The following is a 240,811-nucleotide window of genomic DNA, read 5'->3' as shown; positions in this document are numbered from 1 at the left end:
CTCCGCGCTCCGATTTTGGTCAACCCCGGGTTTCCCTGACAGATTATATAGGTTTTATAATCTGACCAAAAACTATCTGTAATGCCCTGGTTTAATGGACTAGTCCTTTGGTAGGGGTATTAATAGAAAATATCAAGGGTGTAGATGATTTTGGGTGAAGGGCTCTAGCTAACCAACAGCTACATCTGTTTCCATATGTGTAGAAAGCTCTATGTGCTTTATCTGTATAGCATAGTGAGGCCTGGTCCATGAATAAAAGGACCTGTTGATGGGTCCCAAAAATTTCTGCTCATAATTGGTCTGGCAGGGATATTTTGTTGGAAGTCCCTGGAGAATCTAAGCTAGCAAGCAAGCCTCTGGACCGCTCTTTTTTTAATCTAGAGGCATGTGAGATAAAAATTACCCTGCCTACACATTTTAAGGCCTTGAATTGTATAGGAGCCAGTGAGGTATCCGCTTCAAGGTTGGTGTAGAAATCTTGTATTGCCTGTCCCATAGATTTTAAACAGTCCAGGTCTTTTAAAATGTTGTCATTAAGTCTCCAGGTGCAGTTCCTTCCGCTAGCTGGGAAACCTTGGAGAGCGCCACACGTTGTGGCATGGTCTGTCCACAAAAAGATGCCTAAAGAACACTTGGGTTTAAGTCTACCAAACTATGGGAAATAAGTAATCTATTTGGCTGTTGTAAGTTGAGGAATAGTGGCTGACATCCTTGACCCCAGGGTGCAGGAGCCTCCAGAGGTCAATGAGCCTCAAAGACTTGAGAGCCCTCTTTAATCTACACACTGCAGCAGAAGAGATGCCAAATGTACCCGTTGAAGAGTCAGCAATGGGTCGAAGCAGAGGTTGAAGACTCTGCCTAATATCATATTGGAACCGGCAGCAAATTGTGACAGAGCCTCCAGCATCTTGATTCCAAAGGGTACCTGTGATTGAACTGGAAAATCAATATTTGCTATCATTAGTATGTTTATTTGCTCCGCCAGCTACCTTAAGGACTATATACCATCCCTAGTGGTCTACTTAAGTAGAGATCGTTTGGTGGGAAAATTGCTTGTGCATGGCTATTCATACGCTGCATGTCTTATTGCTAGGGTGAGGGTTATGATACCACATTGTATAGTTGCGAGATGTATATTTTGGAACATTTGCTGCTTGGAAATGTGTTTCTTGCAGTTAAGGCTATTGGCACTCTTTTTTCTGGGGGTGGTCTAGAATCTGTCCTCTCTTTGCAGGTTTATTAAGATCCCTGGCGATATATGAACAAAATGTTATGTTGGCCATGTCATTGATTTTTCCCAGTAGGCTTCCGCTGCTGCGCATAGAAAACAATACAAAAGGAAAGCGAGGTAAAGATAGAAAGTGAGTAAGTGGTAATTGAACAGGGTAAATCCCATGGAGGATAGGTTAGCCACTGGCAGAGAACCAGTGCCCGAACAACATACCATGTTGTTAGTCCTAGTCAGGGGAAAGGAGGGAAGTATCGGAGAAGCATCTAAATAGTTCTAGGCTACAAAAGTTTCAGATCAAATTATCTAATTCTCTGGTGCTTTTTAATATGGCCTGTTTATCCTTGTAGAAGTGAATGCAGCATATGATATCTCTTGGTCTTTTCAGATCTGTGTATACAGTCAATTTCTATGGGTTTATCCACAGAATACTGAATGAGGGAACTGAAAAAACTTTGTGCCCAACACTCCAACTGGGTATTTGTTATTTCCTCCGATTTCTCATACGGATATTATCTCTCCTGTGCCTGTACTCAATGATAAGTACAAAAATAATTAGTATATTTGAAATTTGAGTTGAGTGAGCCGGTATGACTTGGTTGTGTGCCTCAAGCTGAGTGGAAATTTGTTTCTGAGATTCTTCCACGCTTTGGCCCACTGGTTTTTGAAGAAGTTCTAAAGCCTGTTTATGCAATGTCTCAAATTTGTGAAATAGTGAGTCAATCTCACTTTTGGTAGGTATCGCTCTGATGTGTGCTTTCCAGTCCTATTCTGGGTTGCTCAGAGAAAGGCCCAATGGTTACTGGGCCATTGTCAGAGGTAGCCCAAAATAGCCTCCTGCGGATGAAGCCCATGATGGGGAGCTCCGAGGCATGGTGCTGGCAGAGTGTTTGGGAGTTAATTGAGGGCTGGTGCATAGGTAATGGGAATAATCTCCCTTTTTTCTCCGTTAGATGATCTTGTTCATTTCCAGCACCTTGTAACACGGAGCTGTCTATGGTCTTTAGTGTTGTTTCCTATGATAGGGCAGAGCAGTTTTGCAGCAGCGCCATCTTTGGATGCTAGAATGCTCCAGCTCTGTTGTTGGGGGGGGTTGTTGCCTCAACTGGTGCTTCTCACCCATGATCTGGGCATTGGAGAGCTGATGCCCTTTAGAAGTGGAGCCATTAAAAAGGATACCTGCATCATTTCAGGAGACTGCAGGTCCCGCATGAGCAGCACTCTAGTGCAGCGGTGCTGAGAGGTATCTCGCCTTCTATCCTGCTTTTGCTCTCCATTGGACGCTGAGATTCCTGGACTGTAGGCTCCACCACGCTCCCCTGCGGCATTGTCATGGGGTGTGATTGAGGAGGCACACAGCAGCGTCATCTTGGATATCAGAATGCAGGATGAAGGAGTGTTTAAAAAGTGCCCAATGCCTACGGCCGCTAGTCCCGGGATTGGCAAGCCATGTGGACGAGATTTGTCAAAAACCTCGTCCACACGGGGCTGCAAATCCGTCACGGCAAAGCCGGCAGAAGCTGGTGCTGTGGTGCGGATTCCCAGGATGCAACATGTCCATTCTTTTTTTTTTTTTTTCCGTTGTGGCCGCGCTCCCCTCTATGGGAGAGCTGGCTGCAACAGAAAAGCATGCGGCGAAGCCACGGATTTTGAAGCTGCGCTTTCCCAGCAGAAATCTTGCGGTTTTTCGCTCTGGCAAAACCACAAAATTTCCGCCAAGAATACGACCCGTGTGACACCAGCCTTAAAGGGGTTGTCTCGCGGCGAAAGCAAATTTTTTTTTTTAAATGGACCCCTGCATTATGCCCTGTGAAAAATAAAGCATTTGTTAGTTTTAAACAAGCACATTGCACTTACCTGCATCAGCGTTCTGCAGCTTCTTCATTTCTTCTTTTAAAGATGGTGCCGCTGGTCTTCTTCCACGGTGCACCGCGGGTCTTCCCATGGTGCACCGTGGAGTTTCTTCTTCTGTCTTCCGCGTTCCACTGCCAATACAGCCACCTCATTGGCTGATCGGCACCACGTGACGGAGGCGGAGCTACGATGACGACGCGGTGACCAGCTCTCCGGCATGAGCGGCCCCATTCACCAGGCAGAAGACCGCACAGCGCAAGCGCGTCTAAAAACGCCAGAAGACAGCGAAATTAGACGGAGCCATGGCGACGGAGACACCAGCAACGGAGCAGGTAAGTGAATAACTTCTGTATGGCTCATATTTAATGCACGATGTATATTACAAAGTGCATTAATATGGCCATACAGAAGTGTATAACCCCACTTGCTGCCGCGAGACAACCCCTTTAATAGCCTAGAGTTGTTTAATAATAATAATCTTTATTTGTATAGCGCCAACTTATTTCACAGCGCTTTCGAGGCACTTGGGGAACACAAATAATATGAAAATGACAAAAGTTACATGTGGAATTCAATTATTAGAAACAAAGGGAGTGGGGTGATACAGAAGGTACAGGGCAGGAGGTGGAGCAGGGGGGAACACAGCAATGCCCTGATAACATGTGATATACAGTTTTTAGAACACAAACGGGGTGGGGGTAGTACAGGAAGAATGGGGCAGGAAGTGTACATGATAGACAAAAGTGGAAAGCCATAGTGAGGGGCAGGGGGTGTATTGTGGGGGTGGGGGACTAGATCAGGAGGCTTGGTACGCTTCTTTCAGCTGTTTTATACATACTATTGGTGTCAGGCTATTTCTCCATGTCCCTACAGGATTTTTTCTTCCTCCTTCTTCCTCCTTGATTAGTGAGCAAATACGCAGATGAATAAAGCATGTTCTATTTTTTTTTTTTCATGACCGAAATGAGTGTGAAAATACAGAAATGTGAAGGATACTATTGAAATCAGTGGTTCTATTCTCCGCATATTGCACACGCAGATATGGCCATGTGAAGCCGGCCTTACTACACAGTTTCATCACAATAAAGATTGTTTACATGCTGCGGGTTTGCTGCAATGTACTCTGCACCAAATATTGTGGAAACACGAGGGCCGTACTGAGAGTAATGCAAAAGTGGTCACAACTTCTTTATTAACTGATGTAGAGCGTTCCAATTGCACATGTAGTCGGAGCGACTCTTCCTCTATACAAATTTGTATATCAATAGAGTCTCCATTAAAAGCGATGCATTTGCGCCATCGTTGAACTTTTGCATTACTTTTGGTACACCTCTTTGAAGGAGTGACAGTCCCTAGCATAAATTGATATGCTGCAGAGTTAAAATCCATTGTGCAGGTCAATTTAAGCTGCATTTTTTTTACCTGCTGTGTCTCACTAAATTAGCTGAAACATGAGAAATTACCAGACCCCCTGCTTCACATGATGAGAAAGCAAAACTAAAATTTGTAGAACTCTGCACAAATGTATTAAGAAACTCAAATATCATATTTGCATAATAATAAGACATCGTAGGGCGCCCACCCACTGGCGTTTTTTTTCCCTGCGAAATTCGCAGCATTTTGTTCTCTGCAGGGTTCTATGGGACTTGTAATGTTAAAATCGCGATCGCGCAAAATCGCAATTTACCGCGAAATCGCGATTTTGCGCGATCGCGATTTTAACATTACAAGTCCCATAGACCCCTGCAGAGAAAAAAATGCTGCGAATTTCGCAGGGGAAAAAAATCGCCAGTGGGTGGGCGCCCTTAGTCAGTAGTTGGAAGCACCTTTTGCAGTCTCAGGTCTTGGACATGATACTACAAGTTTGGCACACTGGTATTTGGGGATTTTCTCCCATTTTTCTTTGCAAATGCTTTAAAGTTCTGTCAGGTTGGACCGCAAGGTTCAATATACAGCTATTTTCAGGTCTCTCAAGAGATGTTTAACCCCAGAGGTGTAACTTGAAGCTCCCGGGCCCCGATGCAAAACTTGTAACAGGGCCCCCAACTATAATGCTTTACTCATAGTACTGGGTTCCCTATATGGAGAAGAGAAGCCTTATGGGCCCGGGTGCAACCGCATCCCCTGCACCCTCTATAGTTACGCCCCTGTTTAACCACTTAATGACGCAGACCTTTTTTTCCCCCATTTTCATTTTTTCATCCCCCCTTTTAATAAAATCTTAATTGCTTTATTTCTCCATCGATGTAGATGTATAAAGGCTTGTTTTTTGCCGGACAAGTTGTATATTTCAATGGTACTATTTAACATCTCATATAATGTACTGAAAAACTTTTAAAAAATTCTAAGAAGAGTAAAATGAAAAAAAAAAGGACTTTCGCTATTTTCGGTGCGTCTTGTTCCTAGAGCACACAAACTGATAACGTTATTTTATGGGACAGTACGATTGCTACGATACCAAACTTATATAGTTTTTTTTTTTTGCTGTGCTAGGCCACCTGCAGACGGGCGGAATTTCCGTCCTCGGAAGCTGGCATAGGATTGCGTTAGCAAACGCAATCTTAGGAAGACAGCTGCCGTTTGTCTGCGCGAAATCTCACGCGGCAAACAAACCGCAGCATGTTCTATTTCTGTGCGGGGCACGCAGAGCCCCGCACAGCAACATCACTCACCGGCCACTGGCTCCGGTATGCGCATGCACATGAAAGATCCGGAGCTGCGGGGCGCGGGTGAGTACGCGCTGCTCTCTGCAGGTGCTCGGGTCGAGTCCCGCGGCGAGAATTCTCGCTGCTGGATCCGAGCCGGCCGTCTGCAGGCGGCCCTACTTGTATTTTTTTTTCAAAAACATTTATTTTTTTAAATTATTTTCTGCTGCTATCTTCTGCGCACCATAACTTTTTTATTTTTCCGTCGACAGCTGAGCGAAAGCTCATTTTTTGCGGGACGTCCGGTAGTTGTATTTTTTCTTGGAGACAGGGTGACCAAAAAAAGTGCATTTCTGGTGTTCTTTATTTTTTTTCGGACCACCTTCATCGTGCTGGGTAAATAATGAGTTACTTTGATAGATCAGACTTTTACGGACGCAGTGATACCAAATATGTATTTTTGTTTTGGAATTTAGATTCTTTTATTGTAAGTATGGCAAAAGGGGTGTTTTTAGAACTTTTATTACTTTTTTAGTAAATCTTGATTGTTCTTATTTTTACTTTGTTTTAAGTTCCCCAGCGGGGACAACAACTAGCAATGCTTTCTTTGCTGCTGCAGTATGATGTTATGCCTTAGCAGAAGGTCTCGGCTTGTGGTACAAATGGATGAAGTGGGGAGCGTAATCAGATGGAAAGCCAGCAGTCAGCCACAAGTAATCACGGTTTGTAGGAGAGGAGCAGGTTTAGGCTATGACACTTGATCGAGGCAATGGAGCACAATAATCTCGCAAGGAGCTGGGGGAAGGGCCAGGCTTTTATAGGAAATCCTTAATGGATGCAGAGGGGGGCCAGGGCAGGGAGGCGGAATTAGTTTAAAGGCCTGGATGTTTAGAGCCGCTGGTCTGGGAACAGGAGGTCCTGGGTTTGAGCCCTGCTTAGGGCTGTCTTGTTGGAAGGTGAATATTTTCACCACTCTGAGGTCCAGAACAGACTTTTGTGTGCTTTTCTCTGTTCGTTTTTCCCCTCGATCATTAGTCTCCCAAATGAGAATTCATTCTTTGGTTCATCAGACCAGAGAATACCATTTCTCATGGTGCAAGAGTCCTTTTGCCAATCTCCAAGCAGGTTTCAACTGCCTTTTACTGAGGAGTGGCTCCTGTCTGGACATTCTACCAATAAAGGCTTGACCATTGTTGAGGTTCTTCGTCACTTCTCTGACCAAGGCCCTTCTTCTCTGATTCCTAGTGATTCAACATTTCCTTCATTTAAGAATGATAGAGGACACGTGCCTTGGGATGTCCTTCAGATCTGTTTTGACATGTTTTATAAGCTATAAGACAGGTATGTCGTTTTCATAATAAAAGGTAAAGTCCCCTGGTGCAAGCACTGAGTCATGACTATCTCCTAGGGTGACATCCCATCATTACGTTTTTTTGGCAGACTGTTTTTGCAGGATGATTTGCCATTGCCTTATCCAGTTTTTTTCCTCCCCTGCAAGCTGGGTATTCATTTCTCCGACCTCAGAACGATGGAAGGCTGAGTCAACCTTGAGCCGGCTACTTGAACCCACAACCTTCAGGTTGTGAGCAAGAGTTTAGGATTGCATTTTTGCTGCCCTAACACTCTGCGCCACACCAGTTAATTGAATGTACTCCAATGGATGCCAGTCAAGTGGTACAAACATCTCAAGAATTATCAATAAAAAGAGAATTCTTCTAAGTACAATTTTGAGTGTTAAACAATACATCTTAATGCTTTTCTAAATGAGTAAACAGCGAAGTAACAATACAGAGCACAGAGAAAATAAGCCTTGTGATACTACAGTACAGTAATAATGTTACAGCAAAAGGATAATGCACACAGTGATGTAACAAGCCTCAGGACATCCCCCCACCAGAAAACAAAACCAAACCACAAGCCAAGTTTTATAACTTAAAGGAGATGTTTCGAGGAAGCAGTGATTTTTTTTTTTTGCCCAGTCCCCCTAATTAAACATACATTACTAATTACCCCTGTAAATGACTTTCCTAGCTGGTTTGTACTTACCGTTCCAGCGTTTCAGCAACTTATAAAAGTTTCCCCAAGATGGCCGCCGGCTCTTTCCCCGTCGCTCGCTGCAGCCCGACGTGCGCGCTCCCGAGACGCTGCCAGCTGTGTCTCCATGGCAACCGGACGCCCCGCAGCCGCCGACCAGACGCCCCGCAGCCGCCGACCAGACGCCCCGCAGCCGCCGACCAGTCACCCACCGCCAGGCAGCAGGTAACCGGCGCTAGCCCCCGGCTCCCCAGCGCTACGCTCCCGGCTCCCCAGCGCTAGACCCTCAGCCCAGGTGAAGGCCCCGGAGCCCAGCGCTAGGTTCCGGAGCCCAGGTGAAGGCCCCGGAGCCCAGCGCTGGGCTCCGGGGCCTTCACCTGTCAGTGAACATCACCCCCGACCCATCACTTACCCCCCTGGCCCAGCCCCCCCCGGCCTAGCGACAGCCCCCCCATCGCAGCGACAGCCCCCCCCCCCGGCCTAGCGACAGCCCCCCCATCGCAGCGACAGCCCCCCCCGGCCTAGCGACAGCCCCCCCATCGCAGCGGCAGCCCCCCCCAGCCTAGCGACAGCCCCCCCATCGCAGCGGCAGCCCCCCCCGGCCTAGCGACAGCCCCCCCATCGCAGCGACAGCCCCCCCCGGCGCAGCGGCAGCCCCCCCCCCCCCGGCTAGCGACAGCCCCCCCATCGCAGCGGCAGCCCCCCCCGGCCTAGCGACAGCCCCCCCCATCGCAGCGACAGCCCCCCCCCCGGCGCAGCGGCAGCCCCCCCCGACCTAGCGACAGCCCCCCCATCGCAGCGGCAGCCCCCCCGGCCTAGCGACAGCCCCCCCATCGCAGCGGCAGCCCCCCCCGGCCTAGCGACAGCCCCCCCATCGCAGCGGCAGCCCCCCCCCGGCCCATCACTTACCTGGACGGCAGGACAGCTGGACGGCAGGACAGCTGGGCGGCTTCTCCGGACAGCTGGGCGGCTCTGCACCTTCCTCTAACAGAGGAAGGTACAGAATGGCCGCTCCAGCGCGCTCCCGAGCAGTGACAGCTCATCTGCGCATGCGCAGAAGAGCTGTAGCGGGGAGCACACTGAAGCGGCTCGTGCTGAAAGGAGAAGACCGGACTGCGCAAGCGCGTCTAAAAAAGCAAGCTGCCAGCGAATTTAGACGGAACCATGGAGACGAGGACGCTAGCAACGGAGCAGGTAAGTGGAATAACTTCTGTATGGCTCATATTTAATGCACGATGTATATTACAAAGTGCATTAATATGGCCATACGGAAGTGTATACCCCCACTTGGTTTCGCGAGACCACCCCTTTAACAAGCTTAAATGCAGCAGCTCAGCTCTGTGTATGGTAGTATACCTCTAAAAAAAATGCCCTCACTATACACTCTTTGTCAAAAAAAATCAATCACCTAGAAGGAGTTGCCTGAATCGAATGAAACTTTGTGTAGGATTGTAACATTGATATAACTAAGTGATTATAATATCAGAGCAAAAGGATAACTTATTGTGGAGAACTGATCCCTTGAGGGGAGGCTCTAGTACCCTGTTGTACCGCCTCTAGCTTGGATACAAGATGTGATACAGGTGGGCATGGAGACTCTAGTACCCTGTTGTACCGCCTCTAGCTTGGATACAAAACATAATATAGGCAGGCATGGAGGCTCTAGTACCCTGTTGTACCGCCTCTAGCTTGAATGTAAGATGTGATACGGTCAGGCATGGAGGCTCTAGTACCCTGTTGTACCGCCTATAGCTTGGATACAAGATGTGATAAGGGCAGGAATGGAGGCTCTAGTGCCCTGTTGTACCACCTCTAGCTTGGATACAGGATGTGATATAGGCAGACATGGAGACTCTAGTACCCTGCTGTACCACCTGTAGCTTGAATGAAAGATGTGATACAGTGGGGCATGGAGGCTCTACTACCCTGTTATACCACCTCTAGCTTGGATACAAGATGTGATACGGGTGGGAATGGAGGATCTAGTACCCTGTTGTACTGCCTCTAGCTTGGATACAAGATGTGATATAGGCAGGCATGGAGGCTCTAGTACCCTGTTGTACTGCCTCTAGCTTGGATACAAGATGTGATATGGGTGGGCATGGAGGCTCTACTACCCTGTTGTACCATCTCTAGCTTGAATGTAAGATGTGATACAGTGGGGCATGGAGGCTCTACTACCCTGTTGTACCACCTCTAGCTTGGATACAAGATGTGATACAGAGGGGCATGGAGGATCTAGTACCCTGTTGTACCACCTCTAGCTTGGATACAAGATCTGATACAGGTTGGCATGTAAGCTCTAGTTCCCTGTTGGGTCGACTCTAGCTTGGATGCAAGATGTGATACAGGCAGGCATGGAGGCTCTACTACCATGCTGTACCACCTCTAGCTTGGATACAAGATGTGATATGGGTGGGCATGGAGGCTCTACTACCCTGTTGTACCATCTCCAGCTTGTATACAAGATGTAATATAGGTGGGCATGGAGGCTCTAGTACCCTGTTGTACCACCTCTAGCTTGGATACAAGATGTGATACGGGTGGGCATTGAGGCATACAGGTATATGTTATCCTATGGCATATCAGTCCACATTTGCTATAACTGAGCTTCTAGATCGTGCAAACTTAAAGGATGATGAAGTTAGTCCCATACATGTTGACCAGACAGGCCACGGAAGTGTGACAATGTTGTGGAGGCTCTTGTGACCCCCTTGTGTGTGCGGCCGAGTATTATCCTGCTGTAAAATACCTCCTGGAAGCCGCCATGAGAGAAACACGTGTGGCTGCCGGATGTCCTGAACATATCGCTGAGCTGTCATTGTCCCTCATACCACTACTAGGGGTGACCGACTGCTGCATGGGACTCTTTCCTACTTTCAGGTCTTTCAAAACCTGGGACAGCTCTGAGGAAGTGATATCTTCTTCAAGGACTTCCACCCCATCAGCCGGGACAGTTTTGACGATGTTTTGTCGCAGATATTGCGTAATGTTGTCTTTCTGGATGGGCTCACTCAACGCATCTGGGCGAGGGAAATTATAGAACCTAGAGTACTACATCCTGAATGCCTCCAGTATTTCCTCAGGGGCGTGGGCAACTATCCCGGCGGGGAAGTTAATAGAAAGAATATTTGCTTGGGAAACCCGAAGATGTAAGGGTCTCACCAGCTACCTCCCACTTTTTGTGCCATACTCATCCTGCCCGAAATCTGTCTCTAAGATATAAAGTATTTTGATCTAATATAGAAAGTATCTCATGTCTAATATTAGTGATTTCTATTAGTAAGGCATCTGACCTTTTTTCCTTATCAGCCACCTCTCGCGTCTCCAAGGACCGCAGAAGTTGTTAAGCTTAAATGACCTTTCTTTCTTGAGTCTTGCGCCATAAGACATGAACACCCCTCTCAGGATGTATTTTTGTGCTTCCCATTTAATTGGCGCAGGGGTGATGTCAGACTTATGAGCCTCGAGAAAAACATTGATAGTTTCAGACAGATCGGCCATGCAAGTTGGGTCCCTAAGTAAGTTATCATTTAGCTTCCAGTTCAAGCCCCTATAATTCTGTTTCCTAGGACTAATTTGCCCAAACACAGGAGCATGGTCAGACCATATGAAATTGCCCAGTGAGCATTTGGGGGAACCATCTAGCATTTTGTGCGAAACAATATGTAGTCTATTCTGCTGTACAAATTGTGGACCTGCGAGTGATAGGTGTAGTCTTCGGTGGAAGGATATAGGGTCCTCTATAGATCAACAAGGTGGAGACTCACTAGCATTTTCCGCAAATCTGCTCCTGATTGGGAAAATAAAAGTTAGCCAAGCTGTAAATATCATCTGAGTGTTTTATTTTCGGAAATATGTACGTCCCAGCTTCGTCCCTTTCAGTCGCCAAAACCTGTGGTTTGAATGACCTGTGAAAAACAATGGAAACCCCGGACACTTTGTGATCAGGGTGGGAAGCATGGTACCAATAAGGGAAATATTGATTATGGCAACTAGGGATGTTTGCTGATTTAAAGTGGGTCTTTTGGAAGAGGGTTATCATGACTCTTCTTATGAAAACCATACAGATTTTGGTTCCTTTTTTCTGGGCTATTGAGGCCTCTGGCGCTGTAGGAGCTTATTGTTATTGACGTCATTGTTTCCACTCTGGGGAAGAGCACCAGGCTGGGCAGGGTAACCTCAGTGTGATTCTGTAGTAAAGGACCCATAGAGAGAGAGGAAAGAGGGAAGGGGAACCAAGGAAAAAGGTTAACATTAAAACCGACTAGAATTATGTAAGGCATGAGAAAAAATAAGCGAAGAAACAATGGAACTTGATTTTTGCTCTCTAATTGGTGGAGCTCAGGCCACAGCGGGCCGCCCCAGAACTAAGGAGCAGCGCGCAACAACAAACAGGGCTGCTACAGGAAGAAAAAAAATAACAATCGTTACAGCAACAGCTAGTGTTGTTGGCCTGGTTTGGAGAAGTTGGAACTAAGGTACAGGGCTGCAGCTTCCCCCAAACCCCGGCATCTATAACTGGGCCCTTGAAAGGGCATATCAACAAAGATGGCAAATCTCGGGACATCCGCAGACAAGAACAGAAGGAGCGGAATCATCCACTCAGAAGCAAGCACACCAGGCAGACAGTTCTGAGGGGTAGTCTGTCACTCCCAGAGTCAATGCTTCCCATTCAGGCCGGCCACACGCCATTCTTCTCTCGGGGGTTTCGGATCTGGTGCGTCGACTCTCAGCCAATCAGGGATTGAGATCATTAGGAGCTTGAATTTAGCCAGGAACTTCGGAAGGTCACCAAGTCCCCTAAATATCGCTGTGCTTCTATCTTTACCCGCCTGTAACTGAAAGGGGTAACCCCAGCGGTAGGGAATGTTCTTTTCTTTTAAAACTGTTAAGATGGGTCTGAGAGCTCTGCGAAGCTGGAGGGTTCTTCTAGAAAAATCTGGGAGTACCAGGAGAGCTTTGCCTTTGTATGTGATGGGACCTTTTTCTCTGATTCTCCTCAACAGGTCTTCCTTTTCTTTATAAAAGTGGATTCTGCACACGATGTCTCGTGGTTGTGTGGGATCTGAGCTTTTGGGGCCCAAAGATCTATGAATCCGGTCTATTTCCACATAGTTGTCAGCAGGTTTTTTAAGAATGTCTCCGTAGCATTTTTGTGCCCAGTTTTCAAGGTGTGCTGATTCCACCTCCTCGCTCAAGCTCCTGATTCAAATATTGTTTCTTCTGTTGCGGTTTTCTATATTGTCTAATTGCGTCAAGATATTGGAAATTTGCAGGGAATGGTCTTGCAGTATGCTGCGATGCTCAGAGATCTGAGACTGAATTTGCGCTTCTTTGGATTCAATAACTCCATGGCCTACATGTTTAATGTCTGCCTGTAATGCTTCAATTGCCTGCATTTGTGAGCTTGTAGCCTTCGTGAGCAAGACATCTATTTCGTTTCTTGTAGGGATGCTTCTCAGGTGAGCCTTCCAATCCCAGTCATCATCAGAGTCATCCATAACTTCTACTGTGGTCGCCCCTATGTGTGCCTTTTCTGTTGGGCGTGTTATTTTGGGAGATTTGATGAAAGGGGACCCCGTCTGTAGTTGGGATCTCTCAGCCCCAATGTATAAGTCAACAGGAGGCTCATAAAAAGGTTCCACTTCATCACTGTCCACAAGGGGTAGGGAGTGAGTAGGGCTCCAGTGCCATCATCTATCTGTGAGTGAAAGGCCTGGATACCCCCTCCCCCACCTGGGAGCAGGTATTGTCGCTCACCCATCTTGTATGGCTGCCGGCCACTTTATGTAGTCCTGAGGATCGAGGGGAGAAGGATCTTCCATGGATGTCCCCACTGGAGGTGCCTGCCATCTGTGGAGAGCCTAGGTGGGTCTCCTCTGGGCCCGATTCCGTGGGCTGCTTCCCAAAATGGAGCGGGCTGAGGTAGGAGGGGCCTGTCGCGGGAGCCCCTTTAGGGCCTTGATCGGTCTTTGAGGTCTCGGTGATGGACTCCGCTGCTTCTGCAGCTCGGAAGACCGGCGTCTTGAGCTCCACTGTGAGAAAGTCGACAGGGGAACCGCTGCAGCCGCTCCAGCTAATGACGGGGCTCCCCACTCCCCCGGAATTAGCTGCGGCGCCATCTTGGATCCCGCCGGAGCAGTTTTCCGCCTTGGTAGATTCCTAAGTATGCGTCCAGAGGACCCGCCTCCTCACTCTTGGGTGTCCCTCGGTTTCCTGGTCGTTTGGTGTGCCCCATGTTGCACGGATGTTGCCGGTGGATGCCGTTTGAGTGGTGAATAGCTGGGGTCTAGCAGAAGCTTGCAGGAACAGCGTCTTACAGCCTTATGCCTCAGGCCACGTCCCCCCTCATATGCGGTTTTCATGCACTTTTACACAAGCGTGAAATAAATTACATATTCTTCCAGTAGCAAAATGCTTTAAAAACAGACTGCATGCGCATGCCATTCGAATGCGATGTGGTTTTTTTTTTCATATTCTCATTGAAAATAATTAATGAACGATTCTTAAAATGAAGAATCGCCAAAAAAATAGGATATGCAGTGATTTTCGTAACTCGGACTATCAGCCCCACATGTGCAGAAAAGCTACCCATGGAAATACACCCTAGGGGCTCCCTTCCGTTTTTTTTAACGCGAATGTCAATAGGACTTTCTAATGTTAAACATGCATCGCACAAAAAATTGCAGAGCACCAACTTGTGATGTGTTTTTAACATTAGAAAGTCTCATTGACATTCGCTTAAAAAAAAGTTGTGTTAAAAAAACGCAAGTGTGTGGGAGCCCTAAGGCTAACTTCACATGGCGAGTGCGATATCGGGCCACGATTCACGACCCAATATCACGCTCACCAACATGTGAATTCCCTGAGGATGCAAGACATTTTTATGGCATAACTTCGGGGATTGTGGAGTTTCTTCTATTTTTTTCAGTGGGAAACATCGCAATGGGGCTGCACCATGCCAGAATTGTGCTTTTTTGGTCACCCCATCTCCAAGAAAAAACATAATTTTTATAAAGTAGTACAGCAAAAAAAAAACAACAACTACATTTGATATTATTGTAATTGCTCTCACCCACAATATAAAGTTGTGCCATTTTTGCTGCAGTGTGTACTCTGTAAAAAGACCACCCACCCTCAAAGATGTCGGAATTGTGTTTTATTTTCTATTTCACCCCAGTTAGAAAAAAATTTTCAGTACGTTATCTGGTACATTAAATACTGCCACAACTCGTCCTGCAAAGAACAAGCCCGCAGACAGCTGCTTCATGTATAAATAAGAGTTATGATTTTTTTGAAAGTGGCGAGAAAAAGACAAAAATTATAAAAAAAATTTTTTAAAAAGGGCTGCGTCAACATACATGCATGCATTTTAACAAAAAATCCTTCCCCTAGAAGAAGTTGTTAGAATCTAATGAAACTTTCCCTGTGTGATTATAGCACTAATATAAGTGGCTACAGTATCCGAGCAAAAGGAGACTTTAATGTGGAGAACTGACTCCTTGGAGGGAGGCTCCAGCACCCTGTTGTACCTCCTCCAGCTTGGATACAAGATGTGATACAGGCGGGCATGGACGCTCTAGCACCCTGTTGTACTGCCTCTAGCTTGGATACAAGATGTGATACGGGCGGGCATGGAGGCTCTAGCACCCTGTTGTACCGCCTCTAGCTTGGTTACAAGATGTGATATTGGCACACAAGGAGGCTCTAGTATCCTGCTGTACTACATCTAGCTTGGCTACAAGATGTGATACAGGTGGGCATGAAGGCTCTATTATCCTGTTGCACCGCCTCTAGCTTGGATGTCAGATGTGATACAGTCGGGCATGGAGGCTCTAGTACCCTGTTGTACCGCCTCTAGGTTGGATGCAAGATGTGATATAGGAAGGCATGGAGGCTGTAGTACCCTGTTGTACCGCCTCTAGTTTTGATACAAGATGTGATATGGTCGGGCATGGAGGCTCTAGTACCCTGTTGTACCGCCTTTAGCTTGGATACAAGATGTGATGCAGGCGGGCATGGAGGCTCTAGTACCCTGTTGTACCACCTCTAGCTTGGATACAAGATGTGATACAGGCAGGCATGGAGGTTTTTGTACCCTGTTGTACCGCCTCTAGCTTGGATGTAAGATGTGATACGATTGGGCATGGAGGCTCTAGTACTCTGTTGTACAACCTATAGCTTTGATACAAGATGTGATACGGGCGGGCATGGAGGCTCTAGTACCCTGTTGTACCGCCTCTAGCTTGGATACAAGATGTGATACAGGGGACATGGAGGCTCTAGTTTCCTGTTGTACCAATTCTAACTTGGATACAAGATGTCATACAGGGGACATGGAGACTCTAGTACCCTGTTGTACCACCTCTAGCTTGGATACAAGATGCAATATGGTGGGCATGGAGGCATACAGGTTCTGTATGGTATCCTGCAGCATATCTGTCTACATTTGCTATAACTGAGCCTCTATATTGTGCAAACTCGTAGACAGCCCCATGCATGTTCGATTCGAGATTAAATCTGATGATCGGCAGGATACAGAAGTGTGACAATGTTGTGGGGGCTTTCTGTGACCCCCTTGTGTGTGCGGCCAAGCATTATCCTGCTGCCTCTTGGAAGCCGCCATGAGAGGAACACATGTGGCTGCAGGATGTCCTGAGCATATCACTGAGCTGTCATTGTCCCTCGTACCACTACTAGGGGTGACCAGCTGTTGATTGTGATGGCCCCCAGACCATCCAACCAGCAGGGGGCAGTGTGCCACTCCACAGCAAAGGCAGGATTGAGGCGATCCCCCTGAGGTCTTCAGACACTAACACGGCCGTCATCAGCACCCAAACAAAACCTGTATTCATCGCTGAAGACAACCCAGTTCCACTTCATTCAGTTTCGTCTTTCATGGCATCACTGCAAACTGAGGCAACAGTGGGTGGGTGTCAAAGGCTGTACATGTAATGGGTGCCGTAAGACCAAATGTCCTTCAGCCAAGTGCCTGGTGCTAGTTCTGATAGACACAGGGGTGTAACGATGGCGCCACCTATTTCTGGATGGCAGACAATGAAACAGTTGGAGCTGCTCAGGCCTGTTGGATGATCAGATGATCCTCTCTACTGGTCTGTGGAGAAAATCCTGAGCCCGGTCACCTTGCGTGCCCTCACGCATCCACTGGTCCCAACACCTCCTAACAGTCTGGTCAGATGCTCCTCTCTACTGGTGTTCTGTAGGGGGCGCCCTGATCCCGGTCATCTTGCGTGCCATCACGCATCCACTGGTCCCAACACCTCCTAACAGTCTGGTCAGACGCTCCTCTCTACTGGTGGTCTGTAGGGGCCGCCCTGAGCCCGGTCACCTTGTGTGTGTGCCCTCACACATCCACTGGTCCCAACAACTCCTAACAGTCTGGTCAGAACAGCCCAGGTGACAGCGATTCATCAATACGACCATCCAGCTTATCGTGTTCCAATAATGCGCCCCTCTGTTAGGCCCGGCTCACATTTGTGTATTACGCAGCGTGCAGACAGATATACGTGTGTGGCTTGCAGCCAGTGCGCGATTACATCGCATATGGGCTGTGTGCCGCCTATCGCTATGTACTATCTTGACATGTATGTGCGTGTAATAGAACATGCTTTGTTTTTTTTTGTGCGTAATAGATGCAATGCATGTGAGCAATAACACGGCCGCCTATGTGATATTGGTACAGCATATTATGCAATTACCATATGATCATGTGAGGCAGCTCTTAAATGGGCGGAATCTCGTTGATTGCGTCGTAGAGGCATGTCTAGTGGTCAACCAGCCGACAAAGAGGACCACTACACACAAGGAGCCTCTGAGAGCCTTTTATAGGCCCAATGTGGAACTGCTTTTAGGGTCTCAGACAGCAAGACCATTCCTCTAATCACACCACAACTCTAATCAATTACATATCTGCCTGAGATGTAGCTGCATCCTGAGTTTTGATGCCTTTGTAAAGAAAAAAACAAAAAAAACAACTTTCTTTTACAAAGAGTGTATTACTACTGCCTTGACATATTACAGCAGCCACGCAGCTTAGTCCTGACTTCACTTCCCTCTGTAACAACCCACTTAATTAATTTCCTACCAGAAAGTTAAAAAAAACAGAGCTCGTCACGAACAGGATTCGAACCTGTGCGGGGAAACCCCATTGGATTTCGAGTCCAACGCCTTAACCACTCGGCCACCGTGACTGTCAGCCAACGGCCCCGCACAGCTCCCTCACAGTATACGATCCGCCTCCTCGCATATTTTCAGCTCATTGGTGGAGAGTTCAGAGCTGTTTTAACCCGTTCGGCGCCTATCTTTAGCGGCCTCTAACTCCAAACCGAACGTTCGAATCCTCTCTCCGGCGCGTTCCATTTCTCACCTCTTCAACAGGCGCTTTAATTTTAACCGTTTCCCTCCCGGTTCCAAACACTGCATCGCCGTGATTTACAATGCAGACACAGTTAACTTGTCATGACTACTTCTATATCTCTCTTTCCAAACGCTCCGATGTCCTTTCTACATGGAAGCTTTTAGAAGCCCCGCACGAACGGCCTTAAAAAATAAATAAATAAAAATCAAAGCTATTTTACATTGTAGTTTCCCTTTCGGCCGCCAGATGTCGCTCTTGTACATTGGCTGTTACTGTGTGTTGCAATGCACCTGGCAGCCGTTAGAGGTCGCCTGGATTCTGTGGTTGGAATTGCCGGGCAGGCTGGCAGAAGATGGCGGTGCGGAAGAAGGACGGCGGCCCGAACGTGAAATATTACGAGTCGTCTGACACCGTTTCCCAGTTCGACAACGTGCGGTTGTGGCTGGGGAAAAACTACAAGAAGGTACCGCAAGGAAACGCTGCAGTGCCGCAGGGAGAACCGCAATGCACTCCGCTGTGCATGGAGAACAAAGAGTCAGGCCCGGCGGAGGGTGGGGGGCCGGCGCGACATTGGGGGCGCACGGGGGGTCCCACCTGTCAGCTCTGCTGCCTTGCAGTCGTGCATGCATCGGCCACAGCAGCAGGCCAGGCGCATCTCCATGCGGTGCAAGGCCTCCAGGTCCGGCCACCACCCCCGGGGGGCGCCCTTGCATCTGCTGCACATTCCTGCAGATCTCTATAGGTGACACCTCTGCACATTCCTGCACAGCCCTCTGCCCCCCCCTGCTGTCATGCCAGCTGCCCTTTATAGTGACCTCTGCCCCCTGGTCCTCCCATCCATCAGCTGCAGGAGTGTTTACAGGCTGGCGATCAGCGGCGCCGGCAGCACGTGCTGCCTGTGATCTCCAGTTACCTCTGACCCAGACAAGTCCCGGCATCGCCGCTATTGTACGCACCTACATCTCGCGCCATTCTTCTTATATAACGGCGTTCGGCATTAAGCGCCTTCCCGCCTTATAAAAACGGATCGCTATTCTGCCAGGATCTACGCCCCGTTCCGCCGTTTCTGGGAGGCGACTAATATGGCTGCCTATTTGACGGCGTTTTTTTTTTTTTTTTGCTCCGTAATATATATCTGTAGGGCTAATCGCACAGCCGGCGTTTATTTTGCGATCTATTTTTTGCGTATTTGACTCTGTAGTTTTATTCTTTCTCTGTTGCGTAAATCCGGATCAGTATTCGCCTGATACATAATAAACGGTTAAAGAAATAATGGCGTAATGTCTTTTGAAGCGAGTCTGCGGGTCTGTATGGCGGATTTTATACGCTCGTACGTGGCTGTATTTATATGGGTGATTTCCTCGTACGATTTCCGCCCGAACGCGATATGGGCGGAGCTCGCACAATGCCCCGTTTTACGTCTATTTATACACACGGGCGATTGTTCTATCGGATCAAGAGTCCAATATTGAAAAATCGTATGTCCGTTTTTTTGGGAGGGGGGGTATTTTCTAAGGCCGCTCTCAGATGTGCGTTCAGTTAAATGCCGCTAGAAACCGCGGGATTTTACTGTGATTTTGCTCAGCGTTTTGGAACACATGATACAGTGTAGATAGCGATGAGGTGCGTTAAAATACGCCGAAAAATAGGACAGACTGCGCTTGAAAATCGCGGCGTTGGAAACGCTGCCTTCCAGCGCTGGTCTGCGAAGCCTCATTTAAATCAATAGGATGGTTGTACCGCCATTAGCGCGGCGCTCAGGACACCGCGCTAATCATGGTAGAAAGCAGCCGGTGTGAGAGCGGCCTACAGGAGCGGAAAAAAAAATCGCATCGCACTCGCCTAAAGATGTGATGTTCCATGCGAGCGCGGTGCTTTTTCGCAATTTTTTTTCTATTGAAGCGTTTGATTTTTCACGTACGTAAGAATCGCGCGTGCAGCTACATGATGCGCTATTCTTCCAAAATGCATTTCAGTCGCTGGTAAGATTTGCGTGTTCACAAGCGTGAAATTGGTCCGAGTTTCTGGGACGGATAACGCGCTCACCTATGTAAATACGGCCCAGCTTTCCCGCGCTCCGGAATGTCAGTCTAGTTACGCTGTATGTCATAATTTGTCATGCACTCTTTCGGTAAAGATGGGCGTATCCCACTGATAGACTAATGTGGATTGGCGCAGACAGTTGGATTTCCATATACCCAAGCGTGTGTTCGGGCGTCTCCACACGGGCATATTTGCACGCACAATAGGCAGAGAATAGAACACATTGATTTCAATGGGTTCTATTTTGCGCACAGCAAAAAAATGCCGCATGCTCCATATTTGTGCACCAAGTGTCCCAATAGAAGTCTATGGAAGGTGCGCAAATGTGCATGTAAAATGCAAGAGCGTGCGCAATTCCGTGAAAGAGAGAACACATCCGGATCTCATTAGGCTAAATAGCCTTTTAAATCGGGTGGGGTGTGTCCCGCGTGTCATGTGAACATGCCCCTCAATGATGGGGTGCGCATAAACACGCTGTCAGACGCAGGGAGCTGCCACCGAAAGCGAAAGTAAAATCGCGACAAAGCGTTTTGCTGCGTTTATTTGGGAGTGGCTTTAGGCTTCCTGCCCACAGGCGGATATTTACTGCAGAATCTGCGGCGGCCATCCGCACCGCGTATCCGCAGCGAACAGCGCCCACAGCACGCTATGGGAAATCGATTCTTACTCCACACTTGCGGAAACTAATTGCGGTTTCCGCAAGCGTAGGAAAAATAGCAGCATGGTCCATTTTTTGCGCTGATTCCGTGTGGACAGCTTCTATTGAAGTCAATGGAAGCTATCCGATCCGCGGCCCTTCCGCAATGACTTGCGAAAAGGTCGCAGATTTTGCGTCATCGCGATGACACGGGGAGTGCGGTTGTTTGAAGAAAGAAAAAAAAAAAACTTCACTGCACATGTCTGACGGCTCGCCGTGCAGCCCATCCGCGAAAGTGACAAGGTACACACGGGGTCCGCATGCGGAATCGTCTCTGCCGTGTGCAGGCGGCCTTATAAGGCCATCCGTGCTCTCCTGGGAAACTTTGTATGCAAATAGGAGATGGTGCAATGCCTCTATAGCGCCACCTATTAGAAGGCAGCATTCCTGCAAGTCAGTGTTTGGCCTTTTTAAAGTGACCCTCTGGTTTTAGGCAAAAATTTTGCCCTGGGGGTAGAAGGGGCAGATGTAGTACCCGCTGCTGGTCTTCTGTGCTGACAGCCCACTGATCCACCAATCCTGTTTTCAACCGTCCAAGATGGCCGATGCAGTCTTCAGACTACCTAATCCCCACAATTCATTGGTAGCGTTAGACTACCATTGCACTACACCTGACCTCTGATTGGCTAGCAGCGCTCACATGATCGTAGAGCAGTGCACAGTGTGCATTAGGACCATAATGTCCTTTTCCAGGACAGAAAACCGTGTACAGTAGGTTAGCGGTGGGTGATAGCCCAGTGTTGTGGGTGGGGAGGGGGGTGCGGGTTCTCCTTGGCGACAACACCTAGTAGGTTTATGGAGACTTAGAATACCATGCATGGTCTTCTGGGAAATTTGGTATGCAAATTGGAAATGGTCCAACGCCTCTACAGCGCCAGTTATTTGAAGGCAGCATTTGCTTACTCTGGGAGATAAGCGGTGCCCGAGGTGTTGCGCCAGCTGTTGGCTTATGTAAATGAGCAGTAAGGGGTAACTGGTCTACAGCCTCTGTGTGAGCGATAATGGGTGCCATATGTTTTTTTTCCACGTTCTTCAACAAACATATAGGGAATATCCCCCAATGGATATTTATCACTTATCCGCAAGATTTAACGTTGCGTTGGGCCCCTACCTGACCTAATTAGGCAGGGGCGCTCCAGCGTTCTTATTTCTGTTTTTCGGCTCCATCCTCAGAGTTGAGTAAGAGAATAACTGGAAGTGCCGGATTCGGTGTGTGTCGGACTTGGAGGGCACCAAATGGAGCCCATTGACAGTAATCGGGTGTGTCCGGGGTGAAGGGGGAAATTTTCCCGGACTCGATATGTTGCGCTATTGCCTCCGGGATTTCAAGTTTTATTACAAACTCCTATCTGTTAAAAGGGCAGCCCAGTGACCGGACAACAACCCCCCTATACCACCAACAGTGATAAAATAACAATAGGATCAATACTTATCCCTTCTCTGCCGCTGCAGTCCCAGTGTTTGTTGTGGAAGTCACCTGACCAGTGCAACCAATCAGAGGCTTCAGCAGCACCGCCTGTTCTTCTGGCATCAGCGCTTACATCCTGGGCGCCATAATGCCAGGAGTTCAGAACAGCAAACCTTGCAGCCTCTGATTGGCTGCAGCGGTCAGGTGACTTCCGCTGTCATCACCGGGACCACAGTGGGGCTGAAGCGCTGGATTCCGGCACCAGAGGAATGATAAGTACTGATTCTTATCTTGTTTTAGCACAGTTGGTGAATGGGGGATTGTTGCCAGGCAGCCGGACAACCCCTCTAAAGTACATAATTGATTGATGCACATGAAGCACCACTGAAACCACAGGGTAATGTTGGACTACACGTCCGCATGCTGTCAGATCCCCTCAGATTCTGGGTATTGTATGTCATATTCTCATCCACAAAAGCGGAAAAGAATAGGACATGCAACCAATTTTCACATGGGCCACCATTCATAGACTTTATAGGACGCCTGAAAATACGGTCGTGTGAATTGGCCCAATAGTTGAGGTTCATGCTGTGACTAAAAGGGGGCACTGCAGTAACCACAGGGAGAAGACCTGCTGTGACTACTTGTGTTAAGGAGGGCCCTGACCATTTGTGGAAGGCACTGAGGAGGTCATTGTGATGACTGCGGGGTGGAAAGGGAAGGTGCCCTGCTGTGACTATTGGGGAAGGTGGGGGGTAGGGTACGGTTGTGATTGCTGTTAAAACCGCCCTCGAGACTCCCTTGTAGCGAGGCTTATTCTGATCCGTATATGTGCAGAAATTCCTATGTTAGGGCTGCTTCACACGGGCATACGTTCATTTGTGTGTGCGCCTCAGCACTGCGGTTTTGCGAACGTGCTATGCTTTTTTGCATGCGTATTTTCCTGCCGTTTTTCCACCTGCAGGGATGTTCATTTGTGTGCGCCAATCAAGGTGCAATACCTGAAATGGCAAATTAGTTCAAGGAGGTGTTTTTTTCCAGCGCTATTCCATCTCTATTTGCGCATCCCTCCCATTGACTTCTATAGGCACCTTTGGTGCGCAAAAGGTGCAGAAAAGTAGAGCATGCTGTGGTTTTTTTGCGTGGTCGAAATGTGCCCACAAAATCTGAAAATGTGAACGAACCAATTGCAATCAATGGGTTCTGTTCTCTGTGTATTGTGTGCGCAAATTTTGCACGCGCGAATACATACCTGGCCTTAGTTCTGGAAATTGACAACTGGGTGTTACCATTTCCCTTGTCTCAGTCTGACTGATACTGTTGGCATTAATTGGCCATTGTTAGTAGGACCCCCCCCCCCCCCTCACCCCCAAGTATCAATTTATTAATTAATTTCTAGGAGGAATAACAGCGGAACGACATAACGTAGAGTCTTAGGCCTCATGTCCATGGGCACAGATCTGCAGCGGGTCACCCGCACACGTGATCCGCAGCGGGTCTTGCGCAGGCTTCTATTGAAGCCTATGGAAGCTGTCCGGATCCGTATTTACTAAGAGACCCGTCGGGAGATCTCTGAGGTCCCCCATATAATAGTGCTGCTTATACATAAAGTATCCTCCCTTTACTGAAGGCTAACCTATTGTTTTGTCCCATTTCAGTACATTCAGGCTGAACCCCCCACTAACAAGTCTCTGTCCAGCCTGGTGGTCCAGCTCCTGCAGTTCCAAGAAGAAGTGTTTGGAAAACATGTCAGCAATGCTCCACTTACAAAACTGCCGGTAACTATAGTTTTCATCTAACCTTAGCGGCTATGTAACGCATACATCAAGGATGTGAAAACCAAAGGCAAGATCTCTTGCTAATGTAAACTACTAAAGGATTATTGTAATGTCCCCTTTTTATTTAAAGTGGGTTTTCTAAAACATACCCGGTTCCCCTAACACACTTGTTTGCTGCCGTTTTCACCCCGTTTCATGTCCATACGTTCTGATTTTCAGGTGATCTTCCCCATTTTTCTGTTGTTTGCAATCCACTTTCAGGGAGGGGGTGTGTCGCATGCCTAGCATTCTGCCAGTAGTTCACTGTCATGTACTTCCTTTCCCTCGCTACCCCTGCTGCATTGCTCTGTCTCTGGTTTTTATACACTGAGATGATCATAATTGAAATTGGTTGACCAGTAACAATTCATATACATTATCGAAGCCAGCTCTACTGATATTAACAACAAAGAGGAAACGATCCTTTGCTAATTTCTCCCTTCTGTATGACAGTATTTAAAGGGCTAATCTGGCAAAAACATATTTTCACGCCTCCGCCCCCTCACCTGATTGCCTGTCACACTATTGAGGTCTCCTCTATATATTGCACGTCTATGCAGTACAGCTTCCTATCTGATGCTTATCCAGACCCTACTTGATGATGAGATTCTTACTTTCACATCAATCCCATGATGCATTAGCTAGGGGCTGTACCATTTCTGCCATCTGGCTGGACAATTTAATTATCATTACCTTCTATAGTCACATAAGTAGGCTACAGATCATAAGTATGCAATCAGGAGGATGAGCTGTGATCTCCTCTATTATAACTGTGTGACAGGAGCTGTTTGATCATCAGTAACTGCATAGGACTGCCTGTGTTTCTCTATATACAGTTTCAGTGGTAGAGTTGATGTAATAGCTTCAAATAGACTGAGAAACTGACTAGAAAATGAGCACATAAGCCCAAGTAAATTTGAGCTGGTTAGAATTGAGATCACATCAAGATCTGAGGGAAAAAAGAACATGAATCTGAGATGGAAAGAAAAAGTAACCAGGTAACACTAGCTCACTTATATATACTGGGGTATAGCTACATAATGAATGGGGGGGGGGGGAAATCACCAGAGTGGCCCTTTAAGAGGGTTTTTAATCGTGGAGTGTTAGAGCTGGAAGGGACCTCCAGGGTCATCGGGTCCAACCCCCTGCTCAGTGCAGAATCACTAAATCATCCTAGACAGATGTCTGTCCAGCCTTTGTTTGAACACTTCCATTGAAGAACTCCCCACCTCCCGTGGTAACCTGTTCCACTCATTGATCACCCTCACTGTCTAATATCTAATCTGTGTCTCCTCCCTTTCAGTTTCATCCCATTGCTTCTAGTCTTTCCTTGTACAAATGAGAATAGGGCTGATCCCTCTGCACTGTGACAGCCCTTCAGATATTTGTAGACAGCTATTAAGTCTCCTCTCAGCCTTCTTTGTTGCCAGCTAAACATTCCCAGATCCTTTAACCGTTCTTCATAGGACATGATTTGCAGTGGGTGGACACCTCGTTTATAAAACAATATACATCCCTCCCGCTGTGCGTTGATGCTCCAGCATTCTCCTTTTCCATGCTGAATTCTTTTGATAAATGCTGACGACGTTCTCAAAACCCCATCCACACCGATATATGCTGTATTACTGGAATTGCCTGTGGATCTGCAGTGCCGACTCTCCTCACCTGAAATTTGCTGTCGGCTATTCATTATATAAATTCAGCATTTTATTTTATTTTCTGTACAGATGAAATGTTTCCTGGACTTTAAAGTGGGAGGAGCTCTCTGTCATATCCTCGCTGCTGCTTATAAGTTTAAGAGTGACCAAGGATGGTAAGAAACTTTCCATCAATGTTCTCACTTTGTTGCTGTGGCTTTAGATTAACCCTTTCCAATCCACTGTCTGACGTCTAAAGATATTCTGATTGAAGGCTGTAGAGCTCCGAAGTCGGAAGACGTCCAGCAGGGTATTCTTACTGTAGATTACTGGCCGCTCTGTTGTCGGAGGCCTCTCCAGCATGTCACATATTGCAGTACTGGCTCTAGCCAGCAGACAGCACCATTGTATAATGGCAGAAAGAGAAAGCCCCCTAGGAAACCCTGAATCCAAAATTGCATTGCAAAGGGTTAACCCTTTCCAATCCACTGTCTGATGTCTTAAGACATTATGATTTAAGACTGTACAGCTCCAAAGTTGGAAGACGCCCGTCGGGGTTCTCTTACTGTATATTGCCAGCCTCTCTGCTGTCTGAACCTATCCGTGTTACCTCATGCAGTACTGGCTTTAGCCAGCAGATAGCGCCATTGTATAACAGCAGAAAAAGAGTAAGCCCCCTAGGAAAACCAGGATACAAATTGGATTGGAAAGGGTTAACTGGGTACCTTGTCTATCATCCCAGATGTAGTGGTGGACCATTATCAATGTCTTGTGCAAAATGGCAGGTGACGTCATTTGCATAATTAGGCAGATTTAAACTTCCTTTTCATTTGTTATCCCTAATTTTAATCTCCTGTTCCTTTGTCAGGCGTAGGTTTGACTTCCAGAACCCTTCACGCATGGATCGTAATGTAGAAATGTTTATGAACATTGAAAAGTCCCTTGTGCAGGTGAGGGTGCCTTCTCTTCTAGTACGACGGGGGTCATTCTTTTAGAGCTTTGCTCTGTAAACACATCATACTCATTATTTGCTATTAATACTCTTTAGGGAATAAACATATTTAAATAGTTTTTAGAGTTTTTTACTTACAAATAATGTTTTGCACATTATCCCTTTTAACCCTTCAGAACAACTGCCTGTCCCGGCCTAATATATACCTTCATCCAGACATAGACTCAAAACTGCAGAGCAAGCTTAAAGACATTGTGAAAAGGCATCAGGTAATAGAAGTGTGATGGTTTGATACTGTTTATTGTGTGAATATGATATTCTTACATGTGTATATTACTGGGGGAATCCTTATTTCTGGCACATTTGCTGGATAAGTGGCTTGATAACGGCCAATTATTGGCCGAAACATTGCCTGATACTTGCTCCATGGAATAATAAAGTATTGAGTTTTTGCAATTAACAACTATTCGCACCAGTTTATGCTGCCACACTCATTTATATTGGATCATACAGAGGTTGACAGTTCACAACCCGTTCGTGGCTGTTGCATTTTTTTATACTGAACGTGGTTCCTCCCTTGCGGGAGTTTTATTGCCATATTTTGAGTGCTGCGGACCTACATATTTCTGCGTCTGTGTCCCTGACGCAATGGTCTTCCTGGCGGTCCGGCAAGCTGCTTGAGAATTCTCACCGCTGTCATCTCCCTGCTCAGCTTTGAATTCCCCCACCATCAGCGCTGTGTGAGTAAGCGCCATGATTGGATCGAGCACCAGCCAATCACAGCCGGCGCTCAATCATTCACAGCTATTCAGTGGATGACAACATTGAATGGCCGTGATTGGTTTATCGAGCGCCGGCTGTGATTGGCTGGTGCTCGATCCAATCACAGCGCTTACTTACACAGCGCTGACGGCAGGGGAATTCAAAGCTGAGCAGGGAGATGACAGCTTGGGGGAAATTCTCAAGCAGCTTGCCGGACTGCCAGGGAGACCATCGCGCCCGGGACACAGACGCCGGCTCGGAGGTGAGTATTGTATTTTTTCTTTACCTAGTGTATATACTCAGGTTTAGCTAGGCTTATACTCCAGTCAATAAGTTTTACCAGTTTTTTGTGGTAAAACTTATTGACTCGGCTTATTCTCGGGTCGGCTAATACTCTCGTATGTACGGTATTTAGACACGGTGTTTGTTACTGTTTTTAATTTGCACTCTTTCTTTTGAAAAATCTAATAAAAATCAGTTAAAAAAATATGAAAGTCTTGCTTATTGCTTAGAAAAGCTTTTTCACCATTTTGCTGGCAAGGAAGCTTGTAAGGAGTCATAAATTTAAACATTTGCCACAGAAATAGACGGGCCGGCTCCGCTTTGGGCAGCAGCCGAAACATAGCAGAGCAGAACTGACGATGGGTGCGGGTGAGTCGCAGGTCCCTGCAGAGGCACGGGTCCGCATCCCGCTGCTAGAATTCTCGCAGCGCGATCCAACCCGGCCGTCTGCAGGCGGCCTTAGTATCATTATTGGAGGAAGAGCGGGCCAGCGATTGTTCTGGCCCGCCCTCCTCCATTTACAGTAAACAGGTAGTCATTCAAAGATGACCGACTGCCTGTTTACACGGGCCGATGCGTCGTTCAGTTTTCATGCATGCAGAACTGTGGACCACTGGATAATCTATCGTGTGTATAGGTCATCAATATTATTTCTGTGGACCACCTGGATGATCTATGATGTGTATAGGTCATCAATATTATTTCTGTGGACCACTGGATGATCTATGATGTGTATAGGTCATCAATATTATTTCTGTGGACCACTGGATGATCTATGATGTGTATAGGTCATCAATATTATTTCTGTGGACCACTGGATGATCTATGATGTGTATAGGTTACCAATATTATTTTTGCGGAACCTCTAAAATTGTGTTGCGTGCAGATTTTGCTGTGTAGTTCAAAAGGAAAACCTACGGTAGAAATCCACATAATTTCAACAACAGATTTATAGTGATGGCTCTCACTATATAGGCTGGGTTCACACTGGATGGATTTCCAGCAGAATTCTCGCGGATTGGTCACACCGAAAATCCGCGAGAATTCCTCTGGAAAACTGCAGCTGTGGGTTTTGGAGCGGCTTCACCGCCTGCATTTTTGCTGCAAGCATCTCTCCCCATAGAGAGGAGAGGCCACTGCGAAAAAAAATAATGGACATGCTGTGTCTTTAATTTCTGTGATTTCTGTGCCGCATGGCTGTTTCTGCACAGTTTTTCCGCAACGGATCGGCTGCAGCTTATGGACGAGATACTTTGCTGGCTAGCCCCCGGATTAGGAGCCGCGTGCTGGAAATTCTGCAGCAAATCCGTCCCGTGTGAACCCAGCCTAAGGGTTTATCTTTTTTTTTCAAACTAATACAGTATTACTGATTTCTGCAGTCTCTTGTAGAGGGTTAGATGGGGTTGTTCTCTCACAATTGCCATGTTAATAGGCCATGTGGCATGCTTTCTTTTGAGGAGGACATGTTTGCATGCTTTTATTATAAAAATCCTCAAACCAGTTGGATGTCTCCATGATTAGACTACAGTATCTTGTTCATTGTTACGTCATATCGTATTGTGATTCTTTGTGTATTTGCAGGGCACAGTGACAGAGGACAAAAGTCACGCTTCCCATGTGGTTGTTCCTGTTCCTGGCTCCTTGGAGGAAGGTTAGACAATCGCTTATCATCAAGTAAAGATTTATCCTTTCTTAGTTAGTTTAAGCAAGCCTTAGGCCTCATGTCCACGGGGAAAATCAGATCCGCTGCAGATTCTCAATGGAGAATCTGCAGCGGGTCCCTCCTGCCCCGCGGACATGAGCGCCGAAAATAGCAATTTAAAAGCATTTACCTATCCGGCGCGGGCGGGGAAGGTCAGCTGTTCCTCACGGCCCGATCTTCATTTTCGGCCGGCGGATGAATTCCTGACGCCGGCGGCACATCGCCGGCACGTCGTCGACGTGCCGCGCGCATGCGCCGGGCACATCCGCCGAGCCGAAGCAAGGAAGATGCGGCCGTGAGGAAGAGGAGACCTTCCCGGTCCGCTACGGATGGTAAATACTTTAAATTCCTATTTTAGGTCTCCCGCGGATCCGGACGGCTTCCATAGGCTTCAATAGAAGCCCGCGGGAGCCGTCCCCGCGGGAGACCCGCACGAAAATGGAGCATGGTCCAGATTTTTCCATGCTCCATTTTTTTTTAAATCCCTTTTATTGACGATCCACGGGTATTTATCTACCCGCGGGTGGTCAATGCATCCCTATGGGGTGCGGATCCGCATGCAGGAAATCCGCTGCGGATCCTAAATCATATTTTGCCCGTGGACATGAGCCCTTAGTGTAACGCTGTAGAGAAGATGCTGTCCTCCTGTTCATCGATTCAGAATGCCCTAATGGGACATTTCAATGAGAAGTGAACGATTCTCAACAATGATCTGCCTGTTTAAAGAGGCTGTGTGAGTGCGTGTAAAAGGGGCATTATTCAATTTAATTGTTGCTAGGTCTCGTCATCCTAATATCGTTGTGGTGGTGGACAACTATTGGGCTGAAAAGGCTCGTTTTTTGGTGCTTATTGACGTCTATAGAAAGCTATTGTTTTCCAGCTAACCCGTAACGAGTGACCTGGAGTGAAGTACACCAAATTTATTAAGAAGCGTACCCCTCTTAATAAATTTGGAGTATGTCTGGCTAACCTATGCACCAAAATGTGAAATCTACACTAACTATGAACTGGTAAAGACTTCCACTATAATTTACACCAGTTTCTAGCGCAATTGTAGTAAATACAACCATCCATGCAAAGCCATGCCCTTTTTTTCTTGTTTTTGGAAAGTCCCACACTAATCCCTAATGAATATTTCCCCTATAGTGTTGTCTGTGGGATATTGAGCCAGTCTAATGTCCTGTTTAAATGGAACAGTTATAAACTGGGTGTCAGCTTTAGACGAAATCCGTTACTTCGAGGAGTTACGAGCTAGAGACGAGGACGAATTCTCAGCGTTTTACGTTATATGGGAGGTCTGGTTGTCGTTTTGCATGTCCATAAAGTTTGACCAGTGGCTTACAGATGGGATATTACCTACTTGCCTTAACGGTGGGGTTGTGTCTCCTGAGTTGGCTGAGGCGTCTCATTCATTTATTTCTTTTTCATATTCTTTATTCGTTTTTATTCCTTCCTTTTCTCTTCCCCTCCCTTTTCCGTCTCCCCCCACATGGCTGTGTTTTGGTTCTTACTATGAAGGTTTAAATATGTTTATAACCAACAGCTATAGTATAAGGCCTTATGCCTACGGCCGTGACTGACTCCGCCAGTGGAATATCGCAGCGGAGTCCGCCACAGCACCCCACAAAACCCCCATACTTATGACTCCGGATCTGCCGTACTCATCCCGCATAGAGGGCCGGCGTGCATCTGCAGTAGAGCGCATGACGCGCTGGCTGTGTCAGATGACGTGCCCGGCGGTGGGCGGGGAAGTGAATTCACGCTATACTTCTGCTGTGCTACAATGGAAGTATAGCGTGATGGCCGGCTTCCATTGGAAGCCGGCTGCGCGTTTTCCTGCGGCAAATAGGACATGATGCGTTTTCTTTCACGCTGCGGAATTCTGTGGTGGAATTCCGCAACGTGAACATTGAGCTATTAGGTTCAATAGAATCGAATAGCTGCGGGGCAACGCTGCGGATTTCCGCCATGTAAAATCCGTCAGTGGGCATTAGCCCCAAGGCCCAATGTGCACTTGCACACACGGATTCCATTGCTGAATCCCGCAGCGTAATCCAGACGTGCCCGCAGACATGGAGCCGTGCTCACAAATGAGTGAAACTGAAAAAAAATTTTCATTTAAAAACGCTGGCAAGCGACTGACCGAAAAACAAGAATCAGTTTCAGCCGGCATAACAACCAGCAGTGGCTCATGCAGTTCAAGCACTGATCGTTCAGTGTCTCACATTGGAATGTGAAACACCGAAGGACTAGTGCACGATTCGCAGCCAGAATCGTGCAGGCGGCCCGAGCGCGGACGAGCTGGTGATTACAGCACCAGCTTGTTCGCTAGGGCAAAGAGAATCGTGAGATTCTCCACCTGTGGAAAAGGTCCATAGCTTTAGTTAATTGAATGTCTGAAATGCCTGGTGCAAGTTTCACATATGCGAGGTACTTTCTTTTTTTTTATATTTAGGTATTTTGCTTTGTGTGTAATAAAGGATCGTTTGTTTCTACATTTTGTCATATTTTTTCTAATTTCACTTAAGCTTTTTTATGGTGTTCCCTATTTAGAGGAATGGGTGAGGCCCATATTGAAGAGAGACAAGCAAGTTCTACTTCACTGGGGTTATTATCCAGATAGGTAAGAGTGTATAATGACTACATTCTTTAGACATCAGCCTTGTTTTTATGTGAATGGGCAGAAGTTCGCATCAGCTCATTAACACCCCAAGACCCTTTTCTTCTGTATATGGATATTAAGTATTCATGTCTTTTCTTTCTGGCCTGCCTTGTTCATGCAAACCATAACTAGATTATGAGTAAGACCACAATAAGATCAGTCGGCTGCAGCTAACCTGCTTGATGACAATTTCCATGTTGCAATTTTATTCTATGATACAACAATATATGGAAACACCGAATGAAATGCATGGGATTTTAATAGAGATGAGCGAGTATACTCACTAAGGCAAACTACTCGAGCGAGTAGTGCCTTATGCGTGTACCTGCCCGCTTGTCTCTAAAGATTGGGGTGCCTGCTCACTCCCGCAACTCACCGCTCTTCCCCGCCGGCGCCCGAATCTTTAGAGACGAGCGGGCAGGTACTCGCATAAGGAACTACTCGCTCGAGTAGTTTGCCTTAGCGAGTACGCTCGTTCATCTCTAGATTTTAAGCATTCGCACTGAGCTGCCCTTTTGGCCTCTGCTTGGCTGCGAGCTTTCCTGACATTTTTGTTCTTACTCTACCTCTTGCCCTGCTCTGGGAGGTTTTGGGAAGCCAGCTAGTAACAGCAGCTGAGTGGCTCAAACCCCTGACCAATGGAACCTTGTTGCTCGGGTAGATACTCACTTCTGCCCGGCAGCATCTGTGTCATATTACCTGCACTTAAAATTCGGTCTCTACATGTCTTATTGAAATGTGATTTATAATTCCATGTAATTTAAGGCATGCGTTTTGATCGGTGTTCCAATATTTTTGTCCACCCCCTGTGTATAGAATTCAGAAAAATTAAAATTCGCAAAATGTAGTAATAAAGATTTTTAATTGCTAACTGTTCGGATAACTTCACACGGGCAAGTGCGATATGGGGCTGGGAATCCTGCTTCCATATCGCAGTCCCCACCATGTGAAATGCCATGTGATCGCGGGGTTTTCTCCCATTGCTTTAATTAAGATCTGCGCTGCTGCCGCCAGCCCTATTGAAAACAATGGACACCGATGCAAGAGCACGCAAAAAGATAGAACATGCCGCAATTTTTTCCCACATAGCATCACATCGCGGTGCCATGCAGGAAAAAAAAAACGCTTATGTGTGTGACCCCATTCAGAAGTTGGGGGTTCATATTTGTGCGCCTCGCAACACCCAAATCTTGCACGATTTTAACACCCGTGTGTAGCCGGCCTTAATCAGAGGTAGAGCTGAACTTCAAGTTAAATTCAACATAATGAGGCTTATTCACTATTCAAAATACAGCAGTTTTCTAGCACACATTATGCCAGAAAACCGTCTAACATGCTTTGCGACACATTTGCAATGTGTCTTTAGACCCTTTTGGACCGTTTTTATGACTTGTCTAAAAAAAGGGCATGACCGAAATTGCGCCAAAAATTGTAACAAACTTAGCCAACTGATAGCTAGTCTAAGCAGTATTAGTAAATAAGTCCCAATTACTTAAAATTCCCTTCACTTAAGACTGCAGTGTTATGTGTCATTTTTGGTTAGAGTTAAACACTACAATGTTATTAGTTGCAGTAAGCCAGAATTCTAATAGCTGTGGGACTGTGTTCATGTGGCTTTATAGCAGGTAAAAATCCAGTGTGGACATGTAACCATACACATTTCTCGGCCGTTTCCTTGGGGGGTATAGAGCGAAAAAAGTCATCTCCTCCTACACAGGGTATACCCAGCCAACAAGTACTGAGTTAATCAGTTTTTTAGCTTGGTGTCAGTAGGAGGCAGACACAGATGTTGTCCTCCAGATATGTTCTACCTAAAGTGTTTAATTCTAGTTAGATGCATGAGTTTTTAGTTCTTTTATTTCTTCCCTTACAGGTCACACTGTTCCCCCTCGCTAGACCATTAGGACCAGTTTCGTCCTAATGAGGATGGCCTGTGCTAAGCTTTCCTTGCCCACCTGTCTACCAGAACCTGGCGTGGTGCAGCCACGAGTCAAGCTTCTGAAAGACGCAAGGTTCTTTCCCTGCCCCTCCCAACAGCTCCTCTCCTCTTTTTTTTGTTACCTTGTGATCTGGTCTCTTTCACTGCTTGGCCTCTACCTTTTCTTGGCCCTTCCCCTTGGTGTCTCCAGCTATCCCGTCTCTCCCCAGGCTCCCTCAGGGAGTGCCGAATGAAAACCGGGGTGAATCCTGTCTGCATTGTCAGTAAGCTGAAGTCTTGCCTTACTCCTTTCCTGCGCATTCCCTTCCTGGGCTCATGTCCTTCTCCAAGATAACCAGTGGCTCTCCAGTCTGGGGTTCTTTTGCTGAGGCAGTAGTCTTCCCTTCCACTTCACTTTTGTATGAGTATCCTGGGCAAGATGGGTAGCCACTATGGAGGCAGTCCCAATTGCTCAATTCCACACCAGACCCCTCTAGATGGTCATCATCTCCTGTCCTTGGACTGTCTCATCCAGTTCACCGATCTGGTTCATCGAACTTTGTGGCTCTGCTCTCCTCTGATTTTCCTGCGTTGCTCCCTCCTCCCAGTTCTGCTGGACAACTCCTGCGTGGCTCGTGGGCAGTATTTCTACAATGTACAGTTCAGGGATGTTAGACACCTCAGAAGTCCCCTCTGCCAATGATCATCTTGGAGCTCAGATTTGTCCTTCACTGGCAAGGTTCCCTCACAGAGCATCCAGTTTGAGTCCAAATAGACAATTCTGCAGCCTTGCATGCATCAATCATCAGAGTGGTATCCACAGCAAGGCAACCATGAAGGAGAAGGTCCACGTTCCTGGGGTAGACAATTACGTTGCAAACTACCTTAGTCAAGGTCAAATCAATCCAAGACGGTGGTCTCTTCACCCCAACGTAGTCTTCCTGACTTGCCAACGCTGAAGCAGTCTGGACATAGACCTCATGGCCTCCTTCCTGAACTACAAGGTCCCATGTTTCATGTCCAGAATATGCAACCCTCTGGCTGTCTCAACAGATGCTCTAATAATTCCATGGACTCCCTACTACTGCCATGAATTCTCAGGAAATCAAGTCAGAAGTTCTTATCGTAGTCTTGGCTCCAAATTGGCCTAGGTGTTCCTGGTACACAGCCCTGTCTGTGGACTCCTATTATGCCTTCCATGGCAAGATCTCCTATCATAGGTCCCTCTCCTCCATTCAAATTTACAGTAGCTGAATTTAATAGTAGGATCTTTTGAAGGAAGGCTTTAATACCCAGTGTTTTTTCTGACCAGACCATGATCAAGGATAGGATGCTGTCTTCTTCCTGTATTTGCCTCCTTACTTAGCTTACTTTCAGTGGTGCGTAGAAACTCAAATTTCCCCCATACTTATTTCTCTCCCTCAGATCCTGTCCGTCCTTTAGTCAAGCTTAGATGTGGTATTAGTCATTAGTTCTTTCGAGGGCCTGTTTTCCACCTTATCCGTTCTTTTTTCGAAATCTTTGGCTGTCAAGTCCCACGTTAAGACCTTTCTGTAGGGAGTTGTGCAGATAGACCCCCGTACAGACCTCCTGTGTTCCCATAGGAAATCAATTTCACCTTTCGTGGACGTCTTTCTGCATCTCGTCTCATGAAGGATGGCCTTTTTGTAGTCGCGTCCTTTATGTGGAATCCCTAGTCCCTATTTTCAACCTGCTCTTGGACAAGATGGTTCTGTGCCCAGTGCCTTTGTTTCTTCCTAAGGTTGTTTCCACCTTCCACCATAGCAAAAAGATTGTGAGGCCCTACTTTTTTCCCTCACCTTTCCATCCCAAGGTGGTGTCTCTACACAAATTGGATGTTGTGAGGGCCATTCGCCTGCATTTGTTGGTCCAGGTGCTCTGACTATTTTCAGCATCCTGGACGGTTGGCGTAGAGGCTTCTGGCTTCTAAAGCAACCATATCCTGGTGGATCTGTTCAGCCATTCTTGAGGCTAACCATGTGAAGGGTCGAGACTCCCTTTCAGGATTAAAGCACACTCTACTTGTGCGGTGGGTGCTTCCCTAGCAGTGCATCATCAGGCCTCAGCCCTACAATTTCGCTAGGCCTCCAGTTGGTCCTCCGTCCACACGTTTGCCAGATATTACAAGATGCACACCTTTGCTTAGGTGGATATGGGTCTCAGTCACAAGGTGTTGCAGGCAGCGGTGGCTCAGCATTCCTCCTGAAGTTTCTTATTCTGTTTCCCACCCCAGGGATTGCTTTTTGATGTCCCATGGTCCCGAGTCCCCTAATGAAACGACCGAGAAAAGAAGATTTTTGTCTTGCCGTAAAATCCTATACCCATGGTTCTGTGTTTCCCCAATGAAGTCTACAAGAAAGAGATTTTACAGTAAGACAAAAACCCTCGTTTTATCTGTTTTTTTTTTCTATCCGCTCTTCGTAATTTTCTAATTTATTCAAGTGAGTTGCAAAATATTAATTCTTGTCTACTCTTTATTTTTAAGTTATGACACCTGGATTCCAGCTAGCGAGGTTGAAGCTCCAGTTGAAGATGCACCGACCCCTGAAAAGCCCCGCAAGGTAAGTCTGTACAAGTCATGTAATGCTCATCTGTTTGTTAGGCAGGTTGTGCAGGACAGAAATAAAAAATGACAGCCTCACGATGCATCTGTATCTGGGTCACTTGATATTGGACGATAATATATTGCGATGCAGAACATTAAGGTGGGATGCTTCCTTTTACACTTACCTTAAATGTCTAAAACTATATTTAAATATGGTCCCAGACTTGCTTGGTTATGAGTGAATTACCAAGCTTGCTCTATACTAGGTCTTTTAGTGTATGCAAAACATACAACTTATATGCAATGTTTTTTTTGCATGTTTGGCTTAGTAAGTTCAAGCACTTCTACCTGAGCAACGTCTGTGATATGGCCATGTTCTTGCTTATTTATAAGTACTTTGTGATCACCAGCCACGTCTTTGTATATTTGTTCACTTTAATCGAAGGGTAATCCACACAATATTTCTAAGACAAAACGGAGCAAAGCCCAAATAACAGGTAGGAAGCACGGTCCTGATGACTGAGGAGAAGAGCAATGGCCACCTCAAGCGCTGAATTTATATATTGATGTTTTATATACTTGATATAGTTATTGATGTTTTATATACTTTTGGGCTCCCCATGCCTAAAACTATATAAAATCAATATACTCTCCATGGCACCGGACTGCCACTTAAGCATTCCACCCTCTCCCCACCCCCTTCCGCCATTGCCACCAATGTTGAGGGTTCTCGGAAAACCCTTTCAACCCCTATATAAAATAAAACTTTTAATACATACTTAGAGATGAGCGAGCACGCTCGTTTAAGGCTGATGCTCAAGCGAGCATCGGTCGTCTCGCGTAACTGATTATTGGTCCGAACAAATGCTCGGGGGAGCGTGAGAGTGATCTTTCTCCACCCGCTCACCCTCGCCGCCCCCCCCCCCCCCCCCCCCCCCGCATTTGCTTGGACCAGTAATCAGTTACTCGAGAAGACTGATGCTCGCTTGAGCATCAGCCTTAAACGAGCGTGCTCGCTCATCTCTATACATATTACATAAAATCGTTTTGAACCCGTATACAAACAATACATGTGATTTAAATTATCTGATGTTTGGTGTCACAGCACATAATATACTAATGTAGAAGAGTTTTATATGACCTACAACAACTTGACATCCACACACACAGATTGATGAACATAACTTTTACTAACTATGATTTGGAAACTAACTAACCCCTCTTACTGTCCCCTGCCATAGCCAATTTCTAAATCTACTTTATCACCTCATACTTGCGCCAGCACATTTCCCCACACCGGGATCTGGATAATTTGGGGAAATCTGCAATGCAGAATTCAGTAGTTACATATGTAATGGAGACGCTTGTTGTGCTTTCCTCCTTTAGTATGCATGTCTTTATACCTCCTCCTTGTTACTCTACCAATCACTCACTCTACTGCTGGCTACATAATGTAAGTGATGACACGTTGCTTGGTTTGTTTGCGCCGTTTCCATTTTGATGATCAGAAGAATTTGCTGTTTCTGCGCATGCGGACCGTACCGGTATAGCGTCCAGGGATTCTAAAAAGGCATTCAGCTTAGATCACTGAGGATTTTTAATTCTGACATACCGTATATACTCAAGTATAAGCCGAGTCAATAAGTTTTACCACAAAAAACTGGTAAAACATATTGACTCGAGCGTAAGCCTAGCTATACTCGAGTATATACTAGGTAAAAAAAAACCCGCAATACTCCCCTCCCAGCCAGCGTCTGTGTCCCCGGCGCGATGGTCTTCTCAGAGGTGCGGCAACCTGCTTGAGAATTCTCCCCACTGTCCTCTCCCTACTCCGCTTTGAATTCCTCCGCCGTCAGCGTTGTGTAAGTAAGCGCTGTAATAGGATCGAGCGCCAACCAATCACAACCATTCAGTAATGTCATTCACTGAATGGCTGTAAATGATCGAGCCCCGGCTGGGATTGGCTGGCACTCGATCCAATCACAGCGCTTACTTACACAGCGCTGACAGCGGGGAAATTTCAAAGCCGAACACGGAGATGACAGCGGGGAGAGATCTCAAAATACAGCTTGCCGCACTGCTGAGAAGATCATCGCGCCGGAAACACAGTTGCCAACTGGAAGGTGAGTATTGTGGTTTTTTCTTTTTTCCTTTTACCCTCACTTGAGTATAAGCTGAGGGGGGGGCTTTTTCAGCACAAAAAATGTGCTGAAAAACTCCACTTATACATATCGAGTATGTACGGTACATGCTTGCGCATCTCCACTGCATCCAGACCTGGTTTCAATTTGTTTTTAGAAAAGGTCATCCCAAAATCATATCATTGTATACAGATTTTATATACATCCATATATCCAATGATAGTTTCAGGTTTGATCTTTTCTGAACAAATATATTGAAATAACAATTAAATGCTTTGTTTTTAGGCAAAAGTGCATCAAATTAGGATACAGGAATATGAGGTTGTAAAAAAAAAAAGTTAGAACCCCAATCCAAAATTTGTACATCCAAGTACAATCCTAATCTACATTTTGCATTCTTATAGACGTTGATATAAGAATACTTAGAATAGAGATTTATATTCACAACTGCTTGCTAACAAAACCTTCCAATGTATTTATCTGAATAGGTCCACGCCAAGTGGGTGCTTGACACTGATTTGTTCAATGAGTGGATGAATGAAGAAGATTATGAGGTGAATGATGAACGAAGTCCAGTTACACGCCGCAAGAAGATCTCAGCCAAGACCTTGACTGATGAAGTGAGATTATTACAGCAAAATGATACTGTAGAGGTCACTTTGATTTTTTTCTCTACTTAACTTTTATAAATATTCTGAAGAGATGTAACTCTTCTTGTTAAATCTTAATGTCCCTTTAGGTTTTTATTTATCGTCATTTAAAGGGGTATTTGCATCTGAGGCTTTCATGGCATATTCTTAGCATATGCCATGAAAGGCTGATAGATGTGGGTCCCAGTTCTGGCCCCAGCTCGGCTGAATGGGATTCTTGGGACTTATAGAAATAGCTGAGTTACACAAAAGTAGCAAGCTAATCTGTTCTGTAACATGGAACCTGCTGAAACAGTGTGGCTCCTCATAATACACTGTGTATATGTCACATTGACTTCTATCGGGGATTTGGAAACAGCATAGTGAAGCCCGCTCGTCTGTTTCCATAAGTCCAGGCCACTACATTCTACCGGGCTTGGGCAGTGGAGCCAGAACTAGAAATGGATGTACGTCCCATATAAATGTCAAAATTTTCATGGCATATCAAGTGGATGTGCCATGAAAGCATCAGATGGGAATACCCCTTTAAATCAGTAGCTATAATTGCCTATGCCTTTTGAGTTGTGTTCTGACTGCTGGGACTCCCATGATGCTGAGAATGTGAATGCCCTATTCTGTGCCTGTCAGAGAGAGAGTCTGATATATGCTCACTTAGATTTTTCCATGGGGGAGGTATAGAAATGGCCTTCTAATGACCATTGTAAACCTCATACTCTTAGGCCCAGGTTTCTGATAAATAATATGGGGTTCTTAACAGAAAAGGGTTTTGTGATTATAGAAAAAATAATAGGATTTTGTTACTTACCGTATAATCCATTTCTAGTTACGTGCATTCGGGGACAGAGAGACCTTGGGTGTAGCTGCTGCCAGTAAGAGGCGACACTAAGCAAAGAAAAAGTTAGACTCTCCTACCAGCTATACCCCTCCTTCATGTAGGGAACTAAATCAGTTTGTACGTAAGCAATAGGAGAGAGCAGGTAACACGTGGCGTTAACCCTTTGCAATCCAATTTGTATCCTGGTTTTCCTAGGGGGCTTACTCTTTTTCTGCCGTTATACAACGGCGCTATCTGCTGGCTAAAGCCAGTACTGCATGAGATGATATGTTGGATAGGCTCCGACAGCAGAGAGGCTGGCAATATACAGTAAGAGAACCCCGACGGACGTCTTCCAACATCGAAGCTGTACAGCTTTAAATCATAATGTCTTCAGAGGTCAGACAGTGGATTGGAAAGGGTTAAGCCATACAGACTATAACTAGATCGAGTTCTAGGAAAAGAGTCAGGCCAGATGGAGGAACGCCTTTTGAGAAAATGTTGGCGCTAATAAAATAAAAAAACAGTGGGTGCTGTGTCCCCCAACGATTGTAACGAGAAAGAGATTGTACGGTAAGTAACAATCTTATTTTCTCGTCTGTATCGTTGGGGAACACAGACCTCAGGACGTTCCAGAGCAGTACCCAAGGGGGAGGCAAGAAAAAGATCCCTTGTCAGACATAAAGATATAAAGGCTTAAAGCGCGTCCTAGGAAGGAAGCCATTGTCGATAGTCTAGAACAGGGGTCCCCAACTCCAGTCCTCAGGGACCACCAACAGGTCATGTTTTCAGGATATCCTATAGTAAGAACACCTGTAGCAATGTCTGAGGCACCGACAATAATTACATCACCTGTGTAACACTGAGGAAATCCAGAAAACATGACCTGTTGGTGGTCCCTGAGGACTGGAGTTGGAGAACACTGGTCTAGAAAGGACTTGCAATTTTCTAAGGGAGAGAGCCTTGATCCCTTCAGGAGCTAAGAACAGGCAAGAAAAATTAAGAGGAAAGTACTGTGTGCTTTGTAGTTTGTTACCGCCAAGAGAAGGCAAACACTGTCCTAAGAGAACCTGACGCCCGATCTGGACTGGGCTGTTCTTGACATGACCCTGGCCCTCCATCTGCCTTTGGATGCAAAGGCTAAGAGGGCTGTTGTGTGGGATTAAGCTCGGCACTGCATGGTGCGAGTGGTATATAGCAGAGAACGAATTACAGATGATGACTGAAAAACAAAAGAACTAAGATGATAATTCGAAGGCAGGATACTTGTGGAAACTGCCCGGAACGCTAGGAGTAGGAGGGCGAATCGTGCAGCAGAAGAACAAGGTTCAGGATGCTACTAGTGGATGTGCTATAGTCCATCTAGTTGGAACGGCTCGCGGAAGAATGGGGTTGCCTGAAGCCTGAATGACCTGTAAAGGAAAGAAATATGTACCTGTTATACGTATAGCTCTGGTAGCAATGGATTATATACACTGTTTTACGGAGAGGCTCTTTGAAGAAGGTAAGCTGGAGCCGCCCACCTAGGTTGCAAGTATGCTGTGTAGGAAGTGGGTTCAGACCCTACTAGGCCAAGGCTAACTGGCAGGGCACCAGGAGGTGCCTCAGAGATAACAGTACCAGAAGAAGAGGCTGGACTGAAAAGGGAACACCTCATTGTACCGTACAACATCAGGTACTACATCACCCAGATGTGCTAGATACAATCTAGCGCATTGATATAGAATCCACATAAATATACTCTAGTCATAAACCCTGGTTTATGGCAGATGATTTCAATCTCAGGACTTTTGAGTTGTCAAGTCCGGCTACGCAGACTGCTGCTGGACAGAGTTATTCCTCCCATGTATGGAAGTGTTAATTACCCGTAGATACCATCTCTGTGCACGGTAAGAATACTGCTCAAGGAAGGGTACCCTTCTTAGCCTATAGAAGGCAATGGAGTTCCCTTACCATTACATATATGACCATGATGCCAGATACTGAAAGGCTATATGTCCCGTCAGACATAGAGTCTATCAGCAGGATATTTGCACCTCAGAGCAGGGACTTAAATGGGCCACCTCACACTATGATGCACTGCATGAAGACAAAGTAGCTATAATGCTTCTTCCTCCTTACAGATGATAGATAACGGTCGATTGTCAACCAGGTGGTTAGTCATAATAGCTTTCTATACCTCTGAGCTAGAATATGTTTTTCTCTAGCAGGCTTCAGGGTATTCTGTAGCTTCCTAATTGTGTAGAAACAGTATGTGCACACTGACCAAGTTAAACATGAGGTATCAGTCTCATGTTCAAAATGGCTCTCTGGGGAGAAACATCCAGACAGCCCCTTTTATTGCAAAGCATAACACCTGCCCTTTATGGGCGTTTAACAGATTACATCAGTAACATATATATATTCTTATTCGCTAGGTTATATAGAGTCCTCCACCTCACTGCCCACCCTGCCCCAAGTCCAGTGTAGTTTGGACTTTGTCCTCTTTAGCATGCAGTCAATCTGAAGGAATTTCTGTGTACGTGACAAGTCATTGTTTAAGTAGTGTCTGTGTGGGGGGTGGGAGAGGGCTAGGAAAACACTCAGTATTGAATATAGGTATACATGTAACACTATAACCTTTAACTCTTAGAGGCTGCTTGTGCAACTTATGTACTCAGCTAACATTATACCACACATCTTTCACCATGCCATTGTCCAGCAACTACCATGATGAAATTGTGTGGCCATTAACCTCCACAGAGCTAAAAGTCATTACAGTAGCGTAATACATTTGGTTTATACAAATCAATAGACATTTTATACTAACTAATTATCATGTCTACTACACCTCTGTCCCAGAAAATAATTAATGAGGGGACTAAAGATCTGCTGTAAGCATTTATGATTGAGACTGCATTGTACAACACTGCCATAATTCCTCCTAGTAAAGAGGAATAGTGCATTAGCTGCTGTTCGTCATGGAGTCATTGGACTAACGCAGTAAGAAAATTGGCCCGCCTAGACAGTGGCAACGAGAGATAATGGTCATAACATTGGGTAGTCATGAGTATACAATATTTTGTAGAGCTCCCATCAGTCTCCCCCATACCAGGAACGCATAAGGTGGATGGCTTTCATAGCCATGGCCATGAGGGAACTGAGATTGCCTGGCACCATGCGATCCAGAGGTAGAGAGTCTCACAGCTTACTATTACTCCTCCTTAGGCCTCGTTCAGACGAGCTCTGTATGGGCGCGTGAAAATATTGCGGCTATACTGCACCAAAGATCGCGTGAACGGGTCATTTTCAGTTACTTTAATTAGCTGTGAAATTGCCCGTTCATACGATCGGAGGTGCGTGATGCGTGTTTTCCAGCTCCCATAGGAGTCTATGGAAAGCATGCACCAAAGTTAGGTCAGGTCCTATCTTTTCTCGCACCACAGACCTTAGATGCGAGGTCTGCAGTCCATGTCATATCTTTGATTGGTGCGAGTATTTAGCGTGTCTAAAATACCTGTGAACACTTCTATAGGAAACCATTGTTTCTAATAGACGCGATCTTTTCATGCGCCTCTAATGCGCTAAAACGGCGCTAGTCTAAACGAGGCCTAAGGAAGAGGGTAATATGGTGGAAGAGTAGACATCATTTAGTAATCGTGCTGAATACTGAGACCCACAGTCCCACCATTACATAGAAGGGTGTAATGAGAACGAGGATAGTTGTCATGGCTGACTAGACCTGATCGATACCAAGATAGCTGCACAGCTTAGTATTACTCCTTTAAGACGGGGGCAATAAACAGGCTAATGAGACCAAGGATGGTTGTCATGATTGCCTGGATCTGTGCCATACTGATACGGCTTACTACTACTACTCCATCAATGAGCAGTCATGCAGAAGGAGACTCACAGTCCTACAATTACTCCTCCTGGAAAAGGGGGTAATGAGGTAGTGTATGGTTGTCACGACTGACTGATAACAACTCCCCTAAAGTCGTGGAATAAATGACTCCTTGCCATATTGTCATGGGGGATCTGGAGTCTCGCCATAACCCAATTATTTAAAGTAATGGGCTGGCTCGATGCCATAACGATGCCTTCCTGTGAGGCGCATACGGGCTGCACAACTATTACTCCTACTGCTAGTGAGGGTAACATGTACGTGTGGAAGCCCAAGCTAGTTATGGTGTACAGGGACACCTGCCCGGCAGGCCCTGGGCTCGTGTAACAGTCCACCTCAATGTTGCTCTATTGAAATAAATAGACTGCCCAATAGGGCCACCAGTTATCTGATTAGGCCAGTCATCATCTAGATGATGATGATTCCAGGTGATGAGCGGTGACAAGGGAACGACAATCCTTCCATTCCCCCATGGCACTGTCATCACTCATCAATCTGGTGAAGTACTGCAGCATCGTCTTTTGGTTGGTTCTGGCATGAGTAGTTGTACTAGAAGCCAGCAACCAATCTAATATGCGCGTGGTTGTAAGTGGTCGCTGAGTAAGTAGGGTCTTGTCTAAAGACTGACCTTACTTAGGATGTCCCCCATGACTGGGCCACGAGAGGATTGACCTAGAAACCAGGCGCTCGATCTGAGCCTAGGGACCGCCGGATGCTCGGAAAAAATAGGGCAGTTGGCCTATAGTGATTTGCACAGGAACAAGGGCAGTTCTGACGTCTGCCTGCACGCAGAAGGCCCGCTTCCACCACGGCCTATGCAGGCCTAGAAGCCAGGGGCTTTTGCTGGAGCCTCACCCAGCTGGAAGTGACTCCTAGGGACTGCGGAATAGAGGTTTTTGCAAGAAGAGGAGAGTTCTACCCTCTCTCCGAGTGCCAAAAATCCTGCCTACATCGCGACCTAAAGAGGCCTGGAAGCCGGGGCCTTGAATTGAGACTCACCCAGCCGGAGGTGGTTCTGATAGTGAGCCACGCGCGGGTAGAGGGTTGCACCCCTGCCTTCGTCATGGCCTACAGAGGCCTAGACGTTTGAGGTGGTACCGTGAGTCGGGACGAGCATGGAGAGAGGGTTCCATCGGTAGCTGTCGCGAATGGGGTAACGGCCCAGACGGGAGGCGTAGAGGATTCATGTGGTATGGGGTAGCTTCCACCTCCTCCCCGCGCATCTGGAGTCCTGCCTCCGATTGTGGCCTATACCGGCCTAGAGCCGGGGCTCGATTTCAGCTTAGACCAGAAACTGATCCATTTTTCAAGAGCAGCTCAGGGAGAGGGGGAATTCCACCTCCCAGAGGTCCTGCCTCTAGTCGCGGCCTTTATGGGCTTAGAGGCAGGGAGCTCATGTGGAGTCTAATCTAGCCGGACTGTCTGGGGGAGGAGATAAGGAGTAAATTGCACCCCCTCCCCGTTCACTAATGAACCCCAGTTTCTGACCCCAGCCCGTTGCTGCGCTAAAGCGGGAGGGTTAGAAGTGTGCCAGAAACTGCGGTTGTTGGCGCAGGTGGATGAATGGGCCCAAGGGGGCGAGACAGTAAGGGGACGTCAGTACAATAGTTGCCTAATCCCGCCTACTTGCCTATCTTCATCCTCTTCTCTTCCGTAGAGTCACCGCTTCAGCGACTCTGTTTGAGGTGAGAGATCGCTGGAATTGGGGGGAGCAGACAGGAACTTCAGGTGACCCCCATGGCTGGTAGCAAGCATAGTGATTACTGCCGCTCTGTTCCGCTTTGTCTTTTTAGAGGAGGGGGTAACACTGTGTCTTGTGCAGCACTGTTTCCCCCCTCCCCACTTGGGGAACATCAGGGAAGTTAGCTCATCCCTGATGCCCAGCTAGAAGGAAAAATAATGAAAAACAGAAGACCTGCGGAGCCTCTTTCGGGCACTTGCAGGAGGTACAACTAGTAGGAGTGTTTAATGTTTTCTTTGCTTAGTGTCGCCTCCTAGTGGCAGCAGCTATAGAGTCCCACAATGATATGGATTAGAAAAATAGTTTGCATGGAGAGTTTAAGATGTTCCTTTTATTTTTGCATGCTTGACGTTATATACGTCTTACAGTGTAGCAGGTCATAGTATTTATCACAAAGATGTTAAGTCTTTGTTGAGAATTAATTGTATATGCAAATATTTAGTATTGCTTTTGCCTTCTCATTAAAGGTAAGTAGTCCTGACTCAGAACGCAGGGACAAGAAAGGACCTAATTATAAAAAGAGAAAACGTTCTCCTTCACCTCCTCCAAGTGCAGAAGCAAAGAAGAAGAATGTCAAGAAAGGGTTGGTCTATCTGTCTGTGTTACAAGTCTCCTTTACCATGTTTTTCAGGCTGTGTCCACACGGGCGAGATTTCCATGCAAGCTCTGTCTGTGTCTGAGATGGACAGAACTTGCACCGAAGACGAACCCATTTATTTGAATGGGTTAATTTACACAAGCAATTTTGCACTCCGAATGATAGTCTGAGTTTGAAAAATTGATGCAAGGTCTATTCTGGTCCGATTCTTGGATGACATTAGTACATATAATGGGTACTGGTGTCATATGTCTCCACCGGAACTATGGATGGAGACATGGGTTGGCCAGGCTCAGTTACAGGGAACACCCAGGTGGTGATTACAGCTGCGGATTGGCTGCCGTACACCCATCTCCCCAGACACAAATGTACCGGCTATCCCCCCTGACAGCTTACACATGTCCCAGCTGGCCTCATATCTTTGCTCCTGTCCCCTGCCTGTCACTGTCCTCGCTGGCCTCCCTCTCATGCAGACGCGCTTGTATTGTCGCTGCCGCCACTGTCCTTGCTGGGCTCCATGTGATGCAGCCGCGCACGCATGTCTGCTCACGTTCCCCGCTGTCACTGCCGCCGCCGGCATCTCTCTCGCTCGCTCGCTCTCTCTCGCTCTCTCTCGCTCGCTCGCTCTCTCTCGCTCGCTCGCTCTCGCTCGCTCTCTCTCGCTCTCTCGCTCTCTCTCTCTCTCGCTCTCTCTCTCTCTCGCTCTCTCTCTCGCTCTCTCTCTCTCTCGCTCTCTCTCTCTCTCGCTCTCTCTCTCTCTCGCTCTCTCTCTCTCGCTCTCTCTCGCCGCTGCTGCTCCTCCTGCTCGCCCAGCTCCTCCAGCCACGGCAAATCACAGCCCTAGCCAATCAGGAGCTTGGGGGCGTCAACAGGGCGGATACAGTCAATCACTATGTCTTCTCCCATACTTCCAGTGGAGATATAATGCACCAGTACCCACATAATGTGCTGTGTTCCACACATTGGACAGCTGTCAGATGTGACTTGCGCTTGGGAATCTCAGGCCCAAGTTCTTGCCCTTGTGCATACAGCCTTAAGCACACTGTACATGAATGCTGTTCATGTCGCTTACATGTCTCTTATGTACAGAAATCACGGAAAAAGTTTTTGTGGAATATTATTGTTCTGTTCTCATAAACGCACATTATTGGTCTAAATGTTATCAGTCATATCTGTCAATTATTTGTCAACATAGATCAATTGATTGGTGGTATTCGCTTGATTGGCTAATGATCTCGCTCAACTTCATATGTTTTTGGTATCCCCAACGCCTGTGATCTCTGTTTGGCGTAGTTTACATTTGCCCAGGTTATATTCCTCTATAATTAAAGTTTCACATAGTGTTACAGTTTTACATAAACCATCAGCTTTTTTTAATCACTGCAGCAGGCGTGTTTAATTCCTAGAACTTTGTACATTATAGACCATCTACCCCTTATAACAAGTCAAAACGGGGTCATCGGGAGGAAGAACAAGAGGATCTAACAAAAGATATGGATGAACCATCCCCAGTGCCTAATGTAGAAGAAGTAACACTCCCCAAAACAGGTATTTTTTGTTTGTGTAGTATATGTATATAAATATGCTGAATGTGTAATTGAAGATCTCACAAACCTATATATCTTCATTTTCTAGTTAACACCAAGAAGGATTCTGAATCTGCTCCAGTGAAGGGTGGCACTGTGACTGACCTAGGTGAGTTGCTGTTATTTCTACAGTAAGTGCATGTAGTCTTATCACTAGATTGAAGGGGTTACTGCACTCTGCGGAGTGCTGTACTCCTTCAGCAACTGGCTTCTTCTCCCAGCTTCATTTAAGAGGTGAGACACCCCCCCCCCCCCTTCCCCCTTGGGTCTCAACTGTATCGCCAAAAAAGTTGGTTAGGCCCCCTTTTACACCAGGCCTCCGAGTGAAATCCATTGTTTAGCTCTAGTCCTCGGAGCCAAACAATGAAAATGCTGCATCCTACACATGTCGGGGCCTGGATGGACCCCATTGATTATAATGGGGGCTGTCCAGCTTCTGGCATTCCAACCCGCATTTTAACCAACAAAGTAGTGCAGCATGCAGCTCTGTTTTGGTCGGGATTTCCTATTAGATCTACACTGGAGGCTTGAAACGGAACCTCTGACGCAGTTGTGAATGGACCCTTAATGGCTTTCATTATGTTACCTGTGCGGCAAAGAAAAGTGCAAGTTAAAATCTGTATGCTAGTGGAGGGGAACGGAAATGTCATTGAAACTGTCGCCTTCATTTGTTGTTTTTTTTTTGTTTTTTTTTAACAGATGAACAGGAAGACGAAAGTATGGATGCTATCACTAAGGTGCATGTTCCAAGGTTCAAATTTTGACAATACTCTTCTACTTTTATTTAGGTCTTTTTAATATGATCACTGGTTAAAGGACAGCAACGTGAAATGTGTATGAATACGTCAAAATTATATATACTACTTAGTATTAACCTTTTGCAATATAATTTTAGATTCAGGGTTTCCTAGGGGGTTTTCTATTTCTCCCATTATACAATGGCGCCATCTGCAGGCTAGAGCCAGTACTGCGGGACATGCTGGAGAGGCCCCCCCCCGACAACAGAGTAGCCAGTAATATACAATAAGAATACCCTTCTGGATGTCTTCTGACATCGGAGCTGTACAGCCTTCAATCAGAATGTCTTGGGACGTCAGACAGTGGATTGGAAAGGGTTAAAGATCTTTGTTATCTTTCTTAAGATATGCTTATAAGTTGTAGATTCTTTCCACAGTTCCAAACAGAATCCGCAATATTTCTGGCAATACATGTGAAGTTAGTGGGGTTTTTTCACACGGAAATGATGGGACCAGGCATAAATCATTTGGGATAGGTGCATAAGGTTCAAAAATCCGGCGCCCAAAAAAGGCACAAATGCTTTCATAAATCTCCCCCAATATTTTTAATTCCTAAATATCTACTAACCATTCTTCGTTTTAGACGGAACGATTGTCGCTCAAAAAATCATTCAAGTAAACTAAAGTGAATGATGATTGTTCCGTCTAAATGCGAACCAACGACTAGCGAGAATCGTTCGCTTCTTGTTGGTTGTTTAGTTTCTGCAGGCATGAAAATCCTTGTTGGTTTGTTCATTCGCCGTTCTGTTTAAACACAATCTTCATTTTTTCACATAGCGAACGTGAAACATTGAATGAGAAGTGAATAATTCTCATTGAACAAGTCAACTTTGAATCTGCCTGTCTAAAAAGGCTGTACGAGAGTGAACGAGCTGCTGATGACGTCATCGGCTCATTCGCTCATGCAAACGGCACTTGTGCCGTCTAAAAGGGCCCCTAGTGTTGGGCCTTATTCACACATTTTGACAGGTACTGCACTAAACAGCAATATTAGTAAACAATGCCTAAGAATGCTATTTGTTTCCTCCTAGGAAGAGGAGGAGAACTCTACAGGGATCAAAAGTGAACAAGTCAAGACCTCCGATCTTCATGAGGACAATGTAACGGAACAAACACACCACATTATTATCCCCAGCTATGCTGCATGGTTTGATTACAATAGGTAAGAAATGGTTTTCCAACAGTCATTCGAACCCCCAGACCATTGTTTTAACTTTATGTATCTCATGCCACCTTCTGAAATGTCTCTTGCAGTGTACATGCCATTGAGCGCAGAGCACTACCGGAATTTTTCAATGGCAAGAACAAGTCTAAAACGCCAGAGATGTAAGTGCTACCTAATTTTATGCTTTTTGTTCTTGACCCTGTTCTACATTGGATTTAAGGGGCTATAATTCATAAAAGGATTTTTCAGAACTAAGATATTGATAACAAGACTTGGGATGGATCATCAATACCTAATCGGTGGAGGCCTGCCACTTGGAACCCTCGATGATCAGCGAATTGAAGAGGCCATGGCTCTTGGTCACATCGCCTAGGAGGAGCTCAATCCCATTGATGTGAAAGAGGTTAAACTGCTATACCAAGCACAACCACTATGAAATGTATGTCTGTGCCAGGTATGCAGTGAAGTGGCTGCGGCGCTCACACAAGTGCCGTGGCCACTTCAGATGATCGATAGGGGTCCCGAGCAATGTACCCCCACCGATCTCACCTATCTTGAGGATTGGTCATCAATATCTTAGTCTTGGAAAAGTGTGCAGATGCCTAATTCAATTTTTTTATATGTAACAAACTCAACATTAAAACATTGTATTTTCTGTTCATTAGATACTTAGCATATCGAAACTTCATGATTGACACGTATCGGCTCAACCCTCAGGAATACCTCACTTCAACAGCGTGCCGTCGCAACCTGGCAGGGGATGTGTGTGCTATCATGAGGTGCGAGTGACAGTGGAAGTGTAGCTGAGAGGGCTACAAGGCATTAATTTAGAATTGGCTCTTGGTGGTTCCTTATGTGAATCTATATGGATGGCTAAACTGTTGCTTCGTTGTTAAACGATTGTTGCAGGGTTCATGCCTTCCTGGAACAATGGGGTCTAATCAACTATCAGGTTGATGCTGAGAGTCGCCCTACACCAATGGGACCACCGCCTACTTCTCATTTCCATGTTTTAGCCGATACACCATCAGGGCTGGTACCACTGCAACCCAAAACACCACAGGTGAGTCTAGCTTGTCACATCATATCTGTTTTTATTTGTCTGTGTGGAAATCCTTCTTGGGACCATCATTATTTATTCATTTGTAGAGATGAGCGAGCGTACTCGGAAAAGCACTACTCGCTCGAGTAATTTGCTTTATCCGAGTATCGCTGTGCTCGTCCCTGAAGATTCGGGTGCCGGCACGGAGCGGGGAGCTGCAGGGGAGAGCGGGGAGGAACGGAGGGGAGATCTTTCTCTCCCTCTCTCCCGCCCGCTCTCCCCTGCTCCCCGCTGCGACTCACCTGTCAGCCGCAGCGGCACCCGAATCTTCAGGGACGAGCACAGCGATACTTGGATAAAGCAAATTACTCGAGCGAGTAGTGCTTTTCCGAGTACGCTCGCTCATCTCTATTCATTTGTTGAAGTTGAAGGCAAAAATATCAGGCATAACCTCTGATCACCACTGCATTGACGACTTCATAACAGATTCTGTCATATCCTCAGCATTTCTGTCAACACTACTGATACCTCAGCAATGTGGGTTTAGTCTTGGGACAGATTCGGTAGTGTTGTGGCTTCTGTTATAAATGGAAACCTCAATGCAGATGTGAACAGAGGCTTATGGAGAGGCACAGCCCGCCAAAGGGTATCTTTCCATTTTAGTATTTCAAGGTGTTTTTGCAGTATTACTGATTTATTTTATAGTCCCTTCTTCTTCATCTGTTCTCCTCCAGGCCCCTGCTGCACAACAGATGCTGACTTTTCCTGACAAAAATAAAGAAAAACCAACTGACCTACAAAACTTCGGGCTTAGGACCGATATGTACAGCAAGAAGAACACCACTTCCAAGGTAAGCAGTGATGATTCTACAAGAAAAATAGGTCTTTGTTTTATCAATGCATAGACTATGAAGACCAAATTATACATATGCCAGAAATTGTTTTAGCATTTTGTTTTTTGCATGTTTTTGTTTGCAGTGGCCTTTAGGAAATAAAAGGTAAAAATAATGTTACAATACCTAAACTGAAATGCAATTTTTAGTTCCGCCCTGGTTTTTTTTTTTAATTCTTCATTTAAAAGCTAAAGTAGAACAAAAGCGAGCATAAGGGCGAGCCTCTGAACCAATAAAGCATAGTACATAGACATTCTATAAACCACAGAACATAAAGACCAAAAGCACACCTAGCAAGGGCGTGTAACCCAATAAAGAAAGGAGGGCAAAACCCAACTCGGCGCCCCAGATCATCCCAAGATTTTCAACAATGACCTTAAACTGGGCAAAAAAGGCCCAAAGTTGAAAAAAACGAGAAGGACGAAAGGAAGTGTACAGGAAGGAAGAAGAAGCTGGGAGGAAGGGGAGCCTGGGAGGGGTGAGAATGGGACCTCATGCCTAGCAAGGGACAGGCTAAACTGGTTGAATCGTGCAGGAAGTCAGCATAATCAGCATCTGATAGAACCAAGTTTTGTCAAAACGCTTGTGCAACATTGTTTTTTTCCCCATTTTTTTTTAACCTTACATTGAGTTTGATAACTTTGCTAATGCTGTCATGCATTCATGTAAGAGTTTTCTTTACTACATCTTGAAGAAAGATTGTTTCTACACCAAAATAGAAGGGGGTTCTTTACTGTAAGAGCAGTGAGACTGTGGAATTCTCTGCCTGAGGACGTGGTGATGGAGAACGCACTAAAAAAAGTACAAGAGGGGTCTGGACATCTTTCTTGAGTGTAAGAATATTACATGTTATCTCACTGATTACTACAGAAGGGTCGGTGATCCAGAGATTTTATTCTGATTTCCAGATTTGGTGTTTGGAAGGAATTTTTTCCCCCTAAAGTGAGGAAAATTGGCTTCTACCTCATGGGGATTTCTGCCTGCCTCTGGACCAACATCAGGGGGTAATAGGCCGAACTAGATGGACATGCGTTTTTTTCAGCCTTACACACTATATGTTACATTTTTCCCCCAGAGTAAATCTGCTGCAAGTGCCACGAGGGAATGGACAGAACAAGAGACTTTGCTGCTTCTTGAGGTAATTTATGGCAGAAAAGTCAGGCAAGTCATAAAGCATTGTGTCTTTGTATTGCATATGTGAAAACGATTGATTATATTACTTACAGGCTCTAGAAATGTATAAAGATGACTGGAACAAGGTGTCTGAACACGTTGGCAGCCGTACCCAAGATGAATGTATCTTACACTTTCTGCGGCTGCCCATTGAGGATCCTTATTTGGAGGACTCTGATGCTTCACTCGGACCTTTGGCCTATCAGCCTATACCATTTAGCCAATCTGGTAACCCAGTAATGAGCACAGTAGCCTTCCTAGCATCTGTGGTGGACCCTCGTGTGGCATCTGCTGCTGCCAAATCAGCTCTTGGTAATGTATTCACTGATGAGCTAATTTAGATGGACTAAAAAAAGTTGCTGAGGTTTTTGCAAACTTTTTTGATCTTCTTCAGATGAGTTCTCCAAAATGAAGGAAGAAGTTCCTACGGCACTAGTAGAAGCTCATGTTCGCAAAGTGGAAGATGCTGCCAAAATGACGGGTAAAGCTGACCCCAGTTATGGACTTGAGAGCAGTGGTATTGCTGGTACGACCTGTGAAGAAAATGACCGGATAGGTAAGTTTTGTTGTCTTTACTGCAAAAAGTAGTTGATTTTTTGACAGAAGTAAACACTGACCCATATGTACTCTTTTACTCAGGAGCGGACACAGAAAACAGAGGGTCTTTGTGCAAAAACAGTATGTGGGCCCCTTGTTTTCCAACTGCTAATTTTATGACCATAGGGTGCTAGTCCTAGTACTTCTTTTTCATGGCTTTCCAGAAGATCCCTCACCAGTGTGCCAATCCACCATCACTGCCATGGAATCATTAGCCCAATTCCTTGCATGAATCCTAATAGACAGACAGTAGGAAGAACTTATTATTTCTCTAGCAGTGGCTCCATTTGCCTTTTGAGCAGCGGCACAGGTCACAGCACTGAGTAATGTCACTCACTATTGTCACACTTTATAGCATACATTCCATTAACACAGTAGCGGATCCAAGAGGGGGCATCCAAACTGCCTAGGGGGCATAGGCTTTTTAGTTTATTATGGAAGCCCATTAATCTATCAGTCATTACAGCATCAGGTTCTCTACATTTAAAGGCCAAACTCTTACAAGCTGTTTGGTAGTACATCTCCTCTATCACTGTCCCCAAATGTTAACATCCCAGATCCGTGGTGGAGACTGGGATCTATAGGTTTCTGTGGCACATTGCTGTTCACTTTAAGCCATGTTGTTTTTTAGCGGGTAAATTTATAATGGGGGAAGAGAACTAAATTGTTTGCAATGAATATTTTTGTATTGCATGCAGTCTTTGTACATAGCTATGCAGTAATTCTTAGCACTGATAATGTTTGTTTTCTAGAGGAGAATATCACAGAAGAGCCCCCTCCTGAACCACAGCCTACAGAGGAAAAAAAAGAGCCAAAGGTACAGTCCTATATAATACAGGCGAAACTGTAAGTCTAGGTCCAGCCCTGTAATTAGTGGGTAATCTGCTAATCGGCTGCAGTGCATATAGACAGGGGCGTAACTATAGAGGATGCAGGGGATGCGGTTGCACCCGGGCCCAGGAGCCTTAGGGGGCTTATAAGGCCTCTCTTCTCCATACAGGGAGCCCAGTACTATGAGTAAAGCATTATAGTTGGGGGCCCTGTTACAAGTTTTGCATCGGGGCCCGGGAGCTTCAAGTTACGCCTCTGCATATAGGCACCCTAAGACACTTGTTGCAGGGAATATGTTTAGCCTTGTTAACGAGATCAGCTTTTTTCCCATAACTTTAATATTCAGTGGGTAATTAATAACTAACTTTCTCTGCTGTGTCATTGCAGAACACATTGAAGACCTTGGGTATAGCTCCTTTTACACGAGACAACAGCCTGGTAAATGACTGCATGAGCATCGACATCACTGTTAAGGTCGTTAATATTCGTGCAGAGCGTTTACACTGATACATTCCACGGCTGGAACGCGGGCTTCTTGCTCAGCGCTTAACCTAGATAACTTTTGAATGAATAGTGAGTGGGTTTTGTTTTTTTTTTAGGTTGTTTTTTTTTTTTTAATTTGCATTTACACTTCACGATTGTCTCTCAAATTCGTTTATTTGAACGAACTTTGAGCGATAAACATTGTGTGTAAATGGCCCATAAGTAAACAAAGAGTTGATTACTCCTACCAGCTATACCCCTCTAGTAGCCACTCGGCAAAAGCATTTTGTACACAAGCAGTAGGAGAGGAAAAGCCGAAAGGCTAACTGAATATGTAGCTCAACAACAACCTGCAACTAAACGAAGAACAGAAGGGGGAATCTCAGAAGAAGCCACCAGTTCCCCCGAAACAGGAGCTATACCCAAGTTCTTTGATTTGTTCCTCAATGAACATCTGTGAAAAGGCTTTTACGGTAAGTAACAACAAATCCTGTTTTTCAACAAGCTTTTTATCTACCTAAGGATAGTTTCACATGGACGAGGGCAATATCTGGTTGTGAATCACGGCCCAATATCGCACTTTCCACCATGTGAAAGCCCCGTAGATGTGAGGCTGTTTCATGTTAAAACAGCCTCGCATCACGCCGGGAAATTTTTTAATCCCATTGCTGTCAATGGGGCCGGCGTCTGAAGGGATTCCCCGAGGGGATAAAGGAATCCCCTGCTGTGGCTGTCACAGAGAATCCCGGAGTTCTCACATTGCTTTCAATGGAGCCGGCGTTGCTGCCGCCAGCCTTATTGAAAGCAATGGGCGATATCGCGGACAACTAGAACATGGTGCGATATGTTTCTTGCATGGCATTGTATGGCGGTGCCATGCGAGAAAACACCGCTCATGTGTATGAACCCATTCAAATGAATGAGGTTCACATTTGTGCGTCTCGCAATACACAAATCTCGCATGATTTTATTGCCCCTGTGATACCGGCCTAAGACTGGGTGCCTCAGTACTGTATTTGGAATTTATGTGCTGTCCTGGTTAATCCACGGAAAGCACATGACCCCATTTTAGGTCTATGACGCTAGGAACAGTGCATGCCTTATTTTGGTCCATTTTACGGATGACCATGAATGTCAATATGTATCGTTTATGTAAATCAGATGACACGCTCTTGTGTCCATATTTTGTCTAATGTAAGTTTCACCTGAGCGCCTCGGTGGCAAGTCGCTCTCCCAGCTAGTGTGCTGGAGGCTTTAAATAACACTTAGGTGCTGAAAAATTCCTCTAAGTCTCACTTACTTCCTAACTTGCTGTCCACTGCCTGTTGTCATGAGAAATCTACCATTATAGCAAGATCACCGAGATGGATTATAGGAAGTATGAGTGGAGGGGTTGGGGGGGGGACTTTGCTTGCTACTAGAGATGAGCGAGCGTACTCGGATAAGCGGTACTCGCTCGAGTAATTGGCTTTATCCGAGTACCGCTGTGCTCGGGGCTAAAGATTCGGGTGCCGCTGCGGCTGACAGGTGAGTCGCAGCGGGGAGCAGGGGAGGGCGGGAGAGAGGGAGAGAAAGATCTTACCTCCGTTCCTCCCCGCTCTCCCCTGCAGCTCCCCGCTCCGTGCCGGCACCCGAATCTTTAGCCCCGAGCACAGCGGTACTCGGATAAAGCCAATTACTCAAGCGAGTACCGCTTATCCGAGTACGCTCGCTCATCTCTACTTGCTACTATCTTGTGCTGCCCATAAAAATCTATAGAGGAGGAGGGAGCTGCTGGTGGGAGATAGTGGCAAAGACGCACACAAACATGATTGCAGCTTCTAGTAAGTGTTTTATTTTATCTTGGTGCTAATTCACAACTACAATACTCAGTAGTGCTATATAACGTCCTCCATACTGCTGCAGATTCTTTGTGTTTAAGAGATAGAGGAGCGGGATCTCATCTTCTCTCTGTGTGCTGTGTATTGAAGACATCATGGCAGCTGGTCTACACCCACCAGTTCTAGGAAAACTGAGAATTGAAGATACAGCCTGCAGAGGGGAAAACTGCTAAAAAAAATTTAGAATGCGACTCACATAATGGCTAGTAGCGATACTAATCCTCATGTCCACACGTTACCACTTATTATAAAATGTCAGAAAAGTTAGGTATCCTTTAAGGATGGGCACAACCTGACTAAGGCCGAGCCACTAAAAATGAGTAGGACCTTGACTTTTTTTATTTAACGGAACGGTTGTAATAATGAGTTTTCTAGCAAGCTTAATATTTTGGAAGTAGTTACACAATTAGTCATCAAATTAAAAGCGACTTCGGTTCATGTCCAGATCTGCATAGGTGACTTTGCAGAACCATTAAGAATAAATCATGTATTGGAGTCTGTATAAAGATATTGCCATCTGTTCGATGTCTTAAGTGATCGGTCCTTGTGACAACCTCCCTGTGTGTATTGATGGATTTTATGAAGCAGGCCATAATGTAATCCCCATTGTTACTTTAACCCTAAGGATTCTCCCGCCGAGTCAGTACCTGAGGAAGACACGAAGGAACGTGTGGCTGATGTCACAAAGAAAGAAGAAGATAAGAGTAAAGATGTGGACACAGACAAGGACTCGGACAAGAGTGATGTTGATATGGGTAGGTGTTTGCAACGTGCAATAGAATCACATTCTAATACACTTATTACATTTTGATGATTCTCCAGCATGCTTGTCAAGTATTGGAGAGATTAAGGGATTGTGCACGGCTTTATTTACATTTTTTAATAATGTGGGGGAAACGGTGCAAAACAAAAATCGAGATTATACTCATCCCTTTTGTTCCAGCTGCTGCTACGGTCACCTTGAGGCAGTGCGGTGACATGCCATCGAAGCACGGGGCCGCTGCCGCCAATTTCTGGCCACAGCATTACCTCTGCATTTGAACAGGCTTTGCCTTATCCTATTCACTTTAATAGTAAATGTGTCCGCTGCGGATAAACCGGAGCATTTCCGCAACTTGTGAAACACCCTTAACGTTGCTTTACGGTAGTATAGGGACAAGGTATTTCTGCCTTCACAGTGCTGTACAGAGATCGTCATCACTTAACCCTTTCCAATCCACTATCTGACGTCTTAAGACATTCTGATTGAAGCCTGTACAGCTCCGATGTCAGAAGACATCCAGCAGGGTATTCTTACTGTATATTACTGGCCGCTCTGTTATCGGGGTCTCTCTAGCATGTACCATACTGCAGTACTGGCTCTAGCCAGCAGATGGTGCCATTGTATAATGGCAGAAAGAAAAAAAACCCTAGGAAACCCTGAATCCAAAATTGGATTGCAAAGGGTTAAACATCAATGGAGACAAAGCATTGGACATGTTGAAATCCTAAAATGTCCAATCCTTCTTTTCTGCATTGGCAGGTCTGGTCTAATGTCTTTTTGTTATGATATGGTGTCTTTTTGTAATGGTTTTATTCCATGGAACTTTTTTTCTGCTATTAGTATAGGTAATAACGTGGCTTTTATCTTGGGTTTTCCGTGTCTGTCACGTCCTCATATCAGCTGGGCCAGATGCATATCTTTGCAATCACAGGTCTGCTGACACTCAAAGCTCTTCTTTTCACCTTACTCATCCCCGTTCCCCTTCCAAAACTGTTACCAAGTTCATACTGTCCGATCCATGGGCAACATGAACTTCGGACAGATATGCTCACTCAGCCCATGTATGTTTTATTCGGAAACGCTCCTACTTTTCAGAAAAAAACATACCTGGGGCTCGTTTCCATCAGCGTTGGGGGATTCTGTTTTCCTGCTCCATTCGAGAAGCAATAAAATTGTCACCCACTGGCTGAATGGTTCCAAACGATTGCGAATGGCCCTCCGTTGACTATAATGGGGGTTCCTTCAATTTCCGACCAGCAATTCAGCATTTTGACGGAATTTACAGGACAAAATTGTGCTGCTGAACGCAACCTCCAACATTGATGTGAACGAACCCTTAGAAGTTTGGCTTGGAGCACAGCTGGAACAGAGCTCCAATTCAGACAGACAGCCCTCCCCTTATAACAAGCAGGGAGAGTAGCTGTCACTCTTGCGGCTGTGGGCAGGGAGAGGCTGGCATGGCCCGCCCCTTTGACTCTAGTGTACAGAAGGTTCCGCTCCGAGTGAAACTTTCAAGTGTTTTTTTCTGAAATGCAGCAGAGTTTCAGAATAAAACATATATGGGGCGAATGGGCTCATCTGTCCCTGGTTCATGCAGCTCGTGGTTCGGGCAGCATGAATCTGGTGACAACTGCCTTAATAGTTCCTTGTTGTTACAGACTTGATTTTACTTCTTTCACTCTCTTGTTCTCTTTTCTAGTTCACCCTAGCACAATGGAAAGTGTGAGGCAGTGGCCAAAATGAGAAAGGTCATTGATTTCTGACCTCGATATGTAACCCTGTAGTGCTGAGCAGGCCTATTTTAGTATTAGCTGAGTAACTTCTAACCTTTTAATCTTTGTAGGAAGACATTTTAAACTAATTACTAAAGAAATCTAAATGAGGATCATGGTGTCGAAGATCATCAGAGGTGTACAGTAACCGCTTGATTGTCTGCTTTTTTAATTACTTTGTTTCTATTTAAGCAGATGGAGAGAAAGTTTCGGACAGCAAAGAAGGATCAGAAGAGACAGATAAGGAAGAGACTGAAGCAAAGAATAAGGTAGAAAGAGAAATTGGAGAAGGCAACCTCTCCACAGCTGCTGCTGCTGCTTTGGCGGCCGCTGCTGTCAAGGCTAAGGTGAGTTGGATAGTAGACAGTTGGCAGCGTACTGATATTTTGAGACACTCGGATATACTTTGTTTTATCAGTGAGCCGTGACGTGATATGAGAATGTTTGGTAATATCACATTGCGTCTTTATCATAGTCATTTCTATTTCATTAGCACTTGGCAGCGGTGGAAGAACGCAAGATCAAGTCCCTGGTGGCTCTGCTGGTGGAGACCCAGATGAAGAAGCTGGAAATTAAACTAAGGCACTTTGAGGAGCTTGAAACCATCATGGACAGAGAGAGGGAAGCTGTATGTTATTTATATTGTTTAATTGTTATTTTAGCACGTCAATATTTGTACGCGCTGGAAGCCTGCTGTTAAGGACCAGTTAGAATGCCGTCACCTATTGGAAGGACAGCTGAGATTGCTAGCTGGCCTCCTAGAACAATAGCCAATGTCGGAGATGACTCTGGTGTTCAATAGTGACAAATGGAGGAGGCTTCCAATATAATCTCAATCCTTGACCCCCGTGATGCAATAGCAAGGTCAAACATGGTAGCCAGATGCCTAAGAAAGGCCCCTTAAATGCCTTATGTAGTTGCCGATTAGGGATTAGCTGTTTTTCTAAATAATAAAACATGATATGATTGGTCATCACTTTACTTCCGACCAAAAGCTGGGCAGAAAACAGGCGGACCCAATTATAGTCAAAGTGGGGCACTCGGCGTTGTTCTTTGGACAGAACTGTTTGGTTGCTGGGATTCCCCTTTCCCGCTTCCCCGAATGGAGCAGGAAAGCGGAATCCCCAGCACAGGTGTGAAAGCAGTCTTATACGTTTTTTTGTGTAGAATTCTTTGAATACATAGGGGGACATTTACTGAGAGCAGCATTTCCAACGCTGGTCCTACTATAATTCCTCCAGGGCATGGTGCACTTAATACATGGAGTGGCTCATGCCTCTTTGTATATTAAGCAGTTCCTAGCATCTGTATCCACCTAGACAAAAATGTATGCCAGGTCCGACCTGCCGTATATTTCTGGTATAATTTATGCCAGTTTTTTGGTTTAAATTATGCATAAATGTGTCTGGAAAGTGACATGGTTGGGGTAGAAAGTAGAAAAATTACTAAGTATTTGCTTAAGCAGGACTTATGCAAAGTTTCGCGACCTTTTTATGCCACAATTCTGGCATAAATCAGTTTATAAGTGTCCGTGATAAAGTATTAAGTTAATGCGTAAACTACAAGCTCCATGCGTCTAGGTCAGTAGTTCCACCTAGCAGCTTGGAAGGCATTTGTGTTCTCCGGCACCTTGCATGTAGTCTCTAAGACATTGGGGCACATTTACAAAACGGTTTACACCAGATTCTGGTGGAAAAAAGACGCAATTGTTTTTGCATAAGCAAGTATTCACAAATGAGTGTTTTGTTTTATTTCTTTTACTTTTTGCGCCAGCCCTGACATTTTATCGAAAAGTTGTTGAGGCTTTTCAGGAGGGGGCATGGCTGCCCTGTACTGATGGAATTATGTATTATTTCACGCCAGAAACTTGTATAAATTATACCAGAAATGTACGCATGGGCAGTAGCGCTAAATATATGAAGAGGCCTACACTGTGATACAGGATAGCCTGTGTCATCTGCTCTGCATGAAAACTTGGACGCTCTCCCCATATATATACTGTACTCCAATCTGCCCTGTACATCCTCCTCCTCCTCCCTGCTGCTGCGGAGGGGAGGAGCAGAGCGCCAACTCAGTCAAGAGCAATGGCGAATTACAAGCTATTGACAGTCTCCAGCAGTCCCATTAAAGGAGATGTCCCGAGGCAGCAAGTGGGTCTATACACTTCTGTATGGCCATAATAATGCACTTTGTAATGTACATTGTGCATTAATTATGAGCCATACAGAAGTTATAAAAAGTTTTTTACTTACCTGCTCCGTTGCTGGCGTCCTCGTCTCCATGGAGCCGACTAATTTTTGGCCTCCGATGGCCAAATTAGCCGCGCTTGCGCAGTCCGGGTCTTCAGCAGTCTTCTATGGAGCCGCTCGTGCCAGAGAGCGGCTCCGTGTAGCTCCGCCCCGTCACGTGCCGATTCCAGCCAATCAGGAGGCTGGAATCGGCAGTGGACCGCACAGAAGAGCTGCGGTCCACGAAGGTAGAAGATCCCGGCGGCCATCTTCAGCAGGTGAGTATGAAGACGCCGGACCGCCGGGATTCAGGTAAGCGCTGTGCGGGTGGTTTTTTTAACCCCTGCATCGGGGTTGTCTCGCGCCGAACGGGGGGGGGGTTAAAAAAAAAAAAAACCCGTTTCGGCGCGGGACATCTCCTTTAAAAAGAACAGGGTGGCAGCTCTCACGTTTTACCGCTTCTCCATGCATTATGGGGTATTCTGTTTTCATGATCAGTGGGGGTCCCAAAGCTCTATCCATAGTGTAGGGTTGGCACAACGCCTTTCATTTTGGAAGCAAGTCCACATAAAAAAAAAACAAACTTCAGTGTCAAGGTGTCCACGGTCTTTAAAATGTTCAACCATTTACGAATATGAATGAAAACATCCTGGCGAAACATTTTAAGTAATGGTGATACTGCACCAGAGCGAAATTTAGCTTGACAATGCTGCCATAGTGCCACGTGTCTATTACATGATCCTGTCCCAGGAGCCAAGTGACCAAAAAGGGGTCCCTATCTCAGTCGAAACCAAGTTTTACATAGAATGTATGAGATTTCAGTTATCATTGGTGCAGACTTGTATTTCCAGCTGGCGAGCCACATGTAGGGGGCGCCACTTCTGAAAGTAACATTTAAATAGGTTTGTGGCCAAGTAGACCAGCCAGCAGTCTTCAATTTGTCTTTGACTTTTTCCTCTCTTTTGATTCCATAGCTGGAATACCAGCGGCAGCAGCTCCTAGCAGACAGACAATCTTTTCATATGGAGCAGCTAAAATATGCTGAGCTGAGGGCTCGTCAGCAACATTTCCAGCAAATTCAGAGTCAACACCAGCAGCAACACCAGCCGCCGCCGCCACCTGCTGGTCAACCTGTGCCACCTACTGCCCACTCCATCGCCGTGCCACAACCCTCTGTCACACCTGGGGTCAGCAATTCTGCAAGCAGTACAGAGGGGATTATTCAGCCAAATGCACCTTCAGTGCAGCCACCAGTGAATATTCAGCAACCAGGAGCGACGCAGCCCAGCCCAGCGCACAGTGAGTGACCCACCAATGCTCTATTCTACAAATATATTATAGATTTATTTTTCTTTTAAGGCCGCCTGCACATGTAGCCCGCACAAAATCGCAGCATGCAGCGATTTTTCTTCCCCACGAGCATAAAATCGCAATCGATTTCCGCTCATGGGCAGGAAATCGCATTTTCTCATAGCATGCTATGCGGAATCCCGCTTCGGATTTCGCAATGCAAATCCGCCCGTGTGCAGGAGGCCTAAGTCATTAGTTTTACCTCCTACCAACCCAACAGTCTGATTCTGAAGGCTGTTATCAGAAGTGCTTATTATTTCCCCTGCATGCTTGACTAGATGTTAAGGGATGTATTCACACGGACGGTTTTGCCGCGTGAGTTCTGTCTGATTCCAAGATGGACAGAACTCGCACGGGAAAAGAAAGCATTTGAATGGGTTGATTCGCATGAGCGATTTTTCTCTTGGACGAATAGTCTGAGTTAGAAACAACGCCGCATGTCCTGTTTTCGTGAACGTATATGTGCGTGTCGCGTGTGTTCTTGATTAGTGTGCGCAGTTTTGATGTCCGAATTGCATCTCTATTCACTGCATTTTTCACATGTACAATTAAAAAAAAAAGGTGGCCCAATTAATGCCACTGTCTCCTGGCAACATGCATTAAAATTGCAGTGAATACGCGTGATTTTATGCTATCCCGTAGACTTTAATTGGTCATTTCTGGTCCGTATCATTGGGGAACAACAGGAAGACCTTGGGTGGGTATAGCTGTTACCACTAGGATAATGTATTTCTCTATCGGCAGCTGTTTTCATACTGGAACAGGAACGCTTTCTACCTTATCTTTATGTCTGAGAAGGGATAGCAAGCATTAATTGCGATCCGTGATGGAGTCGGCGTTTACTCGTGCCCCCTGGGAACAGGCTAGTGTCTTGATTGTTTCTGGCCCGTCACCCTTGGGTACTTCTCTGGAACGTCCCAAGGTCTTGCTGTGTCCCAAATAATACGGACGAGAAAACACAATTAACGTAAAATTGTCCCGTTCATTGGGGACACAGCACCCACCCAGTGGCTTATACTGGTGCTGATGTCTGTTCTATGTTGTCCCTTGATCCAGCCTGACTCTTTTCCTAAAACTATCGTTCTATGTATAGTCTGTTCGGCTCAACGTCATGTTTTTTGCCAGTTATCTCCTACTGCTTGCGTACTAACTGATTTAGTTCAGTGTCTGAAGGAGTATAGCTGGTAGGAGGGACGAAGTCTGTCTTTGCTTAGTGTTGCCCCCTAGTGGTAACGGCTATACCCAAGGTCTTCATGTGTCCCCCAATGAGTGCAAACATCCATACTAATGTTTCTCGTCTGTTATCATTGGGGGACACAGCAAAGACCTTGGGTATAGCTTCTGCCACTAGGAGGCGACACTAAGCACAAAAGTGTTAACTCCTCCCACTAGCTATACCCCTCCTGCAAGCAGCATGCTAGCTCAGTTTTTTGCTTAGTGTCTAGGAGGCAGGACCGTCTCTCCTGCTGAGACTATTTTTTCTTTCTTTTGCATTTTTTCCATTTTTTTCCCGGAAGGCCAGGGCATAACGAGGAGGCAGGACTCTCCCCATTAACCCACCGAGGGCAGCGAACAGAGGTGATATGTAACCCTCTGTTGTCTGCCGGGCCCCCTCTGAAGAAAAGGAGGCACACTCGGCCACCAAACTGAGTGTGACCCGCCAGCCATAGAGCCCCCCTTATTTATGGTCCGGCATCCACTGCCCCACCAAAGGCAGGCGATGATGGGGAGAAGCTCTGCTGGAGCCCGGGAGCCACCCTACATCAAGAAGGGAGGTAAGTATGTGGGTTTATTTTGTTATTGCACCCGATGTGCGTTGCGCTGCTTGCTATGTCGCCGGCTGCGCTACTTTATTCCCCGTTGCGCTGCTTGTTAGCTGCGCTGCGCTGCTAGATATGCCGCCTGCTGCGCTGTTACAGGGCGGCTGCGGCTTATGCCCCGCAGCGCCGATGTTTATGCTGCGCCCGCGGCTGTTTGGGGGGCGCCCGCGGCTTAGCTGCCGCGGCGGTAGGGTGGGCCGCCCTTTTAAACTCTGATGTGACGCCGGTCGCCTGTGGGTGACGGCCGCGGTTGATGCGCGGCTGTTAGCGGCCCCCCACGGCTGATGTGCCTCCGGCCGCCCGCGCCTGTTGATGACGGCTGCTGCTCGCGCTGCCGGCCGCCCGCGGCTGGCTTTGCCGCGGTCCCGGCGGCTCGTTTCGTGCAGGGGCTCCTCGCACCGTCGGCCGGGCATGCAGACGCCAACGGGCGTTTGAATTTTCCCGCCAACGGGCATTTGGATTTTCCCGCCAACGGGCGTTTGGATTTTCCCGCCAACGGGCGTTTGGATTTTCCCGCCAACGGGCGTTTGAATTTTCCCGCCCAGCGGGCGTTTGAATTTTCCCGCCAGCGGGCGTTTGAATTTTCCCGCCAAGCGGGCGTTTGAATTTTCCCGCCAAGCAGGCGTTTGAATTTTCCCGCCAAGCGGGCGTTTGAATTTTCCCGCCAAGCGGGCGTTTGAATTTTCCCCCGCCAAGCGGGCGTTTGATTTTTTTTTTTTTCCCCGCCAAGCGGGCGTATGTATTTTTCCCCGCCAAGCGGGCGTATGTATTTTTCCCCGCCAAGCGGGCGTATGTATTTTTCCCCGCCAGGCGGGCGTATGTATTTTTCCCCGCCTAGCGGGCGTATGTATTTTTCCCCGCCTAGCGGGCGACTACCCTGTGGAGCCCCGCGTCCCTCTTTCTGTAGCGCCGCACAGCCGGTTTGCCGGCCCCACTCTCCGTGTCGGCGCAGGGACATTTTAGAATCCCCTCCAAGCGGCCACGCTCTCGGCGCCACGCGCAGCAGAACAGGCCACGCGATTTTTAGAGGTTGTGCACCAGCATCGCCCCCTACAGCAGCATTGGTCACATGTTGCCGCCGGTCAGGACAGCTGGTGGATAACCGTATCGCACGGCCACCATTGCCTTGCTGCTGAACAGATTGCGTAGCTCGCGACGTTCGGGCGTTCGATTGCCATAGGCTGGCGTATAATGCTACTGTGCGACCCGCTTTGCCCGCAGGCAGCAGCTGACCACTCCTTACGCAATCCTCTCTGTGAAACTGAGGTCGCTGGGACCCCTTCCGTACTACACACAGACTATCGGTGGCTCCCTGGTCGCTGATAGCGCCCCTATTACCCCTTCCATACAGAAGGAGTACCGCACAGCTAGCCATATCTACTCCGGACTGGGTTGAGCGTTGCCTGACGGAAGCTCCCCCATTGCCCCCCTGCAGCCAGCAGTACCGCGGTGTCTAAGTCCAGGATGACACGCGGACAGGGCGGCCAGAGCCACATGCCAGGTGTGCTCTCGCTACAGCTCTATATAGACTGACAACAGTGTGCGAACTCTTGTCAGCATTACTCTGGGCTCGCTGACTGGATTCATCCTTCCCCATGTCGGCTCCGCACCGGGTTGAGCCTTACATGTCGGCAGCTCCCTTGTGGTTCCCCCCGCGGTCACATGTACCATAGTGTCCGCGTCCAGGAGGACATGCTGGCGGGGCGGCCAGAGCCACATACCAAGTGCGCTCGCGCTGTAGTTCGAGATTAAGCAGAGAGAATCTCCTCTTACAGATAACAGTATGCGATCTCTTGCCAGTACTCGCACAGGGAGTCTCTGGACTCATTTTTCCTCATGTCTGTGCCGAATCCGGTTGAACTCCTCTACAGACAATCGCATCACAGTGTCCGTGTCCAGGAGGACACGATGACAGCGGCCGGCAAGGGTCACATACTATGTGCGCGCTCGTTAAGGAACGAGACTACATCCAGCTGGAGAATATCTTGCCCTACGTACAACAGGGTTCAAGGTGCTTGTCGGCAATACCCCAGGCGGCTGAGACCGGGGGTACTTCCATGCCCGAAGCAGCGCATACACTGGTTTGAGCAGGAGTCAGCTTCGTCCCCCTCAGTAGTTTCCTGCACCCTGAGTCGCAGTTCGGGACAGAGCCGCATATCAAGTGCGCTCTCTGCTGCCGTACTGGTCTACAAGCTGATTATCAGCGGTACCCCGGCCTTGATGTTAGGCCTGACCGGGTTGCCCTGGCTTTACAGCTAGCCCCCCGCTTTTTCCTGCAGGCAACCAGACCGCTATGCCCGATGCCGGGATAGCACGCGGACAGGGTCCGGCTAGTACCACATCAGTATGGGGTCTCGCTATTGTACGAGAGTTGCACAACATGTCTTGGGCCTTGTGTGGAGCAAGGTGTTAAGGCAGCAGTATGCAGGCCAAAACTCTTAAGGAAGTCAAACAGCCGTTGGGCTTCCTTCGGTCTGGCTAAGTCTTGTGGTACCCTTCTGAGGAATATACTATTCTCAGGAATTCTGTGAACACGTCGTATTCACCTCCACCCCACAGAAGCTTACGCTCCAGACTTTTTTCATAATGGCTAGCCTCCCTGGAGGGACCACCTGCAGCTTCCTACAGGCAACTTAGGGCGATCTACGATGACAGAAGAGCCGCATACTTTTTAGGCCCCCACCACAGACAGAAGTGACGCGGGACGCCCCTCCGGCGGCACTTTATAATGCCGAGTTCGTTTCTTTCGGGCATTCTCTGAACCACAAGGCATGTGTACTCTCTAGGAATCATGGACCGTTAGTTCCACAGCCGTGTCAGTAGGACGTGGCTAGCTCTCTGCAGGAGACGGCTCCTGCGGACCCTGGTGGGGTGCAGAACAGGCCACGTTTCTCCCATTGGGGATGGGGAGACTAACCGTAGGAGTACTCGGTGTTCTAAACGGTCGCTAGTGTCGGTTCAAGTGTAGAGCGCTGATCCTCAGCAAACTAGGCCCGCCTAGTCGCTTGCGAGACTGATTGCGCATAGGAAGCTAAAACGTCCAATGGGGATTAAGACTGACAGATCCAGCGACTCGCTGCAACTCTCCTGCATTGTTCTCCCTGCATTATGACTTGCAGGACAGTGTAAGACAGTCCATACTTGTACTGTCTGCAATTTTAGGGTTCCTCCATCCCTACTGTGGAGGTTTCCTCAAAGGGATCAGTGAGTCTCGGACCAGTGTACCCTTGCTGCCTTGTGCGGTCAATTTTTCTGTACTTAGTGGAGTCACACGGTTACATTGCATCCCAGCACGGGGCCAGCCCTAGTTGATCACGAATGGGCAGAAGTCCTCGCTAGCCCATGGGGCCATGCAGAGGCGGACGCCGTGGGCATTGTTGCAGAATCATGGAACCAAACTTTTTTTCTCTCACGACCCTTTTTCAAGTTACAGCTAATCAGACAGCCGACGCCATGGACGGAGGCTTTCAGCATATACAGCATCAAGGTCATACGGCAGGCCTTCCAACCGTGGTCAACACAGGAGTCCAGCATAAGACGGTTGCATATCTCAACAGGTCGTTCCTCCACTGGCGTCTGGAGTCGAATGTCCCTTCATCACGGAGGGACGGTGTAGGTGAGATTGAATACCTGGAGGTATACGGGACCTGACTTACAACTAAGTCGCCTGGTAGAAGGTCCACAACCCTGATGTTTCGGCGCCTCTGGCTCCACAGTTTCATCTTCGGATGCCTATTGGGTACGGATGGTACAGGAAACGGTCGTTATCTACCCGCGGTATGGCCTACCGCCGGTATCGGGATCCACTTCGGTGAGGTATCGGTGGGCACCTTCTCGGTAGTTCCAGGGAACGCTCCAGGGCAGGTTTCTCGGTTGACTACGCCGGAGTTCCTCGTGCAGGTAGCATGCTTCAGTCACGCTGGCGCGCTGCCGGTAATTCCGGCAACTCCGACTTGGTCCCTGCTTTTCCAGAGTGGACTCCTTACAATGACTCTGCCTTGCAGCAATTCAGCAAGGTCATATTCTCAGGCCGTATTATTTGGAAGCCGTGTGCCTCGTCCGAAGCTCCTTGTCTGGGTTTTGTTTTTTTCTTCCCTCAGAGGGTGGATGGGGCCGTTACTTAGGCCCCTTTAGGCTCTGTCTGAGCATGCGGGATACCTAGCCATCCATTAACGCTGGTCGCAGTTGAAGGACAGATTGCGTCCTTACACATGCGACGCCTTATATTTTCCCGCCCCCTTGGGTACTGCTCTAGAACGTCCCAAGGTCTTTGCTGTGTCCCCCAATGATAACAGACGAGAAAACAAGATTTTGTAAGAACTTACCGTAAAATCTCTTTCTCGTCTTGTTCATTGGGGGACACAGCACCCACCCAGTCTGGTATCGGAACTGTGACGTATACTCCCTAGGGGAGGGTCCGCGGTGCAGTCGCACACGGTGTTGGAATGAGTTACAGTTCGTGAGTATGGTTATTTATTATCTATTATTGTCATATCCTACTGGCTGCTCCTACTGCTTGCACACAAACTGAGCTAGCATGCTGCTTGCAGGAGGGGTATAGCTAGTGGGAGGAGTTAACACTTTTGTGCTTAGTGTCGCCTCCTAGTGGCAGAAGCTATACCCAAGGTCTTTGCTGTGTCCCCCAATGAACAAGACGAGAAAGAGATTTTACGGTAAGTTCTTACAAAATCTTGTTTTTCTAGTATTTAATAAAAGATAATGTATCTCAATTTCTTTTCTGCAGGTTCTGGTGCATACACAAGTCAGCAAACACCTAGCCCAATGATCCCAACAGCAGTACCAGTTCCTTCCCAGCCACCGGTGCCCGGTAATCAGCACCCCAGCATGCCTCTGCCTGTCCCATTTAATATGGGTAGTGACTTAGTTGATTCTTTTCATCACAACCCTTCCACTAACCCCTACTCAATTCACCATTCCATGCATGGCACTTTCCCTCCAACAGCATGTCGTGTTGGCGGGGTACCTCCACTTACACATAACCCTGTCATAACCCTGTCTCCAGCGCCTCCTAACTTGCTGCCCTCCTTGAGTTCAGCTGCATCTCATAGCCCTGCCATCGTAGCCGCAATGCAGGGAGGCTCTGCCATCACTTCCAGTCCTGTGCCAGGTGAGCTCAATGGAGAAGGTGAGCGGAATTCAGAATGATCGTAGTCGTTTGGGGTCGTATGCTAAAAGGGCAGGAGTATATTTTGTACAGTGTTACATGCAGTGATGATTTAGAAAGGATGATGCACACAGTAATATCGAGTTACATAGCTGAGATGCTTTCATGTAACGGAATACGGTACAATGCACGTCAGTGGATCTTACGAAAACCCCCGACACATTCAACGGTGGGGGGAGGGGACTGTAGATTTCAGGGCATGTTGTAAAATTTTAAATCTACCGTATGACCTATCTGTCATATTTTGTCACAGCTTTCACCCATTTTCTTGTTGGGGTGGGGTGGGGCAGTTTGCATGCTAATATCTATTTCAAAGAAAAGCTATGAAAAAACCTGCTTTAAGGTTTTCAACAAGTTTTTCTAAAATACACCTTACGCTCATTTACTGCTGTTTGCACCCTGTTTCATGTCTGTAACTTCTGATTTGCGGGTGGTCTTCCCCATTTTTCTGTTGCCCTGCTTTTTGCAGTCCACTTTCAAGGAGGGTACATGTAGGGAGTCTAGCATTCTGCCAGTAGTTCACTGTCCTGCACTTCCTTGCCCTGACTTCCCATGCTACATTGCATAGTCTGTGGTCCAATCAGCAGGGAGACAGTATCTGAATGCCCATCTGTCCGCTTTCTTGAGACGATCAGGCATTTAGAGACATTCTGGCCAAATGGTTAGTAAACCCAATAGAGTGTCTTTGTTACAGTAGGAGAGGTAGGGACTGTGTAAATTGTTATCACAGTGTGTGCAGATCTGTAAGCCTGCAGCCTGAGTGCACAGGGGCCAACTATGAAGATAGCTCCTCGCCCTGTTGATATGGAAACGTTCCTGTGTCCTTAGGTACAGAGCTTCTGTAGTAACAACGACAGAAAGTGGATTATAGAGTAGCTGGAAGGGAGACCCCTAGTGGCAGCCACTTCAAACGTGATTTACAGTAGTAAAGCATCAACATGTTAATGCAAGTATATTACAAAAATGAGACCAACACAAGCTAGTAGATGAGCAGAAGTTGAGAAAAAAAGAACTTAGTGCGCTTTTCAATGTAGGCAACCAACATCTGTGTTGGGACCAATGATAGGCTTGTATAGAAAGCTTTATCTTCGGAGCTTGTGCCTCTCTTTCGACATGTGACTGAAGGTTTTTGCCAATGCCTCGCTTTCTTTTTGAATTAAGACTTTGGATACATGGTGAATTCGCTAAATTGTATGCAACTTGCATGGAAGCCGGAGTCTCATGCAAATTTCTCTTTAGTTTTCTGAATGCCATATCCAGTTTCACATATCTAAGATCAGTCGGCTCCTTTCCTTTCACATAGCTGCGTGTCCTCAGACTAACACATGGGGGCGCTGGGGGAATGATGTTATGGCACTTTTTCATATTTCTGTAGCTTCTATCCTCTTTAGACCTGACTGCCGGGTCTTGCTTTTTTACCTAATAAAGTTGGGTTGACTGTTTCTCTGATTCTTTACTTTCATCAACTATTCTTAATCTATAGTAAAACGACTTATTACGCTGTATTGTCAGTAATTACATCTATTTCTGGCCTTATAACTGATTGCATAGCTCTTGACTCCATGCCTGGCAAGCCAAGTATTTAGTAGCAGCACCTTTGACAGCAATACCTGTTAGTTATTGTGAATAGGTGTCAGCTTTGCACATTTGAACACCACTAATATAATAATCTTTATTTGTATAGCGCCAACTTATTCCACAGAGAGACTGAGACACTGACCCGGCACCCGGCGTCCCACATACAAAAATGCTGGAGTCTCCCATTGTAGTCAGTGGGGTTCGTTACTCGAGTAGAGCTCTCGAGTTTTACCAAAAGCTCGACTCGAATAACGCGGACCTGAGCATTTGGGTGCTCGCTCATCTCTAGTCCTCAATAAACAGACTAGCAGGGATCTCCCGATCGAGACCCCTGGTGATCAGCTGATGAGAAGCTGCTACGGATGTCCAGAATGTTCCGAACACAGGGACCAGACTAGGCCAACCTTACAGTACTATGATGGTGGTTTCCCTTAGAAGCAGTTCTAGGTTGATTAAAGGGTACATTCATTATTGTAGCCAGTTGTATTTCCCACCAGAATTTTAAAGCTGACCGAGATACCTGGCCAGGAGCGTAAGGGTCCAGTTTCCTTGTACAAAAAGCTTCTAGCATTGTAGGGCTGCTTAGGTTCCTTGACCATTCGTGTCTTTCATCTGTTTTTAAAGAGTAGCCACCACTTTTAACAAACTTTTGAAAAGTTATAGAGACTCATCGAAAGTTTTGATCAGTGGGATCCCAGTGCTGGGATCCCAGCTGATCGGCTGCAATTATCACTGAGCCCCCTTGAGTGTCTTTGCTGCTTTTCAGCTCCATCCGACAGCTGAAGAGGGCCGCATAAAGGTGTATAGCGCTTCTGCAGACCTCTATGTGGGCTTACTATAGCTGACGTGAGGAGCCAAAAAGCAGCGAAGACAGCCAAAGGGGCACAGCACTCTAATGAGCCATTGGCTAGGACCTCAGCAGTGGGACATGTCATAGGTTTTGACATGTCATAGGTTTCTGAAAAGTGTAACCTCACTAGAGACATGGGAGAAGACTGCATCTACTCATCATTTGTATTAACACGCATTTTTCATTTTTATTTGCTTGTTTCTGTGCGCAGTACCATAGTAATGTGTCTTTGTGATGCGCCATAACTGTCGGTTTCATTCCTCGCTTTCAGCTTTGACATTCTTTTAGTGTTCTCCAAGAAATAGTTACTGCAAACATTTTTGTATCCCTCTGATTGGATCGGTTTCTGGTGAGAAATCTATGAATATAATATGGATCAGAAAGGGCAATGTAAATGGGACTTTAGCTATGTCACAGTAATGGGGGGATAGTTGTATATTGTTATTTAAAGGGGTTTCCTTAGGATGGATCATCCATATCAAGCTAGAGGGGCTCCTCCACAGATCAGCTGTTTGAAGGGCTACGGTACTCTGAACGAGCGCTGCAACCCCTTCATTGGCTCGTTATAGCATGTTAATCAGTCACATGGCCTTTGTGCAGTTTAGTCCCATTCGAGTGAATACGAATGAGGTGTGCAGTACCAGGCACAGCCACTATACAAAGTATGGCGCAGTGACTGGTATAAAACGAAGATTGTGCTACATATGGTTCACTCCAGGAATTTGTTGCTCACTTGGATGTTACTCTTTTATCGATCAGTGTTAAAATAATCTGATTGTAAATGAAAGAACAATTTAACCCCTTGGTGACCAAGCTTTTTTTTGTTTTTTTTTCTATTTTCATTTTTCCCTCCCCGCTTTTAAAAAATCGTAATTCCTTTATTTACCCATCGATCTAACTGTATGAGGGCTTGTTTTTTTGCGGGTCGAGTTGTATTTTTTAATGGTACTATTTAATATACCATATAATGTACTGAAAAGCTTTTAAATAATCGGCCGCGCGGCTTGTCGGAGCTGTTGCCCGCGGGTGTCAGCTGTAAAAAAACAGCCGGCGCCCGGGATGTATGAGGGGTTGCAGTGCGATCTCCCTCTATACATGTCCTGCTGCTGCAGGACGTAAAAACACTATAGGACGGTCACTGGGGGGGGTTAACAAAAGTTGCAGGGAGTGAAAACTTTTTGCATTCACTTTTTAAAAACACACACTACAGATATGATGGGTATGGTACAACCGCACGAATGGACGTAGAGCAGGGTTCATACGTTGTTATCAGTTTGGAATTTATGTGCAGAACTTCTTATATGTTTCTTCTTCCAGATCCTGTGACATCTGTGCCTCCAGAGCCCATGGGAAACACAGTTGCACCTGCCCAGCAGTAATATTGGGACAATTCCTTTATTTGGAAAATGGACAGAGGGTGAAGTGAGAAACGTTTGTGGATTTTTTCTTTTTTGTCTGCCACTTCGTTCCGGTTCCAGTATTTCTATCCCCCACAGGATAAAGGAGCAAAACGCTGAGCTCTACCCGGGACTTGGTGTCCCTTTTGTGTCATGCCCGTGATTCATGTTATGTGTTAACTGACTTGCATCACAAAGTTTTGCTGCAGTTTATACCTAGGACAGCAAAATATTCTGTGAGGGACATCTTACCGAGAAGTGGACTTTACAGAATCCAACCGATGGATCCAGAAAAGTAGCTGAGACTGCAATAATCTGTGGGGGTAAAGAACGAGCTCCGGACTGGCGGAGAGCTGATGGAGACATGGCTACCGGAGTCAGCGGGGGAGAGGAGCAACCTATCTACCATTTCTATATTCAATTGAACCACATTTGCAGAGCTCCATCCTCCCTTCTATCTAAAAGGAAAAGACTAATGAAGGAGACTCCTAATTTTTGACTTTTTTTTTTTTTTTTTAATGGTTTCTGTAATGGGACTTACCTGCCGGTGGCCGACCGGTCTGTACGTGTTGGCAGAGAACAGAACACTTGATGCTTATAATGTTGGTGTTATTCCAGAAGAGCTTCTTGTTGCATCTTTTGAAACTGTTGCGGAGGAAGCCGCTCTTCCCCCAACGTGATACCCAGTCTAATGCTTATTGCAATGGGTTACCGGTCATTTCATTGTTGTCTGATGGACGCTATGAGAGTTCTATATATTTCTGGAGCTCCTATGGGGAGATGCACACAGTTCCGCAGAGGAGGTCTTCTTCAGGAGACCCAGGCCCATTTGTGTTGGCGGCAACCGAGAGGGAGCAATTTTCGATTGACTGCGGAAGAATGGCAACCAGGAATCTGTCTCGCTCTCTAGTGCACTATTTGGCCTATTCGTAAAATATTTTAGCTTTTTATCTATATAAGCTTTTTTTTTTTTATTTTAAATCCTTGTATTTTAAGTATTTTTTGGGCAGCGAATGGGAGATCAGGGGCTCAGAGTGCACTTTATTAAATGGAGCCTGGGAGAGTTTTTTTTTGTTTGTTTTTTTTACTGTGAGGTCTAGAGAAGAAGGCGTTGGGTGATTTACTAGCACATTGAAAGGAGAAGACTCCTCTTTTTTAGGGGCGAGTGCTTTGTCAACCTCCTTGGAGCTCTGAAAAACCACCTGGTTATGCTGACCCCCTCCCTGTCTGTCTGTTCATGTTACCTGTACATTATCCTGTGTCTGTGCATCTTACGGTTCCCCAGCCATTGGGGCATTAAAATGTTAAAAAATTTATTAAAAAAAAAATTCATGTGAAAATTAATCTGTCTTTATTAAAAAATATATAATAGTGCATTGAGAAGCATAAACCTGCAACAAACTTGCCGGGCACTACTGTTCTGTAAATGTATAGAGAAGGGCCTGGCTGAATACAATGTATACAGATGTATAGGAAAGGATACAACATACACTTTGGTACAGAGTCCATTGCTTATGACTAAAAAGGAAACCCATTTGTAAACTGCTATAGACTGTTCCTGTGTCCGTGTCGTAGATGTATGCATAGCCTTAACTGCTTACATGTGCTTCATGTTAACCAGCCCATAAAAGGAGGCTTCTGCAGTGTCTGTGTCCTCAGGCCATTTAAAGAGTGTTTTTTTTCATCTTGATGATTAAAGGAGAGGGTGACATTTCTATGTAGTAACCCTACTCAAAAGAGATGGTGCACCCATCGAGGCTTTGTGTTATCCACTTCCGCATTGACCAAGAGGAGTTCTGGAAGAACCTCATTACTTAATTTCTTAATTCTTAGATAGTGTATAACTACTAAACATAAAGACACATTTAGCTGAGCATACAGGGGTGGGTAGGCTGGCATATTTTAGCCTGAGAGGCAGGCCCACAGCAATGACCCCTGAGTAGCGACCCACCCAAAAGGGGAAAACACACATTGCCTATGGCCACCCACTGCAGGCAATTTCTGCACAACATAGTGCAACTAATGGCCACCATAGGTGGGCATAGTTTAGCGGTGAACAGCCAATCGCACTCTGTGTTGCTAACCTTTAATCTGTTTATCTATTTAAAGGGATTTTGTAATTTAAAAAAATTCAAAAAAAAATCAGTACTTGCCTATTCCTCACCAGGCAGTCGTCTTACCACATCTTCTCCTGTCCCCAGGTCACTTCACCGTATGCTGGCCGGATCCTCCTCCTCTTGTTATGAAGCATTCTTTTTCTGCATTCTTCTTCTGGCGGGTCAGTGTAGGTTACACCACTAGTGATGTAACGTCCACTGCCTAGCAAGGAATGCCACGCTATTACCAAGACTGCGCATGCACACTGTCTTGCCCAGAGAGCATGTGCAGTCTCTGCAATAGCTCAGCACTCCCTGCTAGGCTATGAACGCTAAATCACTAGTGACGTAGCGTACATTGCCCTACAGGAAGGAGACTGCTGAGAATGAACGCTTCGTCGCCGGAAGATGAAGAATCTCACGGCTTGTGGTGAGGTGACCCGGAGGGACTGCAGGAGAAGATGTGGTAAGAAGACTGACAGGGAAGGAATAGGTGAGTATAAAATGTTTGTTTTCTAATGACAGAACCCTTTAAGATAAATACAGCACCAGAACCAAGTTGGTAACAGCTCATTTCAGGCCTCCTGACCCAAACTGACAGCATGATAGAGGTGCATCCTAATCAGAATGGTTATACAATGACCAGTATCACTACTATACAGTGGCCATATAGTGGTAGATACAAGTTCTACACGGGTGTTCAAGTTCCGTTATATTTAGTGACTCGCAGGTGATGTCCTCTTTGGAGTCGTTCACTTTTCCCTATCTTTTCAATCCAGCCCAGACCGCCATCAACATTACTTTAAGTCACAACTTGTATGCAAAGTTTGCAAAACAGACATCTTTTGGCTTCTGGCTTTTTCAACACCCCAACATTTTCTCAACCTACACAAACCCCCCACTCTATAACTATTTATGTGCTTGTTGCTGCCACGTCTGTTCCTGCTGTGTGACACAATACTCCCAAACCTTGTACTTCACAAATGTGGTAAAAAAAAGTTGTGCCTGACAGTGCTCCGAAAAACAATATGGCCAGATAATGCCTCTAAAAATAGTGCCAAATAATGCCCCATATATTGTGTACAGACCATAAGTGTACCATCTTTTGTGCCCCCCAAAATAACACACTATAATAATAGTGCTCCTCCTAGGACCCCACGTAATATTTTCCTCTTTGTGCTTTGTAGTAATAAACCATTTGTGTCCTCACGTAGCGTTGCCCACTGTCGTGTCCTTTGCTAACTGTCTTCAAGTCCTTTAAAGGGATTCTTTCAGAATTTCGGATCATAAGCCAATACAATAGCATTATCAGGCACATGTAATTGTATTCTGACGCTCTGAATGCAAATTGATCCGCCTCAAGTCATGGAGATGGGCTGCTGGACCCCTGCGTCACGGTGACCTGTTATTCATTTCCCCTCCACAGCTTGACCTTTTTCCGCTGACGTTGGCACAAGTCTCAGTGAAATCCCGCGCTTCTGTTCTGCAGTCCTCTGTCTCAGCTGGAGGTCGAAATGCGTACTGGTGTGTGTATGAGCTGTGGTGTTCAATATCAATAAAATATGAATTTCTTGTGTCACTGCTTACTTAGTCAGAAGCGGTGTCGTGTCTCCTTAACCACAAAGTGTATGGGGACACCTAGGGGGTGAGTGGATATGGGATGGTATAGTCTCTCCCCAAGGAGAGCACCCAGAAGGGGTGTGGGGACACCTAAAGCTAAGTACGGAGACTTTAAGGCAATGCTCCTCTGGGAAATTCATGCAAAGCAGAGAGAGAAACGAACCTTAAAAACAAACCTGGCGTCCCGCATACAAAAATGCTCGAGTCTCCCATTGTAGTCAATGGGGTTCGTTACTCAAGTAGAGCTCTCGTATTTTACGAAAAGCTCGACTCGAATAATGCGGACCCGAGCATTTGGGTGCTCGCTCATCTCTGTGTGTGACTAATCTCCAACCTTGGAATGTGGCCAATGTATACTAGATTCTCTGCTTATGGAGTAAAAAGAATTATATACATACATAATATAAAAAAAACTGTTTGGCTTCTGCTGCACAGCTCTTTGTTGCCTATGAAATTTAAAAATATATAGTTCTCAAACCAATGTTTATCAAATATCGGAAAATAGTGTCCAATAAAGGGATTTTCCAGGCAAATACTATTAAAGGAGATGTCCCGCGCCGAAACGGGTTTTTTTTTTTTTAAACCCCCCCCCCGTTCAGCGCGAGACAACCCCGATGCAGGGACGTACAGAAAGCTCACCGGAGCGCTTACCTTAATCCCGGCGCTCCGGTGACTTCTATACTTACCTGTGAAGATGGCCGCCGGGATCCTCTGCATCCGTGGACCGCAGCTCTTCTGTGCGGTCCACTGCCGATTCCAGCCTCCTGATTGGCTGGAATCGGCACGGGGCGGGGCGGAGCTACACGGAGCTACACGGAGCCCCATAGAGAACAGGAGAAGACCTGGACTGCGCAAGCGCGGCTAATTTGGCCATCGGAGGGCGAAAATTAGTCGGCACCATGGAGACGAGGACGCCAGCAACGGAGCAGGTAAGTATAAAACTTTTTATAACTTCTGTATGGCTCATAATTAATGCACAATGTACATTACAAAGTGCATTATTATGGCCATACAGAAGTGTATAGACCCACTTGCTGCCTCGGGACATCTCCTTTAATGATCTATTTTCAGAATAGGTCATCAGTAGTTGAGCTGCTGGGGTCTGACACTTGGGTCCTCGGATGATGAGCTGATTGAGAGCCCGGTATCAGCGCCACAACACATGGACACAGTGGAAGCAGTTATCTCTGACCCTTGTATAGTGGCTAGGGCTCGTAATTGCAGGTGCTACTCTCATTAAAAATGATAGCTGTGCATGTAATTTCCAGGGTCGGTCACTTAACCGGTTGGAGCGATCTGCTTCTGCTCTGTACCCGTGTGTGTTGAGGCGTTGACAGTAGGCACCCGATCGTCTGATCGGTCGTGGTCACAAGAAGCTGACCCCAGCCAATCAACTATTCATGACCTGATCCTGGAAACCACCTAAAGTGGTTAATACTGTACCTAGAGATTTTGTAATGATTATTTTTACCTACGTTTAACAATAGGACTCTGAAGAAAAAACACAGAATTCAAGGTAATCCAGCCCTTCAACCCTCTTTACTTCAGATGGAGGATAGTTAGGCTATGCTCCATAAACATTAGGCTGCCTGCAGAAAGCCGGGTCAGATTCCGCTGCAAGAATTCTCGCAGTGGGATCCGGACCCGTGCCTCTGCAGAGACCTGCGGCTCACCCGCTCCCGGTGTCTTCCATCTCTGCTATGCGCTGGCCAGCAGGCCCGTCACTACTGACGTTTCTGTGTGGGCCTCGCAGATAGAACATGCCGCGATTTGTTTTCCACGTGTGTTTTCACATGGACAAATCGCGGCTGTGTGCATAGGATTGCATTTTTTAATGCAATCCTATGGCAACGGGCATGGGCGAAAATTCTGCTGGAAATCCCGCCACGGAATTTCCGCCCATGTGCAACGGGCCTAAGCCTTTCACTAGATCTGCGCTTCTGACAAGAAAAAGTGAGCCAGTTCAGATTACTGTATGTCTAAAGACTACACTTCTCAGAAAACAAATCCAAACCATGAGCTCGGTGTAGACCTTGAACCTTCAAGGAATACTGGGAGATTTCAGCTCTGGGGACTAGATTTATGAATCCAGCTCTAGGTGATAGCAAAAACTGTATTTTATGTATCGGTACAAAATGAATAATGGGATGAAGTTACTTAAATTTATATGCGTTCTGGATGTACACCAACTGCATTGTCATCACTAATGTGAAAACCTTTGTGCATTCTTGTACACGGGTAGAGAAGCAAGCTTTGGCCAGCTTGCTGCAATTTTGTCAACAGCTTGTGAATGATTCCTTTGTAGGGTGCTTTCACATGGGCCAGAATTAACCCGCAATAAGCAGTTTATTCTGCCACTGCGGCATTCTACACCAAAATCTGCAGGTCTAACTGTGGATTATGATCTGGAATTGCAGGCGCACTTTTCATTAACTGCAGTCTAAAAATTGGGAATTATTTATATGGTCAGTATTAATCTGATTGCACCATCATAGGGTATAAATGTCGGACCATATGCAGTCCGGCTTAAACAAAGTACCTTCTCTATGCCCAACACTGTAAATGAGATATACTGCTCTTTCCTGGTTCTCCTACCTCTCTGACTACTCTTTCAACGTCTCCTTTGCTGGCTCTTATCTCCTCTCCACTTCCTCTCGCTGTCGGGGTACCCCAGCTCTCAATCCTTGGTCCCCTTCTCTATCTACATAGCCCCAATTGGACAAACCATCCTTAAATTCGGCCTCCAGTACCATCTGTACGCTGACGACACCCAACTATATACCTCTTCCCATGAGATCTCTGAACTATTCCTCCAAAACATCACCGACTGTCTGTCCGCTGTCTGTAATACTATGTTCTTTTTCTCAAACTTAACCTCTCTAAAACCAACCTCCCCTCAACATCTCTATTCCAGTGTCTGGCACTATCATAACCCCCAAACAGCACACCCGCTGCCTTGGGGGAACACTGGACTCTGACCTCTCCTTTACCCCCCCCCCCCCCCCCCCCACATCCAATCTCTGACCCAAACATGCCACATGCACCTCAGAAATATTGCTAAAATCCGGCCATTCCTCACCACAGATACGCGAAAGACACTCGTCGCCCTCATCCACTCCCAACTTGACTACTGCAACTTGCTGCTCATTGGCCTCCCCCGCACCAGACTCGCTCCTCTCAAATCAATGCTAAATGCAGCAGCTAAGCTCATTTTTATATAATAATAATCTTTATTTGTATAGCGCCAACGTATTCTGCAGTGCTTGATTTTTCTATCTAACCATTACTCAGACGCCTCTGCATTATGCCAGTCGCTGCATTGGCTGCCTATTCACTGCAGAACTAAATTTAAACTCACCCACAAAGCTGTCCATGGCGCTGCAACACCATATATCGCCTCTCTCCTGTCCGCACACCATCCAGCCCTCTCACTCCGATCCGCTAACACACTCCGATTAAACACCCCTCTAATACGAACCTCACATACTCGCCTACAGGACTTCACCAGAGCAGCACGCATCCTCTGGAACACTCTACTCCAAGGCATCCGGACAATTACCAAAGCATGAAATTTCAGATGTGCCTTTAAAAACTTACCTCTCTCTTCAGGAAGGCATACCAAATCCCCTGATGTAGTCACCCTGCCCCTCCCTATGGCTCCCCACACCGTTTAGCCTTCTTATTGCATACGACCCCTACACTTGCACCTCCTTACCGCCAGTACTGTTGTATCTGGTCTCCACCAGAAAAATACGTAGAGACCTGCTGAGTGACACTGACGCCTTGTTAACGCCCTCAAAGCTCCTAATTGGCTGACGAGGGACCGGAGCTTTCCTGGGGCTCCTGATTGGCTGACGAGGGCCCAGAGCTCTCCTGTCCTCCAGCTTCCGTGCAGTCCCCAGCAGCTGGTCCTTCTGCAGCCGATGGTGCCTCAGTGCTGACCTGACATGGATGACAGGAGATGAAGGAGCACGCCGGGGAAAGTGTATAGCGGCGGAGCCTAGGCAGAACAGTGCCATGTTTTCTGATAGAGAAGGCAGTAGGGCAGATTAAGGAGCACGGCTGGGGTTAGTCTATGCGGCAGAGCCGGGAGCAGAGATGTAAAATAAACTGCTAGAGGCGTGACAGGAGCCCGTAGGCGAGAGGATGACAGAGCCGTAGCAAAAAATCTCAGCCGTGTGGTCTGGAGCAGAGAGGCCAATCCATACAGCCTCATGTAAGTTTCTGGAGCTCCTGTCACTTACTGCTCCGCTGCCCCTTGTGTGGCATTGCGGCTACTGCGTGTTTAGTCTCCCTTCTTCTGTGTTCCTGTGGCCCTGCAGCGCCGGTCTCTGGGAGCGCATGAACAACACCCGGAACCTCACATGCTGCTTAAGGGGAACGGGGCAAAACCCAAACAACAGTGCTCTGTCCATTAGCCAATCGGCAGCTAGGGGCCTGACAGGTGTTCCCTACTGCTACGGGCTACCAAACCCCTAGCTTCCGGTGGAGACCAGAAACAACAGTACCTTCCACCCTATTTGCTTCGTGATAACTGATTTCCAGATGTAATCCCTGTACTGCCTGTGTTCCCCCATGCCTCATCACCCCCCAACCTGTTTGTTTCAAACTGATTGTATATCACATGTAATTGTTGTATTGCTTGTGTTTCTCCCATGCTTGAAAGCGCTGCGGAATAAGTTGGTGTTATACAAATAAAATTTATTATATACACAGTATGTTTGATGGCTGATAAATCTGAATTTTCCGAGAATCCCGATCACTACTTCTATAGTAATAAATGGTGGTGAAGATAAATGTGCTAAATATAGTGTATGGTTGGATTGAGGGCATGCTCCTGCATTGTGGGAACCCGTATAACAGAGGGGATGGTCTTCTCGAGGATCGGGGAGGATCCATGCTCCTACTGACCATATTAGGAGTCTGTTGAAGCAGCAGAGGAATGTCTCTAGACTTGTGTTTATCTTCAGTGATCTGCACTTACCAGATGTAGTCAGATGCACACATTTTCCTTAATGTGGTAGCAAAATAACATCCTCTATAGTCGGCTCTTATAAATGACTTGCATGCACAGAAGACAAATTGTTGTGGGACACAAAGCTCAGGAATAAAGTAGTATTTTCCGCAAAGTTCTACATCTACATTATGGTCAGTTTCACACATTTATGATGCAGTGAATTTGGGGTCAGAATACCCGCAGTTGGAGTGGGACATTCATCCATAATGTGGGTGCAAAAATGTGCCCGTAATACACTTGTGTAAAACTGACCTTATAATCTATAAGAATGATCAAGAATTATGAAGCTCATCTGTTTATAATCGGGCTACGAAACCGCACTTTTCTTTGTAGCCCAAGACCTAGTTCACACTGCAGAGTTGCGCTAATTACATTTACTGTACTTTGCATAATTTTGGCATGGCATTTACAGAAAATTCCACAGCAAAATCCGTATGTCTTACAAGAATATTTTGAGTGCATAATTCTTGCAAATTATATCCTTTCCGAGTCCAAATCCACACCGCCGATGCACTGATGGTGCGGATTTTGACTTGGTTTCTTTTGCAGTAATCCTGCGGATTTCGTCATGGAGAATCAGCATTTTCGCTAAGTAAGAGCATACCCTAAAACTGCAAAGCTGTTTCTATTTACAGTAAAATTACAAGTTTTGGCCAACATGTTTTTGGCCATGTATCAAGACAACCACATGATTTGCACTGGAAGGTGATTTTACACACTCATATTTGGGTCTATTCACACAGTCCGGTTTGGGCCCGAGTATAAGGCTGCTTTCACATCTGCGCTGGGGACTCTGCTTTCCTGCTCAACTCAGGGAGCAGGAAAGGGGAATCCTCACGGCCGAATGATTCCTTTTCTGTGTAGATCCAAACAGTGCTGGGTGGACCCCATTGACTAAAATGCGGTCCACCCGCTTTCCTCTCTGCTTGCAGGTGTTTGGACAGAAGAAAAAGTACTCCATGATATATACAGGGTCATTCAAAAAAGGAGCAGATTTGGGGATTTAATTACAAACTACAAAAAGATGGGTACACAATCCTCGCTTCACTGAAAAGAGGGAGGTTCAAAGTTTGACATACCAGCAAGTTCTATTTTCTGACACATCACAGCGCTGTTTCTTGTGATATCACAGGAGAAATCATTTTGTGTACTGGAGTTTGCCAAGTGTGAATCTATTGTTCAAGTGCAAGGTGGATACCGGTGTCTATGTCAAAAACAGCCGCCTCGTCACAAGGAAGTTTACGAGTGGCACAGAAAACAGTGTGAAGTTAGTTGCCCTTTTAAACGTTGCATCCAACCAGGAGAGCGCTGCAGCTGTCAGTACTGAGAAGGGGCTGTAGGACAGCTGAATGCAGAGGGCACTCCAGGGTAGGTACTGTCAGGAATGGACGTTCATTCTCTCAGATGCATGTGTGAGAATTGTGCCCAAAAGGTTCTGCAGGCAGATTTACATACATTTCCATGACCCAATTCTTGTCCATATTGATGAGACTAGGATAAGCAATGTGTGTTTCTTACATGTGAGAATACCCTGTGTGCCTAGCCTCATGGGCTACAATGGGACTGTGCTCATGAATTAACACAGATGGCACAAATATTCTAGTGTACTGGAGGCATAATGATCTACCTAAATCAAGGATTTGTGTTGTGTAATCTATTCTCCACACCTTGCATTGTCAAAAAACAGCTGACAGACTAGCTTTACCATTACTTATCTTGCAGATTGCTACTGGCCATTGGAATTTAAAAAAAAATAAATATATATATTTTTTTTTCAAACTCCTTTCATGTCCACGGGGAAAATCAGATCGGCTGCAGATTCTCCATGTAGAATCTGCAGCGGGTCCCTCCTGCCCCGCGGACATGAGGGCTGAAAATAGGAATAAATAAGAATTAACTTACCTCTCACACGCTCCGGATACTTCCTTCGCTGCGGCGTCATCTTCTCTCGTCGCGGCCGGATCTTCTTTCTTCGGCTCGGCGGATGTGCATGATGACGTCGGTGACGTGCCCCGCGCATGCGCCGGGCCGAAGCAAAATGATCCGGCCGCGACTGAGAGAAGATGGCGCCGCGGCGAAGAGAAGAACCGGAGCGTGTGAGTAAAATCAGATTTTTGTGTCCCGCGGATCCGGACGGCTTCCATAGGCTTCAATAGAAGCCTGCGGGAGCCGTCCCCGCGGGAGACCCGCATGAAAATGGAGCATGGTCCAGATTTTTTCATGCTCCATTTTTTTTAAAATCCCTTTTATTGACGATCCGCGGGTATTTATCTACCCCGCGGGTGGTCAATGCATCCCTATGGGGTGCAGATCCGCGGGCAGGAGAAGAGTTAAAATCCGCTGCGGATTTTAATTCTTATTTTGCCCGTGGACATGAGCCCTAACTAGACACACTAGGGATTTTACCCATGTGGTGGTTTAACTGCCCTATTGTTTTTTCTCTTCAGCTGTCAAAGTTTTTGCTGCGTTTTTTCCCATGACATAGGACGATTTTTTTAAAAATAATTTCAGTTTTATTGGGGGTAAAAAGCTAAAAAAAAAAAAAAAGTGTAACAGTTTTTAATTAGTATACACTAAAACACAAACAATGAGGATTTTGATCTATAATATGTATGGTTTGGGATTACAGGGCACATATGGTGACAGTTTTGGTTATTTTCTTTATGTACGTTTTATTTCATTCAGTAATTTTTTTTTTGGTACATAGAAAAAAACCAAACATACACAAGTCCCACATATCATATAAGACCTCTGGGGGCATTCACTTTTTAATTTGACACTTCTACTGTAGCAGGGGCATCTATAAGCCTGGGTTCACACTGGGCGTATTCCCGTCGGAAATCTCGCAGTTTGGCTGCAGCAAAAAACGCGAGATTTCCACCAGGAGAACCGCCACGGTTTAGGCCGCGGCGGCTTTGAAGCGGCCTGGCCGCTTGCTTTTCCGTTGCGGCCGGCGCTCCATAGAGGAGAGCGCGGCCGTGACGAAAACAAACAAAGTAAATAGACATGCTGCATCTTTTGAAACCGCAGCCGCGGTTTCAGCCGGACTTACCGCAGCGGATTGGCCGTCCCGTGTGGACGAGATTTCTGAGAAATCTCGTCCACATGGCTGGCTAATCCCGAGATTAGCGGCTGCGGGCGGATTTGCCGCAGCGAAATTCCGCACGGCAAATCCGCCCTGTGTGAACCCAGCCTAAGAGCTCCAGTTACAGGGAAACATTCCCTGTTGTGACAATAGTCACTGGCAGAGCTGATCAGGGTCTGCTACGATCCTGTAGCGGGGAATCCCGGCAGTAAGATGACTGCCGGCTCGTTAAGTGGAAGTTATACTTTCACTTTAGTATTTAACGCTCATTGAGCATTGTGTATTAAAGAAAGGAGGCGGCAGAAAGTTGTTAAAAAACACCTCCTGCCTTCCCCTCTGGGTTATCAGCTGTGACTAACAACCCCATATGCTTCTGATTATAGAAGAGGCTTTAAACCCATGCAGTATTTTTACAATCATCTGGGTTTAAAGCCCAGGACCAAGCGATGTAAACAGTGCTTGGTCCTAAATGCCCATGCCCATAAAGAAAATAGGCTATGCTCACCGATCCCTGCAGCTCTAGCACCTTCACATTCTTCCTAGCAGCATTCTGGTTACTGGCTGTAGTCAGTCTTGTCGAATGGATGTGTCAGCGGTCAACTGGAATCCATTGTATAGCATGTGAGGTAGGGATAATGTACAGGGGTTGTGACTGGGGCTTTTATAGTAAGTGGGGGCTCTGATGACTGGTGTATGTTTAGTGCATAGGGAGTTACTTGACGCTGTTGGGCCTCAACAATGGAGTCATAGAAACACAGAAAAGCAATAGCAGTGAAAGAGCACATGGTCTATCTAGTCTGCCCTTCTATACTTATCCCTGGCAGCCTGAAATAAAGTTGTTTTTCCAACCACATCTGCCGGAATCTTGTTCCAAGAATCTACTCCATCACTTATAATCTTCCCCCAACTAGCAGATTGTGCCCCCTTGTTGTAGTGTTACGGTGGGCTGTGTATTAGGAAGCCAGTATCATTTATGGTCCTGTCAGCTTATGCAATTAGAAGGCCCATGAGGGTCTGGCTTTATATGTTCCAGGTACAAACAGGGTGCGGGCAAGTATAAAGTTACCCCCCTCCTCCCAGAACAGCACCATAAATTAATATGTGCTGACCTGACAGGTTCCTTTTAAGAGAAGCAAGAACACCTGCATACACCTGAGCGCTCCTCTGCATGTACTAAACCCATGGCATAGGAACCACAAGACTAAATTAGGAGTCAAACAACATTCTGTATAAAGCATTTATTTAGAGCAGATCTCACCATAAACAATGCCATTTTAATTAACCCCTTGTTCCTGTTCAAGGTTTCCATACCAATGCAAAGACAATTCATAGGGAGGGTTTGAACAATATGGAACTTTATTATTTAGTAAATGGGAAAAATAGAATAATTTACTATGAATTCCGATTCTTTTTTGCTGCTGTTCAGTTAAGGTTGGGGGGAGACGACCTGCAGTTATCCTTGTGCGATGGGCGCCAGCTTCTTGAGATCGGATGATGAAACCGCTTCAGAGAGAGGGACAAGCAGGACAAGTTGGGGAACTTTCAGGGCCCTTCATTCTATAAACTCAACTGTCCCTCCAAGTAAAATATAACAGATAGAAAACATTAATACATGAAAGCCGTCCTTCTGGTCTGGCTGGTAGCATGCAGCGGAGACGATTCAGCCATTCATTACCATCCGGACAAGTTCTGCAGAAGAAACAAAAAATACAAGTTATTAAAGCAGCCTGGTCGCCGATCATGGGATGTGCGCCCAGCTGCCTGGCACAGGTAATATGAACAACTTTTGAAGAAGTAGAGGCCAAGCCAAGGTAGAAATGGCTTCAAAGAGTTGTTTCATATAAAATAAAGCACAAGATACTAAGAGGCCTGTAAACCAGCAGGTCAGAGAGCCACATTCCCATATAGAGGGGGCAAGAGCTCCTATATTAGCAGATGGTGTCAGTAAGACATGTTACCTACACAGTCTGTCTAATCATGTAAAAGCTGCATTCGTGAGGAACCAATAATCAGAAGGGGCCAGATGTCTATCACAAGTCTATGAGTACTAGAGGCGGGCCAAAACTTGAGCCCTGTAAGCTACATTGTGGATGCAAAAGTGAGTGGTCCGGGGCGCTGCATTTTATACTCATCGGGTCCCCCGTTCCAGAGCGGTCTCTACGCAAAATCAGATGCACATACAGATTTCACTTTTGAGCCCATAATGTAGTTTCTGGGGTTCAAAGATGGAGCCACATGCCATTCAAAGACCCTAAAAAGACTGATGTGGATTACGTACGGTCGATTCACAATATTTGGCTAGACATGGTTAACATATACCTTAGTCATATTGTGTAACAGACTGATAGTGTACTGACTGGCTGAGAATTGGACTATATATACAGGGAGCCGGATGAGGTGACAGAAGGCTGGACACCCTCTGGGCCATCATTCCAAGTCAGCTACAAAAAGGTGGCCTGACTGGCATCTTAGTCTATGCAACAACTAAAGTGTTTTAATCATTTATCCAATAAGGCAGACTGATGAAGCCTATTCTATATAGTGAATGCATGTGTGGATGGGGGAAACATTCCATTATTTCAGAGAGCCATAGGAGCCCCTCTCCCATATCAGTAGTCTATTAAGCTGCACTACTTATTAAAGGGGTTTTCCAGGACTAACATATTGCTAACCCATCCTCAGGATAGATCATCACTACCCAATAGGTGGAGATCCCAAGTGGTGGACTCTAACCAGTTGGTGGTTTGAAGGGACTGCTGCTGTCACATCACTGCATACAATGCACAGCACAGTATATGTTGCAGCAGCTCCATCCCATATACTTGTATAGGGCCGAGCCGTTCTCAGGCCACATGATCAATAAACACAAAGTAAACCAATATATAGGGCTGCCTTCACACTGGTGAGAAAAATGGTGCGTCTTGCAACAAAACAAATCTTGCGCAAATATGAAACCCATTCTTTTGAATGGGTCCATTCACATTAGCGATTTCTTTCCTGCATGACACAAATCGAGGCATGTTCTATCTGGCTGTGAGATCGCGCAGCCCCATTGAAAGCAAAGGGAGAACTCGGCGATCCTCTGCCGCACGTGAAAACGCCTCGCATCCATGGGGCTTTCACATGGATGGCGGGGAAGATATTATATTGGGCTAGATATTGCCCTTGCCAGTGTGAAGGAGCCCCAAGGAGGAATTGCACAGTCATCATGATTAAAGACGTACATAAACCAAATCTTTGCTCTCGTCTGTCTCGTGGGTTTGATTATATACGGTCTTTAATTTTGACGGCAATGTATTTCTTCATATATTGGTTTGATACAATCTTCATGACATCACAGGTTTGAGTAGTGGCCACGGCACTCCCCCAATACGGATGGCCGATCCAGACCATAGGTCAGCAATATACAAAGTCCCCAAAACCCCTTTAAGACTTGTAATCTACTGCAAACTAAGCATATATTGAATGGCATACGCAGAGATATTTCTAGTATCTACAGAAGTTTTTGCCATCAGCATTGAAGCAAGAGGTTTCAGTACTGCAGGAGAGAACATGTCACACAAGTCAGACTTCACACAGAATGACGTTAGCAGTTTTACATCGTTCTATGAAGGGTTTTTATTTTTTTCGGTCACTTATACTGCAGCTTTGTTTTTTGCAATACAGCCCTCTGCACACGACTACATCTTTAAGGCTATTTTTTTTCCATATCTAGGCTTATCAGCCAAGTTCCAAGAAGTTTTTTTTTCTTAAGATGGATCAAGCCACAAATCACAGAATACACCGTGTTACAGACGACTTGTGCAAAACAGACAAAGCTTATTCTTAGTCAGATGTACAAATGTCCACTTTTGGAAGTATAGAATGTTGGTATTTCACCATAAATCAAGACATTTTACATCTATGGCTCACAAAAATCACACAGAAAGCAGCCATACTTCCTGGTATGCAGATACAGAATACAAGGGCGGGTATAGACATCACATCTCCCAGCATGCTATATGGAGGAGTACTGTATGGTACATTAGATCGTACTAATGAAGAATACAACAAATCCCATAAAACAATCCCTCAGTATCACAGTTGTACAGTGGTCCTCCATATAGCAGTTTGCCCATCAGCATGCTGAGATGTGGCATCTATACCTGCCCTTGTATTCTGTATCCCTAGATCAGTAACTATGGCTGCTTTTGGCGATTTTTGAATAGGTCCTCTTTCTGTGATTTGTTTCTGCTGCTCACACAATAACCAACTATACACATCAATCCACATCCAGTCACTGCAGCTGGCTTTCGGAAAAAGGAGGTTTGTTTGGCAGAGTATATTAAGGCGCTACTTTGACAACTTAGTTTCTCTCCAGTTGCCAGCTAGTAAGATTCAGCTCTGGTACAGCAGAGAGCATGCAGAGACATGCCAAGGCATCCAGGAAAATCAAGAGGCTTAGAGAAGGGGAAGAAGAGTCAAAAGATAAATCACAAACTGAGCCAGACGATGGAACCAGCGTACCCAGCGGTGAGGTTACTTAGCTTGACATGATATGCCTGACAAATGCTGTGGGAAGGAAGATTTATCAGAGACACGCCATGTAAGATACAAACAAGGTACCAAGACCCAGAATTACCAGAGGACATGCATTTGTCAGGATAACTCCAGTAAGGGACTAAAGAGGCGTAAAAAGTTAAAGGGGTAGTCCACATTATGAAGGGCCATCTCACCGGGTTCCCTGTAGTGTAAAATAAGGTAGCCGATACTCCCCTTTCCCCATTCACCCCCCTGCCGCTGACTTTAGTCTGTGCTCTTTGTTAACAGGCTGCCTCTGATGTCCTGTAAACCTGCTGCTGCAGCCAATGACGCTGCTCAGCAATGAGCAGTCCTTCATAATAGACATCCCAGCTTTAATAGAACACCTGTATTAAAACACTATGCCTCTTAAACAAGAATGCTCGAGCCACACAGAGCATTCATGGGGAAGGGGGTCAGGAGAAGCATCTACTGGCTGCAGCAGCATTTAGCCAAGAGCCATTAGTGATGCTGGCTGCTCAGAAAGCAGAAGCCCCTTATATAAATATGGAAACCCAGGATATGCAAGAGTTCTGGGACTTCCTTACTAGAGTTATCCTTTTAACCACTGTGCAAATTACCAGATATAAATGGGTTACATTAAAAAACAAACTACAACAAGTTCATATAGCAAGGCTCCCACTCCTCTCAAAGGACTCTGCTACAAGTGAGAACTTATGGGGGTATTCCCATCTCAGCAAGTTCTCCTAACTGGTGTATGGGGAGAACTTGCTGAGGTGGGACAACCTTTTTAGTTTCCTCACCAAGGCTTTCATATATATTGGATTCCCCAGATATATTTTATTAATGTGAGGTTGACCAGACATCTCTGAACGGAGGCGCCCTCACTCTGCTGGTTCTGCATCTTTAACCCCTTAGTGACCAGCCTATTATGACCTTAAAGGAGATGTCCCGAGGCAGCAAGTGGGTCTATACACTTCTGTATGGCCATAATAATGCACTTTGTAATGTACATTGTGCATTAATTATGAGCCATACAGAAGTTATAAAAAGTTTTATACTTACCTGCTCCGTTGCTGGCGTCCTCGTCTCCATGGAGCCGACTAATTTTTGGCCTCCGATGGCCAAATTAGCCGCGCTTGCGCAGTCCGGGTCTTCTGCAGTCTTCTATGGGGCTCCGTGTAGCTCCGTGTAGCTCCGCCCCGTCACGTGCCGATTCCAGCCAATCAGGAGGCTGGAATCGGCAGTGGACCGCACAGAAGAGCTGCGGTCCACGGAGGAAGAGGCCATCTTCAGCGGTGAGTAGAGAAGTCACCGGAGCGCGGGGATTAAGGTAAGCGCTCCGGTGAGCTTTCTTTACCTCCCTGCATCGGGGTTGTCTCGCGCCGAACGGGGGGGGGGTTGAAAAAAAAAAAAACCCGTTTCGGCGCGGGACAACCCCTTTAACAAAGAAACTTTCATTGTTGCATTGCAAGAGCCACAACTATTGACATTGCAGTACAAGGGCTTCCTTTTTGGCATGAACTGTATATTTTAAATGGCAGCAATCTGGGGTACGTGTGTTCTATTAATTGTGGTATAAACAAGTTTTTAAAGAGAAGCCATTGAATCTACATTGTGCATTGCAAGACCCATGGCATTTTTATTTTCCCATAAGTGTAGTTGCGAGGTCTTCTTTGCAGGAAGAGCTGTTTTATTGGTACCAATTAGCAGTACTTGTAATTTTCTGTATTGCTTTTAATGTATTTTTTGGAGGCAAGAAAAAAAGTTAGCAATTCAGTTTTTTCCAGTTTTTTTTACAGCATTCATCATGCAAGATAAAGTATTTTCATTGTCTGGGGGGGGGGGGGGGGGGGAAGGGGACATGCAACGCCGGCTTTGCTGTGACGGATTCGCCGTCCCTGTGAACGATATTTGTGGGAAATCTTGTCCACATGGCTGGCTACGCCCGGGATTAGCGGCCGCAGGCGGATGTGCCGCGGCGAAATTCCGGACGGAGTTTCCGCAGCAAATCCGCCCTGTGTGAACCCAGCCTAACTGTTGATTTGATCTTTTGGTAAAATCTTTTCCCTGATATGACAGCAAAACTGAAGCACAGTTGCCTTTTAAAAGTTCTTTAGACATTTCATCCATTCAAAATGTTTTTTTTGTGGGGTAGTTATTCTTAAAAATTAAATCTTTACTTTTTTTAGTCCCTGAAGTGGACTTCAAGATGCAATCATTCAATCACTAGGATAGGTCACTGCATTATTTTGTGCATTCTACTAAGCCTATGACAGCAGCTTATTTGACTCTGCAGGGCTTAATGGACAGTTACAAGGCAGACAGAGGCCTTTGTCAGGGTTCTGGCTGCCATGGAAAAATTATTGGAACCTTACGATCACGCTGCCAAAAGGTGAAAGGGGAAGAGAAAAGAAAAAAAAAAACCCTCTCCTCGTCATCTGCTTATATGCTGTAGTTGCCATTTATTGTGGCATGTAAGGGATTAGGCTGCCAAGATATGAGGTTTCTCTGTTCCTGGTGGTTAGAGCAGGAGCCCGGCTGTTAGCAGTCAGCCAAGATACCTCCCTTACAAGAATTCTGTGCATGTTTAAAGCCCATTATTGAGGTCAGTAAAGGTGTATTGCAGTCTCTAAGAGGTTAATGAAGAGTGACCATTCATGGTGGCAGCCCGATGGTCATGACCCACAGATCAATACATTTATGGAATAACCAGTTAATATGACAAAGTCTGATGAGAACTTCTTCACCGATTTAATGGAGCCGTGAAAACCTCACACTAATTCTCTTGGTTAGCGCTCACCTAGTTCTGGCAGCACATAGTAACTTCTCACACAGCTTGAGTGTGCAGTCATTTAGAACTTCATTAGAGGAAAAACAAACAAACTTTCTTTAACCATTCCGAAGTATGCCCTCACCTTCATAATTAATGCACCCATTGGCATCTTCATGGCCGCACACCAGCATCTCCACCTCTTCCTCACTCATCTTTTCTCCTGAAATTTAAGAAGTATAGACAGTTTGCACAATTCATAGTCCATATCAGAACATATTGGGATATATCGCAAAGTCAGGCTTGTTTTTCCATAAATTAAAATGCAGTTTTAGGTTTAAAAAAAATAAAATAAAAAAAACCCAAACAGAAATAAAGCCCCCTTACATCACAAACCAAGGAAAATCAAACTGATTATTAGTGACATTCCAAACTTCTGACATGTCAAAAGTTTTTAAAGTGTAGTTGCACTTTGTTCCTCTGCCTGCCCCACCCTTTACTAGGCAGTGCAGACATCTAGCAGTAAGATGCAGCAGATCTATCGAAGCTGCCCAAACTACTGCCCCCTACATTCCAGGCAGTGAAGTGGCGATCTACAATCACGATGACTTACCACCACTAAGCACAGTAGCTGCCATTAGTGAAGTTATTAATGGAAAAGTCATCAGGAAAACTTCTGTTATTTCCTAATGTTTTATTCTAGGGACTCCTGGACTTCAAGGCTATAAAGTACTAGCAACTAATTAATAATTCCCCATCTACCAGGGAAGCAGATCGTGAATGTTCCACTTGCAGGAGAGCAGATCCCGTACAGATTACAATTATAATGAGGAGGCAGGACGTCCAACTTAGCAAAGATTTGATATTTCCACTTCTGATTACCTAGTGTGACAAGAACATGACGAAGCTCTGACCCCATGACCGTGCCATTGCCTTCCTTATCAAATACTCTCAGCCCCTCTACATAGTCTTCTGGAGTGCCCTGGTCCTTGTTCTTTGCAATGGTTTGCATCATGGGTAGAAACTGATCAAAGCCAAGGGTCTTGGTGTTCAGCTCTGGGGGAAAAAAAAAAGTAAGAAACCGATTACTTCATAGGAAAATGGGGGAGGGGATCCAAGTTAGAAGCATTTAAAGGAAGTTATATGGGCCGCTCCACAGCCCCAACTGAAGCGTCTGACCAGGAGTCCTTCCCAGCTGTCAGAGCGGCACATTAGACAGTATTGAGCCAGAGGTCCCACCTCCAGAATGCTTTCCTGAGTGATACGCATGGGACTAGTGGTTCATTTTCCTAGTCCTGTTGATGATACAAGTGTCCATAAATGCAAGTATAATCCTTTCCACTGACCCTACATGGTGCCGTCAGGTCAGCAGCTATGCCAAGGCAAAACAGCTGACACTCCTTTTCAGACCTGGACCAGACAATGCCAAGTAAATATGATCTTCTAGGCAGAGAAATGTAACCCTTTAGTGATGGAGCTTTTTTGTTTTTCTATTTTCGCTATCCCCCCCCCTTAAAAAAAAATATTATAACTCCTTTATGTATGAGGGCTTGTTTTTTCCAGTATTAGTTGTGTTTTTCAATTGTACTATTTAATGTACCATATAATGTACTGAAAAACGTTTACAAATTCTAAGTGGAGTAAAATGGAAAAGGACATTCCACCATCTTTTGGTGCGTCTGTTTCTACGGCGCACAAACTGCAACACAAGTGATACGATAACTTTGTTCTATGGGTCAGTAGGATTACTACGATACCAAACTTAGGTTTTTTCTCTACTACTTCTATTATTTTCAAAGATATCTAATTTTTTTAAATTTTTTTCCGCTGCCATCTTCTGCGTCCAATAGCTTTCCCCCCCCCCCCCCCCCCCTCAACAGTTGTGGGAGGGCTCATTTTTTGCAGGACATCCCGATTGCTTTTTTTGCATTTTTTTCATGGAGGGTGACCAAAAGTGCATTTCTGGCGACATTCACTGTGCAGGGTAAATAATGCTTTACTTTGATAGATCGGACTTTTACGGACGCGGCGATACCAAATATGTATTTTTGTTTTAGGATCTAGAATCTTATTATAAATATGGCAAAAGAGTGGGTGATCTAAAACATTTTTGCAATACATACAACTATTAATATTTTTTTTAGTACCCCTAGCAGAGCCACAACTTGCGATGCTTTGATCGCTCCTGCAGTATGATGTAATTACATTACATTATACTGTGATCTAACAGGCACCCTATCAAGCCACCCCACGTGGACGGCTTGATAGGCATTCTGCCACGACAGCCCTGGGGCCTTTTAGAAGGCCCCCGGCTGCCATGACACCCGCATGGCTGCCTGCGATCTCATCCGTACGGGAATTGACAGCAGCATCTAGAGGGTTAACAGCCCCCAGGAGCCGCTTGGCTCATCGCAGCTGTTGCTGCCAGGTGTCAGCTGCAGGAAACAGCTGACACCCAGGATGTATTAAGGGAGGTTGCCCTGCATCTGCAGGACATAACAAAACTATCGGTCCATTGCTAAGGGGTTAATAGTCTCTCCCAGTTTTGTGAGCCAATGTGAAGTTTCCAGGTCACCGTGGCTTATGGCCTAGCAAGGCAACATGAATATCGGCTGTTAAAGATGGGGAAAAAAACCTTATTGGAATAACCTTTTTAAGTTTACACCCATCCACTGGATGGGTGAAACCAGGTCAGTGTGGATCCAACTACTAGGACACCAACTACTCTTTGGCAGGAGGGGGTAGTCAGCTCACCTCTGCAGTGCCACTCCGACCCAAGTTACATAATTTTCAGACCAAGCACACGTGGTGCCATGCCAGTAGTTTCAATGGGGCAGTTATTTCAGTCAGCCCTATTGATAACAATGGAGGAGCACCGCTGATGCGCTGCCCGCTCTACATTGAAAGGGACGCAACTCAAGTCAGAGCGGCACTGGAGAGGTGAGTGGATGTAGGACAATCAGGACCCCCCAAGAGTCCAATCAGTGGATTGGTGGAAGCTTGAAAACAGCACCTTACAGGAATACCCCTTTCATACAATTCCAGGTCCTCTGAAAGCTCACTTACCTTCAGCCTTAGGGTTTCCCAAGACTTTAAGAACCTCAGCATTTGTGGGGTTCTGTCCCAGAGCACGCATGACATCTCCACACTGGTTGTAGACGATTTTGCCATCTCCAGTGCGATCAAAGAGAGCAAAAGCTTCCCTGAAATCTGGTATAAAAGAAGCAGATACAAGTGGTTATAAAACAAAATATCACTGGAACAGCTGCTCCCAGGTATAGATCAATCGCCAATTTACTTCATACAAAATATTCTAATGATCTGATATCTTTGAGGGGGTTGTCTAGTTGTAAAATATTGATAGGCTATCCACAGGCTAGGCCATTAATAGTAGATTGTTCTACCTGGTACTCCCTTTGATGAGCTGCTTGAGCTCAGATGCTTAGCAGATTTCTGCAGGAAGCAGACAGCTCCATTTACTCTGCAGTGGCCAGGTTTGGTATTGCAGTCCAAGTTCCTAATGAAATATATGGTTGCAATACCAAGCCTGGCCACTGCAGTGGAACTGGAGCTGTCTGCTTCCTGCAGAAATCAGCTCAGCACAAGCATCAGCAAGAATGTTGGCTTGTGTGCCCTCACTTTTCTATTGATGGCCCAGCCAGAAAATAGGCCATCAGTAATTTACAACCTCTTTAAGCATCAAAAACACAAGTACTACCAAACAGTGATACTGGTCACTGCAATACTAACCTTGTACAGCAAAAATGAGACCTATAACTAAGAGCAGCGAGCAGTTCATCATGGTCAGTACTTTACATGAAGAAAAGGGGTTAGAAGAGAAATAAGAAGTTGGCATACGATCGGTTGCATTGAGAAATTGCTACTCCAGTTCTGATAAAATCTCCCCAAATCGCTTATGCAAGCCAAGCACTCTTCTACCCCAAGCGGACAACTCACCGTGGAATAGGAGTTCTGTGAGAAAACAGTAGAAGAGTCATAATCTTCCACCATAGTGTTTATCCCAACAGGCACATGTACCAGGCCAAAAACCATCCGCTTCCCATTTACACATGACGGCTGGCACTGCCACCTTCAATCACCGGGGTCATAAATTCCAACCCCGATAAAGGCAACATTTTCAAGGAGTTTCCATGTATTTGTATGTAGCTCCACTTAAGCCAAAAACAGATGAACCGACCTTATTGTAAGTGTCTGAAATAGCAGTATTTGATTATGAGCCATACTGAGGACAGGACTCATAGTTAGAAACCCTGCAGAGTGTTGTAGGATATATGGGCACAATACAAGGGATGGACAGCATATTCAATGTATGCATCTGATCTGGGGTTTTCCACTTTTAGAATATGTTCATCTAGTGGGTTTTGGTGCAGAATCACTTGAATGGGGCATTGCTGCCTTCATAATGCGGATTGTAAAGCCATGCTGCCGGAAAGAAAAGAAAAAAAACACAGACATAACGACATGTGCATTTTGTCCGTAAACAAGGGGTACATCCACATGCGGATCTGCGGCATATATCCACATCAGAGTCTGCCATGTGACCATACCCCAAGTCATTTTCTGCCATTTGTTTACATACATCTCATTCATAGACCAGCGGTAGATATGTAGGGATATGACAGTAGGCAGCACTTGGTTCTCACCAGGCTTCACTGCACAGAGGGGCGGTGGATGCAACCGGTCGAGGAGACATGGAACATTACAGTCTAGAAAAACCCTTATCACAAGGTTGGAATTAAAATACTACAGGTCAAAATGAATGTTTTTCTATCCAGAACCCCCGGAGTGCTGCCTATACAGACTGTGCATCCTTATATGGAGCCATGTACATCCAGCAGGAATGGGAAGTATGTAAAGACTTCACCCCACAGCTGTGGTCCCCAAATATCAGACCTCAGAGGCCAAAGTCCCAGGATTATGCATATTGCGCCTTTTTTTACCCTCCTGGACATTTTACAGATCCTTTAAACCCCTTTGACACAGAATGATTGTTTAGTGTAACCACAGCAAACACTTGGCCTTTGTGAACCGGCAGCCATTCATCTACAGCGGCCCGTTTACTGTGAATGGAGACAGGCAGCCGGAAGCGATCCCCGGCCGCTCCACCTGCATTCACCGCGTGATCATTGATCCTGTATGAAAGCACAAGAGTAACAATCATTGGCCTGTTGGGCACCTTCCTTGTAAGAGGGTCCAAAGAGAAGCCTTAAAGTCTTACGGAAAGAACTTGATTAAAGGTGTTTTCCAAGGAAATGCTATGGACGACCTATCCTCAGGTTAGGTCATCAACAGCTGATCGTCCGGGGTCCGCTGATCACGATCTCAGCTGAGCAGATGCCAGCTGTCAATGCTGCCACACACAGGCGTTAGAGCGGAAGCGGACTGCTCTGAATGAGGTTGATGGATACTACACCTACAGTTACAAGTGCAGACCACCATAGATGGCTCAAAGCAGTAGCAGCTTACACTCTGTACCCAGTTGTAATGGTGATGACAGCAGGTACCTGCCGAAATACCAAGCGGCATACTCTGGCCAATCGACTATTGATTTGACCCATCCTCCACAGAATAGGTAATCAACAGTAAGATGCCTGGAAAACCCCTTTAAGAAAAAAAAAAAATAGTTTTATTACACGTCACTTCTACAACCAGGATAGAGCATCTTGTTGCATAGAAGCCTCTGTACACAAGTGATTACTGTTACGTCTACTAATTGCCTTGCAGCACAGTGTTCCTTGCATGCTGTATTCTATAAGCACTCCTGCTCCTATACTGTAAGCCAGTCTCCCACTTCCTTCCGGCGGCGGCACTCCCTGTCCCACCCCGTCTGCTGCATTCCAGGGAGGGAAGCTGAACCCCGTCCCACACAAGTCCCATAGAAGAGCTGTGCTGAGCCCATGTAACATGTTACACTAACCCTAGCCGTAACCCTTAGTCTGACAGTATGGGACTTGCGAGGAGAAGCCCGGGGCTCCGGAGGAATGCACCGGCCCGACTCCTCCTTCCCCAGATGCTCAAAATGAGGCTTTGTTACCATATAAGGAGACCACAAAGAGCCTGGCAGCCATCTTCATAGAGAGGAAGGGAGGAGGGAGCGGGCTGTGTCAACAGAACATGCAGAGAACTGCAAGAAGACGGCATCCCGAGAGCAGCCGATGCCACCTTATAAGGCAGATCCTGACAGTCACTATATACACAGTATCACATGCAGACCAGTTCTGGCCATTAGCACTTAGGGCACACATTCATTGTAACTAGTGCTTAAAATGCAGTTAGACCAATTTATACACAGTACAAGAATACAGAACTACAGAGTTACTACAGCTGAGTAGCTTTATTTGTTATTGCATGCAACAAAGTTGCAACAAGGGGGTGAAAACAGACTGAACTGATGGACACGGCCTCCCTGCAGCCCAACTTACTGTAATGCTACAAACCACTATTTATAAACGGATGGAAAGATATTGTAGGGAATTACACATCCAACATACTTTTATAGGAGTTGCTCCTTAGAACTGTCACAAAGTGACCGGTCCATCGGCAGTCCTCACACAACTGATGCAGAACATCTCCAAGCAGAGAGCTGCACACAAGTCAGACGGGGCGACCAGGTTTTTTCCTTGTCGCTCCATGGTGATCTAACATGAATGCACTGCACTGCAATAGGTACATATTTGGGGTTTTAATCCAAGTTCCTAATTAAATAAAGTATTTTATGCCGCCCTAGTTGCTGGAAAACTTTCGTTTTCTTCTAAAGTGAGATTCCATGCAGAGCATTCCTTAATGTAATACCGGCTGTCCGCTATTACATCTCATCACAATTCATATGAATGGAATTGGACTGTAATACCAAACACAGACAGAAGCGGCGCTGTTTCTTTGGGGGGGGGGTGGAAGGAACACGATCCTGTACTTTTTTCTAGTTCTGAACAAACTATTCAAACTGAATTCTGATAGCGCTTCAAGTCATTGCATAACATTACATGCAGTAGTAATAGGAACCGTCTGCACATGTGTAGCAGCACCTCCCGGCCTCCCCGCAGGGGTCTGCAGTTCTTGCATCGGGGCACCGTTATGCTTTGGAGCCTTAATCACCAAAAATGCCCTCTAGAAATCCCACCACAGCCGTCTGCCAACTGTAGTTGCCCTTGCAAGTTTGCTGGCACCACTCATCAATCAAGTAGCGATTCTAACATGGGGAGCACATTAAGGAATCGCTGCTTACGGACACGTTCAGACGAGTATTTTAGCGCAGCGTTTCGGGGACCGTAATGTGGGACTAATAGGCCATTGTACTTGGTAAAAAAAAAAATTCAGATTCTTGTTGGATGGCAGGAATTTGAACGCTAATCCTTCAGTGTAAATGCCTGACGCAAATGAACGACAAACTATAATTTGCCCGCCATCCAATTTCTGCAGAGAACCGACCCAAAGCCCCCACCCAAAAAACGACAATCGGCCCGGTTAAAGATGCAGTTACTCATCTATGAAGGTCTGCCTGTTTACTGTGAATGGAGGCGGGCAGAGATTTCCGCTTCACCTCCATTAACAGATCATCGCTTCTTTGGGAAAGCATAGGAGCCATTAGTCAGTTGGACGGCCATCGGCGCTTCCGTGTAAAAAAGGGACGCGGTTGTATCAGGCTGGTCACACGGACGCATTTTTTATTTTTATGGCAGGTTCAGTTTAAAAAAAAGTTTTTAAAAATCTGAGTCCCCACAACTCCATAAACTAAGTTATAGTGCTGTTAGAGGACCCGAGGGGGACCAGGTGAGGGTATATATATTTATACTCCCCTGCTTCCAGCGCTGCCCCCCTCCAAAGATCACGGGGTGCTAAAAGATCGGGCTCTGCAGTCTTGAGCGCACGCACCCCTATACAAGTCTATGGGAGGAGCACTGGACTCTGAAGAGGCAGATTTTTACGCACCCTGTACGCGGCGGTTGACGGCGCTGGATGGCGGGCGAGGATAAAAAAAAAATAATAATAATTAAGTCACCCAGCTCCATGCCGCATCCCTCACCAAAGCCATCACCTAGTTTATGGCGCTATGGGGACGTGAGCGGTACCTTTAAAATGCCCAGAATAACCCATTTTTTTGCTTCCATGTTGCAATTATTACCCACTGGGTAAATACAGATCAGTATTTACCTAATTGATGGTATGCAGAGGCAAGACCCCCCCCCCCCCCAAAAAAAACAAAAAACGAGTTGTAACATCTATAAGACAACCGTAATGCGCATATGTGCCTATATTAGAGTAGCCTACAGCGGTCCGTAGATGAAGGAGGGGGGGGGGGGGGGGCGGTCATAAAGTTCTGACAGCAAATAAGTCATATTAGTCAGACCTGCTCCTCCACAGATTAGTAAAGTGCAGGTTTTAGTACAATCTGGGATGGCTGGGGGTAGTAGTCCATCACTGCACACCACTCACTTACCACCTATTACATCGGGGACAAGTCAACCTGATGCCCAGAGGAGAGAGAGACAGACAGGATGAGAGGTGAAGGAAGAAAAAGAGCAGTAATGACCCCAGTCACTGGGGGCGATGTCTGCACGACATGATCGGCCAACTCACCGGCGATCTGATCTTCTGAGAAGTCGCTCTGTAAGACACAAGGAGAAGGCATTAGAGCGATGACAGCGCCGTCCACACCCAGCGGCCGGAAGATCCCGTCATGTCTGTACGCAGCTCCCCCGCACCGCGCCCACCTGCAGGACGCCCCCCACCATCACCCCGCACACTAGTCATGGCCGAGACAAACCCACCACTGCTGCAATACAAGACCCCAACTACTACCCAGGCCGGCAGCCGGCGCCGCTTACCATGTTGTCAGCTCGTCCCTCTTCCGGAATGTGCGGGCGGGCGGGCGGCCGGGGAAGCGCTTTCTAGTGCCGGTGATGTCACCGCTCGGAGCGGTCCAGCCAATAGCTGGACAGCGAGACTGTGACGGCGCCGCCAGGAAGCGCTGCCCCAACTCGCATAACGTACCAGCGCCCTCTGCTGTCATTAGACTGAATTGCAAACTGGTCTATACGATTTTTTTAAAACTCCCCGGCCGACAAAATTAGTGCATATAAAGCCATGTTTTTTTTTGCAATTCGCACAAAAATGGTGTGACTTTTGGGTTCCCTGGAGCAGATTTGTGAAAACGGTCTAAAAGAAAAGCTGGCTGTTGCCCATAGCAACTGGTCACACTGCAGCGTTCATGTTATCACAGTACTATGAGGAAAGATGCGTTGTGATTGGTTGCTATGGGCAACAGAGCAGTTATTGTTTTAGACGGTTTCATAACTCTTTGGGGGACATTTACTGAGGTTTTCTGAGAAGAACGGTCACAAAATGTCGCACAAAGATTTTGTGACTTGTCAGCCTGACATTTTGGGTGCGGGCAGACGAGCGCATAAACGGCGCGTTTTTGCGACCAAACGTATATACGTGACCATCTGAGGCAATGGTTTCGAATGTATTCGTTCACATGGGCGATTTTACGGCGCATAAAAACGGCAATTCGAAAAAAAAACGGAACATATGCGACCGAAATACGCACCAACGCATATTCGATCGCCGAAAAGACCGTTTGCAAAGTAGGAACAAACGAAAATACGCTTTCTAGCTCTGGTCGTGATCGGTGAAAAACGATCGCTCGGGCGATTATACGTTGCGCTCGTGCGAACGTAAATACGCCTACGCTCGTCTGCCCGCACCCTTTCTGTGAGGGTGCATTCCCACGAACGTATATTGGCTCGGGTTTCACGCCAAGCCGATATACGTCGTCCTCATCTGCAGGGGGGGAGGATGGAAGAGCCAGGAGCAGGAATTGAGCTCCCGCCCCCTCTCTGCCTCCTCTCCGCCCCTCTGTACTATTTGCAATGGGGAGAGGCGGGGCGGGGCTAATTTGGCCAATTTAGCCCCGCCCTCGTCCTGCCTCATTGCAAATAGTGCAGAGGGGTGGAGAGGAGGCAGAGAGGGGGCGGGAGCTCAATTCCTGCTCCTGGCTCTTCCATCCCCCCCCCCCCCGCAGATGAGGACGACGTATATCGGCTCGGCGTGAAAACCGAGCCAATATATGTTCGTGGGAATGCAGCCTGAGGGTGCGGGCAGACGAGCGTAGGCGTATTTACGTTCGCACGAGCGCAACGTATAATCGCCCGAGCGATCGTTTTTCACCGATCACGACCAGAGCTAGAAAGCGTATTTTCGTTTGTTCCTACTTTGCAAACAGTCTTTTCGGCGATCGAATATGCGTTGGCGCGTATTTCGGTCGCATATGTTCCGTTTTTTTTCGAATTGCCGTTTTTACGCGCCGTAAAATCGCCCATGTGAACGAATACATTCGAAACCATTGCCTCAGATGGTCACATATATACGTTTGGTCGCAAAAACGCGCCGTTTATGCGCTCGTCTGCCGGCACCCTTAAGTGGATGGGGATCGGGAAGGGCTTGGCCGCCCCAGACCGACAGATTTGTGCATAATTTATGGCAGAGAGTGGCGTAATCTATGCTAGTAATGTACGCCTGGTCAGCACCCAGTATACGTATCGGTGAAGGCGCACTGAGCGGCATGCGCCTCTCCATGTATTAAGCGCACGGGAAAATTATACTAAACTCAACCTTGATACCGGTAATGCAGGACTTAGTAAATTTCCCCCTTTGTGCCCCGCTTGTTACTTTTAAGGGGTCAGGCTCATGGGCCCGTCGGATTAATGTAATTTAGCCCAGAAACTGGCATAAATGGTAGGTAAAATCTTCATCAGCTAGCCGCTGCTGTAGATGCCAGTCTGGTGTAAAGCCGCCTCAGACATGCACCAAGCTTAGTAATTAGCATGTACCTTTTAATAAACTTGGAGCGCTACACTCATGGCCAAATTAACCTCTCAGGCTGGGTTCACACAGAGCGGATTTGCCGTGGAAATTCTGTGCGGAATTCCGCTGCAGCAAATCCACCTGCGGCCGCTTATCCCAGGATTAGCCAGCCATGTGGACGAGATTTGTCAAATATTTCGTCCACACGGGACGGCCGATCTGACGCAGCAGAGTCGGCGCTGCGGATTCTCCGGCTGCAGCATGTCTATTTCTTTTCCCGTTGTAGCCGCGCTGCTCTTTATGGGAGCGCCAGCTGCAATGGAAAAGCATGTGGCCAAGCCGCTCCAAAACCCCCGGCTACGTGCTTCGGGTTTTGAAGCTGCCCTTTCCCGGCGTAAATCTCACAATTTTTCACTGCGGCAGATTTCCGCCGGGAATACAACCCGTGTGACCCCAGCTTTATGTTTCAACGGTTTTTATTGAAATAAAATCTTAAGATTGGCAACACTCTGCCACAATTTCCCCACACAGGGGGGTAAAGTCTTGACAATACAGTACAGAGTCCTTGGCCTGTTTTTAACTTATATACTATAGATAATTAACAGAACTAAAATATTTATTCAGTTTGCATAGATAGGGTTACATCATGGTGTTATGGGTCTCACATGTTTTTATTAGAATGATAGGGGGGGGGGTGAGGGGGTAAAACAGATCTCGATGTCCTCCAGCTCTGGTCTTGACTGAGAGAATCATTATTTTTTAGAAGTCTTTGCCACCTTCATAGTGGATATTTTTAGGTTAATGAATATAACTAGATGGATCTAGCAGGATCTTCCACTTATGTCCTCATGTGGTTGTATAGATTAGGGATGTTGATGTGCGTTATCCAGGGGTTCCATATCTTCTCGAATTGGGGGGTTGTGTCTTGCCGGATGGCAACAAGCTTTTCGTTTACAAAAATCTTATTTATTCGTGTTATGCAGGCTTCGAAGGGTAGTGTAGGTTTTCTCCATTGTTGTGCTATTAGTATGCGAGCTGCCATAGTTATATGTTGAAGTAACGTAAATGGAGGGTTGCGCATTCCTGTGGGTTTATTTCCCAGTAATAGGATGAATGGGTCTAGTCCAATATCTGTCCCTGTTACCGAAGCTATGAGATGGGAGACTCTTTTCCAGAAGTCCTGGGCTTTTGGGCATGACTACCATATGTGTTTATGAGAACCCGTGTCATTGCATCCTCTAAAGCATAATTGTGAGATATCTGGGTAAATGTTGTGTAGTTTTTCAGGTACTAGGTATGCTCTGTGTAGTACCTTTAGGGAGGTCTCGGTTAATGATATTTGCCAGCTATTCTTGCTGAGGGTTTCACAACAATGGTGCCAGCGGGCTAATGATAAGGTTGTGTTAAAATCAGTTTCCCACTGTAGCATGCAAAGTAGCTTGTGATCTGATAGTGTGTTGTTTAACATGGCATAGAAGTGGGATAAGGTTCCCGGGTGAGTGGGGCAAAATTTACATATGGCTTCCATCCGATTTAATTCTATCTTTGTTAATAGCTTTAGTTTTGAGGTCCAAAAGTGGAAGACCTGCATTTTTCTCCACCACTCGCCAGGTGGTGGGTTGTAGTGGCTGTTGAAAGTGGACATCGATATCAGTTTGCCATGGATCAGAAAGTCATATAAAGTATTCAGATTATTTGCTTTCCACCATATGAATTGAGTCTCTTCTAGCCCGGGTGGGAAGTCTGGGTTATGGCACAAAGGTGTCAATGGTGATGGGGTAGCGGGTAAGTTTATTTTAAATCTGGTTTGTCTCCATAATAGTATGGAGAAGAAGGTATATGGAGAGTTGGTTTTTAAATTGGGTGGGAGGGGGACTTTTGTCCACAGAAGTGATGGCCAGGTGTATGGTTTAAATTTGGTTTCCTCTATGGTGGTCCATAGTGGCAATTGGGAGCCTGCATATACGGGTGGTATTTGGGCCAGTCTCGCGGCCTTATAGTATTTTGTAATACAGGGTACTGACAACCCCCCTTGTTTCTTATGGAGATGCATTATGGGTTTGGATATTCTGGGGCGTTTGTGTGCCCAGATGAATGAGGATATTTTCTTTTGGAAGGAGCGTAGTTCTGGGGTTGGGACTGGTATGGGGAGGGTTCTAAAGAGATATAGCAACTTTGGAAGTAGAGTCATTTTAATGCTGTGAATGCGACCGATCCACGATAAGAGTGGGTTTTCCCATCTCACCAAGTCAAGAGTTAGTTGTCTAAAGAGTGGAACGTAGTTCCATTTGTGTAATGTATCGAGTGAGTTAGTGAGTTTTATCCCTAGGTATGATATGTAGTGTTGAGTTTTAAATTGGAAATTTATTTCGATTAGTTTTTGTATATTTGGCGGTGTGTTGCAGTAGAGGATTTCTGACTTAGACTGGTTTATGTTGAGTCCCGAAACGCTGCTAAATTTTTCTAGTATCATCATTAAATTTGGGAGTGAGGTTAATGGGTTAGATATAGTAAGGAGCAGGTCGTCAGCAAAGAGACTGAGTTTGTTGTTAGTATCACCAATCAGTATTCCTTTGATATTAATATTACTTCGAATGGCAATTGCTAGAGGTTCTATTGCGAGGGCGAATAGGGCTGGTGATAAGGGGCATCCCTGACGTGTTCCTCTCAGAATACGGACTGGGGAGGGGTGGGATGAGGGAATTTTAAGGTATGCTGTCGGTTTGTGACCCCAGCTTTAAGGGCGCAGCTTAAAAATCGCTTGTGTGAATAAGTTCATTCAAAAGAATGGAGTTCATATTTGTGTGAATTTTGTGCGGCTCGCAATGCAAACAACTCACGCGAGGTTCTCGCCCGTGTGAATAAGCCCTTATAGGACTTGAGGCTCAGAAAGATTGTGACGTGGAGGGAAAGAAAGTCAATGGAAGTTTCTTGTACTGTGATATAAGAATGACTGATGTTGAAGGAAATGAAGAGAACGGCACAACAGCATTGGCACTGCCCTTCTATGCACCGCCCCTTGGTACGTCACCAAGAGGACGGACCTGCCCAAGGTGTGGTCAGCAAAACCCACCTTCAGCAGATTATTGTGTGGCATGTGGAGGAGGGTATGTCATGCACATGCATGCTTTATTTTCAATTCAGTGTGTCACTTTTTATGTATTGACAAATTCTGAGTTGATTGGGTGCAAAAGAAATTTTGGGAAAGCAATTTTTGCAACCGGGAAAACACAATTTACTTAAAATTCAGCTTTTTTCTAAAAATCGACTATTTTTGTCATAAAATTTGCTATTATTCTGGTGTATTTTCAGCTTTCAGATAAGCAAGAGTGCTAGCAAGCTTCATGGATTGTCTTTAGAATTACTCAGTGGCACAACTACATCTTGTGTTGTCGCACACAAGGTGGCTTACTTGTGGCATGAGGGGCATGCTGCTCTATATAAGCAAGCATGATCTTGGACATGAGCATACAGAGGTCTTGGAGCTGCTTGCAACCTGGGTGACACAAGTTTACCTTCCCATGTTCTGTGAGATTAAGGTGAAACATGAGATCAAGTATGGACCTTGGCATCTAATAAAGTTGTTTCAACTTTGGCAACAGCAAGAGGCGAGGGTCAAGGATGCCTCAAAGCAGATCCTGGTGGTCTCACCCTGAGAATGTACTTGTCGCTCTTCTCTGTTCTGATGATACAAGACAGAGAGTGTTTGCAGTTGACACAATGATGGCGATCAGGGCTGCAAGTGAACAAGGTTCCACCGCAGTGCGGTCTTTTATAGTTTGGTAAACCTCGATGCTTGCAACCTCAAAGCACTTATTGATTGGGGGGCAGAGATCATCACTGAACCAGTTTTGAAAGCAAATATGTCTTTTTCAATGCATCAAGTTTGGCCAGTTGCCCCCTGGAGCTTCCTCTACATTAACTACACACCCAAAGTTGTGAGAGAGAAGTCTAATTGGTTACAGTGGCAGCTGAATCAGTGTGTGGTTGGGCCAAGAGAGATGGCTTCATACGAACACAGTTGTGTAATCGGGAGGTGATGCCTTCTTTTAAAACAAAGAAAGCCTTTCTAAAAGTGTTCCAAGCTTAAATAATAACTAGATCACCGACTGTCTGGAGTTTTGCTTTTGTGCACTAAAACAGAATGCGGATAGACTTTTTCTTCAGTTCAGTCATTATTCGTATGTCCGTTGTTTTATCACCTGTTTGTTCTTATGTTCAAATTATTGTAATTTACTGGCGTTTTATTTCTAGCAGTGACTAGAGTAGGTTTTTTTTTTACTTCCATCTTGCATTTTAATTATTAAATAAGTGTTAGGGCTCCCACACACGTGCGTTTTTTGTTAGCGCGATTGTCAATGGGTAGAGATGAGCGAGCGTACTCGGAAAAGCACTACTCGCTCAAGTAATTTGCTTTATCCGAGTATCGCTGTGCTCGTCCCTGAAGATTCGGGTGCCGGCACAGAGCGGTGAGCTGCAGGGGAGAGCGGGGAGGAACGGACGGGAGATCTTTCTCTCCCTCTCTCCCGCCCGCTCTCCCCTGCTCCCCGCTGCGACTCACCTGTCAGCCGCAGCGGCACCCGAATCTTCAGGGACGAGCACAGCGATACTCGGATAAAGCAAATTACTCGAGCGAGTAGTGCTTTTCCGAGTACGCTCGCTCATCTCTATCAATGGGACTTTCTAATGTTAAAAACGCAACGTAATGCACCAAGAATGCAAGTTGCGCTGCGTTGCGTTTTTAACATGAGAAAGTCCCATTGACAATCTCGTCAACAAAAAACGCAAGTGTGTGGGAGCCCTTATTGATACAAAATGTCTCTAAACGGTCAATAAAAGGCAAGCGTAATATAATTAATATGAACATTATCGCATAATTTTAATTACCATTTCTCGGTAGTTGAACCTCAATATTTTACAAAAAGAATACCAGAAATGAATTTTCTATATCCAAATACATTAGCTTCCAAACGTACAAGCCAATGTCTAAAAAATTACGATTTTCACTGACACATGACATACCCTAATGTGGAGTCACCCCTCTGTATCTAACTGTTACATCTGCAAGGATGGTATTAACCCCTTCCCGCCCCATGACGTAAGGGAACGTCATGGCAGGCTGGTACTTCCCGCAAAATGACATACCCGTACGTCATCGGGATAGCGCAAGATCATGACTGATCTCGCGCTATCCCGCAGCGGGAGCCAGCTGTCAGAGATGCGCCCCCCCCCCCCCCGCTGTTAACCCCTTCCCTGCCACGATCTAAGTAAATCGCGGCAGGGAAAGAATTCACAGAGGGAGCGCGCTCCCTCTGTGTCTCCAGCCGGCTCTCGCGCTGTTAACGCGAGAGCCCGGCCTGTCCCCATGGCAACAGGACGCCAGACACAGGCATCCTGTAGTGCTAATGCCTATGATCGCTGTATAAGCGATAAGGGATGGCAGAGCAGTAGCCCTGCCATGCCTTATCACAGCGATCATAAGTGCTGTGCTGCAAGTCCCTCAGAGAGACTCAAATAGTGTAAGAAAAAGAAAAGAAAAATGTAAAAAAAAAAAAAAGGAAAAATGCTTTTTCTAATATTAGCATAAAAAAAGGTAAAAAAATTTTAAAATGGCACATATTTGGTATTGACACGTCTGTAATGACGTGTACAAAAAGTTGAACACAAAAAAGCGTTAAAAAAACCCCTAAAAAACAGAGGCAAAAATGCTAATTTTTAGCATTTTGCCTCCCAAAAAATGCAATAAAAGTCAATAAAAAAAGCTATATATTCCCTAAAATGGTACAGATAAAAACTACAGCTCGTCTCGCAAAAAATAAGCCCTCATAGAGCTCTGTACATAAAAAAATAAAAAAGTTACAGGACTTTGAATGCAGTGATAGAGGGAAAAAAAAAAAGATTTCCAAAAAAAAGGGGGTTTTATTGCAAAAAAGTGGAAAAGCCTAAAAAAAAAAATATACGAATTTTGGTATCGTTGTAATCGTACCGACCCGCAGAAAAAAATGTAGTGTGTCATTTATGCTGCATGATTAACGCTGTAAAAAAAACCTCCCAAAAAATCTATGGCAGAATTGATGCGTTTTCTCTCCCTGTTATCATAAAAAAAATTATAAACGTTTTACAATATAGTCTATGTACCCAAAAGTGGCACTGATAAAAACTACAGCTCGCCACGCAAAAAACAAGCCCTCATACGGCCGCGTCGACGGAAAAATAAAAAAGGTATGGCTTTTGAAAAATGGAGATGAAAATCCGCCAAAAATCGTTGTGTCCTTAAGCCCAAAATAGGCCGTGTTCTTAAGGGGTTAAAGGAGGGGGAATGCAACAACCTGTAACTCAAAATAATGGACAGAATGTGACTGACTACTATGCCAGACTGCAGATTGCGTGGTTAGACATGGGTTTTATGTAAAATCCCCATCAGGCACAGGGATGGCCCCCTAGACGCAGTTACCCTTTACCAACAAATTGGACCCTGCAAGTTCAAAATGTTATAATTGCCAAGTGGGGCATTTTGCGAAGACCTACTTCCAACCACATCCACAAAAGGTGCAGGGAGACCCCACCATCCAATGAGAAATTGGCGATCTGGATGTCCCATATTCCTTCATTGTACCAGCCTACCTAGGGGAGGAGAGTCATTCTGCTATCACTACCCTCACTTTACCAGAAAAAGACCCTATCAGTTGCTTAGGGAGCAGTTAGATCAGTTTTAGAGCATCTGATGTGCCAGTTTTCTTAGTGAATTTAGGTCTTCTTGTCTTGAGTTCATCCGTCAGAGTGCTGGCGTTACTTGTGGGAGATGGGCAGCAATAACAGTCATCGCACAGGAGAATTAGGCATAAATATTGTGAATTTGTGTGTGTGAAGAAATCTGCGTCTTAGGGCTTATTCAGATGGCTGTATATTGTCCGGGTATTCCCGCCCAGCCGATATGCAGTGTCTCTCTCTGCAGGGGGAGGAGGCTGGAAGAGCCGGGAGCAGTGCACTTTTTAGCTGCTATTATAAACTAGAGCGTGTGTGGAGCTTTGCTCATGTGGAAATTCTTCCCAATTTGTTTTTTTTTCAAAACCCCTCTGACATGTCACTGTAAACTTGTTGCCAAGAGGAATGATCATTTTTAAAATTGTGGTCCTCCTCCCCTTCCTCAAAAAAAATACACCAACTGTACCAGACTGCCCTTTACTGTACCATCAGTGCTTACAGACCATATATCTTTATATTAACATGCCAATGTCAGTATGCACATATTGTTAATTTGTGAATAAACTAATTTAAATTACAATAACCCCATTTGGAACCTTCTGTTGGATGCTGGCCTTTGGTAGTCTTATTGCTTCAAGACCTGGCTTAGCAGAGAAACCTCTGGTACTTTTGGTGACCCATTCTGACTGTTTTCCCTACTTTTATGAGGCTTCTTAGGAGCCTGGTACTTGCTGGGAGCTGCAGCTTCTTTTCTCAGCCTGTGGAAGGGTCATCTTGCCTGCCTGCTGGTTTCTAACCTATATTATATAAGATGTAATGTAAAGAAGCAAAATCTATTTGCTGTGCTCTCTTCTAGACTACAAGGTTTGAAAAAGATAATTAACAGATAATTATTGGATAATCATAATGCAATGTTCTACCAGGAAGCAGGAGAGAGAAAAAGACATAATTGTGGTGCTTGGGCCAGAAGAGGGTAGAAAATCATGAAATATACTAGAAGAGCTGTGGGAATACTTCTGTCATTGACATGACGCACGTGGCTCTATAGTGAACTACTGCCATGATGATCAATCAATGAAAATAAAAAATATTGCAACTGACATAAATAGTAAGGAAGTAACTGGGTCCTGTGGGCACTGCAGAATCTTAATTTCGTGAAATGGCTGATTTTACTTACCTAGCGATCGTGGTCTGGGTCCCTCCCACTGGTCTCCGAGGTTCTGTAGCTCCACCACGAGCTGCTTCCCACCTACCAGGAAGCGATGGCTCTGATTGTTTCAATGAGCGCTGCTATCAGCCAATCAATGCATCGCTTGCTGAACCAATCAGAGCCATCTCTTCCTGGAGGTGGGATTTATGAATCCCAGAATCAGCAGCAGCTGAGGAGTGCAGGATGCACAGCGGCGCTAAGGAACCTAAGTGACCAGCAGGAAAGACCCAGACCACAGCTCGCTAGGTAATTTATTCATTTTTTTTAAATGTAGTCTAGCTAGGGCTTATTTTCAGGGTAGGGCCTATATTACAAGCCTCCCTAAAAATAGCCAAAAATCAGGGTATAGTTTATTTTAGGGGTAGGTCCTATTTCCAGGGAAACATGGTAGTAACTCCAAATAGCTGAGCTGTACTCTGCTTCTGTTTAGTGGTCCCGTTGCCCCCCCTCTCTCAGTCACAGCTGATGCAGTGACAAAGGGGGTTAGTTTAGCTAATGACGTGTGCCAGACAGCAGCCCTTTCATCATGTCACTGGCACACTGCCTGTGTTGGAACACCATCTCCTACTACACAGCAGAAGCTCCACCTACTGCGACGGGGTCTGAAACTGGGAATAGAAGAATTTAGTAAATTAGTAAGTTTTATTTATTTACACCTACAGACCACTAAGCACTTATTATGCTGTTGGACAACCCTTTACATCAATGGAGTTCGGCAACCAAGGTCAAGAAATGACTTGCTATTAAATAATTTCAAATAGAGACAAGACCATTTTATTGAATAATGAGTAACAATGGTCTAGGAGATTTCTTAACAATTTGCTAATGGAATGACAAAACAGTGTAAAAGCATATATATAAGTACAGATAGTGCAAATGCTGCTTACCCTTCTCATAGCCGTATATTAAAATGATATTTGTGCAATACAAAAAGTAAGTAAAAAACACAAAGACATAAAACATAAAGCTAAATTTTGGCTTCTGCTTAAATGCAAACAATAGAATACCACTGTAAAACAGACCTAAAGAATGACAGAATTCACAGCTCATAGTTACCAGTGATTTGTTAGCTGCTGTCATGTTGCTGCTCCATCTACTATCCTGTTTCAGGGCAAACTAGCTTCAAGACTACGTAATGTTTTGGATTTAGTTCCTAATTAAGGTCATTCAAATCAAATAAGTAGAAAGATTTAAAAGTTTTAACTATATTGAAGGGGTTATCCAGGCAGCACCCGCTGGTATACATTGGGGTCGAAGCGGAATCCACTGCTCCGACACCTGTGTAGTGGTCGGTACTCGGAATTGCAAGAACAGCTCTCATTGAAATCAATGGGATTTGCGCTTGTAATTGCAGGTTGGGGTCCCATTGATTTCAATGAGAGCTGCACCTGCAATTACGAGTGCTGGCTACTACCCAGGGGTCGGAGCAGCGGCTTCTGCTCCAACCACCGTGTATTACGGCTGGCGCTGCCCGAATAACCCCTTTAAATTGTTTCTTATTCAAAATCCTTCAAAAGGTTTAAAGTAACTTATAACCTATATTTTGACTCATTAAAACCAGACATTGAAACATATTTCACTTTTCTAATCGATTTTTATGTTCTGATTGTTTATAAATACTATTAACAGCCATCTTGCCTTTGCTGTAGAGATATGCTTTACAGCAGAACTCATAGACCATTCACACAATGCACAGGAGCCAACTCACTAACTTCTACGGTAGATTGTTCTACGCATGCCCTCTGACCTGTGTTGAGGTCATTGTGCAGGGAGAGGGAGGAGGTGAACTGTGAGTTTCACTTATGTCCTATTTAGACTGAACGATTATCATTCAGAAAATCGGTCACACGAACGAAACTGAATGGTAACCAGTTTAAACGTGGGCAGATGACCGAACGACGAGCGAGAATCGTGAGGCTTTCGCTTGTCGTTCAGTTTCACCCGGCATAACAACCAGCAGCGGTTTGTGCAGTTTAAACACTGATCGTTCAGTGTTTCACATAAGAATGTGCAAATAAGGGAGATGGAACAATACCTCTGCAGCATCGCCTATTAGAAAGCAGCATTCCTGCAAGTCAATGTTAGCCTTGTAACAATGACTGGGAATTGAGACAGTAGGGTTTCTGGCTAAGCTAGCGAAAGACCAGTGATGTGGGTCAGGAACTATCTTTTCTCCTTAGGGAGAGCACCTAGAAGGTGAGTGAGTGAGGAGACTTATAAAATCATTCATGCTCCTCTGGGTAATATGCAAATAAGGGAGATGGAACAATACCTCTGCAGCGCCACCTATTAGAAGGCAGTATTCCTACAAGTCAATGTTAGACTCTTTATACAAGTCTTGTAAGAATGTGAAATACTGAACGATTAGTGCCTGAGGATTGCACAATTCTCAATGAGAATCGTGCAGTCTAAACGGGCTGCCCAAGCGCGGACGAGCTGGTGATGACGTCACTATCTCATTTCGTTTGGCAAACGAGAACAGTCAGATTCTTGGCCCGTGTAAAAGGGCTATTATTGTGAATGGTGCATCCTGTGTTATCTTTCATTACTATCCTGTTTCTGATTATAATGACTGGGGAGAAGTTTTTTCTACAGAAAATCATGGAGAGAATGTGAAAACTGCAGGATTTTTTAAAACTATACGGTGACATTAAAAAGTTAAAAAAAAAGTAAAATTAAAAAAAAATGTTTAACATAAAAACCGGTTAATACAGTAGATCATTTTATGATGACACATTCCCTTTAACACTATATTGAAGACCTTTTGTTAGGTTCCTATTTATCTATAAGGTACTTTCATACACTTAAGATAGCTGCTCATTCTACTAAGAGCTATCTGTGCAGGTTTACTACCATAGGAGGACGTAGATACGCCTCTGCCAGACGCTGTACTTGGCACTTATTTCCTGGGGAAAATGGATTTGGCATGTTGAAATCCATTATGCCCCTTCACTATGGCGAATGTTAAGGGACACGACTGGCTCACATACTTTATATGGTTGTCGAATCTGACAACTTCTGTTTGCTCTTCTGGGAGCAGCACCGCCATCGCAGCAGCATAATGGGTCATTTTTTCATCACTGAATACTTGTATCGCTTCTTCAGCATAACATATAGCTTATTAAAGTATTTGTTTCAGATACTTCTTCCTTAATACATTTTTGCAGGACTCGGTATAAGGCACACTATTTGCTTACTACAGTCAGAACTTTCCTAAAGTTGGCCATACAAATAACATAATGAAGCCGAACCTGCCAATTTCGAAGCGACAATCTAGACTATACAGCTAATCCTGTACAGGCCTCCAGAAGGAAAAGGGAGGCTTGGGCATGTTGAAAATCAACATGCCCCATCCATTATCATCATGGGAGATAAAGAAAAACTTCCAGAGGAATTTCAATGAGGAACCAGCTCTATTAGTAAACTAGTTGGGTCAGAGATGAGAGAAGAGCTGGTAAAAGTAACGTCTAAATGTTCATTATTTAAGACAAGATTAGCAGGTATCACTGATACGCCTCAGCACCTCTGGACAGAACTAAACATGTAATACATTAAGCATTTACCTTTCATTGCTGAATAGTAACTGAAGACATGCAATAAGCATGCGCTTGCAGGCCACGTTGCTTTAAACCAAGAATTAGATCTCATATACACATATCCATTTGTCTCTTGACACATGATAGCACTTGATAACAATGATAAATCTATAAATTAGAACAAGTTGTATATTCAAAGACTTGCTGAAATCTGATAGGAATAGGTTACGTCACCAAATCAGGTGCTCTGAATGGTGAATGAAATTAAATAGCAGCGATTCGTACGCCAGCAACCATGAGGTCTTCACAATTCTATAAATCTTTTTTGGTGCACAATAAGAAAAGTAGAACGCTGCAATCGGCTACATGTATTGTATTAGCACTAGAGATGAGCGAGTCTACTTGCTAAGGCACATTACTCGAGCGAGTAGTGCCTTAGCCGAGTATCCCCCAGCTCGGCTCTAAAGATTCGGGGGCCGGCGCGGGTGACAGGTGAGTTGCTGCGGGGAGCGGGGGAGAGAGAGATCTCCCCTCCGTTCCTCCCCGCTCTCCCCACCCCCCCCGAATCTTTCGAGACGAGCGGGGAGATACTCGGCTAAGGCACTACTCGCTCAAGTAATGTGCCTTAGTGAGTATACTCGCTCATCTCTACAGTGGATGAATTGGTCTAAAGCTTGCTCTTTTATGAAAAAAAAATACACTGACATGAAAAAAAATCAATGATGTAATACTGAAATGTTAGTAGGACAGAAAGTAGCTTAAGGCTGGATTCACACGCCCGTAATTTTGCACGCAAGGTTTTCGTGCGCCATACGCAGTGCATAGAACCCATTGATTTCAATGGGTTTGCTCACAAGCGTTTATTCTGTGCGCGCTATTCCGTCATGCAAAAACACAGCATGTTCCATTTTCCTGCATATTTGCGCAGGGAAATAGAAGACGTGAAACTAATTAGGCTAATTAGCCATTTCAATGCACGGGACAGTGGCTAAGTTCTTTCTTGTGAGCACAATTTGGGCATTCAAAAAAAGACAGTAAAAAAGGCAGTTGCGTGCCCATATACTCAATGCCTGATGCGCAAAAACGCATATCGCACATCTTTCTAGATCGCAACGAAGAAGAGGGGAAACCTTGCTTAACAATTTCCTTAGGCAAGGTATTTCCTCTCCTCGGTTTTCTTTTACATCTTTTAAGAAAATTAAGTGGCGCAGACTTCCCGTCCGTGATGTAAGCCTAAACCTAACGGATCATAGGAATTTAGATCTTTTATATAAAAGAAATAAAAAAGAAAATATATGAAAAACAGACCATATAGCTATAAAAAGTAAAAACAAACAATGCTTAAAAAGGCAAACTACTAAGAAAGTAGGCAAGAGTGGATGTAACTGAGGCTGAGGAACACATGTAACATTGATATGAAACCATACAAGCAAAAAAACATGGGAAAAAAATAATAAAATCAAGAACATCCAAGTCTGGCAGGTTCTTAGCTGCCGGTGTATGCATATACTGAATATTACTTCCAAGGGGATGTTCCTTTTTGTAGGCTAGAAGTACATACGTGGCCTTCCACTGGAATTATTTAGACATTTCAATAAGCCGCCCCTAATGGGTCCTTCATGTGACAGTTACACATCTTTCTGAATGGTCTTTCTTCTTATCCCCAACAGTTCTATGGCAGTAACACCTATATACATACACAATTTCTATGAATGGGTTACAAGACTGCGGTACATAATGTGGACTACATTCCCTTGTACCATGCACAGCATCAGTAGCCAAACAACTAAATGGTCCTATAAGGGTCCCTGGAATGTCCTTGCTTTTCAATTGTTATTGAAATTATTATTTTCTGCTAACGATCCTTCAGATTGTCCTTCACACGAGGTACGTGATGAATTCAGCAGGTAACGTCTACCACAAGAGACCAGTGGCTCATCTCATTGTCGTTAGACACTCGAACTCTCTCCATGCAGGTCATACCTGACAAAATAAATGAAATGGTTAAAAAAGGAAAGAAGAAAATTGCTTTTCCTTTTGTATAATAAATCCCTAAAATATAACTTATTATCATTCCTTAAAAATAGAGGGACAACAACTAGTCAAAGATGAAAGAACCTATTTCTAAGTTCCCATAGAAGAGAGTGTAGCTACCCAACCAAACCGTTATGAAGGTCAATAAAAGAATTCGAACTCAGGTTCCCAGAGTTCCAAAGCCAAGATAGAAGTTAGCTTCTTGGTTAAAGGGGTTGTCCCGCGAAAGCAAGTGGGGTTATACACTTCTGTATGGCCATATTAATGCACTTTGTAATGTACATCGTGCATTAATTATGAGCCATACAGAAGTTATTCACTTACCTGTTCCGTTGCTGGCGTCCCCGTCTCCATGGTGCCATCTAATTTCAGCGTCTAATCGCCCGATTAGACGCGCTTGCGCAGTCCGGTCTTCTCCCTGGTGAATGGGGCCGCCCGTGCCGGAGAGCTGGTCCTCGTAGCTCCGCCCCGTCACGTGTGCCGATTCCAGCCAATCAGGAGGCTGGAATCGGCAATGGAACGCACAGAGCCCACGGTGCACCATGGGAGAAGACCCGCGGTGCATCGTGGGTGAAGATCCCGGCGCCCATCTTAGTAAGGTAAGGAAGAAGTCGCCGCAGCGCGGGGATTCGGGTAAGTACTAAACGGGTTTTTTTTTTTTAAACACATGCATTGGGTTTGTCTCGCGCCGAACGGGGGGCCTATTGAATAAAAAAAAAACCGTTTCGGCGCGGGACAACCCCTTTAAGTTGTTACTAAGGGTATTGCCCAAAAGAAAATTCATGTTGTGGGAAATGGTGCTAATCAAATAATTAGAAACCATCCATAAGATGATGCAATAGCAAATATAGATAAACTCCCATTTAGATACTGTAGTCTACGGGAAAATAAAATAAAAGTTTTCTGCAACGGGCTGACTCAGAGCCTCAGCATCCAAGGCCACAGTGCTAACCACTACACCGCGTTATTCCTAAGATATTTGTAGGAGAAACGGGTTAGTACTAACTACAATGTCTGGGAACAAAGATAGCCAATCCTAGCATTTGTTAGCAGCCTGTTATAGCAAAGACAGACTGGTTCCTCAAGAGACATATAAGAAATACACAAAATTATTGATAAACAATCTGGAAACCCTGGTCCAGATATAGAATTCCCCCCAAAACAAAAACGGAGGTCCACTAGACTAGGAGTAAAAGTCTTTGAAGTATAACCAAAAATACAATTATGATATAAAACAAAGTGCAAAAAATAGACAATAAATGCTAATAGTCACTAGCTAGTCCTGATGGTGGACGGACAGTAGGTTTAAAAAAAAAAAAAAAAAAATAAGAAAAGAGGGTTTTCTATTCACTGCCAGTTCACCATTAGGACTGGCTAGTGACTATTATCTTTATCAAGCTGTTACATAGGCTTATATTCTATGTGCGGTATTATTGTATCTTATCACCACCATGAAGAATGGGTGAAGACAAGATATACGCCCCCCAACGACGTCCACAATTTAATAGGTTGGCCTGGAGAATGGGTGGGCATTATCTCTCCTCCAGCATCGTGTCACTCAGCCCTCCGGAGCTGTGCCTTGTGCCCTGTAACTGGCTTCTGCACATTGTATGCCTGCGCTCCTGTCCCCCGCTGACAGGTGTCTGTGCCGCTGTCCCATCTGTGCTCCCTCTGACAGCTGTGTATGACTGCGCTCCTGTCCCCCAACGATGCTGCCCACCTCCATGCCAACCTTGTGTCCAGCGATGCGGTCCCCCAATGCCCACTGTGTCTGGCTGCACTCCCGTCCAGGAGCTGTGTTACTGCCAGAGTCGCATCCATGAGCTGTCCTAGCAGGAGCAAGAGCAGAAGCAGGCGCAGCGGGACTGCTGGAGCAGGTTCCAGGAGCTAGCCGAATCCAGAAACAGGAGCTGCGTCAGCGGCCCTGCGGAAACCGCTTCCAGGAGCTGGCCGGCCAGGAGCTGCAGGGTTCGCAGCGGCAGTGCCGGTTCCAGGAGCTGCCCGGTCAGGAGTGCCACAGTGGCCCTGCCGGAGGCACTTCCAGGAGTTTGCTGCATTTCCACCATGGGGCATCAAGTCTCCACCCATTCTTCATGGTGGTGACAAGATACAATAATACCTTTAAGTACTACACTATGCATTATGACTCATATATTTTCAAAGTAAAGTAGAAAGTAACATTTGGAGTTTCTGGAAGTCTCCCCATCAGAAAAACAAGACGTTTTTCTAAGTCAGTCTACTTGAACAGTCTCCATTACAAATGCAGATGCCTAAAAGTCATCTGCTGATACTAGTTATCAAGGTTTTAGGTTTCACAGAGATGGCATATACAAGACTGCAATCTAATAACAGCTACAACTATCTATGATCTGTAAAGGCTCCATTCCCTCTGGCACCGTTGCAAATGACTGCAGGAAGCATGAAAGGAGTCAGAAGATTTGCACCTTGTAATGAGGCATCTACAACAAGCTTTCTGGTAGGCCTCTTTTAAAAGGAGAATAAAGCAAACACAAGTATATTCTACAACCTCAATGAGAAAAGAAATGCGATGATCAGGATTTACGTATATCAATCTTTTGGTCAGTTAATTGTGATGATTGTTACATGTAAAGCCACCCATACACATTATATAGACTTATTAGAAACACGCATGCTCAATGTGGTGAAGCGTGTAGTCAACGCTCCGTTTGGTCAAGTGTTTATTCTATAGGGATGAGTGGGACAAGTTGCCGCTAGACACTTCTGTCAAGAGGTTTGTTTCCTGGTAGAACAAATGATCCGTTTTTTTAGAATCCAACCTGCTTTACTCTTGTTTCACCCATGGTTGGAGGAAAGTTGGCATTCCCTCATGCACACTAGTGCAAAATCCCCTAAAGTTATGATGTGTGCAAATGGTGGTATATTCTGAAACATTACAAAAACTTACCATCGATTTAATCCCTTGGACAAGTCCACTTGAGAAAGGTCAATAATAACCTGTAGAATGAGGAGAAGACAGATCTCATCAGTATGAGATGTAAGCAGGACTGTGGATTGTTCACACTAAGGTTTGGTAATTTGCTCTCTCTATGATGGTTTAGTCTTTCTTAGGCCCTCTGCACACGGGCGGGAAATTCTGCAGGAAATTCCGCCGCGGAATTTCCCGCAGAATTTCCGCCCATGGAAGCTGCCATAGAATTGCATTAGAAAACGTAATCCTAGGCAGACGGCCGCAATTTGTCTGCGCGAAATCACGCGCAGAAAACAAATCGCGGCATGCTCTATTTCTGTGCGGGGCTTGCACAGCCTCGCACAGAAATGTCCCTCCCCAGCCGCCGGCTCCGGTCTGCGCATGCGCCGGCACATCAAAGAACCGGAGCCGCTGGAGCAGGTGAGTGCTGCGCTGGTCTCTGCAGGGGCTCGGGTTGGGTCCCGCTGCGAGAATTCTCCCGGCCGAATCCGACCTGGCTGTCTGCAGGTGGCCTTTGGGTTCTTTTACACTGCGCTCGAGTGAACGAGCTAGCGTCGTCATCACCAGCTCATTCAACCTCGTGCAGCCTGTGTAGACAGGCAGATTCATCGCTGACACGTTCAACGAGAAGTATTTACTTCTTGTTCAGTGCTCATCTTCCCCATGTTAAACATTGAACAAGAACTGCTTAAATGGAAGGACAAGTGAACGAGCCAACAATGATTTTAAATCCTGCAGAAACTGAATGACAAACAAGAAGGGTTTCTTCCACTATGTGGCCCGGCAATCACGTTACCGCCGGGTCCTCCCTGTTACAGCAGAGGTGCAGGGTCCCAGCAGAACCTGACCAGCTCTGCCAGTGACTATGGTCACTACAGGGGAAGGTTTTCTCCTGTGACTGAGGCTCCTATGGATGTCCCAGCTACAGTGGAAAAGTGTGAAGAAGAAAAAAAAAAAAGAATGTGAATGAACCCAGAGATCTAATAGGACGTCGTGAGTGTCATAGATAGGAGAAAAAAAAAAAAAGTTACAAAAATAAAAAGAAATATATAAAAAAAAGAAAATGACCCAGTATGGGTCATCAATAGTAGATTAGTGGGTGCCTGTTATCGCCCGCTATTCACTAGGCCAATGCACTCATATACTGAGCCGATTTCTGCATGAAGTAGGCGCTCCAACTGCAGTGACCAGGCTTGCTACCGCAGGCCAAGTTCTCATTCATTTTAATGGACCTCACCGTTCTACTATCGATGACTTATCCTGAGGATAGGCCATGCATAGTTTAAAACTAGACAACCCCTGATAACCATTCAGGATAAACGCTGCCAATGACCGAACGATGAACAATAATTCTTTTGCTTATCATTCGTTGTTCAGTTTAGGCAGGCAAGCAATAATCGGCCCTTGTGAACAGGCAATAGTTCATCTATGAATGACTGCCTGTTTACTGTGAATGGAGGCGAGCAACCAGAAGCGATCACCAGAACTCTGCCTCCATTCAACGAGCGATCATCAAGAGCGAGAAGAATATATTTCGTCTGGTCTCCTGCATTTTAATAAGCCGTACCTTTCCAAACAGTTCCTTGTCTCTTGACATGAAGGACACACTATTTTTCACTGAGATTTCTAGTTTTTTCCTCATTGCTTCCTCCAACGGCATTTCCCACTCCAGCCTGCAGTAATCACAAGGATATATAAGAGCTTTATACAAAGCACTACATACATTTGCCAGTCTTTACATTGTACCAGAGTCAGAGCTAGGAGTTCATTACAGGAAGGGGAACCAGAAACACATCGGGGGTCTGAATGGGCCTCCAACACAGGTAAGATATGCTAACAAGTGCAGAGCTTCATCCTAATCATAGTGATTATAAGCACCCGGTAGATACCTTAGCAGAGGACAATGCTTTCTGAATGCTGCTACATTACCTTTGATGAAGAAGAGTTTGAGAGCAATATAACCAGCCCAGGACTTGCTGCGCTCAGCCCATTTTTCAGAAGCTGCATCTCATGGGCTTCAAGGGGTTGTCCGCTACTTGACTATTAATGACCTATGACCTAAGGATAAGTCATCAATAGTTGAGCCACTTAGAAGGATAGGTCATCAGTAGTGAATTCCCGGACAACCCCTTTAAAGTGAGTCTATGAGACCAATTCTGCTTACCAAACCACTAACGCCGCTGAGTAGGGGATTTGAAAACGAGTGGAACACACGATGTGACCGTTAAATGCATTGGAATAGCAGAGAAAATTACTTTATTCCAGTAGGTGGATGAGCTCACAAGTTGCGGGTGTTCACAAGCATAGCAAATGCTGAGGCTCTCCTCGGTAAAACCAATCCCGTGCCTCCCCTTGGTATTGATTTGATGGCATCAGCATGATTTCAGTGCGGCAAACAGTGAGGCAACACAAGACTGGAGCGTCAATCAACACCAAGGATGCCCTAACAGAAGTTTATTCATTTTAAAAAATCAGCTGCTGCAGAACCTCTTAATACACCTCACCTGCTGCAGAATGGTATAATACATATCTCATCTGCTGCAGTATGTTATCAGCATGTCATAATACGTACCTTAGCTGCTGCAGGCGTCATCTGATGTATTACATGCTGATTTACCATGGTAAGATATCCTATAGTAAGAACACCTGTGGCAATGTCTGAGGCACCGACAATAACTACATCACCTGTGCAATACTGAGGAAATCCTGAAAACATGACCTGTTGGGGTCCCTGAGGACTGGAGTCGAGGGAACACTGCCTTAGGAGACAAGAACTTCCGATGCTTCAATCGCTCGTGCAGTATTATCTAATGCCATAGCATTACATCATACCGCCATCTAACAGGCATTCTCTAAAGTCATGCCACAGAAATGGCTTGATAAACACTCTGCAATGGCAGTTCTGGGGCCTTTCAGAAGGCCTCTGGCTGCCATGACAACCGCACAGCAACCCGCGATCTCTTCGCGGGGGGGCCTCCAAATATCAGTCAGGGCATTTAAATGCTGTCGTCAGAATTGACGGCAGCATTTAAAGGGTAAACATCTCCGGTGAGCGGGGTGGATTCTCTGAGCTGTTGTGAGCTGGTGTCGGCTGTAAAAAACAACCAGCACCCGCATTGTACAGAGAGTGGTCGAGCTGACGATTCCCCTCCATACATCCCCCGAACGTGTGTTGTTAAAGGGGTTGTCAAAGCACCCTGGGAGGTTGGGTTGCAATGGCAATCATCTGATGGCGAGCAAGTATAATGCACTGGTTCTATTTTGATTAAGGAAACCCATGCTTGGTAATCTCGATAAAGGAGACAACCCCTTAAAGATGAATCACACACATACATTATTTACACACACATGTGTATATATATATATATATATATATATATATATATATATATATATATATATATATATACACATATACATACACACACACTTTATATAATATATATATATATATATATATATATATATATATATATATATATATATATATATATATATATATATATATATATACACACACACACACACACACACACACGCATATACACATATACATACATACATTAGTGGACAGTGAAACATTTCTTGCTGTCAGTGTCGCCTTCCCTCCTCCTGTGCCCTCTTTTTAAGATGGGGTTGGTAGCTGCGGCCCATCGTCCTCCTCCTGTTGCCGAAGTTGGGGGAAGAGACATGGCCATGCACATAAAGCACTAAATCACTGTATAGTACCGCTGGAGTTCTCCTTGCTATTCTTGCTGCCGTTAGCTCCGCAGGGAGGAGGACGATGAGGCAAACCTACTTGATCCCTGTGTCAGCGCCAGTGGTGCTGTCCTTGCTATCAGATGCAGAGCAGCAGTGGCGCTGGCAGGCAGCTAGTAACCTCCCGGCCGGTACTTGGAACGGCCACACGACTAGTGCACCCCTGGTGAGCTCCACCATGTAAATGGGTCCACGGCTGCCGCGCCCCTACTAGCTATGCATCTACATTGTGCCACTGACTCCCTGATCACTATGTGAATATAGACATACTGGGAATCTGTCAGATGTGAGGGAAGTGCTTACTTTTCATTGAACTCTGGATGAATGGTCCGCTTCTTCACACTGGTTTTCCGTTTTGTGGAACGGTTCTTATCTGGTAACAAGATGGCTGACAGGTACGGATCAGGGAGTTCCCTGGAACCAACATTTAAGTTCCTGACAAAGTTTAATAAAAAAAAAAAAAAAAGGATATTAAAGTCCCTTCAAAATGAACAGAAAAGAATAATGCATCTACAAGATAGTTGAGTGCAAGATATAAGTCTAAGCCTCCAAGGACTGAATATTGCTATAGTCATTAGACAGTATATATGACAGGGAAATTAGCCGATAATATGTATATAATTCAATATGTTCAAACGTGTTTTTGGCGGCAGGATTCCTGCTTTTTTTATAGTAATCCTATCAGTTGTCCATTCTTATAAGATTGATGGGATACCTTTCCACACAAAGTATCTGTATCTATAGTATAACAGAAGGATGCGGCATCAATACTTCATAGAAGTGGTTTTTCACCCAATCTGCCAATGAATACATAAATCCAGTTCACCACAGCATATATCGAATATTCCGAGTCCGTTAATAGCTTCCAAAAAGCTTTTTACTAGAGATGAGCGAGCACCCAAATGCTCGGGTCCGCGTTATTCGAGCCGAGCTTTTCGTAAAATTTGAGAGCTCTACTCGAGTAACGAACCCCATTGGCTACAATGGGAGACTAGAGCATTTTTGCATGTGGGACGCCGGGTGCCGAGCTTTTTTTTTTTTTCTAGGTCGCTCTCGGTCAGTCTCTCTCGCTCTGTCTCTCCTGCCTCCCAGACAAAAAATTTGCCATTGATGCACACTGCATCGCAGTGGGGAGGGGACAAAACAGGCACGTCACAGCGGGGAGGAGCCAAAAACTGGGGCGGGGGTCGAACGGCTTGATGCTCGTTCAAGTAACGAGCACCATCAAGTACGCTAATACTCAAACGAGCATCAAGCTTGACAGAGTACGTTTGCTCAACTCTACTTTTTAACTTTCTGCAACGTCCCAAGACCCTTTTTTGAAAATGTGGGCAGGGCTTGTCGGGAGGGTGTGTGGCTTCCCCAGACTGACAGATTTTTGTATAAATTTACACCAGAAAGTGGCTTAAAATTATACCAGAAATGGGCCTGCTGTACATGTCAGAGAAGGCGCACGGAGCTGCGCTGAATACATCTCTTCATGTATTCAGCACACCATGAGCCCAGTGAAAATCTTACTAAATCTGGTTTTGCAAATGCCAGGATTAGTAAATTTCCCCCTTTCAATTCTGTAAGTCGTGAGATGCGGCCTCCATGGATAGGATTTATGCTTTCAGGACATCCTCCAGATACTTGATCATTCATATTGAGTTCTGGAGTATCTGGAGGTAAGCACTTTGAGCTCTTCGTCATGATCCTCAAACCATTCCTGAACAATTTTGTAGTGCGGCCGGGTGCATTATTCTGCATGAAAGACGCCACTGTCATTAGGGAATACCTCTGCCATGAAGGCGTGTACTTGGGCGGTACAATGTGTAGGTAGGTTGTAGGTGTCAAAGTAACATCCATATGAATTCTATGACCCAAAGTTTACCAGTAGAACATTACGCAGAGCATCACACCCGCTGCCAGTCTGACTTCTTCTCATAGTGCATCCTAGTGCCATCTCTTCCCAGGGCTGCCAGCATGGGCACCGCAAGTATAAAAAATACTCGTGCTCCTGGGAACCTGCCATATGAGCGACATAACGTAGATCATGGTGCTTATAGCTGGTGACGGAGTCCCAGAATTGGGATTAACCCTTTCCAATCCACTGTGACGTCTGAAGACATTCTGATTATAGCCTGTACAGCTCCGATGTCGGAAGACATCCGGCAGGGTATTGTCACGTTCTATTACTGGCAGTTCTGTTGTCGGGGGCCTCTCCAGCATGTCCTATACCGCAGTACTGGCTCTAGCTAGCAGATGGCGCCATTGTATAATGGCAGAAAGAGAAAGCCCCCTAGGAAATCCTGAATCCAAAATTGGATTGCAAAGGGTTAAAGGGGTTATAGTACATATCTGGACACATTAATGTGTTATCAATCTGAACAGGTAATCCTAAAAACCTATATTAAGCTTACCTGCAGCTGTGCATTACTGCTAAAAGCTTGCCCTCTTTTGGTGGATAATACACGGTTACATGGAGCTGACTTGCGTTGGATTCCATGGGATCTGCGTCACTGTGGGAAAACATTAAAGCACATTTTTTCTATTTGAAGTTCTTGACTTTATTCTTAAAACGAATGAGGGCGTATCAAGAAAATATTGCACTAGAATAAGACTTCCAGTCAGATTTAAAAGCCGGGAAGTTCCCAGATGGAGGAAAACCTACCGATCATCACAGTACTTGTGCTTTACTGGATAGGAGATGGATAATAAAGCAAAGTGGCCGAAGGATATAGCATAGAATATAGAATATATTCACAAACTTATTTGTGGCCCCTATATCTTTAATGTACAGAGGGATATAAGTTTTGATAAGAACTATATTGGATAGGTGCCTTATAAGTGTATTATTTTGCCTTGTGATTTATGAGGTTAAAAGTGGTTTTGGTTGTATAAATCCAAGATTAGGCTTATTATTTAAAGAGACTACCACCTTCAAAGCCCCCTTAAATATAGTGAAAAGCTTAAAGGGTTTTTCAGAATTAAATTTTTCTAAATCCATTTAATCAGAGATGCTCATTCCTGTGTAAAAGCATAGGAACGATTATCGCTGGGATGACCTGTCCGGTATCTGTTGCCCGACAGGTTGTCCTATGTAAAAGCACCCCTAGACTAGACAGTCTTAAAAATGTGCCAGGTTTATCACAATAGCTTTGCTAAACGATAAATCTGTTGAATTGTAAGACTGTCCAGTCTAAGTCTAGACCATCTACTAGTTGGCTTAGTTTACGACAAAAAAATTATGGCAAAATTTTGCCGCAATTTAGTTTTCCAACTAATCTGAAAAGAGGTGTAACCTGTGTGAAAGTGTCTAAAAGCACATAGTAAGGCCTCATATCCACGGGTGGGTCAGATTACGCATGTGAAATTCTGTAGCAGAATCTGCCCGTGCACGAGGACCCTGCGTTCCGGTCCAGGTCATCTATTTTCTGTACTGTGACTCAGTAGATTAATTTTTGTAAACTTTTGCTGTCCTGTGGAATCAGCAGCCCATTCGCAATATATGAATTACAGACGAGCCATGGCTCAGATGGCTTCTATTGACTTCAATGGAAGCCGTCCGTACGGAATGCGCCCTAAAATGGAGCATGCTGCGATTTGTTTTCTGCATGCAGAATCCAGAAAACAGAATCGTATGTGTTAATTGAGTTGTGGACGCCCATGCTTCCCTATGGGTGGCTTCAATTACTGATCTTCCGCGCAGGTGCCCCACTCGGACTCCGCAAATGAAATCTGCCCGTGGACATTAGGCCTAAATGTGGCACAAAGCATGCAAGACAGTTTTCTGGCATAATTTGCACCAGAAAACTGTCAATCTTGAAATGTAAATAAGCCCCAAAGTTTACTTCTAACTAGAGATGAGCGAGTATACTCGCTAAGGCACATTACTAGTGTGAGTAGTGCCTTAGCCGAGTATCTCCCCGCTCGTCTCTAAAGATTAGGGGGCCGGCGCCGGTGACAGGTGAGTTGCGGCGGGTAGCGGGAGGGGAGGGGGGGGAGGAGAGAGAGATCTCCCCTCCATTCCTCCCCACTATCTCCCTGCCGCTCACCGCCCCCCCGACGGCCCCCGAATCTTTAGAGACGAGCGGGGAGATACTCAGCTAAGGCACTACTCGCTCGAGTAATATGCCTTAGCGAGTATACTCGCTCATCTCTACTTCTAACCAAGTGGTATAAATGCTAATTCTCACCTGTTTGCATTGGGTAGCCTTTGTCTCAGCTTCCCTGTAGCGCTTTCCTCATTGTCCACAGCAGACTCTAAGCTAAATGCTGTATTTTGAGGGCTTGGTGGTCTTGGAGTTGAAGAAGATGTAAGAGCCTGAATATCAGGACTGACACTAGGAGAAGAGAGAATCTGAAAAAAAAGATGCAATTTCAGTATAAAATACGGCTTCGACAGGAACATGTAAAATGCATATTTTATTGGGGTTCAGATTACTGAGTTTGACAGCAGTTGTAGGTGTCTGTAGCTCCCATTAATTTAATAGAAGGTGGCTGCTTTTACTGCCACCGCTCCGCTGTAACTGTGGATATTCTTGTTTTCAAGAATCACACTAGCAGTCGATTTTGGGACAAACCATTTAACCTAAATGCAATTGAAGTAAATACTTGAACAATATATTAGTCATACTGATGGGACATGGTTGGCTCAGAGGGCCACCAACTCTCCAGGATTGACATTAATCCTTAATTTTTAGGATGTAGATTTTTTGGATGTATCCATTACACTGTGCAACACATTTTTGTAACAGATAAGCAGATAGGTGGCTTACAGTAATTTTAGAGCGCTGAATTCAAATATGATATCCGTTTTTTTCTGCCACGTAAGGTTTTCCTGTTATGGAGAATAATGTAATCTAATTGCTGTTGCATTGTATTTCTTGAAAATCTGCCAATACAGTTAATCCAGTCGGCTCGCCGTTAACTTTGCTTAATAAAAAGAATAACAAAAGCGATTGCGCAACTATAAGGGTAGGTTTATGTAACTTATAGGGTATGTTTCCACGTGGCGTAAACACTGTTGATCATCCACCAGTAAGTTGTAATTAATGAACTGTGTTTTTACAGGTCATTGGTTAGGACTAAATAAAAGCATCAAAATCATAAAACAAAAATACATGTTCAGTCCGATCTTTCAAAGTAATGCATTATTTACCCCGCACGGGGAACGTTGTCCCCAAAATTTTTTATGAATACCAGAAATGTGCTTTTTTTGATCATTCTGTCTCCAAGAAAAAAAATGCAAATGAAAAGTGATCAAAAAGTTGTATGTATTCGAAAATGGTACGTCCAACAAGAAAGGAGCTCTTTGAAAAATTGAAAGTGGTACCGTAAAAACAAACAAAAAAACTACATAAAAGTTTGGTATCCTAGTAATCGTACTGACCCATAGAATAAAGCTATCATGTCATTTTTGTTGCAGTTTGTGCGTCGTAGAAACAAGACGCACCGAAAGATGGCGGAATTTCAATTTTTACAGGGATGGATAAATAAAGGAGTTACGATATTTATAAAACGAAAAAAAAAAAAAGGCTTGGTCACTAAGGGGTTAAATAACTTGAAAATGAGACATGCTGCTATTATTCCGTTTTACCAGTGTAATCAGAATGTTTAATTTTACAGAAACGTATCAATTACTTTCTGTGACAAAATTTTTTAAATATTTGTCGCACAGTGTTAATAATTCTTGTTGTTACATGGCAGGATTAGGCTCCATTTACATCACGTTCTTACACTACTCTAGGCACACGTGTGGGAAAAACTCATGGTACATACGTCACACATTATCATAGGGCCCCATTTACCTAGCAGATGTCAAAGTAGTATTCTTTTTGACATACTCTAGAGATACATCTTCGAAAGAAGGCTTGAACATAAAGTGAACAAAGCCTTAAAGGGGTTGTCCCGCGCCGAAACGGGATTTTTTTTTTCAACCCCCCCCCCCCCCCATTCGGCGCGAGACAACCCCGATGCAGGGACGTAAAAAAAAAAACGCTCAGCGCTTACCTTAATCCCCGCGCTCCGGTGACTTCTATACTTACCGGTGAAGATGGCCGCCAGGATCCTCTTCCTCCGTGGACCGCAGCTCTTCTGTGCGGTCCATTGCCGATTCCAGCCTCCTGATTGGCTGGAATCGGCACGTGACGGGGCGGAGCTACACGGAGCCCCATTGAAGAAAGCAGAAGACCCGGACTGCGCAAGCGCGGCTAATTTGGCCATCGGAGGGCGAAAATTAGTCGGCTCCATGGGAACGAGGACGCTAGCAACGGAGCAGGTAAGTAAAAAACTTTTTATAACTTCTGTATGGCTCATAATTAATGCACAATGTACATTACAAAGTGCATTATTATGGCCATACAGAAGTGTATAGACCCACTTGCTGCTGCGGGACAACCCCTTTAACCCTTTCCAATCCACTGTCTGATGTCTAAAGACATTTTGACTGAAGGCTGTACAGCTCCGAAGTCGGAAGACGGCCGTCAGGGTATTCTTACTATAGATTACTGGCCGCTCTGTTTTCGGGGGCCTCTCCAGCATGTCATATATCGCAGTACTGACTTTAGCCAGCAGATGGCGCCATTGTATAATGGCAGAAAGAGAAAGCCCCCTGGGAAACCCTGAATCCAAAATTGGATTGCAAAGGGTTAAATATCATACGAGCAGGACAATCAAGCAAGAAAGCTGTAGATGTGTTATGGCCTTTTTACAAGAGCTGAGATTGTGGTTTGTTGCAACTATTGCCAATTGACACACATGTCGAACGGCACTTGATTTATTTTTTTAGCACGGGACAAGAATTGGCCTATAGGGATGAATGATAGCTAATGGGATAGTTTGTTCCTATAGACCTGGCTGTACATACATGTTCACATTAACAAACCGATCAGCTGACGAATGAGCATTTGCTCAATTGTTGGCTAATAGTTTGTTCTTTAACACAGCTGATTGTGGGGTGAATGAGCGTTCTAAGGAACGCTTGGCTCCGATCATCAGCCTGTATGATGACGATTAACCATTCAGTCGTTGCTGACTCTGGGTCACCCTATGGATCAACTCTCGCCATTTTTGTCTATCAAGTACAGCTTCTTTTAACTGGCAAATACTGTGTTTCTCCGAAAATAAGACAGTGTCTTATATTAATTTTTGTTCAAAAAGGTTTAACTTTTTTACATGTATAGCTGCCTGGACACTATTTAAATTGACTTTTTAAATTAACTGTTAGCAGGGCTTAATTTTGGAGTAGGGGTTATATTTCAAGCATCCTCAAAAAGCCTGAAAAATCATTTTGCATCCTCAAAATTCTGGTAAATCATACTATGTCTTATTTTCAGGGAAACAGGGTAGTTATGCTAGTATCTGCCATGATTGATTCTAACAAGTGAGTTCTTTGATGACCACTGACAAACCGCGGCATAATATCCTTCTCCAGTCCATTTGCTCACATGATGTGTCCAAAATAAGCTTTTTTTAAAAAAAAAAAAATAAAAAAAATTTAAAATATTCGCCTCTAGGGACGTTTTTGGCTTGACACAATCTAGTCCTTCGATGTTAGTAAAGCTCGCTGTTCATAGGACCTGAAGAAATCTTCTCCCCCACCATGGTTCAGAAGCGTCTAACTTCCTCCTCTAACCTTTTTTAAGTGTCCAACCTTCACAAGCACAAGTTGCAATGGAAAAATAATTGCATTTACTAGGCAGCATTTGGTTTCCAGATCTTGTCCATTCCTAGCAAAGCCATACGCCCCAGTCCTATTCTTCATTTAATTTCTGACCTGCATATTGACCATCATTGTCTAGACTGTAATGTGGAGAGAGCATCATGGACTCACCCTCATTTTAAGTCTCATGAGAACCTCACTGTTCGCTCCAGGTGAAATGAGAGGGAACCAGCCATCAAGTGTCATCGAGTCAGCAGTCATGAGATCAGAGAGCGGTATGGTAAGAGACCCCAGAGACTTAGACTCATCTTGAACCTTAAAGAAAACAAAGAACCGATATCACCATCTGACAAAGTAAAGAGGATACTTTATATTCAAGAACTACAACTGGAAGCGATTCTCCAGAATATGGTGTCCTACTAACTTGAAGTTGCAGTGTCTCATTTTTGGGGTTCTTGATAAGGAATGCACAGCTTTCATCCCACACTGGATCACTGCTCTTCGAGGAAACCTGAAGTAAGTGAATATTAGCAAAGGTGAAAAAAGAAAACGTATGTTGCTGAATTTCAAAAATGTAAATAAAAACACAAGTACAAAGTAATACTAATAATTCAAGAGTAAAAAGAAGGGAACACTGAAGAGAACTAATTCCCCCGTGTTATCTCGGAATCCCAGTCTCATCAGGCCCCGCATGAGGGGTAATAGAGTGCATCAGTTATACCTGCAGTGTTTCCTTAATACGTTTCTCATAGAGGAGTTAAATTAAAGGTTATTTTAATCAATTACCATATATACTCGAGTATAAGCCTAGTTTTTCAGCACATTTTTTATGCTGAAAAAGCCCCCCTCGGCTTATACTCGAGTGAGGGGAAAAAAAAACCCAAAACAAACTTGCAATACTCACCTCCCAGCCTGTGTCTGTCCCCGGCGCGATGGTCCACCCGACAGTGCGGCAAGCTGCTTGAGAATTCTACCCGCCGTCATCTCCCTGCTTTGGCTTTGAATTCCCCAATCACAGCCGGCGCTCGATCATTCCCAGCCATTCAGTGGATGACATCGCTGAATGGCTGTGATTGGTTTATCGAGCCCTGGCTGTGATTGGCTGGCACTCGATCCAATCACAGCACTTACTTACACAGCACTATTGTCGGGGGAATACAAAGCCGAACGGGGAGAATTCTCAAGCAGCTTGCCACACCGCCGGGGAGACCATTACGCCGGGGACAGAGACGCCGGCGGGGAGGGGAGTATTGCATTTTTTCTTTACCTAGTATATACTAGAGTAGAGCTCGGCTCGAGTCAATAAGTTGTACTAGTTTTTGTGGCAAAACTTATTGACTCGGCTTATACTCGGGTCGGCTAATACTCGAGTATATACGGTAGTTAAGATTGTAAAGTTAAGTGTATACACACACAATTAAATCTGTATGGTTTTAAGTAGTACCTTAGTCTTGTAGGTAGTTTTCCTCACAGTTATCTGGGCACTTGCAGTAGGCAGTTTGGTACTTTTCTTTACCTATTTAAACAATAAGTTAAAGAGAACTTGTCATATTGAAAATGCAGTCCAGCAGGAGGAGCTGAACAGACTGATATATATGGGGAAAGATTCCGTATAACTTGTATTTTATTTATATCTCTGCACATTCTCACCTTAGAGGTCAAATGGGCGGTCCTATCAATGATTGACAGCTATCTCTAAATGCACAGCCATAAACAGATAGCTGTCAGTCACTGATAGGACCGCCCCTGTAGAAGCACATCACAAGAAATTACTGTGGCTCTGAAAGCCAAAGTAGGTAATTGTAGTAATAATAATATAAATGTGTTTCTTAAAATGGTTAACTAGCTCAATATAGTATGGTATGTACAAGTAGAAGTAGAACCAACCCCCCACCGCCCCTCACATGCATCTTTCCAGCGCTAGCTATCAAGGAGAGGAACTTCCTATCTCTGACTGCATACTTTCGGTCCAGATTGGAATATTAATAAAGTCTATCCTACTTGGGTATATAGGAATTACATGTTCACATAGCGCCATTACATACAAGGCCAATCATGAGTTGTTATGATGTTGTGAGGGGCATGCATGCAAGTGGTGCGTCATATTCAGTATAACTGTATTATACTTCCTTTCAATAAAGCAAAAGCGTATGGGGGCTGACGGAGAACATCCGTGAGTCCAAATACGTATGTTCATGCATGAAGCTTCTCATTATAACCAATCTGGAGCAAACTTTTGGAATATGATTTATTCCCATAACAAGTCTATAGAGTAACCATTCAATGTATGATAATCACAAAAGGGAAAAGAAATTCAAAAATCATTAAAAAAAATGAACACTATTTCTATTTTGTTTTAAAGAAAGGAAGGTGGCATCTACCACTTTGGTAGTGAAGTACATAGACGTGAGGGTGGCCTATAGCCTAAGATGTTGCTATGTCTTGCCATCTAGGATAGAAGGGTACAGAGTTTGTTTCCCCCTTCATTTCTTCTACATTTTGCTAGGGCTAATAACTCCCCCTGTTTGTTTGATAGAGACAGGATTCCTGCACAGGATCTTTCCACCTAATGTCAGAGGGGATAGGATCAACAAGGGATGGGCCCCCTGTCTTGAAGGGCCCCACAGTATCTACATGGCTTGCCTCGTAAGTATGTACATCTAACAATCTTCCAGTTTCATTACAGTGCAAGGAGACCTTCTTGCAGTGTGTAAGAAGTCAAAGGATGAACAGATGCTTCACTGTATGTCACACCTGCCTGACTACAACAAATGAAGGCATTCTACTGCAAGACACAGGGCAAGATTTAGTAACATCATAAAATGCATTATTTAATGTGATGATTAATTTGTTGCAACTCGTTAGACATATTAGTTTCCTCTTCCTTATGCCATCTCAGTGCATACTTTAACCTTTCACTACATTTTGTATCATATATGATACAGTACCCATATTTCCATATATTTCTCAAGGGAATGTTTCTGCATCTCTACTGCATGGTGTAACAGATATGAGACACTCCATTGGTATTACTACGTGGTTCTCAGAGTAGCCACTAGATGGCATAGCTGGTCAGTTGCAGATTACAAAGAATATAATTTTTATCATGTATTTCGAAGTTCATGCAGTGAAGAGTTAAATTGACACTTTGTGTCCAAAAAGACACATACCATTAATAAATGTCGCACATTTTATGATTTTTTTAGCTGCTCCTCTTTTTCTTGACTTTTTTGGGGGCATTTTCCTCAACCACAGTTTGTACATCTCACATGAACAGGAAGGGCCACAATGATATTAAATAACTCACCGGCAGATCACTGGCTCGCTCTAAATAGACACACAGGAGGGCAGTAGAGAATTCTTCACTATGTGTAGATTGAGAAAGGCTGTTCACCATCAGCACCTAAAATAGAAAGTAAGTGAGAAGACGGTTAACAATATCCAAGTGTTGCAAACTGATAAGAGCCAAATAGCATTACCAGAGTAAGATGAGAAGAGGCAAAGAGAATATGTGCAACCGTGGCATCATGTCAGCAGAATAGTACTGCCAGAGCAAGCGAGGGACAGCAATGAGCAGGCAGGAAGTATGCAGATGGTACCTGATCGAGCTGAGTGGGATCCATGAGCAGCGACAAACACTCCACTTTTACATGCAATTTTCCAGATTTGACATCCTCTAATGGCAGCCACTGTCAGATAATGACAAGTATGAAGATACAGAGTTGGTGAAAACATTCCTCACAGTCCATTATGCATCACTTCTGACAACTAACAAATAAGTGAAATCACATGAGAGAGCACATGTAAAATGGATAAAATATACAGGATTCCATCTGAAAAGATAAGCAGAGTTGATTCTTTCAATACATTACTAACACCAATGACGAATTGTACTTCTGTTTTGTATTAGCATTGTTTATATGGAAATAACATACCTGACAGGTATACACTATAAGGCTTATTTCAGCCTATTTCAGACGACCGTATATCGGCTCGGTTTTCACGCCGAGTCGATATACGGTGTCCTTGTCTGCAGGGGGGTGGGGGGAGGGATGGAAGAGCCAGGAGCAGGAACTGAGCTCCCGCCCCTTGCACTATTTGCAATGGGAGGGGCGGGGCTAAGTGTCGGCACTTAGCTCTGCAGCCGTCTTGCCCCCTGTTATTGCTAATAGTGGAGAGGTGCGGAGAGGGGGCGGGAGCTCAGTTCCTGCTCCTGGCTCTTCCATCCTCCTCCCCCTGCAGACAAGGATACCGTATATCGGGTCGGCGTGAAAACCGAGCCGATATACGGTCGTCTGAAATAGCCCTAATATTATAATTATATATATATATATATATATATATATATACACATACATACACACACACACATATACATGTAATGTAGATAAAATGAAAGGATCGCATGTTAATGGATGTGTCACGCCTGCCTGGGATGTGTGGTGCTACAGATGATCTGCAGCTTTCTTGCTCAGGTGTGGGGGATTGTGCTGGCTGGGCGTGTGTGTCTCTCCAGTCAGCCAATCACTCCCGGTCAGTACACATAAAAGCTGTCTTCCTAGATGTGCATGTGGTCAGCTGTCTCTGTTCTCATTTCTCTCTCTGTGTGTGGTGTGAGCAGGTTCTGTGTGTGGTGGCTGCAAGAAAGGTTTGTGGTTTGGGTTTTGTTTGATTATGTCGTTGGGACTCCTGGTTAGTGTAGAGACTAGCGGTATAGCCAGGAGCTGTGAAGTGGCCCACCAGCTTCCATATTTTGATCAAAATTTCAACCAATACCTGGCATTTAAAGCATTTACATCTGCTACTAATGGTTGTGTATTTGCTGCTGTATGGTGAGATTTTGGCTCTGTGTGTCTGCTTACTCTGTCCAGTTGTCCTAGTTAGTGGTGGCATGTGTATGTGTCCTATCAACGGTGCGTGGTTTCCTAGGAGCAGCTAGGGCTCAGATTCAAAGACCGCTGGGCAGCCCTTTATTGGGGCGATGTCCCCGCTCAGGTAGGTCTGTATCACTTACTTTAGTAAAAGATAGGGAGAGATGCTAATCTGTGGTAGTTCACCTGGTGTTCCCTATCCTTTGGTAACGTTTGTGTGGGCCTAGTGCTTACTTGCCTGAACGAATGTAACAGGATGCATTTTCATTCTGTTGCTGTAATAGGCTCTATTCACATGTGCACAGAGAATGGAAGCAAAGATGTTGCTCTGGATTCATTATACAATGGATCCGAGTGACACCTGATAGGCCCCACTCACTTATAATGGGATCTGTCAGGTTCCATTATTTTGATGACAAGGAAAGTCCTGTATGCTGTGCAGTTCTTGCCATCAAAAGCTATGGAACCCCTGACAAGATGTACATGTGACACCTAGTTGATAGGTATGAACAAACAGATGAAAAAATCATATAGCTCATATAAGGAACAGTAAAAAGTTAGTAAAGTAAGACAAAACTTCTCATCTGTATAAGTTATAAACTATTTTGTTGATAGGGATGCTAATTTATGTAACGCATAGGCCGGTTTCACATCTGCGTTGGAACCTCTGGCTGGAGGTTCTGTTGTACATCTGGCTGAAAATACTGGAAGTAAAAAAAACACTGATTGCAGTGCCTTTTCTTCCATACAAAAGCCGGGTACTTGGGTGGAAGGTAGGTAGACCCCATTATAGTCAATGGACTCCTTCTGGCACAGTTTGGTTCCGTCCAGAGACAGAGCAGTTCATCCACGGGGATTCCCCTTTCTGGCTCCCCAAATGGAGCAAGAAAAGGGAATCCCCAGTGCAGAATTGAAACCCCCATAACATATATGGTTACGAATATAGAAGATAAGAGGATGTTAAGTATTACCTCATCAATGCTTTTGTGTTTTAGCACATTTTTCACAGCAACTTTGCAGCTGAAAAGAAAGGCATGAAAAAGATCAGGAATTAAAGTTAAAATAGTCAATAACTACCAAGTTATCTGCATCCAAATAGTATTACTTCTTAAATTCAGCATTCAATTCTGTTAGTTCACCGCTTGGTTAACAACTGTCTAATAATCTGGACTCTCTCAAACCTGCAAGAGGAAAACTGAATGCTCTTATTAGGATAGCAAATTATAAGGGGCTGTCTCATAAAGACAACTCTAAAAAAAAAAAATCCAACAAGGTGAACCCTCGCTCTCGGCGATCAGATGATATTGTTGCTGATTGACAGATTCTATAGACAGAAATAGAGAGTAAGCTGTTAAACTCAACCGTGGGGGGGGGGGCGGGGAACCCTGCATCTCATGACTGTATCATGAGTGCACTTGCATCACGTTGCAACTAAGGTTAACCAAACCCCATCATAATGGTATAACAGACACAGATTGTTCAAATCATCGTCTGTTACCACCGCATGCAGCTCTCAGAGGGAAGCATGAAAGATTCCCTTTAGAGATCTTATCTGATGATAAAGCTTCATAAGTGGTGGTACTAAAATGTAAAAATTCAGCAAACTAATGTTTCACTTTTATTTTCCTAGCAGGGAACCTACTCCATCCACCTCCCTTCGTATTTGCAGGTAATTGGTGATATGTCTAAAGGGGCTGGCAGTGAGGTTTATTTTATTTCCTAAGCCAGCCCAAGGGGCATCAAAGCTTACATATACATGACAGCCTCCGAATTTCTAGGACTATGTGACTGTGATTGCAATTGAATGAATTGTGCACTTCAACATGTTTGGTAAACACAATGTTACTATATACTGTAAGTTTGTAAACTCTTGTTATAACATGGATGCATTGCTCGTTTAGGCCCCATGCACACGGCAAGCAGGGATTCTGCGTGGGGAATCCTGCATGGAATCCGCCCGTGCCAATTGCTGGCGACCCTGCTTTCCTGTCATTTTTTTCTTCTTTTCTGTACTGCTCACTGCAGACGGGCCGCAGGACGGACGGCTTCCATTGACTTTAATAAAAAGCCTTCCGTGCGTAGGCCGTCTTAAAATAGAGCATGCTGCGATTTTATTTTCGGCACATTGTGTCTGCAAATAAAATCCACATGTCTGTGTGGAGAGAGGAATCTCCACGCACATCTATGGGCAAATTGAGAAGCGGATCACCCGCGCCGGTGATAAGCGTGGGATCCGCAATTCTATTTGCCCCGTGTGCACGAAGCCTTATGTAGCACATACATATTCTGTAGCGCTCTCCATTGATTGTCATCACTTACATAGGGGGCCTGTCCCCATGGGAGCTCATAATCTACATTCACTCATTACTATGGTTTTGAAGTATGGGAGAACACTAGAGTACCCACGCAAACATGGGCAGAATATACAAACTCCATGCTGATGTCCTTGATAGGATCTGACTCCAGCACTGGAAAGCAGCAGTGCTAACCACTGAGCCACCACCATGCATCAATTGGCAGGTTGTATAAATTTACTATTGTGATAAGAAAAGGTCAGGCCCAGCTAGCAGCCAACGTAGGCGAAAACTAGAATCGGATGTTTTATGATCTGGATCCCATGTGAACTCTTAACTGATTTATTATGTGCAAGTAATTCATTTATCTTAATGTGTTCATTCCACTGATGGCTGTGTATATTGCATTATGTGCGAGATCCGGGACAAGAGGCATATCAATTTATTATTATTGGCATCTCTGGACTGGCAGCTACTCTTGAAAGTGGAAACGTAGGTGGCTGCGTTATCCCTTTCCATATTCAAACACTGGTATAACGCAACAATAGTTCATTATTTAACCCTTTCATCACCAACGGTCATTGATGCTCCTGCGTCCAGGTCACATTCTGCAGTTCTGGTATTCCCACTTTCAAAAAACATCTTAACTTTTTTTTTTATTATTATTATGGCAATATGTGTAATATTTTTCTATGGTACTATTTCATGTACCATATTATGCATTGGAAAATTTCTAAGTGGGGCAAAATTAATAAAAAACAAAAAAAACAATTACACCTTTGTGGGTGAGGTTGTTATCACAACATTTATGATGCAGTAAAAAAAATTACATTTTATCTTAATCCTGTTGGTCAGTAAAATTACAGCAATACCAAATTTAAATATTTAAGTATAAAAAAACCTATATTTTGTAAAAAAAAATGAATGTCTTTCTGTCACCATTTTTGACCCCCATCATTTTTTTATTTTTCCGCTGACAGGGCTGTGTGAGGGCTCGTTTTTAATAGGGCGGCCTGTAGTTTTTATTGCTACCTTTTTGTGGTACGTAAGACTTCTTGTTCATTTTTTAGTCCATTTTTTCATAAAGAGAGGGTGACTAAAAAAAATAGAGCAATAATGGCATTGACTGGTTTTATTTATGACAGTGTTATCCACAGTGTTATCCATGGAGAATTAATGTGATATTTTACTAAATTGGACCTTTATAAATACAGCAATACCAATTTTTACATTTTTTTTTCATGCAACACCCGGGAAAAAGGATTTTTTTTTAAATTTAACTTTTAATAATTTTTTTAGTCCTAATAGGGGGCTTGAACTTGCGATTGTTTGATCACTTATAAAGTATAATGCAATACTAAGGTGTTGTGTTATACTGTACTTTAACAGGCCTCCTATGAAAGACGTGCCACAGGTATACCTTAGTAGGCCAACAATTATGGCAGAAGGCCCCAAGCTGCCGTGACACCCACATGGCACCCTCATGATCATATCATGACTGGGACATTTGGGACATTTAGTTCCAGATTGATCTGCACACATTAACAGCTGCGACATGAGTTATCCCCGTTTGCGACTGTTGCAGGCCGGTGTCAACTGTCAAAGACAGCCAATACCCGCGTGGAGCAGTCTCTTTATGAACAGTCTGCATCGACAGTCTCTTTTAGGATATATATACTGACCTTCCGAGAGAATCATCCTTGTCAATATCTTTATCAAACAACAGAAACTCGATATCTTGTCCTGGGACATCAGTAACCATTATCTGCAGAGTAAATGCAATTTATGGTTTATACTGGGAAGGCTTTCTGCAGCTAGTATGATCCAAAAAAAGACTCTGCATGGAAATAATACCTCAAAGGTCTGATCCCAAAACGGATTCAAAGTCTCCTTTATCACTCTGGTTTGAACAGATTTTCCTCCAGACCGTATTACAACATAAGGGTCAGACTTTCCTTTAATCATACCCCCCATGAAGTTATCCTTTGCGATTAGGTTTTCTGCTTCACGAACAAAGACACGTAGCACATTCTAGTTTGAGACAAAATAAAAGGGATATAAAATAAAGTTACCGCATGTACTATACATTTATTTTTATTTTTTTCAACAAAGGTTATATATGCTGAAAGAAAATCACTGCCAAGAAAAGATATCTCTGTTCTCCCATCACTCAAATTCTATCACTGCCTCCAAATGAAACAGTAACATTTAACTTTTTTATGATATACATTAAAGACCCAATTGCTTGCAAGTGAATCTTATGATCCACACAGGATATGAGCAAAACAAACCAAAAAGGTGATGTAAGAAAATGGTATACAAGGCTGGAGAAGCAGCAGAAGGAATTCGGAGCTGCCTATGTTTGCCCTATCACTCGCTCCTGAACAGGGTAATCGCCCTGACAAGAGTGACCCTGTGCCAAATCCTCACCCTAAAACTGCCCTAGAATAATTTCATAAAGGCATACCAATGATATCCATAAGCCTTTCCCCACTCCCATACAGTAAATTCACCACTTACAGGTCATTAACAAAACAAATTGTACAACATCCTATTCAAATGTTGCTTAAATAGAAGCTCTGTCTGTTAAAGAGATATATAAACACAAATAAACGTATAGAGTTTGCCTAAGTCGATGACAGATATCCGTTTCTTTGCCAAATATATCAGATAAAATTGCATAGCTCATATAACCAGGTTTCAGTATAATCAATGCTCCATTCCGCATGTAAACAGATAGAGTTTCTGTCAATACCATTACAGATATCAACACGTATTTAAGTGAAGTTAGGCAGGATGAATGGTTAATACATCGACATTCCTGAAAACTACAATGCAGTGCTCCGCTCCTTTAATAGGAGCTCTAATAATTGAATATATATACACATACATACATACATACATACATACATAAAGGCATAGAGTTTACCTAAATCAATGACAGATTTACGTCTCTTTTCCATTGGTTTGTTCATGATTCCCACAGGATATATTACTTACTTTTACTTACTTAATTTTGACTTTACCTTATATCAATAAAGTTACGTTATATATGCTACCATCAATCAGAAATGGGCAAACAATGAGGTCTGTGATTGGCTGCAGCAGCCTGTGACGTCCCATCAAAATAAGTAACTTTTCCCTTTTTTTTTTTCTGTACCCAACCCAAAAATTTACAAATAAAGAATTGATATAAAAGATTGCATCACTCTGAATATGGCACACCATATCAACTACTGCAATATAAATAATATTTTAAAACAGGGAAAGAAATGTTGTTCCGCTCCAATAATCACTTTATTGGACTTCCTCCAGTAAATATTGTATTTTGGATGGTGAGGGCACCTGCATTGTTCTCTTTGTGGTCTGGCCCTTTGTGTTCTGGGCTGAAGTAATTGTGAGGAACAATAGAGCTCTGTTCTTTTATCCAGGATGTTTATTCGGATCTATTTCTTTAGCAGCTAACAATACAAATTTTATTGGGTTTGGCCCATTTTTAACTTACCCCCATGCAAATGCAGTAACCGTGAATTGTCACATAGCTGGCACTATTTTGATGTAGGGATTGTTAAATCTAGCATAATAAGAAGGTAGCAGAAAGTAGTGCATATAATATTATACAGATAAAGGAATTGTTATGTACGGCTGAGGAAGATAAATAAGGACACCTCCAAGGGTAAACATATCTAGATCCAAAGTGAGTGTCTTGTTTGGACAGTACTATTTCAGAAACCCAGATCATGGAGGGTGTCATTAAGCGGGAGCCCCATAATTAGCTCTTGTTGTAGTAATAATAATATAAGTGTGTTTCTTAAATCAGCCTAGGAAAACATATATAAATTCATATATCCACCTTCATAGGAAATAGCTAGCAGTGAAATGGTTAACTAGTTCAATACTGTACACTGTGTGTGTGTTGGATTCTTGTGCGGCATCTCCAACACACTCCTACATACAGTTCCCAGGATTTAGCACGGTCTCCAGATGTGTTTCTTATGGGAAAGACCTGGGATGCCCACCGTTCATAAGGGGGGGGGGGGGGGGGCTGCTCCTTATCTCCTCCCTTGGATTCCTTGGTCCAGGGAGAGATATTGATAAAATCTATTCTAGTAGCGTTTCCTAGAAATTACATGTTAGTGGCAACATACACCCGGGGCGTAAACATATGTTAATCATTAGCGTCATTACATACTAGGCCAGTCATCAGTTGTTATGATGTTGGCAGGGGCATGCATGTAATAGGTGCGTCATTGTCAATTATATTTGTATTGTACTTCCTTTGAATAAATCAATAGAGTATTGGGGGCTGATGGATAACATCCGTGAGTTCAAATACATATATTCATGCAGGAAGCTTCTCATTATAACCAATCTGGAGCAAACCAGTGAAATCTTCTGGAATATGATTTATTGCCCTAACACTGTTAATAATGGAGGAATGCCGTGTGTCATTCTTCATTTTTTCTGACGTGCAATTACTGAAAATTGCACATCAACCATTATAAGAATGGGACACTTCTTTTTCACAACAGTCAAGAACAATCCTCCAAAAGGATATCAGGTATGTTTGATGGCAACATATTTTCAGGAACAGATTCATAGGGTTGAATATAATAGAACTATATTACTTCCAGGAATAAGTACAAACTTCATAATTCTTCATTCCAGGAAATAGTTCCCAAAATAAAGTATCTTTGATGACCGTCACCTATTTATAGCCTTCATAATAGCCATAGGATGTGTTCGTTTTCAATGCTTCTCTTCTTGCATTTCAACTTTTGGTCCAACAAGTGTTTTTGAAATTGAATACAATTACATGCAACATTGAAATCTAATACAATATCTTACCTCCGTGCCAAAGTTCTCAGGAGGGCTGGTTTTATTCGGCCTTGGGGGCCTATCTACACTGGAGCCACAAGTTGCCTCCTCGATATCAGAGGCTTCTGATCCTGTGACCGCACATACCGTAGGGTCCAAATACAGAATCTGCATGTTAACAAAAAGAAAATTACTGATTAATTGCTCAAGTTTTGTCCAAACATAGAATGTAACAAACAGAACGCATGCTGAATTTGACTAACTCATGCTGTTCATACCCTAGACATGAAATTGCTTTAGGTAAATACCATATGTATATGCATATGATCCATATACTGTATATTTGAAGCATTCAAGTCACCTTTAAGGAGTTTAACAGGCATTTACTATTCATCAGGGATCGTCCACCCCTTGGGATTCACGGTTATCAGCTAATCGTTTGGTCCGCTTACAGTGAGCGCGAAGCTGACTGACAACATTGGTGGTCATAACTGGAAGTGCAATATAAGGCTTCGCTGCCATTGAGGTGATGCCGTCTATTGCACTTGTGGCTCTGACCTTAATGAGGAGCTGGACGTGTAATGGAAAGCATCACTACTATTGATTGCAATGTCAGCAAAGCCTTCTATTATTCTTCCAGTTCAGACCACTGATGCAGACATCCAGCTCTGCTGTACTGACAACGGGCTTCAGGGTCAAGTGCTCAACAGGGATCCCTGAGGATAGGTCATTAAAGGAAAATGCCTAGAAAAAAAAACTCCTTTAAGGGCGCCTTCCCAGTCTTTTTTTTAGAAAAATGCAGAATTTTTTGCAGCAAAAAACTTTGCAACTAAATGTTTGCTGTAAGTCATTAGAGAAATATGAAATGCCCTACAAATAGTGCATTTTTTTTGTGGCTTTTTTGATGTCCTTGTGCATTTTTACCATTCTTTTTTTCCCCACCATATAGCAAGTATGTGATGGGTGAGGTTTCATGAATTGGTTTTCTTTTCACGCTTAAAGAAGAAAAAAATGCTGCATTCAGATCTTATCTGTTATCCTTAAGTCAACAAGGAAGTATTAAACAATCCACAAACTGTGTGACTTTACTTTACGGGTTTTTCTTCCTATAGCACGTCAAATATACATGTAAAAAATGTTCATATAAGAAAAAAAAATATACAAAAAAAGCACGTAGAAATACCATTTCCAATCCAATTTGTATCCTGGTTTTCCTAGGGGTCTTACTCTTTTTTTCTGCTGTTATACAACGGCGCTATTTGCTGGCTAAAGCCAGTACTGCATGCGGTGACACGTTAGATAGGCTCTGATAGCAGAGAGGCTGGCAATATACAGTAAGAGAACCCAAACAGATGTCTTTCAACATCGGAGTTGTACAACCTTATATCATAATGTCTTAAGACGTCAGACAGTGGATTGGAAAGGGTTAAAAAGGCAAAGAAGACAAAAGCAAAGGAAGCCAAATCAACATATTAGGGAATTGCTGCTAAGCACCTCCCCATCATATAGTATAATATAACAGCTCCTATTACTAGTAACTGCACGGGCCTGCAGGGATTTCCAAGCCCTACGGTTATCCTAAATAGCTGTCAGCACAATAAAGACTGCCAGTGATAAAATATCAACACTATATTCTATAATTTCCTACTATATTAGTGTATGTTCACCAAAATTGATCTGCACCACACAAAACATACTTCAGAATTAATCTCCTATTTCTATACAATATTTTCCTTCAGTAACAAGAACAGCTGAGCCTTTGGCCATTCCCATTGATAATGGGATGAGCAGAAAACCATGAAGCCTTCCGAAGCCTAGGATGTACAATGGCTGTAAGATCAATTGTTAGTATCTAGACTAAGCGAATATCAGCATTACCCTCATAACAAGCTTCAGATAGATCCTGCTTCTTTGTCCAGAGTTCTCCAGCTGAAACCACTGGTCTAAGGTCAGCTGATCAGCAGAAAGGATCCTCGCTAATGGAATTGACAAAGAGCCCAAGGAGTACTGCCGATCGTCGTCCTTCACCTGGTAACAAACAAACACAAGTCTCTTTCTACTCCGGCACTACAGCTAGAAGAGTGCAATAGTAGTACCAGGAAATATCTGTTCTCACCTGCATATCAAGGTCATGAAGGCTAGGATCCCGTAGAAAGAATCGGAATGGCTCCTCCCATGCAGGACTATTTGTGTTGTACACAGTCTGCAAAGTCAACCGCCATAGTGCATTAGTTCAATGGTATAAAAAAGTCACGGGTGGAACACACTTTAAATCGACTACTAGTATACACAGCAACACTTTAAAGGGAACCCGTCACATCCCCATAGCACCATAAACTAAGTTTCGGTGATGTAAGGGGATGTGACAGGAGCCGGGAGATGTATTTTTTTTATACCCTTGCGATCCAGTGCTGTCACCCAGCTCACGAAAATTGGATTCTTTTCAGAGTCCCATGCGCGTGCTCCCCCATAGACTTGTATAGGAGAGTGCTCGCACAGGACTCTGAAAAGGAGTACTATTTTCACGTGATGCATGGACTTTACTGGGTAACAGTAGAGGATCGCAGGGGCTGATGAGTAAAAAAAAAAAAAAAACACCCGGCTCCTATCAAGTCCCCTAACAGCGCCATAACTTAGTTTATAGTGCTGTGGGGATGTGACAGGTTCCCGTTAAGGGCCATTTACACAAGGCGATTATCATACGAAAAATCGTTAGATCACGTAAAACTTCCCAACCATTGTCTGTTGTAAACACATGCAAATATTGAACGCTGAATGATAATTTATTGATTTGTCGCTGTCTGCATCTATTATGCTGACATAAAAATTAGCATTAGTCAGCGAATAATTAAGTGGCGTAAACAGTCAGCGTTCAGTTGTTCAAAGACAAGGCAAATGATTTTTTTAGCAGACCAATGATTGCTTGTACAAGGTAAATTACGAAAAATGTAGCTGATCCTCTGAGCATGTAAATGAGTCTCATTTGAACACCAATGGCTTTGCCCATTGTTTGGTCAGCAAATCGATTCAAGTGATTTATCCCTTTTCATGTAAAAGGGCCCTTTGGCTGCGTTCATAGGACTTCAAGTCTAAATGGAACAAAGACTAGTATAATGATCCGATCCATTTCTAAATGGATCCCAAAGAATCCCACTGACTTATAAAGGGGGCCACTGTTTGACGGAAAGAACTATGTTGCAAACTACATGATTCTTGGAGGCGAATCCACCAAAACAAATAAAAAGTGCTGATGGGAACAAAGCTTTACAATGTCACTTCTGTATTGTGCAGTACAGGAAAGAAAACTGGAACAATAGTGGAAATTGTAAATGACCATGATCTCATAGTAAGAAATCAGCAAGCTATTTTATGTGTTTTATGACCATGTTAATCAGGTTTACACGAAGAAGGGTGTAGGGTTGGCCGGATATCCTGGTATATTAAGGCCCATTTAGACACCGATTCTTGCTCAAAACCGTCTTTTGAGTGATAACCGTTGCGTCTAACTGCACAGACATTGTGCAGTTTTCGTGCACGAGTCGTTCATCGTTCAATTTTAGTTTTCTTGAATTGAGCGATGAATTCTTATCAGCGGTGCAGGCTGTTATCACAGTCGGCAGCGCTGATAAGATTCTTTCAGCTCATGTCCCGCTGGTACTTCACAGCGGGCTGTAATCGTGTAGAACAATACAGCTGTTTGCTTATGCAGAACAGCTGTATTGTTCGCCGAGTGATAGCGGCGGTGTTCCGCTCTGCCTGCATAGCTCTTAAGTAGCTACTTAAGACTATGAAAAGATGATCGCTCAAAACTATCACTCAAACGATCATTTGAGCGATCATCTGTCAAGTGTAAAAGGGATCTTATACCCTATCTTTTTCTTTTAAAGGAACATTTGTTTAGCCAAAATAGACAAATATACAGAAATAGCAGACATCAAAAAGAACGCACACCTTGCTGATACATCACAGTACATAAGAACTGAGAGAAGAAAACAAAAGACAAAAGTGAAAACGCTGAGTGTCTCTCATATTCGTGTGCATTTCTTATAAAAACATACTTGGCTGTTAATTTTCACATTTATTTATCAACTACCCATCATGGAACAAACCTAAACCAGGGAGGGCTCCTAGCCTGGGAGCACCAAAACACCAGGAGAAAAGAAAGAAGGAAAAAACAAAACAAACATAAAAAAGGGGACAAAAAAATAGATAGAACATATCCTCCCCCCAAAAAATGTAGTAGTCTCACATGACACCGCAGTCCCAGAACATGTGCCTGATGGTCCCATCGGCAACAGGTCGCTGAGGGGAGCAGACCCATTACATGTAGCCTGGATGGGGTGTAGTATATACGGTGTAGGAACTTGACCTGGATAAGACTATCTCTAGCCATAATCAAAGGAGAACTATAGCCCGCCAATATGTCTTCACTCTCCCCCGCTAACAGATCAGGGATGTTAATAACCCACCTCTGGGTGGCCCTCTCCCCCAACAGGGCAAGACACTGCACCAAGTGGGCATAGAAACTGGACAGTGGTCTTACTAGGTTGCACATCTGTGCCAAGCTTTCCAACTGAGTCAGAGACAGCTGTATGGACAGGCCCTGAAACTGAGCCCTGATCACATTTCGTAGCTGGTAATATCTGAAATAGGAGTGCTCAAGCAGGTTGTAGATTATCTGCAGCTGGATGAAAGTGTAGAAGGTGCCCTCAGTGACTATGTCAGATAGTACATTAATACCATGAGCTCTCCAGAATGCAGACTCTGTAAAGCGTTGCAGGTGCGGCAAGTGTGGATTATTTTAGGTGTTACCAGCATGGGGCAGGTAAGGGTGCAATAGGAGAGGAGGGGCCACGCATCAGCAGACCCCTCAATGGGGTCTTATACCCTTAATGACACTTTGTAGCCATACATTATTTCTCCATTGCCTACTGGTGGGTGACTGAATGTCACTGCAGTCCATGTCACTTACCCTGCTTTCATGTGTCACATCCTGTATTGATAACTGTACCATAGGATTTGGTTGTTTTACTGATTTCTTTAGCTAAAAAGAGAAAAAGCAAACTGATCAAAAAAGATGCCAACTGATATAAAAGAGTTGGAAAAATATTAATTACTACTAATAATTAGAAGCCTAGACAGAAACACCAACCTGTCAACTGATAAAGAAAGCAGCTGAAACCTTTGAGGGCCACTTTACACTGAACAATCCTTCAGATTCCCACTTGATCGAGGGAATCTATGGAAAAATTGTTCAGTGTAAATGCCGGCCCCGAATGACCAACTAATGATAATTCGGCGTTCAGTTTCTACAGGCTTAAAAAAATAAATAAATAAATAAAAAAAAAAAAATCGGATCGGCCCGTGTAAACAGGTCGTCATTTATCTATGGATGACTGCCTGTTTGCTGTGAATGGAGGCGGGTGGTTGGAGCATTTTCAGGGGGCTCAGACTTCACTCACTGAATGATTATAGTTTCTCTGTGAAAGCACAAGAGCGATTATTGCTGGGGAGACTGTAGGGCAGCAGATAACATTGTAACGTACAGTAGGTGCATTCCACTAGACTGCAGTATGTGGGAATGACACTGGTCTTTTGTATTATACAACTCTAGTTACATGGCAAGTATGAGATCTCATATTAGATAGTCTTACAATACTGATGTCATCCGAAAGTGTAAAGACATTTTAAAAGTAGTAAAGTACAAAAAAAACTGACATCAGTTGGACTCCTTTAGGCCTCAGTCACACGGGCGCATCGGCGCCCGTGTTACTGCAGGAAGGAGACGGCCGTACCTGAAGACTGCCGTCTCTCTGCAGCGCCGGAGGAAAGAACATGTGACCGCCTTCATTGCCGGTCATGTGTTCTTTCATCAGCGCTGGAGAGAGACTGCCGTCTTCAGGTACGGCCGTCTTCTGTCAGTCACACGGGTGCATCGCCGCCGGTGTGTGGGTGCCGATGCGCCCGTGTGACTGAGCTTTTAGGGTGCGTTCACGGCACATTTGTATGGTGGAAGACACTGGACTGTTTCATGAAAATGTAATCCACAAATGTGCTGCGAACAAACCTTACTTGTATAAGAATGCTTTTAGCTCTGTGTTAGTAAAGTTGCTGATATATCCCCCATATAGCACTGGGAACACTAATAAATATAGTTGTAAGTCCAGCTGACAGAAAACAAATTCCAATGCCGGAACTCTACATCTTTCATCTCCTCCCTCCTTCTAAGGCCTCGCATCCACGGGCATAATTGAACAACAGACGATCCGCAGTTCAATATGCCCCATTGACAATCATTAGGCATCCGCAGGTAATTAAATTCCTGCAGATGTCATTTTTCCCTGCATGTGGATCACACGCGCTGGGAAAAAGAAATGCAGCATGCTCCATTTTCTGCAGATTCCCGCACGGACAGCTTCCATTGAATTCAATGGAAGCAGTCTGATCTGCGGCATGCCCATAGATCGCACTGCGGACGTGCTGCAAATCTGTGGGAAAGAAGGACATTTGAAAAAAATTTAAAACCGAGGCACTGCACATGCGCGCGGCGGGCTGGACGGCGCACTGAGTGTATCCGCCATGCAGAAGAAAGAAGATCTGACCAGGACGGAGAAGACCCGCATCGCATCCGGACAGGTGAGTAAAATGTCCACAGCTGCGGGCACGGGTTTATTTCGCTGCGGATTTCTGCACTTGGAATCCGCGTGTGCCCGTGGACAAGAAGCCTAAAACTCAACATTGAGAAAAGGGAATTCATTGGGGCGTATTTACTAACATTGTCAAAAAATTAAGGTTCCTTTACACGTGATGACTAATCCCGTCTGTGCTTTTACACAGGAGCGAAAGTCATTCTGTGAATGGAGGCAGAGTGGGAAGGAGATCATTCCGACTGCCCACCACTTTTGACAGTAAACAGATAGTCGCGCAAAGATTGAACTGCTGCTGTTTAGACGGTCCGACAGTCATTTGTTTTTTTAGAGGAGCTAAAAACCAAGTGACTCCAACAAGGAATGATTTTCACTTAGTGCCCTGTCGGCAGCCGCTTGTACATTTCAGCTGGATTGAAATATGGCTTCATTAATAGGTTGTAAGCCTGCATGGTGCACTACACGTACCATGTTGCCGGACACCCTGTATTTGCTATCTTTGTGTAGGAATAAGTACTAAGCAACCACACCCTCAATACAAGGAAGGTGTGTAAGTGGCTGTTCATCAGTGCCTCGCACACTTGCGGTGGCTCCTCCATTTAGCAATCTGGCTGTCTGAATGTGAGGGATATGTGTCTTTACCTTCCCTCTTGTATCAGTATATCAGTAAGTAAATGGCCGCTTTTTTTTTTGTCTGATTATTTTTCCCTTTTTCAGTGATTTTAATTGATATTAGTGTAGGGACTCACAAGGAAACGAGGACCCTTGACGAGGGTTGTGAGCTTGTGTATTTTGACCAAAATATTAACCAATACCTCATATTTATCAGTAACGTGATTCACCTATGGAGTGCAGGGCAACCCGCTAGATTGAAATATGGCATCTTTAATGGATTGCAAGCCTGGATGGTGCCCTACACATACCATGTCGTCTGACTCCCTGTATTTGCTATTTTTGTGCAGCAATAAGTACTAAGCAACTGTTCATCAGTGCCTTGCACATGTGCGGTGGCTCCTCCATTTAGTAGTCTGGCTGTCTGCATGTTAAGGGATATGGGGTGTATATACCTGACCTCTTCTATCAATATATCAGTAAGGGTTCATGATGTTAGAAGCAGAATCCATGCCCAAGTCTCATCAGAATCGACAACATGTGAACATGGCCTTAGTGTTGTAATGCAGTGCAAAACACTACCAATACTAAGCAAAGAGATAAAACACACACACACATAATATGACAAAACTCATTAACAACTACTAAATTAACCCTTTACAAACATCCTGCAAATACAATGGTCTACAGTGAATGACACTTAAGGTGGTCATACACCTGAGATAGTTCTGTTGGCCGAATAAGCAGCCATTCCTCTCGATCCTTCCCGCATACACATGGTCTCTTTGGTCTAAGCATACCAAAGTAATAGAACAAACCTAGTTTGTTACAGTTTACCTGCGGCCTAGGGGCAGGGCACACCTTTATCCATCATTTCACTAAGGCTATTTCAAGGCTTCTTTGCCAACTGCCGTAGTGAAACGTGCATCAGGGTGTGCCCAGCCCCTAGGCCACAGCTATTATGTAATGAAATACAGGATGTTTATTCTGTTACACTGATATACTTCACTATATGTACTTTTAGATCACCAAGACCAAGTTTTGATACGTAAGATTACTTTGGATCTGCTGCTACCTTTGTTCATCATAGTGCAATTCTTACATAGCGGTGATATCCTCTACTGAAGACTACCATGAGGAATGACCCTTTTACACTAAACGGGTACCTCAGGATTCTCATTTGCCAGAACAAACGAGCTGATGACATCATCACCAGCTTGTCCGCCCAGCCTGTTTAGACAGGCTAATCCTCGTTGGGAATAGGTAACTTCTCATTCAGCATCTCACATTCCTATGTGAAACCCTGAACACTCTGGTAATACAAAAATGAATTAAAGTCCAAGCTGGTCTCCGATCCGGGGTCTCTCGCTCAGAACCCTCCTCTATAATGTTCATATGCCCTAATAGAGCAAATTAACAGGTTTTACCTTCTTGGCGTGACCTATGTCACAAAAGCAGCATTTGACCAGCAGACGAATGCAGTGGATATTCCATCAGTAATCTAAATGTATTACATTGCGGGGTAAAACCTATCTACTGTTAGTTTTCTCAGCTCTGACTTGTTTGATAACTAAAAGGCTGCAACACAAATGAGCCCGTCTGATATAAAAGGGACTCTTTATCTATAAATGTCACTCACAAAATCCAAACAGAATTTAGAGACAAAGCAAATAGTCAACAGAATTTAAAGCAGCCAAGGCAATTTATAATGCATTCGGCAAGTCTTCAGACCCTTTCACTCTTTTACATTTTGCTATGTTGTGGCCTTGTGTGAATGAAAAAATATAATAATGAGATTTTCTCCATCATACTGCACTCAGAATCCCATAATGACAAAGTGAAAACAGAAAGTTAGAAATCTTTGTAAGTTTTTAAAAAATGAAAAACTATTTTGCTGCATTGACATAAGTATTCACACCCTTTGGTATGACACTTGAAATGTAGCTCTGGGGGCCTCCCATTTCTCTGAATCGTCTTTGAGATGTTTCTACACCTTCATTGGAGTCACCTGTTCTAAATTTAGTTGGAAATACATAATTTTAAAAACACACCCCACTGTTTATATAAGGTCTGGCAGCTCACAATGCATATCAGAGCCAAAAGCAAGCCATGAGGAGGGAAGAACGGTCTGTAGAGGTCAGAGATAGGATTGTGTGGAGGCACAGATCTAGAGGAGATTACAAAAACATTCTGCTGCACTGAAAGTTCCCAAGAGTGCAGCGGCCTCCATAATTCTTAAATGGAAGAAGTTTGGAACAACCAGAACTCTTTCTAGAGCCGGATGACCCACCAAACTAAGCAATTGGGGGAGAAGGGAGAACAAGAACCCAATGGTCACTCAAGCTGAGCTCCAAAGATCCTGTATGCAGAAGGGAGAAACTTCCAGAAGGTCAACCTTCCCTGCAGCCTCCACCAATCTGGAGCTTTATGGCAGAGTGGCCAGTAAGAAGCCTCTCTTTAGTAAGACACATGAAATTGTGCCTGGAGTTTGTCAAATAGCACCGAAAGGACTCTCAGACTGAGAAGATTCTCTTTTTGATAAAACCAAGGTTGAACTTTTTAGCCTCAATTCTAAGTGTTATGTCTGGAGGAAACCAGGTGCCGCTCAGCACCTGCCCGATACCATCCCTATAGTGAAGCCTGGTGGTGGCAGAATCATGCTGTGGGGTGTTTTTCAGCAGCTGGGACAGGAAAACCGGTCAGGGTTGATGGAAAGCTGAATGAAGCAAAGTACAGAGATATTCCTAATGACAACCTGATCCAGATCCCAAGAGACCTCAGACTGGGCAGAAGGTTCACAGTCCAACAAGGCAATGACCTTAAGCACTCGGCCAAGACAACACAGGAGGGGCTTACGGACAACTCTGTGAATGTCCCTAAGTGGCCCAGCCGGAGCTCGGACTTGAACCTAATCGAACATCTCTGGGGAGACCTGAAAATGGCTGTCCACAGATGGCCCTCATCCAACCTGACAGAGCTTGAGAGGATCTGCAGAGAACGGCAGAAAATCCCTAAATCTCGGTGTGTAAACCTTGTGGCATCATACCCCAGAAGACTGAAGGTTGTAATCACTGCCAACAGTGCTTCAACTAAGTACTGAGTGCAGGGTCTGAATACTTATGTCAATGCAAACGGTTAGTTTTTAATTTCTGTATTCACGTGGTATAAGTGCAGAGTGCTGGAGAAAAACTTGAATTTTTTTTTTTAATTTGCACTAGGCCACAGCATAACAAAATGTAAAAAGATCAAAGGGTCTGAAGACTTTCCAAATACATTGTGGAAGAAGGATAAACCTGCATATTTGCATCATGTTGCAATTTCTTAATCATGTAACAAATGCTTCATGATTAGCCATGGGCAATAAATGTTCTGCAAGTTTTTCAAGGAATAAGTTTCACAACTGTTTGAGGTCTCTGTAGATAGCAAAACATGGAAGCCGCTTCAAAGCCTGTATATTCCATCAGAGTTTGCTGCATACTTCTGAATTAACTAATAGATGTGGAATTTTTCTGCATAGCTGACTTGTGACACATATAATATGTCCTTTACTACTAATTATCTGAACTGTATGTCATTCATGTTTCTGGATGATCAGTAGGATAATACACCACTGATACAGTAATTCTATCAATCACAAAAATTTATTAAATGCAATCTGTCAGGTACTTCATGTTATGCTCTGGGGCAGCAAAAGTAGCGACAGATATGCCAATCTCAATAGTCTGTCACTTATGGGCCAATGTTTTGTAGCTTTTGAACACATACACGCTCATCCTTCAGTGCTTGGTAAGAGATACAGTATTAAAGGCGTTGTACCAGAATCACAAGTTATCCCCTATCCACAGGATAGGGGATAACTTGCCAACTGTGGAGGGGTCTCACCGCTGAGACCCCCATCAGTCATGAGAACGGGGAACCTATCTCATCTTCTGTATGTCACTGCGCAGTTGCTTCTTCCCCCCAAGTGATTCAGAATGAATGGAGTGCTGGCTGACCATGCAAGGTCAGCGCTCTATGCATTTCAATAAGGGTGATGCAAATACCCAAGTGCTTGTAACTCAGCTTATCTCCAGCAATCACATTGCAAATGAATGGTCCATGATGACCAGGGTTCCCTTCTTCTCTTCTTAAGGCCCACTTACACGCAATGATTATCGATCAAAATCTGCTCAAAAGTCATCATTTGAGTGATAATCGTTTTGTGTAAATTGCTCCCATCTTTCACTCTTCGGTGAAACAATGATTTTTAGGGGGGCATAAAATTCATCGTTCAGCCGGAGAGTAGATAACACAGACTGCATGCTGCGTTTGCTGTCCATGGTGCTGTATTCTCCACTGGAACAGTTGATTACATTGTATTCAGCAGAAAGTGTCCATTAGCAGTTTATGCAAAACAATTGCTCAAAACCTATCTACTGAACGCTTATCTTTGCGTGTAAATGGGCCTTGAGTCTCCTCCTCACATGGGGGAAGGAAGGGAAAGGTTATTGGTGCAGTGAGGAGGATGGGGTACACGATTTAGAACTATCTTTTTCTACCATCCGAATAGTTACAGATAAGCGAATGCAGATAACAATGACATTTGCTTTGTAAAGTAATACAGATTGTGACAATATATCGGTGTATGTACCCTGTAATGAGAAGATAGAGGGATTCTGACTGATCTAGATTACATGTTGGATAAATGGCCATCTTTATTTAGAAGATGGAAGAGTGCTCAGAATTCGTGTTCGTCTACTGGTGTACTTACAGGGAGATCCTCTGCCCGGTCCAAGTACACAATGAGAATAGCAGCAGACAGTTCTCCCTTTGTCTTCAGGGTTATCTCTTTGTTCATTTTGATGACCTGGAGAAGGAAGTAAATAAAGGTGAAGCGTTTTGAGCTCCTTTTAATTCACAACGACCGTAAATATGAACTACATGATGCAGACTGTGCCGAATCTAAAAACAAATATCTAATGCCACCAATAAGGTGAATCTCCATGTTATTTCTTTGCGACATTTTAAGTTCCAAATTTCAGTGCCAACTATCGTTAGAGCGGTCCATGCTTTATTTTTCTGATACAAAGCTCTAAATCCCTTGCACATACATAGATTTAAAGGGAACCCGTCATCACCTATAAACTAAGCTTATGGTCTTATAGGACAGGGATTGTGGAGTCCAGGAATCTGCATTTAAGGGCTCATGTCCACAAGCGTCGCGGATATCTGCTGTGGGAATACCGCGTTTAAATACATGAGTGATCACGGATTTCCCCGGTCTCCATTAATACTATATTAATGGAGACTTCCTGCTGCGGAAATCCACGGCGAAATAGAACATGCCGCAATTTTTTTTCCGCAGCAGAATTCCGCATGTGAGCTATTAGGCTCAATAGAACCTAATAGCTATGGATTTTCGCTGCGGGAAACACAGCAGACATCTGTCCATGGGCATTAGCCCTTATACTTAGGGCCTTTTTATACTGAAGGATTATGGATCAGATTCTGTCTGGATGCGGGAATTTGAACGATAATCCTTCAGTGTGAATGCTGCCAGCAACTGAACGGGCCAATGATAATTTAGTTGTTAAGTTTCTGCAGGCATAAAAATCAAAAGCGAATCGCCTTTGCAAACAGTCGTTCATCTATGAATGATTGCCTGTTTGTGGAGAATGGAGGCGGGCGGGTGTCCCCGACCAGCTCTGCCTCCATTCACTGAGCGATCATCGCACTTGTGTGAAAGGATCCTTATCTAGATCCCCATTCCCTTGCTGTCGGCCCTAGAAACCGGCGTCCGGTACGTGCATCGGACTCTTCACTCATGCCACTCTATGGGTATGGGCACCCACTCTATGGGTATGGGCACCCACTCTATGGGTATGGGCACCCACTCTATGGGTATGGGCACCCACTGACTGCAGAGAGGAGTCTGATGTTTGCCAACTTCCAGTGCTGACAGTGAGGAAAAGGGAAGCCAAGTAAGTATAAAAAGCACATCCCTTGACTCCTCAGCCTTTATCCTATAAGAACATAAACTTTAGTTTATGTTGCTTATAAGTTCCCTCTAAAACATGGCTTATTGCAAACTGTATTATTATTAAAAGGGGCTTTTAACAGAAAGCTTGTTTGCCTCCTGATCATGCCGTTTAGCAAGCATAAAAATGCTCTCCGGTCAACTGCACTTCTCTAGCTGTGGTATATCTTGTGACAGCAAAGGTCGGTATACAGTGGGAAGCCACTATGCACATCAGATGATCGGCTGGACCTGCTTAAATTGTCAGGTTCGGACCATATGCATCTAACATGATCCTTACCATAGAAACTGCCTAAATGAGGAAAGAGACACTCCTGTCACAGCTACTGATGATTATCACACAGCTCCTGTCACATAGTTATAATACAGGAGTGTATACTGAGTCGATCCTGAATGTATACCTATGGTCTGTAGCTTATTTAGGTGAATATAAAAAGGTAATGACAATTAAACTGTCCCCCCAGCAGGCAAAAATGATACAGCCTCCGCTAATGCTGTGCTGATGTATCATGGGATAGATGCAAAACTGAAAGTAAAAATTCTCAGCTTCAAGATGGTGCCTGATACGCATCAGACAGGGGGCTGCACTGCAGGGAAGTGGCTGGAATATACATAGGCGACCTCCAAAAAGTGACAGGCAATCAGTTAAGGGGGGCATGGATGGAAAAATGTGTTTTCGCTGGCGTGGCCTTTCCAGAAAGCTCCACTGATAGAGGAGGTAATTCAGATCATGAGTGTTGTAGATTATATTTAAAAAAAATTACATAAACATGAATTCTATATAAAAGCATCCTACTCCTTCACCCTTACATATACATAAGAAACACATCTCAAATAACAGGCAAAAAACCTGTACCTGCTCAAGTTGGGAAGGATTGGCCATTAGGGTAAGCCATTCCAGTCTGAGATGTAGCTTCCCGCTTTTGGTATTATTAAGTTGGTACCACTGGGAAGAAAGAAACAATTAAATACAGCAAGACTAAATGGAATTTCAACACTAATTTGCCACCGTTTCTGACCTTGTCAAGAACTTGAGCTTTCTTCACCTCACCGAGATCTAACTTCATTCTGAGTGAGGAAAAACAGCGATTTAAATTAAAAATTGCAAAAACAAGTACCACGTTGAGAAAGGGTTAAAATGAAACAAAAGCAACATATAACAGATGGAGATACAATATTTCGCATAGGAAAAATAACTCATTTGATCACAGATCGTAATTTTACAACATAATAAAGCATGGTGGCTTCCTACAAAATTAAAGGGGTTTTCTAGGCAAAAGCTATTGATGACCTATTCTCAGCATAGGTCATCAATAGCTCACTGCCAGGGACCTTCTGTATGGAATCCTTGGTGATAACCTGATCGCCCAGCCCGCTGTCAGTGAGATGGGCCAGACATACATCATAGCAGACTAGAGGGAGGTAGCCCAGCTGGTTTCATTGCCATTGAAATCAAGCTGAAGCAAGCTATTACATTACCACATCCGTCTCCCGCGGTGTCGGAGGCGGAAGAGCTGAAAGTGTAGTAGCCAAATGAGCATCCATCGATTTCAATGGGAGTGAAGCGAGACTGTGTACTTCTGCACTCATTCCCTATGACACACATCCAGGTTCCTGCTCTGATAAGTGGGCCAGGAGATCAGGTGATTGCCGGGGATCTCTTTTTATTACCCGTCGCTGTTCTTCTCTCTCGTTGCCTTTTCAATATGCTGCTTCTGGGCCCAGTTTTCATCCATCCAAGATGGCCACTGCAGTTTTTTAACTACCTAATGCACACTCTTTGATTGGCCAGTGCTGATCATATGAACACTGCTGACCAATCAGAGAGCAGATATGGTTTATTGGTAATCTAACACTTCCGATGCACTGTGGAGATTAGGAAATCTACAGATTTTAGTCGGCCAAGGTGGCTATGCAAACAGGACTGAGAACTGGCGGATTTGGAGAGGCACTAGCACAGAAGACTAATAGCAGATAATATAACTGCCCCTTCAGGTCATAGGAAAAAAAAATTTGTCCCGGGACCGGAGAGTCCCTTTAGCCCCTTAAGGACATAGCCTATTTTGGGCTTAAGGACGCAACGATTTTTGGCGGATTTTCCATTTTTTAAAAGTTATAACTTTTTTATTTTTCCGCCAATGCGGCCGTATAAGGACTTGTTTTTTGCGTGGCGAACTGTAGTTTTTAATCGGTGCCACTTTTGAGTACATTGACTAAATTGTAAAACTTATTTTTTTATGATAGCAGGGAGAGAAAACACATCAATTCTGCCATAGTTTTTTTTTGTTGCAGCGTTAATCATGCAGCATAAATGACACAATCCATTTTTTCTGCGGGTCGGTACGGTTACAACAAGACCAAAATTCTTTTTCTTCTAAATCGCTGCATTCAAAGTCCTGTAGCTTTTTTATTTTTTATGTACAGAGCTCTATGAGGGCTTATTTTTTGGCGCGACAAGCTGTAGTTTTAATTGGTACCATTTTGGGGTACATACTGCTTTTTTGATCACTTTTATTGCGTTTTTAGGGAGGCAAAATGCTAAAAAGTAGCATTTTGCCTCAGTTTTGTAGCGTTTTTTTTTAACACTGTTTTCTGTGCACAGTCAAAAGCATGTGCAACTTATTGTACGCATCGTTACGGACGCGACAATACCAAATATGTGGGGTTTTAATTTTTTTTTATGCTAATATGAAAAAAAAAGCATTAAAAGTTGTTGTTTTTTTTTTACACAATTTGTGTCCCTCTGGGGCACTTACAGTACAGCACTGATGATCGCTGTAATGAGGCACGGCAGGGCTACTTATACAGCGATCACAGGCTATGGCAATATAGGATGCCAGTGTCTGGCGTCCTGTTGCCATAGTAACCAGCAGGGCAATCTGCGATTATATCGCAAGAGCCCGATGACGTCATAGATAGCGGCAGGGAAGGGGTTAACAGCGGGGGGTCTATGACTGACAGCCGGCTCCTGCTACGGGATAGCGCGAGATCATAAGTGATCTCGCGCTATCCCCAGGACGTACGTTTACGCCCTGTTGCGGGAAGTACCCCGCTGCCAGCACGTAAACTTACGCCCTGGAGCGGGAAAGGGTTAAAGAGGGGATTACGTAAATACTAACTAAACAACCCTGAGAAGTTCAGCTACTCAGTACAGGACCATACATGCCAATTTAGAAGAAGGACTAAAAATAAACATTAGTTAATGCATGTGTACTAACTGACGTCTGCAAGTTTAGTTGTGCCATATGCTAATTAAAGTATTCAAATCCTACAATTACATGTTCTTAAATGTGCTGCAACGGCAGCCAGCATAGACAAAATGCTTAATTTTAGTGCACAGTGCATATTAGCTAAGAATGACTATCGTTAAAGGGTAATTAAAATTAAAAAAAAGAACCACCACCACACTATTCACCGGCCCTGGCGATCTATGCTGCTCTCCGTAGTCCCATATTGTTCTCTGTACGGACGTGTCATACCGCTGGTGATTGCTGCAACCAACCAGAGGCTAAAGCAATGATGTGCCATGCTCTTGGCATCATGTGGCTCCCATCACTGAGCAGCGATGCCAGTAGTATGGGCAAGTGACTACCGCGCCCGCTGACTGGCTGCAGTGGTCATATCATGTCTGTAAGGGTGGACTGCAAGAACTGCAGCGCTGAATCGCAGAGACCATGTAGTTTTTATGTTTTTCCAGTTTTGCAGCTCTTTTTAATTCGTTCTTAAAGAGTGGATAACCCTCTTAAATGTAGGTTTCAAATTCACAGTGAACGATACTTACAGGATGAAGTTAGTAATTTATTACTGAATTGCGTCACATTTAGAATTTACCAAGTATTCCTTTTACCTTCCTAAGAAGTCATCTTTATCAGGGTCCTTATCAAATAGCTCCACCTCAAGCTCTTGGCCTGGGACCTCGTGCACTATAACCTGTATACAGAAACAAAGACCACGTGAAACGGAACATACTATATAGGATGCACAAGTGAAACGCGTCTTCAGTACAGTGAGAATATTACCAGATGCATTTTCAAGTATTCAAGAAAAAACTTAATAATGGTAAGAATATTAGGCAATACATAACTACTGGATCTATGAAACCACACTTTTTTTTATGGCAGTCAGAGTCTGCATTTTTTGTTTGAAAAACATAAAAAAAAGTTTTTGTAAGAACTTCTTGCATGTTTTTTTTGGTGGGGGTTGGAGGTGACTGTTTTTATGGGTGTTTTCTCCCACTAAAGATAGTCTTGTAGATATGACACCTTTTAAAGGCTAAGGCCTCATGTCCATGGGCAAAAGAAGAATTAAAATCCGCAGCGGATTTTAACTCTTCTCCTGCCCGCGGATCCGCATCCCATAGGGATGCATTGACCACCGCAGGTAGATAAATACCCGCGGATGGTCAATAAAAGTGATTTTAAAGAAAATGGAGCATGAAAAAATCTGGACCATGCTCCATTTTCCATTTTCTTCGGGGCCGGCACATGCGCGGGGCACGCAACCGACGTGCCCTGCGCATCCGCCGGGCCGAAGAAAGAAGATCCGGCCGCGACGGAGAGAAGATGAAGCCGCGGCGAAGGGAAGATCCGGAGCGGGCGAGAGGGGAGTTAATTCTTATTTTAATGTCTCATATCCGCGGGGCAGGAGGGACCCGCTACGGATTCTCCATGGAGAATCCGTAGCGGGCCTGATTTTCCCCGTGGACATGAGGCCTAGGGGTGGCTTCACATGAGCGTGTTTTTGCGTGTACATAGGTGCGCACCCATGTACGTGCAAAAACACGCTTGAATGCAGGTCCGTGCAGTGTTTTCAATAGAGCCGCGGCTGCTGCCAGTGGCTCCATTGAAAACAATGGTTTGCCTGCACCCGTGCATTCTTTTTCGGGGAAGGGCTTTACATATAAGCCCTTCCCTGAAAAAGAAAAATTTTAGTGTAAAAAAAAATTATAAAAAATATAGTTACCTCTCCGCTGCCGTCACCCCCGCTGGGATAAAGAACATGTGGCAGATGTTTTCTTCATCCCCGCTAGTTAAAAGAATTCCCTGCTGCTACATCTGCCACATCTGTGACAGATGCAGCAGAGGAATTCTTTAATTCTCTACTGCAGCTGTCACGCATGTCAGCTGCGGTAGAGGATTCTGCTGCTGGCAAATGATTTCAGGGAAGGGCTTTAAATATAAGCCCTTCCCAGAAAATTAGGAAAGGGCTTTAAAAAACAGACAAACAAAAAAAATAGATACTCACCTCCCTTCAGCTGCCAGGGCTCAAAAGTGTCTTCTCCTGCTGTCCCCTGCACTGTGGTGCTGATCTATCAGCAGGCGGGGATTTAAAATCTCCCCGAATGAATGACAGGCGAGAGCTGCCTATGATTGGCAGCCAATCACATTCAGCTCTTTCAGCAGGCGGGGATTCAAAATCCCTACCTGCTGATAGGTCAGCAACACAGTGCAGGGGACAGCAGAAGAAGATGCGGCTGAGCCCCGGCAGCTGAAGCAAGGTGAGCATCTATTTTTTTTGTTTTTTAAACCACTTTTACTTGATTTTCAGGGAAGGGCATATTTAAAGCCCTTCCCTGAAATCAATTGCCGGCAGCAGAATGCTCTACTGCAGCTGACGTGTGACAGCTGCGGTAGAGAATTGAAGAATTCCTCTGCTGCATCTGTCACAGATGTGGCAGATGTAGCAGCAGGGAATTCTTTAAACTAGCGGGGATGAAGTAAACATCTGCTGCATTCGGCAGATGTGTTCTTCATCCCCGCGGGGGTCACGGCAGCGGCGGGCAGGTATGTATGTATAAAAAAAATTTTTAATTTTTTTTTTTTTCTTCACTAAAATTTTTATTTTTCAGGGAGGAGCTTATATGTAAAGCCCTTTCCTGAAAAAGAATGCAGGGGTGACGGCAGAACATTGTTTTCAATGGAGCCGCTGGCAGCAGCCGCGGCTCCATTGAAAACAATGGGCGCATTCCCTATGGTGCACGCATGTCCTATCTTTGCAGGCACATGCCTGTAAAGCACGGACATGTGAACATACCATAGTGAATGCATTGTTGCACACAGAAGCGTGTTTTTTTTGTACGTGCGTATGCATGCACAAAAACACGCTCGTGTGAAGCCACCCTAACAAAAGTAAAACTGCAGCATTTTGTAAAAACCAACACGTTTTTAAGGGCTCGTTCACATCAGCGTAAGACGTTCCTTTCGGAACCTTCGTTGCCAATTTCTGCCAGAGAACAGGACAAAATAGAGCGGCAAGCTGCACTATTACACCCTGTGAATTCCGACAAAATGCAGCATTGCTAGCGAGAAATCGAACGGAACCCATTATAGTTATTGGGGTTCTCTTCCGAGCCGTTCCTCGAACAAAGCAGGAAAAGAGAACTTCCGAACGCTGATGTGAACAAGCCCTAACCCATGTCTATATCAGGCCATGAAGCATTGCTGCCTCATTTGATGCAGATCTGGAGCAGGTTTTACCCCTTCAACTTGAATGTAATTGAAAGGTTGAAATCTACTGCAGATCTGTAGCAAAATCTGCACCAAATCAGCTACGTGTAAACGCACCCTTACAAAATACATATACTACACAGGAAGTTTCCACAGTACGGGTTTATCATAGATGGTCAGTGCTACAAAAAACAAACTCCAACTGTGGAGTGATGTGCTGTACCTCATACATCTCTTTCCATACAGGGTGCAGATTTTCATTTATGACGCGGCTGGTGAAGACCTGTGTCCCAACACGCAGGATTGCGTAAGGATCCGACTTTCCTGCCAGTATACCTCCCATCTGAAAATCTTTAGGAGCGAGATTCCGGGCTTCTATCAGGTAAATGCGCACAATGCCCTGAAAGGAGGCAAAACTGCATATGAGACTAGAAAGCCGAAATGCACCAGCACATAGGAAATCCATGCAGCACAGAGACAGAAATGATGTTACTAAAAGCTATAGAGACTTTTCAATTCTCATCAAGTCAACACCTTTCCTAAAACAGCCACTCGTCAGCTCATTACAGCAGGTCTGACTGAGCCGTTAACCACTCTTTATGATCCACATGCCCAGGAGGAACTGATGTTTGCATCGGAGATCTTAGCCTCTGTTCGTAGGTTCCATCACAAATGCTGGAAGAACAAGTCCTGCATGAAGGACTTTTCATCCGGTAAAATGTTGGGTCAAGGGGGTCTGTTTGGCACCATTTAGTTGCGTCATAAGGCAGATTCATTTGGACAGGGGATTCCTTTTTGCTGCTCCTGTACGGGAGCAGAAAAACGGAATCCCCGAGCGCAGGTGTGAACATGGCCTTACAACAACACCCCATTGATTTCAAATAAAAGGGCATGAGAATTCTGATGAACCTATATTAAAGAGTTTTCTTGAGAGCAAGATATTGTTGACCTATACTTAGGATAAGTCATGAATACCAAATCAGTAGGCTCCGTGGCTCGAGACCTCTGCTGATCAAGCTGTTAGAAGTCACCGCAGTAAGTGCCGTTCATTCTATAGCGGCTGTGCCTGGTATTTCCCATTTACTAGAATGAGAGTGACCAATGAATGTGACGTCATATGCCTGAGAAGAGGCTGCAGCCTTATCAAACAGTTGATTGGCAGGCATCATGAGCGGTAAGACCCCTAACAAACTGATATTGATGATCTATCTTACGGATAGGTCATCAATAGGTTAGTCCCGGTGAACCCCTTTAATATATTAGGGAATGATAAAAATAGAAATTACCCAATATAGATTTTATCAAAATAACTGGGACGCAAAGATTTATATCTGAACTAACAATAAATACTAAAAAAAGGTTAATTTTAATTGACAGGGACCTGCCTCAATAGCTGGAACCCCTATCATTTATATTACAAATTCTTCATTGGACATTACATGTAAATGCTAAAAGTTGCAAAGTTTACTTTGCCATTGTCTGAGCAGTGCATATGGGGCAATGTAAAGGCAAAATATTTACCATCATACAAAGAAAGAAATGTCAAAATAAAAAAATCATTCCTACCGTGTTTCCCCCCGAAAATAAGACCTACCCTGAAAATGAGCCCTAGCATCATTTTTTCAGGATTTTGGGGAGGCTTAAATATAAGCCCTACCCTGAAAATAATTCCTAGTTTCAGTTTAAAAAAATCAATATGAATGCATTGGGTGCATGAAAAGGGTCATAAAAACACAATTGCTGCATTTTTACAGCGCTTTTCCAGGCCAGCCAAGTCACTTACCCAGCAGGTTTGATTTAGGCCCTTTCCGCTGCTTTCCAGAGCCCCAACATCGGTTCCCCATTTCCTGGTTACGTGATTCATAAATTCCACCTCCATGTAGCGATAGCTGTGATTGGTTCTCCAAGCGCTGCACTGATTGGCTAAGCCGCGGCTTAGCGAATCAACGTAGTGTTTGAAGAATCAATCACAGCGATTGCTTTGTAGAGGCGGGATTACTGAATTGACTGAGCTGCGGCTTAGCCAATTCATAAATCCCGCCTCCACGAAGCGTTGGCTGTGATTGGTTCTTTGAGCCCAGTGGCGCAGCCAAACAATGTAGTGCTTGAAGTACCAATCACAGCCATCGCTTTGTGGAGGTGGTATTTATCAATCCCATAACCAGGAAGTGATCCTGTGTGGGAGGCCAAGGACTGAGGGAACTGCGTCAGAGCTCTGTACACCAGCGGGAAGAACCTGGACCAAGCCTGCTGAATAAGTAAAATAAGACATTCCCCTGAAAAAAAAGCCCTAGCGCCTCTTTTGGGGCAAAAATTAATATAAGACCCCGCCTTATTTTCGAGACGGTATTGTGGGAAATATCTCATTATTTATGTTTCTTCCCATTGCAATTGCAAAAGGGAATCTTGTTAGGGGAACATCTTTACATTTACAATTACCTGAACAAAAATGAAGACATATTATTAGGACTTTCGGAAATGGGCATATGGCTTTAAAGAAAGAATGAACTGATGAAGAAGTTACCCTAGGCAACGGGGAGCGCAGCTCTGCAGTATGAAGGTCAGCGGCAAGTGGGATGGTGAGACGATTTGGCAAGACAAGGAATCCAGAAATTATGTCCATAATCATTGTGTCTGACATTACACTGAGGATATGAAAAAGGTGAAATTAAATGTAATGAGGCAAGAAATAGATCCAAATCGTGTAGCTTATGGACTGAAATAAAACAAATGTAGACTTTAGGCGCCATTAAATCATCCAGGAGCCCATTTAAAGTGGCACAAAAATAAGACGTATTTACAGACCTCAATCGAAAAACAAAAAACCTGCGTGTTAAGGTCCATTTACACGGGACGAATGTCGTGCGCTCCCGTACGGGAACTAGCAGAGCCGTCTCGCTCACTGAGCGGCCAGCAGGGGAGCGGGGCAGTGCAGGAGATTTCTCTCCTCTCGTTCCTTGCCCCTCTCCATTCATATAACACACTGGCCATTCACTACTGAACGGACGCTATTTAAGCTGAACAATGAGCTGATCGCTCAACGTTTATGCAGCATAAAAGATCAGCGATTAGCTCATCGCTCAGTTTAATTAGCGGCCGCTGTGTTATGTCAATGGAGAGGGGAGCGAGAAGAGTGAAATCTCCTGCACTGCCCTGCCCCCCCTGCTGGTCGCTCCGTGAACCAGGCAGCTCTGCAAGCTCCCGTGTGACGGCACGGGAGCGCGGACACACAGGGACGAGTGTCGGGCATCGTTTACTCGACATTCATTCCATGTAAATGGACCCTTAGTAAAGGCTGGTTTATACGCAACAATAATCGCTCAAAAGATGTAGCTCAAGCGACTTTTGAGCGATAATCGTTGTGTCATTTACAGCGCAAGATGATCACTCAAGATGAGCGATCACCTTGCGCTGCCAGCGGAGGATGCAGAAGACAAGCGGGGTGTCCCTGCTTGTCTTCTGCATACAGCTGTTCTCCGCTCCGAGCGTCCGGCTGTTAAACAGCAGAGCGCTCGGAGCGGAGGATGCAGAAGACAAGCGGGGTGTCCCGGCTTGTCTTCTGCATCCAGATGTTTTCTGCATGGAGAGCCCAGCTGTTATACAGCTAAGCGCTCCATGCCAGGTACGGAGAACAGAGCTGAACCGCTCTGTTCTTCATACTCAGCCTGTTATCAGGGAGCGGGATACAGCTGAAAATATAGAATCAGCTGTATCCTGCTGTGAATCCCTGATAAGACTCATCATTGTCTTTCAGCACGCTGAAAGACAACGATGAGCGACGGCTTAACGAAAACTGCAGGATGTCAGTGCAGTTACACACAACGATTATCGCTCAAAAGACGGTTTTTGAGCGAATTTTGAGCGATAATCGTTGTGTCTAAATGGGCCTTTACTGCTAGACTCATGTTTATCAGAGTCTTGATAGATGTTCACCCCTGATCCAAGAACTAAAAACATGCAGGTCCCAGTAGCTTCCAGTATAAGATCAAGTCAAACTAGTTTAGTTTACTGAAGACAACATTTTGCATTAAAAATAAATTAATAAAAATAAATCACATTTTAAGTGAATAAATGCTGAAAAATTACCTACATAAAAGCCACAAAAATTTAATGTGGAATGAGAGACAACAAAAGTTTAAGACTTAACAGAGAACCACTTACTTCAAGCCGGGAATATCCAGTAAATTTGTAAGCCCCGTCCAGTTTAAGTCTAACATCTATAAGAAAAGGAGAAAAAAAACAAAAAACTTAAACCTGGTTCAGCAAGAAACGGCATAATAGTATTTATTTATATTATATATATATATAAAATATATATACATAAAATATATATATACACACACACGAGGGGGTATCTAAAAGAAACAGGAATCTTCTTCTGGTGAGTGGGTGTTACTAGTCCAGGCTTCTATTGCTAGGTGAAGGTCTGTAGAACCCTTCTGAGGCGGTATGTCAGCTGACGTTATTGGGGAAGGTTGTGTTCAGCAAGTTTTTCTCAACAAGTTTAGTTTTTCACTTGTTTTGTAATGGGTGATGCATATGAACAATGTATGAACAACACTCATTTGTTTCTTTGATGCGAGAGGGATCGTGCACTCAGAATTTGTAACACCGGGTCAGTGAACTAAAGTTTGTATTTGAAAGTTTTGAAAAGTCTGCGTCTTGATATACAGAGAAAGCACCCCAATTTGTGGCAAACAGGCGACCGGTTCTTCCATCGTGACAATGTATCTGTCCACACAGCACTGAGTGTTAAGTAAGGAGTTTAAAAGACGCTTTGAGCAGTGGGAAATACATTTGGATACACCATCAACAGTAGATTAGTGGGGGTCTGTCTCCCAGAACCCCCACAGATAAGCTGTGTGCCCAGGCCAGTGCACTTATGCATGGATCTGATTTCCACAGGAAGCAAACAGCTCCATTCCTACTGCATTGGCCATGTTTGGTATTACAAGTAAAGTTTCCAATTAAAGGGGTTGTCCCGCGGCAGCAAGTGGGTCTATACACTTCTGTATGGCCATAATAATGCACTTTGTAATATACATTGTGCATTAATTATGAGCCATACAGAAGTTATAAAAAGTTTTATACTTACCTGCTCCGTTGCTGGCGTCCTCGTCTCCATGGTGCCGACTAATTTTCGCCCTCCGATGGCCAAATTAGCCGCGCTTGCGCAGTCCGGGTCTTCTGCAGTCTTCTATGGAGCCGCTCGTGCAGAATGCAGGCTCCGTGTAGCTCCGCCCCGTCACGTGCCGATTCCAGCCAATCAGGAGGCTGGAATCGGCAATGGACCGCACAGAAGAGCTGCGGTCCACGGAGACAGAGGATCCCGGCGGCCATCTTCAGCGGTAAGTATTGAAGTCACCGGAGCGCGGGGATTAAGGTAAGCGCTCCGGTAAGCTTTCTTTACCTCCCTGCATCGGGGTTGTCTCGCGCCGACCGGGGGGGGGGGGGGGGGGGGGGGGGGTTGAAAAAAAAACAAAACCCGTTTCGGCGCGGGACAACCCCTTTAAGTAAATGGGAACTTCACTTGTAATAGCAAGTCAGGGCACTGCAGTAGGAACGGAGCCATCTTCTTCCTGCAGAAATCTGCACACATCAACCTGGTGCAGCTTATTGATGCTAGATCTGGGCGGAAGACCCCTGCCAATGTACTACTGATGGGACCTCGAAGGGCAAGATAGTGAGAATCACTCACTTGTTGGAGTTGCTTGCTTTTTAACGTACCTAAAAACCAAGCGACTGTCGGCCAAATTAAACAGGCAGGTTTAAACATTAATGAACAACTGCCTGTTCACGCTGAATGGAGGAGGGCGGCATGAAGAGATCTGAGGCGCTCCACATCATTTAGTGTGCAATTATCGCTCATGTGCAAAAGCACACAGGAGTGATACCCTTAAGAAACTGTTTAAGTCTACTTTAAAAATGGTACCTACCGGTCTCCTAATGAAGAATATAGTTATAGCTCCAATGATGGGAACATCGCCTATCAGTGGCTCCAAGATTACTCGCATCATCCCGTGCAGCTGATAAAAAAATAATAAAAAGTGATAAAGGAATATAAACATTTCTGAAGTGAATTTTTGCGATTCAGCAACTATACGCTCTTGTGATTTAATGGACTTCACTCACCTGCACACCCTTAACTCCAGCTTTACAGAAATATTTCTTCACCTCCACATCTACTTCTAGGTCGCCGACATAACTGTTGAGAGTAGAATGAGGTCAGAGAAAAGCAGGGGCTACAAAGGGCTTGGTTGTTTGGTAGATAAGCTCTAAAGCACAGGACACTCAACACAACACATATTAGGATGACAGTGTCGCAAGAAGTCTCCGGTAAACTGAGCCATTAGATTTGCTAAGTGATGGGCCAAGAATGTGCAGGAAGCGGTTAGGGTCAGACTGGCCTGACTTAGGATCTAATGAGGATGATAAAGACCCAAAGTCAATCTATACAAAACTAATGAACTTCCCATCATTATATAACTATTATTATTATGCACACAGGATCATATCATTAATTATTTGTAATTGGTTACCTGTAAAGGCCCATTTACACGCCAAGACAATCTTTCAAAAGATTGACAGCTTTAGCGATCGTTTTGCATAAAGTGCTAATGGACACTAATGCCCATTAGCACTTTATAATCTTCATTTGCGTGTAAATTAGCGTCCAGGAGCTGTTTGCCGAACTCAGCAGGTGGTCTGAGCTCTGCACACAGCTCCATTGTTCTGGCACAGGCTGTCAGCTAAATACAATGTAATCTCGGACTCCTGTGCAGGATGCAGAGTGCGGTCTATGTTATCTACTCTCCAGCTGAACGATGGATTTTAAGCTCACCTTAAAATCATCGTTCAGCCGAAAAGTAAACGATGGTAGCATTTACACACAACGATTATCGCTCATATGCCATCGTTTCAACGAATTTTGAGCGATAATCGTTGCGTGTGAATGGGGCTTAAATCAACTTCATAAGAACTTATCCTAGCAGCAAGTGATTGGCTAAAAATTAGCTTCATAAATGGGGCTGCCTTGTGTTTCAGCTTTTGACCCCATTACTGTGTCAGAACTTGGACCCGCCAAGAGATTCTGTGGTTCTCTGGTGGATCAGTCCAACCCTGGCTACTATTTAGTTATACAGGGAAAATATATATTTCAACATGCTGCCACCCTGAGCAGAAGGGCTTTTGGCATATATTCATTTGTGCCAGCTGCATCTATCTGGTACCAGCTGCCAGGGAGATGGAGCCAAGACTCGGATACCCATTCTGGATTTCTTGGCAAGTATTTACTTCTTTAACTTCTCAGACAGTATTAGAGGGGGTAGGGGGTGGACAAGGGACTGCATTCAAATAAACTGCATGGTTTAGCTACATTCCATGCCACAAAGTTGATTGTTTCAGTTTTCTCCATCTTTATGGATGAACACTGTGAGAAAACACAAAAAGTCTCCAAGAAAAATTATTTGGAATTTAACCTCTTAGGCACCACAGTACGCCTTTTTTCTGACCTCACTAATGGGCTTTAAGCATGCACATATATCTTTTTAGGATGGTGGATTAGCGGACTACTGACAGCCAGGCTCCTGCTCTGTGAGCCAGGAAAGAAGAAATTGTAGATCCTGGCAGTTTAACCCCTTCATCAGCTTACACCCCACAAATCAATACAAACTGCAGAATGTAAGCAAGCGATAGAGGAAGGGGGCTCCTGTCACCCATAAGCACTCCGCAGTGTGATCACAAGGTACCAACAGGTTTCCATGGCAACTGAAAAGGCCTCCATGCCTGCCATGTAGCTCAGCCTATTAGAACCTGCCTCCTGCAAAGTCTAATAGGCTTCTTGTTATAGGCTTAGTAGAATGCACTACCTAAGTAATGCAGTGTACTATCCTAGCAATCGAATGATCACATCTTCCCGTTTCCATCAAGGATGAAAAAAAAAAAACACTAAAGTTTAATTTAAAGAAAAAACTCCAGGTTTAGAAAACTATGTATTTTCCCAACAAAAAAACTGTTTTATATGGTTAAAATACCAACAAAATTCAACACACATTAGGTATTACCACGTTCATAACAACCTAAGCAATGAAAAGGTTGTTATTTTTCTGGTACGGTGAATGTCGTAAAAATTATTTTAAAAAGCAATGCCGGAATTGCTATTTTTTCTTTTGTTTACCTTTCAAAAATGTAATAAAAACTTCTTATTTAATTGGAACATAACATTTCTAATTGGGGTTCATAAGGCCTATTTGTCAAAGCCCTATAATGCCATTGAGCTTTTCTATTCTCAACTGTATTGTATATGAGGTTGAGATAAAATGAATAAAAATATATTAAACAAAAAGTTCTTATTTACCTCAAAATGGTATCAATAAAAACAACAACTCTTATCAAAAAACACGAACTCCCATAGCTCAGATGTCAGAAAATAAGGGTGCCTGTCCACAGGCGTGATTTCGCATTGCTATGGAAAGCGCCGGCCCCGTGTCCACGAGCGGAGAATCATTGCGATTCTCCGCTTGAGGCAGGCAATTCACAGCATGCTGCGAATTGCCCTGATTCTCCGCGGTCAGCCTATTTATGAGATTAGGCTGACCGGCGTAGATTCGTGTGCGGCTCCTGCTCCCAGAGATCTGCCGCGGGACTTCGCAACGCTCGTGGACAGGGGGCCTAAAGATGTTATAGCTCTTAGAATGCGCTGATGTAGATTCTATTGTTTATCTTTATAAAATGTGTTTTTATTGTTAAAAAAAAGTAGTAAAAAAATAAAAAATGGATATAAACTTGGTATCGCAGTAAGTGTCTAATCCAGATAAGAAAGTTACCATATTATTTTTACTGAATGTTGTCAAAACACAACCCAAAAACAATAGCAGAATCCCCCCCCCCCTTCAACAAATGTAATAAAAGTTATACAGCACATTATATGCACCCCAGAGTGGTGCCATTAAAACGTGACATAGCCTCATACTGTCATGTCAATGAGTTATGGCTCTTACAATGAAACAATGAAAATTGCTTGGTCTTTAACCAGTTTAGGACCAGCCATAGTAAATTTACGGCGGCTGGTCCTGGGCACCGCCGATAGTAAAATTACGGCGGTGCTTTAAGTCACCTGCCTCTGCAATCAGTCAGAGCAGGAACGGGTTAGCAGCTGTTAGTGACAGCTGATAATCCGGAACAGAAGGCAGGAGGGGTTTTTAACCCTACCTGCCTTCTGCTTCCCCGATATACAGTGCTCAATGAGCACTGTATGGGGAAAGTGAAAGTAACATGTACTTTCACTACGGGAGCCTCGGGGGGTCATGTGACCTCCTGGGATTCCCTGCTACTGCAGAGCTGGAGGGTCAGATTAGACCCTGGCAGCTCTGCAGGTGACGAATGTCACCATAGGGGTTGCTTTCCCCTGTAACTAGAGCTCCTATGGACGCCCCAGCTACAGTGGGAAAGTGTCAAATAAAGAAAAAAAAAAAAAAGTGAATGTCCCCCAGAGGTCTTATAAGACGTCATGGGGGACACAGATAGTAAAAAACACAATTACATACATAAGTAAAACAAAACAGAATAAAACAACAACACATACATAAGAAAGAGAATAACACAAAGCAGACGCCAACAAAAACCAGCGCAGTATGCACCCTATAAACCAAAACCATACATACTATATATCAAAACATCTAAAACAAATAGAGGAACCCATTCCCATACTTTATTTTAGTGTAAATATAAAAATTATTTTAAAAAAAATTATAAATGTTTAAAAAAAAAGATTTTTTTTTAGCTTTTTACCCCCAATAAAACTAAAAAAAGGGGGGGAAAAAAAGCCAGTGAAAAAGATATAAAAAAATAGTCCTATATGTGACGGGAAAAAAAACGCAGCAAAAATAATTTTGGTAGCTAAAGGGAAAAAAATAGAGCAGTAAAACCGCCACATGGGTAAAATCCCTAAAAAGTGTCTGGTCCTTAAGGTAGAAAACTGCTTGGTCCTTAAAGGGGTTGTCTCGCGAAAGCAAGTGGGGTTAAGCACTTCTGTATGGCCATATTAATGCACTTTGTAATATACATCGTGCATTAAATATGAGCCATACAGAAGTTATTCACTTACCTTCCCTGCGCTGGCGTCCCCGTCTCCATGGCTCCGTCTAACTTCAGCGTCTAATCGCCCGATTAGACGCGCTTGTGCAGAAGGGTCCTCTGCCTTCGGCTCGGTCTGGCACGAGCGGCGTTCTGGCTCCGCCCCCTTCTAAGCGTCATCGCGTAGCTCCGCCCCATCACGTGTGCCGATTCCAGCCAATCAGGATGCCGGAATCGGCACACGTGACGGGGCGGAGCTACGCGATGACACGTAGAAGGGGCGGAGCCAGAATGCCGCTGCTGCCGGACAGACCCGAAGGCAGAAGACCCTTCTGCGCAAGCGCGTCTAATCGGGCGATTAGACGCTGAAGTTAGACGGAGCCATGGAAACGGGGACGCCAGCGCAGGGAAGGTAAGTGAATAACTTCTGTATGGCTCATATTTAATGCACGATGTATATTACAAAGTGCATTAATATGGCCATACAGAAGTGCTTAACCCCACTTGCTGCCGTGAGACAACCCCTTTAAGGGGTTAGGGCACAAAATTGGCTGGTGTCTAAGGGCTTAAGGGTACTATCTACCATAAAAATGGCTTACCTCAAATTCATGTCCAAAATAACTTGTTTCTTGTCCAGTTCTGTATGAACTTTAACACCGATTATCTTCGGGGCCTGACCAGAGCAAAATCACAGCATATTAGGTGTCACAGAAACTCACAGAGTGATCTATCCATTATATCCATTATCTGCATCACATACAGTACATTGATTGTTAACACTTCATGTCACAATGCAGAATAATTAACTAAAAGTAATATCACTGAATCACAATCAAAAAGTCGTATGTACTCCAAAATGGTACCAACAGAAACCACAGGTTGTCCCAAAAAAGTTATGGCTGTCAGAAGAGGACGACAGAAATGATTTATTTTAACATCATCATCTTCCTCCACAGCTCCGATGTCAGGACAGGCCTGACACTGCATTGCAGGGGTGCATCTGCACCCGATCATCAGACACACTGAGTGCAGATGCACTGCTGCACTGGTCCTCATCGAGGACCCCTGAGGAGAAGGCAGAAAGGGTTTTTAACCCTTTCGGCCTTCTCCTTTACACATAACATAGCGCTCAATTAGCGCTATGTAATGCAAGGAGATTCCAGCGGCGATCATGTGACCGCCAGTGTCACCTGACCCCAGCTGTCACATGATCGCCGAGGCAGAAGGGAGAATGCGGAAGTATTACTTCCACATTCCCCCCACGGTGTAGTGACCACCTGCACCCTCCTGAACTCTGTCAGATCAGGAAGGTGAAGGGAAAATTTATTTTTTCTCATCCATTCTCCCCAGCTCCAATTTATTTGGAGCTGGGGAGAATGGATGAGAAAAAAAATTAATGGATTGGAAAGGGTTAAAGAAAGTAGGAAAACTAGCACAGGAAAAAAAAATACAAAAACCACAAAATAAGTTTGGCATTGTCATAATCATACTGACCCACGGAATAAAGTTATCACGTCACTTTTGCCACAGCGTGTATGCTGTAAGAACAAGACCCCACCAAAGATGGCAGAATTGCTTTTACTTTTTTCCCCCTATTTCAATCCACTTAGGAATTTTAAAAAGTTTTTTAGTACACTGTATGATACATTATATAGTACCACTAAAAAATACAACTCGGCCTGTAAAAAACTGTCGACAGAAAACAGAAAAAAGTTATTTTTTTTGCAAGTGAGGAGGTAAAACAAGAAAAAAAAAAGAAAAAAAAAAAAGGTGGGGGGGGGGGGCACATTCTTGAAAGGTTAAAGTTAAGGGTCTGTCCTCCATATAAAAAAAAACAGTACAGTTCGGACAGAGAGAAGTTTATCTTCTAACAGATCAGGCTGTTCTAGCTCTCCTGCAACAGTTTGTTGCAACAGAAACAATTATCATGGACTGTGCAAGGTCTAATGGCAGAAATCACTCACCGTAATGAGGCATGACCCAGCGGCAGAGCTTCTCCCCACAGCATTGCCAAATATAATCTACTTAATTGGAACACAATGTATTGCCATTTATCTTCCTCCATTTATGCATGAGAACAGATCCTTTTAATTTCCTCTGTTCCCTCTTTTGTTTTCAGATACTACTAGAATATATAGAAGCATCTAGAATGAAGCGGCGTTACCTTCTCTCCGACGCAGATCTTGGTGAAGTGGAATGTGGCGAGGTGAGCGTTACTTGAGCGGACTATGGGTGCTATGCTGTCCGTCAGCAGCTTCTCCAGGTACTGGCCGATGAACGGCCACATTTGTGCTAGCATCTGAAAAACACAAAATCACACATCAAAAACCCTGCAAACACCTTTAACCCCTTCAAGACCAAGCCTGTTTGCGCCTTAATGACCAGGCCGTATTTTTGAAATCTGACACGTGTTATTTTAATGCTGGATTCACACGAGCGTATGCGTATTTATGCGCGCATTTACTTTGCGTTTTGCAGAATGGGCTTTGCGTATGGATCGGCGTAATTTACTTTACTTTTTGTGTGCGTAAAAAACTCACCAATCCACTGAAATGGCTAATAGTTTCACAAGTTCAAAATGTTCTCTTCTATGCGCAGGAAAAAAGAACATCCTGCGTATATTTTTTATTGTAATGAATAGCGCGCACTAAAATACGTGCATGTGAGATAACCCATCAAAATCAATGGGTTCTATTTCCTGTGAATTGCGCACAGAAATTTTTTGTGCGCAAAAAAGGCCTGCGTGACTCCGGCCTGACAGAGAATAAAGTGTAATTTCGTCACATCTTGTACTTTATATTAGCGGTAAAGGTAGACCAATATATTTTGTGTATATTAACCCTTTCCAATCCTATTTTGGATTCAGGGTTTTCTAAAAGACTTTCTCTTTTTGCTGTTATACAACGCTGCCATCTGCTGGCTAAAGCCAGTGTGTGTGCGCCAGAGAGGATCCGACAGCGGAGTGGCTGGCAATAGATGGTAAGAATACCCTGTCAGACGTCTTCTGACATTGTAGTTTTTTTTTACTGCTGTATGTTGAATGAGTAAATACACATTGTACTAATTATCAGATATATGTTTCCACTTTTCTGAATTGGCTGTGATTTCATAGTCATAATCAAAGTTCTTATTCCCATATAAACATATATCTTACCTTGTTCAGCCATTCTACTTTCTCTACGTCAGGAAAGGTGATCTGTCGGAACAAAACCAAATACATAAGACTTCCTTTACAACCAGTTATCATTTATACGCAATTTCCGGACAGATAACGCTTTACATACAAGTAAAAGTGACTTCCTAATTTCTGGTACATAGAATATTACTCCACATGCCCATTTTGGTACAATTTAAAATATATACTAGTGAGATCACCTTTATAAGAGGATACAGAGGCAAGGGGATGTAAACTGTGGTACTCAGAGTACCCAATGCACGTGTTAGAGAAAGTCATCTTGAACAATACCTGGTTTACATATCGTAGTATTATACAAGGTAAGGCAAAAGTCTGGACACTCATTTAACATCTATAATAATGAGAAAATTGACTTCCTGTTTATGAAAATGAATTGGGAGTGAAGCTGCATTTATTTTGGCAGAGGAGACGCTTTGGGCGGCCATTTTGAACAACACCATATTGAATTCAGTTCAAGTTTTTCCAAATAGAATTTATTCAGAAACACACTGGAAGTGCCATTTGTATCACTGGATCCTACAAAACTGAAAGATAACCATTCAGTGTAAACGAGAATTAGTCCAATATCGTTCAGATTGTACAAATTATTGGTCAGTTTGGACACGCATAAAATTAAACAACGATCAGCCTGTGTAAACAGGCAGTTGTTTATCTATGAATGACTACCTGTTTAGTGGAAGTGGAGGTAAGCAGCTGGAAGAGATCTCCGGCCGCTCTGCCTCCATTCGCTGAACGATTATTTCTACTGTGTGAAAGCTGTGTGTCGTGCTTAAGCGCTCAACAATCGTCATGTCTAAAAATGACCATGTAGTTGTACCCTAAGAGCGCCTTCACACGGGCGTATTTGCATGCATTTTTGCATTTGAGTGCAGAAAAAAAACCATGCAGCATGCTCTATTTTTGTGCGCAATTCCGTCGGAAAAAGAACACATCTGGAACTCATTAGGCTAAATAGCGTGTTTCCCTGAAAATAAGACACTTCCTTATATAAATTTTTGCCCCAAAAGAGGCACAGTGCCTTATTAATGGTGGGAGGAGAATGGTCTCAATACTTACCTAGAAGGCGGCGTCCCGGCCCCTCACGCTGGGCTGCAGCAGTCTTCTGTGAAGTCCTTGGCGCCGACAAAGCAAGCTCTTCCAGGTAACATAGGTTGAATACCCCGCCTCAAGCAAGAGATTACTGTGATTGGCTCAGGACCGTGGTGTCAGCCAATCACAACCGGCGCTTGGTGAGTCAATCACAGCCATTCAATGAATGTCTTCAACAACAAATCCCTGTTATTTTGGGCACTCACGACAGCAGTGTTTCTGTCTTGAGACCTCGGGGTGAGCTCCTCATTTCAAGCTAGAGGCAGTACAACAGCGTACTAGAGCCTCCATGCCCGCCGGAATCACATCCTGCATCCAAGCTAGAGGCAGTACAACAGGGTACTAGAGCCTCCATGCCCGCCTGTATCACATCTTGTATACAAGCTAGAGGCGGTACAACAGGGTACTAGAGAGCCTCCATGTCCGCCCGTATCACATCTTGTATCCAAGCTAGAGGCGGTACAACAGGGTACTAGAGCCCCATGCCCGCCTGTATCACATCTTGTATAGAAGCTAGAGGCAGTACAACAGGGTACTGGAGCTTCCATGCCCATCTGTATCACATCTTGTATCCAAGCTAGAGGCGGTACAACAGGGTACTAGAGCCCCATGCCCGCCTGTATCACATCTTGTATACAAGCTAGAGGCAGTACAACAGGGTACTGGAGCTTCCATGCCCATCTGTATCACATCTTGTATCCAAGCTAGAGGCGGTACAACAGGGTAGTAGAGCCTCCCCTCAGGGAGTCAGTTTTCTTCAATAAGTTTCCTTTTGCTCAGATATTGTAATCCCTTATATCAACTTTACAAACACACAAAGTTGTATTTGATTCCGCCAACTTCCAGGGAAGGGATTTCCTTTTTTTCCCTCTACAATGTGTATATATATCTATCTATCTAAAAAATAGCTTGGAGAAACATAAACACCGGTTTGGTCTTATTTTTGTACCATCATAACATCTATTTCCGTCTGGTTGTTGCTGAGATGTGCCCCTGATGGTGTTTGTGAGGAAGCCGAGGACTTGTGGTGAAACAGAAGGGGGGGGGGGGGGGGGGGGGTGCGACTGCAAAGATGATCATCATACCAAATAAATAGGAGATACAAGAAAGCATTGGAATCTAAGAGGCAACAGTAGTAGAAATGTCCTTTAGCATCCTGCATCTATATGTAGCCATAAATCCTTGGGAACAAGACAGTCTAAAGCTCTATTTAGTATTGGTGTCCAGAGAGGCTGATGTCATGTCTGGCGAGCGCCCGGCCAAGGTCCTCCGCAGGGACCACTGCAAGATGTACAGAGGTCCATCCACTGCCAACAAATGAAGCAGTACATCCAATTCACTGTCTAGTTGTGCTTGTATCCATTCTATGCAAGTCACTATCTTTGGTCATACTTGCTGTGTGCCCGGCCGTCTTCTGGGTTGGTTGCAGGTTGGCACTACTTAAAAAACCCGTCATACAAGGGCTGAAGCACATTCTAATTTTCGTAAGAATCGAGAAATTGAGATTAGCCCTGCCCCCTGTGGGTGGAGACAAGCGAATGTGAAAGACTGAACGATTTTCTGTTGAACGAGCCGAAGATGAAACTGCCTGTCTGAATAGGATAAACGAGAGCGAACGAGCTAGCGGTGACATCCCTTGTTTGTCTAAAAGGACCCCGGCCTGCGTGTAAGATCTGTTTTAGAGATAAAAATGCATGATTAGCATTAGATTTACATCTTTTTTTTTTACTGCTCGTGAAAAAATAAATATATTACATGCGGTTCAAATAGTAAAATGATTGAAAACCCCATTGCACTCACAGGCAAATCACATGGCATGCAAGTGTGGTGCGTTTATTTTTTCCATACTGCCAAGAAAATAATGGTCGATTCTTGCAGCAGAATCACATTAAAGAAATAATAGGAACTGGTTCAAAATCAGAAAATTGTAGTATCAGGTTGGAAAAAAATAATAATAATAAAAAAATAAAAAAAAAAACAAAAAAAAAAAACGCACGTGCATTGACCCTTTCCAATCCACTGTCTGACGTCTAAAGACATTCTGATTGAAAGCTGTACAGCTACGACGTTAGAAGACGGCCGGCAGGGTATTCTTACTGTAGATTACTGGCCACTCCGTTGTCGGGGGCCTCTCCAGCATGTCACATACTGCAGTACTAGCTCTAGCCAGCAGATGGCGCCATTGTATAAATAGCAGAAAGAGAAAGCCCCCTAGGAAACCCTGAATCCAAAATTGGATTGCAAAGGGTCAACTCTGCAATTAACAGGCCCTTTTTTGTGTGAGTTCTTCCCATTTCACAATCTGACAGAACTTGCGCAGGAAGAGCGGCCATGTAAATACAGCCCCAGTGGTTTTAGTACAGAGAAACAAGTGCAGTATGTGAAGAAAGCCTTCGGCTGGGTTCACACGAGCGTATGTGCATCTGAGCATTTGGGCACTGCGTGCGCAACAACAGATTTCACTGTACTTTTTGCGACCGCAAGTCGTGCACAAAAAGGCACACACCAATGCTCTCAGCCATTGAAATAGACAATTATTCTAATGAGTTCAAGACGTGTTCTTTGCCTGCGCAACGGCACAACAGAATTGCGCACTGCAAATACGTGCATGTGAACGAACCCATTGAAATCATGGGCACACACAAATTTTCCATGCACAAACATGTCTGTCTTTAAGCCCCCTTCACACGAGCGTATGCGAATTTGGGCATACATGAGCGTAGCATTTCTTTTAACGAAACAATGCATTTTCACGTGCATCGGCGTATTTTCCCGTACTTTTGTCGCCCGCATGTTCATCTGAACACGGCAAGGAAAGCCGCACCAATTTAAATGGTTAGTCTAACGAGTTCCAGATGTGTTCCTGCGCAATTACATAGCATATGACGCATCTCCTTGCATTTGCGCACCCCCCACTGATTTCTACGGAGACCCTTGGTGTGCGAATGCGCAGGAAAATAGAGCACACTGCGTTTTTTTTTGTTGCACAACCAAAATGTGCAGGAAAAGTAGGCGAATGTGAACGAAGACATTGAAATCAACGGGTTCTATTCTTTGCGTATTGCGTGCGTAAACTTTGCACGTGCAAATACATCCGTGTGAATCTAGCCTTAGGGAGGGCTTACAAGGGGCAACTATTGTTTTATAGCCGCTAGTGACGGCCGCTACAGCGAGTTGTTAGCGTACAAAGGACTGTCTGCTTTGACAAAGAGCAATTCTTCATCTTGGCGGTCACCAAAGCGCAAATCTCCCTGCAAAGTTACTGGCTAGTCGCTGAAAGACGAGCGATTGCCTCTTTCCAGATGACAATCAGTCAACCAGTGACAATTGTTAGGTCAGCTGCAACTAAGTGACTAGTGAATGATTTACCGCTCATCACCCTGCTAGTGGCCGCGTTTACGCAGATCAATTAGCGCTCCCATTTTCACGGCTGAGCGATTATTCTGACAATAGCGCTTCCGTGTAAACCACTTCACAGTATTTAACCAGCAGCAGATGTTGCAGTTCGCTCCTGGTTGAGGTCATCATTGAGGTCTCAGTGATGGATGAGATACAATTATAGCACGGGGATAGTTGGACAGATGGGCTTCCTACAAGTCTAATGCACCCCTTTCTGAAGAAGAATTAGTGGTTTAGGGCAACTATGGAGATCAAGCACTAAACACAAAACAGAGGAAATTTAGTCAATGGGCCAAACTAGTCAGATAGAAACCATCGTTACCCACCACATCCTCTTCAGGTGCTAGCGTCTATTTCTGCTTCTCAGAAGACATTTGGCACAGGCGGCACACGCTCTCTCAAGAAGAAATGGTAACAGATAAAGCATTCTTCACTTGCTAAACTGTCCCATTGGACTAAACAACCCCTTCTATGCTTCTTTTGGTAAGAAGGAAAACTTTTTTTAAGGGCATCTCCACCAGGTATCTCATTTGAAGGATCATCTTCCTGAAACAAGGGGTCTACATACTTTCAAGACCGGCGTTCCTCAACCAGTGGCTTGACAATGTGCACAACAGTATGGTGAATGAGTGCTACCAGGGAGGTCACTGCATCACTAGAATTCCGTACTATGGCCAAAACAAAATAAGGCCGCCTGCACACAAACGGGTCGGATTTTGCAATGCAGGAGCCCGCAGCGGAATCCGACCCTGTGCCCCGCCGGCTTCTGAAGCATGTACCTGCTTCTTGTCTTCTTTTCCTGTACTGCTTATGATCCGCACAGCTCGCCATTGGACATGCGCACTACAGTTGTTTTTTAAATCCCTGCTTTTCCTGCGCTGTCGCTAGGCATGACATGGGTACCCGCGACCTTTCCACAATGTCAATTGCGGAAGGGCCACGGGCTGGACGGCTTCCATTGACTTCTACGGAAGCCGTCCGCGGAAAAATGGAACATGCTAAATTTTTTCCTCTACGAGCGGAAATCGCAGTTGCTTTCTGGTCGTGTGCAGGAAGAAGCGCGTTTCCATAGTAGGTTACAAATGGTTTTTCATGTGGACCCACGGTGCTGACACCCGCCGCGGATTCCGCAATGCAAATCCGTTGGTGTGCAGCCAGCCTAACTAATGGTTAACACTAGGGTAAAAGTCATTGCACTAATATCTATACATACTTCTTCTCTTTCAGTATTAAGTGTAGCTCAAAACCGGTTGTTTAAAAGGGGCACTAACTTTTCAGACAACTTCTGATCATCTACGAGCTTGTCTACCTCATCACTTCTGTAATATACTTGCATTAAAAATGTTGTTGCTTTACCACTGGAAATCATGTTTAAAGTAGCTGCCAATAATTTTCCCTTCCATGTTTTCTTTGTCGTTGTTTATAGCAAAAGGGGGAGGGGCTATCTTCACAGACAGCTCTTGTGGACTTAAGCTGCAGGCTGACAGATCTGCAGACACTGTAATAATAATCTCCACAATCTCTGCCTCTCTTGTTGATTGGACTAAAGTGCAACATGGGAATTAAAAGGGCAAGGAAGTCAGGACACTGAACTACGAGCAGAATTGCAGGCTTGTTACATGCTCTCTCCCTAAAAATGGATTATAAAGAGCAGAGCAACAGAAGATATGGAAGACCACCTGAAAATCAGAAATTAGACATTAAACAGGGTGCAAACAGTAACAAATGTTAAGAGAAACTTGTGTATTTTAGAAAATTTGTTTAAAACTTAGCAACAGTTTAGAAAGTCTCATGACCCAGGAAAGGTTGGGGATTCCTGTTCAAAGCCACTAACTGGAAGCAGTTAAAAGTTTTAGCTTTTCCCCCCAGGTTTCATTCAAAAAGGTCACTCATATGCAAGTATGTAACTTTACAGAGATCTAAATGACTCATGTGCTACTCAGCGGTACGCAACTACGTCTCATTATTAACAAGCTCCTCTGTATATACCCAAATACATGGTGAGCCGATGGATGGGGATTTCTCAGCAGTAATGCCCCTCCAATAACTAACCAGCGGGTCGCAATCTGAAATGTGATTAGACTCTTAAATAGGGAATTCAGGATGAACTTTTCTAGTTAAGCTGTGATTCAGACCACGATCCAGGAATCGAATTACACGTCACTATTGCAGCATATTTTGAAAGGCATACTATTAAATCGTACCTGAAATTTCTAAAACACACCAGGCTCTCCTTACGCTCTCATTTGCTGCTATTTGCACCCTGTTTCATGTCTTCAAGTTCTGATTTTTAGGTGGTCTTTCCCATTTTCCTGTTGTTCTGCTAACTGCAGTGCACTTTCAAGGAGGAGGCATGTAGCAAGCCTAGCATTCTGCCAGAAGTTCACTGTCCTGCACTTCCCTGTGCTTACTTCCCATGCTGCATTGCACTCATGGTCCAATCAGCAGGCAATATCTGAATGTCCATCCCTTGTCTTTCCCAGTATGATGCAGGCATTCAGAGACATTCTAGCCAAATAGTTAGTAAATCCACTATAAAGTGTGTGTGTAATGTACACACAAACACACTCTGTAACCCAGGAGAGTCAGTGAGCGTGGAGATCCTTATCACAGTGTCTGCAGATCTGTCAACCTGCAAGTGCAGGAGAGCTGCCTGTGAAGCTAGGCTCTACCCCTGTTACTATGGAAATGCCCACATCCTTGTTACTAAGGATCTTTGTACCCAATGACAGAAAGTTAATTGCAGATAAACTGGAAGGGAGACCGAAACATCTAGTTAATACTTTCAGTATTAGTAAGAAGCAGTTGCTACAAAGGCACCAATTCTTGCTGGCTGACCTGAACAGTAGGAATCACTCCATCTGTGTACAAGATGATCCAGGGTGTGGGACTGAGATTCTGGACACGTGTGACCACCACCACCAGAAATATTACGTGGACTTTCTTAAGAGGAAATCAAATGAATACTAGGGGGCGCTATAACAAGTAAATTAAAGCAACATCTAGACATAGAAGCATTATTTATTTATTTAATCCAATTTAAAAAAAAAATATTATTATATGTCCTGTGTTATCTAACAGAGTAATGTGATAATGAGTCATGGAGCAACCCCTTTAACACAAAGCCACATTTTTGCTTTTGGTTGCAGAAAACATAACTGTGTTAAAAAAAACTGTTTACGCATTACTTGGCAAGCATTAGTCGGGTCACATTACCAGTATCATAAGGAGTATTGCGTAAAGCAGAAATGCATGCAGACTAATACAAAGAATATCTGTTAAAGGGCAGCAGGACGGCCTGTAGTCATACTAAGCAAGACAGAGGAAGACTTATGACTTTCTGTAATTTAGCAATACGCTAAGCCAGTGAGAACTATAGCCAAAGCGCTTCCATGATGGAGAAAATCATCTGGCGTCCTAAGGACACCCCTATGCGTGATCCGAGAATAACCGAGCGCAGTCGGACGTCAGATATCACTGTAGTGCATTCAGATGCTCCGTACATTACATTATAAAACTAATTTGATTCGCAACATTTTTTTTACGTTTCTGGAGCCGCACTTTAAACAATTTCAGGAAACAAGCAGCGAAGTCACGGCCAGTCATCTGGAAGAACTAAGAACGGCCTGGAGAGAGTCAAGGACACGTCCATTTATTGTTTCCTTTTACATGCGACTGATGTTCTGGCAGATGGTGCAGCCTCCATACTCAGCGGAATAATACTGCTAGCTTCATTATCTCAAATGCATCATGGAAACAGCCCTGCAAATCAGCGAATCAAGGCCGGCCACGAGTCGGTTAAGCTAGGCAACATCAAAACATTGTTATGTGATCCAGGTGAAGAATAGAACAGAGATCGCACTAGAAAATCCTGCCATGTCTGTTCACAAGGCATCTACTAAAACAGATACAAATGGGTGGAAACAGATGGATATATACGTTTCACTTTGTATCCAATTGCACAAAAGTAAGAAAAGTGCATTTTTGCAGTGGATAGAACACGCTTACCATATACAGTACGTAGGTATATCCTGCGATATAGATGGGATGACGGTCCCTTACTGTAATTATAATAAGCGCAGTCCCAGATGAGAAACATCTATATAGCGCACATTGGATATATTTAGATTTTATATCATGAAACCATAAAAATCCTAAAACCTAAATTCTAAGGCCGGGGTCACATGGGTGTATTTGCAAGCGTAATACGCAGAGAACAGACCGCATTGACATTAATCAGTTCATTCATCTTCCCGTATTTTTCAAGCGTATTTCGGTCGCACCAAAAAATAAATAAATAAATAAAATAGAACATGCTCTATTTTTCTGTGTATTTGTGCACCAAATGTCCAGATAGAAGGCGATGTGGGGTGCGCAAATACGTTTGTCTGCCTCAAGCACATGACTTGTGGAGGGCAAAAAGGCCAGTAAAATACACCGATGCGCGTGCAAAAAAAGCACTATTCGTTCCGCAAATACGCAGTGCTCAGGGTCGCGCAAATACACTTACACCTATGTGAAGCCGGCCTAAGGCCGGATCGGAATCTGCATGTGGGAGGCCCACAGTGGATGTCGGCTGTGAGCCCAGCTGGTCACAGTGTATACCTGATTTTTCTGTAATGCGAATGACTGAGGAGGTTCGCCATTGGTCATGCGCAGCAGTTTTTCTTTTCCAATGTTTATATATCCCACGCTGTCGCTAAGTGATGGCGCCAGTACCAACAGTCCATACGCAATGTTAATCGCGTATGGGCTACGGGCCACGGGCCGGGCGTCCTCGATAGACTTCAAGGGAGGCCGTCTGCGCATGGTCTGTGGCAAAATAGAGCATGATGTAAAAAAGGGAGCGTTCATGCCTTTCAATGCCTGCGATTTGCCGCAGATCCTCTGTAAAGACACCGATCGCGGATTCCGCAACTGGTATCTATTCGTTTGAGACCCTCCCCCCCCCCCCCCAAGGGTGTATTCACACTTCCGTTAGAACTGTCAGTTATAAATTTTGTCTGTTTTTTTAAGCAGAGAAAAAAAAAATAAAAAACAGAAATGAACATGGTGAACATGGCCTTAGGGCATCGAATTTTGGTACAGATCTGTACCAAAATATGCACCATGTGGTGTGAATTTTGACGCAGATCCACAGCAAGTTTCACCCGTTTCACGAAGTCAGCTATGGATCCACACCTGCTGCAGAAAATCCTCAACAATTCTGCTCTGTGGCCTCATGTCCACGGGCCGCACGGTTTCCCCGTGCAGAATCCTGCAGCAGATTCCACCCGGCCCACAGACATGAGGCTAGAAAATAGATTATGTTCACCTGTCCGGACAGTGTGGGGCTCTCCTCTGCGCAGGCCGAATCTTCTTTCTACTGCACGGCGGATGTGCTCGGGACGCCAGCGGTGTGCCGGGCGCATGCGCCATGCCATCTTTTTCTTTAAACTCCTGCTTTCCCGCGGTACGGATGCAGTGACAGCTGCGATGTGACGCGGATCCGGAGGGCTTCCATTAGCTTTAATAGGAGCCGCGGGAGCCGGCCGTGTGGGAAACCCGGCCAAAAATGGAGCATGCTGCGGCTGTTTTCCTGCGCATGCGATCCGCACGCCCGGGAAAAATTACATCTGCAGGTATTTAATTACCTGCGGGTCCCCAATGATTCCCTATGGGCATGGATCACACGCGCAGGAGACCCACACGGTTTTTAAAATTAAATTTTTGCCGTGGCCATGATGCCTTAAGGCTCTTGCACACTTGCGGTTTTATTTGCGTGTTTTTTTTCACGTGACATCGCAGCAGTTTTTTTTGTTTTTTTTTACGTACGGTAAATGTCATTGGGAATTTCTAATGTTTAAAACGCATTGCTCAAAAATCACAAACTTGTGTCATGCGTTTTTAACATTAGAAAGTCCCATTGACATTCACGTTAAAAAAAAACGCAGTGATATTGAGTGAAAAATCTTGCAAGAAAAACATAAGTGTGCATGATCCTTATAGATAAAATATTACCCCCTACTGCTGGCCTGCAGGTTAAGTCATTATTCACTACATACAATTGATGATAAATAATTCTCCACACTAAAGCCGCTCTCACACATGCGTTCACCATACGCCACATCTGAAGCTGCGGTTTTTAACGCATCCCATCATTGCGATGGGTGATGAGGTGCGTTAAAAAGTGCTAAAACGCATAAAAATAGAGCTCAAATAAAAAAATCGTGGCGTTAGAAATGCCGAGTTCGAGCGCTGGTCTGCGAAGCTCCATTGAAATCGATGTGAGCGTTGGACTGTGGTTAGCGCGGCAAAAAGCGGACTGTGTGAGAGCAGAACAACCTAAGGGTACTTGTACACAGAGAAAACACACTGAACAATTAGCGTCCAAATTTGAACGATCCAGCAATATTTGGAAGGTTAACCTTCCTTGTAAAAGCACCTTTAGGCTGGGTTTACACGGGGCAGAATTGCCGTGGAATTTCCGTGTCGACTTTCTGCACAGGAATTCCGCCAGCAACTTTGATCCTGGGATAAAGCAGCAAAGTGGACGAGATTTGCAAAAATCTCATCCACACGCTGTGGAGAAGCCGTTGCAGCCAAACCGCGCTGAAACTGACACGCATCGCGGAATTCAAAGCCGCGGCATGTCAATTTTATCGCCATATCCGCTGCGGCCTTTCTATGGGGAGATATGGCTGCAGTGGAATGCAAGTGGTGAAGCAGCTTTAAAACCCACGCCGCGTTTTGAAGCGGCATTTCTGCCCCGGAAATCTGGCGGTATTTCCGTGAGATTTACGCCCCATGTGAACCCAGCCTTAAGCAGGATCTGAATTGCAGGATGACACAACTAGGACCATATAGGCCAGATGTAAGATTGTATAGGTTGGGATTTGTTTGATCAGAGCGCTTTACAGGACTGAATCACCGTCCCATCGGCACCCAACTTAACCTAAATATTCTTCTCTTCCTCTTTTCTACCATCTTCATCCTGTGGAATGTCCTTAAATTGTGAAACAGGTTACTCCCTGGGTCAACAGTGCAGTTTACTTAAATAGAACATTACACTGCATATTCTTGTATTGTTTGCTAAATAGGAAAATCTGCCAACGCAGACCTGGCAGAGACCCGTTTCTGCTGAGCGCAGATGGCATCCAACTGAAGTATCAAATATACTTTCTAATCTAAGCATTTGTATTAATACACATTAAGGCCAAATTCAGATGGTTGCATGCTTCTTGGTCACAACTCACATCTAAAACTTTCCTTGTCAATAGGGCCTAAACAGAAGCAGGTCAATGGCTGAACAGGCGTTGAATGAATGACCATCTGGTAGATAATCATTTCACCGACAGACATTTTATTCCATATTGGCCATCATGGTCATTCTAACTGGCCATAGATTTGCAATGAAAGTAGGGTATGTTTTAAAGTAAAGATCATTCATGGAGGAAAGATCTTCCTTAGAGGGGTTGTATCAGGACCACACCACACATTATCCTCTATCCATAGCATATGGGAAAACTCGCTGATCAGTGGACATCTCACTGCTGAGACCCCCACCGATTTGGTCTTTAACTTCCGTCCTCCTCACTGCAAATTTACTGCATCCCCTGCAGTGAGGAGGAGATTGAATGAAGCGCTGGTCATGGAGATAGCAAGCGCTTAGGTATTTCCGTCAGCCCCACTGAAATGAATGGAGCGCAAACCACATATACTTGGCCAGCCCTCCATACGTTCTGACGTCACTGTAGAGGGAGAAGTGGTCCTGCAGTGACGGGCAGAGGGGGACACAAGAACCCTACTGAGACCCTCATCAATCACAAAGTTATCCCCTTTCCTGTGGATAGGGGATAATTTGTGATCCCGTTACAACTCCCTTAAGAACAAAAGATCTTTAGTCCAAACCTGGCCACGTACGGCCCTTCTACATGGGACAACTTGTCGGGTACAGATCCCTTCAGGTTGTCTCGGTAATGGTTCTTGTGCTTCTATACAGGAGCGAGCGTCGCTGAGTAAATAGACATGGAGTGGGCTTGGGTTCGTTCCAATCAGCCCACCTCTATTCAGAGTGAACAGGCAATCATTCATAAACAAACAACTGCCTGTTTAAATGGGCTGAAACATCATTCATTTTTACGCATGCACAAACTGTATGCCAACGAAAAGTGAATGAATTCTGGTTCGCCGTTCAGTTGGAGCGTGCATTTACACTGAATGAATCGTTCAGATTCCCGCATCAGCCCAAGTAAAAGGGCCCTTATTTGCAGAGGATTCCGGTGTCAGCGGTCAGCTCAAGTGATTATTTGCCATAAAGAGAATCTGGGAGTTTTGACCGTACAAAACCGCTTCTTCCAATGACCAACTCAACAGCCCCTCCTCGACCACAAGACCTCTACGGCTGTCAGTCAGAGCAGCAGGGGCTATGGATCAGCTCAATGCAGAGAGCCAAGTGCACCTCAGGGAGAAGGACCACCTTCGGGGCACTTTTCGGGAGTGGCGTTTGTTGTAATAAAAGTTTGTTTTCTCAGTGCTTCTAATGATAAAAGCATGGCCAAAGGTATGTTTAAAGACCTCTCCAAGGTCCTGCCTTGTATTGTCAGCAGGTTTATACGGTCAGAACTGTTGACCGACTCCCTTTAAACTAAATCAGCTAATGATCGTTTTAGCTGCTATTATTTTTTTACGTGCCTCGTTGATGGATGACCAGGGCAACGGCATGGAATCAGAACCGCATCACTACTACTAGCAGGACAGCCCCACTCAGGGAAGAAATGATGACATGTAAGTGCAGGATGTGCAAAATACCTACAGGTCAAACCCGGCCATTAATCACACAAAGTAGCACCATGCGGTTTATAGTCTTTCTGGCTCCGCGGTCGTCTAGATGATGCATCTGCTGCATTGCAGCTGTTTCCTGCACCAAAGCATGCGTACAACAGTGTCTGCATATGGGAGGGGGACGGTTTATTTAGCAAATGTAGACAGAAACCTGCACATCAAATATTCATAGAGCTCTTTTACCCGATGTATAAATATTTCAAAATAGCAAATGGCTTTTTTGCATTTACACAGCCATGGGAGAAGTGAGGATATTAATGCCAGTACAATGAGAAACTGAACAGTAGCAGAAGTAAGAATATTCTGGGAGATGCATAGTTACTATAGCATTATTTTCCTGAGTTATCTATAAGTATTGGTGTCTACTATATGTCTGCGGTTATTCTCTCGTCAGATCTTCTTTATAATTAATGTGAGGTTTAACCGCAGGCAAGCCGTCCCTCTTCCATACTGCGGCTCCTCGGGCTCGTTCACATCTGCGCTAAGGGGTTTAGTTTTCCTGCTCCGTTATGGGAGTAGAACATCACCCAGTAGCAAAAAGGTTCTGACTAAAAAGGCGTCAAAGGGAGTCCCTTGACTATAATTGGGTAAATTCAGGTCCTATCTGGCCAATTAACACTTTAAAGGATGAATTCGTCCAGTATTTTGGCTGAATTGTGGATTCCGCGATTGTTGTCCACACGTATAATACGCAGTAATATGTGGGCATTGAAATACATTGACTTTCACCGGTCGCTCACACTTCCGGTTGGAAATTGCGGATTCCGCGAGTGGAAGAAAAATCGCAACATGCTCTATTTTACCACAGATTCCGCGTGTATGGGCTCCATTGAACTCTATGGATGTGTTCAATCCACAGTGTATATGCAATTACATTGTGTAAGGACGCGGATTCATACGCGAGATACAAATAGTATAAAGAAAGCAGGAATTTGTGGGCATCCTGCCTGCTGTCCACAACCTCCACAAGAAGAAGTGTTTTTTTAAGTGCTTTATACTACTTAAAAAAAAAAAGTAGTATAAACCAGCGAAAGCCAAGAGCGCAGTATTCCTTTCTGAAGGCTCTCCTTACAGCTCTCACCACAACGGCACAAGAGAATGTCACCTAAGTGATAGTCGCATTCAAGATATTGAGGAGGTGGGATGCAGAGTGCTGAAATCCGCAAGACAAAGGTTGCCGTTTGAGCAGATTTCGAGTTGTTTACTCGGCTAATGGTGTGTTATTTATGTGCGGATTGTAGTGCGATTTTGATTTCTGTTCGATTACGCAAATTTTCCTCTATATTCTGCTGCTTTTCCGCAACAATAAAATCCGCTCCGCAAGAACAATGTTGCACGGGATATTTTCTGCTCCATACAGAAGGGGGGAAAAAAAAGTAACAAAAAAAAAAAAATCAAAATTAAAAAAAAAAATAAAAAAAAAAAAAAAAAATAAAAAAAAAAAAAAAAATCACTAAAACTCGTTCATTTAGCTTGGATTTCAAAATGCTGTGAACTGTACACCAGAAATTCTGCAGCGGACATTCCGCAGCGTCTGTCCCGAATGAACACAGTCCGAGGGTGCACTGCCCAGGACAAAATCAACTGGCACCCCTAACGACGCAGGCCAGCCAGACACTTCCCCTGATATCTATTGGATTATATAGACACTTTTTCAGACCCATTCACATCTCGTATTAAAGTGTGTTGGGCTGTAACCCTTTCATTGCTGGAAAGGTGACAAGTGCTCCTCACACAGCACTGAAGACAATTTTGAGTTTAAGGGCTCCTTTACATGGGAGGATAGTCATTCAGATTCCTGTGATCCAGCAAGAACTGGATCCATGATCGTTCAGGCTAAATGCATGCGCCAACTGGATGATAATTAGTTCGCCCTTATCATTTGTCGTTCAGTCCGTGTAAACAGGAAGAGATCCCATTGTCTGTCGTTTGTAAGTTCATGTTAGTGGTGAGGGGGGATCTTGGGAGCTCCTAGCTTATGCACCCCGCAATTGCAACCCATGTGACCCCTTTTGCTACAGCATCGCTCAAGAGGCTGTTGCAACATCCTACATTGGCAAGTCTAGTCATTGCTTTAGACTGCTTGGGGCCTTCCTCAGGAACAGAGGCCCTGGGCAATCACCCAGTTTGTACCCCTCCCATAACACCAGCTCTGTGAGAATGAAGCCTTATTGCCTTAACTCCCTAAGAAAGAATAAGTTCCTCGAGCCTACAGTAAGGTGAAGGCTTTGCAAAGCTTAGGCTGGGTTCACATTGGAGTAGGAACATCCAGTTGGAGATTCCGTCGCAGATTCGGCACAAAATAATGGAAGAAAAAGTGCTGCATGCAAAGGCCGGGCAGCTGAGCGGAAACTGAACTGACCCCATTATAGTCAATGGCGTTCATTCCCGTCCTGAGACTGAGCCATGTGGCCGCAGGGATTCCCCTTTCCTGCTCCACTCAGGGAATGCTTTTTTTCGGTAAAATGCCGGGTAGCTGAGTGGAAACCGAACAGACCCCATAATAGTCAATGAGGTCCATTCGGCACGGTCATAAGACTTACCCATTTGGCCTGGGGATTCCGCTTTCCGGTTCCCCGGAAGGAGAAGGAAAACGGAATCCCCGCCAAGGATGTGAAGGCAACCTAACGGATACTTTTTCCATTGCTGCCATAAACACTCTGTGTAAATGTGTCACTATTATGAGAAATGTAACTGCTGTGTCCACACTTCTAGATAAAGCCCTGGGCACAACAAGAACTAAACTAAGAGACACTTTATAAAGTCCTACAATGCTTTGCTGCTTGACAGCGCAATATAATTACGTTCAAGAACCTGTAAGACCCCCAGCCCACGGCTGGGTTGGATTCTGCCTGCGAAATATTGCAGCGGAATCAGAGCCGGCGCCCCCCAGAGACCCTATACTCACCTCTCCAGGTCCGCCGCGAGAGTCTCTGCCGGCGAGCCGATGCACATGCGCAGTGCATGACACGCTGGTGCTGGGCGGTGACGCGGTTTCCTGTGATAGTTCCGCTGTGCTCCGGCACAGAGTATCGCAGGATGGACGGCTTCCATCGACTGCAATGGAAGCCGTCCGCGTGATTTTCCACGATGAATAGGACATGCCGTAGTTGATTTCCGCTCATGGGCAGGGGGGAATCTGTTACCATAGCATGTATCTGGACGGCTATTGCTGCGGGATTCGCAGCGGGTGTCTGACCGCGAAACCCGCAGCGATTAGCTATAGGCCAAATGCCCACAGATGCATAGTCTTACATCTACATTGGAACCTTTGGCTGGGGGTTACGTCGCAGATCCGGCTCAACATACCGGAAGAAAGAGCGCTGCATGCTAAAGCCGGGCAGCTGAGCGGAAACTGAACTGACCCCATTATAATCAATGGGGTTCGTTCATTTATTTCAATAAAAAAAAAAAATTTAATAAATAAGTGTGCGGATGAAACGCTGCAACTGATGGGCATTCAATCAGAAGAGCATTCAGGAGAGTGAAAAAGAATGGATTCAACGCTTCTAAATTAAAAGGGCAGAGTCAATGTTTTCCTAATACAATTATTCTCATGAGAGTATTCAATTAGAGATCTCTTCAAAGTGCTATCTACATAATTAGGTGTGAAGTATCACGCAGCCACGTGCCGTAGCAGCAACCATATGGTGCCTCGCGGCCAATCAGGTTCCCACTATGAGATTCCCGCAGCACATGCCTTAAATGGCGCCATTATAGCTACTCTTTAATATTGTACCACAATAGACTTTTATGACCTTTCCAAAGGAAAAGTGATAGGAGTCCCATTTGTGGGGAACAGCTGAGACTCCCACCCATCCTGTGTACCCCTGTCCTCCTCAATGCAGGCTCATTGCACCACCTGCAGTGAGGAGGAGATTGCATGGAGTGGCGGTTGCACATGTGCGTTGTCACTACATGTATTGTCAATCAGACCGCTAGAGACTTATCACCTATCCTGTGATTTTTTTCTTTTTTTTTTTGCAGTGGGTGGATAAGATTTATTTAAATCCGACATCTTTATTAAAATGTTACTATCCATATAGAAAATCCACAGCACATTCTTTGCCTGCCGCCTTAAAGGGCTAGACAAGGTTGGACGATTCATGTGCGGCCATTCTGATTATGATACACGTGAGGTTTAGGTGGATGATGGATTATGTGAGGTGTAAAATATAACCGTCACACAGTGCAGAATATATTTATTAGTCAATTTAAAATAACTGATCAAAATATAGAAACAGAACATTTTAGTAACAGATGTTCTTGAAAAAGAAAGATGCAAAAACGTGAATAGTGTGGTTAATAGAAAGAAAGCATCGGTACTGGTGCATTATGTCTCCATCAGAATTATGGGTGGAGACATGGGTTGGCCGGGCGGAGGTACAGGGAACACCCACAGCTTCTGATTGGCATGGGGGATACACACCCTCACCGAGCGTGGAAGCAGTGGTGGCGGCTCCAGGTCCATGCTTTCCCCTCCAGGCTGGCAAGGAATACATAGCAGTGGAAGTGTCGGCGGCTCCTGCTCCATACAGCTAATGGGCGGCAAGCTACTGGAAGTGGCTCCGGCAGTACAGTAGCAGCCGCAACTGCTCCTGCCATTCAACTGATGGCTGGCTTACAAGTGGCTCCAGCAGTTATGTATCGGCTGCTACTGGCCACCGACCTCGTGGCAGGTCACCACCTCTAAACGGCTCTAGCTGTCCTGCTGCGGCCCTGGCCGCACAGCTCCAGCAGTGGTGCTGCGGCAGGTCCTGCTTCTGGCAGCCCAGCGCCTGCAAGCGGCTCCAACTGCCCTTCAGGGATGAGGAGTGAGTGCTGAGCCAGCAGCGGCTGCTTGAGATGCTGCTGTGGATATCTCCTCCTGCCACGGGACCCCCACCGCAACAAACACACTGCAGGGAAGCGCCATATCCTCTGTGCCCTCACTGCTACCAATCCGGAGATTGGAGGGCGTTCCCAAGGCGTTACCTGTCACTGCACCTGTCACCCATAATTCTGGTGGAGACATAATGCACTAGTACTGAAAGCATCAATGTCATAAAGATAAATGTATTACCCAACAGAAAAGGGAGGAGGACATGTATCTATGGAAAACTAAAACACCAGTGCAGGGGGAATCTTATCCCAAAATAGGCCGTGTGGAGAGCAGAATTCCACATGTTACATTCCTACTCTCAGATGTGCACAGACTAATGCTGATGTTACAGACAGTGTACAGAGTGTCTAGGCAGCCTATAGGATAGGAAAAATGGGACAACAAAGCATGAAATGATGAGCATTTCAAAAATTTCCTACACATTCTATGCAAAGCCAAAAGGCGATCCAGCAAAGTATTATATGCTCCCCCTCCCCAGGACAACCTATTTTTCCCCTACACCAAAAGCTATAATTCCATGCTTTGCACTATCAACCCCCATTCATCTTCTTCCAATATCCCACAGTCCAACCCCCATCACCTTCTTCAAATGTCCCACAGTCCAACCCCCATCATCTTTTTCTAATGTCCCATAGTCCAACCCCCATCATTTTCTTCCAATGCCCCAAAATCCAAATTCCCCATCATCTTCTTCCAATGCCCCCAAATCCAAATTCCCCCATCATCTTCTTCTAATGTCCCACAATGCAACCCCCATAATCGTCTTTCAATGTCCCACAATGCAACCCCCATCATCTTCTTCCAATGTCCCACAGTCCAACCCTCCTCCTCCTCCTCCATGCGCTACCACAGTCCTGCAATTAGTCACCACTGACAGCGCTGGCTCCCCTCTGCTGTCTCCCTTCTCCACTGCACTCACGCTGACTCCAGAGACCACCGCACCTGCCAGCTGGACCGCTCTCCATTTGTCAGCATGCCGCTGCATGGTGACAGAATGTGGGTCCTCTTCACCTCCTCTCACTCACTGCCCATTGACCTGTGTCTCCAGCGGTGCTGCATCTGCTACCCGGGGCTCATTAGAACCCATCCAGCGCCTCAGCTTCCCCGGCTGCCACTGATTTGTAAATCTGGCTTACCTAGTCAGAAAAATAGAAGGGCAGAGAAGGCTCATTCACCGCAGTCGGGCCGCAAGGGGCTCGGAGATGAAGGCACTGCGAGTCACTAAGTCAATACTTTTTTGTTTGTTTGTTTTTTTTAGGAAGAAAGTCCCGTGCTTTAGTTTTAGATTACTTCTTGCTTTTTCATAGGTCTTTTTTCCCATAAGTGCTTATGTCCATGACAGTGTTACGCGGTGAATGGAGTCATTGAAAGTCAACCCCACACATTCTTTATAGCCTTTTTTTACACAGTCTGATAGTCACCAACCAGTCGTTTGAGCGATTATTCGCCTGTGTACAGTAACCCTTATGTAGAATACGGTGTGCAGCATTAGGTGCCCACAGCAATCAGACTCCATGTAAACCTAGGAAATCTAATGTGAAAATAATGGCAGGTTCTCTCTAATGACTGACATTAAACGTCTGGGTAGGAAATGGTTACTATATCAGATTAAGGTGCTATTCCTGGAAGCCCCCAGAGATTGTGGTCACAGATGCAGCATTACTAACCGATTATAAGTGCAAAAATAGAAAATGTATCTGTATCTATCTTAGGCCTTACAATAATCCCGTTATGAGGCATTACTCCGAATTAGAGAAGAAAAAAGGAAGAACCCTTTAATCAGCCAAGTGCAAAGTTTCAGGAAAGCTCAATGGGGCCTTTATCAAGCCGGGCTGCTACATCACATACGCTACAGTGCCCCCCCCCCAGAAGGAAGACGGAACGCGAGTCAGAAGGAGCCCAAAGTTTGCACCTTCCGTCTCAGTCTGTCATATTGAAATCACTAATTCTGTTTAAATACCGTGTTTGGGTATTCACATGTAACGCCCCTACCGGAAAGCTCAGCGGAGAGGGGAACTTTAGCGCAGTGCGAACCGCCTCTTATGTGTATACTGCAATGAAGATGACCACATGGACACCAGATAGATGCATACATATAGTGACCAGAGCTACATGGCAAATATTAACCCTTAGTATTCCTGTCTTACTGTATCCTTAATAAGGGTCCTTTTAGATGGGACGATTGTCAAGCAGCCAACAGTCGTCCCAGCTTAGCGAATGACAGCCGAGCGGGCGGCCCGGTGATCTCTTCCAGCAGCAGGAAACGGGCAGCAGTTCATAGATGATCTATGTGTGAGAAGTCGTTCAGTCTTTCGCATTCGCCGTATAAGTGACTGAACGAGCGCTCTTTAAACCGAACGATAAATGAACGAGCTGACGATGATGTCGGCCTAAAATGAGCAACGAAAAGCGGACGATTATTGTTCATCGTTGGTTCGCTTTAAACAATCACTCAGTTTTGCTCATTTTAATTATTTTCTGAATGATGTCTGGACGCAGCATAAGGCGAAGACGAACTATACAGATGAACACGGGATTACAATAAAGGATTAGTCTTCCCTCTGCATAGGAAGGCCAGGGACTGAGAAGAGGGCAGTTTTGTTTTGCTTCCCCTCCGCTCTCCGTGTAGGACAGGAATGTGACTCAGAAGATGGGGGGGGGGGGGGGGAATCTGAAAAATTGCCAACAGAAACAGAAGTCCATAAATGTCCATGTAAGAAAGAAAAGCTTGTAGAGACACAATGAAACAGATGAGATAGATAGATTACAGCAACGCTCCCCCACTGTATGCAATATAGGCTATGGGCGCCTTTGATCACATTTTTATTGCATTGCTTTAATGATGGAATTAATAAATAAATAAATAAATAAACCTGCAAGCAATTATTTATGTATTAAAAATGGTGAAACATTTGGCTCATTCAGTTGGCATACATCTATTTCTATTCCAGTACATAGAAACTTACAGCATGGCATTCAGAACCTATTGTATCAGACTGGCTCTCCGATGGCGCGGTCTCCAGGGCCTGCTGAACAATCTTAATTTGATTGGATGACCGTTCAGGAGATGCTAAAGACCGAGCCAGTCTGGCAGAACGGACTGCGAACGCCATTCTGTAGCTTGTTGTGTTTTAGAATACATTCAAGACAAACTTTTCTAGATTTTTAAGGGCGACTTCACATCTGAGCTGGGAATTCCACTTTCCTTCTCCGTTTGGGGAGCAGGAGAGGAGAATCCCCGCAACCAAACAGCGGACAGGACAGGACAGAACAGTGCCGGGTGGACCCCACTGACTATAAAGGGGTCTGCCCATTTTTCAGCTTTTGGACAGAAAAGCATGCAGCGCTTTTCCTTGCAGTATTTTCAGCCGAATCTACGCAGGAACCTTCTACCGCATGTGAAGCCGGCCTAACAAAACCAAATGGAAAACATATTTATTTTTTAATTACTGAAATTAATTTTTCATTGCATTGCAACAATTATCAAAAGGTGTCCATAACCAACCTAAAACCAATATCCGATATCTCAATGACTACAGTTTTATGTTAAACGGGTTCTAACGTTATGGGAGGAAATTCATGATGGCATTTATGCAGAAATTCTGCCCTAAATTGCATATTTTTGCACATATCCTACATGCACAAAAGGGTAAAACTTTTCAGCATTTTCCGCCACCCTCATCACTTTTGTAAAAAGCATAATCGCCCCCCCCCCCCTCCATGAAGATCTTGTGTGGCAGAGTCCAGGTTATATAAATCACACAGGAGTTATGTTGACGGAAAAAATGACTTCTTGAGATAACATAAAGCCAAGTAAATCCCAAGCAGTCAAAATAAGATGGTATGACCCACATGAAGAGGGCTCCAGGAAGTTTCAGAAAGCAATAACTAACCAAGGTAATACCAGGGGATACATATGACACCGGAGTGGCCTATTAATCCGAGTCTGGATAGCCCAAAAAGATCCCAATAAAGCAGCATGAAATTAAAGCAGCCCTGTGCTGAAATACCTGATAGTACAGTACTGCAGCAATCTGGTGGGTGACAGCCGCTGCACGCAGTTACTGACCATAGCAGAACGGTACGCAACACTGATCGCCCCTACAGTAAGGGCTCCTGTCCACGGGCAAATTTTCCCCACGGCGATAATCCGGCCGCGGGGAACGCAGTGAATGCCTTCTATAGCATTGCTATGGAAAGCGCAGCCCCTCTGTCCACAAGCAGAGAATCCTAGGGAATTGCCACGATTCTCCACGGCGAGCCTGTCAGATAGGCTGACCGCAATACACCGAGATTGGAGGAATGCAGCTTCAAAACCCACAGCCTTTCATCACAGGTATTGGAGCGGCTTCGCCGTCTGCATTCCGCTGCGTCCGACTCTCCCCATAGAGAGGATAAAGGCCGCCACAGAAACGGGGAAAGAATTGACATGCTGCGTCTTTGAATTCGGCGTGGTTTGGCTGCAACTGATCGTCCACTTTACTGGTTTATCCTGTAAAGTCGCAGGCAGAATTTTCGGTGCAGAGTCTGCATGGCAATTCTGCGCCTATTCTGCCCCGTGTGAACCCAGCCTAAGGCTATGTCACTTTTGTGGTAGATACTCCGTCCGGAGCCCCTCCAGTACAGATCTGGCACGAAATCCTGTCATTTTTTGGATCAGGGGTAGGGAGAGAGAATGTCCATAAACTAGTTGATAAAAGTCTGATTGATGGGGGTGTCATTGGTGAGACCCCCATCAATCCTGAGGATAGGAATCCCGTTTTCCTCTCTTCTCGTCACTGTGGGGATGCTTCTCTACTATGGGGACCACTACGGGCGTCACTATTACTATTGGGGGTCACTATCATGGATTGTTCACACGGGTGTAAGCACATTACTCATGCGAAGACACACCGCGGATCTGCATAACCGAAAATCACTTACGCCTTCGTTTCTCAGCCGCTTCGGCATGATTTAGTGTACCCAACTATACTGTGTATTTGCATCGGCCCATTCACTGTAACGGCCTATTGTGGTGTGTAATATGCATCAATATAGGTCATGCCGCGTGTTGTATATCGCGTGAAAATATATACTTATCTGAAGTAAATCAATGGGTTTTGTTCTCTTCGTAATACAAAAATGGCGCATGTAATACACTGTGCAAATACGCCCGTGTAAACGAGCCCTTACCATACAGTCTTAAAATCCTTTGGCTGATGTGTCCCTCGGTGAAAATAAGTTTGACCCCCCACCCCTGAGTCATTACAAAACCCACCGATATTCTAGAATAGCTGCAGCCCCACCCAAAAAAAGTGACAGTCACATGACACACACAACCCCAATGCACTCATACAAAGTATGCCAGCTGTGCCAACCACAGATGCCCCCACCAAACATCTCCTAATCCCAGCAGCAGATGACTGGCTGGACAGACCGGAGCACTTGTGTGCCTTCCTTCTGATGTGCCCAAATCGATCGACACAATGAGATCATTTCTGCCCCATCAACAAGGGGTTAAATCAATACTGGCTCTATGAATTCCATCTAAACTCATCCGACAAAAGATACAAAGTAACAGATGCAAAGATACAAAATAACTGGTGCCAACTGGGTGGGCAATCAATGCCAGTCTAGCCCGATGAGGGGTAGTTGGCACACGTGACTCACCCAGGACGGCAGCTGGCTGCTCTTGAGGATGGTGCTGGCAGTGATCTGCTGCTCATTCTCCAAGTAGTCACAGGCCACCTTGAAGCTGTGGAGTTTGGTGGTCCGAGTGCTCCTCCAGCACAAGAACACCGTCAGCCCGATGATGACAAACAGTATGCTGAGCCCCAGGTAGCCGCACAGGTAGACGGGCAGCAAGAGCAGCAGCTTCCGCCCCACCGACCAGAGGATCGGCACCAGATCGGAGCCCGGCGCCGGGCCGGGGACGTGCTGTTCATCGGGCATGATGAGCTCACTGGGATACAGTACAGACTGTCCGCCCTGCCTACTACATACCACATCCCCGTTACACGCAGAGATGTTTGGGGAGGCGTGGCCTCTGGTCACGTGAACACAATGGGCGGAGCGAAGAGCGAATGAATCGTCGGCGGGTGGGGAGTGAGCGAAGGTCTGCGAGGTGTAGATACGGGCGCTTCACGATGGGAAAACAGACTAATCGCATGTTAAACATGTTTGGTTCACAAGGGCTGCGGTAGCGCTCGTGGTGGGCTGATGTGCGCATGCGCGGAGCAGAGGCGGGAAGTGCTGAGGAGCGGTGACGCTCCGGCAGCTGCTAGTTCTGAGGTAAAACCGAGTGAAAAACTGTTCAGCCGTCGAGGAGAGACTCTTCTACGGTGAATGGCGTACAGTGGGGCTTATTAACCGGTTTTAATCACTTTTCTTCCTCAGTACTAATTAATAATAATGTCGGTATATTAGGAAGCGCGTCATTCCGTCAAAATCGATGTATATTTGTTGGTTCCGCCGCTGGTAAATGTATAACATGGATGTCTTCACATTCACTATTTGCGCAGGTGGGTTTTGCGGTATATTCGCATATTGTTGTAATAGTGCAGCGCAGGCAGCGTGATCTACCGCTAACGACCGTGTGGTAAAAACCGCAGCATTTTACTGGCGTCTGGAGTCGCACTCAAAGCGTTTGCGATCGCGTATGGCACGTATCTCACACACGCCGTCATTCACCGGATTCCTGGTTGTTTTTTTAAACTTTCCTTCCATTGTCTCCTGACAACATTGTGTAAAAATGTCGCACATTCGCGATGTAACTGCGTATGTACGGCGTTTTTGTAAGCGCCCACAGAGAAGAGTAGGGCTCTATCGCGCGGTAAAGTAGAATATGCTGCGTTCCGTTTTTTTGTGTGTATTACCGAAAAGAATATACGTATTAATGAAAATCGTATATTCACTGCGTATTATGTGCACGTAATACACAATTAAATTACGCTCGTGTGAGACCGGCCCAAGGGCTCATTGGTATTATTGTATCTTGACGCCACCGGAAGCTAGGGGTTTGACAGGAAGAACACCCCTAGATCCCGATTGGGTCAAGGCTGGAAGGTCCTAGTAGCAGAGTGTGGATTGATTTGTGTGTTCCTTGCAGGCTTAGGGTCAGGGTAACATTTCTTTTTAGGCCTTCTGCACACGGGTGTAAATTCCGCGGCGGGATTACCCATAGAATTTCCGCCCATGCCCGCTGCCATAGAATTGCATTAGAAAATGCAATCCTATGCACACAGCCGCGATTGTCGGCGTGAAAACACGCGGAAAACAAATTTATTTGCGAGGCCCGCGCAGAAACGTCAGTAGGGAGGGGCCTGCGCCGCTCTGCGCATGCTCTGTCACATAGCAGAGAGGAAAGATGCCGGGAGCGGGTGAGCCGCAGGTCAGGGGCACGGGTCCTCATCCCGCTGCTTGAATTCTCGCAGCGGGATCCGACCCGGCCGTCTGCAGGCAGCCTTAGGCTTACATTGTGAGCTGTAAATGCTGCCATGTTACCGCTGTAACATGGCAGCAGTAGCATCTAATAATGTAAGCCTAAGAAGAAATGTTACCGTGACCCTAAGCCTGCAGGGACCACATAAATCAATGCACACTCTGCAGTGGTGAGTGTCAGCGGCAGCCGGCTGTCGGCTCCGTGCCGGCCGCTCCCCCGCTCACAGCTGCCGCCCTCACTGCTTCTGCTCCGTCACCGGGACTGTCAGCCCCATGGTGGCCACTCCCCCACTCACGGCTGCCACCCTCATCACTTCTGCTCCGCCGTCGGGACAGCCGGCCGCCCGCGGGCTCAGTGCTGCAGGCGGCTGATCCCCGCTGACAGCTGCCAATGATGTCCCTCTGCGCTTGTGCTCTGCGGAATGGAAAGGCGGGCGGTCGCCGCTGCAGGTGGCTGTCAGCTCCGTGACGCCTGCCGCCTCTGTGCCCACATTAGGGTTTTATGTTTCTCTGTAACCTTTAAACACGTTTTTCCCCCTCATTGATTTCAATGGGTTTAACCTCTTGGTGAGCGTCCCAGACTTTTTACGTCCTGCTTTAGTGGGCTTTAACCCCCAGGGCTGTTAAAACACGCTCACTCTAGGGATTAAAGCCACGTGGGCTATGAATGTTACAGCTCCATGCTGTCGGTTAGCGGAGGTAGCTGACAACTTGGAGCTGTAATGGGGGGGGCTGTGGGAAGCTTTCCCCCCTCCTCCGCCCCCTGTTTACGCGATCGCCAGTATCCACCATGTACTGGCGATCGTATAAAAGTGTAAAAAAAGAAGAAAAAAAAAAGTACTCACCTCCACGACGTTCTGGCCCTTCCCGGACCAGACGTCGCTTTTTGCGCATGTGCACCAGACGTCCTACGATGGGCGCATGCTCAGAAGGGCTCGCTCCCCGGGAAATTTAATATCCCTCTGCTTCCAGCTACCATGTGTAGTGGAGAGATATCGCCAAATTACCCAGTGGATAACCGCGATCATTTAAAGTAAAAAAAAAAAGTTTAAGTTTCATCTTTCAAGGATCATTTCCGTGGGGGGAGATGAAGTTATGTACATAAGGCGACCAGATTTATTCATGGACCTTACCGCGGCTTCTGCGCAGGCATCCGTGGCAAGATGGGTGCACGCATGCACAAGAGCCACGGATTGCCGGGGTAATTTAAAATCTCCCAGCTCCTGGCTACTAAACATAGCTGAGAGGCTGGAGATCTCATGGGGGGCCGCAGTATTCGGTTCTTGGTCACATGATCGCCATTATTCAATGGATAACGGCAATCACGTAAAACAATGGCTAAAGTTTCACCTCCTGTCACGGATCCAAACCATGAGGGGAGGTGAAATTACTTACGAAAGGCCTCCGGGGATCTTTATCTACGAACCTTTCCCCAGCTTCGGTGCATGTGCCTGTTTGCAAAAGGCAGACGCAAGCACAGAAGCTGCGGAGGGCCCGAGAAATTTAAAATCTCCTGGCTACTATGGAGCAGTGACCGAGGGCCACGGTGAGCGTTCCCCAGTCAAGTGATTGCCATTATCCAATAGATAATGGCGATCAAGTAAAAGGTAAAAAAAAAAAAAACAGTTGGAAGTGCAGTGCTCCTTTCACTTTGGGCACCGATGTGCATACAGACATTGAATACAGGACAAACGGAGATCCATTTGGGGGTGAAAGTCTTCATTCCTATTTGTGCTGTACAAAAAAAAAACTTTTTTAATGACAGTTGCCAAAAAAGCCCAAATCTATTTTTATTTCTTCTGGTTTGCTCAGACTCATTCAAAAACTGTGAGGTCAAAATGCGCAGTACACCCCTAGATTAATTCGTTAAGGGTGTCTAGTTTTCAAAATGGGGTCATTTGTGGGGGTTCTCAGTCGTATGTTTGGGGTCATTTGTGGGGGTTCTCAGGGCCACAACGGGTATGTTTGTGAACATAGGACAAACGGGAGTATCCATTTTGGGGTGCAAATTCTCATCTTCATGTGCACTATAGAAAAAAAATCCCATCTTTAACCCCTTACCGTTATAGGATGTACATTTACGCCCTGTGGGATCGTGGTATGTACAAAGAGAGATTGCGGGGCGACCTCAGTTCATACAGCGCGGGCTGTTGATGACAGCTGACACCCGCCAGCAATAGCTGCAATCAGCCGTGCGGCTGATCGGCGCTATTAACCCTTTAAATGCTGCTGTTAATTCTGGCAGCAGCATGTAAATCCCCCGAACATCGATGAGATCGCAGGGAGCCGTTCAGGTGTCATGGCAGCCGGGAGGTGGCTTGATAGACTGCCTGCCCAATCGCAGTATTTGTACGTCTCCTAAATGGATTTTAAAAAAACTTAACGTTTTTCAAATGTGCGTCCAGAATTAACTGATGGAAATGTATACCTCATCAAAATTTTTTGCAGTATGTTTGCACATATTTGAGATATTGCAGTTGACAATGTGAAAAAATGACAATTTTTTTTTCCACATTTTTCCCAATTTTGGCACTTTTAATAAATATACACAAATTCTATTAGTTTATTTGTATCACCAAAATGAAGTACAGTATGTGGCAAAAAAAAAACAATGTCAGAATAACTTGGATATGCAAAACCTTTACGGAATTATTCTGTGTTAAAGTGGGACATGTCAGATTTCCAAAATTTGTTTTGGTCACTAAGGCCTCCTGCACACAGGCAGATTTGCATTGTGAAATCTGAAGCCGTATTCCACAGCAAATCCAGCCCATAGCATGCAATGACAATATGCGATTTCCTGCCCACGAGCGGAAATCGATTGCGATTTCCCGCTCGCGGGTGAGAAGTCGCCTTATGCTGCGATTTTGTGCGGACTATGCATAGCCGGCTTCCATTGAAGTTAATGGAAGCCGTCCGTCCTGCGGCACTTCCACAGTGAGCACTACGGAAGTATCGCAAAATCTGCGTCATCATAGAGCATCGGCGGCTTCTGCGCATGCGCTACAGAGTGCCGACTGACACATCCGCAGCGCTGAACAGAAGTCACTGGAGAACAGAAGTGCCAGAAGATTGGAAAAGGGCAAATGTCCCTATCTTCCAAAAGGGGAAGAAGGTGGATCTAGAAAACTACAGGCCTGTGAGCCTGACTTCTATACCGGAAAAGATCTTTGAACAAATTATTAAACAGCATATATGTAAGTACTTGGATAAAAATGGAGTAATTAACCAGGGCCAGCAAGGGTTTGCAACAAACAAGTCATTCCAGACGAATCTAATTTCCTTCTATGACAGAATCGACTGGGTTGATCAGGGAAATGCGGTGGATATAGTATATCTTGACTTTAGTAAAGCATTGACAAAGTATCTCATACCATACTTATTGAAAAAAATGACCAAATATGGAATTGACAAGGCAACTGTTAGGTGGATTCACAACTGGCTGAGTAATCGTACTCAAAGAGTGGTGATAAATGGCTGCACATCCAAGTTGAAAAATGTATCAAGTGTATTTATTGGAAAAAACCTTCTGACAGTGAGGGTGATCAATGAGTGGAACAGGTTACCACAGAAAGTGGTGAGTTCTCCTTCAATGGAAGTGTTCAAACAAAGTCTGGACAAATATCTGTCTGGGATGATTTAGTGATCCTGCACTGGGCAGGGGGTTGGACCCGATGACCCTGGATGTCCTTTCCAACTCTACATTCTATGATCAAGTGGGGTACCACAAGGCTCTGTGTCCGAGGCCCAGTGTTGTTCAACATTTTTATAAATTATCTGGAGGAGGGAATTGATGGGAAACTGATCAAATTTGCAGACAACACAAAGCTAGGAGGGATAACTAACACTAGGGAAGAGAGAGAGATGATTCAAAAAGATCTAGAAAATCATGAACAGTGAGCAGCGAATAACAGAATGGTATTTAACAAGGAGAAATGCAAAGTCATACATCTGGGCAAGAAAAATGAAAAAAAGCACATACAGAATGGTAGGAATTGGGCTGAGCAGCAGCACATGGGAAAAAGACTTGGGTATACCAATAGATCACAGACTGAACATGAGTCAACAATCTGATGCAGCAGCCATATATACTTAAGTACGTACTTTGTCTTTTTGAGCTGTGCCTGGTATTGCTCACATGTAAAGGGCCCTTTTACGCAGAACGATTATTGTTCAAACGAGCGAAAATGAACAATAATCGTTCAGTGTAAACACTTTTTGTTCATTTTATGCACGCATAAAAAAAATCATTGTTGACTCTTTCAGTTGTTCTCCTTAAAGGGGTTGTCTCGCGAAAGCAAGTGGGGTTCAGTACTTCTGTATGGCTATATTAATGCACTTTGTAATATACACCGTGCATTAAATATGAGCCATACAGAAGTTATTCACTTACCTGCTCCGTTGCTTGCTGGCGTCCCTGTCTCCATGGCTCCGTCTAATTTCGGGGTCGTCTTGCTTTTTTAGACGCGCTTGCGCAGAAGGGTCTTCTCCTTCTGGTCGGTCCAGGCACGAGCGGCGTTCTGGCTCTGCCCCTTCTAAGCGTCATTGCGTAGCTCCGCCCCGTCACGTGTGCCGATTCCAGCCAATCAGGAGGCTGGAATCGGCAATGGACCGCACAGAGCCCACGGTGCACCATGGGAGAAGACCCGCGGTGCATCGTGGGTGAAGATCCCGGTGGCCATCTTGGAGAAGGAAGAAGGAAGAAGTCGCAGAGCGGGGATTCGGGTAAGTAATATTTTTTTTTTATTTTAACACATCCCTTGGGTTTGTCCTGCGCCGAACGGGGGGCCTATGCAAAGAAAAAAAAAACACCGTTTCGGCGCGAGACAACCCCTTTAATACAGCAAATATGAAGGACTGTGTGATTTCTCATTTGACGAGCCAATGATGTATCTATATAAACAAACTGCCCGAGCAAACTCGTACATCGTTGGCTCGTTCAAACGAGAAATCGGCAGGTCTAAATGGACATGAATTATCTTCCTGATAGTCTGTTTACTGTTGGTGACAGGCACTATGACAAGAATGACACTGTTCCTGTTTTTCTGTATTTGATCTATATCCCAAAATAATAAATACTTTAAAAAAAGAAGAAAAAAAAACACTAGGAGAGACATAAGACGTTAAGGCTACCGTGTGATTGTTCTCAGTAAGAGAAAGCAAGTAATCCCGTAGATATGATACATTTTAACGGCTAACAAAAATACATGATATAGCGAACCTACTCAGAGTTCTTCCTCAGTCAAAATGGAACAGTTCTAAAGACTTATTTATATAAAAACATATATACATATGATCACATGGAAGGTCACACACATGGTCTGCTTAATTTGCACTTGAAACAAATTTCAGAACAGGATAAGGGGCACAGACATGTCGTGATTAATAGCACTCAGGAGAATTACCAGAGAGGGATGAGCATAACAGTAAATGCTTAATCAGTCCAGTGACAAGGAATGTGAAAGTTTTATGGTCTCTAAATTGATGTTAAGGGCTCAACAGGCCAGCGTGTTACCTCTGCTCTGGGTTTCTCATATCTCATAATCTCCACTGACATAAAAAAAACCTCAGAGACTCATTCTGTTTCTGATAGTATCAAAGGTGGTTATAAACTTATATTCCCAAATTCATCTGTGATGTTGGCACTTAAAATTGCCTTTGTTAAGGCTACATTTATACAAGCGAGCGCAATATTGGGCTGAGAAACCCGGCCCGATGTTGCGCTTGTCAACGTGCAGTTTACCCGCGGATGTGAGGCGTTTTTCATGCAAAACCACCTTGCATCACTTCAGTGAGGTTGCGATTCTCTGGCACTTGTTTCACGCATGTAGGAGGATCGGCAGGTGTTTCCTATTGATTTCAATGGCAAACATCACATAGCACTTGTGTGCACATCACAGGGCATGCGATGTGTTTGACTGCCCCATTGAAAACACTTGGCAATGCATTTCGAGGGCTGCAAAAAAAAAAATAGGACGTGCGAAGCCTTTTTTTTTTTAATCTTGCAGCATTGAGCTTCTGTGAATTCAGCCTAAGGCCCAATGAACACAGGCAGATTCTTGCTGCAGAATCCACAGCGGGCGTCTGGCTGCAGATTCCGCAGCAATGTAAAATGATTCTTCCACGCACACAAGTGGAAACACTCTCTGACGAAGAATTGCAGCATGCTCTATTTTCCTGTAGGACTCGCATCGACGGCTTCCATTTCAGTCATTGTAAACCGTCCGACCTGCAGCGTTTTTTTTTAATGTCAATTTCAAAATTGCCGCGGATCCACTGCATTCTCTGCACTGCGCATGCACTCCGGCTGGCACATCCGCGGCACGTAGAAGAAGAATCCGGAGAGGTTACGCAGGGGGTCACCGGCCGACACAGGGCCTGATTCCACTGCGGGATCCCACATGAATCCAATTAGTCCATGTGCATTCGGCCTTAATGTGGTGAAAAAAGGTTTTATCCAGAATCTCAGATTAAGATACATGCTATTTAATATTATGGAAATGGACAAGATCAAACATTAGATAAAGAGCGGAAACTGGAAAGGAAATATGTAAAACTCAAAGTACTATTAATAGAAAGCGATAGGAGGTTCTGTCAATTTCTTTCATAATCACATCATATGAGTAGGCAGCACAATGTTCCTAAGAACCTGGTAAATTCTAGATTCAGCTTAACTTTTCACAGCTAGAAAATTCTTGCACGTTTTAAGCAATGGAAAATATATCACGGTCCAAAAAAAGGAAAAATCCTGAAATATTGCAAAATAATCTCACTAAGAAGCGGTGGATATCTCCCCCCCCCCCTTCATATATCACGTTTCAGCCTGTGCTGTGTACACTAGTGGCAGGCCAGAACTCGTCAAATGACAGCTTAAATGAAAACTAAAGTTGGCCGCCCACTTTAATTGTCTGTCACTGACAATTTTGGCTGCAGCGGCCAATCTTAATGTGTATGGTGGTATCCGGACTTCCCCCAGCGGCAGATGTTAGGAAAAATGATTGGGCTATTGAACTTCACCATATCCAATCCTTTTGTTCTCGGCGAAGATAAGACACCACCTGAGGTGGCTAGCAGCAGCAGCATATTTTCCTTCTCATTATATAGAACCCATGTATACTTGTAACATATGTCGGAGGGCTTGGGTGTTATAGCCATCAACCTGTAAGGAGTTCCTTAATGGTTAAGATCGTGATTGTGAAGAGTATGCCATTGCTAGTATCTTCCCCTCTGATTTGTGGTGCAGCAGAATTTGTTTGATAAGGCCAGGCTCACACAAGAGTAATTTCATTAATTAGTGCACTCGCATAATATGCAGTGAATGGGGTCAATGAAAGGACATTGATTTTCATTGATCCGTTCAGACTTGCTTATATTTCTTGCATAAATGAGAACGTAGCATGTGCTATTTTACCACTTTTTACATGCATACAGCCCTATTGTCTTCTATGTGTAGGTTTGGAATGCAGGGCATACGCAATTACATTGCGTATGTACAGCATGTTTACGCTCGTGGCCAGGAAATGTCAGAAGAAAGTTGACCAAAAAAAGAACTAGGAAGTTAGTGCATGACAGTGTGGGTAAAATACGATGTTCATGCACAGGCAGAAACTCATCAATATGCAGTTCCCTGCATCGGTAAAACGCTGCGATTTTTATGCAGCATGTTGCCATATGGTCGTGTGCGCCCGGCCTTAGGCCTCATGTCCACGGGGAAAATCAGATCCGCTGCAGATTCTACATGTAGAATCTGCAGCGGGTCCCTCCTGCCCCGCGGACATGAGCGCTGAAAATAGCAATTTAAAACCATTTACCTTTCCGTAGCGGACAGCGAAGATCAGCTGTTCCTCACGGCCGGATCTTCATTTTCGGCCGGCGGATGAATTCCTGACGCCGGCGGCACATCGCCGGCACGTCGTCGACGTGCCGCGCGCATGCGCCGGGCACATCCGCCGAGCCGAAGCAAGGGAGATGCAGCCGTGAGGAAGAGCAGAGCTTCGCGGCCCGCTGCGGGTGAGTAAATGCTTTAAATTCCTATTTTAGGTCTCCCGCGGATCCGGACGGCTTCCATAGGCTTCAATAGAAGCCCGCGGGAGCCGTCCCCGCGGGAGACCCGCATGAAAATGGAGCATGGTCCAGATTTTTTCATGCTCCATTTTTTTAAAAATCACTTTTATTGACGATCCGCGGGTATTTATGTACCCGCGGGTGGTCAATGCATCCCTATAGGGTGCGGATCCGCGCGCGGGAGATCCGCTGCGGATTTTAAATGTCATTTTGAGCGTGGACATGAGCCCTAAGGGGAAAATAGGATTTAGGATCCGCAGCGGATCTCCCGCGCGCGGATCCGCACCCCATAGGGATGCATTGACCACCCGCGGGTACATAAATACCCGCGGATCGTCAATAAAAGTGATTTAAAAAAAAATGGAGCATGAAAAAATCTGGACCATGCTCCATTTTCATGCGGGTCTCCCGCGGGGACGGCTCCCGCGGGCTTCTATTGAAGCCTATGGAAGCCGTCCGGATCCGCGGGAGACCTAAAATAGGAATTTAAAGCATTTACTCACCCGCAGCGGACCGCGAAGCTCTTCTCTTCCTCACCGCCGCATCTCCCTTGCTTCGGCTCGGCGGATGTGCCCGGCGCATGCGCGCGGCACGTCGACGACGTGCCGGCGACGTGCCGCCGGCGTCAGGAATTCATCCGCCGGCCGAAAATGAAGATCCGGCCGTGAGGAAGAGCAGAGCTTCGTCGCCCGCGCCGGATAGGTAAATTCTTTTAAATTGCTAATTTCAGCGCTCATGTCCGCGGGGCAGGAGGGACCCGCTGCAGATTCTCCATGGAGAATCTGCAGCGGATCTGATTTTCCCCGTGGACATGAGGCCTTTCAGGCTGAGACCAAAAGTAGGTCTGCAACCATTTAGGGTTAAATTTGTCAGAACTGTGATGGGGCGGTGGGCAGCGACTCTAAGACACTGGGAACAGAACCAGGGTACTGAATGACTTGGGTGGAGCTGAAGAGGTAAGATTGTTTTGAATTGTCACCCTGAAGACTGCTGCACTTTGCCACTTGTTGTAGCCCATAATATCTAGATAATGAGAAAAACTGTTCTACGTGCCACAGTTACAAAGTGATTCACCTCCTCCCAATAGCAATTCAAGAAATCTAGCAAAAATAGATAAGATGTTTTTGCAATGGGAGGAAATGAAAGTGGGTGTAGCTCAGCATTGCTGAAGTATCGTGACCGTTACATGATGTATTGCATTGGAGAAAGGCGAAAATAGGTACTAAAAATGAGAGCTCAGCAATTCCACTTATTCTAGGAGGTTGTACAACTCTTGAGTGAGTATAGAACAAATACTGGAGGGTGCAGGTAAAGAATAGTTACAAACTCAGATTTTTGTTATGGGTGCAAATCTACACATTGCCTGAAAAAACAAGTGTAAAAGTTGTTTCTAACTGCTAATGCCAACGGGCGGATTTATGCTGCGTTCCCCACGGCTATTGAACCTAATGGCTCAGTCCTCAAATGCGGGATTCTGCCGCGGGGAAAAAAAAAATCACAGCATGTTCTACTTTCCACGGCGGGAGAGTAGTTTTTTTCCGCGATCGCCAGCGGGGACTTTTTGATTTATTCCCGCGGCGAAAAAACGGGGGCGTATTCGGCTCCGTCTGTGGGCAGGAGGCCTAGCACATTTAGCTGCTGATAAAGGATGTGTTGATGCAGGCCACATTGCGTAACAATATACATAAGTCAAATTAGATTATTTCACCTACCACTTATGCTATGAGGGATTGTACTTTGTGCCAAAATGATCTTTAAATAGGATAATCCCAAAGCTCTTGCTGACGCAGCAGCACCTTATTTTTTTTTTCCACCTCCCTCAGTGGTTTCCAAGTGATATATAGTTTTGACCTGATTCCCCAGGAGGGGATGCACCAAATAAAGGATCTGAGATTAAGGCCCAAATTTCAGAATGGTGATGTGTATATTCTTGGTTTCTGGCCAGATGATTTAAGCCACTCTCACACGTACACTTTTTACCGTGATTTTTGAACACCGCTGTATATCGCTCCCATTAATTTCAATGGGGCCTCACAGACAAGCGCTCAATTGCGGCAATTTCTAACGCCACAATTGTCGAGCGCTGTCTGCTCCAGTTTAGCGCAACTCAACACCTATCACAATGATGGGTTGTGCTAAATACCGCTGTTTGAGGCAGGAACCTGCTCCCGTAAACAAAAGTCAAAATGCTGCATTGAGTGGGAAGAGTGACAGCTCCTAGCCTAAACTGGGGGATGACCGTGAGAAGTACAGATGAAGCAAAGTTTAACTTAAGTGTACTAACTCTCTGTGTGACAAGTTATCTTAAACAATTAGGGTGGTTTCACATCTGCGCTCTGGGTTTCGCTTTCCTGCTCTGTTCGGGGAGCAGGAAAGGGGAATCCCCCTGGCTGAGTGGCTCCATCTCTGGTCAGAGCCAAACGGCACCCAACGGAAGCCATTGACTATAATGGGGTCTGATCAGTTTCTGCAGAGGTTTTCAATGGAAGAAAAAGCACTGCATGTAGTGCTTTCTTTTCCGGTATTTTGAGCCGTCTGACAAGAATTTCCAACGCAAATGCTCTAACAGCTATTTTTCCTCTTAACACAAAATCCATTGAAAAGCTATTGAAGGCACAGAAATTTATCCTAACGCATTGTCTCAAGTTAAACTTCACTACATCTGTACATGGCTAAGGCCAGGCTCTGACAAACGTAATATGCTGTACATTGTGGCAAATAAGTTATTTGTTCCACTCACACTTAAGTATATTCATTGCGTATATTACACACGTAATAAAAATCGCAGCATGCTCTATTTTAGCAAGTATTATGTGCGTAAGAGCCCTATTGATCTCTATGGTGGGTATAATACGCTATGCCTGCGCAATTACTAGCATACCAGCTGTGTTTTTTACGCATGTTGCTAGGAAACATGTGAAGGAAAGTGTGTTTTTTATATTTTTTTTTTTTAAAAAGCAGGAAATTGTAACAGAGGCCAGCACAGCATACAGCAGGGAGAGACAAAAAGAGAGATCCAAAATGGCTACGATATATGTCTAAGCTCATTATATTAATGCGGGACTATTCTGCTATCTGTAACTCTAACATCCCAAGTACTGGAATAGAACACTGAGGGACAGGGTGCGGGACGACCTGGCATAGCATAATTTATGAAGGCCAGTGGCAGTCAGCCTCTACTCTCCAGAAAAGTTGTGTGAGTATTTTTTTCCTGATTTTCAGTGGTTTCATACTCACTTGCGATGTTTTCACTGAAGCCTCGCAGTGCTAAGAAAAATCTGCACTATCGCCCATTATTTTCATAGGGAGTACATCGCGCTCCCCATACACAGCTATGGCAGGGGATTCCTCCATCCACGCGGGATGAAGGAATCCTCTGTCACAGCTGTGGCAGAGGTCCACAATGCTATCCCATTGCTTTCAATGGGGCCGGCGCTGCTTTCCCCAATTTGAAAGCAATGGGTTGCAGGCAACCATCACAGGTAGCGCTCAGCTGTCATTCAATGCATTTTCACTCGCTCTCGCATCGCAAGAAAACATCGCTAGTGGATAGGAGCCCTAATGGAAGTAGAAAACTGTTTCTTTTGTAATGGTAGTTTACATTTTCTTTAGGTATGCTTACGTTCTGTTATATTTCCTTTGCCAGAACAAATACAGCACTATCTATGCCACGTTCCAATTACAGAAGAAACCGGTAAACTTCCAGTGCTGTTAGAATCTGTAGTCTGTTTTTTTTTTTTTGTTTTGTTTTTTTTTTTTGGAAAAAAAAAATGTTACACTGATTTTAGTTTTAATTTTCTGCAGTTGAAACAAAGCAGACAGGTTGCAAGGCTTGTAATGCTACGGCATACCAATCTTACTTACAATATGTACCTCATAAAAATAAGACTAAACGTTAAATAATGTGTGATATTGTTTGTTATGTTTCAGTGGAAGAGATAAAGGAGAACTTGCGCAGCGCCAAAGACCAGTTTCGCACAGAATACACGGCCAGTAAGGGGAGAAGTGGAGCTTGCAGCAAACGGAAGTGCCCATATATGTACCTGCAGGAACTGATGCATCTCACACCAACAATGGACCTTCACCCATATGTATGATTTCTTTACCATTATAAGGCTATATTCACAGGGGTGACGGTGCTATTTCATTAGGACACATCATATCGCAAGGCGTGCAATGTGTTTAACTGTCCCATTGAAAACAATGGGCGATGCATTCGAGGGACACAAAAAAATAGGACATAGTGATTTTTTTTTTTTACCTTGCAGCATCAAAAGAAGTTCATATTCACGTGAGATTATGTATCTGGCAACACACAAAGCGTGTGTGAGATTTCCGCTTTTGTGCATATAGCTTAAAATCCCAATAATGTCTAAATTGCAGTTTCATAGAAATGAATGCCTGTAATACAGACATGTTAAAAGCAGTGGGGGTCCCCTGTTGCAATACAATAATGTCCTGTTCTAATTTTTATTTTTTTAAGATGCTTGCGTCAGTGGTTGTTGGCTCAAAATGCGTTAGTGTGGGACAAGTAGAATAAAAGAAGCCGATCACCAGCTAAAAGAAAGTTGTGGTGGAACATTGCTTGGGTCTGCGCTGCTGCTTACGTCTTGTAGCGAATAGTGTGTTTCTCAACTGCAGCACCACCACTCTTTAAAACATTTGTCATGTCAGCAGTCCGCCATGAAGATAGTGTTTAGTGTGCAAATTTTAAACACTGTTTTTCTCTTTGCACACAGAACATTAGAGTCTGCCGGAGGAGCAGGAGGAGGGAGCCATGACTGCGCCAGCAGCTGGGAGTAGCTCTGGTCAGTCAGAAGATACTGCTGTACAAACTGAAGAAACAAGAAGCTACAGTCACGACAGCACAGAAGGGGTAGAAGACTGTGAGCAGCCACCACGGCAGAGAAGAAGCAAGGTGGCAGCTGCCCAGTCCTCTGCTGCCTCTGACTCAGCAGCCAAGCATTCGGAGGACTGAGCCAATTTGTGCGACAGAACTATTGTAAGTGTACTAAGACGTGTGCCAGAAGGCATGCAGATCCCCGCACAGACATACCTAATGTGTGTTGCAGAGGCATCAATGCCACCTGGGGATTTGCATGCCCTCATCGATGAGTGGCGGCATTCTTGCCACCAGGACCCACCACCACCAAGGGCTGCAAGTTATCGACATGGATACACTCAAGGGTACTCCCAGCAATACTACCATCCTGTAAATGGATAGCAGCCTGTGCAAAATACAACATGCATAAGGCAACATGCTACCATAGACTAATAGACATTTCGGGCCACAGCCCAGTGACTCGGGCATTGCAGAAACTTTTAGGTTCCATAAACTTTTTCCGTCCTTCCTTTTAAATATTTACATATTTTGAAATACGTTTAACCCCTTCGTGACCGCCAATACCTTTTATGGCCTCAATGGCTGGGCTTTATTCCACGCGGCCGTCAATTGACTGCCTCACTGTGGAATAAAGCCATGGGGTCCGGATGTGTCACAGCTCCAGGCTTTTGCCTTCCAGAGGTAGGTGTGAGTCTGGAGCGCACACTGAGGGGCTGCGGTTTGCAGTCCCCAGTCATCCAATCACCGATATTTAACAGATATCGGCGACTGAAGGAAAGCATGTGATGGAGTACGAAGGGTGAGCGTTTCAGCTACCCTCTGTGATCAGATCGCTTTGGGGTGCTGAAACGGCTTACCTAAAGCCTGCTGCAGTCCCCCGCTGCCATCTTCGTTCTTGGTGTTACGTCTCTAGGTGCTGCACCTGCCGGCTGAATGGTGGGCGCAATAGCAGGGAGAAACCCGGGAAATTTGAAATTTCTCTACTCTCTGTTACTAAAGTCAACGGAAAGCAAAGAGAAGACATCGGGGTGCTGGGTTTGCAGTCCACAGGCATGCGGTCGCTATTATCAGCAATAATAGCAACCTCGTGCAAAGTAAAAAAAAAAGTTTAAAGAAAGTTTAAAAAGTGTAAAGTTTCATCTCCCCTCACCGAAATGAATGGTGCTGGGAGATGAAACGTTTCCTTATGTTCCCTCCCTGACCCCCACAGGCAAAATGGTGGGCGCAGGCGTACTGAACCTATGTGCAAAGTTGCCAAATACATAGAAAGTTGCCAAAGTTGCTTTGTACATAGAAACTACCAGGGACCATTGGCATTGGTCCCTGGACACATGAATGGTTGTAAAAATAGTCCTATCGCAGCCATGCATGGTACTTCTTTTAAGAATAAAGCACAGGACTAGTGCTGTATTCTTCTCTTCCCTCAGAGTGCTTTCTGGGAGGATAAAGCGCTCTGCTGTGCAGAATCAGCCCTGTTTCCCACGAGCGTATATCGCCCATCCGTTTTCACGGCCAGCCGATATACGCTACATTGGGAGAGATAAAACTGGTGAACCGGCGCACAAATCAAACATTTGTGCGCCCGTTCAGACTGCATGGGTCCCGGCGCATATACGCCGAGACTACCATGCCGTCGCCCCTTTCCCCTCCCTCCCCATCGCAGGCTCACCCCTGCTCTCCTCCCCGCTCATTCTTTGCAATGAGAGGGGGCAGGGGCGAAGCCAAGCTAAGATCGTGTTAGGATCTGGGTGTGTGATTTTTCTGAGACACCCCAAGTGTGAGTGAAGAGCACCCTTGTATTTTTTTTTCTTCTTGCCAAATGCTTTTCTGTTCAGCGCAGACAGCGTTACATTAATATGGCCAATACACGGAGGCCTCCGCTCCGACCTCTGTGTTATTCTGGCGCTGACAGCATGCAGCCGCTCAACTGATCATTATTTCACTGCAAAACCCCCTTTAATAAACTGAGGCTATCTCCCTGCTCAAAGAGTCCTTTAAAAATTTATATACCTCCAATGAAAACTTGTCCGTTGAGTCCCTAATAAATTTCAACGGCCATCTTTCCTTCTGGCAGTTTATGGCATAAAATTATAAAAGGGGTGTACGAGTGCCACTGACTGCACCTGTGCTTCCTCCATTTATGAAGACAGGGACCATCAACTTAATCCCTCAAATTGCCCAACATAGGCACAAATAAAATTGAGAATTAATGTCATCATTCCTACACAGAGGGTACCATGTCTACACAGACCATTATTAAATTAATATCCCATTATATAAAGACCTATATGATGCAAATACAGGGGTCTGCGGGACAATAAAGAAGAATAGAGTGGAATTTCCGCAACCGCTGGTGTCCAGGCGAGTGGAGGGGGGGGGGGGCATCATACACACTTGTGGGCCATTGCTCACAGTAAAATGGCGCAATAAAAATGAGGTCTACATGCTTTCCATTGTGCACACAAACAGCTCAGTCAGGGTAAGGGGACTACTACAGACAAAATAAAGCCTGTCTCTGTCAGAGTACAAATAATTTATGGGGGTTATAGACCTCTGTGACCAGGTGCTTCAGCCATACTCTGACTCTGATATGTAAGACCAGGGCCTGGTACAAAAAGGTAGCAACCTATCTTGTTCAGATCACTAACTATAATGCACATGTTTTATATAAAAAACATCACAGGAGACGCTGATTTTCCTGCAATCCCAGGAGCAGGTTGTTGAGCATCTTATATTTGGTTAACAAAATGTTTGATTTTATAATGGTCATAACAAATCAATCAAGACTTATAACATTACATTCATGTGTAAAGTCAAGAGACAGCAAAATTGAACAAAACAATCACGAGTTACATTGTCTGAAACTGTTTCTTGTATAGTTAATAAAATACTCGTTTTCCATTTCTTCAAAAACTAACCCCTACTAAATTGATTTAGTTTAAATACAGGGAGACCGCAAACTAATGTATGCAGTGGGGGGAGGACAAAGAAAGTGGGAAGAACACAGGGAAGAATTAAGGCTGTGATATGGCTTATCATGTGAGTAAACCTGAGATGGGAAATTAATATGAACTTCTTCTATTGACCTGGTTGGAACTCATGTTCCTCATAAATCCACTGGGGGAGTATATGAAATGCTTAAAGAGGCTGTCCCGCGAAAGCAAGTGGGGTTATACACTTCTGTATGGCCATATTAATGCACTTTGTAATGTACATCGTGCATTAATTATGAGCCATACAGAAGTTATTCACTTACCTGTTCCGTTGCTAGCGTCCTCGTCTCCATGGTGCCGTCTAATTTCAGCGTCTAATCGCCCGATTAGACGCGCTTGCGCAGTCCGGTCTTCTCCGCCGCTCGTGCCGGAGAGCTGGTCCTCGTAGCTCCGCCCCGTCACGTGTGCCGATTCCAGCCAATCAGGAGGCTGGAATCGGCAATGGACCGCACAAAGCCCACGGTGCACCATGGGAGAAGACCCGCGGTGCATCGTGGGTGAAGATCCCAGAGGCCATCTTGCTAAGGTAAGGAAGAAGTCGCCGCAGCGCGGGGATTCGGGTAAGTACTAAACGTTGTTTTTTTTTAACACATGCATTGGGTTTGTCTCGCGCCGAACGGGGGGCCTATTGAAAAAAAAAAAACGTTTCGGCGCGGGACAACCCCTTTAATGGTAAACTGGATTGTCCTGGAAAGGACAAAGCTGTGGCTGTTGGATTCCATAGACGCATGGACTGCGAATAATGATACCAGGATGACCAAGTTTTTTCATACAGCCCTTTATGATCCCTAAGTATAGCTGCCAACTTCTTATTGACCATGATCCAAGATCATTTTGTTTTCACAGTCAGCACTAACTTTGCTTTTCCTCTAGGAGTGCGTGATTGCAATTTGTGCAGTGAGGAAACAATAGGATATCCATTTGGTTGTGTATTTGGGGATGTTAGGGATTCGTTTGCCCAATAGAGCTTCCCAAGGTGATTTTTGTAGCGATATGTTTGTAATAGAGAATATTAGAGTATATACCTGAATCCAGAAAAAACAAAGCCTTGGGCAATTCCACCAAATATGTAGGAAAGCACCCACGCCTGACGGCCCCCAGGAATAAAGTAGCTATTCTTGGAACCAGATACAAGTGTATTAAAGGGGTTGTCCCGCGGCAGCAAGTGGGTCTATACACTTCTGTATGGCCATATTAATGCACTTTGTAATGTACATTGTGCATTAATTATGAGCCATACAGAAGTTATCAAAAGTTTTATACTTACCTGCTCCGTTGCTAGCGTCCTCGTCTCCATGGTGCCGACTAATTTTCGGCCTCCGATGGCCAAATTAGCCGCGCTTGCGCAGTCCGGGTCTTCTGCTGTCTTCAATGGGGCCGCTCGTGCAGAATGCCGGCTCCGTGTAGCTCCGCCCCGTCACGTGCCGATTCCAGACAATTAGGAGGCTGGAATCGGCAATGGACCGCACAGAAGAGCTGCGGTCCACGGAGGGAGCAGACCCCGGCGGCCATCTTCAGCAGGTGAGTATGAAGACGCCAGACCGCCGGGATTCAGGTAAGCACTCTCCGGTTTGTTTTTTTAACCCCTGCATCGGGGTTGTCTCGCGCCGAACAGGGGGGGGGGGGGGTTAAAAAAAAAACAAAAAACCCGTTTCGGCGCGGGACAACCCCTTTAAAAGTTTATAGCCCGCCTCTGTAATAGCAACGTTAATAGTAGATTTGACTATTTTATGGCAGTTAGAAATGGGCAATATATATATGAAAAGTTGTCTGGGCCTGGAGTCCTAGAAGGTTTGAGTGATTTTACTGCGTCCCACGCTTTCTCTATGGCCACCTCCCCTTCGAGAATGTACCTATGTTCTGGTGTTAGTCTTGGAAGGACCTTGTCTAACAATTTTCTACATGTTTGCTGTGGGAAATGTTCTAGTTCCAGTATATATTTCACTGGAAAAGAGCCAAAAATGCAATACCTGATAAAGTGCAAAGCAGGCACAATGGCCGTCGACCCCAACAATATGCAGCAAGCCAGACTATAAACCGGAGGAGCTAAATTGTCCACTGCAGACTTATATGCAGTCACCCACTCAACCCAGTCCAGATTGGGGAGGAGCGACTGCAGACAACCTAATGTGCAATGTGAACGATACCACAGAAGCCAGCCAATAGATTGGTGCGTCCCACAATACAGGGTTACAGCTCACACTGACATAGCAGTGGGTTGCCCTGTATCTCAACAGTGGGCCACACTGATTGACATCTTGGGCTCCCCCAGAAGTCTAAAGCAAAATCCTAAGGAAATATTGATACACACTAATAAAATGCGGGTGTTAGCTTATGCATCTTTGCCAAAATGCTAAACTAACACCTGCATTTTATTAGTGGATAGGATAGAAGAATGTGGCTGAGAGCAGCACCCAAACATGCCTCAAAACCTGAGGGAAGGCTCCAATACGTGATGCAGGTTTTAAGAATGGAACCAGATCCGTGATCCATAAATCCAGCATATACTTCCACAAAGTTCAAACCGCATCCAGGGTATCAAGACGGTGAAGTACTCGCTCCATTAAAAGTGCTTTGTCCTTTATTAGTTGCACATAAGTTAAGATGTTTTGACTGTCTTGTGCAGTCTTTTTCAAGTCACTAATGACTAAGAGCACCCACACCAGTATAAATACACACCCAATGCTTGCTGCATATTGTTGGGGGTCTACAGCCATTGTACCGGCTTTGCGGCGATTGTGCTTGCTCTGCACTTTATCAGGTATTGCATTTTTGGCTCTTTTTCCAGTGAAATATGGTTTTGTGTTCCCCCTAACCTCAGTGATTTTAGTTCTAGTATATAGTTTATTATAGAAACGGTCAAATACTCTAACAATATTTATTGGATTTTGGCTCAGGGTACCATTCTGGTGACATAACTTGGGGAGGGCTGGGAGGAAGTGTCTGGGGCCAGACCTCGGGCTAACAGTCTACCCTCGCTGTCTCCCTGTGAAAAAAATGTTATATCTGGACCATCTTAATTGGTTTTCTGCTATCGTAGTTAAGCAAAGGTTGAGCTCAGTGTGGGCTTTAGCTATTTCAGACAAAAGATCTGGAGAGAGATTAGTTTTATGACGTTCTAACAAAGAACAATAAAGGTCCTCTTTTTGCTGTAGCTCCAAAATCCACTCGACCTTTATCCTGGAAGCCAATTTAATGAACTTTCCTCTAACCATTGCCTATAGGCCCATTTACACTGAAAGATAATCGCTTAAAAATTGTTGAAACGACAGTTTAAATGACAGTTTTGAGCGATCGTCTTTGCATAACTCTAAGTAGCTAATTAATAAGAGTTAATGTAGGCAGAGCGGGATCCCACCGCGATGGCTCCGAGAACAAGGCAGCTGTTTTGTATATGCAAACAGCTGCATTGTTCTCTGAGCTTTCCGCTGGTGTACTGCTGAGAACTGCCAGTGGGATACCAGCTGAAAGAATACTATCAGCACCGCCCGCTGAGAAAATCGGTGTGCGGCGCTGATAAGAGTCATGGGTGATTTCTAACTTGCTAGAAATCACCAATGAACGAATACTGCATGATGACAGAACAATTATCGCTGTATGTGCCTCCCAATTAGTATAAAATGAGATGTCTGCAGGGAGATTATGCACGCAAAAAAAAATACTCAATAGCATCACGAATCTCCCTTTACACAGACTCATTATTAAGAAGAGACTCATTTAACTGCCAATATCCTGTAGTTTTATAAGTGGACAGTTCTGTAAAGGATATAAAATACATAAAATGATCTGACCAAGGGCATGTTTGTATAATAACATGATCTATTCTGGTGTAAAGATTATGAGCTACGGCATAAAATGTATAATCTGTAACCCACAGGTACGAATTCCGCCAAATGTTACAAGATCAAGGGAGGGCAGGAGCTTAGCAAAAAGGTGGGAAATAGCTGAAGGAGGAATGAGTTTGGATTTATCAGAGTTCGATTTGTCAAGGGAAATATCCAGAGCTAAATTAGAATCCCCATTCACAATAATCAGGCCTTTGAAGTGAAGGAGCCACATGGATAGGAGACTATGCAGAAATGAGAGTTGTCTTGTGTTGGGGCATAAAAACCAGTGTAATTCGAGAGCCATTAAGTGTGTCTGAAACTATTAAGAACCTACCTTCCCGCTCTCAGTGGATCTTCCGTAGTGCGAGTGATGTTTTGTCTGGAGATCCATATCCCCACCTTCTCTTTAATAGAGTAGTAGTGAGGCTTCACAATAATATCTCACAAGGAACCATCCTTATGCTGCACCGCCAGAGCCTGGTGAGCTCTATCCAGTTCCATATAGGAAGGTGCTATGTCTGGAATGACAGATAGGAGGAGTTCTGAGAGAGCTGGATATATCCGTAATGCTTTTGGGCAAGCCCCTGATCCTAAAATTCTCTCTTCTAGATCTGTTTTTTAGATCCTCTATCTTCATATTGATGGCCTCCTGGCGATCTTGTAGGTCGGTCACCATCTTTGAATTTTGGTTTACTCTGGACGCAGTGAATCCAATCTTTTCCCAATATCTGAAAGGTCCTTTTGAGGGTTTTGGTTAGAGTCGCCATAGTTTGGAAAGCTTGCGGATAGCATATCTTTAAATCAGGATAAGAGTATGGCGGCTGGAGAGTAAATTGGTTGGCATGTAGGAGCTGGCACTGATGTAGCGGACGGAGATTCTGAGTCCTCTAGTGTTACAGGTGTGAGGTCTGTCCCCTCTTTGGGGAAGGGGTGGGGGACAAGTTGAACTGGTTTGACATGTCTTTTTTCAGCCTTGCATACTATGTTATTATTAGAGATGAGCGAACGTACTCGTTAAAGCACTACTCGTCCGAGTAATGTGCTTTATCCGAGTACCTCCCCGCTCGTCCTGAAAGATTCGGGGAGCGCCGTGGAGCGGGGAGCTGCAGGGGAGAGCGGGGAGGAACGGAGGGGAGATCTCTCTCTCCTTCTCTCCCGCCCGCTCTCCCCTGCTCCCCGCCGCAACTCACCTGTCAGCAGCGGCGCTCCCCGAATCTTTCAGGACGAGCGGGGAGGTACTCGGATAAAGCACATTACTCGGACGAGTAGTGCTTTACCGAGTACGTTCGCTCATCTCTAGTTATTATGTAACATTACTATTTTTTAGAAAAACTTTGGATAATTAGGCCACATTGTATAAGCTTGAAACCCACATTAAGGGTCCTCGTTCTCTTAAAGCTCTTACCTAAAAAACGAAAGAAAACCCTAGCTAAAAAAAACAATGGAAGTCGGGTAAAAAAACTAAATGCGGTTTGGAGGGCCCACATCATCAGACTTCTCGCATTGAATCCATCTGCCACGGTACTTCTCCCTGAAGAGTCAGAAAGTAGTCTGCAAATTGGGCTCTCAGTTGAAGCCTGGTGATACTGGCCTACACTGTGGGTTCTGATCCACTGCAACAACTTGTGAGATCGCTGCAACTGGATCATCATCCACAGTCCAACCTGTGTCATTGATCCAAAATTGTGCAGAACCACTGCGGCTTGAATTACCATTCATGGCTTTCATCTCATTAGTGCCCAGAAAAACTTGCCACTTGCTGGTCAGAATTCCAAAGGCACATTTGACAAAATGACAAGCCCACATGATACAGTAATTAAAAAGCCATCTCTTGGTGTCCAATCCTCTGCGAGGAAATGCTTGCAGAATGTGGCTTGTCAGGCCAAAGCCCTTATCTGCCACAATAACAAATGGGGCAGGTGGACCCGTAGAACCAGGAAGTCTCCATGGCTCTGTCAGGCCCAGCTGTTTGGAAAGAAGCCACTGCCCTTTTCTGGAAGCCTTGATAATCTGTAGTGCTTCCATAAGTACCAATCTCAGCCACAGCCAACAGAACAATCAAAGTACTGTTTATAGTTGTAATTTCGGGACCCTGAATGTGGATATCAGTTTCTTCACGTTAATATGCTTGCCATCCCAAGCCCTGATGCAGTTCGGAAACTGCGCAGCAGCTTGGAATTAGTCTACGATGTCCAGCCAGACTTGCGTAGAGAGCAGCGGCATCACCGATGGCTTCAGCCAGTCCCAAATCACATCACAGGTCCTACTGATGATCCCACAGACAGTGTAGTGGCCTGACAAGAACTCAAAATGCAGTGATGCAAATAAATTTCTGGTGAAATAGAAAAGGGAAACACAATTTAGGGTGAAAAAAATAAATCAAAAACCTTGATTGTTCTTACCTCAGATTGACCAGCAGACGGTCTTCAAGGAAGATACACCAGCGCATATTCATGTCGGCGTATCTCAATCCGGAATGTACCTCTTCCAGCAACTCATCAAATGAGGACACGGAAATACGGCAGATGGCAGTAAGCTCCGGGTGCTGTCTTAAGACGTTGTAGAGACTGATGAGCCCTTACTGGCTCGTTGCGACACCAGATGGTGAACCCAGAACCCCCACTCCTTTCTTTTAGGCTCTTCCTCCAGCATTGGATGTGGCAGTGTAAAAGTAGTATGAATCCACCAATTTAAGAAAAAATAATCCTCGTGAAAACATTGTTCTCAGAGCAACAAGCGCAGCTAACAACTCTACCCAACACAAGAAACCACAAGAAAATGTTGCCTGTGCGGTCACGAGTGGTAGAAGGGTGTTTCCAGGGGATTAGGCAACTTTCCGACATCATTCTCTGCTTATTCCCTACTTACGGGTTTTTTGCATGTGTAAAATACACAGTACATATGTGCGCATGAAACACATGCATATGTGACCATAAGCAGAGACCCAAAATGTAAATACAGGAATACGCAGTTTCAGATGCTGCGATTTTTACCCAGTGTATTACGATATGCTTGTGTGAGCGCAGCCTAAGGCTTCTTTCCCAGGAGCGCATATCGGCCGTCTGTTTTCACGGCTGGCCGATATGTGCTGTAATCTGATGCATTGGATTCCAATGCATGAGATCACATGGGCGTGTTTGTGAGACGTAAATACGCCCAGCCAAGCCAATATAGCGCCGGGCGATTTTATGTTGGATCCAAAGCATAGTCCTGGAACTATGTTTTGGGCCGGAATATGTCGGCCGCTGTATGGGCTCCTATGGGAGCCCATGGCAGTGGCTGTAGGTGGGAGGGAGTTTAGCAGCGTGGCTGCTAAACTCCCACCCTCTATTCTCCTCCCCTTCCCCGTGCAGGCTCACCTCTCTTCCTCCCCGCTCGTTCTGTGCAATGGGAAGGGGTGGAGCTAAGCGCCGATCCGTCCTGCCTCCTCCCATTAATGGCTATGGACAAGGGGCGGAGCTATGCACCCGCCCTTTCTACCCGTTGCCTATAGCCATCAATGGGAGGAGGCAGGGTAGACCAGCGTTTAACTCCGCCCCCGTGCCACCCCCTCCTATTGCACAAAACGAGCAGGGAGGAAGAGAGGTGAGCCTGTGATAGGGAGGGGAAATGGGAGATGGCCCAGTCAGGTTGGCGCATTTGCCTCACGAGGCCATATGAACGGGCGCACAAACGTTTGATTTGTGCGCCCGGTCACCAGTTGTTTTAGCCCCCAACGTAGTGTATATCGGCCGTCCGTTTTCACGGCTGGCCGATATGCGCTTGTGTGAAAGAAGCCTTAGAAGGAGCTGAGCTGTATGAACTGGCACAGGTATGGTTTAGAAGTATCTCTCAAGAAAAGACTTTGTGTGTAATGTACATAGGTCAGGTAAACCTTTATGGTAGTCATCCTCACATCTATGGCCTAATGACTATTAGGCTTGGTTTACCAGTTCCTACACCAGCCCAGTATCCTGGGGGGGAGGGGGGGGGCTGCACATATAAAGTTGTAAATAAAAGCATTTATTGAATTAGTCCAATAGATAGTTGTTTAGATACTTGCCCATTTCGCTCCTGGCTTTTGCTCAACTCTGTGAGTCACTGCACTAGGTCCTGACACCGTCCAGCATCAGAATGTAGTATATGTCAGCTTCAAGACTAGAGTTGCTCCTCATGATCAGCCGGGCGATAAGATCAACCCAATTTTCCCAAATTGGATTGGGTAAGTCCAATCCGATATTGGTGAAAATCGCAGGAAAATTGACTTTCCCATAATACAACTAAATAGGTCAGCATGCCGCTAATCATCAGGCAGAGCGCCTTGATGATGTCACCAAATGTGTTCTCCATCTTGGATGGGCAGCAATTTCATTGGATGCCTGCATGACATGACCTAGCCATATACGGGACACTGTTACCAGCAGCGGTTTTACAGCTTAGCGCAGGACAGAGACAATGCAGGTTAGTGTGGGGACCGCTGAAGCTGCATCAAGTTTATATGCCTATAGGAAATGTGCTCTGTGCTTAGTGAGAGATGGTCTGCAGAGGATATATTTCTGCTTGTGTCAAAAATTATATACCAGCTGACAAGATAATCTACGTCTGTATTGCTGGGACCATTGAAGCTGCAGCAAGTTTATATATCCTATAGAAAACATGTTCTGCACTGTGGAAGGGGGACTCTTTAGAGCGTATACTTCTGCTGGAGCCGCCGTATATAGCGGCAGACTAACTATGCCATTATGTGGGAAATATCGCAGTTGTCTGTTTCCGGTCCTGAGTCCTGCCTGTGCGATGTGGGGAAACAGAAACACTGAAAACAGGGAAAGCGTCATATATATGCACACTGCTTCTGCTCTCACAAACTGCGCCACCCTGGGATTCTGGCTTATTAGACTAAAACGAAACTGCTGTGGGTTTCCAGCCTTACAAATATTTCAAAGTTGTGAGTCTGGCCTATGAGATTGTTGCATACCTTAGGTTCCAGCCTGTTGTTTTCTGTAAACTTAAAACTTAAAGGGGTTGTCCTGCGCCGAAACCTAAAAATTTTTTTTTAAACAGACCCCCACATTGTGCACAGTAAAAACAAATCCATTTGTTATTTAAAAAAATAAAAATTCGCTTACCTGGATCCCTGTTCTGCAGCTTTGAAGATTCTTCTTTCAAAGATGGCGCCGCTGGTCTTCTCCCACGGTGCACCGCGGGTCTTCTCCCATGGTGCACCGTGGATGTTCTTCTCCAGTCTTGCGTTCCACTGCCAGTTACAGCCACCTTATTGGCTGATCAGCACCACGTGATGGAGGCGGAGCTACGATGACGCGGAGAAGAGGGAGGAGCCAGGACGCAGCTCGTGAGCCCAGACACATCCAGCAAGCGCGACTGTTCGTGCGACCAGAGTTCACTCTGAGCAAGCGCGACTGTTCGTGCGACCAGAGAAGAGGCTTCATCGTTGCCATGGAGACGGGGACGCCAGCACCGGAGGGGGTAAGTGTATAACTTCTGTATGGCTCATATTTAATGCACGATGTATATTACAAAGTGCATTAATATGGCCATACAGAAGTGCATAACCCCACTTGCTGTCGCGGGACAACCCCTTTAAAGTTTTCAGTTAACAAAAAAAACCTATAAACTACATAAAAAAAAACTAAACAAACCAATCGAAAAAAATAAACAAAACAAGGATTAAGGCCTCATGTCCACGGGGAAAATCAGGCCCGCTACGGATTCTACATGTAGAATCTGCAGCGGGTCCCTCCTGCCCCGCGGACATGAGGGCTGAAAATAGGAATTTAAAAGAATTAACTCACCCACAGCGGACCGGGAAGGTCTTCTCTTCCTCACGGCCGGATCTTCTTTTTCGGCCGGCGGATGAACTCGTCACGCCGCCGGCACGTTGCCGACGTGCCGCGTGCATGCACCGGGCACATCCGCCGAGCCGAAACAAGAAAGATCCGGCCGTGAGGAAGAGAAGACCTTCCCGGTCCGCTGCGGGTGACTTAATTTTTTTAAATTCCTATTTTAGGTCTCCCGCGGATCCGGACGGCTTCCATAGGCTTCAATAGAAGCCCCGCGGGAGACCTGCACGAAAATGGAGCATGGTCCAGATTTTTTCATGCTCCATTTTTTTTTTAAATCCCTTTTATTGACCATCCGCGGGTATTTATCTACCCGCGGGTGGTAAATGCATCCCTATGGGATGCGGATCTGCGGGCGGGAGAAGAGTTAAAATCCGCTGCGGATTTTAATTCTTCTTTTGCCCGTGGACATGAGGCCTAAGGGTAGTGTCGGTAGTCATGCTGATAGGGGACAGTCAAGTTGGCATCTCAATTGTTTCCCACTAAAGCAACAGCTTTGCGTTCTGTACAAGTTAAGCAAAGCTGCTGCCATTCCTTAGAAGTCCTCAGTCTGCACCAGTTGGCCATGAGCATTCCCCCTCTCTTTCATTCGGTTCTAAATCTCCAGCACCCTCTAAAGCAGTCTACATGGATCAGTCTGAACAGCTGCTTGATCATTCAGGGACATAGATGTCAACTGGGGCAGTCCAAACAACCAGAGGGGAAAAGACCAAGACATTGTATGCACTGATGCCCAACCATTTAGCATCATGCTAAGACAGCAGGGTGTCTCAGAAAAACAAAAAGGACTATACCACCACCATCAGCTACTACTAACAGCAGCAACATCAGGTCTACAGCTAGGTCTGCTCTCAGGACTTGTGCAATCTGAGCATTCTTTGAAACTGCAGCTGATGACAGAACAGTGGTTATCTGTAAGATAAGCGGTAAGCGTTTGAAATGAGGCAAGAATGTAAACAGTATCAACACATGTATGAACTGCAACCGCCCGCTGCCTTAGAATGCCCACCAGGGCCAGAGGGCAAAGAAGCGGCCTCATCCTGCTCCCTGTTCTGCTGCTGTAAGTTGCCTCTTCTTCCATCTCCCTCCCTGTTTATGCAATAGCCTCTCAGCATAGAGAGGCAGTTTTATCTAGGAGCAGTAGCAGGGCTAGTTAAGGCCTCTCCTACAACACTGACAACCGGGCGTCAGAGCCAGGAGTTGGAAATGGAGAGCAGACGTGGAGCCGGCACCATCACCACCACCACCTCCCCTGAAAATGCAAGCATTGTACAGCTACTGGCGATAAAAATTCTGTCCTTCAGGCTAGTGGATACAGATGCCTGTGCCAACTCACCGTACCAGGTGCCCATCTACCATTTCTTTGCCCAAAAAGCTGTCCCTACCATGCACTGCTATGTAAGTTATAGCATATCCCTGGCATCGCAGAACACTGTCAGTGGCAGGCTGCATCTGACCACGGATTAGTGGTCCAGCAAGCATGGCCTGCGTCATTACATAGCTTCAACAGCAGTCAGTGGCCTGGAGGGTGGGGCATGAAGCCCAAAGAGGTGGACCTCGTTTTCAATGTCTCCCAAAATTTCTGGAACAGTCATCTGTGTCTGTCCCCTCCTCCTACCACCTTCCAACACTCATTGACACATATGTAACAAAACTTGGGCTCCATACAGCGCTGCAAGTGGGAAATGGCACTATGCTGTGCTAAAACTCATCTGTCTAAAGGAGTGCAGCTGTAAGGCTGGGTTCTCACATGCCAGAATCCCGGCGGAAATCTCACGGTTTGGCTGCAGCGAAGAGCCATGAGATTTCCGCCGGGGAAGTGCCGCTTCAAAACCCGCAGCACTTAGCCGCGGGTTTTGAAGCTGCCTGACCGCTCGCTTTTCCACTGCAGCCGACGCTCCTATAGAGGAGAGCGCGGCCGCAGCGAAATAAAACAAAAAAAGGACTTGCGTCCGGCAAATCCGCGTCGCAACGCCGACTTTGCCGCGACAGATTCGCCGTCCTGTGTGGATGGCTAATCCTGGGATTAGCAGCCACAGGTGGATTTGCCGCAGCGAAATTCCAGACGGAATTTCCGTGGCAAATCTGCCCTATGTGAACCTAGCCTAAGGGAGTTAACATGGCATACTGGTTATGCAGGGGTTAATGCTGTGTATGTATTGGTCTAGCAGTTCACTAGAGAAGCTATTATGAGGCCTCGTTTACATAAGAACTGTTCCTGCGCATTATAGGCATGTGAAAAAAACACGGCTATACTGCACTAAAGATCGCGTGAACGGGTGAATTCCAGCTATTTTAATTAGCCCATTCACACAATCGGAGGTGCAGGGTGCGTGCTTTCCAGCTTCCATAGGAGTCTATGGATAGTACGCACCAAAGATAGGTCAAGTCCTATCTTTTCTCACACCATGGACCTTAGATGCGAGTTTGCAGTCCATGTCCTATCTTTGATTGGTACAAGCCTTTTCCTCATCTAAAATTCTGTTGTGTGAACGCTTCTCTAGAAAACCATTGGTTCTATTTAGACGCAATATTTTCACGCGTAGAGGTAAGGTGATCAGACGTCACGATTTAGGCGGGACAGTCCCGCTTTCTGCCGGGACCCCAGTGGGACAGCCATTTGTCCAGCTTTCGGGAGGTTGGGTCACCATTATAGTGATTACCAGCCGGGCTGCCGCAGTTCTCCGGCTGGTAATCACTCTGCAGCGCTGCAGGCCGGATGCACACACTGACAGCAGTGTGTGCATCTGGGATCTTTGTCCCCTCACCTCTCCTCTTTGGTTCCGCAAGAGAGGAGGGGAAGGAGGCACTACTGCGGGCGCACACACTGACAGCAGCAGCGCTGAGAGGAACAGCAGCGTTTGAATACCAGAAAGCGGTAAGTATATGGGTCTTAGGGTTAGCGCTACTACTATGGGGCTTCTGTGGGGGGGCTCACTATTATTGCTGGGGCTACCGTGGAGGTGCGCGTCACTATTATTGCTGGGGCTACTGTGGAGGTGCGGGCCACTATAACTGCTGTGGTTACTGTGGAGGTGCGGGTCACTTTTATTGCTGGGGCTTTTGTGGAGGTGCGGGTCACTATTACTGCTGGGGCTACTGTGGAGGTGCAGGTCTCTATTACTGCTGGGGCTAGTGTAGAGTGCGGATCACTATTACTGCTGGGGCTACTGTGGAGGTGCGGGTCACTATTACTGCTGGGGCTACTGTGGAGTAGCGGGTCACTATTACTGCTGGGGCTTCTGTGGGGGCTCACTTACTATTGGGGCTTCACTATTTGTATTTGGGCTACTGTGGGGGTGGGGGTTACTATTACTGCTGGGGCTACTGAGGAGTAGCGGGTCACTATTACTGCTGGGCTACTCTGGAGGTGCAGGTCACTATTACTGCTGGGACTACTGTTGGGGAGGGTCACTATTACTGCTGGGGCTACTGTGGGGGAGGGTCACTATTACTGCTGGGGCTACTGTTGGGGAGGGTCACTATTACTGCTGGGGTTTTTGTGGGGGTGCACTATTTCTTTTGGGGCTACTGTGGAGGGTTACTATTACTGCTGAAGCTACTGTGGAGGAGCAGGTCACTATTACTGCTGGGGCTACTGTGGAGGAGCGGGTCACTTACTGCTGGGGCTACTGTGGAGGGGGTCACTATTACTGCTGTGGCTACTGTGGAGGGGGTCACTTACTTTTGGGGCTTCTGTGGAGGGGGTCACTATTTCTATTTGGGGTACTTTGGGAGGTTACTATTACTTCTAGGGCTACTCTGGGGCTTACTATTATTGCTGGGGCTACTCTGGGGGTTACTATTATTGCTGGGGCTTCTGTGGGGAGGTCATTATTGCTGGGACTTCTGTGGGAGGGGTCACTATTATTGTTGGGGCTACTTTGGGGGTTATTAATTATTGCTGGGGCTACTGTTGGGGTTACTATTATTACTGGGGCTGGTTTAGAGGAGCAATAATACTATTGGGGCTACTGTGGGGGTTACTATTATTGCTAGGGCTGGTATAGGGGGAGTGCTAATACTAGTACTGTGGGGGTCCCTATCGTTGCTGGGGCTGGTGTAAGGGAGCACTATTACTAGAAAGGCCACTGTGCACGTGGCAGCATACCTCAAGCTGACTTAGGGTATGTTTACACGTGGCGGAAATGCTACAGATTGTCCACAGCAGAAATTTCCGCATTTAAAAAAAAAAAAAAAGTCAAAATCTGTACCATTGCTGCAGATTTTGACTGGAGATTCAGCCGCGTATCTGCAGCTGATTTCATACTATGCGGCGCTCCCCCTCATCTCTTCTGAAAGACTCTCTGCTGTCAGCGCTCCCCACCTTCCAGTTCCCTGCAGCCCCATTCAGGTGCAGCTACTACAGGCCGCTGGGGAGCGCTGACAGCGGGAAGCCTACGGAGGAGGTGAGGGGGTGGCCGCAGAGTATGAAATCAGCTGCGGATATGCGGCTGCTTTACAGTCAAAATTCGCAGCAATGGTACAGATTTTAACTGTTTTTTAGTTGCAGAAATGCTGTGGAATTTGGTCCCTGTCTTTTTTTCTTTAACCGGCCCTGTACTTTTTATAACAACAGAGGTAAAATCATACGAAATTATAAGCCCCGCCGCTGACCACACCCCTCCCCCCCGCTTTGACCATGGGGAAATCTGGTCACTTTAGTATTGCGGTCACAAGAAACAGTGATTGAAGAGGATAGGTCTACAATTATTGGCACCCGTGAAGATTTTCAATTCAACCCACTCCTGCATATCCAAGGTAACAGCATCGGTAGTGCATGTGACCTAGCACCAGATGTGCACAAATCCTTATAGATACTGCATTTTTATCTGCTGTTTGCAGGTTCATGTTAAGCAGTTTGAAAAACTCCCTAATCTGCGGCACAAGTATATTTTTTCCATAGGTTCTCTCTTTTGGATTCTGGCCAGAGCATAGCCATTTTATTGGTAACTTTTACCTTTGTTGGGATCTTGGAAAAAGATTCCATTACAACATTTGCCATGACATTAAATAAAAATTATAATGCCTGGGTTCACACAGGGCGGATTTGCTGTGGTTTTGCCGCGGATTGCCGTTGCATATCCGCACTGTGGCAAAACCGCTGCGTTTGCAGTGCAATGCAGTACAAATGTGTTTGGGCAAAAAGCTGTTGTCACAGGACGGATTTTTTCCGCACTGCCAAAGTGCGGAAATGCAACTGCGGTGCGGTTTTTCAAGACGGAGCATGTTAATTCTTTTGACTTTTCCGCAGCACTTTTTTTGTCCATAGACCTCTATGGACGCACCAAAATCCGCTGCAAAAGTAAAAAAGCGCTGTGGAAAAAACCTTTGAGGCGGTTTTCTGCGGCAAAACCGCGACAGAAAAACTGCAGCAAGACCGCAACAAATCCGCCCTGTGTGGACCCAGCCTATATATTATACCTCTGCCATTTAGACTTCGCATTCTCGAGGTAAATAGATGAGCCAACTTGACAGGTTTTAATCATTTTTTATATGACTTAGGCCGCCTGCAGACGAGCGGGTCGGATCCGGCGGCGAGAATTCTCGCTGCAGGACCCGACCCGAGTGCCTGCAGAGACGAGCGCGTACTCACCCGCGCCTGGTGGCCCCGGCTCTTTCATGCGCCGGCGCATGCGCAGACCGGAGCCGGCGGCCGGGTGAGTGACGTTTCTGTGCGAGGCTCTGCGAGACCCGCACAAAAATAGGATATGCCGTGGTTTGTTTGCCGCGCGAGATTTCGCGCGGCCAAACCGCGGCCGTCTGCATAGGAGTGCGTATTGTAATGCACTCCTATGCAGCCTTTCAGTGGCGGAAATCCTGCGGGAAATCCCGCCGCGGGATTTCCGCCCGTGTACAGGCGGCCTTATGTGCATCAAAATGCAATAAGAAAAAGTAAGCATTTTAAATTGGAGTGGGCAACAAGTCTGGGTGCAGCCTTAACCATAGCCAACAATATATTAGTTCACTCTGCCATCTGCTGGGGGAAAAAAAACAAAAAATCAACCAACACCTTTTTTTACCTTTTCATTAAATATATTTGAAGATAAAAGTTCTTTCCAAGATCCAAAATAAACTTGATTACCTACACAGGAAATTAGTAGTAAAATTATACTATTTATGTCACAACGTAGCTATGCTGCTAAGTGTAAAGAGTACCTGCACTTTTTTTAATGTACAGAATAGTTGATTCTAAGCATTTTTTGCAATAGGTTTTATTAGCCAATTCTGCACTTTTTTTCTAACAAAACGCCTCTTCTATAGGGCGCCTACCCACTTGCGTTGCCGATTTTCGCGCGTGAAAAACGCTGCGTTTTTTGCAGCCCTCCATTGACAATCATGGGTGCATTAAGAGAAAAATAAGGAGACATATGCAGCTGACAGTTCCTATGTGAAAAAACCCCACGAAACGGAAAAAAAAAACCAGATGGACAAGAACACATTATATACTAATTGCTCTTGAGAAAAAACGCAAAACATCACAGGAAAAAAAATCGCAAGTGGGTAGGCAGCCTTAGCAAGGTGAATACGGGGCTGAGAAATTAGTCTTCACCTAGCTGCATAACAGTAGAGGGCGCTCCATCCAGTTGTGTCTCCATCTGTTCCCTACAGACACTGCTCTCTTATCAGATTAATTTCATAAATGTCACTGTTACATCTAATTTATTTTTACTAACTCTGTGCCCCCTCTGTCCCATAACCTCTGGGTTTTACAATTCTCACATGCCTCTCATATGCCGCTGCCCCCCGGCGCTGTGAAGGAGAAGCGTTCTATCCTGCACACAGCTTCACTCCTCAGTGCTCACTCCCCGACTAACCCAGTAGACTGGGTGGAGGGACACAGCGTTATTAAAAATCAATTACAGTCATACCTCTACTTTCATCGACTTCTTCTTTCGTCGGTTTTACAGTTTTGCCAATTCTTCAGCCCGGAATCTTGCCTCTTCTTACGTTACTTGCTTCGCCGGCGACCGCTGGTTCACATGACCTCACTGCCGACGTCACAGCCATTCATAAATTGCTCCGATCACATTCATTCATGGTTGAATGGCTGTGATTGAAGCATCCAGCGCTGGCTGTGATTGGCTGTGCGGGCTGTCACTCAGCCAATCAGAGCAATCTCTTACTGGAGACGGTGGATTTCAATCTCCCGCTGTAACCATTAGTGTGAATGGAGCGGCGATGCATGTGTGCAGTCAAAACTTTGGGCATGTGATTGTTTGATCAGTGTGGGGTCCCAGTGGTTGGACCCCTACCGATCAGCAAGTTATATTCTATCCTGTGGATGGGGGTTAACTGGCTGAGGTGGGAATACCCCCTTACTGGTGGTGGACCTTGCTATCAATCTATGTATGGGGCCCCTTGACTTTCCCAACATCAGCCTATGGGAGACAGAGAGGATGTTAGATTTCATTATGTCTTCTCTTCTGCTGCTGTGAGATAAGCAGCTGCCAGAGGTGTCTGGCTACGACTTATCTCCCTCTCCAAGTTGTGCCGTGTTTTCGGCAGCGCAGAAACCACTGCCCATTCATTTAAATGGGTGACGCAGGGCTGAAAACGTTTGTGTGAACAGGAACTGCCCCATTGAAATGAATGGGAGCGTTGTACAATGTTTAGCGCTGCACTGAAAAAGCAGCGCTAAACGCTTTACAAAAATGGGCTTTGGTGTGTTTTTTGGAATGTCTACAACGAATTAATTGGATTTACATTGATTCCTATAGAAATAATTGCCTCGAGTTTTGTTGGTTTCAAGTTTAGCCGATTGCTTTCGGATGGATTACCAACGAAACTAGAGGTTTGACTGTATATATAAAAGTGATATTAATAAACTAATATGGTAAGAAAACAGTGTCTGCAGCTGATCAGCTAGCTGTGTAACAGTAGAGGGCGCTCCGTAGATGGATTTCTCAGCCCTGTCTTCACCTGGCTGCATAGCGGAAGAGGGGTTTTATAAGAAAAAAGTACAGAATAGCCTGATAAAACCCTATTGCAAAAATGGCGTACAATTGTACTAATATACATAATTAAAATTAGGCCTCATTCACATGGGCAACAAAGTCATGCGATTTTCTCACAATGCAGCAGTGCTACAAATCGCATTTATCTGAAGCCCATGCTTTCCTATGGGTTCCTTTACATTTGCAATGTTTTGTAGCCTGCTACATTGGGAGTCAAAAACCTTATGGATTTTGAGAAATGCCCGCGACTTGTGAGGTTTTGTAGCCCATGTTTCCCAATGGAGCCTTCCTCTCTGTTGCATTGCATCACACGAAAACATGGTTTTCGTGCGGTACGATGCAACTTTGAGAGTAGGAAATCCTACTGTCAAAGCCCTAAAGCTAAACCCTAGCTGCAGAAAAGAGGCGCTGTCTGGCCAATAAATGGCTGTGATTGGTTCATCGAGCGCTGGCTCTGATTGGCTGAGTGCGGTGATGCTCAGCCAATCAAGGGCAGCTCTTCCTGGAGGCAGACAATTTCCAATCCCGGGCCAGAAGAGACTGAAGACAACTGCCAGGGATCGGGAAGAAGACGGGCCAGTGCCGGACAACCCCTCTAGCTGATTTTTTTTTTTAATGCAGCTAGCGCTTATTTTCTATGAGTTTGGCAGTCTAAAGAGGACGAGATGAAGTGGAGAGGTGGCTGCTCATAAGGTTGGCCTTTTCCATTGTAGATTTTGGGATTGTGAAACACTCAGCTGTTGTTATAGCTCTCTTAACCCCTTAACGACTGCGACATCTTTTGACTTTATTCTGGAGCGCCGTATAAAGACAGCACTGCATTAGAAGCCCCATGCGGGTCTCCTGCTCTGGGGGGAGCGGGTGCTCAGCTATTAGATGAAAGCCGGGCACTTGCTCTAACACAGAACTGAAAAAATACAGTTCCCTGGTGTTCAACCCTTTACATGCCGTGGTAGGTGCAACCGCGGCATAAAAAGGCTGATTGCAGGGTCCCGACGGGTTGCTATGTCACTCGGAGACTTGAATATAGCCTTCTGGTCTGCCAGCTACAGTAGCCTAAAAAGAATTGAAATGGTGCATCTATGTTTTCCTCGCCGCATGGCCGTTTCCGCACGGTTTGGCCGCAGCGTGTGTACGAGATTTTTGTAAAATCTTGTACACTTTGCTGGCTAAACCCAGGATTAGGAGCCGCGTGCGGACAATCCGCATGGAAATTCTGTAGCAATTCCGTCCCATGTGAGCCCAGCCTTAGTGATCAAAATGGCACATGGAGCAACAAATGGTATGACTAAAAAACTACAACTCATCCTGCAAAAAACCCTCATAACACAGCTGACAAAAAAAATGTTAGGAGTCTTTGAATGCAGCATTAAACAAAAAAAGTGAAAAAGTGGAAGAACAAAAAAAAAAATTGCAGATTTTGTTAATCCTGCCTCTAGGAAAAAATAGGGCAAGCAATCAAAATATTACATGTTCCCAAAAATGTGATAAATTAAGACTAGGAGTTCATCCTGCAAAAAAACAAGCCCTTATAGAGCTCAGTTGATGGAAAAATAAAAATGCTATAGCTCTTGCAATGGGGCGACACAAAAGCAAATCTGTGTTTTCTGCACAAAAATAGCAAAATATATAAAAAAAACCAACTTTATAAGCTGACAGTATGTACTGTATATAATTATAGTTATAGCTGGTATAAAAGTTATACAGGAGATATCCAGGTTATACCAGCATGCGTCATTTCACTATATACAGTGGGATGTAAATCTTTCTGTATATAGTGATATTGAGCATGCTGGTATAACCTGGATATCTCCTGTATATAATTATATATGTAGAGCTGATATAACTTATACATCCTGCGTATAGTGATATGTACCATGCTGGTATAGCCTGGGTATATACTGTATATAATATGTACAGCTGATGTTAGACATCTCCTGTATTTAGTAAGCAGGAAGGGAAAGGGGAACCCCCACGGGCGAACTACATGTCTGGACGAAACCAAAAGGCGAACGGACGCAGACCATAAATGGGGTCCGCCCGCTTTCTGCCCAGCTTTTGGATGAAGAAAAAGTGCTAAATGCAGCACTTTTTCTTTCGGAATTTTGAGCCGGCTCTGTGACAGAACCTTTAAACAGAGGTTCCGATGCAGAGGTGAACTTGGCCTTACACCAGCATGGTCAATATCCCTAGTTGTATATACATCTCACTTTATAGTGATATTGACCATACCGCTATAACTTGGGTATGTCCTGTATATAATTACATACGTACAGCTAGTATAGCGCGGCGGAATATGTTGGCGCTATACAAATAAAGTTTATTATTATTATTACATCTCCTGTATGTAGTGATATAGACTATGCCGGTATAACCTGGGTATCTCCTGTATACAAATATATATATATATATATATATATATATATATATATATATATATATGCAACTCGTATGTTATACATGTCCCTGTATATAGTGGTATGCACCATGCTGGTATAACCTGCGTATATGGTTGCACACTTTACATACAATTAAAGACGCATCAAAAACCTGCATGCAGATTTAAAAATGCAAAAACCGCATGGATTGTTTAAATCCACATGCGTTTCTGAATACTGCATGCAGTTTCTTGATTATAATTGTGGTTCAAAAATGCTACAAAAACATGAATGCAGCCTAAGATGTGCAAACAAATGTTCACGTTGTCCAGGAAATGAGTTATGTTTGAGAAGCTTATGGCAAGGGGCTAGATCATGGATGTAAATTTATTCTGCAGCTGTATGCAGCACAGTTTAGGTATGGGTACACATATGGAGGGGGGGCCAGGATCCTTTAACGGTATTAGTGTATCTTGATGCCACCAGAAGGTCCTGGTGGAGACAAGAGTGACGCCCCCTGTACCCTATTGCCTGCAGGTCCTGGCAGGCCAGCATTTTCAGCTGTCCCGGCAGCTGCTCTAAGTATCCATGCCCCTTATGTAGTCTGTCGCCCCTTCTCCTGTGCCCCTAATGTAGCTGTATTCCCCGTTTGCTGTCACTACCCCTCTTCCTCTGCTGCCTGCAATGGGGATCAGTCTTCCCCCTCCCGTGTGTCGGTGGTGATGTTCGTCCACCTCCTCCGCCTGAGATAGCACATTATCCAGAACTCCCCCCCCCCCCCATCCACTGTCAGTACCTCTCTTCCTCTGCTGCGTGCTCCGCCCCCGCCCCCCCGCTTTGTAGCAGTAGAGTGTCGTCCATGATGTCCCACCCCCTCCTCTGCCTGAGCTCTCACTTACTCCGGGACTCGGGGAGGCGAGGAACGTTGTTGCAGCTGTGGCTGCTGTCGTCGGCCTTCGCAGGCAAGTTTGCCATTCCAGCGGACAGATGTTTGGGGCAGCCGGGAGGATGACACTGGCGTGGTAAGTTGGCTGCTTGTCCTCTGCTGCATTGCTGCCGCTGCTATCTGGACAGCTGGCCGCCCTGCTCTGGAGACACGGATCTCAGCAGCAGCGTCTGCAGTGACTGTAGGCTGTGATGGAGGGTTAACGTTCGCTTGTGCTGTTAGCCTTACATTATTACCTGTAAATGCTGCCATATTGCAGCTGTAACATGGAAGCATGTACACCTAATAATGTAAGGCTAACAGCACAAACGACTCCTAACCCTCTAGCACAGCCTACAGTCACTGCAGACGCTGCTAGGACCTTCAAGGACCTGTAGCAATCCGCCAATCAGGAGCTAGGGGCATCCCTCCATTGAAGGGCTGTCACAGCCCTAGCTTCCTGCTGGCTTCAAGATTCAATAATACAGCCTTTAACTACGCCTCTGAATCAAGCTACGTAAAAAGACATTTTCTGCAGTGCAAAAATCCAGACCAATATATAGTTTTAGGGATTTTACCCACTAGTGTTTTTTTTAACGCTGCGATAGTACTGCGTTTTTTTCAATGGGACTTTCTAATGTTAAAATCGCATCGCACAAAAATGTGATTTTTGTGCAATGCGATTTTAACATTAGAAAGTCCCATTGAAAAAACCGCAGCGATATCGCAGAGTTAAAAAAAAAAAAACGCTAGTGGGTAAAATCCCTTATGGGGAAAGATTCAGTGTAACTTATATTTTAATTATTAAACCCTCTACTCATTCTGAGCTGAACAGTCCAATCGGCGGAGCCATCAGTGATTGACAGCTGTGTATGACTCTACATACAGGGAAGGTCAATCTCTGATAGGACCACCCATTGGACTGTCCAGCTCAGAGTTTAATGAATAAAATACAAGTTATACTGAATCTTTCCCCTTAACCCCTTGAGTGGCACGCCCGGAAATTTTCCGGGACGAGCTCCACTGCTCATAGTGACATAGGCCGGAAGATTTCCGGGCTATGTATCACTATGGGAGCTGCAGAGCACAATGCCACAAGCTGTGACACTGTGCTCTGCCTGCACAGACCCACAGAGAACAAAGCAAGCGCTTTGAAAAACCAGCAGAAGATATTGACGATATGCCGGCACTCTCCTGCTTTGTTTACAGGTTGCCATAGAGACCATCGGCTTGTCAGAAGCAAGCCGATGGTCTCTGTGGCAGGGAGAGCTTGGTACTTGGCTGTCAGAGGACAAGCAGGCACCAGCTCTTACAGCAGAGATCAGAGAAAACCTCCGATCTCTGCTGTGTTAACCCCTTACATGCTGCAGTCTATGTGACTGCAGCATATAAAGGGCTGTCACCATCGGACCCCCGGAATGTGATCAGGGGGTCCTGATGGGTCCCTGTGGAAGTCCCCTAAAAGGGACACACAAAAAAAAATATATAAAAAAAAAAAGGAAAAAAATTATGTAAAAAAATTATAAAAACACTTGTCTCCCTTTACTTTGTAAAAAAACAAAAATACAATCACACATGTGGTATCCATGTGTCGTAATGACCCAGAGAAGGAAGTTAATACATTATTTAACCCCTTAATGACATGACCCCTTTTTTTCTTTTTTCCCTCATTTCTCTTTTTCCTCCCCCGTTTAAAAAATCACAACTTGTCCCGCAAAAAATAAGCCCTTATATGGCCATGTCAATGGAAAAATGAAAAATTTATGGCTCTTGAGACGCAACTGCAAAATTAGTTGAAATTCAATGATTAGACCATT

General features: G+C 45.0%; 3 protein-coding genes, 1 long non-coding RNA gene and 1 other non-coding gene across 15 annotated transcripts; 2 read left to right on the top strand and 3 right to left on the bottom strand.

The window, feature by feature from the left end:
* Positions 1-17,893: 17,893 nt before the first annotated feature.
* On the bottom strand, positions 17,894-17,975 carry TRNAS-CGA (transfer RNA serine (anticodon CGA)). The gene has a single exon. It is a non-coding gene; the product is annotated as a tRNA-Ser (tRNA).
* Positions 17,976-18,466: 491 nt separating this feature from the next.
* Positions 18,467-75,145, top strand: SMARCC2 (SWI/SNF related, matrix associated, actin dependent regulator of chromatin subfamily c member 2). Of its 10 annotated transcripts, none has more exons than XM_066585241.1 (30): positions 18,467-18,605; positions 23,949-24,068; positions 25,835-25,920; positions 26,613-26,694; positions 26,873-26,965; positions 29,322-29,391; positions 31,996-32,065; positions 36,529-36,604; positions 39,218-39,382; positions 46,285-46,400; positions 47,839-47,963; positions 48,051-48,110; positions 48,701-48,738; positions 49,830-49,960; positions 50,053-50,124; positions 50,629-50,742; positions 50,873-51,026; positions 51,740-51,856; positions 52,974-53,036; positions 53,125-53,383; positions 53,466-53,627; positions 53,711-53,749; positions 54,421-54,485; positions 57,488-57,617; positions 59,593-59,744; positions 59,891-60,025; positions 62,600-62,924; positions 69,540-69,623; positions 69,819-69,923; positions 73,726-75,145. In XM_066585241.1, the coding sequence occupies exons 1-30, from the start codon at positions 18,495-18,497 to the stop codon at positions 73,785-73,787; spliced, it is 3,381 nt and encodes a 1,126-aa protein (XP_066441338.1). In that variant the 5' UTR covers positions 18,467-18,494; the 3' UTR covers positions 73,788-75,145. The 10 variants fall into 10 exon arrangements, with proteins under 10 accessions (XP_066441338.1, XP_066441330.1, XP_066441373.1 ...); XM_066585233.1 differs by having other exon boundaries at positions 59,590-59,744; XM_066585276.1 differs by lacking the exon at positions 69,819-69,923 and having other exon boundaries at positions 39,218-39,349; positions 59,590-59,744.
* An 11,701-nt stretch (positions 75,146-86,846) lies between these two features.
* Positions 86,847-101,896, bottom strand: MYL6 (myosin light chain 6). Of its 2 annotated transcripts, XM_066585183.1 has the most exons (7): positions 101,764-101,896; positions 101,516-101,543; positions 95,984-96,127; positions 93,800-93,973; positions 93,063-93,140; positions 90,130-90,174; positions 86,847-87,312 (listed from the first exon to the last, which is right to left on the bottom strand). In XM_066585183.1, the coding sequence occupies exons 1-6, from the start codon at positions 101,764-101,766 to the stop codon at positions 90,146-90,148; spliced, it is 456 nt and encodes a 151-aa protein (XP_066441280.1). In that variant the 5' UTR covers positions 101,767-101,896; the 3' UTR covers positions 86,847-87,312; positions 90,130-90,145. The 2 variants fall into 2 exon arrangements, with proteins under 2 accessions (XP_066441280.1, XP_066441272.1); XM_066585175.1 differs by lacking the exon at positions 90,130-90,174 and having other exon boundaries at positions 101,764-101,895.
* A 10,514-nt stretch (positions 101,897-112,410) lies between these two features.
* Positions 112,411-200,711, bottom strand: ESYT1 (extended synaptotagmin 1). Its single transcript, XM_066585162.1, has 31 exons — positions 200,400-200,711; positions 176,516-176,557; positions 175,526-175,660; positions 173,961-174,034; positions 169,420-169,492; positions 169,224-169,313; positions 167,449-167,504; positions 165,812-165,932; positions 163,511-163,687; positions 160,689-160,771; positions 157,861-157,909; positions 157,698-157,787; positions 155,576-155,671; positions 148,539-148,610; positions 145,683-145,769; positions 145,445-145,594; positions 143,597-143,734; positions 140,603-140,779; positions 140,431-140,513; positions 137,426-137,474; positions 135,183-135,272; positions 134,891-134,986; positions 133,028-133,099; positions 132,008-132,094; positions 131,755-131,898; positions 128,117-128,280; positions 126,341-126,439; positions 124,242-124,373; positions 121,747-121,852; positions 120,156-120,205; positions 112,411-117,178 (listed from the first exon to the last, which is right to left on the bottom strand). Exons 1-31 carry the CDS (start codon positions 200,679-200,681, stop codon positions 117,145-117,147), a joined length of 3,198 nt encoding a protein of 1,065 aa, XP_066441259.1. The 5' UTR covers positions 200,682-200,711; the 3' UTR covers positions 112,411-117,144.
* Positions 200,712-200,964: 253 nt separating this feature from the next.
* Positions 200,965-217,919, top strand: LOC136586880 (uncharacterized). The gene is made up of 3 exons (XR_010787347.1): positions 200,965-201,020; positions 214,164-214,324; positions 214,973-217,919. It is a non-coding gene; the product is annotated as an uncharacterized lncRNA (long non-coding RNA).
* Positions 217,920-240,811: the final 22,892 nt, after the last annotated feature.

Source organism: Eleutherodactylus coqui, chromosome 1 (assembly GCF_035609145.1).
Source record: "Eleutherodactylus coqui strain aEleCoq1 chromosome 1, aEleCoq1.hap1, whole genome shotgun sequence".
In the NCBI taxonomy this organism is placed as follows: Eukaryota; Metazoa; Chordata; class Amphibia; order Anura; family Eleutherodactylidae; genus Eleutherodactylus; species Eleutherodactylus coqui.
Note: the sequence above shows the minus strand (reverse complement) of the source record. Positions and strands in the feature narration are given on the sequence as shown.

Excerpts from the sequence above, each read along its gene's own strand:
- SMARCC2 (XM_066585197.1), top strand. The coding sequence starts at position 18,495 with ATGGCGGTGCGGAAGAAGGACGGCGGCCCGAACGTGAAATATTACGAG. Across the intron at positions 26,695-26,872 it reads TTGAAAAGTCCCTTGTGCAG|AACAACTGCCTGTCCCGGCC; the intron begins GTGAGGGTGCCT and ends TTAACCCTTCAG. Across the intron at positions 32,066-36,528 it reads TGGGGTTATTATCCAGATAG|TTATGACACCTGGATTCCAG; the intron begins GTAAGAGTGTAT and ends TTTATTTTTAAG.
- MYL6 (XM_066585183.1), bottom strand. Across the intron at positions 96,128-101,515 it reads CTCAGAAGATCAGATCGCCG|ATTTCAGGGAAGCTTTTGCT; the intron begins GTGAGTTGGCCG and ends CTTTTATACCAG. Across the intron at positions 93,974-95,983 it reads GGGAAACCCTAAGGCTGAAG|AGCTGAACACCAAGACCCTT; the intron begins GTAAGTGAGCTT and ends TTTTTCCCCCAG.
- ESYT1 (XM_066585162.1), bottom strand. The coding sequence starts at position 200,681 with ATGCCCGATGAACAGCACGTCCCCGGCCCGGCGCCGGGCTCCGATCTG. Across the intron at positions 167,505-169,223 it reads TATTCTTCATTAGGAGACCG|ATGTTAGACTTAAACTGGAC; the intron begins GTAGGTACCATT and ends CTTTTCTTATAG. Across the intron at positions 163,688-165,811 it reads TGCGCTCCCCGTTGCCTAGG|GGCATTGTGCGCATTTACCT; the intron begins GTAACTTCTTCA and ends GCCTCCTTTCAG.